This window comes from Prunus dulcis, chromosome 3 (genome assembly GCF_902201215.1).
Source record: "Prunus dulcis chromosome 3, ALMONDv2, whole genome shotgun sequence".
Taxonomy (NCBI): domain Eukaryota; kingdom Viridiplantae; phylum Streptophyta; class Magnoliopsida; order Rosales; family Rosaceae; genus Prunus; species Prunus dulcis.
The window spans coordinates 19,857,239-20,109,738 of NC_047652.1; the positions used below are offsets into that span (position 1 = coordinate 19,857,239).

Genomic DNA, 252,500 nt, shown 5'->3' on the forward strand with positions numbered 1-252,500 from the left:
TAACAGCTTGTGAAATATCAGGCCTCGTACACACCATAGCATACATCAAACTACCAACAGCACTTGCATATGGAATTTGAGCCATGTAATGACTCTCTTCACCAGTTTTAGGAGACATAGAAGCACTAAGTTTGAAATGAGGGGCAAGAGGTGTACTAACCGGTTTTGAATTTTCATTCATCCCGAAACGCTGTAGTACCTTCTTCAAATACTGCTTTTGACACAGACTAATCTTGCCCTTTGCTCTATCTCTTTCAATTTCCATACCCAATATCTTCCGAGCTTCTCCTAAGTCCTTCATCTCAAATTCATTACTCAGTTGAGTCTTCAACCTTTCAATCTCCACTTTGCTTTTACATGCTATAAGCATATCATCAACATATAAAAGCAAATAGATGAAGGTTCCATCTTGTAGCTTGCGAAAGTATACACAATGGTCATAATGACTTCTTGTGTACTTCTGCCCGATCATAAACCGATCAAATCGCTTATACCATTGTCTTTGAGACTGCTTCAAGCCGTACAATGATTTTTGCAATTTGCAAACCCAATTTTCTTTTCCAGCAACCTTAAAACCTTCTGGCTGAGACATATAAATTTCTTCCTCCAAATCACCATGTAAGAATGCAGTCTTGACATCAAGTTGAGCCAACTCAAGGTCAAACCGTGCAACCAAAGCCAACAAAATACGAATAGAGGAATGTTTTACTACAGGAGAAAATACCTCATTGTAGTCAATGCCTTCCTTCTGAGCATATCCTTTAGCTACTAATCTGGCTTTGAATCTCACATTGTCCTTTCCCAAAGATTCCATCTTCTTGGCATAAACCCATTTGCAACCAATTGCTTTCTTCCCCTTTGGTAACTGAACCAGCTCCCAAGTCTCATTTTTTTGAAGAGACTTCATCTCCTCATCCATAGATTTCTTCCACTCCACGCTCTCTGAACTTCTGACAGCTTCTTTGTAGGCGGATGGAATATCATCTTCAATAACGGGAAGTGCATATGCCACAATATCAATAAATCGAACAGGCTTTCGAATCTCCCTTCTCGATCTTCTGATTGCAATAGAATCTTGTTGCTGTGGAGGCTCTTGGGTAGGTGCCTCCTCTTCATCATCCTCGTCCTCTTCATCAGAATCAACTGTAGGACTAGTGTCTGTAATATCAGACCTTACTGGAACAACTGGAGTTTTCAGTAACTCCACCCGCTTTGAACTACTCATGGTCTTAGTTGCTTCAATTTCACCTTCATGCTTGTTCTGATTTACCATAGCAGCCTCATCAAAAGTCACATCTCTGCTTACAATAATTTTCTTCTCATCTGGACACCAAAGTCGGTATCCCTTCACGCCAGTGCTAAATCCCATAAATAGAGCCTTCTTTGCTCTTGGATCTAACTTGCTTTCCCCGACATGATAGTAAGCAGGACAACCAAATATGTGTAAATACTTGTAATCAGTACAAGGTTTACCAGACCATACCTCCATGGGCGTTTTGCCCTCATTCGCAGCAGCAGGCAACCGATTAATGAGATGGCTTGCATAAGTAATCCCCTCAGCCCAAAACGCCTTGCCTAAACCAGCATTAGACAACATACACCGAACTTTCTCAAGCAAAGTACGGTTCATGCGCTCCGCCCCCCCATTCTGTTGCGGTGTCTCCCTAACCGTGAAGTGCCTCACAATACCCTCATCTTGACAAACTTTCAAGAAAGGATCAGACTTATATTCACCACCATTGTCTAATCTGAGAGTCTTGATCTTCCGACCGCTTTGCATTTCAATCATCTTTTTCCACTTCAGGAATATCTTCAAGACTTCATCTTTACGCTTCATGGTGTACACCCATATTCTTCTAGAGAAGTCATCAACAAAGGAGACAAAATAATGGCTACCTCCCCAAGATGCATTCTTGGAAGGTCCCCAAACATCAGTGTGAACATAATCTAGAATGCCTTTAGTGTGGTGAATAGCAGTGCCAAATTTCACTCTAGTTTGCTTACCCAGCACACAGTGTTCACAGAATTCCAATTTGCATGCCTTTGCACCTTTCAATAAGCCTTGCTTCACAATCCTTGCAACGCTTTTTCACCAGCATGCCCAAGACGCATATGCCATAACCTTGTGGTGTCTGTGCTATCTGCGTCAGCAGCTTCGGTGACAGCTGCTCCACCAATAACTGTACTACCCTGCAAGAAATACAAGTTATTTCGTCTTGTACCTTTCATCACCACCAGTGCCCCATGCACAGCTTTAAGAACTCCACCCTCCATGGTGATCTTGAGACCCTTGGATTCCAAAGCGCCTAATGAGATGAGATTCTTCTTCATATCCGGAACATACCGAACATCACTCAATTCTCTGACTGTTCCATCATGCATCTTTAAACAGATTTTGCCTATCCCTTGTGTTTTGCAGGCATTATTGTTGCCCATCAAAACAACTCCACCATCCAGCTCCTCGAAGCTAGAAAACCATTCCCGAATAGGACACATATGATAGGTGCAACCTGAATCCAAAATCCACTCAGTTGAGTGACCATCAGCAGATGAACTAGCCAAAGCAAACTCGAAATCTTCATCTCCAGATTTTGCAACATTTGCTTCAGAACCCGCTTTCTCCTTCTCCTTGTTCTTCAATTTGGGGCAGTCTTTCTTCCAATGACCCTTTTGGCGACAAAAGGCACATTCATCTTTAGCAGGAAACTTCCCTCGTGACTTTGAACGAGATTTTCCCCGCTTCCCAGATTTTCTTTCCTCTGTTCGACCCCTTGCAACGAGTGCCTCGGTTTGTGAATTTTGAGTCTTCTGTTCCTTTTTACGACACTCATGATTCACCAATGCCGCAGACACCTCATCCAGTTTCACCTCGGATTTTCCATACAACAAAGTAGTTGTCAAATGATCATAATCATCAGGCAATGAATTTAACAAACATAGTGCCTTATCCTCGTCAGGAATTATCACATCAAGGTTTGCTAAATCAGCAAGTATTTTATTATAATCATTGAGGTGTTCATGCATAGAAATACCTGAACGATATTGAAATCGGAAGAGTCGTTTCTTCAAGAAGAGCCGATTTTCTGCGCTCTTGGTCATATACTTCTCTTCCAATTTCATCCATAACTTCTTAGCAGAAATTTCCTTCATATACGGGTATTTCAACTCCTTATCAAGGAACGATCGAATAGTGGCACAAGCAGTGGAGCACTTGTTGTGCGGAAGCGTCAACCAACTGCGAGTGAAAAATAAATAATAACAGGCAGGAGAAAAATTGAACAAAATAATCAACAAGAACAACACCAAGATTTATACTGGTTCGGCAATTGCCTACATCCAGTTTGGAGACGACGGAGTATTCCACTATAATCAATGAGATATACAATAGTGTTTACCACTCAATTTCCAAAGACCCAAATACACCCAACCTCACACACACAAAAGGAAGAGAAAACAATGATACAAAGCAAAGAACAACTAGAGAGAATTTGTTTCTCTCTTTGGCAAAATGCATTTCTTGCTTTTTTTCTCTTCTACTTAACACTTGGTTGGATGCTTCAAATGAAACCATTTGCTTCCAATTTATAGCCAAAGGAAGTGGCTTCTCAAAGAAGCCAAAGGTTAGGCAAAGTCAACAATAGCCTACCACCATTTGTGAAAGCCAATTAATGCATTCACATTGCAACTTCAACAACCCAACGGCAAAAGCAAAACACACAAGTCAAAAAGTAAAAGTAAGCCATCAATGCTAGCCATTAATTTGTCTCCAATTTGTCTGCTAGCCGAAAGCACCGAAAGCAGTTTTGCTTTTGACTATTTTTGAGCCAATCATCAACAATTGGGTCAGGATGCCCTAGAGAGGAGCAGCGGGTTAGTAAGACAAAGGGGGCTGAAAAGAGTTGTGTGGTGTTTAATGGGGTTTTATGTGTTTGCCACTTGGGGGTTGGGAATTTTGTGGATGAAGTCGGAGGGGACAGCTAGTTTACTGCGGAGTTGGGCATTGGGCCTCCTTGCTTCATTCTTGCTTCTGTGGTACACGGTGGCAGTCACTGTGTTGTATTGCATAGCTTGTGAGGGTGAAGAAGAGGCTGATGGCGATGTGAAGTTGCCAATTGAAGATGATGATGAGGGTTAGGGTTTAGAGTTTAGCACTGTAGACCAAAGTTCCTAACTTTCTATGGTTAGACCACCGAAAAGGGTAAAAAAGAAAAAACTTAATATGATAGCTTAGTAGTTATGTGATCAATGTAATAGGTTTTGACAAAAGAAAAAGGATAAATGTAGTGGGTTGTATCTGAAAAAATTAACCAGCTCCATTTAAATGGCATTCTGTTCTTTCTATGAATCCAGGCTCATTTTACTGTAAGAATGTGCATTTTTGTGAGGTCCGTTCAGAACCTCACTAACTGCAATGAGAGATCTAATAGAAGCCATCTATCATTAAAACAATCGACTGCACAAGGAAAAAAGTTAAAGAGTAAACTTGCATTTCAGACGTCCCCCGAAATCCAATCCAATGGAGCTGCATCTCAGTTAAAACCAAAAATTTTAACATTCCTATACAGCGCAGCGCATGTCTAAAAATATAATATCTTAACAGTATAGTCGGACAGCTATAAATAGAAAAAGAATATTTTAAAGTATAGATTCTTTTTCTTTTTTTTGAAAAATCGTATATCCGGGCTGCCATACTTATTTTTGACACGTGGCTTCTAATATTTGGAGGGTCATCTTTTTTTAAATAAATAAATAAAAATAATACTGCCGCACGGCCACACTCAATTTTTTAATTTTTCTTAAAAACCAGTATAGCCGAGCGGCTATACTATTTTACACGTGACCTCCTAGGCACCTTTTAAATAGTATAGCCGTGCGGCTATATGACTTTTTTTTTAAAAATACTTTTTGACACATGGCTTCTAATCTACGGAGGGTCCTTTTTAAAAAAACAATAAAAATAAAAATAGTACAAATGCACGGCTATACTCAGATTTTTAATTTTAATTTTTTAAACGTATAGTCGTGCGGCTTTACCATTTTACAGGTGCTCTTAGGCCCCTAGTCACGCAGCCAAGCCTGTTAGCCCAAAGTTTTTTAATTCTTTTTTTAAAAACGAGTATCGCCGCACGGCTATACTATTTTACACGTAGGCTCCTAGGAAACTTTTAAATTTAATGTATTTAAATAGTATAGCCATTCGGCTATACCTATTTTTGACACATGGCGTCTAATCTCTGGATGGTCCTCTTTAAAAAATAATAATAATTAGTACAGCAGAACAGCTATACTTAGTTTTTTAATTTTTTTTATAAATGCTATACTATTTTACACATGGGCTCCTAGGCATTTTTAAATATAATGTATTTAAATAGTGTAGCCGTTTTTAGACACATAGCACCTAATCCATGGAGTGTCCTTTTTAAAAAATAAATAAATAAAAATAATAGAGCCGCGCGGGTATACTAAGTTTATTATTTTTATTTTTAAAAAGTATAGCTGGCTACACTCTTTTACACGTAGGCTTTTAGGCGCCTTGGCTCGCACTCAAGCCTGTTTGTTAGCCCAAAGTTTTTGTTTAATTTAATTATTACTAATGGAAGCCAAATCCAAAACCAAGCTTCTTAGCCCAACTCTCCAACATTAACCACACTTTTTAAACCATCATTGTGCTTTGTTTATAAATACCTTTATAGGAATGTGGATTTTCGATGTGGGATGTTCAATGTGGATTTTCTAATTTTTTTTCACACTTCTTCATAGCGTTACCAGCCCCATCCCTGAATTTCTTTTCTACCTGATTTGTGGAAAAATGCTTTTCCTTTTCCACCATTGCTTTTTCAATAGCTTTAATTCTTCTTTGTAAATCCTGCAAGTCCGAAACACCATCTGATACTGTGGCCAAATGAGAGCTTTTAGCTTGCAGAAAGTCATCCCGGATACAAATGATATCCAAAGTCGCATGCACCATTGAACTATTGAAATCAAACACAACATGCAATAAGCTGAACGATTCATGTCCAGCACAACGTAGATAGAAACCAGCTTACTTTCCATAAAATTTGCCAGAATTGAAGTACCATTTTTTTGTTATTATAAACATATAGGGTCTGCAACAACTGTCAAACAAGAAAATGAGGATGTGAAAACAGACAGATATTCAATGGAGAAGCATTTTATTAACCAAAAATTATTACTTCTTATTCACTATGAGTGGGATGACTAATGACTAGACAAATACACATTGGAGGAATAAAAAATGGATCCTAAAAACTGCACTGTTAAAATGACCCAGACGATTATAATAAGGATTTGATTTCGTATAGTAATATAAAATGAAAAATTCGGCATGATTATGTCGGAAGCAATTGCGAGCCTAACCTTCTTTGAAAGGAGGATGTGAAAAAAGAAAAGTTGTGCAAGTGGCAGGGTTGCAATCATAGCCAAAAGGGTGTACATTGCCTGCAAAGTTTAAGATTAGAATTCATTAGTTACAGAATATAAGCACAAATCAGATAAATCATGAATTCTAATCTTACATTCTATAACTAATGAAAAATTCATTAGTGTTGTAAATAATCAAGTGTGGAGCCCACATGTTGGAAGGGGGCCCACATGTTGGAAGAAAGTTTTTCCTATTAAATGTTAGAAAGACAGACGGAAATAATGAATCGATTACAGAGGTTTTTCCTCTGTTTCCTCCATCTCTTTTCTCTCATCAATTTCTCTCCAGTTTTATAACACGTTATCAGCACGATTGTCTTCAAAAATACCTGCTGAGTTCTTCTAATCAACACCAGAACAGACCACCTTGCAAAACTCAAGCAGAGGCTTGGTGGGATTTTCTTTTATTTTCCTAGATAACCCACTTCACAAATTCAAGAACCAGACCATCATCGTCATCTCTCTCTCCTCTACCGTCTTATATTTTTGTGAGGGTTTTTGTGATTTACAGTACCTCTCAACAACACACTTGACTTGGGTTTTGGCAGAATCGGAGTGTGTCTTCAGAAAAACCTTTGTTTTCTTTTTGTTGCTTTTCAAAGCTAGCCTTTTGTGGAGAGAGAGTTCAATGTTCTGCTTCATTCCATGGCTCTTACAACAAGTTCAGAGTCTCATTCAACCTCTACAAAGCCAACCCCAACTCCTCCACCTTGCCATGGGTCGGGTTTTCAGGCGGAGCTTGGATAGTCCAATGGCCTACCCAGGTGGAGCCGTGCAAACGGGACCTGCTGTGCCTGCAAGGAAACCCGATATCATAGACTGCCATGGCAGCAGGACCTTCCCATCTCCTTCATGTTTCTTCCCCAAGAGAACGTCAAAGTTGGAGCAGCCCCTGACCAGAACCCAAGGATACCTTCCTCCCGGATGATCATACGAGCACAGGAGCAGGTAACCCAAGTGGGGGCTTTGAGGTGCTGGAACATTGGCCCAGTATTTGCTGGTCGGGTTCAGGTTGGCTATCTTCTGGCCCGCCCATTCCAAGCCAGGAGTTGAACCTTGTGGCTTGAGCGAAGGCTCTCGGTCACTGGGTTGCTAGAGAGGAGGGCACTGTGCAAGGCTGGCTTCACAGGAGCTTGCATCTCAACCTCAGTTGACAGAGAAACGAGGCATGGCTGGAACGTTTCGAAGATGCTTGCTCTGTTGTACAACAGCAATGGTCACGTTAATTGCTATGGTGGATTTTGAGTGCCCATCCTCCAAACCCAACTACAAGGACTGGGATTCTAAAGCTGCTGCCAAAGGGTTCAATGGGTCATATTTTGTACGATGAGATCATGAGGTACAACCCCAAGAACCCGTACTGGTTCAACCGTGACTGGTTCGTGTTGTCTGCTGGACACGGGTGTATGTTGCAATACGCTTGGCTTCACCTTGTTGGATATGACAGTGTCAAGGAAGAAGACTTGAAAGGCTTCCGTCAATGGGGAAGCAAGACCCCTGGACATCCTGAGAACTTTGAGACACCTGGTGTTGAAGTCATGACTGGTCCTTTGGGGCAAGGCATTGCAAATGCTGTTGGTTTGGCCCTTGCTGAGAAGCACTTGGCTGCACGTTACAACAAGTCGGACATGTCTGTAAGGACTGATCTCAACTCCAACAGGCTGTATCATCTTTGGCTCCACAGAATCCCCAGAAATTGGTTTGGTACCCTGCTCAGTCCTACACATCTGTTCAACTACTTCCAGTCGACTTGTTTTCTCACTGTCGCCAAGGCTTTTGCAAAGTCAGATGATTGTGGGGAGTTGCTCAGACCAACAGAGTCTCGTTAACTCATTGCAGGCCAGAGGTTTTGTCACCATGCGTTTGTGGCTTTTGTCAGCATTTTTGAGATCTGGGATTGTGGTAGCTCACTCTACGACTCGGTAGAGCTCGACTCGTTCAAGCGCCAAATCGACTCGGCCATATCATGCAGAACCATGTCAACGAGGACCATGCAGCAGAGGATGTCCTGGAGGTCGGAGACGGAGTCGGCCTTGACAGCGCCGCAAAGATCGTGGAGCTGCTTGCGGCGTCGCTCGTACTCCTGGTGGATCCTCCGGCGATGTTTCCGGTAGCCGTCGCCGCCGACCCACGGCCACTTCATCCTCCACTTCATTCTGCAAAAGCCGAAGTTCATTTGGTTCCTGTGGCATTATAGGCCGAATGCTAGCAATTATTGCATTCTGGTTCAATTATCGCAATTATTGCCTTGATTTGGGAGACAAGGCTATCACTTCAGCAAATTGAAAAGCAAGTTGATCCTAGTGGAAAGCAAAGTAAAGAAAACAAAGGATTATTGCCAGGCACGTGAACACCCACTGAAATAAAGGGATAAGTACCCTGCCTCACTCTATCTCCTTTAATTAATTACATTATTAAATTACCTACAGAATTTAATACTCATGACCAGATTGCAGGTGGAAAACATTTGATTTGAGAGACAATCATGATGCCTTCCACAAACGACAATAATATTATCTATTATACTATTTGATTGTGGTGTTGATATGAACCCACAAATAATTGCTTTTTACTGTTATTTAACTGTATGGAGCAGAATTAGTGCCCATACAAGCATATTTACTTTATCGTAAATTTATTGTTATTTAACTGTATGGAGCAGAATTAGTGCCCATACAAGCACATTTACTTTATCGTAAATTTATTGTTATTTAACTGTATGGAGCAGAATTAGTGCCCATACAAGCACATTTACTTTATCATAAATTTACTTTAAAGGGTGGTGCGGGTTTATCGTCCACGCCTTTACTGTCATTTAAATGTATGGAGCAGAATTAGTGCCCATACAAGCACGTTTACTTTACCGCACATTTAAAGTATGGTGCGGGATTAACGTCCATACAGCAATTTAATTTATGAATTTACTTTACCGCACATTTAAAGTATGGTGCGGGATTAACGTCCATACAAGTAATTTATTTAACAGTAAATTTATTTTATGGATTAATTGTGCTGTATGATGAGTTTTTACAGTATACAGATCAGGACCAGAAGTTCCTTGATCCTCATCATACATTTACATCAGGACTTGAAGATCCTTGATGATGATATTGATATGAGAGCTGGCAGTCTCTCCGGTACTATATTTATAAACATGTGATCGGACTTAAGGGTCCTTGATCCCTGACATGTGAATAAGGACCTGGGGTTCCTTAATGATGTAACAGTACCGTATTGGTTAAAAGTGCCGTACACATGAATAATAACTGTACTGGCAAATGTAATGCACATATGAATAGATATGTATTCATGATTGATGAATAGTACTATTCACATGAATAGTGACGTATGCATAAATATTAACCATTTTGGGAAAACCGTCACTATATACAAAATGGAACCTGCAGTTCCTTAAACTCATGGATGAGCAATTAAATGAGATGCCAGAAGTTCCTCAAATTATGGATAACTATGTAAGGGTTTAAAGTCCCGAAATATATACCTAAAATTGTAAGAATGTCTATACCATGAGAATATGTGATTTTGGCCTGAAGTTCAAAATCTAGCAGTGTTGAGAACCTAAAGTTCCAACAATCAAAAGGACAGCCCTTGAGGTATTATTGCAAATTGTGGTACATCACATATTTCTTTGGCATAAGAGAATGATGAATTTAATAAAGTTCGATTTTGTTATAATCGACACCTCAAGGAAGAAATATATTTTGTGAATCCGGTTGTTAAGAATACACCGTGAAATGGATAATATCAGGATAAAAATCAAATGATGAATTGAGGCTCCCCACATATTTTGTTACATCTGGGCCGGAAGCCCATGGATCCAAATATATGAGAGATCCTAAAACTTGGAAGTTGTGGGTATATATTAGTTAATGTTCTTCACTGCTATATTGAGATATTATCGTGACTTTTACTCAATTCATATTTCATGTCCATTTGAAAATGGCGAATAAATTATGAGTTTGGGTTTAACCCAGACCAAAAGATCTGGACTCACATGCATGGAAATATGAGGGATTCGATGTGGTTATTTGAACCTATAAGGCACAAGGTTCCAAACCGTCATTTTGAAAAGACGTAAAAACCACAGATGCAAGTTTAAGAACATGTGCAATTATTATAACAGCAAATGAACATACAACAGATAGATTTTTCCACCTACAATGAAGGTGCAGGCCCTGTAAAATCTATAAAATTACATTATGTTCTGGAAGCCTCTGAAGGAAGTTGAGTTGAAACTCAGTTGCTCAATTAAGTTTTGCGAAGGCAATATCTATAGACGAACATGTGGCAACTTTTCAGGATTCCAATATCTTCTCGAATCCCCACATTATCTTTTTCTTTCGCAAGAGTCCAAAACTTCACGTGGCCTCTGATAATGCCTGTCGGCACTTTCGGCGCTTTCAAGTATTATTTTCAAAGCCGATCTTGCTTTACGGATTTCACGGAGCTACTTTTTCAAAAGTATCCCGAGAATCTCGCAATTTTTCCTATGGTTAATTTGAAATTCACCGGTTCTATCTATTCATTGTATTTGTGTATAAATGTGTTACTAACGAAATTTTCTTTGCAGAAGACATCCAGTTTTCCCATACAAAATGATGCTATATCTACTTGTTTTTCTTATCATTAAGCACTTAATATGCCTGAGAAGCAAGACTATCTCTGATCATCCATTCAGGAAGCAAGACTATCCCTGATCATGTTTCTGCAAGATCAGGGAATTGTGAAGGCGGCCTTGTGCTCTAATCTCCTGAGGTCCTTCTAGACTAGGAGAATTGAGAGCTTGTTTTCTGCTCCCACCGGCTTCCTTCCTTGATTGATGAGCTGCTTGTCTGCTCCCACCAGCTTCCTTCCCTGATTGCTTACCTTACCTTGCAATCAATATCACAATATTTGTATCTTTTCTTTCTTTTATAACTCTCTGTTCATAAGGGAGAAGAATTGTGATTTTTGCTTTTGCAGGATATAACTAGATCATCAAGCACTACATTTACTGGGCCGATACGAGCTTGAATGATACTTGAGAAAAGTTTCTCCCACCTAAGGATGTAAGCAATACTTGTGTTATTTTATGCTTATATACTTATTTGATATTTTATCTTGAAAGGTAACCAAATGGGGAGATAAGTCCGTTCCAAAAGAATGGCTTGTATGTATCCATGAATTATTAATGCAAATTTTACAAATTGCAAGTTGGATACATTGATAATACACTGCACAAATTAAAGTCCCATAAGAACAGAATATGGGTATAGCAGTGATCAATATGATGCACGCCTGTTGCGTAGCAAATGATGTGGATTGAAGTCCCGAAAGGACAATCCTTTGACATGTCAATATTGATATTGTGCACGCCTAATGCGTTGCAAATTGTATGGGTTAAAGTCCCAGAAATTAATTGACATGTATATATATTAATCTGTGGCATGCCTGCAGCATGACAGATATATGGTTCTAAATGTTCCAACTCCCTAAATGGAGATTATCCACGCCCTACTATAACATAACGCTCCATTGGAGGTTATAATCCACATTCTCACATAATAAAAGCCCCCTGCAGTGGCTTGGGTACCCAAAAGCAAAGAAATGCTTATAATTGATGCATGCGCATGCACATGAGAATGGTGGGATCATGAATTGATGAATGACAAATTTTGATTTTGAAGTAGCTACTCAAATCATCAATGGGCTGTGTTGATTGGAACCACGTTCAATTATTAAATGTCGACAATATCATTGGCCAAAATGAAATGAGGCAATTCCATTATAGATGAGAATGAACGTGAAAGAACAAACCCACAGTACGAACCCCAAAATTGTTAATACTGAAAGTTATACTTGGGTGTTCGGAATAAAAGGGAATATACCTACTTTGTATGACACAATGTTTCTGGCAGAAACAAGGAATGTTGGGTTTTCTCCATATTTTCAAAATTTAATTGTGCCCCCCTTTATTGCACATTTACGGAAACCAACATGTTATCCTTAAGGGTTATTAAATGCATAAAGCATATCACCTGAAGTGATTCCCTAAAGATGTATAAATAGCTGGGTTAAAGCTATATAATGTGTCATAAAGCTTAATCCCTTTAAACCAAATCCTTGAAAGGATTGAAATTGCATAAAGCAAGTCCCTGAATGACATGTGCCTGAAGCACAAAATCCGTACTCAATACTAATATGCATAAATTGCCTCAGTGAGTACATTAATATGTTTGCAAACACATTAAAGTTTCTCAAGAGTTCCAGAAATATTTGTCTCGACTGACAGATCGAGCATTATGCCAACGAGATTATTGCTTATACTAAGAAAGTATTGAAGCATTTTTATGAGGATTATCCGTTGGACACTTTAAGGATTTTCCGGAAGTATATTGGACCGGACATCGTATTTGAGCTCAACTCCATCACCATCATTTTGGGATGATGTGAGATATGCGGACTCTGGAAATCTATATGGTCGTTTACTGGAACAAAGTTAGTCATGAAGTTTTCAGGGGGAGATATTCATCAGGGGGAACATGGTATTCATAAAGACTTTCATACACTGTACTCTTTTTCCTTCATCAGGTTTTTTATCCCACTGGGTTTTTCCTGGTAAGGTTTTAACGAGGCAGTGTCGCTCAAAGATTGACTCACAGAAGCAGTGTCAACTATGATATTCAGACAGATGATCAACAGTATGGCTTCAAGATATTCTGCCAAGCATCAGGGGGAGCGTGCCATCAATAAAGACCTTTCCACACTGTACTCTTTTTCCTTCGTCCAGGTTTTTATCCCACTGGGTTTTTCCTGGCAAGGTTTTAACGAGGCAGTGTCGCACGCATGTCAATATACACAGAATTTTATGTTACGCATGGTTATGTACTCTTTTTTCCTTCGACCAGTTTTTGTCCCACTGGGTTTTTACTGGCAAGGTTTTTAACGAGACATATTCCGTATCAGTTGTGGTCTCCAAGGGGGAGTGTTGTAAATAATCAAGTGTGGAGCCCACATGTTGGAAGGGGGCCCACATGTTGGAAGAAAGTTTTTCCTATTAAATGTTAGAAAGACAGACGGAAATAATGAATCGATTACAGAGGTTTTTCCTCTGTTTCCTCCATCTCTTTTCTCTCATCAATTTCTCTCCAGTTTTATAACAATTAGTTATAAAACTGTCGGTAATTCTTTTTTTCCAATACAGTTGTTAAGCCACTACAAATCAAAATGGAAATGGCATTAGAGGAATTACAAAGGGACAAGACAATAATAAACAACAAATTAAGAACATGTATACCCTGCAGTGATGATCAAACCGGTCAACACATTTGTCACAAATTCTGCAGTGCTTGCTGTACTTGAAAACCTACATACGAGCAATTATTTGAATAATATCAACTTTGTACGCAATCAAAGAAAAATATACGCAATAATTTCAACAATGGCTATCGAATGGATGCACGCCATTTGAGTTTGAGAAGATGCCAAGGTTATTTTTCATTCAAGCTTTCCTTATTTTAAAGAACACAAAATTGGAAAGAAATACTTGGTCAATCATGAAACACAACCAATTTCATTTTTCAGTACGATATCTCCTAAATGAAAACCAACTTCAATCAATGCCATTGAACTGACACCCCGAATGAGTCCTTTCCAGTTTCCCATGCTTGTTATAGAATAGATTACAGAACACAACTGAACAAATTTACCCGGAAAACATTAATCTTAGTAGGTGTTCGCATCTCAACTTCACACAAGCTGCAATAGAACATACCTTCTTCACTCATTTGTTGCACAGAAGATTCCTTACTCAAACTAGAGAAATTGCAGATTTAAGCACACGGAGAGCAAGCCAACAAGATGCAAGACGAAGTTTCAGGTGCATTCTTCTTTCCACTATCACTGGTGCACATTTTTGAAGTCGCATATTATCCCAGAACATCCTTATCCAGAGGTTTGCCTCCAACTGTTACAGCATTAGCATCTTGCATTGATGATGTTGATTCCCCACATAGTTTAGAATCTTTTGTTCTAGTATGCTTTTCATTGGCTGGAATCTTGAGATATTTCTTTGACCTAAAAACTCCTGGATCTGCAGGATCAGCAGCTGCACACCAAATATATAGGCTGAAGACACATGTAATCTGAAAAGAAGAGAGATGTTACTTCTTATTGAGAACAGGAGATACGTAATATTATTTACTATATTGGATGCAATCATGACAAGTGCAAATACATTTCGGTAAATGGCACATCAAACACACTATTTGGATGTTCCCTTCGCTTAACTCTTTTGTCATGGATTAGAACAGACGTTAATTCAATTCTAATGCCAGCAGCCTTAGTACCATCTTTAGTTTTCGTTGAGCTAAGTGTCCTTTGTTCTACATACTTCTTTAATCAAAATTCACCAGCAATGTAAAAATAAATGTGGTCTGGATTCTCGAGGCCAAGAAAATGGAGAGCAGTAAGAAAGGTGGATTGACGCCTCAAACTTCAGTTTAACTATTCATATCATCAACACAACTGGTTTGTTTTTTAAAGAAATGGCTGCGCAGACTAAAGACATTATCTGGATGAGCTTATATTTTCATCTGTAGAGGGGTTTGCAACAGTTGCAGCAATTACTTCAAACCGTCAAACGATCTCATATCAATTATCAAGAGAATTCAAGGATGTAACAAGAAACTAAAATTATGCGCTTTTGCTCACACAACACAAGTTGTGTTTTTTAGCACATAAGTTTTGGAATTCATGCAACTGAAGTCAGGAGTCCCTACAAGATACATATACAGGCTAAAAGACAAGCAAGCAAGCAACCCATTTCCCTTATCTGCTAAAGTGACGAGCTCAGGACATTTTTGAAGGAATCCAAGGATAAGAGCCAAAATAAACAGAACATTCCGGAAAGAGCAAATACTCAGATAGGAGAATATACAGAAAATATGAAGAGTAATTGTTCTTTTTATCCGTGATCATGATCTAAAGAGTAATTGCTCTTTTTATCCGTGGGTGTGGTAAATTTTCACGTGAGATCTCTTTCACGACATAATTTGATGATCGAGTCCCTGAGACAATTTAAGCAAAATTATTCCCATACAAAACATGTTGTTCACAAAAATTGCTTAAACACATATATAAATATGCTTTGGGATACCAAAGCAAACACTAGATGGACATTGAACAGGCCGGCTTGTAACTAGGCACAACATCTCTACCTATAAATATGGCTCTGCACTGTCCTCAAATCTCATCCCCTAAACACTAAACAGAGTTCTTACGAAAAAATTACAAGTAATTACATATACTTAAAGCAATAATGGCTGTGATTAATCTAAAAACAAACTTACCATGTCCCTTAATTTGGTTCTTGTGCTTTGCCTTTTCCTCATCATCTCCTTTGCTGAGGGCAAACAACTAGGCAGTAAGTTTTACAACATTAGAGTTTTAATTATCTAGTTATAGCTGATAATCAATCTTTGGTCTTCTTCAATATTTCCTTTTGTGTTTGAATTTTCTTTTGAATTTTTAATGGTGCAGTTGGGTTTCATGTGAAAGCCACTCCAAGATGCCAAAAAGTTTATGGGGTAGAAGCTGGTGATACTTGCAATGGGATCACGCAGAAGTTCAAACTGAATGCTGAGTTCTTTGCAATCAATCCTAACATCAATTGCAACAGCATCTTTGTGGGTCAATGGCTTTGTATTGTTGGGACAGCAAAATAAGCTTGCAGCAGCCTCAAGGAGAGAATTCGAGTTCGAGCCAAGATAATAAATGCATGAATAAAGAAAGAGCAAACCAAAAAAGAGAAGCATTAGTGTTCTTTCCAGTTTCCAGTTTGTTTTGTTTTTACATTTTTCTTATAGTTGTTTTTTTACCAACGTTGGTAAAAAGGACTTTGTTGTTGAATCTTGATTTATGTTATGTTATTTTGAGTACGGAATATTATAATTTACTACACTGCAGTGCTCTCAAATCTTCTTTTTGGTTTCTTGGTGTAAATTTAGACGGAAATTATTCTAATATGGAAAATATAATTAATTAAAAAAAGAAAATGCTACACCTACGCAAGTTTTTTACCAATTATTTCGTTTATTTGGCAAAAAAAACCATTTTTGTAATTACATATAATGGCAGTGGCACCAAATAAATGCTACAAGAAACAAGGGCATCGTTAATAACCTTAACGACGCCCATTAAATATAAATGATGCCAAAACTTCACAATAGGCAAAGGACACATCTCCGTAGGAACACAACTCACATGCACACCCCAGACGCAGACGCAGAGAAATATGATCATAAACTTAAAGACAGGCTCCTCTGGTTTCCAAGATTACGTGAATTTATCTCCCATGAATTATTCTGCTGTTGCTCCTCTGGCAGGATGAAAGGCAGAGAGATCTCACGGATCATTAGGTCCCCACAAAATGGGCATTCGCTGGCGACGGCATCGTCCAACTGTGATCGGAGCTGCATCATTTTTAACATAAAGTACTTGGATTAGTTTACTATATAGAATTTAAGGTACATGTAAGTCATCACCAAATACCTGTAATTTAACTTCGAAATCTGTTCAATTTTAGGATGGTAGATAAACTAAAATCTTATTGAAACTGGCTAATATAGACTCATTTACCATCCATGAAAGAGAAAATAGATCAAAATAAGATAGAATGTAAAGGGAAAGAAGATAGAGCCAAATAAGATCAAAATGCAGACCTTATCTACGGGCGCCATGCTTGTTATGGTTTCCTCAGTTAGGCTACCATTTGTATCCTTCCTAGCTTCCCCGTCAAGTAGAGTAAGCTGCTTCTGCAGATCCAGTATATACTCTGCCTGCAATACGATTCAAAAAAGAGACAAGACGTAGAAAGATCCTGTCACTGGAATTGTCTATCTTTCATACTATAAATTACATAAATAACAAAATTCAAATATTAAGCTGTACAAATATGTAGGCTTATGGATTATGCATTCTGTCCTGCAATCTCTGAACCAGTCAAGACTACTGCGACAACATGTATTTAAAGGTTTCTATGCCTATCATCTCCATTATCCCAAGGGTCATTTATATTGAATCCTGTTTATGATACAAAAGTCTTCTAGAATAATGATTATTCATTTCACTGTTATCAGCCATGAAACATCTTAACATTCTATTCAATCTTTTTAATAAATTTTGGTAGTAACACTGTTAGTGCCTTTTCAAACTATCAGGTGATCGTTTAAATCTAAAAGATGGGATTAGTACGACAAATACTGAACAATCTTTTGACATGGCAACTGAGACACAAACCAGAAGAATGATACCTCAGTTACTGCTTTCCACTTGATGCAACCAATGAGAATAGAAAACAAAGAAATAATACAGAAGACAAAACTTTAACTTACTTGAGATTCATTTGTACTACGTGTGACATGGGCAATCAGGCATTCCGCATGGAAGGCATGTCCACATGGAAAGACATAAAATGGGGCCATTTGGCCAACTGATGTATAGCCCCTAGCCAACTGATACTCCCTACGCACAGTTAAAATCTTACGCTGACAAACCTGATAGAAGAAGAAGAATACTATCTCAGATTATTTTTTGGCCTAAAATATCTTAGATATTGAGAAAAAGAAAACAAGTATGAGCCAACCCAACTTAAAGAGATTGCATTATGACCCAATACCATGCAGTCACTCAACTCTTTAATGGATGAAAGAAGAAGAAAAAACTTGTTTCCTAGCTCACACCAGAAGAACTGTGCATGTGCATGTGTGTGTGTTTCCATATTTCTTTTCTTTGTTGGAGTGGTGGGTGGGGTGAGTTCAGTATTCATAGATAAGCCAAGAGGCATGCACAAAAATCTCTATGGGAGCGTGATTGCAAAATAAGCTGTATCTTAATCAAAAAATCAATCAGATTAAGAAACTATAACATCAGCACGAGCATTACCCCACATTCTTCATCACGATCAATCACAGCATATCTCTGAGCCAGTGCACTAATGTCGTTTCTAATGTTATCTGCACCATGTGTCGCATCATTCATCTCCTGCTTCAGTAGTTCGATTTGATTGTTGTAATCCTCTAATGATGAGCAAATTGCCTCCTACATAGATATAGATGCAATTCAAAATACAACGGGAGCAAAAATTTATAGTTCCAACATCATCATACAAGTAAATATTCTGAAAGCCACTTTATAATAGACATCTTATATACTGGGAGGATCAAACAACTACAATATTAATCAGTAGAGTCTTTGACCCCAAAAAAAGGTAGTCTCCTCCTCACAAAAACATGTTTTCTCATGCATGCAAATAAATTCACAATTTAACTCTTAAATAAAGACACAGAAAATCATATAAAGAAAGTAGAAATTATATAAAGTGGCCAACAACAAAGGCAGTAAAACACTTTTGGAATAAAAGAAGAAGAAAAACTTGTAACCCGACAAAGACTTGAATCATAATAAGCCCTAGCATGACAATGCAGAAGGTTACGACAATCCTACCTTGAAGTCATCAATCAGGGCAAAATCTGGAAAGAATGGTAATATATCCTCTATCTTTAAAAGGCCATCAGTTTCTTTAAGAAATGCTATTGCCTTTCGTATGTTCTCCCTTTTAGCTCCCCTTTCCTGTTCTATAACATGCTTCGCAACCATGAGCCAAAGCTTCTTTCTCAAGTCCTCATCGTCTTCAACCTTGTCAGCTTCAGCCATAGCAAGCTCAGGATCAACCTAAGTCGCCAAAAGGACAACTTATGAAACAATAGGATAAAAGCCATTTCAACATACTGGAGCAAAACAATAACAATTAGATTTGGCTAGGTTCCACTGAAGAAGAGAATATTAGCCTGGGGTGATTGTTTCTATTCCTCTGAGTTGGAGAAACAAGATAACTAGAATTCATAACCACATCAACAAACAGATAACCTCGATCTTAATTATCCCACAAGAAGCATATGTTCTAAACAAAGATAGATCTGATACATAAATAAATCAAAAAAGGGCATTGGTATACAAATAACGAGAATATGATGTACTATGATTGAAGCAATGATCTTTATCCTTCTGCTACAAGTAAAACGATATATAGATTGGGGCAACAATATTTGAATCACAAAACCATTAGCCTCAAATTATAACCTGTAGGGCAAGAGCAACTGCTTCTTCATGCATGGACATCATACTGTATATATGAACACAGGCACGCATTCGCTTTTCCTTGAGGCAAAGGCGTAAAGCATACTTGGGATCATAGAAGAACTCTGGGCCATTTTCCCGTCCTTTCCCAAACTTGAATTGTAGGAAACGCAAAAGTGCACTGTCATCTTCCTGTAAATTATTATGAAAGCAATGAAATACACTCATACATATAGTGGAGAGGGATGAAAAATATATAAACCCAAAGAAATTCTACATATATAATTGCATCTAAAATAAAACCGAGGGAAAAACAAGAGATATGGCTATAATTCACTTTTAAAAACTCAACCAAATTTGAATTAGTTTTTCCAAAAATTACGAATTACAAAGTTTATAAGTGACAAATAAATCAATTTTTTCCCTTTATCTGGATTCAGATTTTAAAGTTGAATTGGCTTTTCCTTTTGAACTTACTTAGGAAAAAAGAGGCATCAGGTTTTCATGTAGGAATATATTATCTATCCACATACAGACAATTATATATACATAATTATGTATGTATCTATCAAAACCACTAAACCATGATCATATTTAAAATCATTTGAAAATTGTTAATCAAGAAATCCAACCTGCTTGGCATATAGCGATAATAGCAAGTTGTGAACTCCAGGATCCTCATTATGCAAACGATGAACACAGTATTCCAAATATTTGATGACTTCGTGTGTTTCATTTCTGAATTGGATATACAAAGCAATAAATAACAAAAGAAAGAAAAGTAAAACCATATGCGTCATCAACCAACAATCAGGAATAGAAATCCCAAGTTTTATGGAAACTGTTAATTACTAATTCAGTATCAACTAGAAGTTTGTGCCTGACAGAAAGGGATGTTGCTTCAGTGACCAAAGGATAAAATACACAATGGGAGCCAAAATTTGTAGCTGCTTAAAAGAATTGTGCATGTCATATGAGAGGAGGGGTACAGGGATAAAAACAAGGTATTGCAATACATAATCCCAACTACTCAAGATGAACATACATAGGGTATAGTGGATATATGCAATTATTAGGGGTATACCAGAAATTTCAAGTTTTATGTCTAAAACCAACAAAGAAAAGTGTAGTGGATTTATGCAATTATTTACTTATTTTAAAAAAAAAAAATTACGAGTTTTTATGTGCTTCAAGGGAAAATAATTGGTATCCAAAGAGAATTAGCCAGATCTTTATATCATAATTGAATTTCTAGTCAAGGATATTCATGAGATATACCTTGCATGTGGTTCACTTGAATAACGCATCATTGCAGGAATGAATTTCCTTGGGTTGAGGTTGTTTGTTGCCATCCATGACTCTACAGCTTCATATGCATCTAGCATGATGAGGTCCGGGGCAAACTTGTACTGCAAGTGAAGAATTGCATAATTCAATAAAATAAAAGGCATGTATAACAATATTAATACATAAAAACTTGAGAACATGTGGAACCTGTTAGGGAACATGACCTATACCTGAAGATCTATTGGGACAGAAGGTTTTTGAAGCACCTCCAATGCTTTCTTTGCCTCCCCTTGCTAATATGCATTCAGCCAAAGTAAATCATTCATGACTAGAAGGACATTTTTTTAAAAATAGAAGTACTAAGAGGTGATAATAACAATCTGAAACCCAAAAAAAAAAAAAAAGGTAAGCACGAAAGCACCTGAATATAATGGTGAACTACAATTTCATGCAGTTCCTTCAGACTAGCGAAAAACACCAACTCTTCAACTCGACCATAACTGCAAGATGTAGCCAGAGGATCCTTTGTTATAGTGATCTTTCAACTGGAATAAAATCTAAAGAGAAAGACCCATAAAGATAAGTTGGCCCAAGTCCCTTATGGTACATACTTGTTTCACAATAATCTCATTGTAGATGATATGAATAAACAACATGATATAGAATATGAGATTCCAAAGCCATACAATTATTTGAAAAGAATGGTCAGAAGGTAAACAATTCAGAGCCGATTCTGTAACAATTACCTTTCTAAAAGTCTCATGGTAGTTGCCTCATCCAATACATCCTTGCAGTCACTAAGAAATGCACGAAATTCTTTCATGATCGAGTGATACTCTGAATTACGATTATCTAATGCAGTGTCATCTTCCAATAGTAGCCGATTTATCTAAAATAGAAAACAACATATAAATACCTGCTTCGTAAATTTTGAGGGAAAGTTTCAACATCTTCATAATTCTATTTAAATTGTACATAGATGATGAAGTGGGAGAATTCAAAAGAAAGATGGTCTCAAAGTTCATCTAATGTAGGATGCATCATCTTTAATCCATCTCCATCTTGCCTTTGGATGTGTTAAAAAGACAAGTATGTGGCTTTTACAAAGTTATCTAACATAAGACAGGAAAGAAAAGGAAAGGTAGTTCTTTATCCAAGAGCTAAGCAAAGAAAGAAGCAACACCTTATCCAAGTACAATTCAGTTGCCCATGTTGAAATCATTGTTATTTGGCATTTGTCATCCTTCGCAAGGCTATCAAGTTTTCGCAGTAGAAAGGTCCTCAAAGCATCCTGCAAACATGCAAAGTGAAATAAAAAAGCCCATAAATGTATGAGTTCAATACCAAATCAAAACACACACTAGATGCGAAGAATAATTTTGCAAGTACCTGTTCATTTACAGTGATGAACTTCAGAGTGATCTCCTCGAATGATAATATATAATTAATCTGCAAGACAATCCTATTATTTAACAAATGAGCTGTAACCAGTTCAAATAGTTCCTAAGTTGGAATAAGAGGGACCTTGAGAACCAGAGATCATGAAAAGATAGAGTGTATATAGACAGGGAAAGTTTATGAAGTATCTTGTTGTCAGCCATAAAATATAAATAAAACAACATATTAACAGAGCAGTGGCAGGGGGAGGATTCATTGTGCTTTTTACAGTGAGGTTATATGTTTAACACAAGTCCAAATTGAAGAACCATATTTAAATCTCAGTTAAACAAATTAAATGATGTATGCAGGAGAATAACATGGGGGCATCATATTACACTAGCAAGACAGGGGTGTGTTGGTTCATTTGTACAGAGTTGCTATGCTTGCAGAAGGGACAACATGTTTTCATTTTACTAATGGTTACTAGTGTTCTTATTCATAAAAAAGATCTTGGCTAATTCTCAGAATCCGTCATATATGAGATCTGAATAATCAGAGTGTGGTACAATGGAAAGGGACACACATTGAATGTTACTGATGGTTAATAATATAGCTGTTCATTGAAGATACGAATTGGCAATTTCTTAGGTATTGCCTTAGAATATGAGAAACATCGAGACAATACAAATATGTGGTACTTTACATCTTTCTTCTTCTTTTTTTTGTCGAAACAGCTTTCATAGTTAAACAGAAAATAGTAAGGTCAATGAGTGAAGCATAAGTGGAATTTCCTACATGTCATCAGGGTGACTGCACAATTATAAGACAATTAGATTAGAAAGAAAGAAAAAAAGAGATCAAGAAACAACAAACGTCCTGCTGCATCTATAGGCATTATTGTAATAAACTTATTGAAAAAAAGAGAGATCAAGGAAATAGAGAATTCACCTTTGCATAGAAAGATGCTGCTCTAAGATAATCCTTGGAGGCAAATGCAGCTTCAGCCTGCAAATCGAATTACTTTGTTATTGACTACCCAGGTAAATACAAGATTCAGAAAATAAATACATAACACTGTGAGGCGGTGATTTATTTATTTATTAAGTTCTATAACTTGTGAGAATAAATTACGATCATTGGCAATAAGTGTAACCATCAGTTAGATACCACCTGCACCAAATATACTTGGTCCCGCTGAAGTGGGTCACGACAATTTGCCAGAGCAGCAGCATACTCTTTCATGTCCAGGTAGACTTTCCACATGTCTCGGCCTTCATCATTAACAGACACCTACATTATGTTCTCAAATCCAGCAGTACGGAAAATTTTACTGTCTGATGCAAACTTAATTAAATCCAGAAAATATTTAGTCATCAAAAGAAGCAAACCTGAAATACAGAGTTTTGATCATATGCATAGAACAACCCAGCAGTGGCATCACTGCACAATCCAATGACACCCCTTGAAACTGACTCAGGTGTTTGATCAAACTGAAGTTCCTCAATAATTTGCTCACTTATTCTGTTTACAACCTTCAAAACATTTACACTCATAAAACAAGTCTGGAAGCTAAAGGGAGGGGACAAGTGCAGTATTTAGGCTGTTTTATGTGAACACTAAAAACCACCTTCTAGGGCACAGCATATAGGTTTTTTCATTTAACCTAACGTTTAGCACCAGCAGTAGTTCAAAACATGATACCCAGTACGAGCACAGAGATAACAGTACTGACCACAAGAAAAAAGTCATTCAGAGAATTAATATATGCATACCTTAACCTTATTCCCGATAAGAAGCAAGAAATGAAATTCTGAAACTGTCATAGAACTGGGTTTCACCAATTCAGCACCCTCACTCAAACTTGAATAGTTCAAAAGAGCCTTGTTCTCCACAAAATTTTCATCTCCATTAGGAGAACTGCCCAAAAGATTTCCAAAAATCCATACTATGAGAAGGTTTTCATGTGGACTATCATTAGATATGTCAAGGAAAGCAAGCCAACCAAAAAACTACGCAGTAGCCAGAATGATCAGAATTTAGACAGACGGTACCATTAGACAAGGAAGAAAAGAATGTCATGTACCTATGTTGTGCCCCAAAATTTAAACCACCGTGATAGATACCAGCACCAGAAAGCCATGCAAAATGTACTGCTCTCCTTTGCTTGATATAGAAATGCAGTTCGCTGAAAAATGGCAATAAGAACGACAGGAAACAGTACATCACAAATTTTTGCAAATCATAAAGTGATATTATTTTCTTTTTTTTTTTAATGGACAATAATTCAAAGAAAAAAAATTGTAAGAAATTTTGTATCTCATCTTGCAAATAACATTATTAGTGTCAACACAAACACTTGCCTGTTAGGTATTTCACCAGGAAGTTCCATGAAATGCACCACATGATCTAAGTAACTAGCAAAAACAGTCTAGAAATGCAGAACAAGTAAGAATCAGGAAAAACAGGGGACTGTAAGACAAACAAATATGTTGTCACTGGAAATGATTAACACCATATAACAGGAGAAAAAGCAATGTAAATTTCACATGACCATCTGTTCTAGGCATAAGAATACAACAGGATAATAGACCTGTGAAACAGTGAAACCCTTAGATCACCCGTGTACTAACTTTCCTTAGTATAAAATCAACAGCATGCAACTCTACGTCGCCATCTCCAAACAACATTTGGCGAGCTACTACATATATATATATGTCCTTACTTTAATACAATTGTTATTATTATTATTTTTTTTATTTTTTTATTTTTTTATTTTTATTTTTTTTTGAAATAAAAATCTTACATCTTTTATGCTGGTTTTTGTTGCAAATAGTTGAACCCAGAACTATGGTACAACCTCCAACCAGTGCATGATTGTCGCCATCTAATGTAAATCGTAGCTCACTCCCACTAAAGTAGAAATTTTTGGAACCGTGCACATATGTTTTTGAAAATTGAAACTATGAACATAATTGACAATTTCACTATGCCGATGTTACCCAATTTCAATAAATCCAACACAAGAATAGGTGTTAGAGCCAAACTTACTTCCAGCAATCCAATACCAGTAAAAGAATAGAGTCGTGTAGGAGTTACAGCCATTATATAGTATCTAGTTCCATTGAGAATGGTCCCAGTTTCCATCTGCACACAAAGAATGAGATAAAGATGATGATGCATAGAGTTACAAATTGGTGCAACTCTGTCAGAATTAATTTCCCATAAGAAAAGGTGAACAAAGATTACCTGCAAACTCATAAAAGCCTCTGGAAGTTCTAATAGTTCAAAAAGAAACTTCACATATTTCTCCTTCTTATCCTTCTCATCCACAGCCATTTCATGAAGTTGGCCATTGTCTGTACCGAGAATGACTTCCTTTGTCGAAGCTGTTATTGAAAAAAAATCCCAAGCAATTGCTCAAATGACTTAATATGTACAATACATCCATCCAAAAGGAATGGAGAAAAATAGGCAATGGACTGATAAATTACCTTCTGTTATCTGTTGTCTGTTCCAGGCGACGGCATTTACAACAAGACCCTTGAGCTTGGTTAAAATACGAGGCTTGGTCCATTTTGCATGAGTATAGAATGTATCAGCACCCCCACTACCAACAACAGTGGCAATACAGTGGCTCCCTCCAGGATCAACAAAAACTCTATGGATGGATTGCTCCCCAGGACGACCCGCCGAGAGATCAATATCTATAGCTCAAAAGAATAGGTAACCATGAAGCAATGCTTGATCTTACATAGAATAGAATGCAAAATTAATCAAGTCAACCCAATCAAAGAAGGGGCTTTATTGAGTTTTAAATACCCACCTAGCTCGACTGCTTGACACAAAGAATTCAGTAACTAAAGCGAAACATTTTCCTCCGTGCAATCTTAGAATCAGTATAAATATCGAACTAAACTGTTCCTAAGCATTCATATCTAGTTGGAAAACAAAGCTCAAAGCTCAAAAGTCAAAATTCAGCTCGGAAAAGCTTTATCTCATCACATTGGCATAAGCTCATATTCGAAATCCTGACATTGGCAGCTACTCAAAGATTTTCAGCCAAAAAAAAAAACACTAATTGAAATTGAATTTCCATTTTCTCATCACGTGGTGTGTGTAAATCTTCAAGGAATTGAATGCCAGAAAAATGATAGACAAGAATAACGCACCATATGAATCGCCGAGGCCAAAATCGTGTCGAATGATCCAACCTTTACTGGTTCCCAACAAAATGACGTCGTTTCCGGCAGCCATACAGGTGATAACTCCGCGCCCCTTGGCGGCATATCTTTCTAGAAGATCCACCGTGAACACCTGCCTCCCTGAATCCATCTTCGAATTCAATTCCAGGAACTTAATTCGAAATTCTGTCCAGCATCCAAATACCCCCCAACCCACTTGAAGAAGCCGAAAGTTCCCAAGAGTTCGAGTTCCAGAGCAACAGAGCCTCTGCCCAGACCGGTCTAGTGTCCACCTGGATCCGCTGCCTCACTGGATTGGTGCCTCCTTATTCTAGGCTTTTAATCCTGGCCGTCGAAGACAATCTCATGCTTCACACTCTGCCACGTCTGCAATATTCAGTTGATTTTTTTTTTTTTTTTTTTTTTGGTTCTACTAATTGATTTATTTTTCTTTTTCATTCTAAAAACTCTTCTATGATTTCTAATCCACATTTGTCATATAATAGAGGAGCTTTTCTATAGTAAAAGAATGGAAGTGGGCTGAGGGTTGGGTTAGAGAGTATTAGAAGATAGAACACAAGATCTCGTAGGCAAGAAAACGCTTTTATTCACTTGAGCTACAAGTTATGTTGTTACTCTTATCATGAATTTCGTTTTTTATAAATTTATTGAGTCACAACTCATGAGCTGTACCCAGAGTTTCATGTATACTAGTTCAACCAACAACAAAAATAAAAACAAAAAACTCGTATTTTCAATCAAAAATTATTTTTTTATTTTTTTTATTTTTTTTATTTTTTTATTTGAAAAAGTTACGAAGTTCATGAAATTGTAAACAATTTGCAAAATGTAGCCAAAACCTATATTCTCCTACCTACTTGACAATGTAAAACATGTACAATGCTTCTGAAGTACAGAGAAAAGAGTGTTCGAGAGAGAGAAAATAATGGCTTAAATGCTAAAATAGTTCTTGTGTTGTACTATGTTGGTCAATTTAATCCTTGTGTTTTCAATTTGGCCAATTTGGTCCCTGTGTTTAGGGCCATTCGCCAATATAGTGCATTCCGTTAAAATTGCCATTAAATAAACATAAATGATTTTTTTTCTTTTTTGTTGAAAACCTATAAACTTATTTGAAATTGATTTTAAAATTTTAATTAATTAAAAAATATATTGAAACTTCATTAACACCAAAACATAACGTTAGGAAAAAAAAAAAAAAAAACAAGATGGGCATAATCAAGGAGGGGGGAGAGTGGGGCGACGACCAGAGTAGGCTAGAGGATCCGAGCGGCTCGGCTGGGGATGGGACAAATGGCCAGGGAATAATGGGGTTGGGGAAGATCTTGCTAGGACATGGTTGGGCGGTAGGGGTTGTTTGAGAGAGAGAGAGAGAGAGAGAGAGAGAGAGAGAGAGAGCAGGGGTGGGAAGGATTTGTGTTCAGGAGGTAGGTGTGTGTGTAGGGGAGTTGGGGCCTTTGGGTCTGGGCTGCGGAAAGTAGCTGGGGTGGGTTGTTGTTGGGAGAGAGAGAAGAAAGAAGGGTGGTGGGGGTGGGGGCTAGATTGGATGGTGGTATCATCCTTTGATTTTAATTTCTTTTAGTTTTAGATTTTATTATTATTTTGTAACAAGGGGACTAAAAGCCCAGACCAAAATTAGAGATCTTATTTGATTATCCATTTTTAAATTGAATTCAAATATATCTATTTTTTTATTAATATTTAAACAGTTTTTAAATTTTTTAAACATAAATATAACGGATTGGATCACATTGACTAACGGTCCTAAACACAGGAATCAAATTGGCCAGATTAAAAACACAGTGATTAAATTGGCCAACATGATAAAATACAGAGACTATTTTAACATTTAAGCCGAAAATAATATAAGAAATAGATGGCCGTTCAGAGTAAAACAGAGCAATAAACGTAATAATAAATAAAAGGTCGAAAAACAAATCTGTCCAAAAATAACGAAAAAGAAAACTTTAAATCAAATCGGAGCGTCTATAGGAGCCGTTTAGCATCCAGCGGCTACGATTACACGGAGCCTCAAAATGACCCCAACGTCTTAATTTCTTCCCAACGGTCAAAAATCTCAAAATACCAGAATTTCTTCTAAATCAAGATCTCCCCCTCTCTCTATCTCTCTCTCTCATCCAAGAATCACAGAGAATCAGAACATATACATACAATACAGAAACCAAGGTAAAGAACCAACCCATCGTCGATTATCTTTGTCTAAAATTGTTGGTACCCAGTGAGCGAAAATGAGTGTTTTTCAATACCCAGATGCCATTAACGCACAGGACCTTCAAGTGTGGAACAACGCCGCCTTCGACAACGAAGACTCTGAAGGCTCCTCCGCCATCAAAGCTTCTTGGTCTGATCTACTACAACCCCTCTTGCTGAATCGGTCTTCCGAGTCGTTTGAATCCGATTGCAGCAAAGAGAATCTGAGCCCCGCGATTCTGAAAACCCCTGCTTGCGTCAAATCTTCAGTACCCTTTAAGCCGCTGAACACAAATACTAATATTGAGCCATTCTCGGTGGTCGCAAAGAAAAAGGGTCTTGAGGAGGTTGAAGAAAGAGAAGAGAAAGTTCGAGATGAGGGGAAGATTGATGCGGAGATTGAAGCAATTGAGAAGGAGATAAGTCGATTGTCTTCGAGGCTCGAAGCGCTTAAACTCGAAAAGGCTGAGAGGAACGAGAAGACAGTAGAAAAGCGTGGAAGGGTTGTGGCGGCGAAGTTCATGGAGCCGAAACAGAGTGTTAAGAATTTAGAGGGGCTAAAAAAGATCGAGTCTTTAATGTTAAGAGCGACACCAAAGAGTAATAGGAGAGGAATGAGTCTGGGACCCTCGGAGATTATAGCTGGAGCCGGATTTCGGAGGCCTGGTAAGCTTGAAATAACCCCTGTTCAGGCAACACAGAGTCGCCGGAAATCTTGCTTTTGGAAGCTTCAGGACATTGATGAATTGAGGGTTACAAAAGAGAGGGGCAAGAGTTTGAGTTTGAGCCCGAAATCGCGTAAAACTGTGTCCAAGGTTCAAGTTCCTAAACAGGCTGCAACTACTGTTGGAGGGTCGAAAAGGCCTGTGAAGAAGGAAGACAAGGTTCTTGCATCAATTGAACCCAAGAAGCTTTTTAAAGATGGAGGTGAGAAGTCTATGGCTGCAAAGAAAACACCATTCAAGGCTGGGAGGGTTGTGGCAAGCAGGTACAATCAGATTGGTAATTCGGCAGTGAGTGATGGCCGGAAGAGGTCTTGGCCTGAGGATGATAAGGATGATGGTAAGAGGTGTGATAAGAGGCGGGTGTCCTTGGTAGGAAAGCCACGTGGCATTGGCCGGGAGACATCAAGGAGCCAAGGGCCGGAGAGCCGGGTGAAGAAGAGGTGGGACATTCCAAGTGAGATAGTGGTGTACCAAGGTGTACAGCAGGAGGATAAGTCACCTTGCAATGTTGCTGAGATGGGTGATGTGCTTCCGAAGATTAGGACTGTCCGATGTGGGAATGATACTCCAAGGGGTTCAGGGCCAGCCAAAAGAGTAGCTGAATTGGTTGGGATGAAGCCCTACTTTAGCACCAAGGAGGAGTTTTGCCAGGAATTGAGTTTTGCAGAAGAAGCTGCTGGGGAAGAATAAGTGGAATAATGGAGGAACTTACCTCCACTGAATTGGTTAACTTTTGTTCTGAAGTTTAGCTTGATTTTGGTGAGCCATAACTCTTGTTATGGAGTAAGTATGCTTTCTATTTCTGTCAATGGGTTTGCAAGTCTGTAGTTTCTCTGCTGTGCAATAATAGATGAAGCTATTTTCCTTGCTTTCCTTGCAAGATGTATTTGTTTCAGCCTTGACAATCTGAGTAGTAGTAATCAGTATGAAACATTTTAAGATTTCCTCTTGGGAATGTTTTCTTGTTGGATTGCACTCCCTTGTCTGCTAATAACAACAAACCTGTTCTTTTGGGTTTTCAACAACATTTGACATTACCATAATTTGACATCCTAGCATATATGATAGAGCAAGAAGCATGAGCTGATTGTGTGCCTTGCCTATGTGAAACAATGTCTTAATGATAAGCATCACTTTGCAAATGACCACAGAAAGTGAATGGCAGATTTCAAGAACCATACAACTATATCAAATGGCAATACCAAGAGACCTCCAAAGTCCAAAACCAAAACAAATATCTGCTTCTAACTATTTACAAGCGTTTATTTCGTTTGAAATCCGTAGGACCAGCAAACTCTGTATCACATGAATTCATCTCCTCCATCAACTTCAATGCCAAGTCCACCTTCCCCATCTTCTTCAGGTTACTGATCAGTGACCGGTAAACATACACCGAAGGACGAATCCGCCTCGCCTTCATCTCACTGAAGAGTCTCAGTGACTCATCAACATTTCCTGATCGGCCCAGGCTCTCAATCATTGCTGTATAAGTCAGCAAATCTGGCTGAACTCCATTTTCACCCATTTCCCCGAAATAGAACAAGCAAATATCGAATTTCCCAAGCTTCCTCAAATTGTTCAACACAGCATTGTAAGAAACCACATCTGGGTCAATACCAGCTTCTTTCATGGACCCAAACTGACCCAGCATGTCATCAATGCGACCTGCACAACCCAAGATCTCCAAAATGGTGTTGTGGGTGTACAAATCTGGTACAAAATTCAAAGCTTTCATCTGGGCAAAGATCAGAAGCGCTTTATCAATCTCTCCACATTCACCAAAGGCAAAGAGAACCCTGTTAATGATGGTCATATTGGGAGAGGTCATCTCCATGACTTGCTTTGTTAGTCTGAGCAACTCCCCACAATCATCTGACTTCGCAAAAGCCTTGGCGACAGTGAGAAAACAAGTCGAGTTCAAGGGTTGACGACGAGACGCGACTGCAACTTGAACAAGTTGGGATACAAGGGAAAGATCGTTCCTTTCGCTGGCTGCTGCAACCAGCACACGATTAAACGCTTTGGAGCTCAGGAAGCGTTTTTTGTATGACGATTCGAGTAATGGAGCGGCGTTTTCTAAATCGGAAAGAATTTGATTCACTATAGCGTCTTCTTCTGAGAAAGAAGAGGCCCGAGAGTTGCTGATGAAGCTACTTATAGTGGAAAACAATGGCTTATCAAGTGGGGTGGATAATGGCATACGCTTGTGAATCGGGTACCGATTTGGAGCCGAGTTGGGGCCGAAATTGCTAGCGCATCGGTTTGATGCTGCTGCTATGTAGCATCGCAAACGCCTTGAAGAAGCAGATAGCATGCTGTGGAAATTCAGAGGGTTTTTCGGATTTGCAGGTAAGGTGTTCGACGAATTGCCCAAACTTCGGTCACAGGACTTGGGAGCCGATTCACTGAGGCGCGGCCTCGCGGGGTTTTGAATATAAGGGTTCAAACACAGGTGCACACAAAGGTGTTTACGAATATATATATATTTTTAAAATTTTGGTGTATTTCACAATTTTCCCTTGTAAGTAAAAAATCGCCTTATTTCATTATATGATTAATTTGTATAAATTTAGGGGAACATAGTTGCCTTCTTTGACCAAAAATAGAAGATGTTTGTGTCTTGTAAAGGAGCTGTAAAAGTTACTTAAATATGTCGGGGTCTTAACTTAGTAGAAAAGTGTCTTGACTTGCAGACGAGAGGTCTCAGGTTTGAACTCCCATAGCTTTAGTTGTTTGTGTGTGAGAAACCTCCTCCCCTCTAGTTTATACAATGGCTTGTATTGAAAAAATTACTTAAATCTAACTCTGAAAGAAATTAGAAAAGCAAAACAGAATTAAACCTGAGTGAGGAGACTGTGTTGGGATGAATATTATGTTTGCACAACCCCAAAGGGTAAAAACAAAACAGACAACCGCTAGCTGAAATGCTGAATACAAACAAGCGAGTTATTTGCATTTATGCAGTACAAAAACATCATAATCTCAATCGCAGTACAAGTTTGACACTGATAAAGAAATGGAACCAATGCTCCGCCTAATATTGGAAGACAAAAGTGGTGGAAACAGAGTTCTAGTGTGACTTAGGCTTCCGTCTGGTCTCAAAGGCGACTTGAGTCTCTTCCGAATACAAATCGCCTTCCCCAATCAGATACCACCAGCACCCTTGTGCGCCAACTGACTAACTTGCTGCAAATATAGGGAGAATGTTCAGACAATGGTGATATGAATATGACCGGTTCAAGCGAATCTTTACCATAAATTTACCTAGCATATACTGAGTACCAAAGCCACTGGGTGCTGTGACCAATTGAGACCCAATCTCCTGGAAGATGAGCTGCCGTTTGTTCTCCTCCCAGAGGAGCAAACATCCCAAAATGCTTATACCTTGGGTTAAATCATATAAAAATTTATCTTCTAGCATTTATACTAAGATCATGGATCAGGATGTCTTGCACCATTGACCACATATAACAGCTTATATCATCTTAAATTTGTGTTTCTATGCTAGATAAGATATTTGACTAGAGATTGGCAACAAAGTTTCACCTGAAGGGTTGAAAACAGTGGCGTCCAACGCCCCTAAACCTGAGGGGACCTTCAGGGTACTTCTCACACTCCTCCATACGGTTGAAACAGTTGGCAAGGTAGGCACCTTGTTGAGCAGCTACCTAGAATATTACAATTTGGAAAGGGGGGAAAAAAGGACAAGTTAATAAAGTGCTAGGATGCCTGAGTTAGAGGTTCTGAGAATCTTCTGTTAATTAGTTCACCTGAGCTGTTGCAGGAAGATTTTTCATCTGAGAATCTGCTTGTGATAGAGCGGACTTAAACGTTTCAATATCGACTTCAGCGGTCGGATTTTGCCAACTCTTTTCCAGTAATTCATCAATATTCCTCATCTGTTTGCTCTTCAAGTGAAGTTCCAACTGAGGATACCTTTCCACAAGGTCATCCATGATTTCTTGAAATTCCTCAAGGTTTAAAGTACCAGACTTGTCTGTGTCTGCCTTTCTGAATATCTCTACGATATCTTCCTGACAACAGATTGCCATGCAATGGTAACAAGTTTCATATAGCTAATGAATGATTGCTCAACAAGTGCTCTATAATGCATATAAAATACACAGGTAGCTTGTCAATAAATATATATACCATGACCCTGCGTTGATTTATTGTTGCACAATCACCTAAAGCATATACACCATCACATCCTTCCACCCTCAGCCATTCATCAGTAGCCAAAACACGCCTGTTACTCTGTTGTGCTCAAACAAATACAACGCTGATTAATTGAAGTTTCAAGCCCAAAGTCAAGCTCCATATGATTGGAAATAAGCACAAATTAGCAACAAACCTGACCAATCTGCTTCATAAAATCAATAACCTCCGGGCGAGGCCCAATACCAGTTGCCCAGAGAACCATCCCATAAGGTAGATGTGAAACTTTGCCTGTTGCTCTTTCTTTGGTGGAGAGTTCCTTATCAGTTACTTTTACAACCATTGAACCTGTTTTTACATCAATGCCATCTCTGGAGAACTTTTGTTCAGCAAATGCAGTAATTCTCTTGTCAAACCTGTAAGACCAAACCAAATGCAACCATTAACTTGCCATATTTACCAAGATTAATCCACCATCATCATTTAAATCCTAATATAGAAGCATTCATGGCCTCACATGTTCAAAATATGATCGCTTGCCTCAATAACGGTAATTTGTACGCGGTCTATAACTGAAGGGTATAACTTGGCTAAATCCTCTTTAACAAAGTCATGAAGCTCTGCAGCAAATTCCACACCAGCTGGACCACCACCAACACATACAAAATGCAAAATGTTCTTTCTTTCTTCTTCGCTTACACAAGGAAGACTTGCCCTTTCGAAACAGTTAATCACAGACTGACGGATCTTCATAGCATCTTCTATTCCCTACAAATTAAAAGTTAAAACCCAACAACATAAAAATGAATTTTATTTCTTCATCTTTTGAAAGTAGAGTGCTTTAAGTAAAAGATTTAATTAAATGTGCATTTGCTCCATACCATACTTTTCAACAAGGGAAGAATTAAAAAATAAAGATACCTTCAAGAAATGAGCATATTGCTCCACACCAGGGGTGTTAAATGTATTTGATTGAGCTCCCATGGCAATGATCAGGTAGTCATAATCTACACTAAATTCACCGTGTTTTCCACCCAGATTTGTGTCTTGAGTTGATCGACAGTAAACTTTCTTTTTTTTGGGATCGATTTTATGACATACTGCTTCCCTAAATTGAACTTCTAAACCTTTCTGCCACATCATCAAATGAAAAGAAATTAAGCCTTATTGTCTAAGTATCTCCATCAATCAATAATCATACCATATCAATTAGGCTTTTATCGCATACTAACCTTCTTAGTAATGCATCGAATTGGTTCAACGATGCTGCGTGCTTCCACTGTGCCACAGGTAACACTTGGTAGCAAAGGAGTAAACAAGAAATAATTTTTGGGTGACACCACTTCAACATCATAATTAGAACTCTTCAAATTTTTCAAGAAACTGACTCCAGCCCAACCAGTTCCAAGTACCACCACCTTTTTTTTCTTGGCTATTTGGTCTTCCTGAACTGAATCAGCATATACAGTGTGGACTGGTGTGGTTTCATGAAATGCCGCTAGACCTCCCCCACTGCAATATATACAATGCAAGTCAGACAAGGAAGAATTAAGATATGCAGAGATTCATATACAATACGGACATGAATCAACCATACATATGCATGCATAATATGTGCATGTTCATATATAATCAGCACAAACATATAACACTAGAACCGCTAATGAAAACGACAATAAACCGAAAAAAGAGAAGAAAAAAAGAAACCTGACTGTTCAAAAGATAAACCAAAACTACTGAAAGCTAATATAAGATGCATGTTAAAAAGAAATGAAAGACCTGACTGTGACAACAACAAGAAGCTTAGACACAGATGGGTGTTGACGAAGGAGCCTCGAGGCACTTTCATAGAAAGAGTGTCCCCACATTGTGAAACCCAGTTTCTGATTCTGATTCTTTCTCGAAAAGAAAAGGAAGAAAAGTGTAATGCCGGAATATATATGATTTTGGATTGAGACAGTGATCTGGTTGCCAAATATTGAGGTGACAATTTCTAATGGAAGGGTATGTGAGTGAAGGTTATTACTTCAAATCAGGGCCCGAAGCCTAAGGTACAATTGTCACGTAAAAAAGGGCACTCTATTCTTTTGGGTCCGAGGTTGACTTAGTCAGACCAGAAAAAGTAGGACACGTGTGCTTTGTCTAAAAGTCCAAGACAGGGAGACAGGGTTGTAAATTAAGTTGTAGCCTATGATATTGTTTGGATGTTGTGGTTAATAATCAAAATTCCGGTTTTTAATTCTCTGAAAATTATCTCATGCATGTCAAGAAGTTAAACGCAATGTCTCCAAACTCACATGGGCTTTGAACATCCCACTTCTTCACACATTCAGAAGAATTGATAGAAACAACATATTTACTGCGGTAAGTAAAATTCGATGTTTTGGCCATGAATGAATCACATCACAAGGAATTTTTTCTACAGCCTACAAAGGAATTTCTCTCTGAATTTACATATGAAGCAGATGCAAACACTCATAATTTACTGGTGAAAGAAATATGCTGGCCCTATTCAAATGCGGCTTGAATCTCTCCCGAAAATAAATCTCCGGGTCCAATCAGATACCACAAGGACCCTAGTCCGCCAGCTCACTTGCTTGCTGAATAAGGAAAACATTGAATCGAATCAGATTCAATCTTGCAGATAGTATGTTATAACTCTTGTTTACCAGAAGCAAGCAAATTAAGATCACCTTGCATATACGGAATACCAGAGCCACTGAGTGCTATGGCCAATGGAAACCCAGTCTCCAGGTAACTCTGCGGCTGCTTCCTCTCCCCCCAACGGAGCGAATTGCCCGAAATGCTTGTACCTAGTGATTCACAAGTTACAAGCAACTCATTGGTTAGGAAAGGAAAAATAAAGAAAATGGCATATGCAGAATGAACTGGACAGTATATATTGTGTGTCAAGTCAAAGTGAGATTTTGCTAGCAATTTAGAATGACAAATAAAAAGGCAGTTATGGAACTTATGGAAATTTTCATTCCCATTTTTAAACAATAAAGGGTGCAAGTGAGACGAGCCTGAAGTATATTGCATACCGGAAGGGACGAAAGTCATGATGCCCAGAACTTTTAAAACGTCTAGGACCTTCAGGATTCTCTTTGCGCTGCTCTCTCTGGTTAAAGCATCTAGAAAGATATGCTCCCTGCTGAGCAGCAACCTGAATGCCGAAAGAGTGTAGAAACTGAGCGTCCCTTTCTTACAGTTGGACGACATGAAATCATACCTCATAACTAAAAGTAACCAGTTTACTCCAACTACAAGATAAAAGACATATACCTGTGCAGTTGCAGGCAGACTCTTCATCTGTGAATCCACTTGAGCAAGGGCTAATTTAAATTCTTCAACGTTCACTTCCGTCCTATCATTACCCTCAGGATCTTTCAATAGGTCCTTCAAATCCTGCACATGCTGGCTCCTTAAATAGAGCTCCATTTGGGGGTACCTTATGATGATGTCGTCAATTACATCTTGAAATTCACCAACTGTTAAGGTACCAGAGTTATCTTTGTCCGCAGCTTTAAATATGGCAGAGATATCTTCCTAAAGGTGACAAGATGGATACCAGTTTTAGCAATAATGTGTGAAAAACTACTTCAAATATAAGAAACAAACACTAAATATACAATATATTTTGACTTCAAGAAGCTGCTCCATCATACTACACCATAATAAATCTAGGCTTCCAGCACTTACGGAAATTCTAATGATGAATATAAAAGAGGTAAAGGTTTTGCATACCATGATTTTACGTTGAGTAATTGAAGCACAATCGCCAATGGCATACACATCTTCACAACCCTTTACACGCAGCCATTCATCAGTCACTAGAACACGTTTATCAGCCTGCACATGGAGCAGAATATAAATTATGATTTGACTGAGCATGTCACCCATGTAGCATCCATATTAGTCCAAGCAGATTGTGAAAACCATCAATCCGACAAGACCAGTTGATTATAATGTAAATTCTATATTTCTCAGGCTTTGGATGGCATAAAAATTATGAAACAAACCTGCCCAATTTGTTTCATAAAGTCACTCACAACTGGACGAGTCCCAATACCAGTAGACCACACAACCAACCCATGTGGCACAGAGCAGACCTCGCCCTTGGGTTTCACCTTCATTGTGATTTCCTTATCAGAAACACTGACAACCCGACATCCTGTCTGAACATCAATACCATCTCTTTTAAACTTCTGCTCAGCAAACGAACTAATTCTGTCATCAAACCTACAGAGAGAGGATACGAAATTTTAATGAGTTCCTTGAAGTGAACTTGCCTATTCACTTTTTGAAATAAGAAAAGTTTCAAATCATGGAAGGTGAGCTTCCGTGATTGGTATAAGTTCATTGGTCCCATACTTCAATATTACAGAAACAAGTTGCTGAAACTTCACATAAATGAAGTGTGGAATCAAGCTAAAATGGGTTTATCATTCAAATGATTCCAAAAAGCGATAATAAGATAAAACATGATGCATCTTTCTTACATGTTCAAGATGTGATCTCCCGATTGGATCACTGTTATTTTCACAAGATCCTTAACCATAGGATATAACTTGACTAAATCCTCTTGGAAATAATCATGCAGCTCTGCAGCAAATTCCACACCAGTAGGACCCCCTCCAACAACTACAAAATGAAGATTTCTCCTCCGCTCCTCTTCACTTAGACCTGGAAGTACAGCCATTTCAAAGCAATCTATCACACTCGTACGTATCTTTTGAGCATCTTCTACTTCCTGCATGTGAAGTCAAATATGCTTCATTAGAAAATTTCCTATCACCACCTTATGAAAGAAGACTAAGAGCAACTTGGTTTTCTTGACAGACTTTAAGATACACAAGTTCATTTAAGAAAATTGAACAAGCAACCTAATTTAAAGCATAAATATGATTAAATGCTGCTTTGCTCCACTTGCATGAAAATAAACTCACTTGCCTTCAGAAAATGACAGTTCTCCTTTACACCAGGAGTGTTAAAAGTGTTTACTTGTGCTCCTATAGCTATGACCAAGTAGTCATATTCAAGGGAAAATTCATCATTTCCCACCAAGTTGGTGCCAAAATTAGCCCGCAAGATAACACTTTTATTTGTAGCATCAATCTTGACACATTCTGCCTCGCAAAATTTGATCTCTCCATTTCTCTGCCATGACATAGAAGTAACTTGTGAACATTAATTTCTGGCTTACAGTTTGGAACTTGTGAACATAATGCCAACGAATTCCTGCAACATATACTAATATACATTTGTACGTGATCAATCTTTCCATACAACTAATATATAAACACACAAAGAATTCCTGCAACTTTTGAATGTGTTGCTTACCTTCTTTATAATTTTTCGAACTGGTTCTACTATGCTTCGGGCTTCAACCGTCCCACATGTGACACTAGGTAACAAAGGGGTAAACGCGAAATAATTCCGGGGTGAAACAACCTGAACATCATAAGCTGAAGCATCAAGATACTTGAGAAAACTAGTACCAGCCCATCCTGTCCCAAGCACCACCACTCTCTTCTTCCTGGACTCATCTGGTTTATCATCAACAACACTAGGAGAGCCAACGTTTGACTGTGATTCTGCATACGCCAGGAGACCTCCACTACTGCAATCATCCAAAAAATAAACCAAACAGAAAATGTGATCAACACTTTGTCTATATTTGCTTGTCTATTACATTGAGGCAAGAAAAGCTACTGTCTACTTTCAAAAAAGTTTATTTTGGTGTTAACTAGGAAAAAAAAAAAAAAAAGTAACAGTTCAAAAACAAATAAAAAAGTTAAAGTAATAAACTAGTGTACGTCTTCAATTAGCCCTTTTATTAGTAGATCTATATCACGTTACTTGGAATATGTGCATTCAGTGTAATCCTAGCCTACAGACTAAGCAAGCAAAGGAATAACGTGAGGGGTACGGGTTCTTTGCCGCAGTGAAAGAATAAGTTAAACATTTACAATTAATATATTTTCTCTAATTCCGTTTTCTCAGTGACCAAACAAGGGCTAAGTCTCTGGTGTGTGGCTAAGAAAACTGAGGTTCATAGAAAAATTTGGATTCAGAGTTTATGGATTATGCCATTTTGCTTTCATGGGAAATAGAAAAAATGATACTTGAACTAAGTCAAATACAACCAAAACTTAAAAAAGAATGTCATTATATCCTAGGGAAGCAAAAAAATTGAAATTCAAGCTTGCCATCTCATTTTCTAGTCCTACATTTTGCTCAGAAGCCAAACAGATCGAAACAAGAAAGGAAAAGTTAACATGGGTAAACAAGAATTGAGGAGGAAAACGAATCACTGAAACAGGGGAAAGTAGAGAACTGAGAACCTGAGAGTACAGAGCACCAGAAGCTTGGAGGCAACAGGGTGGCCATTGAAAGCTCTTGAAGCTCTGGTGAAGAAGGACGAGATCGTCATAAGTTGACCAGAATTGAGAGGCTGATCAAAGAAGACAGTAAGTGAAGAGTAGAGAGAGGAGAAAGAGGAGAAAGAGGAGAAAGAGGAGCTCCTATATTAGTCGTTACTCAATGGACACGTGGGCCTTGTTGTGGATGAGTTGGATCCTCCGACATTAACATGAGTTTTTTTTTGGGTCGAAGACAGTAACTTGATTAGATGGTAGCTGTAGGCAAGATGTAGGCTGGGCCTGTTTTAGATCGACATGTGGCATTATAGTATTTTATACGGATCTAAACATAAATTTTAGGTCGATTGATATTTTTTTTAGGCTTAAATGTGAAAATGGTCCCTGTGTTTTATTTATTTGGCCAATTTAGTCCCCGTGTTTTTAATTGAGTCGATTTGGTCCTTGTGTTTTACTCCGTTAGTCAATGTTGTCCATTCCGTTAAATTATTGTTTAAAAAATTCATAAATGTTATTTAAACTAATTAAAAATCTCTAATTATTTAATAAAAAATTAATTTAAAATTTAAAAATAAAAGACAGCCACCACATTCCAGGGGGGAAGTGGCTGGGTGGGATCGCTCATGGTGGTTTGGTTTTGGCTACTGGAGAGAAGAAGAGGGTTTAGAGGTTGGGTTTCCAAATTTTTTTAATTTTGTTAAGAGAAACAAAAATAAGCACAAGGCAGTGCAACAGTAGGCTAGCAGGTAAGCTTAATAAGATAAAGGATAAGCATGATTGCAGGAGCCAACAATCCATTTGTTCTTGTTCATCCTTCTTTTCATGGCTGTCGAGACCCTTTTACTCTTGCTAATGTTTTTATTCACCCCATGGATTGTATTATAGGCATGTAGAAGAGACTGGCGGTGTTGATGCAAATCGGAGAATTTTTTATTAGAGGGTTGAATCGGTGGTGATCAATCGGAGAATTTGAGGCTTGCAGGCCTTTATTTTGTTAATCATTAAAGTGAACTTGTAATTTTTTTTATTTATTTAAAACAATTACAGTTTTTAAAACTTTAATGAACTTTTTTAATAATAATTTAATGGAATGGACAATATTAGCTAACGGAGCAAAACACAAAGACTAAATCGGCCAAATTAAAAACACAGGGATTAAATTGGCCAAATGATTAAAACACAGGGACTATTTTGACCTTTAAGCCTTTTTTTTATGTACAAACGATATGATATTTTAATTTAATCTAAATTATAGAGGGAGAAATTTAAATTACGGTGCAGTTTGAAAAGCACGTCCGTTCAAACTAATTTGACTAAGTTGTATAATATTTTTTTAGTAAAGTATGCTACTCCAATTACTTTGGGCGGTCTTTATAATAGTATAGTAGTGATATATTTTTTATTATAAGGACTAAAAGTAAAATTTGACATTTTGTTTTTATAAAAGTAAAATTTGACATTTTGTTTTTATAAAAATTTGACAATCTTTACTTGATCATGTGCTACGTACTTCAGATTATTTTGCTTGAAATAATTGATCAAATAATGGAAATTTTACGAACAAGTCAATGTTGATATGATAATATATATATATATGGGGATACAGTGCCCTTTTAAAAAGAGATCTTTCAAATATTATTTGAGGGACACATCTTTTAGGGTATGTTATGAATTTTTTTTCAACGATCCGAATATCTATTTTTTAAGTCTACATTCACATATCATCTTTGCAAAAAATTAAACAAATCGAAAACCGTTTTGACATTCAATTGTGTTCAACAAAATCAATAAACACGATGCTTCAAGAAAGTATTAAGATTTCAGTAATTCATGGTCAAATGATATTATATTGAAGTTATTTTTTATAGAGATGATCTTTGAATGGATATTTATAAAATAGATGGTTTGGATTAGTGAAATACAATATGGAATACGCCATAAACAGTGGCGAAGCCAAGATTTTACATGTGTGGGGGCCTCTCAAAAATATAAACAATAAAAACTTCGAACTCAAGACATACCAAAACATCAAAAATAATATTGTCTATTCATTACAATTATAATTTTGACCCAAAAAAAAAAAGAAAAAGATTCATTACAATTCATAATTGTCCTCAACAAGTTTTCATATTTTGACAACCACATCATCTATATTATTAAAAATATTTTTCTCAATATATGCAACCTAGTAATCATTCATCTATGAATTAACCTAATTTTAAAACTTGATAATATAATATTGAGTTTGAGAGCACAAACAATGAGAAACTTTGTTCCCGTCAAGAAAATACAAAGGTATCCTCGAATAAGTTTATTTAAAGAATCCTCCAATTGAAGCTCTTTGTATAAAGATATTCTCAAATGCGGACGTCCGAATACAACTCATTATCCGGACTTATTTTATTTTTTTCCATGATGAGAATGAATTTATTCATTCAATGAAAAGGAAGCCATTTCCATTTTGTTTTGTGTAACTCTCTTCTTTTCCATATTATTATCATTAAAAAAAGACACTAAAGCATATAAACAGCCCCCAAGTTCTATCTACAAGCACCAATGAAGAAAAGCCGAATCTAAAGGTGTTGCTTGACTTTTTGGTGTTGCTTGTTGCTTGACTTTTTGGTGTTGCTTGACTTCTTGACTTTTTGGTGTTGCTTGTTGCTTGACTTTTTGGTGTTGCTTGAGCCTGTTTTCTATTGTACTAATACTAGGAAAGTGAGAAAAGTGTCTGAGTTGATTTTATTAGCATAAAGAATGCACACACAAAAGTTGTCCGTACATTAGTAAAATAAGGACATTCGTATTAGAGAACACAGCTTTTATTGAAGGATCATTCAAATAAGTTTATTTGACGGACATTTTTGTAAGACTTACTTCACATTGTATTTTGCTAATTCAAACCATCTATTTTTCAGATAATTATTCAAATATCATCTCTATAAAAAAAAAAAATCACTTGAATTCGATATCATTTGACAACTCAATTGAGTTATTGAAATTTTAGTACTTTCTTGAAGCATCGTATTCATTGATTTTGTAAGATACAATTGGATGTCGAAACGGTTTTCGATTTGTCTAGTTTTTGCAAGGATGATCTATGAATGTAAACTTAAAAAATAGATGATTTGGATCATTAAAAAAAATTTCATAGAAGACTCTAAAAGGTGTTCCTTAAATATATTTGAGAAATCTCTCAATAGAAAGATATATTGAGAAATCTCTCAATAAAAAGGTCCAGAAAAAGAAGAGACCTAACAGCTTCAAAGGGAATCCCTGTACATGCCCGAAGCCTATCACTACCAGCACAATTTTTTCTAATAGGATGGACACTTGAATTTGGCCTTCAACTTGGTTCATGGTTCTAACTTATAATTAGTCCATGGAGGACCTGAGACACAAGGTTCGGTAAGAAAAATTGGAACTACTAATTCACAAGATGGATTTTACGAATGGCAACTAGAAATAAAACGTTGTTAAGTAATTTCTGAGATTAATTAAAATATTAAAATATTAATTATTCACTAAAGAAATAATAATTAAAAACTAATTACCAATTAAAGTAATTAAATAAGACTAACATATTACTTAATTACAAATATTAAACTAAACAAATTAATTTGTACGAAACTTTTTAATAATTAATTACTATATATTGAGTAATTTAAGATAAAATATTTAAATACTAAATAAAAATAAAATAGGTATATTTGAAGAAATAAAAATAAAAATAAAAAATATTTAAATATATTTATGGAGTATAGCCGGGCGGCTGTACTATTTAAATATATTATATTTACAGAGTATATATTATATTTAGCGACCTCTTATCCTGTTAATTTAAAAATAATTAAAAACACACCGACGTATTGCCGCGCGGCCATACTATTTATCGAAAAGATAATTACAAAAAACCCAGGGGTCATGTGAAATGTAGCTTCACCGAGGGGTTCTCCCTGAAAACAGGGTCTCAGCTCCACTGCACTTCAAACAAGCGGATGCAATCAACCCAAGTCAGAACAGCACAATATTCAAATCAAAATTGTAACAAGAAGATTTCAAAACATAAAACGGTAGATCAAGCAACGGACACAAAAACATTTGATTTGGAAGCAATAATGAAACAGCTCTATCGATCACGAATTTTCTGAAGCAGAACTGGCATAAAGCTGTAAATTTAGTCATCATTGCCAAAACAGATATGAAAAATATGCAAACTTTTCAACAACTCAAAACATAAATTAACAAAAAAAGCACAAATCATGGCTCATATCAAGAAATTCAACCATTGATTATCACATTCTGCTTCATAGATTGCTCTCAGAAGCGCGGATAATTTGTAATCATCGCCAAAATTCAATCAAAAATACTGAATTTGGAGATCTAAAGAGGACAAATCTAGCGGACGTTGTTAGAGGCAAAACCATCAAAACAGATAAACCCCCACGTTGACACCGCAATCGCTTTGCGCCTCCATGACTAGCTCTGTTTTCGGAGAATCTTCAAAAACAGGCTCAAGGTGTGTCGAGGCGTACCATACAGTACTGAAATTCATAAAAAGGGATAAGCTTGGGGGAGATATAGCCGTCGATTTGACACACAAAAACCGTGGGGAGCAAAGCTAAACTGCAACACTTAACGGCGACGTTTTAGCACGAGCATTGGGGCTTCCATCTTCAGAGAGAACTCTCAGAGAAGCCCGGGGTGCAACGTGCGTGATTTAAACAAATAAAATAATGGAATTTTGATTATCTGAAATAGAATTGAACAACAAGCAACAGAGGAGATGGGAAAGGCTTCGATGGAGACTGAAGAGTATGAACGAGAAGCAGCGGCTCGTATTGTTTATATACTATTTATTAAAAATAAAATATTTAAAAAAAGGACCCCTGTATAGCCGTACGGCTATACGCTTTAAATATATTATATTTCCAAAGTTCGGCTATACTATTTATTACCAAGAAAAGCTTCGCAGCTATACTATTAATTTTTTTAAAAATTAAAAAAAAAAACCCGGAATATAACCATGCAGCTATACTAATTATTAAAAAATTAAATAAAATAGAGACCCGCCTAAAAACTCCTAGGCATTCGATTTTTTTATTTTAAAAAAATTAATTAAAGAGGTTACTTATCTTTTTAGGTGCCCTTGTCATATTTCCTTAAATATATTAGAATATTTTAATAATATAGTCACTCAACAATACTCTTTGAATATCTTATGTTTTAATTATTATTTAATAAATAAATAAATAACCAAAGTCCATAAAATAATTGAAAATATTTAATTATTATTTATGAAGTAATTTATGAAATCAATAAAATATTTAAATATGTACTAAAGAAATAATAATTAAAGTAATTAAAAAGGTACAAGATATTAATTACATTAAATTAAAGAAGTTGGCCAAAGAACAAAAGTAAAGAAATTAACTGTATATTTATTGAAATATTAGTATTAAATATTTTAATTAACTTCATAAATCATATTACTTAATAAATAGTACCTAATTTTTAAAATTGTTTTCTTTAATAAAATATTTAAAAATTAATTATTCACTAAGTAAACAAGAATTAAAACATAACTGATAATTAAAATAACTAAAAAAGAGAAATTCAGATGATGGTATTTAAAAGGTATAGCTGTGCGGCTATACTTTTAAATATTCCATTTATAGCGTACAGTAGCGTGGCTGTACTGTGAAAATATTCTATTTAAAGTGTTTTTGAAGAAAAATCATGAAAAAAAATTATCGTAAAAAAAAGAAGATCCAAGTATATATTTAAATGTATAGCTATGCGGCTATATGATTTATTAAAAAAAACAAATTTCAAAAAGGAAACCCGTATAGCCGCCCGGCTATTCGCTTTAAATATATTATATTTACATATTATAGTCAGGCGACTATACTATTTATTTATTTTTTAAAAGGACGTGCCTCGTTTTTTTTTTCGATGAGCTATACTTCAAATTTTGTAAGAAGGGACCCCGTTATAGCCGCACGGCTATACTCTTTATTACAAAAACAAAAGGAGAATTGGCCGCAAGCTGCTATGGCGGCTTTTAGTTATAATATTATAGTCTGAGTAAAAAGTAATTAATTAATATATTGTCATCTACTTTGGGAACATTTAGCAGCAAACGTCCTCAAAGAAACTTGCTAGGAAGAAAAAATATAGTAAAAAGTAATTAATTAATATATTTATTCACTACAGAAATAATAACTAAATATTAATTACTGGTCAAAGTAATTAAATAAGGCTAAAATATTACTGAATTACAAATATTAAACTAAACAAACTAATTTGTACGAAATTTTTTAATAATCAATTACTATATATTGAATAATTTAAGAATTAATTAAAATATTTAAATACTATTTAAAATATTTATTACTAATTAAAATATTTAAATACTAATTAATCACTAAATAAATAATATTTGAAATATAATTAGTAATAAATAAGGGCTAAGATATTTCTTAACTAAAAAAACTAATTTTGTTTTTAAAAAATAAAAATAAAATAGGCATATTCGAATAAATACAAATACAAATAAAAAATCAATATTCAAATATTTAATTAGTACAGCTGACAGGCTATACTCCTTAAATTTATTCGAATATTTAAATGACAGATGCTATTAAATATTCCAATATATTCGGAGAGTATAGCCACGCGGCTATACTCTTTGAAATTGCAGCAAATTAACAAATCAAACTATCTTCTATTTAAAATGGTAACTACAGTATTTCCCCTTGCGACTACCTATATCACGTGGAGAAACTATATGCAATAAAAGTAACAATATTGAAAGCAAAATTGCTTATGAATGTGTCACTGAGTGCGATTTGAGTACGAAATAATGCTACTCTTACCACATTTGTATACCACATCTTTATACCATCTTATGTGACAGCTGATGTGGACAGCCACATCAATTAAAATTATTTAATATTTTCTTTTCTTTTATGATTATTCCAGTATTAGTTTTTCTAATTGCCTTAATTAAAAATACACTTCATTGATTTAATTGATGTTGCATATAATATGGACATACCACATCATGTGGTACAGAAATGTAGGATAAAAATGTGGTAAGTATATCATTTATATTTTCTTTTTATGTCTTTCCCGCTCGAAAAACACTAGGCTTACCACATTTTTCATACCACATTGTGTACCACCTCTCTAACAGAGATGGAGCCAATAGAGGTGGACCCTATTGTATTGGTGGGCTCCATTATAGAGGTGGCACATAATATGGTATAAAAATGCGGTAGAATTACCCATATTTTTCGGACTCCCTAGAAAAAACTAGGGAGAGTTATGTTTTTGTTTAGTGGTTAAAAAGAGTAAGTACCAGCAGCAAAACTTTTATTTAGGGCATGGAAAATTTGATTTAAAACAGTTACTTATATTACCCTGCCAAATTCTTCACATTCATATTCAGGAGAAATTCAAATCAGATTCAGTTTCACATTATTTTCACCTAAATCCAAAATACAAAGAGCTTGAAAGCGCGATTAGATGTAGTGTTGTTGTTTAACTTCAGTCTCCACCAGTAACAAGCGCCGAAGCTGATAGACAACACCAAAATTTATGAGTTTTTCAGACCCTAAACCTAATCGAATTAAGGACAAGGGTATAGTTAATACTCAAAATCAAACATTTAACAGTGTTTTATTTAAGACACACAAACGAAGAACATGTTGCCTGCCTCAGCTGCATCGTTTCTGTCAAGAGAACATAGATTCCACGAGTAGGTTCCCCTGCAAAACCAGGGTCTCGCTTTCTCTACGCCTCAAACACGTTGGATTGTAACATCCTTATTAGCACCTAAACTTATCATACAAAAACCAAACACACAAACACTGGATTTTGATGTAATAATTAAGGTTAAAAACCTCAGTTAAATCCATTGATGTCATATGAAATGCAGCTTCACCGAGGGGTTCTCCCTGAAAACAGGGTCTCAGTTCCACTACACCTCAAACAAGCGGATGCAATCATCCTGGGTCAGAACAACAAAATATTCAAATCAAAACTGTAACAAGAAGATTTTCAAAACATAAAATGGCAGATCAAGCAACGGACACAAAAACATTTGATTTGGATGCAATAATTTAGACCAAAACCTCAGTTAACTCCATTAATGTCATATGAAATGTGGCTTCGCCGAGGGGTTCTCCCTGAAAACAGGGTCTCAGCTCCATCACACCTCAAACAAGCGGATTGAATCATCATAGGCCACAGGAACTCAAAATTCAAAACATCAAATCATTAAAAAAAACACAAAAGAAATCAAATTTATAAATTGAAGGCTCAGAGTATGAAACAGCTCTCTCGATCACGAATTTTCTGAAGCAGAACTGGCATAAAGCTGTAAATTTAGTCATCACTGCCAAAACAGATATGAAAAATATGCAAACTTTTCAACAACCCAAAACATAAATTAACAAGAAAAAGCACAAATCATGGCTCATATCAAGAAATTCAACCATTGATTATCACATTCTGCTTCATAGATTGCTCTCAGAAGCGCGGATAATTTGTAATCATCGCCAAAATTCAATCAAAAATACTGAATTTGGAGATCTAAAGGGAACAAATCTAGCGGACGTTTTTAGAGGCAAAACCATCAAAACAGATAAACCCCCACGTTGACACCGCAATCGCTTTGCGCCTCCATGACTAGCTCTGTTTTCGGAGAATCTTCAAAAACAGGCTTAAGGTGTGTCGAGGCGTAACATACAGTACTGAAATTCATAAAAAGGGCTAAGCTTGGGAGAGATATGGCCGTCGATTTGACACAGAAAAGCCGTGGGGAGCAAAGCTAAACTGCAACACTTAACGGCGACGTTTTAGCACGAGCATTGGGGCTTTCATCTTCAGTGAGAACTCTCAGAGAAGCCCGGGGTGCATCGTGCGTGATTCAGCAATATTTAAACAAATAAAATAATGGAATTTTGATTATCTGAAACAGAATTGAACAGAGGAGATGGTAAAGGCTTCGATGGAGACTGAAGAGTATGAAGGAGAAGCAGCGGTTCGTGTTGTTTATATACTATTTATTAAAAATAAAAATATTTTTTTTTTAAAAAAAAAAAAAGGGACGCCAGTATAGCCGTACGGCTATACACGTTAAACAAATTATATTTACGCAGTATAGCCGCGCGTCTATACTATCTATTACCCAAAAGAGCCGCGCAGCTATACTAACCAAAGTTAAATAAATAAAAAAGAGACCCACCTAATAACGCCTAGGCATCTGATTTTTTTATTTTAAAAAAAAAAATTAGGTTGCTTATCTTTTTAGGTGCTTATACTATGAAAATATTTTATTCAAAGGATATAGCCGCGCGGCCATACTGTTAAAAGTTTTTATTTATAGCGAATAACTGTACGTTTAAAAATTCTATTTATAGAGTATAGCCGCACGGCTATACGCTTTAAATATAACAATAAATATAAATAAATAAAAACCCTCTCCCGACGATTTCGTCGGCACAGTTTTATGCCGGCCAATATTTGCCGGATTATACTTCTCCCGATAAAAGTTACCTCTACTGACGTAAAGTCGTCGGGAGAGGTCTAATCCGGCAAATTGTCGCCGGAATAGACCTATGCCGATGAAACTTTGTTGGCAGAGGTTTTTTTTTTTAAGTGGTTACCATGACAGTACAGACATTGCCATCGACATTGACTCTATGACACCAAACTTTCTCCAGTAACTACTGCATACGCTCAGCAGGATGGACCAGAACACCTTCTGGAGTACCCCAGAAAGCGAATGCCTCCTCCACTTGCTGTAAAAAGAAGAAGATTAGAAACTTTGGCCAAATATAGACTAAATCAAATACATAATGTAGATTATTGATGAGGGAAACTTTTAACAGAAGCTTCCTGAGTTCATAATATCATTGAGGAACTGCATTTTGTCTACAACCATAACACACACAGTGATGACTAAACGAAAAAAGGAGTGAATACTACACATATATCACTTGACAAAATTCATGCTTTGAGACAGGATTTGTTATGTATTCAGACCACATTCAGGTACATCAACTGGTATAATTCACAAACTTTAAGACACAACAAGATACTTAAAAGATTTAAACACAATTCAATCAAAATAGTCCAAAAGCATAAATGCATTGCAAGCAACATTAAAGATATATATATATATATATATATATGTATGTATGTTACCAGTTCCAGGAGCATCTTCAAAAGTGCATGTGTGTGAGCAAGCGCAGATTTAATCCGATCATGCCTTTGAAGATCATCGACACATTCCCTTTGTTCATAAGTTTCCACCAAAACAGCAGGATGCACAAATGGGCAGCTTTCCCTTGCAAGATCAACTTGAGACATGATAAAAACTGCAAACTGCTGTACACTCTCATCCAATCTCCACCACTTTAAAGCAGGAATGAAGTTTGAAATTTTTGCTACCAGATGATTATAACAAAATCTCTCCTAATCGATTCGCAAACAACAGGATGCCTAACCTTTACGGCAACTACTATGGGCTTCGCCTGTTGACCAGCTCCATTCACTTGAGCAATACTTCCAGATGCTACTGGTTTCTCTTCAAAATTATCAAAAATCTCCGGGCGCTTGCGGCCAAATGCTTGTTCGATAGTTTTCTTCGGTTAGGCAAAGCTATGTTCAGGAGCTACTGGTTTCTCTTTAAAATTATAAAAAATCTCCGGGGAAAGGCGATTGAATCATCAGGAAAAAAAATTATAAAATAAAGAAATCCGACTAGGCGGGACTGGGCCTTTTTTTATTTTTTTTATTTTAAATTTAATATATTTTTATTTTCCTGACTTAGGTTAAATTTTAATGCTTTTTTAACACCCAGTAGTAGATAAAAAAAATATTTCTTTAAATTATATTCCTAGTTGAAAACATTTATTTTCTATTTGGTGGCAATTTCCGACATGAACTCCCATACACGATTCGAAACCGCTCGATTAAATTTTGTAGAGTGTAGAGTGTCCAAATTCCCTCTTCCCCGTATGTTTTTCTTTGCCATTTATATCCTCTCCCCTTTGATACCACAGAAAAAGGAAGTTGGGAAAACAGGCAATACAAATGCCTAGCCAACACTAAACAAAATATTCAAAAATGTAAGATGAAAAGGCAAAATAATTAGCAGCACAGTCACTGACATTTCATATATGGTTAACATTCATACATTGTTTTAGAAAATATGAACCACCTTAGCAAAGCACAAGTGTCGCCATATGCAAAAGTTATCTCTTTAAACTCCTAACAAATATCCGACGGCAAGTTGCAGCCATCAAATAACGGTCAGAATCAGCACAATCTCAAAGATAGGGAGTTGCGCTCTTCAATTTACAGAACTCATGTGATTCATGTCACAATTTCAGCCACTTTGGTTTAACGGGTTTTTTCTCTGCAGGCTTCTTCTCTTGAACAACAGGAGGTGATGCCTCTGGTATCATTTCTGGTGCAGACTCAACAGGCTTTGCATGCTTAGAGAGGAGTTCCAAACCTTTAAAAGACATGATCTCTTCCTGAAGGAAGGGACCTGACTTGGTATCTGAAGCATCATCTGCTGGACATGACATTACAATAATCAAACATTTCACATTAGCCATTGCTATTTACAATCAAAAGATACATATGATTACATCAGTGAAATAATTTTCAGGTAAAAGTTCTGATTCCTCTGCCGTCACCCCAAACGGGCAACCTCATAATCATAGAGAAAAGTGTCTTCATTGTGAATATTTCATTTTAAGTTATGAGACCAAAAAGCATGTGCTAACCTTTTGGTATATCATATGAAAAATACGCAATTACACTAGGAACAAAGCCAGCAGAGTAAAAATCCTGTGACGTGTCTTTTATCTGCTTCTTAGGAGGAGCAGCATCTGCATAAGTAAATGTTAGAATCTATTGCATAATCATGTATGGAAAATTCAATATTTTGATTCACTCTGCATACATATGTAGAATGGTAATTCTGGTCGAGCAACTACTTTCGTGAGGAGTGTGAGAATGTGAAGGTAAAGAATCCTACATTGGAAAGTTGAGAAACTTAGCAAGGGTTTATAAGGAGTTGGGCTACTCCTCCCATTGCCAATTGGTTTTGGGAGATCATCAACCAATCTCTGAACTGTTTCTGATGGATGAAAAGTGGCCTCTAACAAATAGAACCCTGATCACAGTCTGCATACATGACACATGAACTTAACAAATAGATAAAAAGCGATTATACGACTAATTAAGATTTGGAATAGGTTATGCATCCAATGATGATGGGCCAGAATTGATTGGTGATTTGCACCAATGATTAGTATATACTAACACAGCTATTACAACGTGTACTTGTCATTTTCTAGTTAGCTACAATTATATTTTAATTATGATTTCTTTATTGAATAATTAGTATTAAATATTTTAATTAACTTCATAAATCATATTACTTAATAAATAGTAACTAACTTGTTATAAAAAAAATTCTTTAATAAAATATTCAAACACTAATTATTCACTAAGTAAACAATAATTAAAACATAATTGATAATTAAAGTAATTACAAAAGAGAATTTCAGATCATGCTAATTTAAAGGGTATAGCAGCGACTATACTTTTAAATATTCCATTTATAGCGTATAGCCGCCCAGCTATACTTTGAAAATATTCTATTTAAAGGGTTTTTGAAGAAAAATCATGAAAAAAAATTATAGTTGTAAAAAAAAAAAAAAAAAAAAAGATCCAAGTACATACGCTGCTATATGATTTATTTTTAAAAAAAATTTTCAAAAAGGACGCCAGTATAGCCGAACGGCTATCCTCTTTAAATATATTGTATTTACACAGTATAGCCTCTTGCCATAGCCGCTTTTTTTTGGGCGATCTAAAAGGGAACCCGGTAGTATAGCCACACGGCTAGTATAGCCGCGCGGCTATACTCTTTAGTAAAACAAAAGTGTCCGCAAGCGGCTATGGCAGCTTTTAGTTATAATATTAAAAGTGATGCACATCTACTTTGGGAACAGTTAACAGCAAACGTCGTCAAAGAAACTTGCTAGGTAGAAAAAATATGGTAAGAAGTAATTAATTAATATATTTAAATATTATTATTCACTAAAGAAATAATATATAAAAATAATTACTGATTAAAATAATTAAATAAGACTAAAATATTACTGAATTACAAATATTAAACTAAACAAACTAATTTGTACGAAAATTTTAAATAATCAATTACTATATATTGAATAATTTAAGAAATTAATTAAAATATTTAAATACTACTAAATAAATAATATTTGAAATATAATTAGTAATTAAATAAGGGCTACCATTCAATATTCGAAGGAGGGTATAGCCGCGCGGCTATACCCCTTGATTTCTCAGACTCTGTAGAACCAAATGTTTTTGTTTAGTGGTAAAAAATAGTAAATACCAGCAGCAACCCGTTTCATGGAAAATTTGATTTAAAATAGTTATTACGTTACCCTACCAAATTCTTCGCATTCATATTCAGGAGAAATTCAAATCGGATTAAGTTTCAAATGATTTTCACCTAAATCCAAAATACAAAGAGCTTGAAAGCGATTAGATGTAGTGTTGTTGTTTAACTTCATTCTCCACCAGTAACAAGAGATGAAGCTGATAGACAACACCAAAATTTATGAGTTTTTCAGACCCTAAACCTAATCGAATTAAGGACAAGGGTATAGTTAAAACTCAAAATCAAACATAAAAGAAAGAAAAACAAACATTAACAGTGTTTGATTTAAAACACACAAACAAAGAACATGTTGCTAGGGTCTAATCTTAGCACCTAATCTTATCATACAAAAACCAAACACACAAACGCTGGATTTTGATGCAATAATTAAGATTAAAAACCTCAGTTAAATCCATTGATGTCATATGAAATGTAGCTTCACCGAGGGGTTCTCCCTGAAAACAGGGTCTCAGTTCCACTACACCTCAAACAAGCGGATGCAATCATCCTAGGTCAGAACAACAAAATATTCAAATCAAAACTGTAACAAGAAGATTTTCAAAACATAAAATGGCAGATCAGGCAACGGACACAAAAACATTTTATTTGGATGCAATAAGTTAGACCGAAACCTCAGCTAAATCCATTAATGTCATATGAAATGTGGCTTCGCCGAGGGGTTCTCCCTGAAAACAGGGTCTCAGCTCCACCACACCTCAAACAAGCGGATTGAATCATCATAGGCCACATGAACACAAACTTCAAATCATTAAAAAAAACACAAAAGAAATCAAATTTATAAACTGAAGGCTCAGAGTATGAAACAGCTCTCTCGATCACGAATTTTCTGAAGCAGAACTGGCATAAAGCTGTAAATTTAGTCATCACTGCCAAAACAGATATGAAAAATATGCAAACTTTTCAACAACCCAAAACATAAATTAACAAGAAAATCATGGCTCATATCAAGAAATTCAACCATTGATTATCACATTCTGCTTCATAGATTGCTCTCAGAAGCGCGGATAATTTGTAATCATCGCCAAAATTCAATTAAAAATACTGAATTTGGAGATCTAAAGGGAACAAAATCTAGCGGACGTTTTTAGAGGCAAAACCATCAAAACAGATAAACCCCCACGTTGACACCGCAATCGCTTTGCGCCTCCATGACTAGCTCTGTTTTCGGAGAATCTTCAAAAACAGGCTTAAGGTGTGTCGAGGCGTAACATACAGTACTGAAATTCATAAAAAGGGCTAAGCTTGGGAGAGATATGGCCGTCGATTTGACACAGAAAAGCCGTGGGGAGCAAAGCTAAACTGCAACACTTAACGGCGACGTTTTAGCACGAGCATTGGGGCTTTCATCTTCAGTGAGAACTCTCAGAGAAGCCCGGGGTGCATCGTGCGTGATTCAGCAAGATTTAAACAAATAAAATAAAGGAATTTTGATTATCTGAAACAGAATTGAAGAACAAGCAATAGAAGAAATGGGAGGAGGCTAGGAAAGGCTTCGATGGAGACTGAAGAGTACGAAGAAGAAGCAGCGGTTCTTGTTGTTTATATAGGCAATCTAAAAGCCCTGCACAAACCCTAGGTCATTTTCTTCTTACTCATACTACGGTTGTAACGACGCCGTTTCTTCACTATCTAGCCGTTCAGCATGCTCAATGTCCTTTTTGCCCACGACTGGTTTTGTAATTTGAAATGTCCTTTTTTGTCGAGCAATAATAGGATTTGGTACAACTCAAGACCGATTCCTCCTCCCCCAGTATCGTTTGTATCACAAGTAATTTTCCCTTCCTCCAATTTCGTCTGTATCACAAGTAATTCCTCCAATTTCGTCTGTATCACAAGTAATTTTGTAGTTTGACCATACTGCAGTGAGAATTACTCTATCACTCACCTTCTAATATTCGGATTTCAGATTTTCCCTTGTGAAATTATAAACTTTTAAACAATAGTAGAGAATTAAGGTTAAAGTAATTTAAGGGTGAATCGAATAATATGATTTCACAATGAATCAGTAACATTTCTTCATGTTAAAGAAGTGAAGGAAACTATTGATATGTGACATGGAACGTCCCAGTTTAAATTCTAGGGAGACTAGCCACTTTGAAATTTCTGAAGTTGTACAATTATTGAACTCTAGTCAGGCTGATGTGAAACATGGAAGACAAAAATGGGAAGAACAAAACAAGATCACTACTACAATCTAAATTACAGAGAGATCACTGAATTCAGTTGACAAAAACAAAGGGTATAATTCTGTCACCGCAAACTTGAGACATCTCATACAAGACCCAACGTAACTTCCCTTGCAGTCCAATAGGCATATAATGGTATCCTTAACACTCATACTATCATCCACGTCAAATGCCGGTACCCAGCCCACTTAGCAGCAAGATGAATTCCGATGGCTAAGGCTACGCCGAGCAAGGGCATTGGAAGCTTCCTATTAGTCACTACAATTTCTTCCTTTCTTTCCGAATGCTTCTTTGAGTGGTGCAAAATGGCTAAGGCGAGATATGATGAGATCACCAAAACTCTAATATATGGTTCTCCTACAGCAGCCAGCACAGCTGCTGCGGGCAATGCAGATGTAACATCATCCCTCTTTTTAACATATCGTGAGTAACCGTACAACCCCATTAGAATCGTCCAGAAGAAAGGCTCTGAGATGTAACCTGTCACAGCTGCATAGCCTACCACACCAGATGCTGTGAGAAGAAAAGGTTGACAGTTTATAGAGTTTGGAACAACAGCTTCTGCGATAGCAAGGACAGTTGATGCCAGCATGATAACCGTTGTCAATTCTGGAATTGGAGCATATGCCACTATGCCAGAGTAGAAAGAGCGAAGGGTATAGATTGTTGTTTCTATGAATCTGATTATGAAAGTAATGGGATCACCAAGGAAATGGAAGATTAGGGCCAAGATAAGTTTCAAGAGGTATCCCACAAAACGGACAACAGCCAGTGCAGCCTTTCTCCAGTTAGCTAATTCCAGCAAGACAGCTCTCCATGCATAAATAAGGAAGACCAATGCTGCATAATTACAAATAATTTGTGCAGTCAGATTTCCCAGAAAAGTATTTTGAAAAAGGTCAAGAACAACAGTTGCATTGGTCATAAAAATTCGTATGTGCAAGCCTCAAACAGATATTGAACAACATAATTAGTATGGTCATAAAAAGTTATATTAGAATATGTTTTATAATACCACTAACGAGTTCAAGTAACAGGAACTAAATAATCTAAAACCAATACATTAAAGTTTCTGTTTTATCTGCTTATAAGCTCACACCGAAAAAGTCAGCTCTCAGATCTGTTTAACTCCACAAAGCAGCACTTTCTGCCCTCTGCTAAATAATTTCTAAGTTTCATATGTATCCAGATTCGGCAAATCCTTCTACATTCATACAATCACAAGGAAAAAGCATTTGTGGCAGAATACCCTCAAGCATGGAGAAATAAGACACACTTAATCAGAGCACTTGTCCAAATCATCTCCCCCAACTCATATAAAGCAGCACTCTTCAACATTTTCGGGTGAAAATCAGTCAATAAACTTAAATGTGTTATGGCATATGAACATTTAGTCACTAATGCATAAGCCAGAGCAGGCAGAAAATAAAACTATGCGAATGGTCAAAAGGTTGAAGAACCCTCTTTTAAAACACATATACCGTCTATACATTCTCTTTCTCTTTATAAGTACTTCTGAAAAGTTAAGAATTACAAACCGCTAGCTCAGTTTTTAGATGTTTGTGACGAACTCTTATAATTTGCTGTCTCGCATTTTAAGAGCTTATGGGGCAAGCATTTCTAAATTTGAGGAAGTTGTTGTGAGAAATGTCAAAATATACTTCCTAACAAGAAACTAACCAACAAGATGTATTTCTATATGAAAGCAAGTTCCTTAATCATAGTGATATTGCTGCCCACAATCATTCAATGGGATATTATCACAAGTATCCGGTAGAGTGTCGCTCTTAAATTCTTTTGGAGTCCCAATTTATTACAATCCCAAATGTTCAAACTTTTTTTTTTCTCTTTTCCATTCATCAACATTTTCTCAGCAAACAAACAGAGAAAAAAGGAAAAGAGAGTAGAACATTTTACCTACAAACCAAGGCCACCTCACAGGAGGATCAGGAGCTTCTTTGGTCAAGTACCTGAACCGCTCAGGCATAGTACTCTCTCCTCCAGTCTCTTCCTCAGCTTCATCAACGCCATCACTTTTTGCACTCACACGAACCCTTAACCTTCTTTCAAACAAAAACCCAATTGCTTTCCCGGAAAACCCAGGAAAATTATGAGCTTGTATTGGGTTCAAAAATTGAACTTTGGTTGAAGAGCGAAATTGAATGTTTTGTTTATGTGGTCGAATGCTGAGAGGAGAAAATGAAGTAATTTTGAGTCTGAGAATAGAGGGGCTTGGAGCGGAGAGGGCTGGAATGGAAGTCGCCATGGCTTGGGGTTAGAGAGGTTTTGCAGCCATTATCAGTATCAGCGATTTGAGTAGCAGAAATTGGATATTGGGGTTTTGAAGGTTTGGACTTTTGTTATTCCAAGGTAAAGGTTTGGACTTTTGTTATTCCAAGGTAAAGGTTTGAACTTTTTGTACTATGAGCCCAAACTTGACAGCAATTTCATACTGTTAGGTCCAGCCCACAAAGACCTTGTGCAAACGCTTGAATTATAAACTTATTTTTCTTTTCTTTTGAATTAGAACATTGGATTGTGATTTGCAACTAGAAAATACTTTATAACCCAATTGTTTTCTCAATCCATGATATTGTAATTGAGTTTAGCATCCCGTCTTAACTTTTGGCCTTTTCCAATTGGACAAATTCTGAATAAAAAGATTTTTGGACAGTAAAAACTTTCATCAAGGGATGAGTATAATTGCAAGTTAGGTATGTCATGAAATGGAGGACTATCTGCATTGGTAAAAACACCTCAAAACTGAATTATTTCTTGCTGTAATTCTTTCTGTGTGACATGGAACAAGTGAAGCTTGCTTTTAATAGACTAATGTACAATATTAGTCTTGATACACTACCCAACTGGTGCCAGAAGGTGCCTTCACCCCCTTCTCCTTCATTTCCCTTCTCATTCTCTGAGCCTCCTCATGCCTTCCTAAGCTAGAATACATCCTTGCCAACAATAAATAATTGGCAGGATTACCAGGCTCGATTTTGGACAGAGCTTTCCCTGCAATCTCAGCAAGCTCCATGTTTCCATAAGTTCTACATGCCGAAAGAAGAGCACCCCAAGCTTTAGCAGTCACCTTCACTGGCATTTGCCTTATGACCTCATATGCCTCATTCAACCTCCCTGCTCTGCTCAAAACATCTACTATACAAGAATAGTGATCGCTGTTCGCTTGCACACCATAATCCTTACGCATCCGACTAAAATAATGTAGTGCTTCATCGGCTAATCCTTCAGCATGGCTACACGCTTTCAGTACCGCAAGGAAAGTGATCTCATCAGGCTCTACTTTTGCCAATTCCATCTTCCGGAAAACGTCCAATGCAGCTCTTGCCTCCCCGTGAAGTGCGTATGCAGATATCAAACTACTCCATGCAACTACATCCTTTTTCTTCATGCAGTGGAACAGATTGTGCGCATTAGCAAGACAACCACAGCGCCCGTAGGCCTCCACCAGGAGGCTACTCAATTGAGAATGAAAGTCAATTTCATTCCTTACATCATAGCCATGAATTTCCCTAATAAACCTTAAAGCTGCTACACCAACGCAAGCACGTAACAGACCAAGCAGTGTTATTAAATCCGGTTTCCATCCCCAAGCTCTCATTTTTCTATAGAACTCGACGGCCTTGAACGACCCATCATCGGATCCCGCCAACCCGGCTATAATGGAATTGAATGTTGACACGTCTGGTTCAACATCCATAGCCTCAAACAAACCCAACGCATCAGACACATTCCCATTACGCGTATACACCGATATCATAGCATTCCACACAACAACGTTCCTCTGAGGAATTTCGTCGAACAAGTTACGTGCTGCTGAGAGTGACACGCATTTGCCGTACATGTCAACGAGAGCGGAAGCCACAAATGGGTTTGGAAGGATTGACGACTTGGCAACATGGGCATGGATGGAGATGCCGAGTTGCGGGCGGTGGATGGCAGAGCAAGACTTGAGGACAAGAGAGAAGACATGGGCGTCGAGAGGGAGGGCCAGTGAGGCCTGCATGTGGTGGAAAAGAGCAAGGGCTTTGTCATGACGGCCTTGGTTGACGTCAGAGGTCAAGAGCTTGGTGAGAGAAAGCAAGCGCTGGAAGTTTGATGGCTGGTAGGAGCCCATGTTAGTTTGGGCTTTGGGGACCAATAGCATCTATATAAGCAATTTTTTTCTTTTTTTGGTGAGAAATATCTATAATATAAACTTTTTCTTTGACATTGGAGGGTTATATTGGAGTGAATCGAACCATAGACCTAACCTAATCATAACTCATTATCCTATTCTTCTTCACTTAAGATAACTTTTTCTTTTGTTTACATTGGATGGTCATATTGGACAGAATCCAACCATAGACCTAACCTAATCCTAACCCATTATCCTACTCTCCCTTCACTTCTTGAGATAACTTTTTTGTTTTGTTTACATTGGATGGTCATAATGGAGAGAATCAAACTATAGACCTAACCAAACCTAACCTAATCCTAACTCATTATCCTATTTCCTTCACGACCACCACTGTCTCTGGTTCGGGTGTTAGTGTCTTATGGGCTACCATGCCCCCTTATTTGATAACTTTTTTGTAGGAGGTCTGTCTTTGCTGGATAGTATGTATTTAGTTGGTAGGCTTTCTTAATTGGCTGTTTATCTCCTCTCTTTTGTATCTTTCGTGCCTTGTTTTGGCTTGAAATGAAATTCAATATTGAACAAAACAAAAACAAAAAACAAAAAAAGAAACAGGGCGGGCATGGGCACGTGAGGATTGAACTCTGTTGCAAGTTTTGTGTTGGTCACATGCTTAAGGCAACTCTGTCCCATGCTTAAGTCTAATCAGGCCTAGTGTTGTACACATGAAAAATAGACTAGTTTTGATCACAAGATTGATCATCCTCTGGTCTTTGAATTCTAAAGAGAAATAGCATTTTGGACTTTTAAAGCAATATTTGCAGAAATATATGCTCCATAGTCTTAGCCATAGTAGAACATGCAGGGTTAATTTTTCTTGACAGAAGTAAGGTTAATTCTCTGGCTCGCTGAAGATTAGTCAGAGTTTTAGCATGGAGCAATAAGTAGTAATTGGCATTAAAAACAGGCAGTTAAAAATTAAGGTTAAAGATAAAACTTTTTAACAATATTAATATGATTTAACTGTCTTGTCTTCTTCCATCAACATGTTAATGTACCCTCTTGGTGCCATCCATTGCAAGGAATCCCTCAAGCTCAAGACATCATCTTTCACCTTCTTGGAAGAGACATCATCTTTCACCTTCTTTGAAGAGACATCATCTTTCACCTTCTGTGAAGAGACATCATCTTTCACCTTCTTTAAAGGATCTACTGCTACAGAAAGATGCCTGAGACTAGGTAGTGGTGGAGAACATGTATTTCTCCTTTCTTCTGGAAAGATAAGAGCCTGAAACATATTCAACAACAACAACAACAACAAAAAGGTTAGAAATCGATCGACACATATGTAGAGCAAAAAGTGATTAAAATCGAACCGGTATGCATAAATACCTCAGCTTCATTAAGGGTTAGGCTTAAACTTCCAGAGGAATCAAAATGTCTGAGAAAGTTTATTAACGCAGGAAAATCTATGTCTTCGAAGATATTTTCTTCTTTGCCATATCTGTCTTCCAATTTGAAGTCGACTTCGGCCTTCAACAAATTTGGAGCATTCAGAGAAAAGTTGGAGAACAGAACATTTAACTGATGACTCGGCAAATAACCAGTACTAAACTCAAAAGCAGCTAGATTTGGAGTATTGATATTGACTTTCACAGTAAAACCGTTGCGTCCACGAAACGCAAGGCGTTTCAGAGTCTGATTATTGATGTGGATGGTATCTGACCAAAAGTTGCTGCATCTATACAACACCAAACTCTCAAGCAGGGGAAATCTTGAACTGAGGTCGTCTTGAAACCATCGGCCTCCAAAGCATGTATCGAAAAACTCCAGATGTCTAAACGATCGACACGACGCGATATTGAGGCTGCTGTGCATGTACATTTCAGTATAAGAATCACCCCAGAATCTAAAAGATTCAAGATTCACAGCTCCAACTTCAATTCTCACTTTTCGGCACTTAGCAATTTGCAAGGATTTGAGGCTTGAACTCAAAACTTTGCATAACCTTAACCCACACGAAGTTAACGACAAGTCCTCAAGGGAAGGGCAGCCAGAAATTAAGTGGACAAATCCCACGTTACCCAAATCCATGTTCTTGAGGACCATATTTTTCAAACTAGGAAGGCTTATAGGCATAGGGTTGTCTTTTAATTTCACATTATTTAATCTCAGAGTGGTTAAAGATTGTGCGTTGAGGATCGTTTGCGGCAAGAAGTAGTGTTTGCTTCTGTCCCCATGCTTTCTTATAAGGATGATCTCCAACTCTTTAACGTTTCTCTCAACAGCAAAACTCAGCCACTTATCTATCATACTGGCACCTCCAGAGTACCTCATGCTAAGCCTGAATGTGTCCAAGTCATGTTCTTCTTGGTCCTTCTCGCGGCGCTTCAAACAGCTGAGCAAGTACTTCCGGAACATTGCCCTGTCAGTGCCATACTGAGAATTGTAGAGCTGCAGATCCTCATCGAAATTCAAGACCGGGAGCGAAGACCACAGGCGTTGCCATTGGCGGGAGAGAGTGCTGGCCCGGACAGCAAGCTTGGTGGGGAGGAGGAGGAGGATTTGGTTGACAACAAGGTCAGGTAATTCTGGTGTGTACGTGTCCACATCCATGGGGAGCTCTTGGTTTTTCTGAACATCATCTTGTTCATGGCTTTTCATCTTTTTATTTATGTTTAAGCCGCTGCAACCTGCAAATTTTCTTTTCTTAGCCATCACAGAGTTTTTTTGAACATCAACTTGTTCGTGGCTTTTCATCTTTTTACTCATGTCTGCGCCCCTGCAACCTTCGATTTTTCTTTTGTTAGCCATCATGGAGTCCCTCTGTGATGCAAAACTATAGCACGTAGGGATCAGTCAATGGCTTTAGAGAACAAGTCTTTATCTATATCTGTGGTTTTAACAGAGAAGATCTAGACAAGGAGGTCAACAATAATCAGAAAGACAGTTGACAAATCCTCAAGGAAAAAGAAAACTTTAGATATTGCGAATCCTATGCTAGATAGGAACAAGTCTTCCCTCAAGAAACAAATTTCCTATAGTGTTCCATGATCACAATATAACAGCGCAGGTATAGAACGGACCTAATTTGAATTGTCACTCCGTTTTATTTATATATATATATATATATAAATTAAAGGTTAATTATTTACAACAAAAAATAAATCTACAACTTCATCTAATATTATTATCACAATCTTAACATGTTTTTTTAATGGTTTTCTTGAAATTTTTTTTTTTTTTGGGGCCAAAGTTAGAAAGGGAATGGGGTTTTTCTTACATACGGTTATACCCTGTTGGCTTTCTTGAACATATTCAAATACAATTGTATATGTATATTATTCTTTTCATATGGAGGAGAAATAAAACAACCAAAATCTTTATCTTTTTATCTTTTTTTTGGCGAACATTATCTTTCCATTGTTCAACTCAACCAGGAAACGCAGTTCCATAAAAGCTTTTTGCTTCCTGCGCGTAGGCTTCACCCAAATCTGCATAGGTAATAATTATAATTATATCTAGTTATTTGCCCAATTGAAATCGCTTTATTTGAAAGTTGCAACCGAAAAGGAATTAAATCAAAGATTACTTTTTGAAAGTTGTGTAATTCTATTGATTTACTTTTTAAATCATAAGCGATAGTATTTTACTGAAGTGAGGAAGCAATAAGTACAAAAGTAAGATTATTTCCTAAAGAATTAGATGAGCCTCTCTACACATAAGAATTCAGTCGTCGAACTACTATATAGCTTACCCTTTCAATCACAAATGAGAGAATGAACCTTGTTCGTATAAGAACACCCCCCTCTCCCGATCCCCTAGGATCATAAGTGTAAAAACTAATTGTGTAATTCTAATTAACTATAAAATTTTCTAGGCATATCTTTATGTGAGAACAATTACCGCGGTTTTTTTTATAGCTATAATGGAATATATAGTTTGATTGGTGATAAGATAACAAAGCTCGTCTAATTCTTATATTTTTAAAAGACAAAAAAAGAGTACAACTTATATTAACTTTTTCTCTCAATATTATTTTCAAATTTTTATGAGAAAAATACTTAAATATGATATGATAATGACACTCCAATTTTGACACATATTAGGAAAGAACTATGATAAGAATTTCTTAATGTGCCAAGACGTCAAAAACCCATGGATATCAGCGTTCTCACTAATTTCTCCACCACAGCCAGAGATAACCTCCAGAGAAGCAAAATAAATGTTTAGAATTTCTTCCATTTTCATACTTATGGGACATAGCAATGTGAACGAAACGAAATTAAAACATGATATATTTGTGGAATCGAAAACCCTTTTGGATCCTTCTCCAAATAGGTGTAATCTCATTAATTTCGGAAAGATTCCATCTCAGTTTGTTTCCTTTTCTTTCTTTTCATGAAAGGATGGTTTGGTTGGGTGTGAATATATGTACCATGACCCGTTTTCCTTTCTTTTGCCTTCGCATCACATGTCAAGAGAACTCAGCTTTGAGGGCTCTGGACTCCATAGTCAAGAGTGGGGCAGTATCAAAAAACCTCAGTTGAGCAGAGCATTGTTCAGGCTCATCAAACCCTAAAGCCTGGTTCTGTTTTCATCAACAAAGGTGACCTCCACCCCAAGTCAAGAGAATTCAGCTTTTATTGGGTTTGTTTATTAGCAAATTATTAGTTGTTTCAATTAATTATTTTGAATACCCTTTTTCTGTGTGGTAATTTATTTTCATCTTATGCTACTGTAATTTATTTTTTGTGGAAACAGAGAAATTACAACAGAAATTTCTTATTATTTTAATGTGTTGAGTTGATTTTCATTCGTCTGAATTCTTGGCTGTTTGGTTTTCAAAATTAGATTATAGAAAAAATGACTATCCACACACACAGAAAGGAAAATTACAATTGAGGTAATGCATAAACTAAGATTATGATGTTGTTCCATAGGGAGATTTAGGGATTTTGCATTCAAGGACATTGTCTCAGATTGTGCACTTGTTTAATTTATTTTGTTTAGCTTTGTAGGTTTTCTTCCTCACAAATGGCTGCTTTCGAGAATGATGAAGCACCAATGCTAGCTACAAAATCCTCAGATGAACATGCAGATTCTAAATTCCAGAAATTTGAATCCATTTCCCTGAATGTGTTAAATTCCATTCCTCTGAATTCCGAGGAAACTGAAACCAACCTTGTAGACCATACAAGTTGCTTGCAAAGTAACATAAAAAGTCCGTTCATGCATGCGTGTGTTCCATTCCAGCAGTTTAGAATGTGCAATGATCCTTACTGCACAATTTGCTCAACATGTCAGAGTTTGAAATCTGCTAAGCAGGATAATCCCAAAGCTTCAAGGCTTTTTGATCCTAAGGTTTTGTTTCCCTTTCATTCTTACACCAGAGTTAATTTGTTTTAACTGCTTTTTTGTATGTGCTTATATTAGCTGCGTACCACTTGAAAATTGTGAGGTTTAATTCTTTAATTGTTTATGTCTACTTGTATGAAAATGATAATGATGCATACGGTATTTTTAATTTTGTACGATAATGTTCTTATGATATGTATACCTGACTATGTAGAATGTTGTTAAATACTTTTGTAAAAAACTTATGCATTTTCAGTCTAGTGATTTGTGGTTTTCTGCAGATCCAGATTGCTTTCTATGGCGATGCTAAAGGCTGGTTTATAAGATCTATCTATTTTATAAATCAATATATTCCAGGAGTCATGAATCCTCATACTAAAGCCATACGACAGTGGAACAAATTCTTTGTCATAGCTTGTTTGGTGGCAATTTTTCTAGACCCTTTGTTTTTCTTCGTGTTATATGCAGAACAGGTTTGTTTTCCTTCCTTCTACAGAACAGGTTTAGCTCATTTCTTTTTCTTTTTCTGTAAAACCACTGATTAAAGTTTATAAAGATCGTTCTTCATTGGCTTTTCGTTTAGAATAATATCAAATGTTTTTGTCAACTTTTTAATTCGGTTCTCTTTTAATTGTCTGGTATTTACAATCTTAAAATGCAGGATAATAAGTGTCTACGTATCAAATGGTACTTGACCTTCATAATGGTGTTTTTCAGAACAATAACTGACTTTATTCACTTTTTGAACATGCTTCTTCAGGTAACCGTTTTACCTCGCTTTCAGACATGTCCTTGTTGTGAATATGCTGGTTACTAAATTGGTAGCTTTAGTACAAGATTGATAGAGGCTTATTGTTTGGAAATTTTCTCCGAGATTATTTACAATCTGATTTCAGTGTCTTGACTGATATGTCCAAAGTGACTTCTCACAGTTTAGGTTGGCTTATGTGGCTCCTGAGTCTAGAGTGGTTGGTGCAGGAGAGATAGTGGACCAACCAAAGAGAATTGCTCTCAATTATCTCCACGGAAAATTTCTGGTTGACTTATTTATTGTTTTGCCACTTCCTCAAGTAAGGCTCAATGCCCTCAATCATCTTACTACACTATTGTTGCTATGAGTTAATGAATTTAAATTGTTTTCAGATCATAATTTTTGTAGTTTTGCCTCAATACATCCAATCATCTGGAGCAAATGATGCGAAGAATCTTCTACGTATGGCAGTTCTTTTTCAGTACATTCCAAGGTTGTATAGGTTTCTACCTCTGCTTGCTGGTCAATCTCCATATGGCTTCGTATTTGAGTCAGCATGGACGAATTTTATAATAAATCTTCTCACTTTCATGTTGGCTGGCCACATTGTCGGCTCCTGCTGGTACCTCTTTGGCTTACAGGTGTGTGGAGATTTTATTTTCTAAAATAAAGTGTTGAAAGTATATGAGGCAGCAGAAGTAGAGAAAATTTATATCATAACATCTGCAATATAAAGCTACTAAATAAACACGTACATAAGGTACTTGAACCTTACAGTATTATTGTATTTCAGTCAAAGATATTTTCTTGGATTGAATGTTTACAGGGAGCTCTTCCTTTTATACTAGCTGCCACAGTTTTCAATTAATAACTCCCTCGAAAGATAGCAATGTATCGACATGAATCTCTCATTAAAACTTAGATATCCATCCATGTACTACTAATTTCTAGAGAAATCTATTCATGGACCCATTAATTCTAACTTGTCTCCATAATAATTTTGTTTGTGCATCTTGCCAATTAAGTGTCGAAATACAGCGTGTTGAACTTGCATGCATGAAGTGTTCCATTATTTGTTTAATATCTCCTTTTAACTCATCTTTCTTGTCCCAGAGGGTTAATCAATGTCTTCGAAATGCCTGCCATGCCTCTGAAATCCCCCATGACTTGTGCATGAGATTCATAGATTGTGGGTTTGGTAGAATTTTTACGTCCGAGCCAGCATGGGATAACTGGAAAAATAATGGGAGGGCTAATGCTTGTTTTGATGAAGACGGTTTCTCCTACGGAATCTACACTAAAGCTGTCAAGCTCACTACAGCAGATACCGTGACTAGCTATGTATACTCATTGTTTTGGGGATTCCAGGTACCTCACATGTTATATTATAATGTGTGTATTGGAGATATGATCGACTATTTGTATACTCAATATATTTCTGTTTGTACATCACATCCTACCAAATGCTAATTTTATTGGTTTATTGGTTTCTTGCTTCTTGATTCTATGAAGCAAATCAGCACTCTGGCAGGAAATCAAGTTCCAAGCTACTTTGTTTGGGAAGTCCTTTTTACCATGGCAATTATCGGACTGGGCCTCTTGCTCTTTGCTCTTCTAATTGGAAATATGCAGAATTTTCTTCAATCTCTTGGACGGAGGTACTACTTTCTACTATCGTTTCTGCTTCTTAAATGTTCTACATGCCAAAGCTGCTTGAAGGGATATAGGGTATATTGATCACACTGCATTTTAACTGTTTGATCCTATTTGTCTTAATAACCACGTTTTTCCATTATGAACCTCTTTCACAAAAAGAGGTATCTGAAAGTAAGAATCTAAGCTTACGTATTAATTTTGCGCATTTTAACAATAGTAGTACTACTGTCAACAAAGAAAATCGTCCTGTATATTGGAGTAGGCTAGCTTTGTATAGAATAATTGGGCAGTATGTTATGCATGGTTGTTTTGTAACTATATGTGATCACTAACTGAAAATTTGTCAGTATCTATCTTTTGGGAATATACTTTGCAGCCTTGAAATTTTAGTTCAAACTCTCCTTTAATTTTCTGATGTATATATATGTGTGTGTGTGTGTGTGTGCCCTTCTAATTTCTTTCTTTCCTCTTTTTTCTTCCCAATTTTGGGCCTTTTTTCTCTTTCAGGAGATTTGAGATGTTGTTGCGACGCCGTGATGTTGAACGGTGGATGAGCTATCGCCACTTACCAGAAGAACTGAGAAGGTATGTCAGTACTGACTCTAAGCACATGTTTATGAACATGTTCATCAATAACTTTTATCTCTAATGTTTTCTGGCATTTGTTGGCAATTTAACTCATGTAGACAAGTAAGGCAAGCAGAACGTTATAATTGGTCTGCAACTAGAGGTGTAAATGAAGAAATGCTTTTGGAGAATTTGCCTGAAGACCTTCAAAGAGATATAAGGCGCCATCTCTTCAAATTTGTGAAAAAAGTAAGATCTCCATTGTATGCCTACTACTTAGTTCTGTGTTCTATGCTTTGAAATGCTGCAGTGCATCTTTTAGGCTGAGTGTTGAACCTACAGAGAGTCGTTTCATAACTAAAAGTCAGTATGTTAAAGAAGCACTATGAGTGATACCTCCTGATGTTAAGTTTAGAGAGCATCCATGCAGCATGCATGTTCCCGTAACTTAAAAGAATATTGCAGGTTCGGATTTTTGCCCTGCTAGAAGATCCTGTCTTAGATGCAATTTGTGAGAAACTAAAACAAAAGACATACATCAAAGGAAGCAAAATCTTTTATCCTGGAGGCCTGGTTGAGAAGATGGTGTTTATTGTGCGAGGAAGAGTGGAGAGCATTGGGGAGGATGGGATTGTTGTTTCCTTATGTGAAGGGGATGTCTGCGGCGAAGAACTTCTCACATGGTGTCTAGAGCATCCTTCAGTAAACAATGGTATTATTTTGATAACTGCTCACTTGTTTGAATTACTCCAATTCATTACATAAACTAAATACTTATTCAACATGTTGTTTTGTGGATGGAAAAAAAAAAAGTCAGGATCCCTGGTCGGAAATTGTTGAGCAACAGGATGGTAAGGTGCTTGAGTAACGTAGAAGCATTTTCACTCCGAGCTGCAGACCTGGAAGAATTCACCAGTCGTTTTGCAAGATTCTTACGGAATGCACGCGTGCAAGGAGCCATAAGGTTACTTACTATCTCAACCAACATAGCTTCTTCTTTTTTTGCTCTTGTTTATCTCCTACGGCACGTGTTTTCGATTTTGCAACATGGAAGCATACTAATCTGATTTTAATCGTAATGAAGCAATTTGGTCATTGTGGTAAGAAAGTGAAACTTGATTGATTGTGATTTTTGTTTTTGATAGGTATGAATCACCGTATTGGAGAGGTCTTGCAGCAAAGAGAATTCAAGTAGCGTGGAGATACAGGAAGAAGCGTCTAAGTCGTGCAAGCATCCCTCGCTCCTCTCGCCTGCATGACCAATCACTTGATGAAACGCGCCGTTTCTCATGTAAAGCATTTTGATTTCCTCAAGGAAAAGAAAATCAACGGATAAATAAATAGGTTGATTTTGATTTTCTTAGGGAGGGACGTAGACTAATAAAAGTAGGATCGTAGTAGCTGATTGTGTCCAGTATTTAATTATTAATCTATTTACTGTCGTTAGTCTTAGTTCGAACAGTTCTGAATATACTTTCGTACACATCCTAGAAGATTTGAGAATGTTGTCAAAGTTTCTTTGACTCAAATTTTGAATTTTCCAAAGTGTCCATTATTTGCCGTATTTACGAATGGGACAACATTTTCTTTGTACTTTGCGCACTTACCCCTTTATTTAACGTTGAGACATCCTATTTGCAACCATGATGAGACAGCTCCTCATTCGCAAGTTTCAACGAAAATGTTTATGTAAATTTTGACATTAAATAAAATTAAGTTGCAATCACTAAATTAGCGGTCCAAATCATGGATTATGCTCAAACTTGTTTATCTTCATTGTACACGAGTAAAATGCTTAATTATTGGAAACATTAGTTGCTGAGTGCTTGCATTCGATCATATTTAAGATAATACAATATCGGCTCGTTTATGGAGAAGCACATGGGAGATGCTTCTTTCTATAATTACTTAAAATTATTTTCCCCATAAGTGATTCTAGCCTAATCCAGAATCACTCTCAAACGAGCCATATGTCAATTAAGAAAAGGATATTATGAATCTTCTGTTTAGTAGTAGTTGTCCTCACCTTAATAGGAAGAAGCTTCAAGTTCAAATTACATCAATATAAATATTGAAATATGATACATTATATTTTTGGGGACTTCAATACTTAGTTGTACGAACTCATCGAATAACATAATTTTATTTGTGAGTTGCCGCTGTAAAAATAGCTTTATAAATGTTTCGTTATTATTATTATTTTTAAACACTATGGAAAAGCTTATGTAAACATAGAAATTTAGGGCAAACCAAAAAGGAAAAGGAAAAGAAAATTTGATTAAAGGAATTGTTCAACTCACCCATCCTACCTCCTGTGGAAAGTTTAGAGGATGCGCATGTACATACCCAAATTGGTTAGTAATTATTTGTCTTTATATATAGGATAAGAGTTAAACTATTTGCATTTCAATCCTTGAATTAAAAATAAATAACACAAAAACCTTATTTTGGGTAAAATAAATAAACTTCATACTCCCTCAACCACTTAAAAATTCCGCACAAGCCCAGTTGATTTTTATATAGGAGTGGGGGGCCCTATAATACTTGCGAACAAAGGAACCCAGACGGCGCCGAGTATTTAAGAGTGCGCGAAACCAGAACACATCTCAACAAGCCATGGCAACCACCTTGGGCTGCCGCCTTACCGTTCTTGCCTCACCCGCTGCCTCTCGGTACGTATTCGATCCTTATAGTTATAGCTACCATTGATCTCATAAATACAGAGAAATGAAAAATAAAAAATTAGCGTGTTTGGTAATGAGATCGCCATCTTATAAGGAACCCACTTCTGTTTTTGTTCTTAGTTTAATTTTGAATTTTTTTTTTTCCCTGGCTTCGTTCTTTTTTTTCTTTTCGATTTCATAATTCCTTGAAACAGTTAAGAGTTAATTGGGTCTTGGGCAATTTTTTATTTTTGTATTTTTTATTTTTGTATTCATTACTATTATAAATTTGTAAATTTTACTGCTTTAGCAAGAAGCGGATTTTAGGATTTTCAGACATTAGGAACGGAATCCTAATGTAAGAGGAAAAAAATGGGACTTTAGGAAATTGTTTATGTAGCTCTGGTTTTGGATAAAGAATTTTTTGTAGCGTTACTCTTTAAACTTCTAACCTGGTAACGAGTTTGAGTCATGATCGCACTCTTATATGAAAGGGCTAAGGGAAGCCATAGCTAATCTCTGAAAGGTTGCCATAGATTTTGTTTGGGGAGGATCGGTATGACTTTGCAATGAAGAGTGTATAGTGTTGGTTGGTAGGTGGATCAAGTTCTTTCGTAGATACGGCACATAAATCTTTCAAGTGTTTCCTTTTAGTTGTACTGAAATAAACATAGCTTGCTTTTTGATGAGAGGTTGTTTTCAGAACAAACAGAGTGGCCAAGTGTGTACCCTTACCACGAGCACGGCCATGTCATACATGGCTCTACATAAAATTGAAAACAGTTTTCTAGAATCTGTAATTGCCAAAAGAAAAGGTGCTGGAGACACGGATAAAGGGCTCACTGCATTGTAATGTTAGAGAAGTTCTGTGACGCCCTGTTTCGGAGCCTTGGAGTTGGAAGTCAGATTCTAAGGCCGGAGCTTATTTCTAAGGGTCTGAGTGATATAGATTTCTATCTCATGTGTTTCACTTAGATGGTTATTAAAACACAATTATAAGAATTATTAGCATGATTGTTTCTCAGCTCCTGTCTTCATCAATAGTAGCGTTCTATTGAAGAAACAAAGAGGGCTTCAGCTTGATGATTGTTTCTCAGCTCCTGTCTTAATGCTAATCAGTATACATTATATTGGTCTTTAACTAGGTATAACGATGTGAACCTCAAAAGACGCAACAAGCCCAACAGGGTTGCTTGCAAATCTAACTTGAGTACATTCCCTATATTGTCCAGCAGCAGAAATCTACAACAACCTAATCACAATCTGCACGGCTGGACTTCTACAGGTATGTCCAATATCTTGTCAATCATCTTCCTTGTTTCAATCGCAAGAAATGAATTAAAATAGAAAAATCCCATCTAGCCAATCCTTGGTCTCAGAGTAAAAGAGGTTTAGAACCTATAAGCTTATTTGAAACTAATCTGTTGTGTTGTGTTATGATGAGCTCATTTAATATGTTATGTACAAAGTCTCATTTTCTATCCGGACGAAGATGAAATGCATACTTGCATAGGAGCATCATTGAGATTGTTTTCATGCTCTTATAATCCTGAACTCATAATTTTCAGGATTGCCAAGCTTGCACCTGTCTGCTACATCATCCACATTGTTAAGGGGAGAACGAGGCAGTGATCAGTCACACAAACTACCATTGTTACTTAGACAACGCAAGTCTTCAACATTGGCACAAGCAAAAAAGAATAATTCCGTCACCATACCTTTCCCAAAAATGAAAGAGAAGCCAGATTGGTGGTGGAGAACTTTAGCATGTCTCCCCTACTTGATAGCTTTGCAGACGTCTGATACTGGGTTTCTCATTAGACCCTTCACAGAACACTACGAAGTATTTAAAGATTTGGTTTATTATGTCCCAGGAGCAATAACGAGGTTACCTGTCTGGTTCACAATGATATATACCTTACCTACATATTATGGAGTGGTGAAGAAGAAAGAGTGGCCTCACTTCTTTAGGTACCATATAATGATGGCGATGTTGTTAGAAATGATACTGCAAGTGGTAGAGGTTTCGAGCAATTTTTTTCCGCTGATACACTTCGATGGGACGTTCGGCATAGAATACTGGGCAGTTGTCTCATTCGCGTACATCTTCATCTTGTTGAAGTGTATAAGGTGTGCTCTTGGTGGCAAGTATGTCAAACTCCCATTCTTTAGCACACCAGCGTTAGCGCATACTCTTTTTGAAATAGAAGGCTACTACAAACCTTTCTAGAGAGTCATTCAGGCGCCCTCGTCAGTTGTATGTTGTTTTAGTTTTTTGTTGGCTTAGAGATGTAAGGTTATGTATAAGATCAATTTACATCTGTACTAGTTATTGGCTTACTTATTTTCATTGCATTTGTTCTGGGTTCTTGTATTGTAAAAGAAAAACAAGTCAAAAAAACAAGAAATAAAATTCCATTTGAATAAGTCTGTGTGACTTGGCTATCAACATTATGTTTTTAAATTGAAGGTCAATCCTAGCAACAAATCCGATGGATTTTTTTCTTCTCCTTTATCGACAAGAGGAGGAGAGGGAGGTTTGAATTTGAGACTTCTTTCGATGTTGAATGTTCCAAGTAGAGATCATTTTCTAACTTCGATTATCATTTAATTCATTTCCACAACCTACTTCTTTGTTTGATGTTTTTGCGTGTGTGTGAAAAATCCTCATTTCTTGTAATTTAAACTATCGCTTGTACTAAAAATAAATAAATTAAATTACAATTCTTTTCATATTTATCTTTTCGTCATTTAAAAGTGAACTGTTGAAGAATATAAAGTCCCACGTCGGAAACTTGACTAAATAAGAGTACTGCTAAATGAACCTTAAAATTAACTGAGTACACTTTATGTTCTAAGTACATCATAATATTTAAATCAAAATGTAAAATTAACTAAGTACACCATATTTAACTACCAAAAATACCCTAGATACACCCTAACTCACTCTATCACACAGCAGCAAACCCATTCGAATCTGGTAACAATATTCTTTAAGGTCAAGTAGCAGACTAAATTATTCCGATATTATGGCTGAGAAGCTTAGATTCAAAGGCAGCAGAAAGCCCCTTGTTTTCTCTTTGCTTTATTGTTCTTTAATTGATTAAATGATGTTTCCCGGATCTTAAATTAGAGCGGACAAAAACAAAGATAAAAAGTTCAATTTAAGGATGCATGTATCGTGATGACCTTGTTGGGATTCCCCTAGGAAATCCTATCTTTGTATGATCAGAGTGTGTCTGGCTTTTTCTCCTTCAACCACTAAAGGGCCTTCCTCAGTTTTATCTTTTAATTTTCCTTATATTTGAATTCTCTCTGCATCACTTTCCCTGATTTGAGTTTGGATGAATTAGCCCATGTACCTCGCTCAGCCACATAATGGAATAGGGTTTCTATTTATTTTTCCCAAGTAAGCAGATTCTTCAACTCAAATCCCTAAAGTTTCAATCTTTATTTTCTTAGTTTTCACCAAATTGAATTGGGTTTCTTCAATTTTTTAGAATTTCAATACACAATTACCAATTTCCAGCTTCCATTCCAAGTAAGCAGGTATGAACTCGCTTGGTATTTGGAGGTTTTTTAATCTTTGTTATTGTAAATTAAAAGGAAATAACATAGTTTTTGGAGTAGGGTTTCTTGTTTATGTTTGATTAGGATTGAATATGGTGAGTAAGGTGTACTTATTAGGATAAATTGTGTTTAGGGTGTAATTATCAAATGCGGATAAATTATTTTTTTCATTTTTGTTTATGTTTCACAATTCAAAATATCATTTTTGGTCATTTTATATTAGGATAAATTAGTAATTCAATAAATAGTTTGATAGTATGATGTACTCAGTTAATTTTAGGGTTCGTTTAGCAGCACTCCTAAATAAAATACAACATATAATGAATAGTTCTACTACTAATATAATAAAGGCTTTTTGTGATAAAACTTTATACCTACTAGGCTTTGTAAATGGTTAAGTTGAGGACAATATCGGTGTTGCTAGTGGTAGGCCAAGGGTCCGTCCCTTTCTAAAATTTTAACATAGTATCAAAGCAGACTAGGCCTGAATTGGGCCCTTACCCTTACCCAATATGTGATATTTATATGTTGGACTTGAATGTTTACCCATACTCCTACCCAATACGTAACGTTCACGTGTTGGGTTTGAATGTTTGATTCTTATGTGGACTTGATTCCATGTGTGGCCCACTACATGATGGTCCCACATGAGAAGACGTGTTGAAAAATATAAAGTTTCATATTAAAAACTTGACTAAATAAAATACAATATATAATGAATGATTCCTCAACTGCAAATGCGTTTGCATCAAATATAATTCACGTTCAAGAAAAATCTTCCACATTACGCTCGATAGAATTGTTAGTATATGTGAAAGTCAGAAATCTGAATGCGAGGAATTAAAATGTTGGGTGCATGTCTTCGTCAAATAGAGGAAACAGACCTGAAACCCCCCACATTATTAAGAGAAGCCACGAGATCAAATGAAAATGACCCCAGCAATTGAATTAATTATTCTAAAACTTTGCTGTTATTTTCATCTGAATCTCATAGACATATAGTCATGCGCATGCCCAATTAACAAATAAATTTAGAATAATGAAAATTAAGAAAGAGTATTATTATCAGAACTTGGACAAAAGAGAAGAGCCCACGCCACTCTCACTCCACACAATCACACACACAAACTCCCAACAGTTGTTGTCTGTCTGGTGAAGAAAGACTGAGAAGACAATTCAGACCAAAAAAAAGACTGAGAAGACGAGCTTCTTCTTCCTTCTTTCTCTGTGCCAAATTTCCCTTCCCAGTGTTGCTAAATCTTCGTCAATCCAAAACCCAACCCAATTCAAGTTATTCAACCCTCATAACCCTAAATTTCAATCCCAATTATGATCGCAAATCTCAAGTCTCAGCCCTGGAAAAGTATTGTGCGGTAAGATCCAGTCACTCGAATTTAATCCACCTTGGCGATCTCTGTGTAAAAGGCTGCAGCTTTCTCGGGAAACAAACGGGTACCGTATTGGCCCTTCAGATTTGGAACTGGTAGAGAATAATGAGGCGGAGAGCCGCGGACTTTCGGAGGCCCCTGAGGAGGCGGTTTCCCAATGCCTTGTGGTGGGTACTGTGTGGGGTTGCAGTTTTGCTCTTCATTTTCACTTTGAGCAGAGGAAATCAGATGGAGTCCAGGCCTGTCATTCCCACGGTATGTACTTCTCTACCCTCTGTTTTTTTTCTTTTTGTTTTTGGTTTAGTTGAATGTTCCTTAGAAAATGTAGGAATAAAGAGGGAATTGGAGTTGTAGATATTGGGTTTTTGAGTGACTTGGGAGGTGAGGTAGAAAAGGTTGGAGTTATAGAAAGGAGTTGATTTTGTATACTTGGGATTTTGTTCATGCTAAGGCATTAGTGTTATTGAGTTGGGGTTTGGCGTTTGATCTAGTTGTCATCTGACATGATCTTATTATTCCCAAAACTTTCATTGAAAGGGTTCAAGACTCTCCTTTTCATGTAATAGGAGTTGAGTGCACAAGATCTATTGGGAGAAAAAAAAAAAAAAAAAAAAAAACCTGTTACTTTCACTATCTATTATGTGGAATGTGACAAGGGAGTATACCAGAAGGGTACTAAAAGAAATTTTGATTTGTGTAAGGGATTCCAGGGCCATTTGACTGAACTTGCTTGCATCATGGATCTTGAAATATAGTACACCCCAGAGAAGCCTAAAAATAGTTAATGTTTTTGAGAGGCAGTGTAGAGATTTAATGCTTGTCGAATGATATGGATGTGCTTGGCTGATTGTCTTTTTGAGTGTATCAAAATTTTCAGACTAGTATGCTCATATTGTGGATCCTTGTGAAATTTGTAGAGTTTATTACATTAAAATCAAAGAAAAAAATCTAGAAATTTTATTGTCATCACAAAGTCAAGGAACACTTAGTTTAGATGTCATCATAAAGTACAAATAATAAAAACTCTGGCTGAATCCTAGCATTCTGTTTTGGTAATGTATCGTGACACCATATCATGTGGCCTGAATGCCAGGAAGCTGGTTTTATATGGTGGCACCAATATCCTCCTTCATGATTTTGGTAGACAAATTGAATTTTCTTTTTATTTGGATAAAAGACAAATCTTTGTTTGACTCTTTTCTGCAGTGGAGGAAATGATAGATGCATCGTTTTTCCCTTTAGCTTTTCACTTTCTTTTTGCAAAATTAAGAAAAATGTGCTTGTTTTCCTTCCGCAGAGATACAGGAATGATAGACTTATGGAAGGCCTTAACATTACCGAAGAAATGTTGAATCCCAACTCAGTTTCCAGGCAGCTCAATGACCAAATTGCTCTGGCAAAAGCTTTCGTTGTGATTGCCAAAGAAAGCAACAACCTTCAATTTGCTTGGGAATTAAGTGCTCAGATTCGAAGTTCACAGATCCTGCTGTCAAATGCTGCAACCAGGCGAATTCCTCTGACAATTAGAGAATCGGAAACTGCAATTCACGATATGGCACTAATACTGTACCAAGCACAGCAGCTCCATTATGATAGTGCAACCATGATCATGAGACTGAAAGCCAAAATCCAAGCTCTGGAAGAACAGATGAGTTCTGTGAGTGAGAAAAGTTCAAAATATGGACAAATAGCTGCTGAAGAAGTCCCAAAAAGTCTCTACTGTCTTGGTATTCAGTTGACTGGTGAATGGTTCAGAAACTCAAATCTACAGAGGAAAACCAAGGACAGAAAGCAAATAGACATGAAACTGAAGGATAACAATCTCTATCATTTCTGTGTCTTCTCTGACAACATCCTAGCAACTTCAGTTGTGGTCAATTCAACTTCTATAAATTCCAAAAGTCCAGATAAGATTGTCTTCCATCTCGTAACTGATGAAATCAACTATGCTGCAATGAAGGCCTGGTTTTCTATAAACAGCTTCAGAGGAGTGGTCGTTGAGGTTCAAAAATTTGCTGATTTTACATGGTTAAATGCTTCTTATGTTCCCGTACTTAAGCAGCTCCAAGACTCTGAAACTCAAAGTTATTATTTTTCTGGAAATAATGATGATGGCCGGACACCAATCAAGTTTCGGAACCCAAAGTATCTTTCTATGCTTAATCATCTGAGGTTTTATATTCCAGAAGTTTTTCCTGCCCTGAAGAAGGTGGTGTTTTTGGATGATGATGTTGTGGTTCAGAAGGATGTGTCTGATCTTTTCTCTATTGATTTGAATGGTAATGTTAATGGAGCGGTGGAGACATGCATGGAGACATTTCACAGATACCATAAATATCTGAATTACTCTCACCCTCTCATAAGAGCACATTTTGACCCTGATGCATGTGGATGGGCGTTTGGGATGAATGTTTTTGATTTGGTTCAGTGGAGGAAGAGGAATGTCACCGGTATCTACCACTACTGGCAGGAAAGAAATGTAGATCGAACATTGTGGAAACTTGGCACATTGCCACCTGGATTGTTGACGTTCTACGGATTGACAGAGCCTTTGGATCCCTCGTGGCATATTCTGGGTTTAGGCTACACAAATGTTGATCCTCATTTGATAGAGAAAGGAGCTGTGCTGCACTACAATGGAAACTCGAAACCATGGTTGAAGATTGGGATGGAAAAGTACAAGCCCCTTTGGGAGAAATATGTTGATTATAGCCATCCCTTATTACAAAGATGCAATTTCCATTGATTTCAGACATAGGAGTTTCTTCTCTATCACGACGGAGTTGGTGCGTAAAGCAGATGTAGCCTTTTTGAGGTCATGAATGCTTGCATGATGATTTTGCAAGATCAAGCATGGGGATTGGTTGTAAGATGGGGGTAGTGTTTATTTGATCGTGTTGTAGTATAGATGATTTACTTCATTAAGTCATTCAGAATTGTTAATGCTAACCACTATTCTTGAATAACTTTTTTTTGTTGTTGCAGTATCTGTGGTATAGGTTGAACGGTACAACCTTGGTAGTTTATAGTAACCTTTTGATTTGGTCTCTTGTGCAATACATAGATAGGATATTGCCTTTTACTGCCTGGTATTGGACCTATTGGTAGGCAAAGTTTCTTACTTCCTATCTAATCAAATTAATCATTTTCATCTACTCTTAAGATTTGCGCTTGGCTTACTTCCTTTCTTCACCTGCTGACATGACAAAATATGCTTGTTTCAAGATTCAACCGCAACGATGCAACCGGTAAGGAATGATAAAGAAAATGTAAAGTCGATTTTTGATCTGATAGATTCCTATAAAGAAAAAGATAAAGAAATTTGATAGAGAGAAATCATAGTTATAAGGTGAAGCTAAATCGACATAATGATAGAGATAATAGCCTTAAAACGAATATAAGGCTTTGTATCTTTTTGTACTACTTCTGCTTTAACATCTGTTAAATAAGATGAAGCTAAACACTAAAATCAACAAGGTCGTTGTAGTATAGTGGTAAGTATGCCCGCCTGTCACGCGGGTGACCCGGGTTCGATCCCCGGCAACGGCGCTCCTTTCCTTAAATTTTTTTTTTTTTCGAAATTTTTTTGTGAACGTTGACTTCAGTGTTTCACAATCACTTTAAGCATCACCATAATACTCCCAGTCCCTGACGCATTACTCTTTGGTTACAAGAAAATATATTACCAGAATTTTTATTTTATTTTTCTGTGCAGAACCTTTTGTGTTCTCTAATCACTTCCATGTTTCTTTTTATTATTATTATTATTATTTATATTCTGTGCAAAAAAGAAAAAGAAAAAAAGAGGGACGAGATCGTTTATTTATAAATTCATTTAAAAGAACATTCTTCTCTTTTGTGCCTTTACCTTCCTCAAAATATTGAATTGGCAGTTGACTATTTCTTTGATATGAGATTAGTTTGCCACTTCAAATTTTGAGTTGAATCAACGAAAAGATAAAACAGGATTTTGATTGATTGGGTTCAGTTTCAAATTGGAAGAAGCTTGCATAGACACACACGCTCATGCTAATCACAAATTAACAACAAAAACACATTATTTATTTGACAAATGGCAGATGCCAATACAACCAAATCCTTCGTTAACTCTTAACTGCCGGCTTAATTGAATTACTTTGTACTGAGTCTCAGAGTCCCTAGTGTGATTCTTTATTCCATTTGTCTTCTACTCCCTAACGTCTCTTGCTTTACTCTCATCCAATCACTACTACTACTACCCTTTGAGTGTTTTATCACCGAAAACTAACGTTTATTTCCAAACAAAGTTACTTGTATTTAACCATGCATATATAGCAATAATACCATTAACAAGTTCTACTATTTTTACTAAAGAATTGGTTAAGATACGTGTTACTTCTGTAACCGATGTTTTGTGTTCGAATCACCCATCTTGTTATGTTATTGGTATATATATGAAAAATAAAAAAAGTCATTATTTTGAATAACAATTAATACACTACTTTCGTCTCTATACCACTTAATTGCTAATTTAGTCAATACAAGGGCATTATAGTTATTTCACCTCCAAAATCCCACAAAACACCCCCTCATATGCCGGCCTAGGATCTAATTTGCCGCCATTTCAAGTGTGGTGGTTTGTTTTTGGTATCATCCCATCTGTTTCCAAAGAAACGCAGATATCAATTCTTCAAATCCTCACATACTCTTTTCGCACCAGTAATCAAACATTTCTCTCTCCCTCTCCTTCTCTCTCTAACAAATCATGAAGAAGAATGACAACAATCAAGTCGTCACAGAGCAATCTCACAAACTCAGAAGACCCAAATCCCGCGAAGTAAGCTCGCGGTTTATGTCATCACCAACTTCAGCCACTTCGCTCGAAACCACCACCAACCTCCCATCTCCAAACCAAGCCATCTCGCCAGTCCGGCGCAAATCCGGTTCGCCTTTCAACGAAACCCGAAAACCCAAAACCCAGCTCGATGACTTGGGCCCCATCCGAGGACTATGGCCCTCTTCAACTTCATCATCAAACAAGAAGCTCGACACTCTAGCCGATCACCTTGGAAACGACAGGCTCAAAGATCATATCGAGGGTAAAAATTCAAACTTTGATAGGCAGAGAAGCCGCAGAGAAGTGGGTTTGTTCGAGAATGAAAAGGAGAAAGAGAGAGAAAGCGCCAAGGAAAATCACAAACCCATCATTGGTGGATCGATGAGATACCCGAGAAACTTCAAGTTTCTGGGAAAATCTACTTCCCCTTCTTCTTCGTCGTCTTCGAGTAAGTTTTCGAGTAATTCGAATGTGGTTGTTCCTAGGAGATTTTCAGTCGACGAAAATGCTCTGTATCAGAAACCGTCTCGGCGAATTTCGGATGGTTTGTCCGATACTCTTGATTCGGGATCGGAGTGCAGTGATGGCTGTTCAGGCCAGACTGTTGGGTCTCCAAATGCGGGTTCGAGTTCGAGAAAATTGGGCATGGGGGTTTCTTCAAAGTACATGAATGAGGTACCTTTAAGGCATCGAAGAGGGACATCGGATTCTAATCTCCCAAATCCGATATCAGGAGATAAGTCTCCGAAGTTGAACAAATTCACCATTAAAAATGTGATCAGGAGAGCTCATTCGCTGACGGGGGCGACGACACAATGGGCATTGTCACCGGGAAGAACAGGGTCGCCGACGATGTCTGTCGAGAACATGGGCCTGCCGATGTCGTTTTCTAGCTTGAAGCCTCCTACTAGTCCCTCAAAAACCAAGGGGGTGGAGAAGTTGCTCAACTTGGGGTTGGACTTGTTCAAGAGTAAGAAATCTACTTCGTCTAGCTCAGTGCTGGTAAGGTCTAATTCGGTTTCTTCAGCGCCAAGTATGACGGAGATGGGTCATCAACTTCGGTTGCTTCATAACAGATTGATGCAGTGGCGATATGCCAATGCTCTAGCTTATGTTGTGGATGAGAAGATAGCTAATCAAGCACAGGTTATCTCTGATTCTAGTTCTACTTTGTGGGAACAATTTTTTATTTATTTTTGTTGTCATGAGATTATGAGGTTACCATAGTTCAGTTCATAACTGGGAACTGTTTGTTTTTCAATGATTTTTGCAGTCCAATGTTACATATGCTTGGTATAGTCTTATAAAGTTGCGACATTCCGTGCTACAGAAGAAACTGAAGCTAGAGAAAGAAAAGCTTGACCTGAAGCTGAATTCTATACTCCGATCTCAAGTCAGTAGCAAACAACAATCAATAAATATTTTGTTACAAGATTCATGGTGTGCAGATGTTCGGATTGATTCAAACAACCTGTGTTAAAATGTGACTGATGTGTTCGTAATTTGTGTAGCTTAAGCCATTGGAGTCTTGGGGAGATATGGAATGGCAACACATGGCAGCATTTTCCATGATGAAAGAGTGCTTATATTCTGTTGTCTGCAGAGTACCCCTCATTGAGGGTGCAGAGGTAGGCCAAAGGAAACTGATTGTAAGGTTTTGGTTTTGGCGAAAGAGATTTGTTTTTCTAACAAAGCCAAGCATTTTGCAGGTGGATACTCAATTGGCTGCTGTTGCTCTTCGACATGCTTCTGATCTCACAGCTTCCATGAAGTTGTTGCTAGCTACTTTCTCACCTCTGGTATACTTCAGTGGTTTGTAAGCTTATATACTACTACCTTGTTATCTGAAATTTGTGCAATGCGGACTCACATTGAACCCGATTCTTGAACAGGCGGAGCAGACTGTTCCTTTACTGTCTGAATTAGCAAAGGTGGTGGCGCAAGAAAAATTGCTTTTAGAGGAGTGTCTTGATCTTTCCAAGACCATATCCACACTTGAGGTAATAAAAGAACGCTATTCTTTTCCAAATCAAGAACTATACATGTTTAAAATTCGACCTACTAATGCTTAATGTCATACGAGTGGCTCAAAACTTCTCAGAAGTGACCTATTTCTTTTTATTTTGTGCGGACAGAGTCAGGAGAGGAGTTTGAAGTGTAGTATTATTCAATTGGAATTATGGAAACAGGAGAAAATTAAGCAGCAACAACTAAAACAAGAAGATATAATGTCATGATCTATCTATTTCAACATTATATAGCACGAGGCTAAGTGACATCATCATATTGTCTAGAAATCACTACCCGGGAGATGATTCGTGAAACGTACCATTGCAGTGTATATGTGAGTACAAGCTTCTGTAAATGAGCAAGAAGATTTTGATCATTAGCTGATGAACATATTCCTTTTTTTGTAATATCATTTTTTATGATCATATATATAAACTGGCTCTTATTTGATTTTGCTTTCATCACCATGTGTACTTGTAGGCCTATAGTTGCAGCATATTCACTTCAGCTAGCTTCTAACTTTCCATATAATATGTTTCCATTTTTTAAATTATTGTATTTCACTTGCCAAGCCACAAATCTACAAGGGCAACACTACAGATGTTTAGTGCTCTTCATGTTTCTTTTATTTAATCAATTTGGTCAACACGTACTTATGTTTGACAGTTTGAGGCCAGATCTATTGGAACGCAAGTCAACTTTCATTTAGATTACTGTTTGAATTTGCAATCATGATCATTGAGATGAAAATCAATGACAAAGTCAAACCCAATTCAAAGGGTGTATCAAAAAGGAGAAGCAGCCATGTGGCAGTTCATGGGCAACCATGAATTCCTCTCTCTCCTATAATGTTGGTCCTCAGAAAAGTGAAAAATGCTATGACCCTCTCACCAGTTCGTACCTCAAACAAGTTTCTCCTGCCTACCAAACAGCAAAGCTGATCAAGATAAGCTGCCAAGATGAACGATCTGTTTTTGAGCGATTCGTTCAAAAGATACAAGGACCTCGAACACCAAGTCTGCATTGATGATATGCAGGCAGGTAGTGAGGCCTGGAAAGAGACTGTCAATCTTGATGGATTCTTTAAGGAGATAGAGAATGTCAAACATGACATGGGAGCTGTAGTGCAGCTTTACAAGCGGTTACAGGAAGCCAATGAGGAGAGCAAACTCATCCACGATGCCAAATCCATGAAAGAGCTTAGCGCCAGGATGGATTCTGATGTTGAGCAGGTATTGAAGCTGGTTAAAATCATCAAGGGGAAGCTGGAAACACTTGAACTCTCCAATGCTGATCAGCGTAAACTTCCCAGCTGTGGAGCAGGGTCATCTTCTGATCGAACAAGAACTTCAGTACTTAGTGGCTTAGCAAAGAAGTTCAAGGACATGATGGATGACTTTCAAGGCCTCAGAACCAAAATGGGATCCGAATACAAAGAGACAGTTCAAAGGAGGTACTTCACAATAACAGGTGAGAAGGCCAATGAAGAAATGATTGAGAATTTGATATCGAGTGGAGCGAGTGAGACATTGCTTCAGAAGGCAATTGAGGAGCAGGGTCGTGGCCAAGTTTTGGACACTGTTCAAGAGATCCAAGAGCGGCATGATGCCGTGAAGGAGATGGAGAAGAGCCTCATTGAGCTCCACCAAGTGTTCCTAGACATGGCTGCACTGGTTGATGCACAAGGGCAGCAGCTGAATGACATAGAGAGCCATGTGGCACGTGCCAATTCGTTCGTCAGGCAAGGAAATCTGCAGCTTGAGGTAGCTAAGGACTATCAGAAGAATAACAGGAAGTGGGCTTGCATTGCCATAGTTATTGGCACCAGTGCTGTTATCATTCTTCTTTTACCTGTTTATCTTCACTTCAAGAGTTAACAAAAGATGCACTTGCCTTCTGGAGTGACAAGAAATTGATTGAGTTGTCTGTTTTCCAATTCATTGGACAAGCTTGCTCCATATTTTAATTCCTTTTTTTCTTATAAATCTTTCTATGGCACATAGAAGCAGGAATATTCATTCAAGCAGATTTGTATTCTCTCTACGTTTTCACTTGACTAGATTTACATGGTATGAAATATAATTCCCCTGTATCGCTTAAGTTCACTTTGAATGAATGCAAAGTAACAAGTACTTGTGATTATGAGAAGCAAAAACCTAAAAGCTCATACAAACACGATTTATATATAAGTAGATGAGTGGCCGGCCTTGTGTGCTAGGCTCATATCAGAGAAAAGGAAATTCAAATAAAAAATTTCGATTAGGCCGGGTACATTCTCCGTTATGAACAAATATTAATCAACTAGATTTTCAAGTCTTGCATATGTTCTCAAGAACATTGGATGGGCCCAATGAGTTAATTTTAAGAGTAATTCTTTGATTCGACCCACAACATAAATAATGGGACCTCTCATTGGGATCCACTAAAGTAGGGCCGTATGAGACCCCAATGCAGGGAGCTCCCTCGTGTGCATCTGCGGCCAGACGGGTGAGGTGATGCGTACGTGCGGACCAGAGAATTTCTCCAGTTTTGGGCTTCCAGGCCTTTTGGTCTAAACTTCAGAAACAAACCCAAGTATCCAACGCTCCATTAGTAATTCGCGCAAACGACGACGTTTTTGCGCTACTTGTAGTCATATGACGCATAACTCATAAGCAAAGCATTTCCTCGTTTTTCTGTGTCTCGCTCTCCTCTTCGTCTACCTCTCATCTCTGAAGCTCAAAGCCATGGCTACTTTAGCGGCGGCTGCAGCTCGTCAATTCGCAACTTCAAGTCGAATCTCTTCGGCTAGAACCTCGTCTCAAGCATCGAATCTAATCCAAAGGCGTGGCCTTGCCGGCGCTGCTGGTAAACCGTAGATTCCGTAGATTCAATATTGTGTTTTTCCATTACTTGATTCCCGATCTAGAGTTTTGAGCTGATTTTATTTCGACAAAAAAATTTGAACTTGCAGATCATCATGGACCCCCACGGGTTAACGTCTGGCAAGACCCATTGAGCCCATCCAAATGGAAGGAAGAGCATGTCAGTCCCTCTCTCTCTCTCTCTCTCTCTGCTTCGTTTTCCTTTTATCTTAAATTTCATTGTTTTTTTTAATAAATTTATAGTCGTGGTATTCGTTTTCATGAAATTAGTTTCTTGTTGAATTTTAATGGGTTGTGATGATTTTGATGCCTTTTTTAGGTTTTCATTTTACCCATCTGTTTGGAATTGACATTCGTCAAGGAAAAATCTTTATGGCTTAAGATGTAGAATAGCAGCAGAAACAGCAAGTTATCACAAAATGCATTCCGGTTATTTTGGGTTTGAACCTTTTCCCCTCCAATTTGAGGCTTGTCTCGGTCAAAATTACGAAACTTGGCTTCATTTTAATTTGGATCAACTAGATAGAACCCCCCAATGTTAACATTTTTGTTAGTTAGATAAGCAATGTTAACATTTTTATGGGTGCTGAGTTATGATTCTCGTCTGAAAAGACGTGCTAACAAGAGGCTGTTAGCTATTGAAAAGTGGTTTTACACATTACCTTGTTGAAGTTCGTTAGCTTTGTTCTTGAACCTTTGGTATAATAGAAATTACTAGGCACATAAAGTTGTTTTCTTGACTGGAATCTGTACTTTTGCAGTTTGTAATTGTCTCTTTATCTGGCTGGGGTCTACTCATCTTTGGGGCTTACAAGTTCTTCACTGGAGGCAAGGGCAAGAAGGAAGAGGTACTTCAGATTTCTTTAACCCATAAGTCTTAGGATATGTTATGGTTGGTTGTGGGCTTAGGCATCAGATATGCAAAGCAACATTGCTGTGGGTTTTTTTTGTTTTTTTTAAATAAATATAAATATTTATTTTTTTATTTAATATTTTTTAATTAGCACTGTTTTCGATGCAGAAGGATGTGTGTCATAATTTTGTGTTATCAATCAGATATGCCTTTATATGGCTGCTCCCTGTCCCAATCTAGTGAGATGTTGTAGTTTTACATTGTTTCCAGCATCTAGGTTTTGTTAAATCTGTGCCTGCTTAAAAATAAGTAGGATGCCCAAAACATAACTAGAGAACTCACGTTGCGTCTCTCACTTTATACTCTTACAATAAATGGTTGTTCTCCTTTTGTCCTGTCGTCACATTCCCTGCTTTATATTGTATGTTTTTGGTGTTATGATATAGATGGGCTTGGTAATCTATAGTTAGTGGTTCACCTCTAAGAAAATTTGCAAGATGACACTCTTGTTTGCAATATTCAAGTTGTTCACATATGGCAATTGGATCACATTATTACAGGGTGTTACTAATGCCCTACATAGAGCTAGCTATGGATCAGGTTAGGGAATTTAGGCTGGGTCAGGGTCTTGTAGAGTACTTCTGTGTGAAGCACGCAATGCAGTGTGCCTTTTCTTCTGTGTTTATTGGTTGGACAATCCTAGTAACTCTAGGATCAGGGAGAAAAAAAAAACTAATTTTGATTGAACCAGGTAAACATAGCTGAGAGTGTAGTTTAGCATTCCAGTATGGAGTCACCGATGTAAACTATTGTGTTGTTTTGTGATGTACTTTTAGCGTTTGCTGACTAATTCTTGTTTTGTTTCAGAAACTGGCGGAAGCATCGCACTGAGGTTTTGAGTTTTAGATATTCCCGGAACTTCTTTGAAATAACGAGTTTGCTTGGATATAATGTCTTCAAATTTCATTTTCTTTGTCAGCAACTGATTTTTGATCAGTCAATGGAGATTGATACATTGAAAAAATATCGAGGTTAATGGCTTTGTTGGGAGTTTATGCCCTGTCCAATTATGTCTGTTTTGTAGTTACTTTTGTGATTCGATGCATTAACCTTTCATGTGTCAATAAAATAATGACATTCTCCTTCCTAGTTCAAAAATCTTTTGATGGCTTTAAAGGGCAGTTAATTATGCTCTAGAGAAGTAACCCCAATCAGACCCTTAACTTATTGTTGGATTCAATGGAAATTTATTAGCAAGTAAATGGTCATTTTCAGTAAATTAGAAAAGCCACTCAAACACAAGAACAGTGTATACTCCAATTTCATAATATCTGCCTTTATTTTTAAAGCAAGTCAGCAACTCGTATCGAAGCGATTCTTCAATTTTTGGGAAATATTTTTATGGTAAACTCTTTAATAGCGCAAAGTTGTTTTTCTAGTCTGCAGTCTCGTTTTCTGGGGAATTCTTAAACCAAATGAATCACTCTCTTGGCTATTCAGGGATGTTAAATGCGAAAATCCGGGTTTGTAGAATAAATACACCAGATTTCAGTTCACTCTGGCTTAAACATGCTAACCAAACATAACTAGCAATAAAAGCAGATATCCAACACTTCCTGATTAAACTGAAGTCTTAAGAACTTGTTACATCTGCTAAAATTCAGACTCATCTACTTCCTCCCTGTACTCTTCTTTATCTTCTTCCAAATTGGAACCAGATAATTCATCAAAGACATTATCATCAGTTGCATCTTTTTCTTGTTCCTCTGCATCTGCAACTTCCAAATCTGCTGGCAAGTCCTGTGTATCGGCAGATTTCGTTTGTTCAGCACTATTTTCTGGTTTCTTGATATCCCTGTTGTTTAGGTTCTGTTGTTGCATGTTAATGGCTTCATGGTCTTCTGATTTTCCAACTTCAAGTCTCTGTTTGCTATCACCTTTAACTTTAAGTCTCCTGTTTGAAGCTGCTTCCTCTAAGTCTCCACTGTCCATAGACCCATTCTGACCATCTTTGCTGAATCTTGTACTTCTCACACTTCCTACACTTCCCACTCCATTGGTTTTAAAATTTCCCCTGTTCCCCAACCTCCTGTGCTTAGCAATTAATCTCGATTTCTTACGTCTATCGCCACTAATAAAGCCATGCTTCCCTCTCACTCTTCTAGACCTTCCACTGTTGTCAGAGTTGTCTTGCATTTCCAACTTCATCCCACCTGTAGGAGGCGCATGAAGTTTCTGACTCTCATTGAGTTCAGAGTTTTCAATATTTCCATCATCTTTTCCATTAGTGTCACTAATTGCCTCAGCTGCATTTGCCAGATTACTTTCCTCACCATCTTTGAAATTCTCACCTTTCTTTCCTTGGCCCTCCTCTTCGGTGTCCCCTTTGATATTCCCGTCTTGAGGGTTCATGAAATTCTCTGGCTGTTTGCTCATCATTTCTCTCCTATCAGTTTCTCCCTCTCCGTTTCCTATTTGATCTTCTACTTCTGTTGTGTTCTCACCCTGTCTAAGACGAATGGATTTATTCCCACTTCCACCTTCACTTGGCCTTTCTTTCTCAATGTCCTTGTTAGAGATGGTGGATTCTTGCAATCGATCAGACTCTTCTGTAGTCTCAGTCACCTCTGTTTTCCCTTTTCCTGCCACACTTTCAGACAAGGTTAGATTTACAGCTGGATTTGATGGATCATCAGTGCTCACCGACGAGACCTTAACCGGGTATTCAAGATGGTGTTTCAAATCTTCAACTTCAGCTTCCTTTTTCTTCAAGATTTCTAATAATTCCATCACTTGAGGATTCTCATTCTCCACGTTCACTCTCTGCATTTTGATTTCACTCTGCTTCTCCTCAAGTGCGGCCTCCATGGTTTGTAGCTCCTCTTTAAGCGAATCAATGGTGGACTTCAACTCCAAGACTCTTCTGTCAAGCTCCATCTTTTGGGTTCTAATGGAGTATAGCTTCGTTGTCATCTCTTCGTTCTTCCTTTTCAACTCTTTGGCGTAGTATCTCTCCTTCTGTGAGGGTAAACAAATAGCAAAATATCACTAAATAGAATCTCATTAGCCATATACGCTAATTGTGTTTAATAATACGCTTCGTAATCAATAATTAATCATCCACCCCTTCTCCCCTTAAGAGAAAGGCACTAACACTCGGACGTTATTGTAGCGGTATTCCAAGCAAATCACGTTTGGAATACCGCCAAAATGACATCCTCATTGCATGGAAGTTCTTCTCCCCCAACTCAACGGCACCCCCAAATTAAGACCCAAATAAAATAATTGGTCACTGATTAAATTAGTAAGGTGTTTTGGTAATTCGTCCATCGATATACCATCAATTTTTTACTTTTTTTCTACAGGGGAGGGGACACAAAGTGAAAGTGCTTTTCAAAGAGCTTCTGGATCTGCATGTCGATTGAAACAGCAACATGAATACATACCAATTAACAGCTCAAAACAAGCACTGGTTTGCAAGCCATAATTTTCTGGGTGATTTTCTTTAAGGACAAAACTAAAAACTCAAAAGGGGAGATGAGGGCATGTCAGCATGTGCTTAATTAGTAGGTGGCGTGCAAAGAGAGAGATTGATTTGTAGTTTTGTGAAAGGGGGTTGCGTTCAAGAGAGAGAGAACCTGTAAAAGGTGGTGAAGAGAAATGAGGTCGGTATCTTTCTCTTTGAGGAGGAGGTTGAAGATGCGCCTCTCCCTGAGCTTGTGAAGCACCATCACCCCAAGCAATGCTGCCCCAAATGCCATCACCAACATCAATCCATATGGCCTCCCTCTGCTGCTGTTGTTGCTGCTTCCATTCCCATTCCCCTTAGCCATCTCTCTCTCTCAATGGGTCTCTCTCACAGTGATCTCTCTCTCTCTCTCTCTCTCTCTCTCTCTCTCTCTCTCTCTCTCAGAGTCAGTCATAATAATAATTATTAATATTAGAGGTTAATTAATTCATATAAGCATGTTGCTTGTCATGCAAAAAGGACCCTGCAACTACCCTCTCTGTCTCTCCCACAAGAAAGAACTCACAAAGAGCGGAGTTAACAAGGATGAAGTCAAGTGTGAGTAAGCATGGGAACTGTGTCCAGAGCAATGATTCTGGAAACTCCTGTTTTCCTTTTCACTTATTTATTTATTTATTTATTTATTTATTTATTTGAGCATTCCAATGTTCTCTTACAAAATTACAACAATGTCCCTCATTTTTTCCATGGGCGTGTATGATTTTACTCGGGCTTCTAGTCCCTCAATTTCCCATGCTGTCTGTCTACGGAAAATTGCCTTTGGATCAAGATGAGATTGGCACACTTTACACAACATTAACAATTGCCATACAAAATCATTAGAGTAATTAGAGAGTTGATTAAGGCAGTTTGTTTGTTGCTTACATTCAAGCTTGAATTCTCATTTTCATAAATTAGAATATTAGAATATTTTAGACTATCGCTGCTAATAAGGTCTGATTAAGTGAAAAAGAGTCTTGACTTGCAAACTAGTGGTCTCAAATTCGAACTTCTATGACACTTTGGTAATGTGTGTGAGAAACCCCATTCAGTTAGACTCGCTTAGACTATCATTCCTTTTTTTAAAATTAATTACATCAATTCCAGATTTATAGTAAGAAAGTCCCAACTTAGAAGCCCATATTTCTAACCAAAAAACAAAAAGGTAGAAGCCTGTATTTTATGAATTGGGCTCTAAGCCTTGTGGCAGCAGAAAGTAACAGGGACTCCAATGGGCTATGCCTACCTTCAAGCTTGACCCATTTAAACCAAAACCGAATTTTTGGATCCCAATGCACAACCACCACTTAAGCTTGAGGGCAAGATCAAGGCCTCTAAAGTTGTCCCCGGTGAGGGCTTCAAGGAGTCTTCTCAAAAGTCCCAGGCGCTAAGAAAGCCCAAAAACTCTGTTAAGAAGAGAAATAAGGATGTTGGCTGTGGAGAGGCAGATTCTCACTTTAAAATCAAAGCATTTGTTCTCTGTTAAACGATCAATTTGAAAAACCCAAAGGCGCTGTGATATTTGAGGTACCTCTTGCATCAATTTTGATTAGCCTTGTCTTTGTTTTCGGTCCCATAGATTGGGATTTTAGGGTTACACGTTGAAAACCTGGGGATTGAGAGTGTGTTTAATTTTAAGATTTTAAGATTTTACTTTTTTTTCTTTATTTATCTTTAATATTTATTTTCAAAATGAAATAATTTGTTAACCGAATTGCCCTTCCACAACTAACAGAAATTAAAAGAAATTGAGAGAAATTGAGGATTGTTTGTTCTCCATAGTTATGCTCCATGGAAGACATATTAGAACCAGCTGTGAATCTCGTTGAGAACCTACATAAGGAAGGCTTCGATGAAGGCTACGGAGACGGCCTAGTCGCCGGAAAAGAGGAGGCAAAGGAAGTGGGCCTCAAGCACGGCTTTGAGGTGGGCGAGGAGCTCGGTTTCTACCGGGGCTGCGTGGACGTGTGGAACTCTGCAATCCGGGTCGACCCGACACCGTTCTCGCTTCGGGTCCAGAAGGGTGTGAAGCAGATGGAGGAGTTGATTGACAAATACCCAGTTATGGAACCCGAGGACGAGAGCGTCCAAGATGTAATGGAGGCTCTGAGGTTGAAGTTCAGGGCTATTTGTGCTTCAATGGGTGTGAAATTGGAGTATAAGGGGTATCCGGGAGCTGCTTCTGAAGCTAAGCAGTTGTCGTATTGAGTTGGGTTCTTGTCGTTTTACTGTAATGGGTTAGTCTCAAGTTGATGTTTTGGTTGAGGGAGTGTGAGTTGGTCAATTGCTTTCTGGGTTGTGCTTGTGAGTGTTCCTCCTGGTCTAGTTCTCTAATCTTCGTCTAGTTTTAGATTTGTTTTTTACTCATAGAGTTTCCTATTATGTTTTGCTGAAATTATGATATGATTATGGTTTTGTTCTTCATGGTAATCTGATGAACTCTATTGTTTTCTATATGTTGAGTCTCAGTAAATTAACTGCAAGACAAGGTTCTTTGGCAATTTCATATAGCTTTTATAAACGTGGACTTCCCATTGCATCAAATTTATAAACACTATTGCAAAGCATCCTTCATTGCAAATTTAGGTTGTGCTCAGATTCTTTTATCACCAGCCACTAGTAGCTAGCTGAAGTAGTGGCTAAGGTTAGAGGATTTTGTGGTCCGAGAGAAACTATGGCCACACTGTTTTTGGATGGTGTCTGTTCATTGTGGTAATCGGTGGGTTTTTCTGCAGCTACTGATAAACAGGGAGGAGAGAAAATGTTGAAGTCTATGCTTGGTTGCTGCAAGGTGTACATTTCTGAAAGCAGAAACAGGGCTGCGCTGGAGGCCATCGAGCGAGCTGCTAAGCTTTTCTCAGAAGCACCCATTGTCAATAAGTTTGAAGATGAGACTTACAACAGAGTTGGTTACACTCTTGTCTCCAAGTTGGCTCCAAAGCCATCTGAGGATCCTTGTCCCTTGAGGATGGCAGTGCTGGCCATGGTTAAGGCTGCTTTTGAAACCATCGACCTTGAGATGCATTGTGGAAGTCATCCCCGGCTCGGAGTTGTGGATCATATATGCTTTCACCCCCTGCTTGGTGCTTCTTTGGACCAAGTGGCTGGGGTTGCAAACTCTTTGGGGGCAGATGTTGGCTCTAATCTTCAAGGTTTGCTCCGTTGACTGTGTGACCGCATTATATTGTCGATAGTAGTAGAATGATGAGCAAATATGCTTTTAAAGATGATTAACTGGAAAGTAGAAATCATCTGGCTATGTTAAGCTATGTGATTATTAGCAACAGTCAAATTCAAATTCAAATTCAAATTATATGGATGGAAATCAGTTTATATTCTACATGGATTGCTGATAATCTCAAATGTAGCCTGCAGTCCCTACCTTTCTCTATGGAGCTGCCCATGAAGAGGGGAGGACACTTGATTCAATCAGAAGAGAGCTGGGTTATTTCAGGCCAACTTCTAGTGGAGAACAGTGGGTTGGGGGGCCAAAATCGGAATACTTGGCGCTGAAGCCGGACAAGGGACCCCCTCAAGTGACTCAGGGAAAAGGTGTCATTGTGATTGGAGCAACCCGGTGGGTTGATAACTATAACGTCCCAGTTTTTTCTACTGATATTGCTGCTGTTCGTAGAATTGCGAAACGAGTGAGTGGCAGAGGAGGTGGACTTCCTTCAGTCCAAGCCATGGCACTTGCACACGGTGAATCTGTCATTGAGGTAGCTTGCAATTTGTTGGAACCGGAGAAAGTGGGAGGAGATAGGGTTCAGCTTGAAGTTGAGAGGCTTTCAGAGGAAGAGGGGATAAGAGTCGGGAAGGGCTACTTCACTGATTTTTCTCAGGAAAAATTAATTGAAAGTTACTTGCAGTCAGGTTGCTGTATGTAAACTTGTTCTTTCATGTATCCTTGTGAGGCTACTGATTCTTGAATTGTCCAATGTATGAAATTTGGATGGTTCTATTGGCATTATATTTGAAAATCGCTGAGGCTTTGATTTGTGTAAATTTTTAGTCATAATAATCCCAATGAAATTGCTATTAAAATAATAATAATAATAATAACCCCAATTTTAGGAGTGTGCAACGGGAATACATCCCGTCCAATAACGTAACAACACGTGAGATAACTTTTCCACGTGTCATTGTGTTATTGACATAAGATAAGAAAACACTGTTATTCTCGTTAAAAGAAATGCCTTTTTTAGCAATTTTAGGAATGTCTTGCAGAAGAACAAATTTATTTAGTTTTAGCTAGAAACAGCTGTTTTTTTTATGAGGCTAGAAACAGCTGTTGCTCATACTAGTCAAACAAGATTTAAGGCCTCTCTTTCAGCATGTGTTGGATCGCACAAACTATCTGAGACAAGCTTTGATGAATAAAATCAGAAGAGTTTCTTTCAATATGATAAGGCCAATGCACCCGTGATGAGACTTCATAACTTGTCTGGTTGAAGCTTCTCCATCTGTCGTTGTCAACTCACTGTCCAAACATTAGTTTCTTTCCCAATTTTTAATTAACTTGAAGCTTTGGTGTTGTTCTTGGAATTTATTATTTGAATCCTATCTGTTTGTTGTTATTAATCATGTATTTTTTTAGTATAATTATGGAAGTCTATTTGGTGCTTACTGCTTAGTAGTAGTACCTCACCCGACAAAGCATGGCAAATTCTTATCCACACTAATAATATTCGATTGGCTGCATAAATCCTTTTCATCTATTAGATAGACAAGCGATAGTCTAAATTACAGGAGAGGAGGACTTCTTACATGCACACAACTATGATGTCGTGGGAATTCAAACTTTAGACTTTTGGCCTGCAAGTTAAGGTCATTTTCCACTAAACTAGACTCCATTGGTAGATAGACCACACATGATAAACCTTCTTAATGGTAGTTGAAATTTTGTGACAGAATTGTTGGTTTGGTTGATAGAGTTTTGGAGCCACAAATTATGTGGCCAAAGGTCTGGCTTTGTGCAAAAAGGGTCCATAGATAAAATGACATGTCTGTCATCCGGTCATATTGTTTGCCACAATCAATGGGAAATTTGATTCTGCAGCTTATATTCATGGCATTGCGTGTTGGGTTTAGGGCTCCAATTTCATCTTGACATTAAATAACTTTTGTAAGCAAACTTATCCAAAAAGCAAAACTTACCAAGATTGCAATTTGTAATGCTAACACAGTCTGCTTATTGTTTGAAGAACTCTTACTTCAAAGGAAACAGCCACGGGAAAGAGGAAAAAATTGCCTCGGTTGAACTCTTACTTTACGAGAAACACTAGTGTGAAATAGGAATAACACTATTTTTCTATCCTAGTCAATTACAGTATGCCACGTATGATAATTTTTTCACTTAACATAATATGATTGGCCTGTATCCTTATTTCACGCAAGTTTTTCCGCTTACGTTATACTTCTTTCAAGAAAAGATGCCCATACGTAAAATAAGTACAATATTTGGGATGCTTTCTTTACCATTACACATGGCTTTCTAGCTTGTATACTTATACTTAGGTGTTGTGCAAGAGTGCCAAGAGAGAGAGAATTTATCATGTGGTGTTATTATAACAGAAGGTGGTGATTAAAAAAATACATCACATTCACCATATGGTTTATGCTTTCAAAAGGGTTTGGTCATTTTCATTTATTATTATTATTATTATTATTATTATCGAGCATGGACTTGTCAAATTGTGGGGGCACATGCTTACACGGATGCTGCCTCAATGCTGACTCACAGCATTGTTCTTAAATATTCGCCTTCCCCGTCTGTCAGGTCTCGTGAAATAGACACTAACTTTAGCTGCTGATTAAACATTGGAGAGAAGAAATGGATCAAAGCCCAGCTTGCAAGGTACGGACTTGTTAAAGTTATTGAAATTGAAAGATTGATCATCTCATCTTCTGTAGTTTTCTTTTTCCTTTCTTTTTTTTTTTTCATCATCATCTTCTTCTCTGTTTTGGCAGAAGAATAAATCACCTAGTCTCCTTAGTTTCTCATATGGTTCTTCTTGTGTTTATTTTTCTCATGCCTAGTTGCTAGTTCAACGGCAGAATCATTCGTCAAGTTTGTGGCGATTATATGTGTGATTTATGAATTAATTGAAACCAACCCATTCTTCAATAATGCAGCAGCTTCTTTTCAAGTATAACTTAGTAGCTTACTTTACTCTATGCATAATGTTCATCAAACAAATTAAGATTTCTTAGAAATGTTCATCATGCATTTGGATTCTGGTTTTGGGGGCTACGGAGAGAGAGAGAGAGAGAGAGAGAGAGAGAGAGGAAAGAAAAAAAGGATCCACAAGAAGATAGACTAATAATGACAATGAATAAATAACAAAAAATACTGGCCATACATTCGTCAGTTGGCTAAGTGGAAGCTTCATGACACATGTTGTGATTCACGTGAAGACGATCTGCATAATTAAAGTGTGATTAGTTTGAAAAGTCAGAGGCTAAGATGATGTTTCAAGATAATGTTCCGCTATTATATTTTTGTTTAGTGACAAAATGCCCACTGGATCTCTGTGGTGGGTTTTTAGTTCTATTAGTTCAAAATGATTCCTGCCATTCTAACCGGCGACATATATGAAGTAAATTTTATGTACATTATCCTCTTATTGTCTCACTCGAACACTTCGATAAAGATGATGTCGTTTTTGACACCAGGACAAGAAGAAGAAAACCATAGACCAGTCCATGCTACTCTGCTGTAAGCTTTACATATCTGAATCGCGCAACCACGCTGCTCTGGACGCCATTGAACGTGCTGCCAGGCTCGATCCAGAGTCTGTCATTGTTAACAAGTTTGAGGACCGAGCTTACAATAGGGTCAGGTACACTATTGTGTCCTATGTTATGCATGATAGCACAGGAAGTGCCATATATAGCCCCTTGCAGCAAACTGTAATGGCCATGGCTGAGGCAGCCTTTGGAGCCATTAACCTTGAGCAGCACTCCGGGGCTCACCCTCGGTTAGGGGTTGTCGACGACATTGTCTTCCACCCGTTGGCTAGGGCATCTCTGGATGAAGCTGCTTGGCTTGCCAAGGCAGTGGCAGTGGACATTGGCAATAGGTTCCAAGGTTGGTCCTATCCTAAGCTTTTAAAATAACTCTTTTAGTCAAGGAAATGCAACCCTTCATGCTTTATTAACTAATAAGCTTTCTTTTATACTGATTGCAGTGCCAGTATATCTGTATGCTGCAGCACACCCTACAGGCAAGGCCCTTGACACCATCAGGCGTGAGCTTGGCTACTACAGACCCAATTTCATGGGCAGCCAATGGGCAGGATGGACAATGCCAGAAATCCTCCATGAAAAGCCTGACGAAGGGCCAACTAGTATATGCCCCGCCAGAGGCATCTCGATGATCGGGGCACGTCCATGGGTTGCCTTGTACAACATACCCATATTGTCCACGGATGTCGCAGCCACTCGACGGATTGCACGGATGGTGAGTGCCCGAGGGGGCGGACTCCCAACTGTGCAAACACTGGGCCTTGTTCATGGTGAGGACTCCACAGAGATAGCTTGCATGCTCCTAGAGCCCAACCAGATTGGAGGGGACAGAGTCCAGAACCATGTTGAGATGCTAGCGGCTCAAGAAGGGTTGGATGTGGAGAAGGGTTACTTCACTGATCACTCACCAGATATGATTATTGAAAAGTATATGAAACTAACATCGGAAGACAGAAACTAATCAGAAGAACTTGTTTGGACAATGTGATCCAAGAGAACAAACTAAGGGATGAAGAACCATGATGCCAAATGGAAGTTGCATGCTTGCATATTCTATTAATATATCTAAAACAAAACTCAGTCATTTTACATCAGCCTTGTAATCTATGGATACATTAATGTACACTTGGGTTTTCCAACTCTTACTTCTGCTCTGTCATGTACATTGCTTTTTCTGAAAATCTTCAGACAACAGTGTCTGAAGCAGCTCTTGGAACCTCACAGCACCAGGACCTGGCCTAAACACTGAATCATTACCGCGCACTGAGCATGGGTCAGCCCCACCTTCTGGGTTGCCTATACACCAAGCCCCAGGCGCAAACCGGCTTTTTCGACCGAGAAGTTCTTTATCAATTTTGTCCAAGACAGGGTCATCCCTTGCAAATTTTCGAGCAAATGGAGCATTGCTCTTTACCATTTTGTCAAAGTCCTTCATAGACAACGAGATGGGGTGCTGCTTTGGAGGGCTGTCCCAAGCAATGTAATGGAGATCATGGCTTACTGCAGTGTGGCGAAATTCCTCGTTGTTGCAAATAACAGTATGAAAATAGCCTTCCGGAGAAGAAACAAAATTGGTGTAATACATAAGGATAGTACGTGGTAGGTTATCCCAGCCCCATATACAATATTCAAGAAACGATCGCGATAGCATTACCCAAGCTGAACCTGCACACAAGGAAAAATGAAAAACTAGTGTTAAAACTAACTTAGAGAGAGATTCATTGCTAATTGCAAAACCAAAAATCAAAGTCATAAATTACTATATTTAATCAGTAAAGCTAATGTCATTTTGCAGAAGAAACGGTTTTTTAACATATAACTTTGTCTATCTTCATTCTATTTTTCCCTCTCTTGGGGTTGAGGGAGTAGTTCAGCTGGACACAAGACATAGCTTCCATTGAGGGCTTATTTGGGGGACACCCTTGTAGGGCTCACTCCGCATTGTATTTCACTAATCCAACCCATCTATTTTTTAGATAATCATTCAAAGATCATCTCTACAAAAAATCACTGGAATCCGATATCATTTGACCACTCAATTGAGTTATTGACATTTTAGTACTTTCTTGAAGCACCGTGTTCATTGATTTTGTAGAACACAATTGGATGTCGAAACGGTTTCCGATTTGTCTAATTTTTTGCAAGGATGATCTATGAATGTAGACTTAAAAAACAGATAGTTTGGATCGTTGAAAACAAATTCATAGGTGACCCTAAAGGGTGTATATATACAATATAAATCATTTTAGCTGATCCTTCTAGATTGTTTCAGAGTTGAATTACCCAATATGCATACAGTTTGATTTGCATGAACAACACACGTCAAACTAAAAGAAAAGAAACGCATTTCAACATTTTTCAATATGTTTCTGCTATGTAAATTTTTATAACCATTCAACAAGCAAAGGTGCAATAAAACATTTCCAGGAAACAACAATGGGATAGAAATTACCACTTTTAATTACCTGTAAACAACTTGAATGATGTAGGAAGTGATCGGCGCTGAGTGGTCCATGCAAGGTCAGATTTTTTTGATAAGTAAAGGCCTGGATCAATTATGATTGGTTTTGCTCTTTGATTCCTGCAAAACAAGAGATTATAGCATAATCATGATAATAAAATACAAAGATAGAATAGTTTCTTATTGGGCTCAATACATTTCACTTACAGTTTCCATCCAGTAATCTGCATAAGTTCAATAAAGTTGAGGTTTCTAGACAGATTGGAGAAAGCATGAAGCAAATCTGCACAATTAGGAAACAGATCAGGTAACATGAGACTGATATTCCTCACATGACATACATTTAGATTATATCAAACAGGCAGACAGTTTAATATAAATATGGTTCGCTAGTACATAAATAACAATGCCATGAGACTTTAGGGTAAATCAACAGGATAGAGCAGTTGTCACTCCTAGGACCAAACAAATGCCCATAAATGAAAGCCAAAACATAGACAGGCATCACTAGCTCAATGTTCCAAAGCAATATATTTTGAAAACTACTGTACCCCTTTTATAAATGCCTCGTTACTTATAGGATTCTGGTACACCTTTGATAGACTATTTCATACAAAGGAACAGCAGTGTGCAGATAGCACGCCATTAGTCAACGAGGACAGGCTTCATCACATATTCAAATAAAGTGTCAATTCATCAGGTATTAGCACAACATTGAATATTAGCAGGCAAAATTTAGGGCTATATTGGTGGGCATGTCATCAGAAACAGTTTATGAGGTACTTTTCACTATTAAGCAAAACATTTAATAATAATCATTTTTTGTTGAATTTGTTTTGCTGACATGGTAAGGGATAAAAGTATACATTGAATCAGCAGCAAAACATTCTCTGCTACCACACTAAAATAAATGAAAATCCATCATAATTAGAAATAACGTAGTGGACAATACACAAATTCATGATGCATAAAAATGCCCTTGCAATTGTCACAAAGTCCTTAAAACGACGAACATGACAAGCAACGTTTTGGCAGGCCATATGGGAGGAAAGAAGCTCAATCACAAGCAATAGCATTGTTACCCCAACCCTTATCCAATGTGCAAAATATGTATCAAATCTCTCTTCAAAAAATCAAGGCCAGCAAATATTCATACAAGCATAGTAGTAATGATTACAGCATCCATGATATGAATGAAAGTAACAATGAGCAATGAGGGAAGGTTAGTACTAACCATCTTGTGTCATGAGAGGATAATCTGACGCACTGAGGTTTATAAACCAGTCCCACTCTGAGCTCTCCTTTAACAGAATGGAAATGGCTTGTAAGGTACAAGCAATCATTGTAGGGCCCTTATACGTCACCAAATTGGATTGCGCCATAACACGCACATTCTCCACTTCACTAAAAGTAGGATCAGCCTTCACTGAACTTGCCAATTCCAACCTTTCACGAGGCGGAGCCTCAAGATCCAAATGTAGGATATATTGATTTCTTGGATGATATACCGCGCTTAAAGTCCTCATCATCCTATGGCTATCACCCTTTGTACCTGATATAAGATATGCTAATCTAGGTGCCCCAATTTCAGAACGCCCATTGGTTTCCAATGATCTTTTCAAATCAGATTCAACAAAATACTCATTTGAGTCATCCGTTTTTGAGAAGGAGATGATGTCAAATGGCAACTGCTCTCCACCATGTGGGGAGGTAAACAGCCCAGAAATGCCCGAGAAAAAAAGGGTAATGAATATGATCAAGCTAGCAACGAATGGAATAACCCAAACCCTATCACCAAAGACCCTTGCTGAGTGGGGATTCATATACTTCCTCATACTCATTTACTGGTTCCTTATCCAACAAATATTTCGGTTTAGAAACCTTAACCCTCTGTATCAGCTCAGAAACTGAATCAAAGCAAAACCCACCAATCTTCTAAAGACTACAGAGCTTAAGTAGCAAGGAGGTTAATGACCAAACCAGAAACGCCTTCTTAACAAGTATATAAATAACATCTAAGCTGAGAGTTGATAGTTTTCAGCACAAAACATGGATGTCAAGCAAAACAGAATCAAGTTCATAACTTTAGCATTCAGGAGCTATGATGGCAAACAAGTCAAGTGAAAAATGTATGATTTATTTACAGAAACAATAAGAACGCTTACACAGATGCGTTGGTTGCAAAGGAACGAGACCAGGTGAAGGAGTGAGAGGTATCTATCAAGTAATAATCAGAGTTATGAAACGTCAAGATGAATTTAAATGCAAAGGAGTTAAATTTCAGTTTTCAGAGGGCCATGAATGGAAAGCGTCTTTTAAACTCCAACCTAACCCAGATCTAACTTACAAAAATTGAATTGAAAGCAACAAAAGCAAACCACTTGAAAGTGTAAGTTTGATAAGCTTCAATCAAGGAAGTTTGGCACAGAGAGAGAGAGAGAGAGAGAGAGAGAGAGAGAAACTGCCCAGGTAAAAAGGAAACAGAGTATGAATGCATACTCAGGTGGAGAGGACCCAGAGAAGATTCAGAAACAAGAGAAAGCTCAAGTATTGAGTCTCAGAAATTAAAAGGCTCAAGTAATGACTTTTGGTAATGGGAGATGAGATCATCAGAAAGTGGGCAACTTGAGAGAGACTAGGGCAGGCAGAGACAGAAGCAATGGGTGATGAAGTAAAAGAAGACTTTGCTTTAAATGTGGACAAAAACATAATTCAATCTTAATCAAATGCTTTTTTTTTTTCTTTTTTTTATAAGCAATATTAAAAGAAAGAATTTTCTCACATATATCGTTATTAGAGTTCAAACTTGAGACTGATAATCTACAAATCAATAACTTTTCCACCAAATTAGACCCGTTAGAAAATGCTAAATGTTCGGATCACAAGAAGATCAATGTACAAGCAACAAGTGATGGTATCCAAAGATGTCCCCACCCTATTTTAATCCGCGTGGGTTAAATTCATTAATGAGTAGCAAAAAATTTATAGTTTAATTGCATTGGAATGTAACGCTGAACATTGTGCTTGGTGGTGACATTTGTTATCATTAAACACCATCTCATTCCTTCCTAAATATGATTATCAAATTCTCAAAAAAGAAAACTATAGTTTACTAGAGCTATGGCCCACAGACCTTCTTTTGTGTGGGGCTATGGCCCACATACTAAAATGAAGTGAAAATATTGGGTGGTGGTTGAGATTATGATCAGGAGGGATTACCTTAACTATATGAAATGACAATGAGATAGGCATTTTTGCAAAATTATTGTTCTGCTTATAATACCCTTTGTACTTTTTTGCACCTAACTGATATTATAGTTTAATAATTCTGAAACCATGGAAGAGTCCTAATGAATGATAAATTCACATTTGTTGTTTGATTGTGGAGGTTATTTGATGGTTAATTAGTAAGGAATTAAACTTTTAGATTAACTAACAATTTTTTTTTGTTAGAAAAAGCGGTAATTGTATTCATAAATTAAACACAAAGATCATCAGTCACAAAGGCAAATACAAATACCCATAAAAGGAGTAATGCAAATATAGAAGTATAATAACCACACATAGTTAATACATACACAGACTACAAAAGACCAGCAAAATTTCAGCTGCATGTATAAACAAACCAGACATAAATAGCAGCTCCCAAATCTACCACTACAGCTACAACAATTATTTGCCTTACTAATTTCTTTGGTAATTTGGTTAGTTTTTAGATTGGTAAAAGAACATTTGGTGTTGTTCAATCCAAATACCAAGGCTAAAACATTATGCCCTTTTGCTAATTGAACTTTTTTGGTTCTAAATAGCTTTTACAAGGCATTGGATTGGAAAAGCCCTCAATTCTTGGCTCCTACTCTGTATTGTGATAGCTTTGAGGGTCCTATTCTCATATATTACTCTTAATCCGTATGTTTAATTGTGGGTTTCCAAACTAATCTGGTTATTGTGACTTGGAAGTTTTTATCTTCAGTGAAATTAACATTTCTTGAATCTATCATCTGAAACTTCAACTCAGCTTAGAAGAAGATCATAAAGTTTGCTCTTGCAGCTGCTTTTGTGGTTGGCTGAGAGGAAAAGCTCGTTCATTGTGGATCACGACAGGGAAGCCCATCTCATGGACTCAAGACCTCGCTTTGGGCCGCAAAGTGCAAACTCATCCCAAAAGAAGTTTTGTGTGTGTGTGTGTGTGTTTTTTAATTTAAAATGTGATTTCCAAATCTTTCTAAATTTTATTTGGTTTATTTGGGAATTTCATGTGATATATTAAGGTTTTTTTTTTTATTTTTAGTTTTACTGTTTGACTGATGTGATTAGCCAATGAAAATGGTGATGAATGGGAGAAATTTATAGGTTGACTTTTCGATGAAAATGTAGGAAAAGTACGCCGTCGTTTTCTGTGGTGTGATCGGCTATGCGGATCTCGCATATGGTACGAGCATTAGTATGAGATGGGATTAGACCTTAGACTTAGACCTCAGACCTCTCTCTCTCTCTCTCTCTCTCTCTCTCTCTCTCTCTCTCTCTCTGTGTAAATCTTAGGTACTCTGACACTGACGTTCATGAAACAGAAGCCCTATACAATATAATATAAATATAAGATTCCATCCCTACCTGCACATCTACAATCTAATAATCTACCTTGCACTATTTGTCAATAGGGTTTTGAAGGTCTTGCAACCATTTAGTTACTTTATAGGTTATCCAACTGTCAGATGAACTGTAAACTCAGACGTTAATAGGTTAATTATTGCCTGAATTGTATGGCCGATTTGTCAAATGGAATTTGCTTTTTTTCCTTTCTTTTTGATGAATGCGGAATAAAAGGGGAGGATTTATTCACGATAAAAATGTTGTGAACTTGAATGAAGGAAGCTTACATTCAATGATTTTTGAAAGTTGGGTAAAGCAATCTTTGTTGCTGGACCCAAATTATGTTGCTTGGTAGGGTTTTGACTTTTGATCGAGGTAAAACTTGAGAGCATCATTATCATCAATGCTTGATTAAAAAAAAAAGTAAAAGCAGGTTCAAGTATTGCCAAAGTTAGCAGCTTCAGATGGCGTCAAAAGCTGATACATGCTTTTGTACCATATGATATATATATATATATATGGGTCAGATTCACATATATACATATAACAAGTATTGGGTTCTGTGCAGCTTCAGAGCTTTTACACCATACCATACCTGAAAGCCTTACCTCAACAGAGGAGCTCACTGACAATGCCCCATGATACATCTTACACAAAGACCAAACAGATCAAATCTTTTTGTTCTTCCTTCTTGTAAGCTTTTTAAGCTAGCTTGCTGGTTTGATCTGAGATTTTAGTCACTTATTATTTTATATTGTATGTATCTTTCTCTGAAAACAACCTAAGTTCAAGCTATTTGGGTGACCTAGAAAGCTGTTTGTATTGTATCTCTAGGAGTAGGTGGATATTAGGCACCGCCCTAGGTTTTTATTATTTGGATTGGACAAGAAAAAAATGCTGTTTTGGTTTTCGATTTGCCAATGAATTTGTCTTAATTACTAGAAGAAAAGACCCAACTGATTATGATTCATGAATGACTATTGACTGGGTCACTAGACTACATATATAGAATGATCAAAACTATGTATGTATGTATGTTGATTTCAAAGTTGGGTAGGCCTGGAAGTCCAAGTGGTCCTCAAGGAGAATCCAATGTAAATCATGTAGCAATTTCATATGACAAGCTCAATCCCATATTCAGATGAAAAAAGGAAGGGAAAAAAATAGAAGCTCATAATTCTTAAATTAATCATTGTTGTTAGTAATTTGTCCTGCATAAGATCTGTCCAGGGCAATCTGTTATGATTTTATGGTGTGGCTTGTGAGAAATGCTTCCTTCTTCGGTTATGTTGTTCTTCATTTTTATTGTCTTTCTCGGCTTTTTAATAAGTGACATGATAAGAGAAATAAGAACAACAGACAATGCAACCAGGTTAAGAAAGTTTTTCTTGTAACTTGTTGGGTTGGGGGCTATGGTTTGGCTGTCTGCACAACTTTTTGAATGCACAGAGAGAGAGAGAGAGAGAGAGATGACTGTTTGGCCAGGTCACTTCAATGGATATCAAGCCAATCATCAACCAAATCGCATGCCACAGTGAAAAAAAGGTTTTGTTTATGAAATTATATAATAATATAATGGGAGTACACTGAAATATTTCCCATACCTTTTGGTAAAGATTATAATGATGATGATGATGATGGTGATGATGGCATCAGATCCTCCTACCACAAAACCCAATTGGCTCCTCCGTCGGTAATTTGCCAAAACAGCCCATAATTAGCTCAAGACATGTGTAAGTGGCTGCACTGTGTCATGAGCTAATGATGGAACCAATTGGCTATTTGAATTTGTTGAATATTTCTTTATATATACATATTTATGTATGTATAGATACTAGATACATGAAACCAAACTATAACTAGTGTGTTTCACTGTGATGCACCTGTGTCATGAACTGACCCTTTTCAGGGGAGTACAGTCCAGTGTGGTATGGCACATAATAATATTGCTCATAAGCCTGAGTTGTGATAAGGTGACACTGACATCCACCAGCCCTGAGTTTTTGGGCACCGTAGAGAAAAGAAGTTACCGTCATTCGTCCACGTGCACCTACTTAACTTATTCACGTTAATACATATGATTTTCACAATAAATTGATGATTGTAAGATTTTACATACGCATGCGCGTGGAGAATTGACGCTAACAAAACCCAAGTCCAATAGAGCACAAAGGATCAAAGTTTCTTGCAGCTAACTTTCAATTTAAATCATGCCTCCTGTCTAATATGGTAGGTCCTTTTGGGAGCACAGCCTCACCACTGCCAACTAAAAGTCATGAAGATGGTGAACCAGGCATGGTAGACATTGTTCTGGCTCGCTTCATAAGTATGCAATAAAGATAACCATATTATTCAATTCAATCTTTGCCTGTGGGAAAGCAGAGTAGGAAAAACAAATGCAGTGTTTGTGCCCAAAAGAGAAGCTGGCTTGAGCACACACAAAAACCCGCCACTATTATTAAAGGCATGAAAATTCGTAATCAAGTGTGTTTAAAGTTTAAACAATCAACACGTCCTGCACCGATCAATTTAAAACCAAATCTTGCTATTTTATAACAGAATATATCTATAAGGATAGTATATGAATTTGATAATTGGCATCCAACTTTTGCAATAATGTAGGAATTTAGACGCGGATTCTAATGTCTATGGTGTTCCTTAAAACTAATCTAAAGCTTTGAGTATGTTTTTAAATGATTCAAGTCATAGAAAACAGAGAATGCATGTGCCATTGTGAAATAGTGACGTACCTAATATGAACGGCGCCACACTCACATACAAATTATATAAAATTACTCCCACAAATTAAAGGTAGGTGAGTGCCTAAGTACAATGAAGACATTTTATCACCCAAAAAAAAGTGCAAGTATGACATTTTATATTATATTTCTCCTAAATTTGTATAACTATCATTGGAAAACTTAAGAAAAGGTCTCGTTTTACATCGAAGTAGGCATGATGATGATTTTTATTGGATATAAATATAAAATTTTGAGAAATACTCTCAAGTAACATTATTACCGTAACAAATCGAGAGTATTAACAACATTTATGTTATACCAAGACTATTTGTGAATAACTTGAGGGAATTGAGATCCATATTTTGTGGATTTGAAAACACTACAATCGACCTCAGATAGTTGGAGCTAGCTTTGTTTGGACCACTTGATTGCAAGACTCGTGATCATGCAGTTTTGGAATATTAAAAATCTTTTGCACCATCTGTGCAGCAGCATTACTATTTAGCTAGGTAGACAAATTGTGCAATATTGTGCATGCATCAGACCTGTATGCCCAGCTGAAGGCTCACTTCTTTTCTGGAAAAGCTCCTTTTGCTTTAGCAATTCAAGCACCGTGAACTTATAGCTTTGATCACCTAAAGACAAAACTATTTACAGATAGCGACAATGCAACTTTTACAACCTCATGCATTTCTCATATCTTCATCCCAAATTCAATCAACTTTTAGCTGAAACTTAGGGGAAGGCATTAAAAAGATAATTGGTATTCTTGGCATACATATGTTATGTGTGAGAGAGAGAGAGAGGGCGAGAGAGAGAGAGAGAGAGAGAGAGCAAAGGGTTGGGTTGTTTTCAATCCCGATTCTCGAGAAAACCAAGTATATGAACCTATAATTTCTGCTCAAAATTTGGCTGTTCACTGGTAAAGTACAAACCCAACTCAGCTCCCTACAAATTCTGATAAAATCTTTACAGCTCAGGTGCCTGGTGGCAGCGACCTTTACCTCAGCAGCATAGTAAAACAGTAAACATAGTTTAGACTTTAGACTCGGTCTATTATTAGACTTGGAAGTTAGATATATAGATGGATATAGATAGATTATAGATAGATGCCAAGCTCTATGGAAACAGGGCAAATCTGCTAATACAATCCTAAAGTACTCGTAAACTCCACAGCAACCAAGTAGCTATCAGTAGAAAATTAGAATACAAATTAATTTATATTTTTATTATAGAAAGAAAGAAATGAAAGAGTAAACAAAAGACTTGAACAGAAAACGAAAACCTCGTCTCCTTCCCACGAGAGGGATTTTCCCATAAACGAAAAGCCCTGACCCCAAAGCCATTTTCTTTCTTTTATCCCTCTCTCATGTCATATCATGCATTGCAAGTAGTTTAGAGAGAGAGAGAGAGAGAGAGAGAGAGAGCGAGAGAGAGAGTCCTTTAACCCCTTCTCACTTCTCTCTCAGTTCACCCCACGACATTTGTTTTCCTTCGCCAGCTCATTTCATTCATTCATATTCATTCAACCCCATTACCAACCAACCTCTTTCTCTCTCTATCGAACTCCTAACGCTTAAATTTTTTTCTTTTCTTTTCTTTTCTTTTTTTTCTCTTTCTATCTACAAGACTACAACTTTCAACGTTTTCCTCCACCAGATCTCTCGGAATAAATCCATGGAGATGCGTGCCTCTTAGACCCTTTTAATTACTTGCCTTTCTTTGTGGTTTTCTGGGCTTTTTTGAGTTTTTCCTCTTGTTCCCAATAGAGCCCATTATCCATCACCCAGACCCATGTTATTTTCCTTGATTTTATAGCTTTTCACTGACTTTCTCTTCGATTTCTCTCTGAAAAGCCTTGTGGGTTTTCTGGGTTTCGATCGAAAACCGTTCTTTTCAGAGAGAGAAGCGAAAAAATGGCGAATGGAGTAGAGAGGGAAACTGGGTTGCTGCTATTTAGCGATGATGAGCTGAGAGAGATGAGTGGGGTCAACAGAGGCTCGGACCATATAGAGGTCACGTGTGGCTGTACCAGCCACAGATATGGTGATGCTGTTGGGAGGCTTAGGGTTTTCGTCAATGGTGACCTGGAAATCACCTGTGAATGCACCCCTGGTTGTCAGGAAGGTCTTTCTCTCTGCCTTGCTTTGTTGTTTTTGGGAAAAGGGTTTTGATTTTAATGCATGTTAAATGTGCGTGCCTGTGTTTTGAGTTTGAGTTCATCGTGAACTGGGTTTTGACGTTGATGGGTGTCCCTTTCTGGTCTTTTTAATCTGCCGTGAGATAAGAGTTTGTATTGGTGTCGAGTTTCTCTTTGCAAGTTGTCCATTGTATTTTTTCCGGTCATACATTTTAAGTGTATGTTGTTTTGTCTCAGTGAATGTCTTCTCCTTGATTTTATGCAACAACGTAATGCAGCTATGTACTTGTACACTTTCTTGCTTCATATGGTTGAGTTTAGATTGTATCGTGGTCTGTTTGTTGACTAAAGGGCTCTTCTTTGAGGCGGTGTGTTGAGAATGAAACCTACATTGCCATTGTGGTGGTGATCGGGACCTCCTTGACTTGGTTTTGGTTTTGGTTTTGATGTCCAAGTTCTGTTCTTTCTGTTCTACAGAGTAAGATGTTGTGGAGTTGCATACCATGGTTTAGTTTTTATAGGGTTTTATCTATCTTTCTTTCTTCTTTCTTGTAATTTGATAAAGTGTGGTTGATAAAATTGCATTTTCATCCTTGGCTCTATGGGCATTGATGGTATTTTTGTTCTTTGGCTATCAGTGTTTTCTTGCAGCTAATGAACTTTGCACTTGATTTCTGATGAGCAATCAAGCGCATAACTTTCAAGCTAGGCTTTGTTATTTGATGTCTTTATGTGCATCTGGTCTTGTTTCTACAGTGCTATTATCAATAAGCAATGAGAATATGGCGTGGAGTTTTCAAAAGTACCTCTTTCTGACAACCGAGAATCTGAAAGTGTTGCATCCTCATAATTATGCATATTGGATTTGCCATAGCTCATGGACTTTATTTTCTTTCTATTGAGTACTTTTAAAACATTAGAGGATCTAATAAGATTCTATGTCTTCACTGTACATTGAATTTCCAGTTTATTTTCCTCATCTAAAACAACTTGGTACATTAAGGACAGTTGTTCTGTTCGTAGAGCAAATAGTTACCTTGAAGCCATGAATAGGAAAGCTATTTGGTTACTGTCTTAACTTCATAACTGAGACCACCTGCTTACAACTTTCTTGTCTTGAAGTGATGTCTTTGTACTTTCAGTACTTTTCGTGGTTCTAACAAGATAAAGACACAGCACATTAATGTTTAATTATGTAGTTAACTTAGCTATATCTAAGCGAGCGTGATGCCTTGAGAATATCCCGGAAATGGTAAAGGTTCTTTTTCTTTTAGCATGTGAAACTTTACCTGGCAGGAATGCAAGCATTTTCAAGTATTGTTTAACTACTTTAAGTGATCATGAGGAAAGCTCACATTGAAGTGTCTGATGCTTATGGTTATGTTCAGGTTTTTTTTTTCTATTTCATTTCAAATCTTGCATTTTAAGCTTCTGAATTTTTTTCTCTTTGTATTTTAATGACTAGACAAACTGACTCCTGCTGCATTTGAGAAGCATTCTGGAAGAGAGACAGCTAGGAAATGGAAAAATAATGTTTGGGTAATTGATAATGGGAAGAAGGTTCCACTGTGTAAAACAGTGCTGCTCAAATACCACAACGAGGCATCAAAACATGCTAATGCTTCCCACAGATCTAACAATGGACGGGCTTGTCACCGTGATGAGTTTGTTTGCTGTACTAGATGCAACAAGGAGCGCAGGTTTCGTCTCCGGACAAAAGAGGAATGCCGGATTCACCATGATGCCTTGGCTGATGTGAACTGGAAATGTGCTGAGCTGCCATATGACAAGTATGTTCCCCTCTTACATTGAATAAATACTTTACCCATTAATGGATCAGGTTGTTTTTTTCTCTTATACTGTAGTCCATTAACCATTGTTAACAATGTGAAGCATATGAACAAGCTTGTTCCATACTTATGCTAATGGTGTCTAAAGTTATTATGGTTTTAATATTCTGTTCTACTCAACTTTTAGAACCATTAAATGATTGCTTATTGAAGCGTCTATAGTTCTATTGTTCACCTATTTTATGTTTATGTATACTGTTCATTCAGCAAAAATGGATTTTACTTCAGAGGAATAATATTCTATTACTTTGTAATGAACTCAAATACTGCCTTAGGAACACATACCCCTGAAAATGGAAGGCACTAATTTTAGTAGATGTTATTCCACTAGAATGTTTAAAAGCTACCAGTAGGTATTTTAGTTTGGAGGTAAATCTACTTTCATGTTCCTTGTGACCTCATCTTTAAAGTGTGTATGTTGTAAATTCGTGCAAACACTAAGTATATATATGTATTAGGTATGTTTAGATTTTTAAAGGTTCAATAATTATGATGGGAATGGTTGTTTCTGTATTTCAGAATAACATGTAATGATGAAGAAGAACGAGCAAGTCGAAGAGTATATAGAGGCTGTACCCGTTCTCCAACATGCCAAGGCTGCACTTCTTGTGTGTGCTTTGGCTGTGAAATCTGTCGTTTCTCAGATTGCAGCTGCCAGACTTGCACTGACTTCACAAGGAATGCTAAAACTTGAGTAACAATCGGGGGTCCTGATATTCTCTTTTCATCATATGGGTTATGTGCACCAATTATAACTTCATTGAGAGAACGCCCACCACCTCCCATTTCCCCGCATTGAAAAGAAAAAAAAGAAGCAATAGAAGCATTGAAAAGCAGCCTTCAATGACATTCTCCTTATATGTTTAAACTTGTTTCCAGTCACCTGAGTTCAATGTATGTTGTTCTCGTGACTGCTTCAGAACCTTCTAATTTAATGATTTATTCTCATCATTTCTATTTGTTCGGTGTGATATTTTAGTTCTGCTTTCCTACCATTTTCAAAATTTCTTGAATTGTTGAATACTTGGGAAGCTTAAGATTGACCTGGAGATTCTGTCTCCCTGTCATCGGGCTTGCATACGGACGGTCTTCGCTAGATTAACCCTTGGAAATGAAAGAAAATACTTTATATACATTGCAAGTGCAAGGTATTGAGATCGAGTAATACGAATTTGTGAGGAGAAAATTGGGTGATGAATTAAAGGATTTGAGCCCCGTTGTATTTGTTGGGGAATCAGATAGGAAATCACATTGAGTTTTTATATGTTTTTTTATTTCCCAAAGTTAGGAGGACTAAACCCTTTGCAAAAGATCTGCCCCACCGGAATACAAAATTCAACTTCTTTATTTTCTATGTATTGCTTACAGAACACAATTCAACATTTTGCTAAACCAGAATTTCTCGACATTCAAAATTCGACTTCACCCAAGACCATTTTAACATCCTAGTCCTCGCTTTGGAATTTAACTTCTACTAATAAATAAGGGCACCAATAGAATTTAATGCATCACATTGATCTCCATTCTGCGGGTATTATGTTCATCCATATACTGGACCAGCAAATACAAAAACGAGAAAATTGGCATCATGGAACACAAACTATCAAAATCGGTAAACAGAATACAAAAGAACCAAGCAATTTCAAAACGGTGGCTCTTCTCATCACCTATTGTAGTTTAACTTCAGTGTGCTTGGTGCGGCAGAGCATGCCATAACTTTCACCTTGATTGCTGCCTACCTCTTCCCCTTCCAAAATGACGACCCCCTCTATGAGACGGTCTCCTTCCACGATTAGAAGATGCGCCCGGATTAAATTGCTGCATGTCCACGTTGCCTGTATTTGCAACAGGCTGTGGCATATTACAGTTCTGTTCAACAGGCAATCTATTCGACAGCATTCCTTGGTCTGCATTTAAGGTCGGGTGAGTAGGTTGGCCTTGTAAACCTATCCCGAATGCATTTTGGTTGAAACCATGCTGACCCACCATCCCCTGTGGATACATAGGTCCTGCAAAGGCATTCAATTGTTGACCTGGTGTGGGTTGGCCCTGTAAACCTATCCCAAATGTTGTTTGATTGAAGCCATGTTGACCCATCAGCCCCTGTGAAAAAGTTGGTCCTGCAAAGGAATTCAACTGTCCACCTGGTAAGACAGCACCAGAAAGAAATCTCTGACCTTCAGCCTGCGGATAGAATGACAATCTCTCCGGAATAGGCATTTGATAAGGATATTGATGATTATAGGGTGAAGGCCACGGTGAACTATTATTTGGAAATCCATTAGGGAAGGGTGTATTTTGTTGCTGAAACGGCATCCCATTTGTCCAAACTCCAATTGAAGTTGCGTTCATACCAGTGGCCTGTGTAGCAGCTGGAAATGGTGGAACTAATCCAGTCCCACCAACAAAACCTTGTGCTGCTGCAGAAGAAGATGGATAATAACCGCGATCAAATGATGGTGCAGCTGGAGAGAAATGATGTTGGTGTTGATTGGGAGGCAGCTGACCTGCATCCTTTGGTGCTTGGTGGGGTGAAGGTTGATCATTTTTCCTGGGTCCAGGCTTGTTTTTACCCTTTTTTCTGTTGTTTTTCCTATTGCCAAGATTCTGGTCATTCATTCCCCTCTTTGTCATTTTTTGCATTCTCCTGTATTCAGCCTCTTTCTCATCATCTGAAAATTCTGCCTCATCTGACACCTCTTCATCATTTTTACCAGATGCATCATAACCCTTTTTGTAAACATCCTTGTTATTGAGCACATGATCTGCAAACTCCGGAACGAAAGAGACCAAAGTGCCTGCTTGTATTCCAGCAGGGATTTCACTTTCTGAATTGTATCTCACCACATAGTAAGGGTGTATGACAGGTCCGAAGATTTCATCTATCAACCCCAACGGAGATCTGCTTTCGGTTATCCAAAGAATTGAACCCTCGTTTAGAGGATTGTGCTTCTCAACCCCTTCTACGATGGCTTGGGTACCAAAGATCTGTAAAATTGAAATTGACATCAAACTCAAACATTACCACAAATGCGCATCTTCTGGGGTGTCACCTAGATTCTACATTTTCAACGACACCAGAGATTGATGGAGTCCATGTTACAATATAGGATTACTTGCTTATGAGCTTACCGATAAAACAACTCCCACGGGCATCATCTGATGATGTGGTTCCAAGGTCACATTCACTGGAGGAATAGGTGGAAGTACCTGCAAAGTTCAAAACAATCTGTTTCAAGCTATTTGCAGACATATAAATGCAGAAAGGTAATTTCATTGACGGTTTACACAGAAGATGGCTAACAAAAATTCCAAAGTCAGTTCTGACAAGAAAAAGTAGCCCAAGTTAAGAGACATTGAAAAATAAAACCTAAAAATTATCATGCTTTATTAACACCAACGCAAGCTACTTAATCTGCTACAGAGTATTCAGACCAAAATACTGGCAATCCTGGAATCCACTAAATATGAGACTTATATGATAGAAAAAGAAGATCAATTCAACATGTGTTTAGATAGAGAGAAGGAGAGCCGAATCCTCCTTTGTTGCTTGCTTAAAGATCCTAACTACTTTTTCTTTCCCCTTATCCCAACTAAATTCAACAAAGTCCCCATCCAGAAGAGTTGAGGTTGTCAATCTTCTCATCTATCTACACTAAAACGAAATCAACCAGTACCCCTCAGCTAAGCTAATTTATCAGTAAGGACTCATGAAGTACCATTTCCTCCGTGACTCCAAGCAAATCAATAGAGATTTTTTGTCCACCTCTCGCCAAAAGTTCATAGCAGCTTATCAATTCAAAAGTTCAGTAATGGCTTCAAAAGCGAGAGAGTACCAATAAAAAATTTCTTACCTCAAGCTCATTCTTGGACCTAATGGGTCCTTTCAGAGCTCCACCATCATCCTCTTCCTCGTCTCCATCATCAAAAATTTCCGCATCAGTCCAAGCAACCACTTCATCATCATCATCATCATCATCAGCACTTTCATAATCTATATAGTGTGTCTTATCTCCCTTCTCCTCTCCATCAGCATCCCGTATCTCACCTTCTTCAATTTCACCAGCCTCGTCGCACTCCTCCACCTCCACCTTCATTTTCCCTTTCTCGTTTTCCTCCTCATCCATATCATCATCATCATCATCACTGCTGTCATCATCACTCGAGCTGCTACTCGAAGACGACGATGAGGACTCTGAACTTTCATTCACTATTTCACTCCTAGCACCATTCTCACCTTCAATCTTGGATTTCAAACTTTCATTCCCATTCTCATTATTCTGTGGTTCTCTTTCTCCAGAATTACGACTCACTATTTCACTCTGCATACCATTCTCACCATTAAGAGCCGAACTTTCCTCATGCCTCTCACTCCTCATACAATTCCCACCATCAAGAACCGAATTTTGATCACACCCTCCAAGCAAACTGACCTTCCCCAGCTCTTCCTCAATAGAACAACTCAAATGTTCTGATATTTCACACTCCACCTTCTCCACAAAACCACAATCAATTGGCACAGTCCCATCAACAGTCGGTTCAGACCCACAATCAATTGGGTTATACACATTAAAAATTTGGCCTTCACAGCCATTTGCCTCTCTAATAAACCCTTCTTCAACCACCTCAACCTTGACCTCCCCTGTTTCTGCCATATCAGGGTTTGGTATATCCTTAAACCAATCCTCTATGGACTCAAAATCCAAGAACGAATCTGCAAACGTCAAGTCTCTGGGATCAACAGGGTCAGGTGGGTCCTTCGAATTCTTGGTCTTTGAAGCTAGATCGAGGTCTTCGAGGGTTAGTTCAGGGATGAGCCCTACCATTTGAGAACGCAGACAAGAAGAACTCGGGTTGAAGAATGAGAAAAGTGAAATTCCATAAGTGCTAATATCAAGCGAATATAAATAGTTTGGGGTTTTGCTTTGAAACGGTCAGGTGCTTAAACCCTAGCTAGGGTTTTCAACATCTTCAGCTGAATATAAAGATGGCGAAGTGTTCGGTAATTTGGTTAATTAAATCAAGAATATTTAAAAATAATAATAAGGTGAGGCGGCGTCGTTTCAAGAAGTTCATCGAGGAAACAAAATTGTAAACGCACAGCCAATAAAAATACTATATATGTTTTTTTATATAGAATAAATATAGGGCTAGTCCAATATAGGTCCCTACACTTTCTATTTTCTAGACATATATCTATTATTCTATAAATCTAAGTGTAAAACCTAATTTCAAACTTAAATGACCAGTATAATATAACAGGTCGTAGTATTCATATGTTTTTACATCCTTGCCATCAGACTTAATATTTTATTTATAATTTATTCCAAGTATTTCATTAATTGTCATAATTGTAATTAAAACTCCCTATTAATAGCATATCAATCACCCCATTTCTTTTGGTTGCCATTCCCTCTAACATATGGCCCCTTAAAATTGCAAATAAAAAAATATGTAAATTACATATCCAATAATATACATATGAAAAATATAAATATAAATATATACGTATAAAAATATGGGTATTATTTACCAAAAAAATCAATAAAAATAGGTCAATTACTTTGTAATTGAAATTTCCGTATATTTTTTATAAATTAAAAATAGGTACACAATAATTTATAGAAAATAGGTATGTTGTATAATTGAAATTTATGCACATTTTTATAAATTAAAAATAAGTACATTGCTTAGAAGAAAAAAATAAGTTCATTATACTAGGTATACATTATTAGAGAAAAAAAAGGTACATTATTTAGAGAAAAAAAATAGTTTCATTATACCAGGTAAATTGTTTAGGGGAAAAAATAGGTACATTATTAGAGGAAAAAAAATAGGTACATTATTTTGAGAGAAAAAATAGGCTCATTTAAAAAAAATTGTTTTCATAAATAAAAAGATGATCAAATTATTTTTTATAAAACAAGTAATAAAAAAAAAGGTACAATATTTGGAGAAAAAAAAGGTTCATTAAAAAAAATGTTTTAAAAACAAAACAATAAATAGATTATCAAATTATTTTTCAACATAATTAGAATGTACACTATTATTCATAAAACTATAATAAAAAAGAATACTGGTCGTATAATTCATAAAAAGAAAACAACATTAATTCTTAAATTTAATATTGAATTTAAATTATTAATACTTTAAATAGATTACTAGTGGTAATTCATAGAAGAAAAACACCATTAATTCAAAAATAGATTACTAGTCGTAAAATAGATTACTAATACTTTAATGTGAAATTTAATATTTAATTTCAAATAAGTTTCTAAATTAGTTCCTACATCCATTACAACTCTTTGGAGATATTTCTAAATTCAACGGGTGTCATTAGTTACACCCCTCATAACACATTAACTTATAAATATAGTAGTTTTGGAATTCGAAAAATACAATAAATCAGATTTTAAGTTATATTAGGTCACTTGCTTAGTTGGATCTTAGTCATTGGGTATTTTATATAGAAAACTAAAGGAAAGGGTTGTATGTGATTTAAAATAAATTTTATGGGTCTAAGCTAATTTACTAATAAAAATACTATTTGTATAAAAAAAAAATATTAAGGAAAATAAATATATTCAAACATTTTCTTTATACAATATCAAATAATGGGTTCCATGGATTAAGTTATTCCTTCTTCTTTTCTTTTTTTTTTTTTAAATTTTAACAAACAAGATTAAGTTGTTCATGTTTAAAATATGACTCATATATTTGTGTCAAGAATTAACATGTATTATACTAATGTCGAGTTTATGTTGTGTGGTCAATCATGGCGCATCGGTATAGAATGTTATCTAGTTCGAAGAAGATTGCTCATGACATCTCTCTTTTCAACTGAGAAACAAAACAACGTCATTTCGTCCCAATTTTAACTCGATACTATTAATGAAGGATATTCCATTAGTAATGACAAAAAGAAGTTGAGGGGATCCGTCCCATATAGTTTCAATGCGATTAAGAGAGGGCTTGTTATCTAGTTCGACTTAATTATATATGTTGTTCTTGATCACATTGCTCTTATATATGTTTTTTTACCGCAAAGGGCCTAATTATTGTCGACCTCTTCGTTTGGAGAGATTACTTGGGTTGATTTCACTGCACACTCTCCTCCTTGTGTTTGAAAGCCATAATTCCGTACATATGTACATATCTCTTGCTCATAATCAAAAGTCAATAGATTATGTCAACGAAGTCTAATCAAGTAAAAAATGACATTGACTTATAGACTAGTCGAACTCCATAATGGTACCTTAACAATGTTTGTGTGAAAAAATCCTCTCTTCTAATATAGCTTATATTATAAATAAAAAAAGTCAAAAGATTATTAAATATGAAAATTTCAACTCTACTTTCCACAAGGGTAAGATGATAAAATATGGTTTTTCTATATTGTTGATGATAAAAGCATGGGTTTTTTTTTTTTAACATTTTGACTTGCATAGTATTTATTGCATATAGCTACAAACTGAGCCAGAGGCAGACACCCATACTTGCCTTCTTCATGTCATAAAAACCATCTTAACTCTCCAGCTTTCACTTTTACCTATCCACTTTGAACATCTTCTTCCAGCTAGTCTCCACCTTACACTGTTTCTATTTTAATTCGACACCAAGAACTTTCTTTTTTTGTGTAGTCAAAATCGACACCATGAACGCAACTACGTCCCAAAAACCAAATCACAACAAAAAAAAAAAGAAGAAGAAAAAGAAAAAAGAAGATATCCATGTGATGTGAGAGAGTCGGACGCAATGCGTAAGGCGTTTATGTGCAATTTTACACATCTTAAACTAATAAAAAGAGATAGAAATTGAATTAGTCATTCATAGTAAACAAGGCCAACTAGCAAACTATCGATAAGATCGAAGAATGGCTCCACAAAACGTACATATGATGGCTCTCCAAGATTTCCAATAAAATGGGACGTAACAAAATCTTGTAGCGGTCTTCATGTCGGCAACACTCGCTCCTCCGCCGCACCGTGAGCATATCCCTGCCGCCGGCTTGCTCCGCCGCACTTGCCTCTTCTGATCCACCAGAAAACAGAACACCACCATTCTGTTTTGGTTTCGGTTTTTGCCCTTTAACTAATTTCTGAGGAGAGCACCCAAAAATGTGATGTGTTGCTTTGTTTGGAGCTGAGAGCAAGTGAGGCCTACAAGTTGAGAAATACGAAATGAAAATTTATTTGTTTATATAATGCATCAGAAGAATTATAGGTCGAGCAAGTTTTATGGTCATCTTGATTTTTGACCGTTGGATCAGTGTGGATTTGTAAGGTTGGGGGATGGAGATGTTAGCGGCTTAAGCTCCTGTTGCAGGCCTATATATTTTCGCCAACTGGCTGAGGATGATGGACATGAGATCTTGGCCGTACGTGTGGTGTGGTTGTAGATGAAGGGCTGACAGTGATCTGGTGATTAATAGGGTTCAGCTCGTTCTGTTGGGAGTGAATGTGGGTGGCAGTTGGTAGGTCCTTGGTGGTGATTTCGTGGTGGAGTGGGCTTTGGCCGACTCACAGTCAAAGCATTGAAAATCAACGGTCATCTTTCTTCCAACTTGGAAAAAAAAAAATTCGGTTAAGAAAAAAAGATGTTAACTTTTGTTTGTTTGCTGGGAAAATTGGAAAAAGATTTTGACTTTTCCACCATATGTGCATGCTACAATTAATATTTCGTTGTTTGTCTCATCCAAACTTGTAAATTTACCCTAAAACCATTAGCTCAAATTGACTCGACAAATATAAAACGTCACCACATGAAAAATATGCCCATTTAAGGGGTCATCAAATCACATTTAAAACTTTGGTTGAAAGATCAATTCTATAAAAATACCAAGAGCATCAATCAAAGGAGTCATTTTCGTATGTGTATTCTCCAATAAAAATAAAATATTTTTACTTGTCCATGTGTTGGTACACCAGCACATACAAAAATTTATCGAACTTTTTAGTTTCCATTTCGGTTCCTTGGAGTATTCATCTCTTGGTTCAAGACAGAAGGCTGCTAAGTTCCTACTGTGAAGAGATTTCTTTCCAACATGTTTTTTGAGAAGCAAGCTTCACTGCTGATGCTTTAGTTAATTGAGGCTATAGCTTGAACCCTTCCCACCTCTGAGAGAGGGGGCTTCCTTTAAGCTCCTCTGCTTTGTTTTATTTTGATTTAGTTGGGCCTGCGTTCCCTTGTAGTTTCCGGTTGTAAGATTTCTTTTTTTCAATTAAAAAAAAATTCTTATATGATTTTTTCAACTACAAATTACAATCGTTTGCTTAATAGTTAGCGGCTACAAATTGGTATTGGGATTACCATATTCATGAAATATGTCCATTCTTAAATTCAAGGACATGCCAACTTATACCATCATAATATATAATTAAAAGATTATAAGTAGAATCAGCAGTGGATCCAAGATCCGTAACCCAAGGGGTCATAATGTAAATATTCCCAACCAAAAAAGAAAAGAAAAGAGTTTTCCCTTTTTCCTATCTATTTTATCTCTTTCAAATTCTCTATTTTCTTGAGGTTCCAATTGTGATATGACATAATTAAAGATAACTTATAATTTTAATCAAACATGCTAACAGCAAAATTAATAAAACTACAAAAGTAATACCTTACGAGTATTTAAAAGCATTAAATTTATCAATAAAATTATAACTTACGGGTCTTTACTCGTGTTTGTAAAACTTACAGAATTGATATATCCATTTTTTTTTCCCTATACTCTCTTTCTTTCCTTTTATTTAATATTTTCCCCTCTTTTTTTTTTTTTTGGTATTCTTTATTTCTCTCTTTGTATCTTTCTTCCCAGCCTCCCTCGCCACTCCCCCGCTACTAACTTAACGAAGAGGCTTTCCTTCTTCCATTGTTTCACAAGAATAAATAAACAAGAGCAACACAAAATTAAAAAGGAAAAAAATATTAATTGTTCCTTGCGGTTGGTTTGGCTTTTGCATCAGTGAACAATTGAAAAACAAGTGGTCTATTGATCCATGGCAGACCAACACAAGACACAGACATGCTGGGATTTTCGTTGAGCACCTGTGTGCGCACAAGGGGTCGCTCCGCAGTTGTCCAAGGGGTCGTCCATAGCCAAATTTCAGGTATTCTAAGAGGTTGTTAGACCATTCTTGTCCCAACGTGCGTATGCTCTGAGTAGAATTATCTTCCTTAAAGAAAAAAAAAGATTATAAATAGAACTGTTAAAGCTCTAATTCTTTTTGGAGGATCTCAGCCATACATTTTCCTTTCCTCTCATTTTCATAATGTGACACCATACAAGCACGTATATTTCTTAACAGAGAAGGAATGTAAATTAGGTTATCCAAGATGAAGGAAATGCTATGAATAAATTCCCATAAATTTATTAGTTAATCAAGTAGTTTGCAATTTTTTTTTAAGAAAAAAAAAATAGGTTAGTTGACAAAGACAATAAACCCAATTTTTTACATCAAAATTCGATTCCCTCTCTATAGTTTGTAAGAAAAAACCATTTCTCATTTTTAATTGAAATTAATTATGTAAAACTTCCTTATGACTCAAACAAAAAAGAGAGGCGGGTACTCTACCTAACAAGTTCTCAAACGGCTATATATTTTTCAAAAATCAGTTTTGGCCCGTCGTCCCCATTTTCATGAAGCTCGTCTTCAAACGCCATTGCAGCTCTCTCACATCCTTAAATCTACAGAGCACCAAAAACCCATCACCCAAACAATCCCAAATCCTCCGACTCTGCAAGCTGGGCTTACTCTCCGATGCGATTCGGGTCCTGAACTCCATTGATTCCGGCGAAATCACCCTTAAACCAATCCTATACGCTTCGCTCTTACAAACTTGCACCAAAGCTGTTTCATTCAACCATGGCCTCCAAATCCATGCGCATGTCGTTAAGTCTGGCCTCGAAACCGACAGATTCGTTGGGAACAGCTTGCTTTCTCTGTATTTCAAGTTGGTTCCCAATATGTCCGAGACTCGGAGAGTGTTTGATGGTCTTTTTGTTAAGGATGTGATATCATGGACTTCGATGATAACTGGGTACGTTCGGGCTGGAAAGCCTGGAAATTCAATTGAAGTGTTTTATGATATGTTGAAGTTTGGGATTGAGCCAAACGCGTTCACTTTGTCTGCCGTGGTTAAAGCTTGTTCGGAGATTGGGGACTTGAGGCTGGGCCTGTGCTTTCATGGAGTGGTGGTGAGACGTGGGTTTGTTTCAAATCATGTTATAATTAGTGCTTTGATTAATATGTATGGGAGGAATTATAGATCGGAAGATGCGCGCCTGCTGTTCGATGAATTGACTGAACCAGGTGCTATATGCTGGACGTCGGTTATTTCTGCGTTCACAAGGAGCGATTTGTTTGAGGAAGCATTGGGTTTCTTTTATTTGATGCATAGATATCATGGGTTGTCTCCCGATGGTTTTACGTTTGGGACGGTATTGGCTGCTTGTGGCAACTTGGGGAGGCTGAGGCAAGGTAGAGAAATGCATGCTAAGGTAATTACATATGGACTTTGTGGAAATGTGGTTGTTGAGAGTAGCTTGGTTGACATGTATGGAAAATGCGGGTCAGTAGAGTATGCTCGACGTGTCTTTGATAGGATTCCCAAGAAGAACTCAGTTTCTTGGTCTGCGTTGCTAGGAGTGTATTGTCAAACTGGAGACTTTGAATCTGTCATTAAGCATTTCAGGGAAATGGAAGAGGCTGACCTATACAGTTTTGGAACTGTTCTTCGTGCATGTGCAGGTTTGGCCGCTGTACAACAAGGGAAAGAAGTGCACTGCCAGTATGTGAGAAGGTGTGGTTGGAGAGATGTTATTGTAGAATCAGCTTTAGTTCATCTTTATGCAAAATGTGGTTGCATAGATTTTGCCCGTAGAGTTTTCACGCAGATGCCAGTTAGGAATTTGATAACATGGAACTCAATGATTTGTGGGTTTGCTCAGAATGGTGGAGGTGCAGAAGCTCTTAGAATTTTTGATAGGATGATTAAGGAGGGGGTTAAGCCCGACTATATCAGCTTTATTGGGGTTCTTTTTGCTTGTAGTCATGCAGGTTTGGTTGATCAAGGGCGAAACTATTTTATCTTGATGACAAAGGAGTACGGGATTAAACCTGGGATTGAACATTATTGTTGCACGGTTGATCTTCTAGGCCGTGCTGGGCTACTTGAAGAAGCCGAGAATTTAATAGAGAATGCAGATTGTAGGAATGATTCTTCTCTTTGGGGAGTTCTTCTAGGTGCTAGCACAAGCTGTTCGAACTCCACTACTGCGGAGCGCATAGCCAAGAAAATGATTGAACTACAACCTGACTACCATTTGAGTTATGTTCTTCTAGCTAATGTGTATAGATCAGTAGGCCGATGGGATGATGCCTTGGAGATTGGGAGGATAATGCAAGATAGAGGGGTTAAGAAGACGCCGGGTAAGAGCTGGATTGAATCCAACAGTAAATTGGGTTCTTTTCTTCCTGTGGGTAATGTGGAAATTCCTAGAAGAATAAATTTTCCTGTTGTTATGGATATTGTCTGAAAGTGAGAAGAAATAGGGGTGAACCAACAATCCACTGTCAACCCATCCTTGATAAGATACTCACATTATGCAATTCAAGAAATGGTTGGTGCATGGATGCATTCTTCTTAGCTTTTCTCACTTCAATATACAACGGGAGTTTTACATTTTTTATATCATGAGAATTTTGGTTTAATCTCATTTTGTATGGTTAATTGGTGAGTGAGAGTAGATTTTGGCCCAGACTAGTCAAAATAATCAGTTATCTTTTACTGTAGCAATGTTCAAATAAGATACCGATCACTTGCAAATTTTGGCGTATCAGCCTGCATGAAAAATGAACAAGCACATAAAGCTTAAATCAAGTAGCAAAAATTGCATTCAGTGTTGGCATATTATTAAGATTTAATTTAACAAATGGGAAATACAATACATGTTTCGTCAAACCCAGTACTTTTTATACAATCTTCAAATTATTCAGCTGTTTTCCTACCATACATACACAGTATGAGATGCATGCACAAATGCTTCTGTACAGTGTAACGCCATTGGGAGTTTTTCACTTCAAATAATTACAAATCCTCAAGATCTGAAGTAGTTTCATCAGGCTCAGCTTTAGCTTCGGAATCCATTTGGTGTTCTGAGTCGAACACATATTTCATCTCTTGGCTAACCAATTTGGCAAGGTCATGCCTATTGGCATCTGTATAGGCATCTCTTACAGCTCTGAACAAGGATTCATTTGGCTCTATTTCTTCATATTTCATCTGGCTGTATATCCGCTTTACACCTTCAACCATACCAGCTTTACCGTAACAACCCACTAGGTTAATATACGTTACGAGGTCTGGTTCCAGGTCTTCATCTTGCATTTTCATGAACATGTTCAGAGCCCTGTCAATTTCCCCAGCTGCCCCATAAGCATATATAGCAACATTGTAGAGAAAAGAATCAAGTTTTACATCAGCTTTTGTGAATTTTTCACACGACTCGAGCGCCATAGCATGCATACCAACCAGAGAGAAAACATAGGTGATGATAGCTTGCCTAGAGTAAGGTTTCCCTTCATTGTAAGATGATTCAAGCTGCGTTACTGCTTCAATTGGAATACCTTTCTTCAATATAGTGCACAATACTTTAAAAGTTCCACTATCAGGCAAGAGTTTCCGAGTTACCATCTCATGCAACAATTCTCCACATTCACGTAGCTGCCCGTTAATGGCATAACATGACATTACCTTGTTAAATGAACCACAGTCCCTTATTAGACCTGAAAGTTTCATTTCCTCTGCTACATCAATGGCTTCATCAAGCATGCCCACATTCTTGTAAAGATAAATCATGATGGCATATGTTATCTCATCTGCCCAACCCTTTGCTCTCAATTTTTCAAAAATCAATTTGGCTTCAGATACCATTCCAAGATCTGCATAGAGATTGATCATACTGTTAGATGCAACAATATCTCGGGGACCCTCTAGATCTTTCAGCCTCTCGTAGAGTACTTTTGCTCCATCCAGGCAGTCCACCTTACCATAAGCCTTTATCAGGGATGTAAGAACTACCTGGTTTGCAGAAATCCCAGATTCTTCCATGTGGCGAAAATACTTAAGTGCTTCTTCAACTCTGCCAGATTCTACAAATCCATTGATTAAAGAACCATACACAAATTCATTTGGTTGTACTCCTGAGTTTACCAAGTCTTGGTACACATCAACTGCATCAGAAAGCTGGCCAAGGCGAGCATAGCATGCAATAAGAGCAGAGAAGGCTAGAGAGTGTGGCTTAAAACCCATTTCACGCATTTCTGTTAAAACATCCCTTGCCTGGTCCACCAAATCACCTCCTGAGAACATTTGAATGAGAGAATTATATGTGCATTTATCAGGCCAGGTCCCATGATTTCTCATGCCCTTGAAGAGAGAAAGAGCTTTATCATAAAGCTTTGCCTTACCATAAGCTTTGATCATAACATTATATTCCACAACATCCTTCTTCTGTCTCACCGAGTCTTTCTTCCTATAGAATATGGCCTCAGCTTCAGTCCAAAATCCCTTTTCAGCATATGCATCTATAATTGCTGCACATGTCTTTGATGAAAGCCCACCATTTAATTGACATTTCTCATAAAAAAACTTCGCCTGATCAAGCTGTCCCTCATTAATATACATCTTGATGACACCAGGAACAGAATGCTCATCAATTCGCACACCAGATTTCTCCATACTCCGAATCACAGTTTCTACATCTTGGACCATGTTTCTCTCACATAATACATGAAGAACTGTCCTGTGAGATACAATATCTGGGGAAAGACCCACCTCTCTGATTTTCCTATAACAGTTCAGAGCAGCATCAATGTTCCCTGCATCAGCATACAGAGACAGAAAAATGTTATAAGTTCTTGTATCAGGAGATATTCCCCTTTCTTCCATCTTACTAAGCAAAGCTTCCGCTTCTGACAAATGCCCATGACTTCCACAAGTAAAAATCATAGTATTGAAAGTAATAGCATCCATTGCCACACCAGATTTCATCATTTCTCCAAACACATTAGCTGCATCATCAAGACGTCCAGCCTTCCCATACAAATCAATCAAAGCATTATATGTCGATGTTTGCCTTGGTTTTCGAATAGAGTTCTCTGTATCTGATAAGGCCTTAATCTTTGAAGTGGGAATTCTCCCACCTGTCTTGAAAAGCTCAGTGGACAAGAAATGCTTAAAACTAATAGGCTCTAAGCCAGAATCATTCACAGAATCACCCATAGAATCTAAATCAAGTTCATCGAGCTCAATCTTGCCATCGCACCAATCCTTATAAAACTTATCTGCCCTATCAAACTCCCCTGCATCCTTCAAGGCCTTAACAACCGTATTCATTGTAACATCATCCGGGAAAATTCCCCTTAGTTTCATGTGCTTGATCCACAAAAGCGCTTCTTTCACAAGGCCTGCTTTCCCATACACATCAACGAGCATTGCATATGTATTGTTCGTTGGTAGGACACCTCTTTTCGCCATTTCAATCCAACAAAGCCTTAATTCATCCCATTTCTGAGCCCTACCCAGCTTTCGAAGCACTACATTATAGTGTATTACATTGGGTACATACTCCTTTTGTGACTTGAACCACTCGAAAACACGCACAACTCTTTCCCACCTTTTCTGTTCTTTGAGAATCACAGTCTGTTCTTTTGGATTCAAATTTTCGCCACACGAATTAAGGGTCTTTTCAACATCGTTTTCGGACTGTAAAGACCGCAAAATCGAAGGCAATACACCTCCATACGCCTTCTTCTTACCATTAATTGAAGAACCTTTTGTGGGCAAAACCAATGTTTTCGAATCACACTGAAGCTTAAACCCTACAAAAGCCCTAGGACCTCTCGAATTCTGCTTCTGAGCTCGTGAAGTCACAAAATGGTCAATATTTTGAGGAGTGGACAAGGCATAAGGAACAGGGTACAGTTGCCTTCTTGCTAAGCCGTGATTGTGGTGAGTAAAGTTAAATTCTAGAAAGGCCCTAGTTCTGAAAGGACATTGGGAATTTCGAAGCTTACTTGGTGAGAAGGTGCGGTTGTGCATTGAGCTCTGGAAACTTTCTTGCCCTAATTCCATGGAACTGCAACTCTGGCTGTGAAGCATCATGGCTTTGTGCTTTGAATTTTGAAACTTGGTACTTGGGGCTCAGGGTTTTTCAGCTCCTAAAGAATTAGGTTTAATGGAGGACTCAAGTTTCTCTTTCCTGCTGCAGCCCCTGGAAGTTGGTCCTCTTTCACGTAGGAAAAAGCTGAGCCTCAGGGCTAAAACCGACAAAAGAAATTTTCGAAATCTTGGTTTTTTATTGATTTATTTTGTGTCTGATGTTTAAAGTTTCTGTTTCAGTCTCTGCACTTTCTCCTTTTCTTTATACCTATCAATTAATTAAAAAATAATTAATCTTTACCACCAAAAATAAGTTTATTATTAAAATAATATTAGACAAAATATTCTGTTTATCCCCAGAAATTAAACTTTTTTGGCTTATTATCACAAAACGTCCCTAAGGGTTTTTTATTGTTTATTTTGTGTCTGATGTTTAAAGTTTCTGTTTCAGTCTCTGCACTTTCTCCTTTTCTTTATACCTATCAATTAATTAAAAAATAACTAATCTTTACCACAAAAAATAAGTTTATTATTAAAATAATATTAGACAAAATATTCAGTTTATCCCCAGAAATTAAACTTTTTTTGTTGTTATTGTGACTATCTTCATAACCTTTGCAAGATGGCGGCCATGATTTTTATATGGTTGGCACTGAAAAAATATTGGAGAGGAAAATTGTTATGGCCTTTTTTCTTTCATTGTATTATAAGAAATTAGGTCGAGTAAGAGAGATTCTCGTGTAGAAGTATCGTACTCTCTCAAAAAAGGTGTGTCTCAGAATTGAGACACATGCAATACTTAATTTTTGTGAAAGAACTATCGCATAAGAGAATCCTACAAAAGATTTATTCATTCGTCTTATTCATGTTTGCTTAAAAATGTGAAGCGAGAAAGTCATAAGAAATTCAAAATTGTACGAGACAATCAAAAGAAGCCTCTCTAGCTTGATTTATCATGGCTTCTGTGACTAAAATTTCAACTATTCAAGGACCAAAAGTACCAAACATAAAGAGTTTCTCTAGAATCAAATACGGGGAAAACGATATTTCAAGGTTGGACTCAAAAGAGGCACCATCCATCTGACTGCACAACCTAACAACATTCACTACTATACGAAATCCTTTGGTTTGTGAAGAAACCATTAAACAAAAAGAATATAAGAGAAACCGTGATCCTAACAAGTTGCTATCCAAAATCCTTTGGGTTTGGTCATTTCACATTGCTGCCATCATGGTACTTCTTGCTGCCTCACGCTTCACCTCTTCAGCCTTTCCACTGCCTCTGAAATACGTGTATACTTGCTGCGAATACGATACAATGCAAGAAGAGTAAGTTTCTCCAAAGAGGGGAAGAAAAACGACAGAGTAAAGCCAGGAGAAAAATGCAAGTCCATTCATCATCTAACCTGAATAACCCAGATGCTGAGAACTGTTTCACAGACGAACAGCCCAAATCCAATGAAGTAAAGTATCTGAAATGAGGAAATAAAGTCTTCACGGGGTCATCAACTCAAAATAAAACTTCAAGATCAAACCACTGTCATAGCAATCTAACAGTTCTAGTTCTTTCCATCATATTGAAATTCTCATCACTAACACCACTAGATTGTTGCCTAGCTGAAAACAGACTTGTCTCTGTTGCAATTATTGAAGGAGAATATCCAAGCCAACATAGAATAATGAAAGCTCGAAACTTACCCCAACCGCAGCATTGTAACCCAGCAGTTCTATTGCAGGCAAAATACCTCTGTACACAAGATCACACCAAAGAAAAATCAGTTTCAGGAGGAAATATGATTAGTATATATTTGTGATTAATAGAAGAAGATGTACTACTAGAAGAAGGCAAGGTTGTCTATTGGGAGAAAATTTTGGATGACAAGATCTGCAGGACATTATCATGTTGGATACTCATTTGTACTTATTCCCCCTTCATAAACGAAAGAACTAATGTAACAGTAGTCATTAGTAAACCCCGTAGACTGCACAGTTAAGAAAACTTACGTGATAGATTTCCCTTTGAAGACAATTGGAGGAGCAATTGCAGCATAGACGCAAAATGCAATGTGGAGCTGCAAATAGAGAATCAGGGCATAGAAGTGAGCCAATTTTCACATCATCTTGAATGCAGAAAATATAACTTTAATAAGAACAAAAATATATGTACCAGATAAGACAAGAAAAACCCAGCAAAACTCAGAGCACTATCAGTCCTGTAATAGACGGCACACAATTACAAGTATGAATCCTAAACAAAAAGTACAAGATAAAAGATATGTTGGACAAATGTTGTAAGTGCAGAGTCATCAAAGTGGTCATTTGCATAGGCCCGAAGCCTCATATACAGTTTTTGCATAGTGATGACAATAAGGTCATATCCATAGAATCATAAGTACCTCATAGCACGATAAAGCGGGCGATACCAGAGGAAATAGGATAGCGGAACACTTGCTATGAAGTAGATTACAGCCAGAAGCCAAATTATTGGACCTGCAAGAAGATAAAAGTTCAGACTAAATTATGAAAGAGTGTATTTATAATGGTTAATGGGTCTACACTAAGTCACAGATCAAACCTTCTCCTTTGAACCAGGCTACGGTAACTGCCAGAATATTCCACAGAAGACACACAATCAAACCTGAAAAATGCCATAAGCTTAGTCAACTTAAGCAACCACAGAAAAATTTGATTGAATTAATTAGAAGATCTTTTTGTACAAACAATTTTTAACTCAAACTACTAAAGTAAATACAAGGAAAAGAGCGAGAAACAAAAAATCTACAATCAAATATCATCTGGCCATTGAAACAACTATGCCGAGTATCACAAAAGAAAATAAGTAAAAATTAACATACCCAGATATGTTGTGAACGCAACATACTGGATCCTCTGTAGATGGATTGGTATTTCGTTTGCAATGTCATGATGGATGATGGGGAAAAATGGAGGCCAGTTTTTCTCCTCTATAACAACTCCAGCTGCCCAAAAAAAAAAAAAAAAAAAGGGAAATTACAAATTGGACTTTGGTGTCATAGTCTCTCTCAAGCACATATCAGAAAATGGATAAACCTCGTGCTATGGCGTCTTCCCGCCGCTTTAGTTCCTGAAAAAAGATGATGGCATTATAAATTGCACTTACTAAATACAAAACTAATTTTTATAAAAGCATACATTTCTCAACTGAAATCAATGTTGCACGTCAAAATATAAACTTGCATCTGAAGTGGATTATTCTTGTTGTCATGGCAACAATTTCTAACATGCGTTGGTACAGAAGAGGTGCCTCAAATGAACCTAAATATCGACATACCCACAATAAATTGATAATTACTATAAAATTAACGGTCTGGGACTCCGTTTACAAGTATATCAATTATATTTTATAAGCCCTTTGCAAGCATCATATGAGTTATAATGGGCAATTACCTGTTCCTTCTTTTTCAATTCAGCCTCTTTTGCGTGGAGTTCCTTCTCCTTTGCTTTTAAACTCTATAATAATAAAAATAATGAGCAAGAAATCATTGCTCGTTGACAAAAATAAATAAATAAATAAATCATTTATCATAAATAACAGATAGAAAACTTTAAAATATGATTCAACATCTTGCATATGCTGAACAACCTTTGAATTATCAAGAGGAATATCAACTGTTGCATTGCGATCATAGGGTTCAGGAGGAAGAGGTGAAAGCCTCGAGTTTGCAGGGGGGACACTTCCAGGATTCTAGAAATTTAGCAAAACGCAATAAGATGAAGATTACAAAAAGGGAAAAGAAAAAAAAAAATTTCATCTTTACAGAGTCAGCACATCAGGCAAGCACAATCACCCAAACTATGCACATGAACCCATTCAGATGCTTGAGTTCTACATAACCCAAAAAAAAAAACGCCTAAGATACAAACCTTCTAGTTGTTTCCCTTTTCTCTGTTTTCTAACCAACTAAACTGACCATTGAATAACAGAAACAAAGAAACTAGAGATGAACATAGCTACACAACCTACATTGTGGGTTTAATTCACCGTGGAATCAAATACCAAACAGAGACCCAAACCAGTGAAATGAAAATACATTGAAGATTTCGCACTATAAGCCAGGATTTCAACATATCATCAATTCCAAATCCCAAAGGATCATGTATATGTAAATACACAGACACATACAGAAATCGCGATTGAAGATAGAGACTTCGGTCTATAGATACAAAAACACGTATACGTAAATGCAGGTCTGTATCGGAACTTACCGCAAATGGATTGACCTCGTCATCGGCGAAAGGGTTAGAATCGTAACGATTCATGGGAACGATCCAAGCTCTGGTGACTGTGAAATGACAATGGGCTCTAAATCGGGAATGTGAGAGTTAAGAGTTTTCGGTGATAAGGATCGTCGAACATGAAAAAATGAGAGAGACGTTGTTTTTGTTTTTTGTTTTGTTTTGTTTTGTTTTTTTTGGTGGTTATTGGTTTTAAGGAAACGAGAGAAGAAGAGAGGCTCTTGGAGCGTACGGCCTTCGTTTTAGTGGAGCTGTTTGTTTCCTGGGAAAATTGAACCAGAAAATCAGAGACGAGATTATAAAGAGTGTTTGGCGGGGAAGGCCTATAAGTCTGTAACTTATTACTGTGCGTGGCGTGGGGCCTTTAAGAGAATATTTTAGACATTAAAAAATGGGGCAAAAATATATTTAATATTATTTATTTATTTTTCAGTAAGATTTGGAGACAAATACTTTTTTGTTTTTTTAATCGGTTTATTTATTTATTTAGTGGTATTTAGAATTTATATACATTATAAGACTGTCACGCTCACTATGTTTATTGTTTACAATGTATTGTCGAAAATAAATAAATATTTGAGAAGCAAATATCTATAGAAGGAAAAGGAGGAGATATTCGCGCTCAACCCTTGTAGTGGCCTTGCACTGTGGGAGTGCATTGAGGGAGCGTGAATAGCGGTCATTAAGTAAAACCACAATTCACTGAGGTAACAAATTAGTTTTAACGCCAATCAAAAGTGACTTCAATTAACCGCTAGTTATAATTAACTTCTAATCCCCGAGACAGTAATTGACCATGATAGTCAAGGAGCTCCCAATCTTCAAGGAGCTAATTGTGCATTAGTTGGATTGGATTAAACCACAATTACGGTCATATTATCTTTTGCATTCGTACATATAGATTAGATTAAGCCAGTTGATTAGGACAATACTCAAGTTCTCATACATGGAAATCTGAATGCCAAATTCAATGACACTCAAGTTCGCATACATGGAAATCCAAATGCCGAATTCAATAGTTAAGAAAAGTGCTAACATCAGTCGTGGCATGAATGAGTGTAGGACCCACATTGCCATGTTAGATGACTTCACCGCTGGTGCAGTCAGAAGATGTTGCTAAAATAGTAAAACTACACAGGCAAATGCGCTAACAACCTGAAATGGCGGAGAAAATCGAATTTAACCCATCCTTTACAAAACTCATGATGTGTATGTGTTATAAAATGGAATAGATTACATTTTGAATCGGTAGAAACCAAGTTCGTGAGGCATCACAGAGCAAGCTGAAAACGTTTCACTACCAAGAATTTATAGTGACAATTGACAAATAATAATAGCTAAACAATTGGGTTAGCTCAACTTTGCAGGACAGACAAACAATAGAATGACCACAGAGTATTGAATACCAAAATCGGACTGTTGGAATGTTCACATCCAGAACTTCGTGCAGCTGGTCGCAGTAAAGAAGGTTGCGACGCAGATGTTGGTGGTGTAAGTTTGGGGCCATCATCTGCAGCCTGTTTACAAAGGATGTATCTTCTGGGTTATAGCCGTAGTCACAACCAACGCACCCCCCATCATTGATAATCTGGTCATTAGGTCTTCATTTCACAAAGAAGTCAATCTTCACTTGATCCACTGCCGTGAGGCTCTCGCCGTATCATGTCTAATAGGTCTTGCACGACTTCAGACATCAGTGGCCTGAACTCTGGCTCCGACTGTAAAATACAATTCACATTTTTAGGATTAAAGTTCTCTTTGGAGTCAAGGCAGTGAATAACAACTAAAAATATAGTGGGGCTCATGTCCCACTAATATGGCAAATCAAACTTATGTTTTTGAGCATTTGAAGCATTCTATCTTTACTGAACTGAACAGAGATACCAGGTAAGCTAAGTTTACCAACCCAATGGTGCCCTTTTTGAAGAATACTATGTCACAAATTCCATAAAACTACGTCTAACTTAACTGTATAACTTACGATGTCAAAAATGGCATTGCTCACCTGAACACATCGAGATATAATGTCTGCAAAGTGTGATAAAGACTTCGTAGGATATTGTCCATTTAGAGAAGGATCGACCATCCTTGATAATGCATCGATGTCATGAAGCTGAGTAGTGGCCCATCTAACAAGGAATTGCTCCCCTCGATTCCTTGTGCTGTAAACTCAAATTTTCAAATCCAAAAATAAATTAAGCAGGGGTTGGTGGAATAATGCGAGAATGCAATTAAGAACTTGAATTTGCTAGTCTTTCACCTGTCATGGGACTTCCGGCCTGTTAATAATTCCAGCATTACCACCCCAAAGCTGTAAACATCACTCTGATGAGTATAAATTCCTGACTCGAATTCTGGAGCTCCGTAACCATAAGCCGATAGCAGATGTCCTGACAACTGAAAGTACGAAGCAATTTAGTAGTAATAAGTAGTACTGGTGATGACCATAAGTAGTCATCATTCGTTCAATTGTTCCACACTGCAAATCAACCAATAGGAATGACCTAAAGCCTAAGCAGACAATCAAAACACTGCATGCCTTTTGAAAAAGAAGTAATACGGAAGAGTGGTCTGGACATAAGCAAGCTTCAAGATCAGAAGGCGAAATCAACCAACATGAATGACCTAAAGCTACAAAACCATCTGGGAAAGAAAAGCAATATTGGCTCACTTAAGAATGCACAATTACATCCATTTAAAAAGCAAAGAAATCATTTACATTCTTACTCTTTCTTTTTCCTAAACAATGCTCATTCTGAAGGCTATTTATATATCTAGACCATATCTATATATAATCACAATGGAGAAAGCATTCACTGCACCAAATTCTCTTGCTATTTAAATCCATGTTGAAGGAATACAATACATGTCCTCCAGAAAAAAAAAAACCTTAAATTGTCAATGTTGGTCTCATGACCCACACTGTTGTAGGAAAAAAAATACCTGCAAAAAAAAATGTAGAAATATGACTTACCTGACTTACAGAACCTGATGATATCAATGGAGCCAAGCCACAGTCAGAAACGCGCACGGAAAGGTCATCATCAAGGAGAAGGTTGGCAGACTTGAAATTCCTGTGTACAATAGGTGGCTGACAGACCTCATGTAAATACCTACTCAAACAAAACAAAGACAGAGTTAGACTCACTGTAGCTCCTATCACCATATGATCAGGGAAAAAAAAAGGTCTACATGAGTGGGTTCAGAAATTGCCATTGCAATTGGTACTCACTCTAAGGCTCTTGCAGCTCCAAGTGCCATTCTAATACGAGCATTCCATGGCAGTTTCTTCTTAAATTCATCATCTACGTGCAGAGCATCATGCAGTGAACCATTACTGCAGTACTCGTAGATAAGAAGCCTTTGACCATGCTCTGCACAGTAACCAATGAGCTCAACAACATTAGCATGCCGGATTCTGTCAATGTTGTTTACCAGTTCAAGAAACTCATCATCCTTCTGCTGACTGGAAGCTCTCTTGTCCAATTTCTTGACTGCAAGTAGCTACAAATGCATCCCAAAAGATTAATGTCAGTTTCTGAACTGTTCTGTACATATAAACAGAAACTGCTTGATTACATGAGATAAAAGCACGACACAGAAAAAAAAAAAAAAAAAAATGAAATAACCCTCTTAGTGCAACTCTTTCTCCCGCGCCAAGATATTTTTGCAAAATGTCGATAAGACTGCATCTAATTTTATGTCTTTATAAAGCAAAATATCTGTTTCTTCTTATCTGCTTAAAAGGTGAAATCCAATAGATATTATGAAGTCCTCCCCAGTTTGCTTATCAAGTTTGACAGCTTGCTTTTGATCACCCTGAATTTGCTTATTTATCAAGCTTGACACTAGATTTCATTGAAAATGGAAATTCTCTACACATCAATTCATTTGCTAGAAACTTATCACAGAATGAACATGAAGGATTGAATCTACATAGAATGAATTCGATGCACCAATTCCATGTGGTTATTTTGATACTAGATCAATCATACTGTTCAGAAAAAAAACTCAGATGGTTGGAAGTACAAATAGCAGATAATAAATAAATTGATAAACAAGAAGGCTGTTTAAAACAATCAATCAATGCTGGTGGACCTAGCAAAACAATACTACAAAAGTGCAAAATAACAAGCACCTAACACAAATTTCAGTCAACTACTCATCCATGAAGTAGTTGCAATAAAGCAAAACCAATTCATAAATCAGAAACAGACCTTTCCATTAGGAAGCTGTGCCCTATAGACACTTCCCAGCATGCCTGCTCCTAGAAGATTATCAGGAGAAAAGCTGTTTGTATATTGCTGAAGGGAAGCAATGGTAAAAGACTTCGCAAAAATTGCAAGGTTTGGATTTTTAGTGGAAGGCTTCAGTTTAGGCAGTTCAGTTGGCACAAATGGCTTCACAATGACCTTCTCAACAGGTGGTGGTGGAGGAGGGGGAGGAGGGGGAGGAGGAGGAGGAGGAGGCGTCAAATACATATCAAGTGCACTCAAATCAGACTCTTGCCTTGTTACTGTGCCCGTCCTTTGGACATTTCTATCTTGCTCATCATTTGGCTTTGGAATTGCCCATGTTCTTCTGGTTTCTGTTTCATTATCCTCTTTGGGCCTCACAACTGCCTCTTTCGGAACTGTTCACCATAATTTTAGTGAGTTGCTTACAATAAGATGCATAAATATGAACGATCCAAGAAAGAACTATATACTTAAATTAGATTGAATAAAAAAGTGAGAGAATTTGCCTTTCTGTATTAGATTGGTTGGTTGAACCAAGGAGCCATTGTCCCTGGGAGGGTTCTCCCTGTCACCTATATATGCACCTATTTGATGCCGCTTGGAAATTCTGTCCGCCTCTTCTCTTCTGCCACGTCTTGGCATAAAAAACAAAATTGCTAGTACCAAAATAACAAGAAGCAAGACCCCACCAATTGATATCCCAACTACTCTTTTAGTAGTTAAAAATTTCTTTGATTTTCCAGAATTTGATGTATCTTGTGAAGATGGTCCATCAGCCTGTTTCCCAGGTGTTCTTCCAGGTGTTCTGCCAGGTGGTTTTCCAGTAGGTGGTCCCCAAAAAGACTGTGGAGGTGGGGGTGGAGTCGACAGAGATGTGGGTGGAGGGACTGGAGCAATAGAAGAATTGAATGGATTCCCATCTTTTCTGCATTAAGCATACAAGAATTAGTTACGTGGAAAAACAACTATAGCATCCAAATTATCAAGCTCTCTTTCCTTGATAACAATGTATAACAGAGATCAACAACTTAGATTCTGCATATGATATACTGCAACAGAACTTAATGCTTCATTTAAGGATAAGTCTACAATGTGTGTGAAACTGCAAGTAATCTCTTCAAACTTTTGTACTCCATAAGCCTCACCTGAAATTTGGGATATTCAGCAACTTTTCAGGTATGGGTCCAGCGAAAAGGTTATTCTCTATATTCCTGTTTAGTAAGGAAGAAAAATCATTTATAATGGGAAAGAAATGTTGAAAATGAGAAGGCAAGATAGAACTAGAAACTTCTGAATTCTGTATATGACAAATAAAATGAATTGTTTAGATGATTACAGGTCACTTAGGGGAAGATCCTGCAAAACGTCTAGGGTTCCAGACAGCTGATTGTTCTGCAAATGTCTGCCAATAGAGGAGTTAGCTCTATTCATCGACACAAAAGATGCATAATAAACAAGGCTTACTTAGACAAGATACTCACAGAGTGGTCAGAGATACTAGGCTTTTTAGGGAGGGTGGCAGTTGCCCGCTCAAATTGTTACTGGACAAATCTCTGCAAAGGTTAAATGTGTGTATAAGCCTGAAAAGCGTACAAAAGTAAAACTGGGAAGTATAAGCCTGAAAAGTTCAGAATAAGAACCTACAAATTGATCAACCCTGTGATGCTCTGAAAGGAATCTGGTATTTCTCCAGTTAAAAGATTATTGTTAAGAGACCTGATTGGCAAAATAGCTTATCTTAGAAACAATCCTATAAAAAACTGAGAGCTGCTGTACAAAAAGCAAGAAAATGACTTACATGTCTGTGAGTTCAGCCAACGAAGCTAGAGAATCTGGGATGCTTCCAGTGAATTGGTTAGCTGAAAGAAAACTGCCAAAGGTATAGACTATTATTGTTAAGAGACCTGATTGGCAAAATAGCTTATCTTAGAAACAATCCTATAAAAAACTGAGAGCTGCTGTACAAAAAGCAAGAAAATGACTTACATGTCTGTGAGTTCAGCCAACGAAGCTAGAGAATCTGGGATGCTTCCAGTGAATTGGTTAGCTGAAAGAAAACTGCCAAAGGTATAGACTATCATATGTTTTGCTTACGTGAGCATAATAGATAGGAAATAATCAGCAGTCTCAGGCTAATATTTGATACATGCAGTATAAAATTATAATTTCATAAGAGGGTTGAACATACAAGTTTCTCAAGCTAACAGGTAAATTGGATGGAATGCTTCCCCCAATATGGTTGTTGCTTAGATCTCTGTACACAAACACCAATGTCAATAATCCACAAACGTATCAAAATTTCAAAAAGAAAAAACTTATATATGAAGAAATGCAAGATATCATAATATGAGGAAAGCTAGTCCTAGATCTTTCCCCAACATTTTGCATTCTACCCTCGAGCGCACACAGACTAAACAAGTCACCTTGGCAAATGCAAAACTATCATCCTAATGAGCATTCTGGATAAAAGCTAGTGTATAATGTCCATGGCCCCCAAACTATCATCCAAAGATAACAACTTAAGAATAAAACAAAAACAAAACTTACAAGCACAAAGATTAAAGTAAAACCCATTTTGCATGCGCAAAAAGCCCCTACATGCATACTAACCAAACCTAAATCCACTCACAACCACCCCTTCATGAATATCTTCCTAATTTGCCTGTTATCTCTTAAAATGAAGACTAAAGGATTTTAATGACACTGAATCAAGATATAACTTGGAGCAAAAGATATAATAAAACAACATTACACACACACACACACACACATAAAGTTCCACCAGAGAGAGAGTACAACTTACATTGCCTGTATTGAAGCAAACATTCCTAAGTTTTCACCCAGTTGTCCTCCCAAATTAGCGCCATTAAGAACTCTATAAAATCATTATAATCATGAGACAGCTGAAAATTAACATGTTGAGAACGACCTGTCAACAAAAGAAGTCGAAGAAAGAGACTAACATACATTCCCAATATTACAGAATCGTTACACTGAACGCCTTGCCATGTTTCACCACATGGGTCTCCTCCAGCTGAAGTCCACCCAGGAAGAACAGGCGTGCCAAGTGCAGCATGTAAGTTGTTAATTGCAGCAACTGACCAAACCAGAAGTAAGCGCAGATAATAAGTGTTTGTAGCTCCAATTAACTATAAAAATTTAGAACTAGTCAAGGAAACATGTTTCCACACACAATTACACTAGAATAAAGCATTCAATTGCTGAAAACGACGACGACGCCGCCGCCGAAGCACATTATCAAAAGATTTTCTTTTCTTTGAAATAAGTAAGGAAAAAAAAAGACATACACAAAGTTATACGCAGAAACAACGGAATAATGAGTTTTGATTATCTGAGAAATCCAGTCATAACAATAATACCAAGATTTAGAACTAGAGAACCCCACTCATTTTCCCACATAAGAATTTTAATGCTGAAGAATGGCCATTAAATGAAAATGGGAAGAGGCTTACCATCAGTAGGACTAGTGGCTCCAAGAGAAACTTGAGCCAAGCAGATCAATATCAACCCCAATGAAACCTGTCCATGGATCTTCAAGTTCTTGTACTCTAACACAGATCTCTTCCTACCCATTGATCCCAAGCTGAAGTTTACTTCTCAATTCCCTTTTTCATAAGCAATCACTCACAAATCATCCTCCAATCTGAAAAATAAACCAAAAACAAAAATCACATAATTAAAATAAAATATTAATATCCAAACAGAAAGCAGCCCTCGTGATCCTAACTGGCCACAAAAAAGTTAGCAAACCCACTTGCCAAAACTCACAGATAAACAACATCATAATTTCACACACACACATATACACAGGTAAATGATTCGTGTAAACACAATGGCCTGAACTTACAGAAAGTGGAGAGAGAAAAGAATTAAGCAAATGCTGAAGGAAATTGAAGTAAATGAAGCAAGAAGCAGCAGTGAGGAAAAATGCAGAGAGCTTTTTGGATGAAGTAGTGAATTGTTTAAATGTAGAATTTAACAGGAAAAAAAAAAAAAAGAACTTAAGAGCTAAGATTCAAATGAATTAAGCAATGTAAGTGAGGCACTTAAACATAATTATTACATCATAATTCGAATTAACAATTACCAATATTAATCCTTTTTAGCCTTGGAAGAAAAGAAAAAGTTGGAAAAAGGCAGAGGAAAATGTAGAAAGGTACAGTGAGGAAGGAGAAAAGAAGGAGGAGGTGCTCTGAAGCTCTGAAACTCTTCTCTCTCTTTCTTTGCTTTTCTTGCTTTCTTTCTTTGTCTCTCCCACCACTATCTCTCTTTCTCTCTCTAAACTTCGCTCAGGAACAGTGTATGTGTGTGCGCGTAAGTCATACATATCTCTTTGTATGAAAGGTTGGGCGCATAAAGCCCACGCTCGTTATGGCGCGCGCGTCGGTTTTATTTCCTTTTTCGGAGATTTATAATTTTATCTTGTAATATCACCACAATTATATATATAAAAATCATTGACTTTGCTTTTACTTTTTCTGACTCATATTTAATGGATAAAATATGTAATCCAGATTAATCAGTTACCTAACGAGCCCTCCTAATAGCCATTTTATGTTCTCTCCATGATAATAAATATGGTCTCAGTTCAGTTAGCTAATTTGTTTTTGTTTGGATACTAATCCTTCATTCAATCGAAAAAAAAGGTTAATCAGTCTGTTTATATAAAAACAAATTTTAAGTTTGTGAGCGCATATAATCCTTACTAAAGTTACGCGAAATACACAAAAACGTACAAGTTTTACATTATTTTTGTAAAATGTGGGCTCATTATGTTAGCACAAAATATACCATTAAAGTTGCTTTGTTTGGATAAATTAAAATGTGTAAATGAGAGAAAAAGAACATAAGGAAGTTGAGATAAAACCTAGCCAGCAAAGTAAGTCACACATCATTTAGGCAACAAAATAACTAATTTGAAATGCACACATAAATAACAAACAATAAACACACTAAAAAATATAATCTATGAAAGAAGAATCAGACATACATAGTTGGAGAAATCTTTTCTTTAGTAACATAGGAAAATTTAATGTTTACGGAAAATAATTTATTAGAAGTTTGGAATCAATGAACTACGAAAAACATTGGCATGTTAGTTCTATATTTTTCTCCCTTTTCTGTTTTTTTTAATAAAAAAATTCGAATAAATTAGTGATAAGTATTTGCATGGGTTACGGGTAGCTCTGCCACGCATACCGCGTGAGCGTGACGAATTGATTTAAGGGAAGCGAAAATTAAAATTTTTTTACACTAAAAACAGTACACGTCATTAATAGCCTCCAGATTTTCCATAGGCTTCACGTGTTCCGTCGCGTCGAATGATTGTTACGGGCTTTGTATCCAGCCAATTAAAAGCCCACACAATTTATGAGGACATAATTTTATCTTTTTTGGTTTTTTTTCCCCTTATTTTTCAATATTTATAGTCACGAAAATAAAATGTTACATGAAAACGGTCACAATTTTGGACTTTTTCCCAAATTTAAAATATATATATTGGACGAGTTTAAAAGCCTGTTTGGATGAGGAGCGTTACTTGGGTTGGAGGTTAATTTTTGTCATAGCGTGGAGTGTGGGGAATAAAATTAAGGGTGAGGAAAAGCGACTTTTAAGAAAAGCAAAATTTTTCTCTTATCTATATCGGTTTCCAACGGACGAAAAGAAAAAAAAAAGTCACAAGTCATAAGAAAATGGAAAAATTCGGATCTCGAAAAAGGTAGGCGGTCTTTAGCTGTCATTCGTCGCGGCGGAATCTCTCTGATAATGGCCAGTTGAGCCACCGACTAAAATGACCAAAAACTACAACTTCTTGCGTCGTTTACTTCACATCATCGTATTATATTATAGTGTCTCTTTTGTCTCCGAAACAAAATTGAGTTTTGCATAAAACCACAAAGCAATGCCATGGCGACACCACCTCAGCTGAAAACAGTGTGCTACTTGCTTTTGGTCCTCCTTAAACCAATTTATAGTTAAAAATTATGAAGAGATAATCTTATTTAGCTGCTGATTATATTATGTGGGATATTGTAATTTAAATGGTTAAGAGTATTTAACTCCAGACATGATGTATATTGTGTTTGATTTTTTTTTTTCTCTCAATATTACTTTGTGTGAGAAAAATACGTATAGACATAGAGGACCCGAAGTCTCAAAAAGAGGAGGAAAAAAGCAAAATTTGTTTTCTTTAATATCACTAGACTTTGGGTGTAAGGTTAAATGTTTTTAATCACTTGAGTTACAAAACTCTTTACAAGCCGTGTTAATCTTCGATTTAAAAGAGAAATGAAATATTAACTAACTCTTAATCTAGTTTACTTATCTTTCTAATGTTGAACGATGTATGAAGTTTGAATTATCTATTTCTCATTAATTAAACAAAATGAAAGATGCAAGAATCAAACCATTGTATGAGATGAGTGTGAAGGAATATCCCCAATTGTATTGTCACATGGATTGCCAGTCATTAGTTTTAAACTTAATTTAAACCTAATCCACGTGACTGGCAAAATGAAGAGAAGGAAAAAAAATTAAAAAATTTTAAAAAAATAAAGAACAAGGGTGGAGATATAAATTAGGAGGAAATTAGATAATATTAATGAATGGGCAGATCTGGTACTTGGAGTTTGGAGGAGAAAGACATAGAAAGCAACCTCGTAACTGAACTTAGGCATTAATAAAAATTGGTTAAGTCACACTCACACTCACACTCATAAGGATATATAAAATTTAGTGGATGATAAGCTAAGCACTGGTCCAAATTCTCTCCAGGTCTGTCTGATCAATGCATACATGTCATGTACATCTAACAGGACATATATCCCTAAGGATATATACAGATAGCTGTTTCTTTCTTCTGTACTTGTGTCTATTATTTCTTTGTAGGACCTTTGGTGGTGCCCCAGCACCTTTGAATAGATGCTATTTGTTGACGACTTAAGGATGATGCCCAAGCTTATTGGCTGCAAAAAGAGTCATTTTTAAAAAGGAAAAGTCAATTAACACCCAATCGGAAATCAACACGCTCGAATTTAATATATTTTTGCACACTTTGTGTTTTCAAAGCTCTCATTTTTTTAATCAACGCGTAGGGCCTAAGCTCTAACATACCAAGTAACATCGCCACCGTGATGTTACTAATCTACTGTTATTATAACATGTTCATTTATTTTTTTGAAACTATATTTTTGATGTCTTAAAAAAAATACAAACAAGAGATAAACAATACAACCACACATGCACAGAAGACCAGGAGGCTAATGTGGTTTACCCAACTTCATTGAAATGTGAATCGGGTTACGTCCACGAGGTTTTTATTAATGTCTTTCATTATAGTGTAGGTTACATTGCACACATTGTGGCTTGAGATGTTGAAGGCCTATTCACCAGCATGTGATGCTAACATATATCCTAGAGTGTAAATTCATCACTTATTTGTGTTATAGTGTAGGTTACATTGCACACATTGTGGCCGATAGACTTGCTAAGTTTGATTTAGGTAGTGTGTCTATAGATATTTAGTTTGAAAAGGATCCTTTATGGCTCAATGTGTTTTTTCAAGCTGATTATGATATTATGGAGTTGTCATGAATTTTTGTTTGTAATCTTTATGGAACATGTGACACTCTTTTTCCTTTGTCCCAAATTTTGTCTCACTGAGTTTTCCTTGACAAGATTTTAATGAGGCCACGTTTGTTCGCTCGAGTATGTAACCTTTTCATAATTTTAATGCAAATTTACTACTTCTAAAAATAAAAATATTTGTCTCGAATTCTTGATTTACCCAATTTCAAGTAATTAAAAATATGTGTTATTTTTTAGCACATCAAGGTTTATGAAAGAGCTTTTATTTATTTTTTCTTTCTAATATAAGCGATAATCTAAATTATAAAAGAGTGAGTTTTCTTACACACCCACACAACTATTATGCCGTGGGAATTTGAATATAAGACTTATGGTCTGTAAATTTCCACTGAATTAGAGGCCATTTGCTATGTTGAAGGTTCAATCTAGCCGTCTAATGTTGAGGAGTTCATTGATTGAACAGCTATTGTTGACCCCTCGTTATAGCCCAGGTCCTCGATAGGCGCTCAACATAGGCTAGTCCCTCCTTATAGCCTCACTGGGTTTCTGATATTTTGGGCTCCCCATTGGCCCAAACCAACCCAATTTACTCTAAAATATCAGGCCCCAATAGAGTTACACATGGGCCATTGTTTTCAGATCCAAAATTGTCTGCGCCAACCAAACCAACCACCAAATCTCTTCACCTTCTTCCTCATCCTCGAACCATCTGAATCTCTCCGTATCGCTCATCACATTATCGCAAAACCCACATCGGACGAGAGATGCAGACCCGGTTCACAACCCTAGTTACTCGAACGCTAAAATCGACCACGCGGTCCTTCTCGTCGTCCACCCAAACCCCACCCTCGACCACCACAACCCCCTCTCAATTCCCACAGACTCTGGCGGGCCTGCGGGCCCGCCTCGCCGCCGAGTCTCCAGTTCTGACGGACTTCGTGGAAGGCGAAGGCCCATACTCCGTCGAAGTTGGAACCAAGAAGAACCCTCTCCCCAAGCCAAAATGGATGAAGGAGTCAATTCCCGGCGGCCAAAAGTACACTCAGATCAAGAAGAAGCTCAGGGAATTGAAGCTCCACACGGTGTGCGAGGAGGCCAAGTGTCCCAACCTCGGTGAGTGCTGGTCCGGCGGCGAGACCGGCACCGCCACCGCTACGATCATGATCCTCGGTGACACGTGCACCCGCGGTTGCAGGCAAGTTGTTCGATGAAATGCGCTTGAGAGCTAGTCGCTGTGCTTTTTTTATTTTTGTTTTGATGGGAGTTTTTGGTTGTGTGTTAAAATTTGTAGATTTTGTAATGTGAAGACTTCGAAGACTCCACCTCCGCCTGACCCCAATGAACCGTCGAATGTGGCGGAGGCAATCGCGTCATGGGGTTTGGATTACGTGGTGATTACTAGCGTGGACCGGGACGATTTGCCTGATCAAGGGAGTGGGCATTTTGCGGAGACTGTGCAAAAATTGAAGACGCTGAAACCCAGTATGCTAATTGAGGCTTTGGGTATGATTTTTATCTTTTATTTTATTTTTTCTGGATTATGAATTTGTGTTAATAATAGTGTTTAAATTAGGATGATAAAAATCAACTCAGTATAGAATTCAGAACATTATGTTGAGTGGACTAAAGATTGCGTTTTGTATGCATAAATGAATGGTTAAGAGATTATAGCTAACGGATGTTAAACCTGGAAATTATGTGATTGCAGTTCTTTTATGTCTACACTTTTCCGGTGTTGTTTGTTTTCCATATGCGATGTTGATTTGCCATGTTGTCTTGTAGTTCCTGATTTTCGGGGAGACTCCAGCTGCGTAGAGAAAGTTGCAACATCAGGATTAGATGTTCTTGCTCACAATATTGAGACAGTTGAAGAGCTTCAGAGGGCAGTGCGGGATCATCGTGCCAATTTTAAACAATCTTTAGATGTTCTAATGATGGCCAAAGACTACGCTCCTGCTGGAACACTTACAAAGACTTCAGTAATGTTAGGTTGTGGGGAAACACCTGATCAAGTTGTGAGGACAATGGAGAAGGTGAGAGCAGCAGGTGTTGATGTGATGACATTTGGTCAATACATGCGTCCTTCGAAGCGCCATATGCCTGTATCTGAATACATTACTCCTGAAGCTTTTGAGAAGTATCGAGCTCTTGGCATGGAAATGGTATGCTTTTATCATTTTAACTAAGCTGGCTATGCTATTTGATGTTTCTTTGCAAAACAGGTTTTCTCATTTTCTCTTGTAGTTTGGAAGAAGAAAAAAAATGTTTGAGCACTGGTATTGAGCACAACTTATAAACAAATGATCTTCTGGCCCACCTCACATATAAATTTGTTTACAAGCACGTTAGGCAGCTTTGGTTGCTCCCAGGTCCTATACCTGGAAACCAGATCAGGGATCAGGCAAGGTACAGCTGTATCGAGCCTGGTTTTCTCTGGACGTGGTAACATCATGTTATGAATATTTTGACAACTACACAACCGAGTGTTGTGAATATATGAGTTCATACAATACCATCTCATTCTATGTAGCAGGCATATGATCACATGATCGTCTGTATCTATACCAGTTCAATCAACGGTTTATTTTGAATGTAACAGGGATTTCGATATGTGGCTTCTGGTCCCATGGTCAGGTCGTCATACAAAGCCGGTGAATTCTACATCAAATCTATGATAGAATCAGATCGGGCCACTTCTTCGCATCTTTCTGCCTCTTGATAAGTGGGTTTGTTTCCTACCTTGTCGTCTTTCGACCAAAGCGGTCTGTATTCTTTTCCATCGGCTTACTCTGTGTATTTTACAAGTGAGATTATAGAGGGCCCAAGCATACATGGTCTTGTTATGATCTCTTCCAGTTGTATGCTCAATTCATTGTAATTATCGGACACCACTCTGCTCTGCTGCTCTATTGAGGTCTTATATCATTGTGATTGTTGCTGTTAATCAGCTTATTAATAGAAAGAATAATTGATTATTCTTCAATGTCACATCCATTATACATGCTGCTCCTTTTTTCGATTTTGGATTCTCGTTCGGCACTAAACACATACGAAGCGACTGACGTGGATGGCAAGAAGCTGCCTTGCAATACAATCCTTTTACAGGCAGTGTAGTTAATAATATATGTTTGCTTATAAGTCCCACATGTTTGGGTCTACTTGATGGCAATGGCTTTACGGCATATGCCAAAATCATTCGTCTTGTTGCAAAAGTTCACTTGAAAACCATCTCTCTTTTTTTATGTTGTAGCTTGCAATGATCCTAGGAAGGTCTGCCAGACTGGTTGTGGGTCCTCCTCCCTCGGTCAGGCCTGAACCACCTACCTACTAGTTAGTAGTAGGACTTAGTACTGGACCTACTAGAGTCTTCTTCACGCCCATTTGTTATCCTTTCGTTTTATATTGAAGATCAGCGACTCTAGCATCTGGGGACCATATTTGATATGTTGGTGGCGCATGAGCGTCTTTTGCTTTTGGCATTGTTTTTCTAAATTTTTGCCCGTACGAAACCTTTATGTTTTCTATCTATCTATTCCTTCCTTCTCCTAAAAAGTTTTTGTTGCTCCGTTTGGGGTTCCCTTTTCAGGTCTCTGAGAAACCATAATCATTCATTGAGCGTGCTGTGGTGAGAGAGAGGTGAATATACAGTACACAAATATATTATATATATATGTCACGTCAGCATTACCTGCAATGTAATGAGGCTTTTGCTGCATAAAGCTTTGCAACTGAAGTGTGAAGAGTGAAGAGAGTGAAGAGGGCCTCATCCTCATTAGAATGCCCAAACCAATCAATCCATCATCAATATCTCTGCCCTAAGCTCTTGGCTGTTTGAAGATAGTCTTTTAGCCTAAAGGTTAAAACCTCTGTCTCTGCGCCAGTCACTCTTTCTCTCCCCTCCCATTTATGACCGTTAAATTTTAAATCTCTCTTTCCCACCCAACCCTCCCTCACTTACTAGCCACTACCAACCACTAAAGCGCTCTGAAAATAATCCCTGCTTTCACAAACCATAAAAAATCATAAATGGGTTGTTGTCTCGGCACCACTAAGACCCCAAACCAAGACCCTCACCACCACCCAAATGGCCCCAACAACCGCCACTTCCACGCTAGATCTTCGGTGGCGGAACCCGACCCGACCCCTATCCCGAAAACCCAGCTAAGAGCCTCGACACCGCCGCCGCCTCCACCTCCTCCACCGGTTGTTGAAGAAGAGTCAGTGAAAGAGGTTCTCTCCGAAACCCCCATCTCCAAACCCCAAATCCCCAAAATATCCCAAGACCAAAACACCCATCTGCCTCCGAAATTCCAAGGAGAGCTTCCCGATTTTCCTCCGCAACCCCAAGCAGAACCCATCCATTTTCCTCCGAATCCCCAGGCAGAGCTCACCCATTTTCCTCCGAATCTCCAGGCAGAGCTCACCCATGTTTCTCCGAAACTCCAAGTAGAGCAGCCCAAGGAGCTCTCCGAGGAGCCTTCTCAGGCTTCAGACCTTTGTGGGGTTAGCGAGAACTTCTCATTGTCAACAACCACCACCACAACCACCATTACAGACGCCAGAGAAGACGAAGCTACGAGCAAGCGGAAGAGAGACGTGGGTCACAGAGACAGGGCGAGTGGGCCTTCTTCAACGACGGCACGCTGCAAGCGTCCTTACTCCGGCGAACTCGCCGGCCGGAGAGAAAAAGGAGTCAATCTTCCTGCGAGGGCGCCGGAACCTCCAATGGGGAAGAGGAATCGGACTGAAACGAGGTCGTCTCGAGGGCGAGAATCGGGTCAGCTGAGGACCATGCAGCGTGGCTCGGGGCCCACCGGAGTCAGGCGTGATGCGGTGTCGTCCCGGTCGAGGTCACCAGCTACTCGGCCGGCCGGTGGTGCTGGTCGGGCAGCTGTAGGAAGGAGCCCGGCGAAGGTGACTGGACGAGCGGCTGCCGGTGGCATTTCATCGCAGCAGGGAGCAGTGGAGAGTGAGGGTAAACAAATTAAAAAGGAGGCGGACCCATCAAACGAAGGCGTTTCGCAGCCCCAGAAGCAGGGGAATGAGTCCCTTGAGTTGGAATGCTTCATCTTTGTCTAAGTCTGCTTTTTTACATTACTGGTTGCATTTTGTGCGAAATGTTTTTCTTGGCTTTTTTTGAAAGCATTGTGGAATTGAGCTGTTTTGCTGCATAAACATTTGCTGATAAGATAGATTAGATCAGCTTCAAATAGCAAAAGGGAAGTGCTTTTGAAAAAATGGGAAATTTATTTTGCTTTAAAAAACAATGTATATATATATTCTCTGGATATGGCATCATCAGGATTGGGTTGTCTTTATCTTTGTGTGAATTAGTGTTGAGCGTCCTTGTTTTTGGGACTTTGTCTTGTGATTAATCGTGAATTAAAACCCAGTAATCTTTCTTTGTTGTGTGTGGGATTGCAGCAGCAGCAGCAGGAGCTGGCTTGCTGAGTTGTGGTTGCAAAACAATGTTCTTCTCCTTTTTTTCTTACTTTATTTTTTCAAAATATTTTGTTCAAAAAGTTGAGATTTGCAAATCGTCTAGGGATATGTACTGGACTGGAAATGGTCCTCCTCCTCGAATTGGCGGTATCTTCTCTTGGAATGGAATGGGATGGGCGGTGCGAAAGACAGAGACTTTTTATTCTTTCCCTTTCATTGGTTTTGGTGTAACTTTTTTGGTTTTGGTCTTGGTTTTGCATACAAATAATACAAAGGCTTCTAGTATCCCCCAGAATTTGTTTCTGCTTGTACGGTCTGCACTCAGGAACATTTGGTGATTTGGTAGGAAATTTCCTCTTTTTTGTTTGGTAAATGTAAATCAACGTAGTCTTTCCCTCCCATCTTTCTTTTTTAACTTTAAAAGTTGAAGTGTAGATTAGACTAATTGATTAGGGCAGTGAGCTAGTTCCTTGCATCTAAGTTTGAATACCTCTTTCTGTATATTATATTAATTTTTGGTAATTTAGATTATTGTTTGTATTCAAATAAAAAATAAAAGCCTTCAATTGTATAGGTTTAGTGGTAATCTTTTCTGGGTTCTTAGCCGACTCTCTAACATTTCTTTTGGGCTTTAGAAGGTGAAAAACCAAGCATGCTCGTTTGAGTGAGTCATTCTATAGTGAGGGCCTTATATATATGACACTTAGGTAAGGTATTTTAGACACTTTAGCTGGATTGGCAGGACCAATTTGTGGATGGTTATTTGATTTTCATCCACCGCAGGCTAACAAAGCCACAAACTTAAGTTACATAGAATTGAAATGAGCTACCAAGAAAACATATACATAAGTGGAATTTACATATCCTTGTGCTGATGATGAGTCTTTCTGGTTACTAGCTTCCTTCCTAGGTTCAAAACACTAATGTGATTGTCAATAACTAACCCAAGTTTTAATAATGTCTGAAACTAAAAGCACTTTTGTTGAAAACTAGGTATGATTCTGCTGATTTCTAGGTATGACTAGAAATTCAGCTTGAGGAGGAGGGGTTGAGGCATGGCTTGTGTTGATGCAGAGGCCACGCGGCATGCTCTCTGGGGCATGGTGCAGGTGCAGGATGTGCAATGAAGGTAGGAATATCTTCTCCAGGCATCACCACAGAAACTTCTCTGGCATAACTTGTCATCTGCACAAATTCAATACAAAAACTATCTTACAACTCAATTTCCTTAACAGACAGCGCAAAAGCACAAATAACATGCAATTACAAATAAATCCAAATCAAGGAAGCCACTTTTCTGGCGTGGTTGGTGGCTTTTAAAGATTCAAATGCAGCAAAGCAAGCCCTTTTACTTAATCATTCTTGCAATCCAAGAATAGAACATGAATATGAATATGATAATCACTCCTTCACTAGTGGGTTAAAAAAAAAGTAAACCAATAACAATAAGAAATTTCCTTCACGTGAAAAAGCTGTCTGCAGAATGCTTAACCCTCTCCTCAAATCAAGGCTTCTCACAAACCAAATTCAACTATGAAACATCAAAATATATTCACAATTCATCGATCACTCAATGTCGTACGGACACGTGGCACCCGAACATAATTTGTTTTATTATGCATAAGAAACAAATGAGTTGGTGGTATGCCTGTTTTTGGAGATCATACAAGGCATAAACATTTGGAACATCAATCACATGGTGAACATGGGTCCTTGCACCATGTGGCTAAGTTTTGCCATTCCCATGCTTAAAATCAGGGTTCATGGCAGTAGTTGGTCAAAGAACAAGTACTTGATCAGTATATAAATCTCATAATTTTATCAATAATTGAGTCAAAGACTCTACTTATGGCTTGATAGTTTACCTAAAAAAACAAATTAAGAACAGTCAACAAAGCATTACAAACATTAATAATGAGAAATGGTTTGAAATGATGAAAATATGATAAAATTTTCATGATTTAAAATAATGGGTTTTGGGATATTAATAATCAAATAAGATTGCAAGTAATGCAGATCCTATAAACTATGCAGCCCACTATAGAAATGGAAGCTCCAAATAACTCACTGTCATCTTGATGACATTGTTACTTAAACTAAAACCACTAACCCCCCAATTAGCTAAAGAGCCTAACAAATGTACACAAAAGACAACAACAAATTCTACAAATAAAAACAGGGTTCTGTTCTGTTCTTTCTTCTGTTAGTGACACTATATTTTGTTTTTGCTTTTGTTTTTGGTGGAGAATGACAAACCCATTTTCATTTTGAACAAAATCCAGTGAAACTGGAATCAGCTCAGCTATAATTGCACCCCCATAAAAGAAAGTAAAAAAAAGTTTAGCAGTGAACAAGAGAAATTAAATGAAGCTTACTTTGGGAGAGTGGTGATCAAGCTTGGGATTCTGGTAGACAATCTGTTGCTGGAGATCAAAACGAGTGGTTCGAGAAGTTGAAGGCAGATGTGATGATCTGGGCCTGAAAAATCTCTCAAAAATAGCCATAACAAGAAACATTGATATAAGAATGGCAGTAGCAACAAAACCCAAGGAAACTGCATTGACTGAGTTGTTAAAGTTCCTCCACTGCTCTTCTTCTCTCTCTGTATTTTGTGCAGCCATCATCATGGCTGGTGCCATAGCCATGCCGCCGTCCCAATTATCTTCACCCCACATTTAGAGCCAAACCTCAGCAGAAACCTTTCTCTTCTCTCTTCCTTTATGTCATTAACAACTAAGCTCAGAAAAAATGGTGAGGAAAAAGAGAGAAACCCAGTTGTGCATTTCTTCACTTCATAGTGAATTGTAGAGCAGAAAAGCAGAAAAAACAGAGAAAAAAACAGAGAGAAAAACAGAGGGATGGTTGGAGGTTGAAATGCCTACAGACGAAGGGAGTCTCTAGGCTTTATGGGTCGAATACAAGTCCTGCTTGGGCTAGTTTTTGTTTGGAATTATTAAATATGGACCTTTTATTGGGCCAAGCGTTTATGTCTAGCCACTCAAACAAATGTAGAAACTGAAAAGCTACCCAAGTTATTACATTTCCATGCTTTTGTTTTTGGGTGGAAGATTGAAACTTCAAATTCTATAATAAACTGGATATATTTTTATGTTTTAAAATTAAAAAGTTGTGATTTGTGAAGTAAAGGCAACCAACGTCCAAGATTGACTAAGATAGAAGTCTCCTATTGCTTGTAGGAAAAGAAATCGTCAAACTACCTCAGGTTATGGTTCTTACAAAGTTGAAATTAGCTTGTCATATAATAAGTAGAACACAAAACTGTTATTGTGGTTACTAATTTTCATCTCTTCATTGAACTGCAATTCTCCAGATGCAGACGCTGCTAGAATCTGCGGATATGAGAAGCCTGAACTGAGTTTTGCTCTTCCAATGTTGATGAAGTTTTCAACTGCACAGGTCTTTTATTGAAAAGCTTAATCATTGATGGACAGTAAAACTGATCTGGCCAGGCCAGTCCTCATTTATCTTACTTAAAAAAACAAGACTGATGGATGGTTAAAGTTTTAGATTTCTTTCAGAAACAAGTCTTTCAATCCCTTGGATGTAAATGGGGTTGCCACAGCCAATGCCATTTTATCTTAAATTGTTTCTCTCGTTCTCCGTTTAGAGCATTCACCACGCATGAGGGAATGGCAAGGACATGATATATAAGCAGGAGAAACAATGTAACAAAGCCTTATTCTGTAACTGTCCGACATTTGATAGCGCGCAGCTGCAAGTCTTGGTTTTGACATGTGATCTCTCTAATTCGGAAGAAATTAACCCGCCATATGCAACTTATGTTGCTAATGAGCATATGCAGTGCTGTAAACCCTTTTAATGGTGCATAGATTGAGAATACTAAGGATCACCTTGTTGCTGGTGCACCTAGGGGTCTTAAATTGGCTCAAAGCAGAACCATTTACTATGAAATGTTCCAAAATTTTCTTGAAAGTTCCTTTCTCCACAATGCGCAGCTCCAGAGGCCCAATTGAATTGCTTCTCCTTGAGACCACATAGCCATGATCCACAAATGATGCATCCATCTCTCTACAACATTCACCAAGAACCCTCTCTTCAACTTCGCCTTTGATCTCCCAATATATGATGTAGTGGCCTGGTTGAGTTAGCAGATCAGCATGGCTTGTAAAATCAACCAGTTCGGCTTTGGACTTGCTCAGCAATTGAGAGCCTCTCTCTACCACTATCTGAAGGTCCTTTTCTGTGTTTTTGTCAATGTTTACTGTCAATATAAGCTTTCTTCTGCATATAAAGTTCAATTTTGGAGTCCCATTGTGGAAACCGGCCACTTCCACCACATCCCCTAACCTGTACCTATAAAGTCCTGAAAACATTATACAAACATTCATTATTTTAAAATTTAAAATTGAAACAAAAGCAAGATTTTGCTTTTGTTTCCCTCATTTTGTGATGTTTTAACTTCAACAGTGGCTCAAATATTGATCAACACTTAACACAGATCCTTATGCATACGCTTTTCGAGACCATGATATTATGGTCTTAATTTCATCCACGTATCCTGACTACCTAATTTTTCCAAAATGTAACTAGTGGGCCATGAGTTTGGGAAAATGATCAGATTTTTCCAAGATTGCTGCTGGTCTGCAAATAATCAACAGTCCACGTGTCTGTATTGAATCGAGGCTTTGTTTGTTGTAGGAAAATATAGTGATGGGGCATAGACATGTACAATTCAAAGTTCTATTCATGAAAGTCGTTTATGTCAGGGCAACTGGTTGAGCTGGCCTTGTAAAGATGCTAAAATGCTTAAGAAAAACACTCACTTTAACTTGGGTTTAATATGCAAAATTAGATTAACTTCAAACACCGAACTGTCTCACGACGTTCTAAACCCAACTCACGTATCACTTGAATCGGCAAAAAACCGAACCCTTGGGACTGTTACATGCTTCATGTAGAAATGTTTGCTAAAAAATTGATGTCCATGAGAAAAAGAAAAAAGAGAAGAGAAAAGCAATAGTGACAACTTACCAGTGAAAGTAGTGAGGACTATCTCATATTGCTGCCCAACCTTGACTTGGGATAGTGGGACTGGTTTATCTTCTATGAAGTCATCAATGGCTAAATTGCAATCTTGCTTATGTCTATGGAGTGGTATGAACTCGAAGTAAGAAAAAGTTGGTACCACAGCAAAAGTCACATCCTCTGGAGGCAAACAAGGATCCACATTCACCCCAATCCAACTCTCAGTTGATCCATATTCTGCACTAACCAATGGCACATCCCCTGCAAAGCGTCTGAGTTTTTTCAAGTATGGTTGCATTGATCCTGTCATTATAGAATATACATACTTGGCATTTGGCCAGAGCTTAGGAATTAGACCAAACCAATCCAAATCTTCCAAGCCCTTGCAACTAGCTTCGATTTTTGAAGCCAATGTCGGGTTTGGGGAGATGATATCCAAGACCGCTTTTCGCACTTTCGGTAGATTGATTCTTTTGCTTAGAGTGCCATCTCTGATGTCATTGCACAACTCTTTCCAGAGTTCTTCAAAAGTGATGAACGCCTGCACTATGCTATAGGCAAAGGTGGAGGTTATGAACTCTACTTGAGCAGAGAAGAAGAGGCCAAGAAGGAGATGGCAGTATGTTGATTGTTTGCTGTCACCACTTGCAATGACTTCTTCGGGGCTGCAAGTGAATGACTTGGTTTTTTCCTGTTTGATCTTGAATTCTTGGCTGGCATAGTAGTGAGTTGTGGCTGTTCCTGCTGTTAATCCCCCCTTAGTTTTGAACTGTCTGCTGCTGTATATGAATTCCAGGATCCTCCCTCCTTCCCTTGTTGGATAAACTCTATAATCAAGAGGAAGAAAGCTCAGTAAAATTAAGAGCCACTTAAAGAAATTTCAAAGTATTCATGATAAAAGATTGGAATATTGCCGTAAGATATAGGTTCATATATATTGAATGAAAGATTCAGAAGTTCAAATAGTTATTCATAAAATAGAACAATGAAAAATTTGTAGAGTAACCAACCTTGATCTGTAAGCTGCAGCCAACCTAAATATTTGAAGAGTGGTCTGTGCGCTATGGCGTGTAAAGGGTACGTACTTCTGTCTCCCATCTGTGGTTCCAGAACTAGAAGAACATTAAACCCAACAAAAAAGTGAGAAATATAAGCCAAATTGCAAAACCAGAGGCAACGGTGGCTTTTTTCTTTGAACTCAATACAACAGCAAAAATGTTCCGAGCAGGCATAAGATAACACGAACAAGGTATATTTTACTTAGTTTGGTCGAAAACTAGGAATAATGTAAAGCACATAACCTAATGAAGGAACCTACCTTAAGGAGAGAGTGGTCATAGGTTGTTGGGTGAGTATAGGGCCAGTGTCCCCATTTGCAATTTTGTGAATATAAGGCTCTAAATCTGCATGTGAAGCAAGGGGCACCAAAGAAGTGTAGAGAGATTCCAATACAAATCCATCTACCTCTTGGATTTTGATGTCCCCCAGCCATTGCCTGAGATATTCCACACTGCAGTTTTGCTCAAGTATCTTCCTGAGTGTCTGTGTTTGAACCAAACCAGCTTTCTCAGTCACATCTTCAAACCACCCAATGATGTCTTCTCCATAGTTGCCATTGCTCTGGTTATTCGTACACGCAGCTGGTTCCATTGGAGAGATTCTGAGAGGCTGCAGAAAATAATAAAGTTGGTACAATTGTTAGTGGGGGTCCTGACTGCTCTTGTTTCTCTCTAGCATATATATGATTTATATAGAGCACAGCACAAAATTCAAATCTCTCTCTTGGATTATCGCAATCTATCTTGAGCTAGCCTTTGTCGTTTATTAAAAAGCTCAACCAACCTTCTGATGTTGCACAACCTCACTCTTCTTAGAATAGTACGATGCCTTGTAGACCACAAGACATACGTAGTGTCATCCTTTTTTGAAGGGGAGAGAGAGAGAGAGAGAGAGAGAGAGAGAGAGAGAGAGAGAGAGAGAGAGAGATTCTTCTTTGAAATGATATGGGGACAAGGAGTGCGAAGGGACCAAAACCAATCAGCTTTGACAGCTTGGCCTAGCAGCACCATGCTCTATTTTTCCCTCCAATTACTAAGCCACCCTTTGAAAATTGAGAAGGATTTGATGATATATAGTATGCCTCATTCATACATAAATGCTCTCATCTCTCATTTTTTGTGGAAGGCCCCTCTGCCCACCTTCCTATTTCTACTGCTAAGGCAAGGTGCAGAAATTTAGGTGGACAATGATCTCATTCTAGTTTGTAGGAACCCAAGTTTTAGGCTTATGTGGCAATAAGAGGAACACTTCATCAAGTCAAAGACAGAAAATGGTAAACACACCAAACCTACCATGACAATTTTGGTAAACACACCAAACCTACCATGACAATTTTGGAATGGGATAATTAATTCCTAACAAAGTTAGACTGAAAACTTGATCCATAGATTTAGACAAAAACAAGAAATACAAGGTAATGAACTAGAACAAACTAAACTTTCATCATCTCCAGCTCATACAAGTAACAAAAGCAGATTTTCTGTACTTTGCTTATCTAGTTTTCACTTTTTTTGAAGAATCATCTTTCCCATTTTCTTGCTAGTAGCCTGAAAGTATTTGGCGCCATGAAAGAAAAGATTGGCGTTTAGTTGGAGGGAGTTTTGCCTGATGCAGACACATCATATCATTTTCCAAGAGCAAAGGGCGCTTTGGGATGGAGATGAACAAAGAGGAAATCTACTTGCCATTTTGAGCTTGCTATTTATGCTCACTTAAAGAAAGGGTTGAAGCTTGACGAGAAGATTCCAAGCTTCCTTCAAGAAGTTATATTTGGCCTCTTATTTCCAGAAATTTTCATGCTCCTAAATTTTCTTTCTCTTCATGATTTGTGGCAGATTATGCATATGTATCGCGTATGTATGGTGTGCTTGCTCAATCGAGCGGCGACTGACCTTAGCATTTCTTATAAATACATAATCACGATTTCCCTATTTATTACAGCTTACAAAAGTCTATATTCATAACTATTAAGTCAAGATGTAACTCTTGCAAGCAAACTTATAGACTAGTTATAGTGGTTTAGAGTATTTATTCTTATACTCCCTCATGAATCATGATCAAATTAGTTCGAGTCTCTTTCTTAGCTCCTTTTCTATATAAGAAAAATTAATTACTTGTAATTTTTTTTGTAATCAAAGAACAAGGTATTTTATCAAGATAGTTGTTAGATTTTGTTCCAACTCTTATGGACCAGTCAGCCTTAGATAAAAACTATCCCCTCATTGCGTGCAAATTGGCAAAGACTGATCAAATCAAACCCAGATTTTGAGTAGGGAGAAGAATGCTTTACCACCCAAAGCCCACTGTTTTTTTTTTCTTCAATAAACTCACTGGTTAATTTCACACCATTGGTGCACTGCATATTCTGCAGAAGAGACCCACACCACGTCCTATAATTTTGTAGGCACTTAATGTAATATCCTTTCCTAGCTGGATAATTAACAAGTGGTTGTGCATAGACAAGCTTTACTTGTCTCTGGGGCCCCTGCATTCCAATTGCGTCCAGTGCCAGGACCATTTGTAGCTTCACTCTCTCCATTTCACCATCAGTGATGTAGCTACTCACAACTGTTTAAATCTCATCTAATCTAAGTCCATGTCCAAAGATATAATGTTTACAATTATTTGAGAGTTTTTCCCAGCCAAAATCAACATTTAGTTAATGATGAAATTAATCAAACATGTGTGCGTTAAGTTTAGGAGCCACTCATTTACAAGCCAAAATCTTTTTCCAGATCTTGTGGGGTTTCTAATTTCCCCACCTGTTTCACATAAGATTTTAGGGGTCAAAAACCAGCTTTTTCCAGAAACCCAAATGATTTTAAAAAGGCACTAATCAACTTTGATTAGTTGATAAATTCTATTGATGTAAAGTTTCTTCATGATTTAACAGATGATGTTTAGCTTTGTTGCACCTTGCAGAAACAAATACATGACTCCGAAACAAATATATTTTGTTTGGTCTCAAGATTGTTAGATTTAGACTGATATAATCTCCCCCGAGGAAAACAATAGCTAGATATTTTCCAATGTCACAAGAAGAGAAGTGCTTCAATTACCACTAGTTTCTGCAATACCATAACCCGCCAACCATACAGGGCCTAAAAAATGAACAAATCTTATCTTGATAATGTAAGGACATTACGCATGAGAATCAACAATAAGAAACACAAAGTTAATAATGTGACAAGGGTAGTGTCATGAAGAAGGCGACAGTTGGATCATTGATTTTTTTTTTTTCCTTTTTTTTATTTCTTTTAAATTTCAATTTGCAACAAGTCGTCGGTACCTTAATTCTTGTCTGTTAGCGTCCAGAGAAGTCACTACATAGAGTTGATACTTCATTTTGTTCCAAGGGAAAAAGGGGTGCTAGTCTTGTTGTGTTGTGTGAGCAAAGATTTCCAGTTGTACTTGCTAAATTTTTATTACCCAAGTGGCAAATAAAAGCTGTTGGCTATGGCAGGGAAAGTGGAGAAAATGGAGAAATAGAACAAAGAAGAAGAAGAAGAAGAAGAAGAAACAAAATCTTCTCAAATAAGAAAAACCTGAACAAAATCTTCCCAATAGACATGATAAGCTTTTTTCGGCAAACCGATGAAGTCACACTTATAACAGATGATGACATTAATGTGGAAATCCCTCTCAAGACAACCAGAAAACCCTGGACCAAAATTAATCTCAGAAAGCTGCTCTACAGCAAATATAAAAATTCTGGACCAAATTTAATCTCAGAAAGTAGCTTTACAGCAAATACAAAACCCTGGACCAAAATTAATCTTAGAAAGCAGCTCTACAGAAAATATAAAAACGCTGGACCAAAATTGATCTCACCCTGGACCCAAATTGATCTCAGAAAGCACTAGAGCACGTTTAAAACTCTGGACCAGATTTCCAGAAATATCACTTCAACTGTGCACAAGAAATCTAACACTAGCCAACTCATAACCAATAAACAAATTAACAATTATTTGAGTCCCCTGCATTCTAAAACTCCAAAGTTCTAACGCTGCAAGTTCAGCAAGCAGTTTATACTTAACATTGGGTGCAAGACAGCAGCAGAAAAACCAAATTTGACTAAGGACTTAAGCCAGATGACCAGAATTCTAAAAACATCATGGCACTGAGGGACCTCATTCAAACAATAATATTAATGGACAATCACATAAGATAGAGGCTTAGAAAGACAAGCATCTTTGCAAATGATGAAAACAGCAGTTGATATGAGTAGGGTGTGCAAGATTTTTTCCTATCCCAACACTGAAGCATCTCTCTTCACCCTCATTTCATCTTACTGTGTCGGGGACCCATCCTTCATACCAGCTTCATCGAAGCATCAACCTAGATTCTCTAAATGAAATAACTACAAAATTCCATACTGTAGCTTTGATTTTGACAGCCATTCAAAGGGGAACACAGATTGATTATTTCTTTGGGGATGGGCCTTTCCCTGCATGAGCAATAAATCTCACAACTTCATCACATATGCAACTTGCAGTACAATCTAATGATATTTTTGCAGTAATGTCAACAAATAGGTCTGGCAGTACACACGATTAATGATATCTAGGTGGGTGGAATTGCCTACCACAACAAGAAACTAATTTGGCAAATCATTACAGATGAATGTGCTTCATTTACACTCGTAGAATATGTAAAAATTAGGAACCAAATAGAGTCAATATATTGAATATTGCTCAGTTGAGTTGCTGATTCTAAAGTTTTTTTTACTTTCCCTGTTTAGTCGAAACTTTTCTCTGCAATTTTATTATTCTGGAAAATGAATCTATTGTCTCTTTCTGTCTATTTAATAAATAATAAAACATGCTTATTTTGGACATTGAATAGAATGTTTTCTTTAGATTTCCGATTAATACATCTCCACCTAGTTATATATTTTTGAAAATGTCAGTTCATGTATGATTAGTTGTTCTTGATATAGAGGACGAAAGCCACACCTGGGTACTGATACAGAGATCCCATATATATTCAACATGCCATGTGGCCAAAGCGAACTGATTAGGTTCTTCTGCCATCCAGCTGAATAGACACTTTGACAACTTTTTTAAGGTCCAAAACGTTTATGTGAAAGTTTCTTCAATAAATTGAATGATGTAATATACAGGGATTGAATTGTGAACATCAACTCTGCGATACAAGAGGCCATCTTTGAATTAGCTAAACAGAATTTCTAAGAACTACAGCATTACTAAGACTCAACTGTCAAGGAGAATTCGGAACTTCACTCGCCTTTTGATGCTACCCATTCTGTCATACCCAATGCCGATCTTACTATGCATCAATTTCATAGCTAAATCTGCATTGCCTGCTTTCCTCAAACCATTGATTAGAACAGTTCGAATTCGTCCTGGTATTTCCCTACCTCTGTCCACAATCCCATCAGCCAACTTGCAAGCTTCCTTGAAACGGCCAGCTTTGCACAAAACATTGATCATATCTTCAAAAGCCGTCTCAGGAATTACACCCATTGGTGCTAGCTCATCCAAAATCTTGCAAGCTCTGGCTACCTTTCCTGAGAGACAAAGCCCAATTGAGAGAGCCCTGAAGGAAGCAGCAGTTGGTGTGATGCCCTGATCGATCATCATATCCCACAGCTTCAATGCCTCTTCATTTTTGTGCTCCTTAAACAGTCCGCTGATGAGTATTGTGTATGTATAAACTGTCTGATCACAACCTTCCTCTTCCATTTTCTTGAAGAGTGCTAATGCTTCATCAGTTTTTCCACCTTTAGCTAGGGCATCAATAAGGGCATTATAGCAATATGAATCCTGTGGACATCCCTTCTCAGTCATCTTTTCGAAAAGCCTTTCAGCTTCATCAAGCCTCCCAGCTTTTCCAAGGCCCTCGATCAGACTAGAATACAGCATGGCATTAACTGCCATCCCACTGCCTTCACAAAACTGAAAATACTCCATGGCCTCCTCCACTCTCCCACTCTTACATAATCCATTGACAACAACGCCGTAAGTTACCACATCTGGTTTGAGCCCATCATTTTTCATTCTCTCAAAAAGCTTCATTGCCCCTTCAATGCTCCCACATTTTGCATATGAATCTATCAAAGCTGTATAGTTTGCCACATTTGCTTTACAACCCTTCTGAATCATATCTTCAAAAACAGCATATCCTTCCATACATTTCCCACCTTTACATAGCCCATTGATAACTAAACTATACGCGTGAGGCGGAATTTCAAGTCCTTTCTCTTCCATTTCTTGGTAAAGACCCAAACATGAATCAAAATCTCCTTCTGAATAACACCCTTGTATTAAAGTCATATAAGTAATCTTATCAGGTTCCACATTCCTCCCCTCCATAGCTCTGAACTTCTCCATTGCTTTCTGGGTTTTCCCTGCCTTACAATACCCTTTAATCATTGTATTATAAGTCACAACGTCTGGTACAATTTTCCCACCTTCCATAACCTCAAAAACCCGCTCAGCGGATTCAATAAACATCGAATTTACCAATCCATTCACTAAAAAGTTATATGTATACAAACTAGGCTCAATCCCATTCTCCTTCATTCTACGCCAAACCCACAACAGCTCATCAACCATTCCAAGACAGCCAAAACTCTTAATCAAAGAATTAGCAGCGGCAGAATTCATCAAAAAGTTCTTTTCTTTAAGTTCAGCAAGAACATATCGAATACGATCCAAATCACCAGATGAAGATAAAAGGTCAATCAAAGACACATAGCATTCAAGCTTATGATGATATTTCTTTTGCTTACCAGCCCAAGCAAAAAACCGCAAAGCGGTTTCGGGCTTTCCACGAAGCTCAGCAGACTTTAACACATATGCAACAAAGTTGGGAGACAATTTAATCAAGAATGTGTGACAATAAGAGTCTAAATTGGCTTCCATCTTCAGAGACCCATCTAAAAGATTGAGAATTTGGGCAACCCATGGAGATGGGTCAAAGTCTTGTGGGTTCGATACTATATCAGAGACATCATTGAAAGGCTCTACCCATTCTGGAGGAGGAAGAGAGTTGGTGAAGACCCACCTGGGATTTGAGCTGAAACTTGACGTGGAGTGAAAACTCGAGGCTTCTGATGAAGAGTCACCATGGATGTACGGATGGGGAGGCCTCGGAGGAAGAACATGGGTTGCTGAGAAAGAAAAGGGAGCTCTCAGTAGGGTTCTTCTCATCAGGGTTTTGGGTGTTCGCCAGTGTGCTCACCGAGAATGAAGCCAAAATGGTGAAATGGTTCATGAAGACTGAAAAAGGAACTGGTTATATTTAATAATTTAGAGGATTTTAGCACAACGGTCCCATGGTCTAGTGGTTAGGACATTGGACTCTGAATCCAGTAACCCGAGTTCAAATCTCGGTGGGACCTTGTTTTTTCTTTTTCCATGTTTTTAAGCTTACATTATTTTCTTTTTGATTACCATCTTTTTTTTTTTTTTCTTTCTTTCTCTTCCAGACCAAAGGAAAAAAAATATTCATCTCACAAACGAAATAAAAATGTAGTCCTTGGGCTTTTGTAGAACGGGTATGGAAACAATCTGTGATGTAAGTGAGTGTGCTGCTATGCATAAACCCAATTACCATATTGTTTTGCAAGGAAACAATCTTGCTGGCCTCACTCCAACACAAGGGTTGCCCAAGGCCCAATTTGTTCATTGTGAGATCTCGGAAAACGAATATGTACGGGCTCATGATTCAAAAATAAGGTAGGCTAACTTCTACGTAAATTTTATTAGTCGAAAAGTTTGCTATTGAAATTTTGGCTGAGTTTACTTTAATTTTTATGGCATTTCCGAAATTGTATATAACCCGTTAAATACTTGTATATCTTCAACTACATTTTCAAGAACAACATGCATCCCAAATTTTACATAAAACAAAACTCGATAGTACGAAGAATTCGTTGATAAGCAAGAAAACATACACCTAGTACCGCATGTCCTTTGGGAGGGGAGGAGATCACTGCTCGTCCTCCCCTATCCTCCAAATTGTGTGAGACTGCAGTAGGCTTTTCCTTATTTGCTTGGTCCGAAGCTATTTGTTAGTGGCCCCTTCTCCTCCATTTGTGGGTTTTTGATTTAGCTTTGCTCGAATTCTGAGGCTCGATGTCTCTTGTTATACGCCTTTCCTCAATCTACTACAAAACCATCCCTCACTATGTTGTCCTTATTTCCCCCAAATATCCAAATCTCAATCTCTGCTCTTCCTTCCTAATCCCCCTTACCACTTTTCCCGCTATCAAAATCCCCTATTTTCCTTTTCTCAGCCAAAATTTCTCTCCCCCAATTCCATTTGGCCTTTCATTTCGGACGTTGCTACCAGGCTTAATTGCGACTTCTCGCGTACCTCTTGGAAGATGTGTAGAAATCTAAATTATGCTCTAGCTCAGGTACTTGGACCACCTCCTTTCATTCTTCTGTTACTAGAGGGTTGTGTCTTCCCTTGGTTGCAGTGTTCGATTTGGTGTTTTGGCGATATCAATTTTGGTGGAGTTGGTGATTATTGTGTGGTTGCTTTTGTGTTTTTGTGCTTCTGTTTTGTAAGGTTTTCTTGGTTTTGCTATCTAATTAATGGGTTGTGACTTTTTTTGTATTGTGTTTTTTTTTTTGGTGTTTTTGCTGCTGTATTTTCATGTGTGGTGGCATCTTTCCCCATCCATTTGGGCCATGGTACTGTGCCTGGCTTCCCAACTTTGACAACACTGTTGTTAGTCTGTTAGGGTTTGAATTTACCTGGCCTTTTGTGGGCTTTATGCCTTTAGTAGGATTTATGTATGTAAGGACATCCCCAATGGGGTCTATATTTTGAGGCTCAACCACCATAAGTCATTCTATAGTGTAGGCCTTATATATGACTCTTAGGTGATGTCATATCTCTTAACTATTGGATCAGGCTAACCAATTTGATCCAACGACTAACTAATTTGATCCAACAGTTAAGAGATATGGCCTCACCTAAGGGCCATATATAAGGCTCTCATTATAGAATTCTTGCAACCACCATGAGGCTCTCAACTATACAGCCCAATACCAAAAAAAGCATCCCTAGTGGCATTGATTTTGGGCTCTAAATGATGAAGCCCCACCGGAGAGGTCTCCAAATATGTGGATATGGATAGATCTCCTTAAGCGAATACATAAACAACAATCCAGATTGACTGCCTATTTAGCTTAGTGAACCTATAATGGGTTTCATAAACTACATTCTTAGATAAAATTTAAGTCTGTGTTGCATGACTTTAGGGGGGGAGGGGGGGAATGAGGTTCCCTCTTCCTCTCCTTCCTATAGTGGTTCTTCTCTTGCCTTCTACCTGCTGCCTGTTTCCAGTGGATCTCTTTGTAGAGATCTATTGGCCCCCTTCGCCCTTTTTGTGTGTGGGTGTTTTGCTCTAGCTCTGCTTGAACTTTGAGGCTTTATGCCTCCGACTTCCTTTATTTCCCCAACTATCCATTCCACCATCCTTTTCCTTTTATATTTCCTACCCCACTCCATTCAAATTTCTTCTCTTTAGTCTCGGTCCTATCTTTTCCCACTGAATTTTTCTCATCACTATTGATCTGGCTCCACCATGTGGCTGTTTCGGATAGTCGGAAACACATCTTCTTGCGTACAACTCATAAGATTAGTAGAGTTCAACCTTTTGCTCTTACTCAGGTGCTTGCACCACCTCCTTCTATTATGTCGTCGTTTGTTTAATTATTGTATTTGTTCTGGTGCATTATCAGTTTTGATTTGGGAGATGTTGAGCTTCATGTGGTGGCTTCTTTTTTCTTGTTTGTGTTTATGTAATATGTGGAATTTTAGGGTATTTGGGTGGATTTGTGGGTTGTGCATTTTTTTTCACTTTGTGCCCCTTGGTTGTAGCAACTCATCCCCTTAACTTGTCTAGGTGGTGTCGTCTCAGACGTTGGTGGCGGCGACTCGGCTGAGTTTTGTTTAGAGTTTGTATGCTAATTTGGCCTTTTGTTTGGGCTTTTGTGGGTGGGCTTAATGCCTTTATGAGCTTTAGGCTTGTTGTGGCCATTTGGGCCTCTGGCCTTTTTGCTTTGATGTTGAGCTCAATTTGTTAGGTCTCACTTTTATGTTGTATTTTTATGATTTTCTAATGAACTTTAGTTCCGACCACCAAACAAAAAAAACAAACAAAAAACAAACAAAAAAACCAATGGCAATTTAAAGAAATTCAATATACCAACATCAATTTTTTTTTTCTTTTTTGATTATTTAAGTATTTTGTGCATTTCAATTTTCCATATAAAATGCACCTCCTTTAAAAAATTTCACACCACCAATATCATTCACCACATTTGTTTCTACTTTCAAAGTCTTAATAATATGCGTGTTCGTCGTTTCGGAATCTTGTGTAAATTTGATTATTTTGTTGTTAAAAGTTAATAAAAATAAATAATTTTTTTCTTCACATAAATCAAATTACACCATAAAAATTCAATTATAGAGCCCCTATTATGGAAAAGATACCTTTAGAGTTCAAAATATTTCATCGAAACCCTAAATGAGGCTCTATCCACCTTTTTTAGAGCCTCATTTAGAGAATATGATTGAGGATGCCCTAATAAGTTTTATGGCTATAGCAACTTTATTCCTTTTGTGTTGCATTTCTTTGAGCTCATTTTACTGAGTTCACTTTGATGTACTGGCTCTGAATTTCTATATCAATGAAACTTGTTTCTGACCAAAAAAATAAAAAAAAAATAAAAACAGGGTTTGACCTATTTCTAGAAGAGAGGCTTAAACTTTCAATAGACTAGGAGCTAGTTGATCATGCATTTTTGTTTGCTGTTACAGCCGCCGCGAGCATAACTCCAAATTTGGTATTCCAAGTCTACGCATGCATGGGTCTTGGCAAAACAAACAAAGCACGACTTGTAGTTGTAGAGGTCATAATGATGGATGGACCATTTTGGAAGTGTACAATTCAGAACGTAAAAGCTTCACACAAATAAGATTAATTGTTCTTATGGATTTGTTGTATTCAGAGAAAACTAATTTAGATTGAAATAAAGCACCATTGACTTTATTGAAACGATTAATATGTAAGTCATCTACACGTCGTACATTTTAGATCATATGCATATGCTTATATCATGCATGCCCTCAGTCTCAGATATGCATGCTGCTTAATTAATTAATTATCTTTTTTAGTAACACTTTACTTCATTGGTTGTGTTTGCTGTGTTGGTTGTGTTTGTTTCGTTCATTGGTTGTCTGTTTTTCACTTTCTAGACTTAAGAGTTGCACTAGACAAATGGTTAGGAAACATAAATATGAAAGTGCAAAAAGAAATAGAAGGAGAAAAATAGAAAAAATGATTCAAACTCAAAAAGGAGCTCTTGATAAGTTTTTTAAAACTAGTTCTTCAATTGAAGATTCAGCTAATGATTTACTTAATGAAGGGGTGACGGGGTTGGTGATCTCAGTGAAAATGAAAATAATCTGGAAGAAATGACGATTTACTTTCTTTGGTTTCAGTTTTATGTCTTAGAAAATATGTATGTTGTTACTTATTGTAGTTTCTTTGTCCATTTGTGCTACCATTTGTTACTTTTCTTATGTTGTATGATTCTTTTTGCAGACCACAAAGAGGATTTTGCATGTAAAGTCATGTGATGAAGCCTGAAGCCAGACGCCAATCTTAAGTGAAAGGGTTTAGTATTTTGAACAAATACTTAGTTTTAATGTATCTTTTGAGAATACAAATTACCAATTTCAGGGACAATGTTTCCATTATTGGTTGCTGGAATGTTGGTTTGTAAATTTGTAATTTCCTCCATGATATTAAATATCTAATATGATTTTTTTTTTCTAGGAGATATGTCCTATTATAATGCATACTACCTTTTTTATTCACGCGCTCTACCTGATACGTAAAATTATTTTATTTATTTTTTTTGCAATTATATACTAAGATAAGGATTCTCATTTAATTTATCGCTTAGGACCACTCAAAAGTCAGAACCAACCTGATGATGCATGTATTGTTTGCGGCCCATCATATAATCTACCATGCAATGCCAATAATGGAAGATAAAAGTAAAGTAATCTTGAACGAAAAACTTTCAAAATCATCGTTTCCTATATTCCAGTTGTAATTGGATGATGTTTGATTTGCATTATCATAATGCACATGGACCACACTTGGGACGGTACGTTGGAGGTCAAAAAAGACAAATTAGAATGAGAATTTATGCTCTGTACGATATGGTCAAAGGTTGTTTGCAAAGAATCCGTAGTGTAATAATTTGGAGTAAATGTTCTTTTTTAGAAAAGATTTTAAATTCGAGTCCTACCATTTGTGTAGTATGTGTGAATTTAGTATATTATCGCCACTTTTAGTAGAAAAATGTCCTTAAAAAAAAAAAAGGTTGCTTAATTTGGTCACTACCCTGTTGCGTTTATATGGTTAACCTATATAGCTAGCTAGATTGCCGAAATCTACAAATGCCAATCCTTCAGAAAAAACACATATATTCTGGTCCCACTAGACCTATATAGCTAGTTATAATAAACATCAATGTCGTGACACCCTACCACTTTTGAATGTGTCTGGTCTACCTCTCAACAATACCGCGTTTTGGGCCATAAAATTACGTTACACGGTGTGTAAGCAGGTTGCGAAATTCATATATGTCGGTCGGCAAGCTTGTCTTGGCCCTCGGGCATCCAGCTAGATACAGAAGACCCTGACTTGTCATTTGAATACAGAAATGAAAGCGTCAGATTTGCCGCTGGATCAGGTCCACCAGATTGACAAACTTAAAAATTATTAAGTCCAGGCAAAGAAACTCTACATCCAACTCAGAAGAAGAATCAAAAGACAATTAGAATTCCAGGTGTTATCCTTATTATAATTAATGGAGTAAGTGCATGCATGCTTCCATAGGGTAACTAGCCTCGATTTCATAACCTTAAACTATCCCAGCACTTGCCCAGACATTTCGTGGAAACCCACAATATTAATGCGGTCTGACTCTGGACTGGACTGGACCAGAAGTACCTCATACAACTGAGGGCAGACACGAGTATTTGGTCGAACTCCAAAAGTCGCCAGCCATTCATACCACTACTCGACACAATAGAAATTGATTTTCAATTTGGTTTTGACTTCCCCATATACATATAGGAGAGTCATAATCAAACTGAAAGTTTCGGAGGAAAAACGGAGTAATAAAGATCTAGATCAGCGGCACTGCCAAAACAAGGTCAAAAATAAGTTATAATTTGAGTAAATTTATGAGATTTCAAGAACTCTGTTTGAAACTTAAAACGATCCTAATTAACTGAAAATGCTAAAATATAAAATTTATCACGAACTGATCTAAGTTCTCGGACTATATTGCCTATTATGTCGCTAAGGTTTAAAATGGATGGTAATATTTTGAAGGCTATTAATTATCATATACAATTCGAATCAATTGGTTTCCATAATGGTATTTTACTTCGTTGTCATTCATTCTAATGCTAATTCTTTTCTTCTTTAGTAATTCAATTTCTCACTCACCTTGGTTTAGAGTGAAGAACAATAAACTTCAACCTTTAAATTAGAGTTTCTAGAAATTTCATACCTTACCAATAGGAATACTATTTGCTAATAGTGGCATAGGCAGGTTATTGGATTGCAATTGAAAATGAACAGCTAGCATGTGGACTACACATCTATTACATCTTGATCAAATCGGACCTACATTTAAGAACCCTTTAATTCAAAAAATATTTATGAAAATATATACACATTTTGAATGGTTTGACTTAAACTCTATAAATAGCACACAAATCTACACAAAGAAATAATAAGAAAAGCAAAAAGACGTGTGAGCTGAGCACTAACGTACTCTAAATAAAAAAAAATAGAAATTTGCATGGATTTGCAAGAATCTTCAGTTAAGAATCTTGTAACGAAGGTTAAACAAGATCTCTTAGCGTCATCAAAAGTTGATGTTTATTCTCTTGTGCCTCCTTCTCCGTATGACACTGCTTGGCTCTCAATGGTTTCCAACCCTCAACACTCAGATCAACCATTGTTTCAGGGGTGCTTGGATTGGGTGCTCCAACACCAAAACAGAGGAGGCTCCTGGGGTGAGAATATTGCTCATCCCACTATAGAGTGCCTCACCTCAACTCTTGCTTGCATTGTTGCACTTACCACATGGAATGTAGGCCACGATGCCATTCAGAAAGGTACATACATATATATATATATATATATATATATGACGTCTCGATTTTATTAAAGTCCGGTTCTTTACATTTTCTCTAATCATTATTGGATTGTTTCAATTACTAATAACGAACATTACACTATTTCAGTAGCTTAATTCAAGAGAACTAGACTTTAAAAAGAAAGTAACCAATTATGAAAAATACCCAATTTTGCATATAACTAATTGCTGCAAACTTTTCTTAATTTGTTGTGTTTGTTGACTCGACTGTGTATATGTATGTTTAGGGTTGGCATTCATCCATGCAGACACAGAGAAGCTCTTGGAAGAGCAGAACGGTTCTTTTCTCGAGTGGTTTGCAATAGTTTTCCCCGCAATGATTGAACTTGCAGAAACCAAGGGCCTACGTGTTTACTTTTCTAACGGGTCAACAGCGCTGGTAGAACAAGTCTTCCAGGAGAGACAAAAAATATTCAAAACGCAGAGGTAGTTCTAAATTTTAATTTCTCTTTATGTTTAATACGAAGTACACTTTATGATAGACTTAATTTGGCCCGTCAGACCAAAAAAACTTACATGTAACAGGGTTATTACCGGCCAATAACGCAATGATACGTGAAAAAGTTATCTTATATATTATTGTGTTTTTGGTTGGAGATAGCAAAAAGTGCTATCCCCGTTACATGAGAGTTTCTCCCCAGTCAAACAGCATGCTGCCATGCAATTTCCTAAGCCCCACCACCGATCCAATCAAGTGTCAACTCTTGCACGTGTTCTTTTGACTATTCCCGACCAATAACGCTATGACACAAATAATAATTTTTTCATGTGACATAATGTGATTGATAGAGGAAAGCAAAATAGTGTTATTCTTGTTACAATAAAATTTTTCTCCTGCGGGGCCTAATATCCCAATTATGAAAATTAATCTAAGCTAGTTTTCTGTTTTGGGCAGGTGGGAGTCTGGTTGTGATCAGCAACAGTATTATCCAGCACGCATGTTAAAATATCTTGAAGACGGGTTAATCCAATCCCCATCAGCCATTGCATATGCCTTCATGAAGACAGGAAACAAGGAGTTTTTGTTCAGATTGAATTCTATTGTCCAAACATGTGGTTACGGAGGTACGTAGTTTTCTTTTTATATTTTGTATTATATGATGTCATTGTTGGCCTACGTAGTTTGTCACCTATATTACTGACGTGGCATGTGTGTGTTAATATATTAAATAACGACAAATTAACTAAATAGCAAGGAGAGCTTGTATTTCAAATAGTTGAAAACAGTTTTTCCTGAATGACAAATGAGTTAATAGTAAGAAGCTTGTATCTCAAGCGATTGAACATAATTTTTCATATACCTAGGTTATGTGTTCAAGTCCCCCTCCCCAATATCTACATGAGCTAACATAGTAGAACAATTTTGGTACGTGTACAGTTCCTACGGTCTACCCCTTTGATGAAGACCTTGTAAAGATTCATCTAATTAACCAGATTGAGAGGCTGGGGCTGGCAGAGCATTTCATGGAGGAGATTACAAGTCTGCTGGGCCAAGTTTACAGGTGACACCCAACCCTAATCTTCAACATTAATTAAGCATATATATGTAAAGATAATTAACATGTACATTTAATTAATCAAAACTATTTAATTAATCTGGTTTTGATTAATTACTTTTTCTAATTGACAAAGCAGAAGTTACATCAGCTGCGAAGAACCAAAGAGTATGGCAAAGCATGCGTTGCCACTACAACTCTATACACATTCTCTCGCATTTCGACTTCTAAGACTACATGGTTATAGAGTTTCTCCTGGTAAGGATCAATGTTAATTGCATATATGTTTATTAGTTACTGCATACTCTAGGGCTATATTGAGAATGACCTCAAACCTTTAGGGGGTCTTTTGTCGTTAGTCCTTTTTATTAATTGAATTGCACACTAAATGTTTTTGATTAAATATTAATTTACGTTTTTTGCAATTATTTTTGCAGGGAAGTTCTGCAGGTTCCTAGAGGATGAAGATATAGTGACGTACATAGAAGAGTACCATGAGCCTTTTTTGAGTGCCATGTATAACGTATACAGGGCAACCGATGTTACTTTCATAGGAGAAAATCAGCTTAAGGATGCCAGGGTATTCTCAAGAAGAATACTAGAAAAGGAAACAATAAAAAACTCTGCAAATCTGGTCCGACCTATTACTATGACTAATTTGCAAGAACAGGTATATTTTATATTATTTGTGAAGAGACGAGAAAAATACGCACGTGTATTATTGTTGATTTAAATTTTTTAATGATAATTTTAATCAGTTACTTAATCAGCTCCTTAATTTGTTGCATATTTCCCTTGTGTAGATTAAGCATGAACTTAGTATCCCATGGCTTGCACGGTTGGATCATCTAGAGCACAGAAGGTGCATTGAGAGGAAAGAAACTCTTGGTCCATGGACAGGAAATGCCTTATCTTATAGGTAATTACTAAAACTACAATTAGATTAAAGGCAGTCAAATTTTCACAATCAGATAAATTACCGTTAATTACTTGATTAATTAATCCATGCAGATTACTATCATGTCAAAGCAATGCCACGCTGCTACAACTTGCCATTGAGAATTATACACTGAGACAGTCCGTATTCAGAAATGAATTGAAGGAGTTAGAAAGGTACAAACTCTCTTAATTGTTTTATTTATTTTATTTTAATCAGTCATGTAAAATGAAAACACTTTTCTTTTGTGTGTGGTGAAAAATCATATGCAGGTGGTCAAAGGACATGGGTCTTGCTGACATGGGGTTTGCTCGACAGAAAACCACATACTGCTATTTTGCAGTTGCTTCAACCGCATCAAACTCTTCCCTTTCAGATGTTCGGCTGGCACTTGTGAAGGGTGCAATTCTTGTTACAGTTGCTGATGATTTTTTTGACAGGGAAGGTTCAATGGATGAATTGGATGCTCTTGCCAATGCCATCAACAGGTACAATGTAATGTTAAACAATGATTCTTGTATACTTTAGCGGTATGCGTATGCGTAGTGTTATGAGTACGACTTTATATAAAATATCGTTCGCATTCAAAAATATTTTGTCAATATTAACTAAATGTTGGTATCATATAAAATCAGATGGGAGCCAAAAGGCCTGACTGGGCATGGCAAAACTATATTCAATGCTCTCAAAGACCTTGTTGATGACGTTTCTGGGCAATTCTTCAATAAAAATGGATATGACATAAAGGCATATCTCCAGGATCTAGTAAGACTTTACTTTCAAACTTCAGTTGACAAAATTTTCTTACACGCATTAGATCTATGGTAAAAAGTAAAAAAGTTTGTTACTTATTTTTAACTTTTTACCAAATGAATCTTAGTGGTGCCAAACAATTGCAAGCTGGTTAAAGGAAGCAGAGTGGAGCAGAAATGGGCATGCCCCATCGACAGTTGAGTACCTCCAAGTGGCCACAAGCTCTATTGCTTCACAGACCATTCTTCTTCCAGCTGCTTTTCTGCTCAATCCACCTCCAGAAATAGACATCCTCAAGTGCCCTCAAACGCAGCCACTTACAAATTCACTTATGCTTTTGACAAGGCTTTTGAATGACATTAGAAGCTACCAGGTGCATATTAATTTAATGACTAAATTCTTAATTAATTGTCAATATGTTTCAATTTTCAGTTTGCTAATGGTATAATTGCAGAGGGAGCAAGAGGAGGGAAAGCCAAACCTTGTTCTGCTACACATGAAGGAAAATCCAAATTTGGGGGTTGAAGAATCAATAGCAATTGTACAGAAGACATTGGATGAAAAGAAGAAAGAGTTTCTAGAACTGGCTCTGAGTAGTAATGAAATGCCAGAAGCATGCAAACAACTTCACCTTCACTGCCTCAAAGCATTTCAGATGTTTTTCAATTCTACGAATGCATTCGACTCCCCAACAGAGTTGCTTGCTGACATCAACAAAGCAATTTTTGATCCCTTGAGAGTGGAAGATGTGCAAGGATCATTTATGCCACTCAACTCTATGCAAGGCACTCTTGGTTTGAAGAGGGATAAAAGTTTGGCTATCCATGGCAAATCCCATTACAGCTCTTCTAAGCCCTGTAATGGGATTTTTGAGAGCAATTGTGCTATCAAAGTCCAAGGGAACTCAAGGAAAGGCTTGGTGACCAAGCCTTATTCTAGAATCTTATCAGTAAAGATGAGGAACCCAATTATTTATACAACCTTTTCAAATCCCAAAGCTTACATCTAAAGCTCCCTTTTATGTGGCTTCCTTTCTTTACTTTATGTGTTTCCCTTTCAAAAGCCTTTTCTCAGATTTTTCAAATGTTGACCCAGAGATCCTCTAATTCTCCCTATAAACTTACATTCCCTTTGTTCTACATCCCTTGCATCTCCCTCATCTTTATTTTCTCTCATCCCTCCACTCTTCCATCGACCCGTGTCTCTCCCCCATCAAATCTCAAAACCAAAAGTCCTCTACCCCTAAAATTTACTTGGTTTGCCACTGGATTGCTACAACTATTTTACTCCAACAACTCATTCTCAAATCTAACACTTGAATTAATCTGCACTTGTGGGCTCTGTAAATCTATGGTCAATTTTGACTACTATTTGATAGATCGCTTGAATATGATGCATGGTGACATGCTCCCTCATATCCACAGTCTACAGATCCTCTCTCTTGATTCTCCTGAACCTCGCTCTTCTTGTGGCAGCGGTGGCCTATATGGTGGTGATGACGGTTGTGCTATCAAAGTTCAAGGGAACACAAGGAAAGTTAGTGACCAATCCTTACTCTAGAATCTTATCACTTGAGATGAGAAACCCAACTATTTATACATCTATTATCTTTTTTATATGTGGCCGCTGGTATATCGAACGCTTCCTTTTATGTATACACCAAGTCTCAGTGTGTTTGTATAATATAATTTGATAGAGTGGAGACTTCCACCTTATATATAAAATAATTTTGAAGAGTGGACTTCCATAGATTATTATACATATCTTTCGCTTGCTTCCTTTTTATTGGTAGCTACGGTTTCAGGATTTCAAATTTGAGGGGACTAAATTTACTTTACTTACAAGACTTGAGGGAGGAGCAGAATTAGGGGGGTCAACATGCAAAGATTTCCAATTTTTTATAAAAAGACTGAACCTATATTAATTAACCATAACAAAAACTCACACTGACCAACCAAGGAAATAAACTCATACTAATTAATCAAAACAATTAAAAATGTAGAAGTTATTTGTTAGCTTCTTATACGTGGCAGCTGGTATACCTAAAGCTTCCCTTAAGTGTGTTTATAATATAATTTCATAGAGTGGACTTTTATAGATTATTAAAATACACAGTTTCGATCTCTTGGACCACAAGAGTCCAAGATGATGTGGTTACCCACCGTTGAATATTAATCCAATAGTTCAAAAAAGTTTCTTAAAAGGAGTGCAAGAGTGAGTGAACCGTTGAATTTACATCCAACGGTAACTGACCACAAATCTCTTGGACCCCTAATCTCTTGGACCCCTGTAGTCCAAGAGATCGAGACTGTTAAAATACATACGTATGTGTATAATACGAGTATTAAACGTTAAAATGCTAATTTTTTTAAAAATAATATACGTTTTTATCGTTTCGAAATCTCGTGTAAACTTGATTATTGTGTTGTTGAAATGTTAATAAATAAATAAATAATTCACATAAATAAAATTACACCATAAAAATCCAAATATAGAGCCCCCATTGAGGAAAAGATATACCTTTAGAGTCCAAAATATTTCATCCGAGCTCTAAATGAGACTCTATTCACCATTTTTAGACCTCATCTAGAGACTATGATTAGAGATGCCCCAATAAGTTTTATGGCTATAGCGGCTTTATTTCTTTTGTGTTGCATTAATTTCTTTGAGTTCACTTTAATGTATTGACTTTGGATTTCTTTGAGCATAACTCCAAATTTGGTATTCCAAGTCTTCGCATGGGTCTTGGCCAAACAAAGAAAGTACGACTTGTGGTTGTAGAGGTCATAATGATGGATGGACCATTTTGGAAGTGTACAATTCAGAACGTAAAAGCTTCACAAAATAAGATTAATTGTTCTTATGGATTTGTTGTATTCAGAGAAAACTAATTTAGATTGAAATAAAGCACCATTGACTTTATTGAAACGATTAATATGTAAGTCATCTACACGTACGTACATTTTAGATCATATGCATAGGCTTATATCATGCATGACCTCAGTCTCAGATATGCATGATGCATATATTGTTTGCGGATCATTAATGGAATATCAGAGTAAAGTTATCTTGAAAGAAAAACTTTCAAAATCATCACTTCCTATATTCCAGTTGTAATTGGATGTTGATTGATTTGCATTAGGTGGCTGTATGATAAGTGAAAAGGATCCATTAGGGTACGTAGTGTAGTAATTTGGAGTAAATGTTGCCTTCTAGAAAAGGTTATGGGTTCGAGTCTTAGTATTTATGTAGTATGTGTGAGTTTAATATGTTATCGCCACTCTTAGTAAGGAAAGGTCCTCAAAAAAGAGAAAAAAAAAAGGTTACTTAACTTGGTCATTATCCTGTTGCGTTTATATAGTTAACCATGATAGCTGCCAATCCTTCAGTATATACACATATATTCTGGTCCTACTAGACATATAAGATGTTTGTTTCCCGTATAGCTCTTATTTTGGCCACAAAAAATCTAGTACACACATTTAGAATATATGTTATTCTAATTCACTAAATTTCATAGAAATTTGAGTGTAATCATATCACCTCTTTGTACATGTTATAATATGAATGAACCATAAATTTTTTACGGTATAATACCAATAATAATAAATAAAATTCATGTTATAATGCAAAACATCAATGTCGTGACACCCTGCCACTCTTGAATGCCTCTGGTCTACCCCTCGACAATTCCACCACTACCTCCCTTCCCTTCTATAAGAAAAAGGGCCTTGTCTATGGAGGGAAGCCTCATATTGTTAATGTATGCATTTTGAGTTTTTCTTTTGGCTTTCTTTGACAACTTTGTAATAGGATTTCTATTGTTATTTATCAAGCTCAAGTTTAGATTGAGAATAGCTTCTCTAAGTGTTCTTAACTAACAACTATCATATGGAGGTTCATGCAAATTGGTAAAGGTAAATTGTGCATTGCATAACATTGCATTAAACTGTTTTCATACAATGATGACTAGTCATTTGTTTCTTGTATGACTAGTCATCCTTGCTCTCCAACTGGATAACCACTTTAATTGTCCTTTTCTCTTTTCTCTCTCTTGGCTGCCACATCTCATTCTGACCTAAGGGAATTTTTGTCTGTAAAGGCTAAGGGATTCCTCTTTTGGCAAGCCGTCTCTTTTGTGTGGAATTGGAGGAAAGGTTGGTTTTCTATCTTTCCGTTCTTCTTCCTCAAGAGAGAACAATATTTCATCTATGAGTTTTTCCAAATTGATTTCTTTATGAAAAAACTGCATTTGAAATATGAATCTGCATCTAGCTTCATAAAACATTCTCTCATTTATATCTAGGTCAGATTCACTACTGATTTCTTCAAGAGTATGGTTTCTTGAAGAAATTGGTCATTCTCCTTTGAATCCAAATTTTGGTTTCTGTTTGAGTTGAGCTTGCAAGCTGGTGCCATGGGATGAATGAGCTGGAGAAGGAGCTGCCATTGCCATGAAGAACTGAGCTTCAAGTTTTGCTAAGTTGGAGAAGAAGATTGCACAAAGGAGGTATAGCTCATCTTCCTAAATAGATCTAGGTTTTGCTTGAGCTTGCTTGTGTTCCTTTGTAAGAATCTTTTTCTACTTAGTGGATTGCCTGGTCGGTTGATGACCCCCAGTTTTTTCCCAATGTTGGGTTTCTGGGTGAACAATTTCTGTTTGCATCTCTGTAATTTTTCTGGGTTTGTGTTCTTGGTGGTTGACTAGTCATCGTATGAATTCTGGGTTTGTGTTCTTGGTAGTTGACTAGTCATCGTATGAATTGTGGTTGACTAGTCATCATATGAATTATGGGTTTGTGTTCTTAGTGGTTGACCAGTCATTGTATGAATTCTGAGTTTGTATCCTTGTAGTTGACTAGTCATCATTATCTGCTGTTTGGTGTTTGCTTGATTATGTTGTCTTCACACACTTTCACTATAGTTGTTGCTAGCACAGGGGATGCCTAGATTGACGGGTCCTTCTGAGTGCCTAGGTTGTCACTAGTAATTCTCTAGGCTTGTAGGTACATCTTGGTATGCTCTGTGTATGTTATTATTTGGTATAATTCATATCTGACAGTTGACTAGTCATAAGAGCATTTGATCAAGGTCTAGAGTGTGTAGAGTTTGTTGCGTTCTTGGTTGAATATCTTTTAAGTTTACCCCTCGTCACCTAAGTACCATTTTCAATATTGGGTTGGTTTTTGAGGTTGGATGGAGGATTTTCATGAAGCAAATGAACAAGAATGAATAATAGAAGGTTAAACAATTCTGATTCTAAATCAAGTCTTTTTTCTTTTCTCTTTTCGAGAAACCTATAAAATCGTTGGAAAATAATAATAAAGATTTGCCTAAAAATATTCACCAAGCAACCATGAGAGCCATTACAGGGCGCCAAACAAGTAACCATGAGAGCTATATAACACAGAAAAAGGGACCACCGTCTAACTTGTTTTGAATCCGAGTTGAACCCAGGGAGTTCATCAATTCTATGTCAAGAGGTTATTGCTTAGATTGGTTCTTTGTTTCATGTCAAAGATTTAGGGCCCCTACATTATTTTCGTGGGCTTGAAGTTACGAGGTCTTCTGAGGGTTTATTCTTGTCTCAAACTAAGTATGCTTACTTATGAACTGCTGCAGAAATCTGATTTCTTGAGAGCCAAGGCTTGCTCCAGTCCTACAATTTCCCTCATTATATTTAAACGTATTTTGTTTGAAGATTATTTAAGCATATTTTTCAAATAGACTTACTTCGAATATCTTATGTTTGAGGGACCTAACGTATATTTGATTACTTAACATTGTAAATATAAATAATCTATCTAATAGTGTAAATATAATTTACCTAACGTATTTTTGTGCGCATTTTTCATATTTTCAACTGTTTGGCTTCACATCACGTCATGCACATGACGCATGTAAAACTCTTAACTTGTCATTTGAATAATTATATATACATAGAAAATTTGACATACATACGTACCGGTCAAAGAAGATAGACACTACACATACGTATATACACAGAGAAGGTAGAAAGGTAGAAAGGTAGAAAGGTAGAAATATGGTCGTTTTTCAATATATCAAATCAATTGAGGTCCTTACATTTAACGATCATGTAAAAGCTAAATTTGAAGAAGAAAAATCAGAAGAGGAAAATGAAGCATCAAATTTGCGGCCGGATAATCACGTTCCTTTTGTTCTGTCTTAAAAGCGCATTTATGGAAATACACACATTTTGAAATACGTAATGGGTTTGACTTAAACTGATTCTATAAATAACACACAAATTATGCGAGTCTACACAAAGACATCATAACAAAGGCAAAGAGAAGTTCGTCGGTGACTCATACATTGAAAAAAAAATTTAGAAATTTGCATGGATTTGCAAGGATCTTCAGTTAAGTATCTTGTAACCAAGGTTAAACAAGATCTCTTAGCGTCATCACAAGTTGATGTTTATGGTCTTGTACCTCCTTCTCCTTACGACACTGCTTGGCTCTCAATGGTTTCCAACCCTCAACACTCAGATAAACCATTGTTTCAGGTGTGCTTGGATTGGGTGCTCCAACACCAAAACAGAGGAGGCTTCTGGGGTGAGAATATTGCTCATCCCACTTTAGAGTGCCTCACTTCAACTCTTGCTTGCATTGTTGCACTTACCACATGGAATGTTGGTCACGATGCCATTCAGAAAGGTACACATATAAATTCTGGTTCTTTACACGAAAATTAACCAATTTTGTGCATAACTAATTGCTGCAAACTTTGCTTTGTTGTGTTTGTTGGCTCGACTGTGTATATATGTATGTTTAGGGTTGGCATTCATCCATGGAAACACAGGGAGGCTCTTGGAAGAGCAGAATGGTTCTTTTCCTGAGTGGTTTGCAATAGTTTTCCCAGCAATGATTGAACTTGCAGAGACCAAAGGATTACATGTTTACTTTTCTAATGGGCTGGTAGAACAAGTCTTCCTAGAGAGACAAGAAATATTGCAAACGCGCAGGTACGTAGTTTTAAATTTTAATTTCACTTTATTTTTTTATAGGTAGTACACTTATAATAGACTTAATTTGGTGCAGGTGGGTGTCTGGTTGTGGTCAGCAACAGTATTATCCAGCACTCATGTTACAATATCTTGAAGACGGGTTAATCCAATCTCTTGAAGACGGGTTAATCCAATCCCCATCAGCCATTGCATATGCCTTCATGAAGACAGGAAACAAGGAGTTTTTGTTCAGATTGAATTCTATTGTCCAAACATGTGGTTACGGAGGTACGTAGTTTTCTTTTTATATTTTGTCCTTGTTGTCCTAAGTTTGTCACCTATTGTCCAAACATTCTGATCATATATACGTCACTAAATGACGAATTAACAACAATAGGCTTGGCTTGTATATCAAGTGGTCGAAAATAGTTTTTCATGTACATGATGTCATGTATTCGACTTCTACTTCTCAATATTGCTTTTATTAAAAATAAAGAATTACATGGGCTAACATGGTATGATAATTTTGGCATGTTTACAGTTCCTGCGGTCTACCCCTTGGATGAAGACCTTGTAAAGATTCTTCTAATTAACCAGATTGAGACGCTGGGGTTAGCAGAGCATTTCATGGAGGAGATTACAAGTTTGCTGGCCCAAGTTTACAGGTGACAATCAATCCTAATATACAACATTAATTAAGTACATATGCAATTAAAATGTACATATAATTAATCTGGTTGGTTAATTTTAATTTTAATTTTTTAAATTAAATCAGAAGTTATATAAGCTGCAAAGAATCAAAGAGTATGGGAAAGCATGCAATCCCACTACAAATTTATACACATGCTCTCTCATTTCGACTTCTGAGACTACATGGTTATAGAGTTTCTCCTCGTAAGGATCAATGCTAATTACATATGTTTATTAGTTATTGTACTAAACTTTGTTAATTTAATATTTAATTCATTTGCGTTTTGCAATTATTTTTGCAGGGAAGTTCTGCAGGTTCCTAGAGGATGAAGATATAGTGACGTACATAGAAGAGTACCATGACCTTTTTTTGAGTGCCATGTATAATGTATACAGGGCAACTGATGTTACTTTTACTGGAGAAAATCAACTTGAGGATGCCAGGGCATTCTCAAGAAGAATTCTAGAAAAGGAAACAATGAAAAATTGTGCGAATTTGGTCCGACCTATTAGTATGACTAATTTGCAAGGCCAGGTATATTTTATAGGCTTATTTACTATTTCATTTCATGGAATAGACACTCAGTCTCACTTTACCATCTCAAACTGAAATTTTCTTATTTAATCCCGTGAATCTCTAAAAATTGCTGAAATTTTTTCACTTTATCACTTCTGTCCATTTCCATTCACAAAACCGTTAAGGCCTCGTTTGGGATTGCTTTTTTTCACTAAAAATCTGCTTCACTTTAAAGTTAAGCAGTTTAAAGTGTTTGGTAAAAATAAAATATCCTGATTATTTTTAAAGCAATGGCTTTTTGACAGCAGCTTTTAAAAGCAGGCTCCGGGTTGCTTTTCAAAATTGCTTTCAAAAGAAGCAGAGATGAGCCTTTAATGGATTTTTTTAATTCCCAAAATACCATTATTCATTTTAAAAAATGAAACCACCTCCACTTCCACATCCAACTCCACCACCTCCACCACCACACACCACCTCCACAACCACCACCACCACCACCACCACCACCCCACATCCTCATCCTCTACCACCACCACCACAACTACCACCTCTTCCACCACCCCCACCTCGTCCACCACCATGACCACCACCACCTCCACCTCCACAACTGCCATTCCCACCACCACCACTGCCACAACCCCCAACTCCACCTTTATCATCACCACCACCTTCACTCCACCACTACCACTACCACCACATGATTAGCACATAACACTTTCAACATCATGTCTATTTTAGTCATTATTCACAGGTATAACAGTTTTATATTAAAATTTACCAAACGATTTTGACACAGTTTTTTGTACTAACAGCACTTTAAAAATATTGTTTACCAAACATGGAGCTGCTTTACTTTACAACTAATTATTTTCAAAGTACAGCAGAAGCAATTTTTTTTTTTTTTTTAAAGTGACAGCATAGGTATTCTAGTAATTTTAGCTCCTTATCTTCTCTCTTATCTCTGTCCCTTTGCCTCTCTCTTCTCTCTCCTATCTTTTCTCTTTTCTCTTCTCTCTTCTCTCAGCCTCTTTCTCCTCTCTGCCTCTCTCTCTTCTCTCCCCCTGCCAACAGATAAGAAAAATATGAATAAAATACATACGTCAATATCTGACAAAATTTTAATCTATAATGTTATTATTTAAGAAATATGTGAATTTGCCTTATTATACTCGATAATTTTAATTAGTTACTTAATCAGACTCCTTAATTTGTTGCATATTTCCCTTGTTGTAGATTAAGCATGAACTTAGTATCCCATGGCTTGCTCGGTTGGATCATCTAGAGCACCGGAGGTGCATTGAGAGGAAAGAAACTCTTGGTCCATGGACAGGAAATTCCTTATCCTATAGGTAATTACTAATGCTAAATACAATTAGATTAAGGGATCAATTGCGGTTAATTACTTGATTAAGCAGTTTGATTAATTATTCCTGCAGATTATTATCTTGTCAAATCAATGCCATGCTGCTACAACTTGCCATTGAGAATTATACCCTAAGACAGTCCATATTCAGAAATGAATTAAAGGAGTTAGAAAGGTACTCCTAATTGTTTTATTTATTTATTTTATTTTAATCAGTCTTGTAAAATGAAAACACTTTTTTTTTTTTTTTTTTTTTGTGTGGTGAAAAATGATATGCAGGTGGTCAAAGGAAATGGGTCTTGCTATCAAAGTCCTGTAATGGGTTTTTTAAGAGCACTTGTGCTATCAAAGTCCAAGGGAACTCAAGGAAAGACTTAGTGACCAAGCCTTACTCTAGAATCTTATCACTTGAGATGAGAAACCCATCTATTTATACAATCTTTTCAAAGCCCAAAGCTTACATCTATTAGCTTTTTTAATGTGGCCGCTGGTATATCGAACGCTTCCTTTTATGTATGCACTAAGTCTCAGTGTGTTTATATAATATAATTTGATAGAGTGGAGACTTCCACCTTATATATAAAATAATTTTGAAGAGTGGACTTCCGTAGATTATTATACATATTCCCTTGCTTCTTTTTTATTGGTAGCTACCGATTCAGTATTTCAAATTGAAGTGGGCTAAATTTACTTTACTTACAAAACTTGAATGAAGGAGCAGAATTAGTGGGGTCAACATGCAAAGATTTCCACTTTTTTTCTTAAAAAGACTGAACCTGTTATAAAGTAAGAAGTGAAGTTCACATGAATAAAGTAAGGGGATATTAGTCAAAAGATGAAATTATGATGTTGGGAGAAAATGTTGAAGATGCGAGTATAGCCGCGCGGCTATACTATTTATAAATAAATAAGGGACCCGCCTAGCGCGTGTGAAAACAAGTATAGCTGCGCAGCTATACTAATTCGAAAAAAAAATTACCGTGGTATGATAAAGAAAGATGGCATCCAAAAAGATGATAAAGGAACTTCAAAATCTGAAACATTATGTGCAGTAACCAGAACCAGATTTGATCTTAAATGGAGGCTATCTAGATAGATTAAACCTATATTACTTCACCTCTCCTTTTGTGAGAGTTTTTCATCTCTCCTTTGTGAGAGCTTTTCATCTCTCCTTTGTGAGAGTTTTATCTGTATTGTTATGGCTTGTTTTTTTCAAGCTTTATTTCTTTTTTATTATTCTAAGTTTGCAATCTTAGTTGGGATACCTATGCCAGAATTTCTTCGATCCTGCCTGATCGTTAGTGAAGACACACTAGATGGATGATAAATCTCATGTCAATTTTATAGGTAAAACACCTCCATTTTGCGCCACCACGACTTCATCATCTACCACCCCTTGGATATTTGACAGTGGAGCCACCAGTCATATAGCGCCTCCTTGTGCATTATGCATTACCACGCCTCTGAATTCTAGTGTTAATTTACATGATGGGTCTGATGCAAAAATCAAAGGCCTTGGTTCTTCTTCCCTTGGTCCCAATTTGTTTGTTGATGAGGTTCTTTGTGTGCCTTCTTTTGTTAAGAATTAGGAAAAGTTAATTTAGTTTCCTTGTTTATATTGATTGTAATTGATTTAGAGTAGCCTCCAAGTAACCTACTAGTTTTCTTTGCAAAGCTTGTAAACCTTGTATGTATACTTAGCCTTTTAGGCTCTATCAATATAATCGAGAATTATTCTTCTCAATACAATCACCAATTTAACATGGTATCATAGTGAGCTAATTGACTAGGCAAGAATTACTAGGCATTTACCCAATACGTGGTGTTCACGTGTTGGGCTTGCTTGTTTATCCTTACCCCTTATCCAATACGTGGTGTTCATGTGTTTGGCTTGAATATTTGACTCTGATGTAGAATTGGCTACACGTGTAGCTAACTACGTACGTAAGGGGACGTGTTGAAGAATGTAAAGTCCCACATTTTAAACTTGACTAAATAATTACAATATATAATGAGTGGTTCCACTATTGATAGCATCGAGGCCTTTTGTATAAAACGTCACACTTACTAAACATGTGATTAAATTGAAGACTATAAGGGGCTGCCCTACTTTCATTTATTTATTTTTAACTACAAAACTTGTACAATCAAACGGTTTGGCAAGAACAAAAATAAAGGCAAAACAAAACTTTTTGGCAAAAAACATGTACATAGAAAAAAAAAACCCAACAACCAAACGTGCATTGCAGTTAAAAGTTCTTTAGAATATAATACTAATAAATAAAAAGACATATTGGTGAATTTCTAACCCGAGACCACAAAAATCCTTTCTTCTTTTTACTTTCCAAATTTAATGTTTGGCTTCATGCATGCAAAACATCAATTTTCACGACATTGAGTGTGTCTGGTCTTCGTCTTTGTACCTCTCAAGTCTCAACTTGGCCCTTTACCACAAGTTGAGTGTGTCTGGTATTCGTCTTCGTACGTACCTCTCAAGTCTCAATAGTATCATATCATGTTGCACGTTGTGTGGTCCAAGAAGCCAAAGCTATCACTGAATAGTTGTGTGTTAGCTGGTTGAGATATTTATAAATGTCGGCCGGCTACCCTCTTCATAATTCTCAAACAAAACGGCACATGCATGGTCGCTTTTCAATCAAATCAATGTCCTTACTCCATGACAATCATCTAAACTAAAATTTAAATTGGAACAACTTCGACGAAACCAGGGGAGGAAAAAATGAAGCATCAAATTTGAGGCCGGAGATCCACCAGATTGACAAATACCATTACAGCACCTGCGCTAGGGAACTCAAGGAAAGACCTAGTGGCCAAGCCTTACTCTAGAATAATCTTATCAGTTAAGATGACAAACCCAACTAATCTTTTTCTTCAAGGAAGATGATAATTGATAAAGGAATTTCAAAACTTGTCTGGAACGGAGGCTATCTAGATAGATATAGTGTCACTTTTTAAGACAATAACTTAGGGATTAAGCTCATCCACCGCGATTCCCCAGAATCACCAGTCTACCAGCCCAACCTCACACAAGCAGAAAGAACTCAAAACCTCATTCTCCTACTATCCAATGTTAATGTTCTGCGTTCAATAGTTGACCATCAAGAGGTACTTTCTCCTGGATTGTTCGACCAGCCTACGAAATCATGGAATGAGCACCGGTGAACTACTTCTCTTGGATTCCTGGCCTCACGAGATCATGCTGACACCGAGACTTTTCGATTTGTGCTACCAAAGACCAGCATGACGAAGACATGGATATAACAATCTTGCAACTATCACATTCCATTTGTGTGGTGCTGATCTTATGCTGCAGCCTCCGAGTGCCTTTTCTGTGGGTCTCGATCAGAGCCGAAAAGAGTATTTTTTATTGGCAATGATATCCTCAGGGCTTTCCCAACTTGAAAGCCTCATAGGTGTATACCATCGTTTCATATTTGATCTTAACAGAAAGACATTGCGTTTTGGACTCGAAGATTGCATTCGAAATTTATAAATTGTTATTGTCATGTCTTGCTACCTAGTTAGCTAGCTAGAGTGCTTGCAACCATAAGGAATTATTATCAAAACAGGAGGAAATGAATAAAATTTTCGAAGAAAAATTCAACCTCTCTTGCCTTGAACATGCATATGTGTGTGACTCTATTTGTCTTAAAACTTTTCCTTCTCTTATCATTGAGATGTTGTGATGTATGTGAAAGTTGAAGGATGAGAGAGGACATGTTGCAAGGTGAAGCGTGTAGGAGAATTGGTCTCTCTTCTAAAGAAAACTCGAGGGGTGGGATACCAAGATAAATCAATTAATTTGTCTTAATTAACTACAGAACCTATGCTGCAAAATATTAAAGCCATCTTTGCCATTACTTAGGTTACAATCTGCACCTCCGGAAAAACCATGTCAGGGTTCTAAATAAGTTTCAAACAAGATTGCTCAAAACACAACTGGAATTGCCACACAGAAACAGTGGCAGTGGTATTGCATTTATTTATTATATTGAATCAAAGGTACATCAGATGACGAGGACAAGAGTCCAGATGAGAACACAACACCGTCAAGATAATTACAATGAGTTTACAGGTGAGATAGATAAGGATACAAGATAAGCTTTAGGGAGGCTCATGAGCAGCTATGGGTTGTCTTGTCTATCACTTGGTACAATAATGTCTCATCCGCAGAGTACTATTATTTTTCCTGCGGTGCATTAGCAAATTCATTTTTCTTGTGTATTTGTTGTACGTATTCTGACAAAACTTATCATTTGCATTGAAATAAAGCACCATGGACTTTATTGGAACGATCAACTCTGCACACACTTTAGACTTTAGATTATAGATTATTAACTCCGCATATTTTTTCTAATTGTCATTTTTTAATTGGTTCTTAGTGTGTTAAAATTTTATAAGAACTAATTAGAAAATAACAAGTGGCTAGTTTTGAGTTTTTCACTCCAAATAGGTTCTATAAGAGTTTTTGTATATTATGTCATGCTAAAATGAGTTAATCAAATTTGAGTATGACAATCGCACCTTCAATATAAATACGTCACCAGTTTTTTTAGAATATATATAATACTAATAAATAAAACGCATGTTATATATAATATTGGTGAATTAGGGACACCCACGCCAACAAAATCCTTATACTTTCCAAATTTAACATGTCCAAATGTTTGGCTTTAAGCATGCAAAACATCAATGTCGTGACAATAGCGGTGACCCTCTCTATCTCTCTTGAACTTGACTTACTATGTCTGGTCTACGTAGGTACCTAAGAAGTTTTGGGCCAATAATTACATTGCACGTGTTGTGTGTGGTCAGCAAGAAGCTCAGAGTAGTATGTTAGCAGGTTGAGAAATTCATAAATGTCGGCCGGGTACCCTAGCTAGTCCTCGGTCGTCTTTGTAATTCTCAAACAAAACGGCAAATGTGACATATTATTTATTATATGGTCCTTACTAAATTGGAACAACTTGGAAGAAATAGAGGAGGAAAAATGAAGCATCAATTTGCGGCCGGATCAGGTCCACCACCAGATTGACAGACTTCAAAATTCTACATCCAGCATGTATCCATGTTAATTTCTTAGAATTTTCATGTGTAAACACTGATAAAAAGAAGCAAAAGACGATTAGAATTCCAGATGTTATCCTTATAATTAATGAAGTGCAACTAGCCTTGAGTTCGTTATCTTAAATTATACCAGCATTTGCCCAACGTATGTGTACTTTCGTGGAAACCCACATTATTAATGTAGTCTGGATTTTGGACACAGGGCACGATTATTTGGTCCTACCTACAAAAGCGGCCCGCAATTCGTTCATACCAGGACTCGACATAGTAGAAATTGATTTTGTTCTGCACTCACTTTCAATGTACTTAAAGGGCACTTATGGAAATACACACTTGTTGAAATACCTAATGGTTTGAGTTAAACTGATTTTATATAAATAGCACACAGATTATGTGAGAATCTACACAAAAAATACTAAGAAAAGGAAAAAGTAGTGTGCGTGTGACTCTGAATTAAAAAAATATATTTTGCATGGATTCGCAAGAATTTCTAGTTAAGAATCTTTTAATGAAGGTTAAACAAGATCTCTTAGCGTCATCAGAATTTGATGTTTATTCTCTTGTGCCTCCTTCTCCTTATGACACTGCTTGGTTCTCAATGGTTCCCAACCCTCAACAATCAGATCAACCATTGTTTCAGGGGTGCTTGGATTGGGTGCTCCAACACCAAAACAGAGGAGGCTTCTGGGGTGAGAATATTGCTCATCCCACCATACAGTGCCTCACTTCAACTCTTGCTTGCATTGTTGCACTTACCACATGGAATGTCGGCCACGATGCCATTCAGAAAGGTACACACGCACATATATATATAGTTTTTCTCTAATCTCGACGTTGGGATTCTATTAAAATCCTGTTCTCTAATCATTATTGGACTGTTTCAATTACCAAACATTACACTCTTTCAGTAGCTTAAATCAAGAGAACCATACTTTTAAAAAAAAAGTAACCAATTATACCTGAAAATTAACCAATTTTGCCCATAACTACTTGCTGCAAACTTTGCTTTGTTGTGTTTGTTGACTCGACTGTGTGTATATGTATGTTTAGGGTTGGCATTCATCCATGGAAACACAGAGAAGCTCTTGGAAGAGCAGAATGGTTCTTTTCCTGAGTGGTTTGCAATAGTTTTCCCAGCAATGATTGAACTTGCAGAGACCAAAGGCTTACATGTTTACTTTTCTAATGGGCTAGTAGAACAAGTCTTTCTAGAGAGACAAGAAATATTGCAAACGCGCAGGTAGTTTTAAATTTTAATTTCGCTTTATTTTTTATATGTAGTACACTTATAATAGACTTAATTTGGTGCCTGGTTCTCATATCCCAAGTGTGAAAATTTATCTAGCTAGTTTTTGTAAGTCTTTACTAAACCTTTATACAATAATACTAACCTTGTTCAGCCATTGTAATTTGTAGCAGTAGACTATCTTGATTTCGTCTAGAGAGTCTTCTACCCTATGCAGCACTTTAGTTTCTCTTTCTCTTAGATAGGGTGAGATCTGATTTGAGAGGGATGTTTGCTGCAAGGGGAGGGACCTCTATTTATATGTGCATCACTCATAAAGCTTTGCCTATCAAGAAGCGTTTGAGTGTCCTTTTTGCATTAGAATAGGTTTGTTTCAATCCATGTTATATTAGGTATCCTGATAATACTTGTATTTAACTTTAATAAGCTTTATACAAGTATTATCTCATAAGGATTGAGTTCTATTTCCTGATCAAACCAAAACTCGAATCCTCTTAGGATTAGAAGAACATCTTTTATGGGCTGAGACAATAAATCGTCTTACAGTTTTCTGTTGGGGCAGGTGGGTGTCTGGTTGTGGTAAGCAACAGAATTATCCAGCACTCATGTTAAAATATCATGAAGACGGGTTAATCCAATCCCCATCAGCCATTGCACATGCTTTCATGAAGACAGGAAACAAGGAGTTTTTGGTCAAATTGAATTCTATTGTCCAAACATGTGGTTATGGAGGTACGTAGTTTTCTTTTTATATTTTGTAGTATATGATGTCATTGTTGTCCTACTTGCATGTGACTAGTGTTCATATATACGTCACTAAATCACAAATTAACCACAATAGGTTTGGCTTGTATATCAAGTGGTTGATCATGTACATGAGGTCATGTGTTCAAGTTTCGCTCTTCGATATCGTTTTTATTAAAAATAAAAAAACTACATGGGCTAACATAGTAGGACAATTTTGGTACGTTTACAGTTCCTGCGGTCTACCCCTTGGATGAAGACCTTGTAAAGATTCTTCTAATTAACCAGATTGAGACGCTGGGGTTGGCAGAGCATTTCATGGAGGAGATTACAAGTTTGCTGGGCCAAGTTTACAGGTTACAGCCAGCCCTAATATTCAACATTAATTAATCATATTTATATATAGATATTTAACATGTGCATATAATTAATCTGGTTGATTAATTATTTTTGTCTAAAAGCAGAAGTTACATCAGCTGCGAAGAACCGAAGAGTATGGCAAAGAATGCGATGCCAATACAACTGTATAAACATTCCCTCGCATTTCGACTTCTAAGACTTCATGGTTATAGAGTTTCTCCTCGTAAGGATCAATGATAAGTACATATATGTTTATTAATTGAATTGCATATTAAACTGTTGAAGAATTTAAAGTCCCACCACACATTGGAAAATTTTGACAAAATAAATATAATATATAATGAGTGGTTCCACAACTAATATCACCGAAACCTTTTTGTGACAAACTTCTTTGAAATTTAACATAGTATCATAGCGGGAGAGGCTACAACAAGAAGTTTAAAGTGAGGAGGCTATTTGGGAAGGCCAATCCCACCATCAAAACATTTAAAATGTTTAAGTCCCATGATTTCTTTACATTTGTTGATGGTGAGATTAACCTTCTCAAATAGTCTCCTCACTTTAAACTCTTCATTATAGCCTCCCCGATATCAAAGCAAGTTGATTGACTAGACCTGAATTACTGGTCGTTTACCCTTACCCTATATCAAATACGTGGTATTCATGTGTTGGGCTTGAATGTTTACCCTTACTCCTTACCTAATACGTGATATTCATGTGTTGGGCTTGAATGATTGACTCCGTGATGTGGATTTCACTGCACATGTGGCCCACTCTGTGGTGGTACCACTTGCGGGGGCATGTTGAAGAATATAAAGTCTCACATCAAAAACTTGATCAAATAAAATATAACATATAATGAATTGTTGCACTACTAATATCACCGGGGCCTTTTATTTTAAAAATCTTACACGTACTCGGCTTTGTAAATAATTAAGTTGGGGATAATATCGATATTGTTAGTAGTGGACCGATAGTCCGTCTCTTTGAAATTTAACATAAACTTTGTTGATTGAATATTAATTTGCGTTGCAATTACTTTTGCAGGAAATTTCTGCAGGTTCCTCGAGGATGAAGATATAGTGGCTTACATAGAAGAGCATCGGGAGCTTTTCTTGAGTGCCATGTATAATGTATACAGGGCAACTGATGTTACCTTTACAGGAGAAAATCAGCTTGAGGATGCCAGGGCATTCTCAAGAAGAATACTAGAAAAGGAAACAATGAAAGATTGTATGAATTTGGTCCGACCTATTAGTATGACTAATTTGCAAGGCCAGGTAAATATAAATTATAAATAGGACTAACTACAAAACACCCCTAGGTATTAGTTTTTTAAAAGAATATTTATTGTTTTATTATTTTAAGGATTGTTTAATTATTTTTATTGACACATCAGCACAAAAGTGGGTCCCTCACTTGCCACATCATTAGTTTAATAGAAAACTAGACGGTCAAATTAACGGAATGTGTAAATTGATCGAATCTTAAAACGTTGGGATGTAAATTGATGAAATTGAAACCCCGAGGCCCATACTGAGAATGACCCCAAATATTTAGGTAGCCCAAATAAATTTTACAATAAATTAAAAAAAATAACAACAAAATATATACCTGTATTATTCGACAAAATTTATGAATAAAAAAAATATTGTAAAAAGTTAGGCCATTATTATTCATTTAAAATTTTAATTTTTTTATTTAATAATATGTGAAAAATATTTATATAATATGTGAATTTTCTTTAGCATACTTGATAATTCTAATTAGTTACTTAATTTGTTGGATATTGTGTAGATTAAGCATGAACTTAGTATTCCATGGCTTGCTCGTTTGGATCATCTAGAGCACAGGAGGTGCATTGAGAGGGAAGAAAGTCTTGGTCCATGGACAGCAAATGCCTTATCCTATAGGTAATTACTAATACTAAATTCAAATTAGAAGAAAGGCAGTCAAATTTTCACAATCAGATCAATTGCTGTTAATTACCTGATTAACCGGTTTGATTAATTATTTCCCGCAGATTATCATCTCAAAGCAATGCCACGCTGCTACAACTTGCCATTGAGAATTATACCCTAAGACAGTCCATATTCAGAAATGAATTAAAGGAGTTAGAAAGGTACTCCTAACTGTTTTATTTATTTATTTTATTTTAATCAGTCTTGTAAAATGAAAACACCTTCTTTCTTTTTTCTTTTTTTTTTGGTGGTGAAAAATCATATGCAGGTGGTCAAAGGAAATGGGTCTTGCTGCCATGGGATTTGCTCGACAGAAAACCACATACTGCCATTTTGCAGTCGCTTCAACCGCATCAAACTCTTCCCTTTCAGATGTACGGCTGGCAGTTGTGAAGAGTGCAATTCTTGTTACAGTTGCTGATGATTTTTTTGATAGGGAAGGTTCAATGGATGAACTGGAAGCTCTTGCCAATGCCGTCAACAGGTACTGTAATGTTAAACAATGATTCTTGTATACCCCCACGACCACGATTATATAAAGTTCTTCTCACAATATTTAACCACAAGACTCATTGTTATGTGGTGAATTACGAACACCAAAGAAGTTTTACATAATATAATTCTCGCATTCAAAAATACTTTCTCAAAATAATTTACTAACTAATGTTGATATATCATATAAAATCAGATGGGAGCCAAAAGGCCTGACAGGACATGGCAAAACTATATTCAATGCTCTCAAAGATTTTGTTGACGACATTTCTGGGAAATTCTTCAATAAAAATGGATATGACATAAAGGCATATCTCCAGGATCTAGTAAGACTTTACTTTCAAATTTCAGTTGACAATATTTTCTTACACTTGTGCGTAGCATTATGGTAAAAAAAGCTTGTTACTTATTTTCAACTTTTTACCAAATGAATCTTAGTGGTGCCAAACCTTTGCAAGCTGGTTAAAGGAAGCAGAGTGGAGCAGAAATGGGCATGCCCCATCAACAGTTGAGTACCTCCAAGTGGCCGCAACCTCTATTGCTTCACATACTATTCTTCTTCCAGCTGCTTTTCTGCTTAATCCACCCCCAGAAATAGACATCCTCAAGAAAAGGCAGCCACTTACGAATTCACTTATGCTTTTAACAAGGCTTTTGAATGAAATTAGAAGCTACCAGGTACATATTTAATGATCAAATTCTTAATTAATTGTCATTATGTTTAGTAATCTCTTAATTTTCATTTGTTAATGGTATAATTGCAGAAGGAGCAAGAGGAGGGAAAGCCAAACCTTGTTCTGCTATACATGAAGGAGAATCCAAATTTGGGGGTTGAAGAATCAATAGCAATTATACAGAAGACATTGGATGAAAAGAAGAAAGAGTTTCTAGAACTGGCTCTGATTAGTGATGAAATGCCAGAAGCATGCAAACAACTTCACCTTCACTGCCTCAAAGCATTTCAGATGTTTTTCAATTCTACAAATGCATTTGACTCCCCAACAGAGTTGCTTGCTCACATCAACAAAGCAATTTTTGATCCCTTGAGAGTGGAGGATGTGCAAGGATCATTTATGCCACTCAACTCTTTTCAAAGCACTCTTGGTTTGAAGAAGGATAAAAGTTTGGCTAGCCATGGAAAATCCCATTACAGCTCCTCTAAGCCCTGTAATGGGTTTTTTAAGAGCACTTGTGCTATCAAAGTCCAAGGGAACTCAAGGAAAGACTTAGTGACCAAGCCTTACTCCAGAATCTTATCACTTGAGATGAGAAACCCAACTATTTATACAATCTTTTCAAAGCCCAAAGCTTACATCCATTAGCTTTTTTATATGTGGCCGCTGGTATATCGAACGCTTCCTTTTATGTATGCACTAAGTCTCAGTGTGTTTATATAATATAATTTGATAGAGTGGAGACTTCTACCTTATATATAAAATAATTTTGAAGAGTGGACTTCCGCAGATTATTATACATATTCTTCCCTTGCTTCTTTTTTATTGGTAGTTACGGACTCAGTATTTCAAATTGGAGTGGGCTAAATTTACCTTACTTAACAAAACTTGAATGAAGCAGCAAAATTAGTGGGGTCAACATGCAAAGATTTCCACCTTTTTTTTTTTAAAAGACTGAACATGTTATAAAGTAAGAAGTGAAGTCCACATGAATAAAGTAAGGGGGTATTAGTCAAAAGATGAAATTATGATGTTGGGAGAAAATGTTGAAGATGCGAGTATAGCCGCGCGGCTATACTATTTATAAATAGACAAGGGACCCGCCTAGCGCGTGTGAAAACAAGTATGGCCGCGCGGCTATACTAATTTGAAAAAAAAATTACCGTGGTATGATAAACAAAGATGGCATCCAGAAAGATGATAAAGGAACTTCAAAATCTGAAACATTATGTGCAGTAACCAGAACCAGATTTGATCTTAAATGGAGGCTATCTAGATAGATATCGTGTCACTTTCCAAGACAATAACTTGTGGATTAATGTTTTGTTAAATTAGAAAGGTTGCTTTCGAGATGAAGCTTCACTTTTGAAGCCTACAAAAAGAGCTCAAATCGCCTAGACTTGATAAGCATGTACATGCATTAACTTCCTAATCTCTGCTGTGTGTTCAAGCCTTACAGTCCACATTATAAATTATGGATCCTTAAGTTTTATTTCCTGGAAGTTTCACATAACATTACTCAACAATTGCAATGGCCAACGAAGCCCAGTCGCATTTCTCTGTCTCTACATTCTGTCATCAACTCTGTTGCTATCAAGAATTACCATGGCAAACCCTGGATTGAGCATTAAGCTCATCCACCCCGATTCCCAACCCAACCTCACACAGTCACACAGAACTCAAAAACTCATTCTCCTATCCAAACCTCGCGCCATGCGCCTAACGAAAGACTTGCATTCCAAGTACATCAATAATTCCAATGCTAATGTTGTGCCTGCAAAAATTTATTATCAAAAAGACTCTACCTACATGGCACAAGTGAGCACAGGCACATTCAGGAGGACACCCCCAATTTCTTACTTCCTTGACGTGGACACGGGGAGTGGCATTATATGGATCCAATGCCAAGAGTGTAGAAATCCAGGACACCACTGCTTTTACCAGAGACAACCCCTTTTCCCCTCTTTGGAATCCCTTTCTTATCAAAAACTTGTTTGTAATCGCCACCCCCTTTGCTTTCCCGGAAGATGCATTGGGAACTTTTGCTCCTACCTTGTGCAGTACGACGATGGTGCTACATCCGAAGGCTACCTTGCATCAGAAACCTTTAATTTCGATTCAAATTCAACTTCTCGAAACGTAGTTTTTGGGTGTGGTATTAATCAGATCAAAATGGATAGGTATGGTACTGGGGGTGGTAATGTTGCTGGCATATTAGGCTTGGGATGGTCATCTCATTCCCTTGTCAACCAATTAGGCCCTAATAGCACAAGCCAAGTTCTCATATTGCCTCCAAACAACGCACAATAACAATCATACACATGACACATATCTTTGATTTGGTACAGACATACAAAGCAGAACAGAATTACCTCAGACGGTCAATTGGGCCACTTGCCAATCCAAATTATTCTATTTCCAAGAGCATGTCTTATAAAAGACCTCCAAGGAACTCTAGTTTTCCAATGTGGGACTAATTTCAACTCATGTTTGCAATGCTAAAACCAATAAAACTAAATTTTGTTACTGCACACATTATTTGTCGTAGAGAATTGCATGCTGAGTTGTAGTGTTCTTGGTAATTGCTTCACTTTTCAAACAAAATTGGTCACAAGTGGAAGATGAACATCTTTGCAACGTACACATGTCATATATGAAATATTATCTCTGAATAGTATTTTAATTCAATTAAACAATACATAATAGTGGAATGTATAAGTGTTGTACCATAATTTTTCTCAAAATAATAAAATATGAAGGGCCTTAAAATATAGTCCTACATGGCTGAAGATTGAAAATTTTAGTCATACACTATTCTTTAAAAAATTAATAGTTTGAAGGGCTAAATTTATAGCCCTGAACTACATTTAGCATCTTCTAACTTACAGGGTGCAGCTCCTCAAACCACTAGTCAAAAAAGAAGTTTGAAACCAACCACGATCACCTAATTAGTCTGACTCTTAACTACCAAATCTATATTGTGAACTGAAGGCATCTTTGGCATTAACAAAAAGCCCATAATCTGCATTATAAATCCTCTTCATTTTTGTTTTCTGAATAAGCCATCTAAAACAAGATTGCCTACATAGGATTGGAATTTCCATGGCCAACACAGTTATCCTTCTTTTTCTCTACATTCTATCATCAATTCTGTTTAATGCAAAACAAGGGCTAACCATTAAGCTCATTCACCGCGACTCCCCAGAGTCACCCTTCTACCAACCTGACCGCACACAAGCGCAGAGAACTCAAAAACTCATTCTCCTATTCAAATCTTTCATCAAACACTTAAGAAATGAACGACTGCAGGCCAATTTTAATTCTTCTTCGTGCAAAAGTTGATTATCAAAAGGGCTCTACATTCATGATGGCACAAGTGAGTCTAGGCACATTCATGGCATGGCACAAGTGAGTCAAGGATTTAACAATCTTCCAACAATCACATTCCATCTGAGTGGTGCTGATCTTCTGCTGCAGCCTCAAGCTGCGTTTTATGTGGATATAAGCGATGAACCCTCCAAGCGAGAGTACTTTTGCCAGGCAATGTCTTCAGAAAGTGATGAGAGACAGTCATAGGTGCATACCAGCCAACACATCACCGTTTCCATATATGATCTCAACCAAATTTGGGCCCTGAGGATTGCAGCCGCTTTCCATGAATTTTGTAGTGTCTTGTTTCTAACTAGCTAGCTAGAAAGTGCTAGCTAACTCGTAAAATAAGTTATTCGTTTAGGATCTTTTTGCTAACCTTGTACATATGTCTGCATTAAATTAATACAGTAACTAAAGAAAATACTAAATTAAATTATAATTTAACAAACTTAATAAAAAATAATAATCCAAATCCGAAGATTGTGACAGTTCAATAAATTTTTTTTAATGATAATGATTAACAATTAATTTGGGCAAAACTTTGAATAAGAAAATAAAGAGTCAAACACAGCCGAAAAACAAACACACACAGTTTCGGTGGCACAACTGTAGAAGCATGTACGATGTATGGTGAAGAAGGCGAGCACGATCTTTTTCTCTCTTCCATGGAAAATCGAGATTCATTTGTTTAATTCAAAGGATCTAATATTTCAGCGCAGCCCATGTCAATTCCCACGTAATATTTGGTCGTTATTTATATTGAATTTCTCAATTTATCAATTCCTCTGAAAATCTCTGTTAACCCCCAAATGGCTACTCTTAACATAATCGCGGCTCATAAGCTCCCTTCACCCGCAAGCTCCACTTTCGCTGCTCAATCTCAGAAACCCAACTTTCTTTCACTCTTCCGTACGCAAACCTTCAGCAAGCCCGACCCATCAAGGCTATTGGGCTTCTCGACCCGGAGAAAACGAAACTCGACTGTTGGGTCGGTCACAGAGGACAGAGAGGTGGTTCCATTGAAGGAAAAACATGCAGAGGACCAAGATAGCAGCTTATTGGTTAATGGGTCTGAAGAATTTGAGGCTGTTTCGTCATCATCGGCTTATTCTGAAGGCAGAGGAGAGGGGGATGATTTGGATAAGCTGACCAGTAGAGCTATTAATGCCTTAATTGTTCTGGGATTTGGGACCTTTGCGGTCTCTAAGTTGCTCACGATTGACCATGATTATTGGCATGTACGTGATCTCATAATATATTAGTTTATGTTCTTTGTTTATTACGATTTTTTAAAAAAAAAATTATGGTAGTGGTTCTGTACGTCTGATTTCATGGGTTTTGATGCTTATATGCAAAAAGCTGCAGAATTTATGTCTAAGCTATACTCGGCCAAGTTTACTTTGCTTTTGTACTTTGAGCTTTGAGATGGGTATGTCTTTATTTGTTGATGATTAGCTTGAAGTTCTCATCTTTCTTTCTGGAATTAGTTGATCATTAATAATAATACTTAACCTATACTCGGTTAAGTTTCTGCTTGATTTGGAACTTCTTTCAGTAGAATGATGAGCTGAACCAAAACTGAGTTCTTTCCTCCTTATTGAATGAGAATATTTTGCATGTCAAAGCTAATTTTTGAGACATTTTTCAGGGGTGGACCCTTTATGAGATACTAAGATATGTACCTGAACATAATTGGATTGCATATGAACAAGCTCTCAAAGCAAATCCTGTTTTAGCCAAAATGATGATAAGTGGGGTTGTCTATACTCTAGGAGATTGGATTGCCCAGGTAGGTCTATCTTCCAACTACATTAGATAAAGTTCATCTCACCTCAGTCATGACTTCTATTTGGTGTTTCTAAGTTGTTCCCATTGTATATGCAGTGTTATGAAGGGAAGCCTCTTCTTGAATTTGACAGGAAACGCATGTTCAGATCAGGCCTTGTTGGGTTTACTTTCCATGGATCCCTTTCTCATTATTACTATCAATTTTGTGAGGTGATGATTCTGGTGCTTATCTCTGGCTTGTCTGACTGATTTCTATGAATGGCTGAAATATTGACTACGGTTTCCAGGCTCTTTTTCCTTTGGAGGATTGGTGGGTGGTCCCTGCTAAAATAGCCTTTGACCAAACAGTGTGGGCGGCAATTTGGAACAGCATCTATTTTGTGGTTTTGGGGTTCTTGCGTTTAGAGTCCCCAACCAAGATTTTTGATGAACTGAAGGCTACATTTCGGCCTATGCTGACAGTAAGAAACTCTTCTAAATCTTTATTATCAGTTTTAACTGTCTTTTTATTGTTTTTGTTATTTAATTTTTATTATTCTGACTGGATTACAAGAGTGTCTTTTGAATCAGATAGAGTTAGATTTCTGTAAAAAGAGTTGAGGTTATGTTAGTGTTGACCTTATATCTGATTCAAACCCAGTTATCATAGCTTGTTTTGTTTCTATGCTGCTGAGTTTATTAATAAATATAACAGTAACAGGCATACAGAACTTCAATATGCCAGTAAAGTACAGAAATGTAACTAACAGAAAAGGAGGTTTGAAGTTTGAGCTAATGTGGCCTACTGAAAGTTGTAGTTGTTTCTTTCAGTTGTACTCATACGGTCATACCAGCAGAGCTTAACTTGATACCTGAAAAAGCATATATAAGGATCAAGGGGGGAAATGAAAAATGTGAATATCATTTTTCAGATTATAATGTAGATTAGGAGGCTAGCAATTAAAATCATAGTAGCAATTCTTATAATTCTGATATTTGATCCAAATGCTTGTTACGGTTTAAGTTTTTAGCCAATATAGGTTAGTTGGTGTATTTTAAATTTTAAACTATTTATATCTGTGACTGGCATGACAGGCAGGATGGAAACTCTGGCCATTTGCTCATCTGGTTACCTATGGGCTGATCCCTGTTGAACAAAGGCTTCTTTGGGTGGACTGCGTAGAGCTTATTTGGGTTACTATTCTCTCAACGTATGCCTCTGATCTTAGTTTCTTTTATATGGCAAGAATTTCTGTGTACCCCTCCCCTGGTAGAGTAAACTGTCATATTTTGAATGCCTCCTTTTTGTTCTTACATTTTTAGATGCTTATTACACATGGTAAGGTTGCAAAGTATTAATCTAGAGGTGTCTTAATCTTCTATCACTGTTGGAAATTTTCTCTGTATAGTTATTCAAATGAGAAGTCAGAGTCCAGTATATCTGAGGCATCATCTGGAGCAGATTCTGCATCTTCGTCAAGCAGTTCTCCTAAGGTATGCCATGTTAGCACCGTTACCGTAGAGCCTATTTGAGAATTTCAATACATGTTCCAAGATGCCTAAGGGTAACCCGCTGAATTTTGGGTCCAACGAAAAGTAAATAAAACTAATAAATTCGTAATTCTGTTATTTTGTAAGCAGGACTAAATTATTTGGAAAACATGGTACTGAGAGGCAGTTTTCTACCTTCAACACTGTAACCACCATTTCTGCTCTATAAGTTTTTTGAAGCCAAACACTCAATACATACGTGTCGAAAGGGAAGATTATCATTCATTGGCTGTGCAGACCACCATCTAATCGGAAGCGGAATGAGTTAAGTAAGCTTCTAATGGAAGGCGGGAATTTCTTGGTTGCCCTGACCAAACGTATACGTTACAAAGAATTCTAGCATCGTATGTGTTCTATATTTATTCTCAAATTGAATACGATCTTCAGGATGGTTTTAGTTGTGTATAATTATCGGAATAGCTGCTGCAACTCTTGTTTCAGCTTTGTAGAGACTGTATACTTGTACTTGATACAGCTTTGTAACTACTTGATCTAATCTTGTTTGAAGTTTGATATAAGTCAAAATCATTTGGAGCCACCTTTGTTTGTTCTGATGTAGCAAATATATGGCATTGTTTTATAATGAGTTTTTAAATTGGATTTTTTTTTCTATATATGTGAATTAACCCAATTGACCGGGACGACAACATTGCTTCCCCCAAGTGCACTCGAGTTTGGTTCAATCCATTGTCCATTCCCCTATACATTTTATTAAAACAAAAAAAGGACATTTTTTAATTTTTCAAAAGGCCCAATGTGTATATAATCCTTGAAAGCCCACATACTTAGTCATAATCTTAAAAAAAGGCCCATTTACTTTGTTGCATATCACATGTATGGCACGTGACCTCAGAACAATTCCAAAGCGCGCGGGATTCAACAGCCGATAACCAACGTCCTCAGGCTGTTCGACCAACGAAAAAAAAAAAAAAAAAAAAAAAACGTCCTCAGGCTGGAAATTTTAGGAAACTACACAACGAGCCCCAGATCTGAAATATCTGTTGCACCTGGATCCTGGAACCCCCTTTAGATCCAAAACCACCTGCAACTGGGCTTCAAACAACAATGGCGAAAGTGGAAGAAGTGCAGCAAGAGTCAAATGGCAACAACATCGTGAAGCAGAAAAAGAAGAGGAACCATGGCTCAACCGAGTTCTTCGTCTTCGTGGATTACGTTTTCCTCTCGATCTTCTTTGCGTTCCTCTGCTTCATCATCTTCAAGATTGTACTCGGCACCACATCCGATTCCTTTACACTCTAGAGACCGAGATTCTTTTCAATCAGGTTGACCCTCCACCTCCCTCTTCTCCATTTCCTTGATGGTTTTTTTATTTTATTTTATTTATTTATTATAATGCAATTGATGTAATGGGTTCACTTTGTTCTTTGTTGATTTTTGTGGGTCCAATCAGTTTTTTCCTTGATTTGGGTTTGGAATGTTTTCTGATAATCAATTGGGTGAGAAGCTTATACATAGCTTAATTATGCTACATGTATATGAATATATGGATTAGGCTCTTTGTGTATTAAGAATTTGTATTTCAATGGAATATTATTGTTTTAGATTTCTGTAGAGGAATGAGTAGGCCCTTGAATTGAATGCATGGGACAATGAAGGTTAGCCCACCCTAAAATGAATTTGTGTACAGTGAAATTGCATTTTGTTCTCATCTGGGTAGTTGAATTCATGGCATGTTCAATGTGAAAATTCTGTGGTTGGTGGTGGTATTTATTCTAGGAAAAGTACTAGGCCTATTTGTGCCAGTCAGCTTCCTCTCTTTCCTTTCATTGTGGGTAGATGTAGTGAGTTTATGCACATGTTGCTAGCAATCCAAGTAAATATTGAAATTGACAGTTCTTAGATTTCCTGAAGACAAAGAAATTCAGATTGATAGATTCATGTGAACTATTCAAATAGAGGAGCTGGCCCTATAGACCAGTTCTTTCTACTGGTCACTTCCCTCATTACATTGCTAGGATTACAATTAACTTCCAGAAAATTGCAACCAAAAAATTAATCAATGTTTTCTGTCAATTGGATTATTGCTATATCTTAGCTGGTGTTTGTTTTGCTTCTGAATTTTCAGTAGAATGTTGTCGAAAATTCGTAGCGTGAAATCAGTAAAATGAACATTGCTTTTGGTGCTAACTTAAAGCGTGTGAAGGTTTCAGTTTAGGAGTTCATAATATTTTAGACATCTTGAGGTGATTCATTCTGGAGAGGGCATGAGTCTTGACCAGTGTCTACAAGTTGTTCATGTCTTTGCAGCTCTTTTCTTTAATGACAAATCTGGGATTATGTGACAGGTACATGTGCAAGCTTGAAGGCCTAACCGGGCATTGACTTGGTCAGATTCAGATTCTGCGATCTCAAATTCATGACGTTTTCTTGGTATCGAAAAATCATGTGCCCTTTTGATCAAATGTGATTTAGAAACAATTGCTTTTTATGGCCTGTAATTCTGGGAACATACATATACATGTTGAAGTGGATCATATCAGTGTCATATGAATGTTAATCTCTGCGAATTGGTATCATGTACTATTCATATATGAACTTGGTTGATGGGTTATGCCTTTCTTTTTCTTCTTCAGATCAGGATGGTGTTTGTCAATTGTTTTCATGCCATATTGGTATATAATCTTCATTGATGGCACACCTAACCATCCATGAATTAATTTGATGAAATTTTGCAAGCTTTGACTTTGTTGAGAAACCTTGGTATCGACTAATCGCATTGTAATTCCCGACAAATTAATAGGCCAATATCTGACTTCAAATCAATCAAACAGTCCATTCGAATTAATGTCATTATTGTTTTAAGATTAGGTCTAATCGCTTCTTCTCTTAGGTCCACCTCATAAAAATATTTGCCTACATCGAAGTATTTGTCTAGCCCTTTATGTTTAGGGTAATGCTAGGCTTACCACATTTTATATCACATTGTGTATCATTTCTCTAATAGAGGTGGAGCCTATCAATACAATGGGGCCCACTTCTATTAGAGAGGTAATACACAATGAGGTATGAAAAATATGATAAGTCTAGCATTTTCCTTATGTTTATATGTCTACTCCTGACACACGCTATGTAAAATGAAAATGAAGATGCAGATGCAGAGCACACACAAAACATGGCTAAAGAGTGCACAGAAAAGCAAGAACTGAAATAACTGCTACTGATAATTCACTAATTCTAATTAAACAACGAAAGCACTTTAACAAATGCTGCTTTATTTCAAAGCCAGAAAGCACCGCCCTGGTCTCTCACTGCAATGCCAAGTGAGATACGCACCCATCTAGCTCTCTTAACCCAAACAAAACCAAAGACAGAAGAACAGAAACACATAAATCTAGCACACTAGCTAGTTGAATGATACAGATCATGATCTAGCATACTTATTCAAAACTCCTCATGCTCAAACAAATTCAGGGACTGGTGGGGGTTGGTTGGGTATTCCCAGCACCATTGCCTGGGATTGGAACCTCATAACCCGGGTTTGGGACGAATGTATCGTCGCCACCGGGAACATAGTCATGACCAGTACTTGGCGTTTCTCCACTTCCACTTCCACCGGTGCTGCCAGTCCTGCCGTTGTTGGGGAATGGAGTCTGAGGTACAACATTATGCAGTGGTGGGATTAACACACGCCCAATGCCTGGAATGAGATAGCTGCCATCATGGCCAATAAACCACTCAGGTTGTTTCTTGTCATCTTTGGTTGGGACACTTCGTCCTGCAACTGCTTGCCCTGTTATTGCAAGAAGGACAACAAGAATGGAGATGAGAGGCAGAAATGAAGTACGGGTTTTGTCAGCCATTATCAGAGAAATGTTACACAAACAGAGAGAGAGAGAATAAGAGAGGAGAAGATAGCTCTTGCTGAAGTTGGTTTGGTGATGGAGAATGTAGGAAAAGAAGGGCTCTTCTTATAGTTGAGGATTTTTAGCAAGTTGGGTGAATATTTGGCGGTGAGTTAAGAGACTCTGCGCCTCTAGAAGCCATGGATAGACAGAGAAGAGATATCTAAATGCATACGTGCATGGAGAGAGACGGGTCGAGAAAAAAAAAAGAGTGATGAGTTGGGTTTCTTCTAGTTCGATAATTTTGATGCACTTGAAGGACAAAAAAGACAGTGGGGTCTTGTCTTGGCGTGTACTTCATAGCTATTAAACTCTACCTATATGCACCAGCAACTCTTGCGGTGGTTAATGCAGGCATTATATGCTCTACTGGTTTGTTCGATGTGCGGCTCTGTATTCACATTCCTCTGTGAATGTGAATGAAAGTAGTTTACTATTAATTTCCGGTTTTTTTCTGGGCCTTCATCTTCTTTACTATTTGGTCACCTGAGCTCTTGTGGAGAAGATCTTATCGTGAATGCTAATTATTTTACTGCTGCCAACTTTAAAAGAAGTGTACTTCCAGCTATAGAGGTGCCTGCAATGTAGATTCTCAAATTTATGGCTTCATTCCATATTTTGCGCAAGTACTTTTTTCTGGTTTGGATTTCGCCACCCTGACAAGTTATTTAATATGGGTTCCACATTCCAATTTCCACTGACTTATTGTTCACCTGCCATTTTATTGGCTCTCGTTCTTTCTTCTTTTTTTTGTTTTTTGTTTTTCTTACCACTTAAATCCACAGAGTTAAAGCCATCCATTTAGAGAGAGGAAAAAAATGTGTTTCTGGCACCGGTAGTTTTCCTTTACCAATTATCCATCTTCAGCCCACCGAATACCGCTTGATATAGTTTGGCAGCTTCAATGAGGGGTTTCAATCAAGCAGTCCAATAATAACTTTGCAACTGGATCGTCCAATAATAACTTTATATTAAAAACCCCTTCATTATAACCCCTCATTCTAGCCTCCCTAATATAGTTCTAGCTAACTCTTGTTCACGATTAACTTCACGTTGTCTGAAAATTGTTTTGTCTAACCTACAATTATATAGCTTCATTCAGGATGCGTATCTTGTTCTATGCAGCAACAGCTTTAGTAGACTATTCAACTAGGTAAACCGTCGGGTGTGACTAAATTGGGGCTTGACTAAACAATTTACATTAAACTTAGAAAGACACAGATAAATTGCCTCAGTTACCTGAAGAGAATTGTTCCCTGACTTTTTTGTTCCTCCAACAAAATGCTGAGGAAATGGCAATCCAGAAAGATTATCTTTCGTTTGGATTTTAAAGAGGCAAAAAAATATCCCATAGTACAACAAACGCTAGCCCATTTCATTTATACTTGAATCACAAAATCTAAGGCCTTTCCTCTGAAAATCTTGGAAGTTGAACAAGGGAGTTCACACGCGTGACACCTTCCAAACCTGACCAGTTCTGGTCTTCAGCTGCCATTGTTTCTTCATTCCCTTCAATCTCAACCGGTAGTCGTCCATAAGTATCACTTTCATCAGATGATCTTACTGTGAAATTCCTCTGCAGAGATGGCTCTGACTTCTGGCCATCATCTGATTCAACTGCATTTCCGGAGTGATTGCTCTGAAGTGTTGCAGATGAAAAGCCTTGTTCCTCATAATCAGATTCAGAGTCCATTTTCCCATCCAAAAACAAGCAAACAACTGCACAGTCATCCATCTTTGAAGTCGGGTATTTGAGTTTCCATTCACGGGCAGCTGAGTCAACCACAATCCTTGCTGCTGATGCCCGGCTCGGGGATGAGGACACAATCTCAACAACCTCTTCATTGCTTAAGACATCCCAAACCTGTAACATTTACAAGTTCAAATTCTTTAACATCTAACGCCCCTTTATGCTTTCTTACAAGTCGTAGAGCCTAAAAGTAAAGGCATAACAAGGTTATACGTTATAATATTTTTCGGGTTCTCCATCAAAGTCTCCCTAAAGAGAGACCCATTCATCTCTAAGAAAATCATATTCTCTGAAAGAATGTAACAAATTTGCATGTAAAAGACCCAGTTCTACTTCTTATGGACATTTCACAAATATAATAAAAAGAAAAGAGGGAAAAAAAATTCAATGGAGGGATTCAACAAAACATAAATATACATATCACTATCTCCTAAAAAAATAATGGAGTTAAAAACAGCTGACTGGAAAAATTTGAGTGATTCAATATATCAATAGCCAATTGCCACCACTAGCTATGCAGCAGTCATTTAAATGTCAATCATGCTATATCTTGTTTGCCTGGGTTTCTGTATAACTCTGAGGGGCTTACAGTTCCCATTGGACCAACAGAGAAACAGGACATTAATAAGCAGAGCAAACTTCCCATTTTCATGGCCTGCTTGTGTGGAAGGTATAGGAGACAATGCAGCCCTCATTTAACTATAAAATATACATTCAAGTAGCAAGATCATGCCAGATCTTAGCACTTGTTTGTAGCCGATGTTTTATGAATCCGAATGCTCAGGACTTTCTTACTGGTATTTGCATCTCATGAGATCTATCGTATATTCCACTATCATGTTTGGTGATTAGATTATAATGTGACCAAATTGTTTGTGGTTCGATCACTTCATAGTTGGTTCCTGGAAGCTGTCTTGTGCAACAAACGGATTTTCCTCGTTGTTGTATGATTATTATGTTACTTTTTTAAGTAATTTACTTTGCAGTTTATAAGACACGGTCCATACAGGATCAGCTAATAAAAAAACGAGGTTTTCAAAGCTGAAAGTTTTACCCCATCTGAGGCAAGAACGATGAACTGATCTCTCTCAGTAAGTATCCGGTGTGAGAACTCTGGTATAGAGATCACTCCATAATCCTTTAAACAGAAATCACCGAAGGCTCGAGCCATTGCTAACCCAGGGGCATCATCAAACGGCAACCATACACGAGACACTTCAGGCTCATCTTGCAAAGCAAATACCCTACCCTTGCACCGTTTAATTCTTTCAGCTTCCCCTATGACATTTACAAAGCATCATCAACCAAGTAAGGTTCATACAACAAGCAGGCAGCCAAAACAATGATGAAAAAACGATAATAATATCACTCATACTTGGCAGATCAGGCTTTAAATCAACAGTTAATTGGATTGCCACCATGGAATCACTACTGTCCTTTGATCCCAGGATTGCTCGGGAATCCCCAATATAACCCATGAAAAGATTTGACCCCTGGAAAGAGGATCAATCAATAACAAAGAAAACTAAATGGAAAATAAAGATGAGCATAGAAGGTGCTTGCTGCCATACCTGTTTGACTAGAGTGACAGCAGTGCTACCACTGCAGAAGCAATCCAAATTAGGATGGGACCTCAGCTCCTTGTCCATGGCCTTGTATGACTTCAGGAAAGCCTCTCTCCATGTTACATTTAATTTTTCCTCAGCTGAAGCATCCTTCTCAGAATCTCCACCATCTGATCTCTTTAGGTTCCCTTTGAAACATGTTTTACTGGACCCATTTAACCTTGATTGATAAGAATGCAAGAAGGATAGCAGCTTTACTGGCAATGCATCCCTCACTTTGCGTGCAACAAGATGACCATGTGGACCATGCCCGTCAAACACGCCACAAAATATCGCATCTTCTGACATGAAATCCTTCAAATGAAAATAAAATCAAGAGTTCAGAAATTAACCTACCAACATGTTCAAATATTATTCCCACTGTACAGAAGAAACTTACTTCCCACACAACCATAGCATCCTGGTTTATGCCTTTGCGACCCTGCTGTGTGAATATGCAAGAAGCTCGGCTCTTTCCATTAGTAAAAATGCGGTTGGGAATGGAGTGTAAATTCTGGAGAGAATATACATGGTCTGAGAATGTCTTCTTCGTTCTCTTTTGCCCACAAAATCCAATCCCCAAGAATGAGTGAGCAACTGTCTCTCCATTGCTCCTGCTACTACGAGTACTCCGACTACTAGTCGAAATGCAAGCCCCCATCTGCTCAGCTCCACAAAGAAGACATCTGACGTAGTAAAGGATAAAATTCCTCCTTTTGCCAAACAGATCTCACATGAAATTCTGAGTTTGCTCAAATGGTCAACCGAGCAATAGACTATCCAAATACCCAAGATTCCAACACATCAAACCACAAGCCACTTTACGAGTCCATATAGAAAAATGAGGTCATTTTATCTTGGTCAAATGTATTCCGTGGTTCGATAGCAAAACCAGCTGAGGAAAACGAGAAGACATTAGTTAATGAATTGTTTAGTTTCTGGTTACACAGAATGCAAAAATGGCTGCATGTAAAGAAACTGAAATGCATTAAAAAAAACAATTCCATGTGAACACGGAATAGAATATACTTAAAAAGGCTGTCCTGATCCTTTGCCCTTCATGAGGACTCACGGTGATACAAACCAAGTGGTAAGATTTTCAGCAATTTGAGTCACATAAAGACCTTACAAAATAGAAGCCAATGAAGACAGAAAAAAACAGAAAATCTGCCCTGTATTCAGTGACTGAGAGATTCAGACCCAAAAATACAAAGGGATTAACCATGAATTTTTCGTTGTCTTTTCCTCCTATGCCGAACCCACCATCATTCAATAATTTACGAAAAATAAATACATCTAAAACCCATGTGAATTCTTAATAAAGCAAAACAAAACAAAACTACGGCGAAAGGAATTTCCAAAGACACAGCCCAACAAGTAGTGCATAAAGATGCAAAAACAAGAACAAGAATGAGACTTTCCAAAATCTTGCCTTCTCCTCAGCTTAACTAGAAACCAGTAGCACGAACAAAACAAACTCAGAGAAACCCAATTTGATAAGGTTGCTCACAAAGACACGGTACAGGAATCTTAAGAAACCCAGAAAGACATACTCTTGACAGCTTGGAATGTTATGTAGAATAAATTTTTTATTTTTTTTTATCCGCTTTCCCAGTAACAAAACAGATCATAGAGTTCGGTCAACGAACTGTTTCGGGGAGAGAGAGAGAGAGAGACGGAGGGTAAAAAGCAATAATGAAATTTGTACGAAACTGTTGCTTTCCCACTAGAGAGAAATCCGAGAAGAGATAAAGCAAATCGGAAAAGCAGGAAAAAGACGAAATGAATGATTTTTTTTTTTTGTCAAAAACATAATCATGTAAAAATTACGTATTTATCATACAAAGAAAAAAAAAAAAAAACATAAACAGGATTAAACCATGTTTGGTTACTGAGAAAACGCCAAAGAAAGACTACAACTTTTGAGCAGAAAAGATCTCTAAAATATTACAGGATCATCAAAAAGAGCAAACAAAAAGTAAAAAAACAAATAACAAACAATCATCAAATTTTCTGTTAAGTTGCTAGAAAAATGCAGGAAAAGAGAATGATTTTAGTTAAACTAGAAATCTGAAAACTTTTTTGAGTGAGACCTGAGTAGACAGAGACATTAACTTGACTGAACCTGCTACACCAGGCTAGTAAAACTGAAATTTGCAATCTTTACAAAGAAAAGCAGCAGAAAACATGAAATTTAGGATGTTTAACTCTCTCTCTCTCTCTCTCTCTCTCTCTCTCTCTCACTTTCTGAGTTTTCCCAGCTATCCAATTGAGCTCCAAACCCAAAAGCTAAAGTAAAAGATTAGTGTGTGTAGACATAGAGAAGTTGTACACACAGATCTTCGATTGCTCTGTGTTTGTAACTCTAAATCACTAGCAAGTTCAACTCAAATTAAGAGTGCAACAGTCCAAGAGTTCAATAGATAAAGAAAAAGAAAGAAAACACAAACAAAGAAGAGCATCATTGATCAAAGAACTTAGTTCTGTAACAAACAAAGCACTAAAAATTGGAGCAAAAGTAGAAACTTTAAGAGAAGGGTATGAAGTGTTCATTGAGTACACAGGATCCATTACCTTCTTCTGCAATTTTCTATGGCAAGATTTGAGCTTTGGGATCAGAGTGAAGGAAACAGAAGAGAGCAGAAAGAGAGATATTAATATGGTGGAGGGGAGGGAAGGTGGTGCATTAATTGCAAAAGCAGGGCAGGACAGAGTAGAAACTAGAGAGAGAGAGAGAGAGAGAGAGAGAGAGAGAGAGCAGTGACTGTGGAGTAGCCGTGCACCTCCCGGTTGAAATGATGGTTGAAAAATCAGTCTCATGATGCAACTTACACTGTTCATTACACTCAACTTATGGCGCGTCCAATCCTTATCCCATTTTCTTTCCCTTTCTTTCCTTTTCTTCTCATTTTCCTACTTAAGATCGAAATTACATTTCTACACTCTTTGTTACTTCAACTGGAAAAGGTCTTGATATGAGTTTAGGAACATGTTTCTTTCCCTTTCATATATTCTTTGTTTCCTTAGTTGTGTTACAACTAATTGGTCGTTTAGGTAATCACATAATTTATCAAATGTTATAAATTACGCATAAGCGTATTTGATTTGTTAGTAAGTTATTTTTTGAACATAAAAGATAGTATAAACTACTTTAAATTAATCTAATTTAAAATGAGAATGATTCAAATTTTGATGCAAAAGAATGAACTTACTATTTTGACTAACTAAACTAATCCATATTTGCAAAAAATAAGTCGTCCTTCTATAGTATTGTATTGTCATTCGGGCTCATATGCACTATTTACCAACAGTAAAAAAAAGAATTACATGATTTACTGACCATTATTTTGGAGCGAAGAAGAAGAGTGTGAAAACTTGAAACCAGAAACTGGTGCTGCTCGAAATTGAAAGCCAGAAAAGCACGTCAAACTGACACAAACTCGGGACACGTGACGTGGCTGAATGTCCCGCCCTCAACTCAAAGTAAACAAAAAGTTGACAACTTGCCAACTCAACTCTCCTCTCCTCTCCTCTCCTCACCTCACCTCTCTTGCTCCCATCCGTGTTAGCTTTGCTGTCGACCTTCTTTTTCCTTTATTTATTTTCTCTTTATTTTTATCTCTTTTTATAAAGATCAATGGTATGATTTAAATGGGAGGGAGGGAAAAAGAGATGGGCCTAAGCAAGGGCAAATTGGAAAATATGAAAGCAACCCAACTTAAAAACTTTTAAAAGGGTGACAGTCTGACAGATTACCTGAAAGCTTTTTAGGGTTCTCCTAAACCCAAATCATGGCATGAGATTAGGCTTTCTAACAAACTTGTCTATTACTTAAACTCCTTATGCAGTTGTCACAATATGATGTTGAAGATAGGATAAGCATAATTTTTTTAAATGATTGTACTTAAACCATTATTGTGAGTTTGTGACCCACTTATGGTGTTGATTTACGGTTCTTAATTTTATGTTTAATTAAATGAACTTTTATCACGCATAAAATCTTCGCTTAAGTTTCGAATTCAATCTTTATTAATGAGTAAAACTTTCATATAACATATTCCATACAAACCTTGCAGTTGCACGTATCAATATGCAAGTTGCAAGGCAAGCATTGAAGAGAAATGTGAGAGAGAGACTCTCTGGATTTGTGAGTCTGTGACCCAACCAAATTTTGTGCCACTTAATTGTGAAGAGCTGGAACTGCTCTACCTAGATCATGTGGGACTGAAAAAGGAATAAAGGGCAACCCAGCTCAAAAGTAATTGGCCTTTTTTTCTCATTTCTTTTCATTTTCTGTACAAAAATAATATCTAAATGTGCTGATATACATTTTCATACATCAGTTGTGTACATAGAAAGAATTGTGTAATGATCATTCGTATATATGCATAGTTCTCCATCAAATTCTGCCCAAAATACCTCTGCATATTTTTCAAAAATGTACCTCCACATATTTTAGAAAATTATCATAAAATTTTGTTTTCTTTGATAAATGATAGGAACACGTTACATTCACATGGGACATGACTGAATTCACACTCCATCTTTATTCTGAAAATCAGGTCATGTCTCTAAATCCAAAAGATTTGTTTTCTTTTTATTTTTTTATTTTCTGATCATCTATATCCAGAAGGGCATTGACCGATCAACATGGGTTTACATTTGTTTCTGTATCCAAAATACGGAAATAATATTGATGAATTATAATAATAAATTAACCTAGATGAAAATGTTGAATGAATATTGGTTTATAATTTAATTTATTTTCTTAAATTAAAAGACTTCCTTCCTGTTTCATGGTTCTGTTTGTTTTGCCTTGGGGTTGTTTTGAGGGTTGTTGGTTTATGCTTGCAGTTTGTTGGTGTTTATGTTTTTCTGGGGTTTTTGCTGCTGCGTTGTTGTGTTGTTTTTAATTTGGTTAGTTTTTGCCAATTTTAGTTTTGTTTATCTGTTGATATTATTATTTGGGACAGTATGTTGCTCATGTTTATCTAATATTACGGATTAGATTTGTGCTTTCTTACTGGATTGCTTATATTATTGTATTTGTGTGCCATTCGCTTTTGGGTGAGTTTTTACAATGAAATTTCATCCTTCGGAAAAAAAAAAAAAAAAAAAAAAAAAAAAAAAAAAGGTCATGGATATGCTCTAACTTTTTATGCTTTCCTTTTGCCTTTTTGCTATATTTGTTTATTTGGGAAATCCAACGCATCAATCCAAATTGCAATTGAATCCTCATTTTCTTTTCCCTTCTTCCTGTTGTTTCATAATTTATCAGCATTAGAAAGAATTAAAATATATTTATTTTTATATACTTTCCACAAACTTTCAAGTCATGGCTTTACTGCTGCTCTTTATCTTTACAACAAATATCCTAAAAACAATTCTAAAAATGTAGGCCCTTATCTCAACTTTGTTATGTTCTACCTGTCTACTGAATTTTATTGTCCACACATAATTATTTTTTTTAATGACAAATGATTATTTGGTCATGATTAAGGATCATAACCTTATGGAATGACCATACAAAATACTATAATAATTCTCATTTGATGCTCTAATTGGTAATTACCACTCTTAATATTCATTTACACACACGTCCCTCGGATTCTTTTTAGTTTATTTTCCATTCTTTTTATGATTTCAAAATGAAATTTAATGACAAAAAATGAAAAATAAATATATTTTTATATGGAATTTTACATTGATTACTTCGTATTTTTAGTCAAAAAGTTGGGGACACCTTCCTTTTTAAATGTATGGATGGGTACAAGATAGAATGATGAAAAGGGGGAGCACAAATGTTACCCTTAGCTTCTTTATGAAGTAACAAGTATGTACCGCAAAACCTTTTTGCACCCAAATTATATTTTAAAACAATAAAGATAAAAACTGAGTGGGGTTCATATATGAGATGCAAACTATAGCATAAAAAAAAAAATTGGAACTAAACCCGAGGTTGAGTTGTAAATGAAGTTGAAAAGTAAAATTAGGCAAGCACCTGCCAGTGAAATAAATCATTTGAGGAACAAAACAGGGGCTGTAATTTCCTTTTTGCGCTATGAGAGTACAATGCATGTTCTCTAAAAAGCTTTTTCTTGGACTGAGGGATTTAGGCCTCGTTTGGTGGGTAGGATTAGTAGAATTGGATTAGCTTAATCCAATACCATGTTTGATGCTAAAAAATTAATGTGGATAGGATGCATAGTAATTCTACCGTAATCATATTATGTGCATTTTTGTATGATAATTTATTCTATAAAAAAAGTGAGATACATAATCCCACTACTCCAACCCCTTTATCTTTGAACTCAAGATTCAAGAGCCGCAACACAAACCTAAGACACTAGTGCCAATAAAAGATATTTATCATTTCTAATCATACCTCATAATCCACTTCAATCTTAGTTACTAAACATGACCTTAGGGATGAATTTGAATTTGGATTTGGAGAACTTGTATTTGAATATAAATGTGTATTTTTTCATATGAACTGAACAATAAACACAGTTTACAAGCCAATGGGGAGGCATACCAGACTAGCTATGAGAACAAAGGATTTGAATATCATGTTGTGTAATAGGAGAAAAGAAAAGTGTGAGCTAAATATGCTGAATATTAACCATCCAAGTTCCTGAACAAAGCTACAATAACAGTCTGAATAAACAAGGACAGCATGGACAGAGTTGGCAGACCACCAGCTCAAACAAAGGAATCTGGATTTGGTCTGAAATTACGACTTGGATTTTACAAGTTAGAGAACTCCTTTTGGTCGTACAAGGTAGAGAACTCAGGAATCTCAAATTATTAAAACGAATGCCAACGAGGATTTACAAATCAGAGGTTTCATATTTGAATCATGGCACATTGGTAGTGTGTCTGAGAAATTTCTCTCTCTCTTATAGTTTAGACTATCGCTTATATTTTTTCGAGAAAAAAAAACTTTATTAAAATGGATTGAAACATTACATGGATGATGAAGTATCCCAAGGATTAAAATTCTCTTTGGGCCCAAGTTTAATACCAATAGAGGCTTATGGCCCGGGGTCTTTTTTTCTGAAGGACATTTAAGTTCATTTAGGCCCAAAGCTTTTGTAGCTTCCTTTTGGGTTGTTCTTTAGTATCTTCATGCTCCCAAGTCTCCAAACCAGGATTGTTGTCCTTCCATAAAATTTTGTGCCCTTAGTTTTGCTGTTTTAAATGCAGGCAGGCAAAGGCCTCGCAAGCTTCAAGTAGCTTGAACCTAATTAAGAACACACACGCACCCCAAGCAGATCTATATCTAAGATCTCATTGGGTCACCTCTCATCCATAGGACCAGAAACTAAGATAAGGTGATAAGCACACGTGGCACAAACCCAATTACTGCTCTACTCCTACAAACACAAAAATCTCTCTCCTCCCAATCCTCTCTCCCTCCACTCCCCCAACTTACCAAACCATGGCCTCAACCACGCTCCTAACTCCCACATCTAAACTCAAATCCCTCCCTCCAATCAAGGCCACCAAACCCACCACCACGGCCACCACCACAACCACAATTCCACAACCCCGCCGCCGCGAATTCTTATCTTTCGCGGCTGCGGCAGCAGCAACTCTGTCGTCACCAGCATGGCTTTTCCCACTGACACCATCCGCATTTGCGGCTTCTGACGAAGAATACGTTAAGGAAACAGAGGAGGTGATCAGCAAGGTGAGAAACACCATTAACATGGACAGGAATGATCCCAATGTGGCTTCTGCTGTGGCTGAGCTCAGAGAGACATCAAATTCTTGGGTGGCTAAGTACAGGCGGGAGAAGACTCTGCTTAGCAGGGCCTCTTTCAGAGACATGTATTCGGCAATCAATGCAGTGTCAGGGCATTATGTTAGTTTTGGACCAACAGCTCCACTTCCGGCCAAGAGAAAGGCGAGGATTTTGGAAGAGGTGGAAACTGCAGAGAAGGCCTTATTAAGAGGCAGGTAAATTCAAAAACAAAAAACAGAAAAGGATTATTGATCAGTACTCGTGGAGAGTGGAGCTTTTTTTTTTTTTTTTTGGTATCATTAATATAATTAGTATTTTGAACTGTTGCATTTTTTTACTTTTTGTTTGTTAATTATGAGGTTAATTATGAGGTTACAGAGTGAGATTAATGGCGGGGTTTTTATCATCATGAAAACCCTGTTTGATACATTTACTACATTCATATCCTCAATTAACACTGTTATATATATATATATATATATTTATCATTGTGGTCACCTACCGTTGGATATTAATTCAATGGTTCAAAATGATATATATAAATGCAATATGTTTGATTATTACCCGATTCAAGTCAACCGTTGAATTTACATCCAACGGTGAGTGACTATAAATCTCTTGGACTACAGGGGTCCAAGAGATCAGGACTGATATATATATATATATGAGTATATTTAGATTCTGAATTGTCAATTGCATTTAAAAAAAATTAATTAATTGTCAATTGCTAACCTCAAATTGAACCGCCTGTTACACATTGCTCAGTTTATGTAACTTTCGTAGCTAAAAAAAGCTTATTGCTATCTCACTGCGCTGAAAAGTTATGTGCATTGTATGTCATGGCTTGGAAAGATTCAACAAAAAAAGAGGTCGATAAAATTTATATAAATAAATAAATAAGGCAATGGTTTTGTCAAATTTTTTTTAAAAAAAAAAGTTTTCTCACACGCACACTGTCCAAGTACAACGGTTCAGCGTGTTGTGAATTTGGTTTGCAAATTGTTCGGTTTTCGGCCTCATATTAGGCCAACATACATGGCCATCTCTAACTATATCCTAAGGGGCCAGTTATTGGGGCTAATTGCTAGTATCGATCCATTCAAAATGTTCAGCACCTTTGGCAGAAAGGCCCAAAATGCAATTCAATTTGGCACCTTTTTTTTTTTTTTCTTCTATTGTTGGACAAACAAAAGGGTGTAACTTGTAAGAACATGTCTCCATTCTGTTGCAAATATTTGGTAAGACATACAGAGAAGTCAACGAATGTTTAGACGCAACCTTTGGGGTGGAAAGCTTCAAGCATAGTGGTTGCGGTAGAGAAATTTCTTAGGGTGTGTATGGTTAGGTGAAGTGCACAAATTAAACAATACCTACTTGCATATGGGCGGCTAATATATATATGAATAGTAAGAAGATGGTCTTAATTGGGTGTAATTATTGGGCCTTAAGAAAGACTGAGAGCAATAGTTTTACTCAAAGGGCATGTAGATTTTAGCAATTGCACTTAAAGAGAAAATTGCAGTGATAGTGAAGAAGCAATTTGCTTGCTGGCGTGGGCTATCTATCCTCGACCACAAGCAATTTGGTGACGTTCTCTCTCTCTCTCGCTCTCTCTCTCTCTCTCAAAGAGACTGTTGATTAGTCAATTAAGGGAAGTAATTAGGTTTGGTGGTCTCTCCTTGTTAACAATTTGCTTAGCTTCTAGTCTTTGTATTCTAAACTCAACATGGCCATGCACATTAAGCCGAGTCTCAATTAATTAACAGCACGAATCGAAACCGTTAAACATATTATAATTGTATTTTGATCACACTAAAGAATTAATCGACATGATCCAATATTTGTTCAATAGTTAACTTTACCCACAATGCAACACGTGTCAGAACTTTCTTAAGAGTCAAACAATGCCTTGTACCCAAAGGGATAGAATAGTGTTGATACTCTTGCTTCCTTTAGCTTCACGGAACTAAGAAAGCAGGCAGATGAAGTTAAAGATAAGGACCTAATAATCTGGACCAGATCCATGGTGTATGTGAATCTAGAAATTTAGATTAGATAAACCCTAATTGACTTCTACGTAGATTTTTACTTCATCAAACACTAGTGGCCGCCTGCATATAGTCAGCTTCATGCATTGCATACGTTGCCTAACGGTTTCGTTAGTCCATGCACATAATTACAAAATATAAAAACCCATTTGATACATTCCAAAAACTATGGGCATGTTTAAACTTAGCCACCGGAAAACAAAATGCTATCTTTATTTTCCACGGAACATATTCATTTCACAAATTTGACAATTAAGAAATGCTTAAAAGGGGTGGGACTAGACTATTTTGGACTTGCCCAACTTTGACAATTACTTGGACTGCATAGCTAGTTTGGGGAATTTAAGGGAAAATTAGGAAGGTATGCTTAAATGGTTTTATGTATTTGACCCCAGTGGGGGAGGGATATGTTTGGAAAGGACTAAACTTCGGTGGGATTTAAGATAATAGGGACACTCTCGGGTCCATCCACCCAAGCCCATTAGATGCTACAAGGACCCAACATACCCACCTTCTTCCCTCTCACGCACGCAACATGCTGCATTAGCTAATATGTTTTTTTCGGTATATAAACGACATTGGAGGAAGGGGTAATCGAACATAAAATCTCGTATGCATAGATAAATGTTCTTAAACGCTATTACGTCTTCAAATGTGTTTTTGGCAACCCAAAAAATAGCACATAACAAAAGAATCATTCAATTGGTTTTTTTCCATTTTAATTTCGGGATAAAGATAAGAAATACTTAAAAGTGTGGAGTCAATTAAGGCACCATCTCCAATTTCCTTTTATTTTTCCATCTTCCCCACTAATATTTTTAAGCTTCCCAATTTCCCTTCAATCGCGGTAACAAGATAATTTTTGTGTGGAGATTTTCTTTGAGAACAGTCTCATGGACCCGGCGTTTGGAACTTGGGCGAAGCTGACGGGTGTCGAGAAAAGTATTCGTACTTAAAACTACACCGACAGAAAACCTTGAGTTGAAAGCATATTCTTCAAGAGTGGGTATAAGTCTTGGAGTTCAAAATGGACAACAACAAAAAAAACAAAAGAGAAAAGCCCCCCACTTTTATTTGTTTTTACTTCCTTTTCTATCTTCTTCTAGTGTCTCTTTCTTCCCATGTTCTAAACTTTTGATGCAAATCCAACGGTTAATATATGAGGCAAATCCAACGAGCATATGTAAATAAATTACACATATGTCTCTTATTAACGCATAATAAGTGTTTTATTGAAATACTATATATTAGATAATAATCAATCGAGTTTAGCCTAATAGAAAAGGGCCTCAACTTGCAAACTGAAAGTCTCAAATTCGAATTCCCATGATATTTTGGTTGTGTGTGTGTGTGATAAATCCCCCTCCTCTCTAATTTAGACTCTCGTTTGTAATTAAAAAACAAAAATATATGGTAATTTTATCGTGACTGAGATTAAACAATAATTTATCATACACTTGACTTTTTATTTATTTTTAATATCCCTCACCACCTGACTAGTCCCAAGAGCTCAGTAAACGCAAGAGTTTGGTTTTGTAGTTTAAGTTCACGTTTTATAGCTGGAATTGAACAGTTTCGAAAACGTAAGAAGCAGAAGTGCAAAACAAATAAATTTGTTTTCTGTAATTTCTTCACAAATCAGTTGTTATAAATTTATTATTTGAATTTAAGAAAAAGGAAACGATTTCATAATCTACTCGTGAAATCGAGTTAACTTACGAGGAGTTTTTTTTTTCTTCTTTATTTCATTTAACTCCTAGTTCTATCGCTGTTAAAGATATTTATAATGTAATTTAATTCATCACTTAACTAAGCAGACATTACCTCTAATCACCCAGTATAGTTGAAAGGTGACATTTGTGACCTTTTATGGGATTCAATGCTTTCAATTTCAAAGCTAAGCTCTCCAAAATTGCCCTATGCCTTCAATCATGGGTAAAAGTAGGACAATATTTTTCGATTATTTATTTGTACAATTTGGTTGTTTGACTATTTTCTTCTCATCGACCTTCCTATAGTACTAGGTCACTTACCTTAGGGTCCATTTGATAACCATTTCAATTTTAGTTTTTAGCTTTCATTTTTCCTTTGTTTGTGCTAGAGTATAAAAGAAAATGAGAGAGAGAGAGAGAGAGAGAGAGAGAGAGAGAGAGAGAGAGGGGATGAGGGAGTAACAAAAGTGGAAACAATTTTATTTAGTTTCTAGTTTTTATTTACACTTTTGTTACTCCTCCCTCCCATCCTCCCATCTCATCTCTTCCCTCTCAAACCCATTTCCATTCTCATTCTCCCTCTTTTTCCGTTATACTCAAGCACAAAAAATAAAAAATAAAAACTAAAATTGAAATAGTTATCAAGCCCTTAAATAATCAAATGTGAATTTCATAGAAAGTTTCATTTCATTTTTATTTTATTTATTGGATTGTGATAGGAGTTGAAAATTAGTACATGCACACAATTGGAGTACACTTAATACATTTTGTGACCTTTATGGGATTTAATGCTTTAATTTTCAAAGCTAAGCACTCCAAAATTTCCCTATGCCTTCAATCATGGGTAAAAGTAGGATAATATTTTTCGGTTATTTATTTGTACAATTTGGTTGATTGACTATTTTCTTCTCATCGAACTTCTTATAGTACTAGATCACTTACCTTACGGTCCGTTTGATAACCATTTCAATTTTAGTTTTTAGTTTTTATTTTTCATTTGTTTGTGCTAGAGTATAAAGGAAAATGAGAGTGCGGAAGAGAGAGAGAGAGAGAGAGAGAGAGAGAGAGAGAGAGAGGGGAGGGTGAGATGAGGGAGTAACAAAAGTGAAAACAATTTTAATTAGTTTTTAGTTTTTGTTTACACTTTTGTTACCTCTCCCTCTTATTCTCCCCTCTCAATCTCATCTCCACTCTCATTCTCCCTCTTTTTCCTTATATTCTAGCACAAAAAATATAAAAAATAAAAAAGATTATCAAACAGGCCCTTAGTTATTCAAACATGAATTTTATAGGAGTTTTTGTTTCTTTTTATTATTTATATTTTTTGGATTGTGATAGGAGTTGCAAATTAGTACATGCACACAGTTGGCGCACAAATTTTTTTTTTTAATGGAAAAATTAAACCACAAAAATATCAGTACAATATATATAAGTAAAAAAAATAAATTGAAATGAAACAATGATTTGTACTAGTAATAATAATTTTCAATAGCATCTAAACATAATAACGGCTTGATTGAAAGTGCTTTTGGAAACACTAAAAGCGTTTTCTAACAAGATAAAGAAGTCAACTATACCAAACACCTACGAACAGAGTCTCAACCAGAAACAGTTGAATATACACTTCACAAATTGGATGAATGGAGGATTTATTTTCCCAACTCCCAACGAGCAGCTAGCTCACTACTTAACTAATTCAACTTTAATGCATGGGCCCATGAAAAGGAAACCCTACTTGTTACTTGCTGACCGCGACTGATCTAATATTATATTACATTACATTTTATTTATATAATTTCTAAAGAAATAAAATTTGAAACCTTTGGCCTATCATTCATTCCTTGTTCCTCCTTTTTCTCTTTCCTTCAGCATAATTTTGGAATTTCGAAACCAAAACAAAAAAAAATATATATATATATAGAACAAAAGTCAGACACACACGTCTTAAGTCTTACTTAGTATGACTTTCAATCACAATATAGAAAACGATAGCGGTAGCATCATAATTATAGCACTTTGTTTTCCATATATTCAGTAATGTGCGGATTTGTTTGTTAGGAAATCTTGGGTTAGATGTGGCATGCACATGTACAATGCAATGAAGTTATATCACGACTTCTTTCTTTTTTGTCAAAGGAATGAGCATCTCATTACCAAGTAAAGATTACTAAAATGCTTCTTTCTTGAATTGGGGAATTGAGAATTCAAATTTGAGACATTCCAAACAAAACAAATTGAAGACTTTTCCAATTGGTGTGTCAAATTAATGCAAGCTCTTCCTGGAAGTGAAAAATGGTTCCTTTTTTAACTTTAAGAAAAATTCACAACTTGTCGGAATTGATTTGCACGTTTAGAATGAAAATGGTCAAAATCGAATTTTCCAATCCAACTTCCACTTCTATTCACAACTTTTAGCAACATAGCTAGTTACGCATATCCAACTTTCAAAACCGATCACATGAAAACAAATAAACTCATAGGCTAATCATACTCAAAGAAGCAAATCAAACAGGTCTTATATTGATACATGTAGTGTAGGCTTAGGGTTTTGAGTCTTCTGAAATTGACTCCCTCTAGGCTCTAGGATCTGTTCCTTCCTTTAGCCAGTGATTGAGCTAAAAGCTTGTAGCGGTTAGCTAGGGTTGTTGTGCATAGGCAGGCACTTTATTTGTGAGTTTCAACAGTTTGGCATAACTTTGTAGTGCTAGCAGACAGCAGATCCATGGGGGTGGGGGCAAGTTGGCTTCGTTTTCTTTTCAGATTCTTATCATGATCATATATATGTAGGTGGAAAGAATGCGTCAAATTAAATATGCAGAAAAAATATGTTGCAGATGGGTCCCTCAGGTTGGGGCCCTTTTGAAGTTTGGATAGATAGAAGATGCACCTGAAATTAAACCCAACTCACATACATACATACAATCCTGCCAGCAAACGACATGTAGCACGGCTACCATTTAGAGTTTCACATCGGTCCCTAGTGTCATTTTCTTCTTTAGTGACCACCAAAAACATTATGCCACGTCTTGTTCGGTAATAGAGTTGTGCATAAGAAAAAAAAAAGAAAAGGAAAGAAAATAAACAGTAATTTTATTTTTTAGTTCTTCAAATTTTGTCTCTTAGTCCTTGAGGCTCTATATGGAATGATGACCCATTGGATTTTTGTTCTTGGCCTTCAATATCCATTGGGTTGATAATACTAATAAAATAGTTAGCGTTCTCCTCAGTATCATCTTCTTGTACTTTCTCATTATCATTCCGCAATATAGGTTGAAAATAATGATCATTTATTATTTATTTATTTATATAGAAGATATTCTATTTTAATTTAATCTAAACTACAGGTAGAATGATTCGAATTCAGATGCAGTGGGATTATACTTATTTAGTCATGTTATAATAAAATACATATTTTTTTTTAAGACCTTTCTTATTGAGAGGGACGATAACATACTAACGTCACACACACTACAAGGATATTAGAACTCAAATTCAGAACCTTGCCTGAAGAAGTAAATATTTCATACTACTACACTAGTGGGTTCTTTAAAAAAACACATGTTTTAGATAAACACTAAATTATCGCTTTATTAATGAAATTGCTAAAAAAATATTTTTGTCCTTTAAAATAAAAGAATTTGGATCATAGGATTCATTGGTGGATGAGAATGAGTTTGAGAAAAGAGGAAGAAAGATGAGGTGGCGAGCCAATAATAGGTTACTTTATTTTCTTTTTCGCTGAGAAAGGAAAAATTAGAAAAGCATGAAACGCGCTGTCAAATGACACATCAAGCCCCAGAAAACTTGTCTCTAAACTAAGATTTTAAGGGGGGTAAATGTCTTAATCTCCTGCGTTGTCATCTCCATAATTTTGGACGGATCTGAACACAGAGGCACATTACTGTCAGACTTATCAACACGATCCTAGCAAATCTACTGGTCAAAGTGGAGGGCCCACCGGGACCCACTCCAAAATTTCAGCATCACATCAGCTTACTTCCTCATCAACGCTACCCTGTACCCCGCCGTACTGGATGTCTATCCCCGTGTTCAGACTGTTCAATATAATTGTGGACTCAAAATAAATAAATACTCAAAGCTAATTTGCTTCTGCAGGCATTCTACGTCGTCGTATTTTACGTATTTTGTGACATTGTTCCTGTTGTTACGTCCACGCGGTTTGCCAAATGCCAAGCTTTCCTTCTTCTTCACGAAGCACGAACCTTTCCTTGCCTTGTAGCTATGGATATATATTATATTTTATATAAAATAATTAAATAGTGAAAAAATAAATAGTTAATGTCCCACAGCTGTGGAACAAAAATAGTAATTGACAAAATAATTAAATTGAAGTAGGTGTGATTCATCTTCCAAGTCACGCTCTCCGAGGCCTAAAATTGATATTTTCTCGGCACTTTTCTTCACATTTTAAATGAAAATCACGCGTTGTTATCAAAACAACGATTAAATATGAGTAGAAGAATTATAAAATCATAATAGGATGGAATAGATTAGTTTATTTGTTTTTATTATGTCAGGGGCCAGGGAATATCATACCAATTCATTGGGTACAAATTTGGTAGTTGTTACAAATGAGGACAAGCAAAGAAGGAAAAATACTATTGTTCATGCAATTATAAGGTGGAATGATAACATTATTGTACTTTCTTACTAAAAAAAGATAAAATAATTGTTAATTTTTGAGTCAGTAATTTAGAAAGCTGTGAAAAGAAGAAATGGTTGTTTGGATTTGATGAAATCTCTTTTTCAAGTATAAGAATGTAAAGATGAGACCCCAAATTTAGTTCCTCCTATAATTGGTTATATTGTGCATGTAATAGGAAATAGTCAAAAGAAAAAAATCTGAAACATAAGCAATCGAAATTACAAAATAAAGTCCGAATGTCGACGACAACCAACTTTTGGGTTATATAAGAAAACGCAAATATATTGTATTTCGTAATAAATAAAACGTAAATCCAATGAATACTTGTAGAAACCCTTCTCTCAATAGCTTGTGCTAAAAAAAACGCAGAGAGAAATAAGTTTAAAAGAGTTTCAGTTAAAAACATATTATTTTTTTATCCTACTTCGTATCAATTTTTATTCATTTATTTGGAAATTGCAGTGTCGAAAAGAGAAATATGAAAAGTTGGAAGATGATCATGCTACTTACCGAGCAAGCCATGGAGACCAAGTCCTACTGAGTTAAATCTTCAACTGCCATGTATTGGATTAAATCTTAAATAGGAAAATAAAAAGGATAGAAGCACACAGAAAAGAAAATTCATATGGTTATCTTTTAAAGGGAGGGACCTTGATTGAGACAGATGAGACTCTTAAATGATAAATCTGGTATTTTGATGCCTTAATTATTTGTTGGCATCCCAAAATCTCTTCATCTTTTCGCTGCTTTTTATCTCTACAAAATGGCTCTTTCTAGAACATAAAGCTCAGCTGGGTCGTTCTGATATTTTCCTCTCTCTCTCTCTCTCTCTGTGATTGTTTTTGCCTGCCTTGCTCTGCTTTTCCGGTAAAGTTACTTCCTTTTTTTCCTTCATATTTCTGTTGCAAAACGTCTCCTTTGTTACCTTGTTTGTGCATACATCTCGAAAACTACCACAGAAAAAACCCATCAATCTCTCACTCAGAAAACTCTTTTCAAAACTTCTCTCATTTTCTCCGGATTTCTTTTCCTTCGAAATTCTCGGGGAAAGCTTGTTTCTTTCTGGGAATTTCGTGGGTTTTCTGGTGGGTTTGATTCAGCTTGAAGGGTTAACGTTGAATTGTCGTGACTTGATCAAGGACAAGTCCGTATCTTGAAAATCTACCAAACCAGAACCGGCTTGAGTTTTCTTTAAGGTTAGTGAAAGGAAGAAAAAAAAAAGTCAGGAATTAGAAAAACCAAGAAACAAGCGTAGAGAATTGAGTTTGTTTTCTCTGTCCGTGTATGGAGAATTGGCCGGAATTTAAATTCTGGGGAGAACGGAAATCAGTTGGGAATTGATAGCATTGCCAGCGAAGACTCTCTGTGAAAAAATAACAGAGGTGAGAAGACTTAGTACTTAGAGTTGCCCGTGAATTTTTCTGTCGAAACGTCAAAAAATAGAAGTCTTTCGTAGGCCCATTTCGCATTTTTGCCATTTTCTCTGTCTCTCTGTTTTCTAGGGAAATAAAATCCCGACAATCAGTCTCTCCCTTTCCCATTTCTCTCGCTCTCTCTCTCTCCCCTCTGTTTTTCTCTTTCCGTTTTTATAAGGTTCGCTCTGTTTTTCGGGTTGGGGTGAGAGAAATCATTTTTGTTTTTGTTTCTCTCTCTCTCTCTCTCTGTCTCTGATTCAGGGTGAGCGAAAATCTCCAACTTCGCTCTCTCTCTCTCTCTCTCTCTCTCTCTCTCTCTCTCTCTCTCTTAAAAGAATCACAGAGAAAAAAAAAATGATTTTGGACAAAGGGTCAATGCAATCAAACCTTGAGTGCTTCCTCCATTGTACAACACCAGTGCTCCAATCCCAATTCCTACCCAAGGTTTGTAATTTTCTCCCTTTTTCTGTTTCTGGGTTGTTTGTAAATGATTGATTTTTCATCAAATTGCATGCTGATTTTGTTTTCTTGAACATGTTGGTATTGATGATCGTGCTGCAGTCTGAGATTAGGAACCTCAACCGTATATGGCACCCATGGGAGAGAGAAAAGGTTGAGTATTTCACATTGAGTGATCTCTGGAATTGTTATGATGAATGGAGTGCATATGGTGCTGGAGTTCCTATTGCCTTGGACAGCGGCGAGACCCTTGTGCAGTACTATGTGCCTTATCTCTCTGCTATTCAAATTTTCACCAGCAATTCATCTGTGAATAGCTTCAGGTATCAATTTTAGTTTTCACACATGCAATTCTCGTTGTGGGTTTTCCTTATATCTGAGGTTGAATTACATTTGTAGTAGCTTTGCCTGCTTGGTTTGATAATCTGATTGTTGGGGTGATCAAATTTGTAAAATGCTGGTTTTGATTGGCTCAAAACCAATATGGCATCATTCAAGGTTTTTTTTTTGGTCGAAAGCATCAGTTTGTTATCTGTGGTGGCTATTGTGTATCTGGTGGTGTTTTTGGATTTTCTGTACCATTGAAATGCTTAGATTCAGATATGGGTTAGTTGGACAACATTGATTTGGTAATACATGCTCTTCTGATATGGTTTACTTATTCCAACTTTATATAATTTACAATTGAATTCGGTATCTGTGTTTCTTAGACGCCTGCAATGGCAAAATCACATATAACTAAGTTTTTCAGGGAAGAGGCCGAGTCGGGTGACTGTGAGACAAGGGATTCGTTTAGTGATTCATGCAGTTTTGAGAGTGAAAGTGATAAATGGAGATGGGATGGATGCTCCTCAGAAGATGGTGGGTTTGAGCAAGACAATCTCTGGCATGTGAATGATAGATTAGGGTACCTATATTTCGAGTATTTTGAGAGATCAACTCCCTATGGAAGAGTTCCTCTCATGGATAAGGTACCCTTTTTTCAGTTCATAAACCTTACTTTGTAGCTTTCTATTTTTCTCTTTCTTTCGGTTTGATTTGTGTCCTATCTGCTTGCCCTTTTTCTCCTTAACAAGATGGATTAAACATAAGAGTAATCAAAACAGTAATGGATTTGTTATAGTCATCTGACTACTTTCTCCTGTTTGTTAGGTATCTAAACTTTAGACCCTAAATATTAAAATCGATATGTCCCTTTAATGATTATTCCTCTCTCTCTCTCTCTCTCTCTCTCTCTCTCTCTCTCTCACACACACACACACACACACACACACACACACAAAGAGAGACACATAGTTATCATTTATAATTTAAATTTGTTTATCTTGTATTTGTAACTATCATTTGTCTTCATGAGAATATGTTCTTGCCTTGGATGTTCTTTTCTCTTTTTGACTTTTACTGTTTTGGAAGAAGAATGTATGATTCCCTTCAAGACATGAGTTTATATTTTTTTGGATGGTTGTGAAAACTAATGCTGATTCGTTTCTCAGGTTCCGTTTTACTATCCGTATAATAAAAGCATATGGATTTGATTGACACTCACTTTGTTCTACGCTTTCAGATCAATACATTAGCTCAAAGATACCCTGGCTTGATGTCATTGAGGAGTGTTGATCTATCACCAGCTAGTTGGATGGCTGTTGCTTGGTATATATATATATATATTTCTCTCTCTCTCTCTCTCTCTCTCTCTCTCTCTCTCTCTCCATGCACGCCTGAACACATGACACCCAAATAAATATCTAAATTGAAGCAGAGTAGTAGAGTAGTAACGCATGCTTCTCTTTCGACCAAAAAAAAGGCATGCTTCTCAACTTTTTCATTTTGTTGCTTCATAGCGCAGAGTGTGCAACACTTAGGAAAATCAGTCCCACATCAGCTTTAATTATGCTTTGTAGAGAATAATTACTGCTCGTAATACCCAACAAATGACTCTAATTACACACATTAGCATGTTCCCTTATTAATAGAAATTCATATTTATTTTTAACATTGTCAATGTGATTATTTTCAGGTACCCAATTTATCACATTCCCATGGGAAGGACAATAAAGGATCTGTCCACGTCCTTCCTCACTTACCACACCCTTTCATCTTCTTTTCAAGGTATATTCTCTCAGTCCGTTTCACTTTGTTTTGTTTCTATGTTCATGCCATTTTCACCTTAAATATCTAAATTCTCAGAAAGCTATGTATCTGCACAATATTGAACTAACACTACATGATGCTCTCTGTGTAGACATGGACCTCGAGGATGATATGGAGAGCGATGAAGAAAGGAAGCGAAAGAAAGGGGAAAGCATCTCTCTCCCTCCCTTTGGCTTGGCCACTTATAAGATGCAAGGGAATGTGTGGGTCTCGGGCAATTGCGGAAGGGACCAAGAAAGGCTCATGTCACTATTGAGCGTGGCTGATTCTTGGCTAAAGCAACTTAGGGTCCAGCACCACGACTACAACTACTTCACGGCCATTCGGCGTGGTGGCCAGTGCCACTACTTTTGAAAGATAAAAGGGAGGGGGGGAAAAAAAAAAAAAAACTCTCACTTGAAAGTGATTGACCACGCTAAAATCCTCACTTTGGATAATTTGGTTTTTGTTGACTTTTGTTTTGGAGTAAATTGGCTACAAGTCTTGAGGATTTTGTGGTTGATTTCTTCTTCGTGTCGTACGTACTTGGTTATTGATAGGGTGTTTTAGTGTTCATCCCCATGTATGAGATAAGTAGAGGGTATGTGATGACTTTGACTCCTTTTGTATTTAGTTAGTAGGGAGAGATGGGTGAGGTTAGAGAGAGGCCCTTGAATTATGAGTTTATAATAGTGCTTTCTGTAAATTATATTCCCTTGACCAATTTATATATAAAAAAAACACTTGGGAGATGAGGAAAATGGCTTCTGGTACTGGTCCTACAACTTATTTTATTTTATTTTTAAATTTTATTTTTCTACAAATGTGCCAAGTATGTGATCATTTCTCATGAGTCCATGACCACGTATTCTTGGCACACTAGTCTTGGTCTCTCTCTCTCTCTCTCTCTAGGAAAAAGAAAAGTGCAAATGGCTGAGTATAGAAGTAGAAACTAACAATGCTTATATGGGGAATTGTGGATAATCTAACTCACAAAACTGGAGAAGTGGGGTCCATGGTTGTGTTGTGCTTGCATCAACCAAAACACTTTCTGGCCTTGAAAAGGTTGCCTTGACTTGCTGTGTTTCTGTCATTCTATGTGCTCGCGGCCATTGAACATCCGATGGGTCATCAAGTCGATTGGTTCCTCCAAGATATTTAATATTTGGGTTAAAGAGTCATCATCAAGGTGCTAATAGTCATGCTTTAATTGTGGTGCAATAAAATGTTTGGTCCCACCCTGCCAATTTGTGGAAAATTGAATCATGGAAGGATATATTCAATTTTTTTTTTTTTTGTGGTCAGGGTTGTGCTTGTGATTACCATACAACAAAGTTGACCACAATTTTGGGAGTTATTTGGGGGTTGGAATTAGATCAGCAAGGTGAATTTAAATTAAGTATTAGGTATTTAATTAATGATTTTTAGAAATATAATAATGCTTTTAACAAACGTTTTAGGACATAAATAAATATAATCCGAAGAGCTAGTGGCATTTTTCTGTCATGCTTTTTGAGATGGATATAGGATAGAACCAGACCTGAGAATGGTGCGGCGGGAATTGTGGTAGCTATTGCCTAAAGGCATTGAGACCAAAACATTCTAACTAGCTTACCTTTTGTAAAGAATGTTTGGCTGGCTACAAGCCTAGAAGAACTCTCTTTCTCTTGGATGTCCAAGTCTCTAGTGGGAAGCAGGAGGGTTATAGCTTTATTAGTGTCCTAAAAGCCAAATGCAAATCACCTTTAATTTGTCATACAACTTTTTTACTTTTTTTTTTTAAAATAAAAAAACAATTATATGGAATGAGGAATCGAACTCATATTCGATGGAGCGAATACAGTACTTTGATCAATTGGCCTATCCCATATTAGATTTATAATAATATACTAATTTACTCTGTAGTTTACAATGATATACTAATTTACTCAATCTCTAGCTAGGAGGAACTATTTAGGGTTTAAGTGTTTTTGAATGCCATTAGCTAGTGCTCTATTGCTTATCTCTTTATATCCCCATGTCATCCAATAATGCACAAGACCTAAATCTTAAAATATAAAAAATTGGATAATGAACCCACGCTTCCATTTCATCAACCCAAATTCAGATTTATGAAATTCTTTATTGTATTGTACATAGCACATGTACAATGTTAGTGGTTTCTAAGACAATCCCATTGACTAAGAGGAGGAGGGCTCTTTTTTTAGTGCAACCGACTATGTGATCCACTTATTAGGGTTTTGGTTGACAAAGTGGAAAATCCCAGACTTCACTATCTTATCTAGACAAAGAACGTCATTGATCTTAAAAGCGCAACCACTAACCATGCATATATATATTTGTAGTGTTGTGAACTGAAATAAATATACAAGGACTTTGGAGCCCAACTACCAACAAACATCAAATCGCACTACGCATGGGCGTTCTCCATTGGGGCTTTGTTTTGGTCTACAGACATTGATCATGGATGGACTTGCTGTATTGCAATTGGGATGTTACTTCACTAAATTTGATGATCCATTTGACATTATAATAGCTTGCCACATGCCATGCTAAGAACTTCTCTCCTTTCGTTTTCTTTCTACTAAAACAAATTCATTATGAGACATTAAACTTGTAATATAACCGCATCTAAATTACTATTTTTGCACGTTTAAATGTGTGGATCAAATTCACATTCTAACAAATTGAGCATTTATTTGACAATTTAAATTTCGCAAGTGACAAATTCTCTAGTTTTAAAGAATTTGTTGTGTTTCGATCATTTTTTAAAAGATACGCACTGCTATACAATATTCTATTCTCTTTCGAGTTTGTAGAGAGAAAAAACCCTAAAGACTAAACAGCAGTTGCAGCCTCCTTTGGGGTCGGTGGCTTCTCCAACAAACACCCCCCCCCCTCATTTTTTCCCTCTCCTCTCTCTCCCTCCTCCATTCCCTTCCCCTTCTCTTTCCTAGTTCTTCCCCTTTCCTCTCTCTCCATTGTTGTTTCTCTAACTCTTTCTCCCTCCCCCAGTCTTCCCTCCCTCATTTTTAGGGAGACTTTTGGAGTTGAGATCCGTTTGGATCTTGAAATTTGTTTGTTTGTTTGTGTGTTTTTGTTGTAGGTTCTTGGTGGATTTATGTTGCTGTTGGATCTTTTACTTGTTTGTGTTGTTGTTGGGATGGATGGGTTGTGGTAGCTGTCGACCTAGCTTCTTTTGTTTTGTCGTGTTGTTGAAGCAGTCACTGCAAATCACTGTAGTCACGCCATGATGTAGTTTCTGCTTGGTCCACGCACACAAGGTTTTTCTACAGTTTTGGATTTGAAGCTACAAAAATGAAAGTTGACGGTTTGTGTTGGATTGGGTTTTGTCAATGCGGCACTATGGGTTTAGCTGGTATGGTGCTACGAGTCTTTTTTCTTTGTTTGTTGTAGTCTAATAATTCTCAAAAACTCTTTAGGAGTTTGCTAAAGTTTGTATTTTACTTTCGACTTTTTGATACGGATTTTCCATTTTTGCCGTTGCACAGTGGATCTGTATTGTAAGTCTGAGTATAAGTGCTTTTGTCTGCCGAATTAGAGTTTTAAGGCTTTTTATGTTTATGCGTAATTCTCTTCGGATCAAACCAAATGGTTTTTGTGTTTGGTCACTAGAGATATTGTACTTATATTTGGCACTATGACTGCTTTGTACTTTTTTTTTCTATTTTTATCAATAAATTACTATCGCTTTTTCTATAATAAAAAAAAGAAAAAAATTGTTGTGTTTTATGAGTATTTCGAGTGCAAATATGTTGAAAGTTCGATATTATCACGGTATCAACTACTAATATTAATGATTCCAAGTACAAATTATATTATCTTTTTCATGTGTAGTACATGTTCAAGTATAACTCGAACCTTCTCAATTTTCCACATGGAATCAAATTTGTTTCTTTGGCAAATCGAATATAAATATTATGCTCTTAGATCAAATTTGTTCATTTGTGTATCGTACGTATAAGTTGAAAGCTAGTAAATAATTGGTTTCCAAAAGATGGCTGTTGATTTTGTCAAGTAGACATTACTCTAAAGTTGTGTTTTGTCAGACAATGGTGATATTGATGAACAGCTTCTATTTTGGACTTGTGAAAATCATAAAACACCCAATTGAGGGAGGCCTTACAGGGCTTTTAGCCTGGAGCTTGGTGGGTTGAGCACAGCCCAGCAATGGTTGAACAAAACCTTATTTTGAGCTTCCAATTGCACCCATCAATTTGATCAATGCAACCTCAGCAGCTTCTTCCATTCAACTTCACTTATCTCCTTCCCACTTATGGTTTGTGTCATCATCGTTAGGTCGAACCTTTGATTAAGTGGATACTGCACAATTGGAATAATGAGAAATGCATTAAAATTCTGAAGAATTGTCGCGAAGCTATCTTTGAGAAAATTGGGAAGGTGGTAATTATTATAGATTGGAAAAATCTCATGAGACGTGAGAGGAGATATTGAAGGTGAGGCGATTTGTGCTGCAATTTGAGACAAGGTCTTGGCCACGAGAGTTTATGATGTCTGCAATGCCAAGCTCCACAGCACACTTCAAGGCCATGCTTTCAACAAAGTAGTTGTACGCAAAATGTCAACTTGGCCTTGTAGTATGGCTTCCTCTTCCTTCACTTTTAGCATTGCCATGATCCCTCTCTTCAAAGAAGTAATAAAAAAACTTAGTTTTATAGTTAAAACTTTGCAGGGATTAGATATAATGCCTAACTTACTAGCGTTTCCTTGCTCGATTTGGCATATGAATTCCTTGCTTATCTATCTTGACTTGACATATGACCTAATGTTTAGTCTGAATCGTGTATTTTCAATTCTACTTGGTCAAGAATGGATTTGCATCATAACCAGGATAAGCTAACATGCTGGTATATTTTTATTGTTTTATGGGTTGGAAACGAAATAATATAATACACAAGAAGAATGAAACACAGAACAGTCCAATCCAACTGATTAAAACTGGTTGGGTTTCGCCTGAAAATGGTCTGAGTTCGTCTTATAAATTTCCATCACGCATATACACCATGACATGTGGCAAATCAAAGTTGATACCTTTGGTGTGTGGCCGGGATTTCATGATCTCGCCTATACCCTCTCCGATCCCGCCTCCCACATTCAACAATGATTTCAATACAACAGAGCTCATCTTTATACAATGATAAGAAAGCCCTCATCACCATCTGGACCTCACATGTGAAAGTTATATATCGGATCAACATAATAACCATGACTTGATCCAAAAACAGGCGACGCTCTCTACGGCCTCACGAGTTCATCTAAGTGGCTTTTGAGCAATGAGGAGCAAAGCCTGGCCTCTGTTGTGAATTTTAGACAACCTGAAAAATTGAGATTATAAAGATTAGTCTAAACACAAATTATACTCTCAAGTGCACAAGGTCAATTGTAATATAGTTTGGCAAATACAAGGTCATTCACAGGAGGATTGAGTTCAACTTCCAATTAGTCTAACCTAATTTACTTCACAAAATACTTTAACTACTCTAATTATATAAACAAGAAATTAAACATGTAGCATACTCACGTAAACACAAAAGGGGTTTTTGAAATAATGATTTAACAACGAAATTAACAGACAAAACAAGTAGAAAGTCACGAAACACAAGATGAGAAATTCAAATTGATGAAAGCACTAGGACAATGAATTCACCACTAGTAATTCGATCTAGCCTCTTATTCACCTATCTATTAACTAACCATTTGTCGCTGCTTAGTTTTCCTTTTTCATGAATTACCTATGGTATTTAGGCTAACTTATATATTCTTACATGCAATTTGTCTATGGTATTTAGGTCAAATATCAACACATAGAAACTCATTAAGGTCAGTGAAAATCTCGACCAAGCATGTAAACCTTTGGAGTATGGTATTTACCCTAGACGAATTACAAATCCTAATCACAAGAAGCAAACATCAAATTAAATATGGTATTTACTCTAATTTGCATCCGATTAACTCAATTAAAAGTCTAGATGGTAATTAAGCATCAAGATAATCAACCAAGTTATTAAGCACAGTGATTAAGAATCCAACATCAAACGGCGATCAATAGATAGGTAAAATAAGAAAACTAGATTATCATACTAGGGCTACATCATGCCCTAGCAAAAGAAAATTAATTACACATAATCATAGAACTCGACATAAGCAAAAACATAAGGAAGAAACAATAAAACTTAACCAATTGTGGTACTCTTCCGGCGTCTCAAATTTCTCCTAGTCTTTGCGTGTCTAACTCCCAAAAGAGTTGTTTCTCATGCTTAAATAAAACACCACACGTCTATTTCTACCCTAGCTGGGCTTTTACAGCAGCCCAAAAATAAAGAAAACCCTAATTAAAGCATAAATCCAAAATGGGTAAGTAATTGACTCATCTTCCTACTTTGACTGGGATAACACGTCAGTTACTTTGCATGCAAGTTTGGGGTTGTTCCTCCTCCAAGGAAATTCAAAAAAAATACGTAAATTGCAGGTCTTTGTCTTATCTTTCCAGTCATATATCGCATGCCTTGAGAAAAAAAAATAGGAAAGTCTTCAAATAGTCATTCTTCCACAGTAGCACAGTTCTGACGAGATTGCACCTCATGCTGAATTAACTTCAAAGACTGCTCTCATTGGCTGCTCTGAAAATTCTAGAAAAATTCCACAATCATCTTCAGGATCTTAGCTTTCATCTCCAACTGGTCTCGTACTAAAACTCCACCAAAAAATTGTATTTCCGTTAAAAACCAATTACTTGCTCTGGAAAGCTAAAAAAGGAGAAAATAAAATAATAAGTCATTTTTAAATCAAATTCTCTTACAAAAACTAAACTGTAAATTATATGATCCCAAGTGAGAAATCTGATTTGGGAATTTACTTCAAAGAGTCATGCACGTCTAGAATTGTCATGAAAGCAATCTTGTCGACTTATAAACAAGGGTTTGATGGCGTGAGATTGATTGTTGATGTTGGAGGAGGTCTAGACACGGCTGTGGCTGATGCCATTTTCTTGAAGGTAAGATGCATGCATTACAGGCACAAAAATGTTATTTTGTTAGACTTCGAATGTTATTTTGGTAACGCAAAATGTCAACTTGGCCTTTTAGTATGGCTTCCTCTTCCTTTCACTTTTAGCATTGCCATGATCTCTCTCTTCAAGGAACTAATAAAAAAAACTTAGTTCATATAGTTAAAACTTTGCAGGGATTAGATATAATGCCTAACTTACTAGCGTTTCCTTACGCGATTTGGCATATGAATTCCTTGCTTATCTATCTTGACTTGACATATGACCAAATATTTAGTCTGAATCGTGTATTTTCAATTCTACTTAGTCAAGAATCGATTTGCATCATAACCAGGAAAAACTAACATGCTGGTATATTTTTATCGTTTTATGGGCTGGAAACAAAATAATAATACACAAGAAGGAGGAAACACAGAACAGTCCAATCCAACTGATTAAAACTGGCTAGCTTTCGCCTGAGAAAGGTCTGAGTTCGTCTTATAAATTCCATCACGCATATACACCATGACATGTGGCGAATCGAAGTTGATACCTTTGGTGTGTGCCAGGATTTCAATAACCATATGACTTGATAAAAAAAAAACATAATAACCACACTACAAAAAAAATAGCAATAGCAATAGTCACCATTATTTGGTGACATTTGGTGACAGTTGCCACATTTTTTTTTTTTTTTTTTTAGTGCCATGACCGTTTGAGATTTGTTCCTCTTGTATCACCCAGAAATACATAATCAAATTTTCTCGGGTTTAACCGAGTGAAAAATGACCTTAACTGGCAAGCCAGTGATTTTAGGTTCGAATTCCCATGACACATTGACAATATGTATGTGAGAAATTCACCTCTCCTTCTAAATTTTAGAAAGAAAAAATGATGCATTAATTGACATAACATAGCATGATTTAAGGCACATGCTATGGTTTTCTTGTTAACAGTTTCTTATTATAGGGGATGTAAAAGTAAGAGAGAAAAGCAAGATCTAATTAGTTTTTATTTTTCGCTGACACATAGGCAGGAAAGGTCTCAATGATGGAGGGTATATCTAGAAGATTGGTGATTTTGTAAAGAGAGAAGCCTCCTTCTTCTAAGAACATTTCCACCAATTTGTCATAATAAATGGCAAAGGGAGGCAAGAGCTATTACTATTCATATGAATAGTGACAGTCTTTGCAAAAGGCAAGTTGTATTTCTAACCATTGCTATGACAAATGGCAATTACTATTCACTTTAAATTTTTTATATTTTTTTATACTTTAACTATTAATTTTGATAATATTTTTCGTTGACACGTGTCAATATTTATTATAACATTCATATCTCATATTTCGGATAAAATTTTCAGTTGCCATGTGGTTCGTGATCGGGCAATGACCAACTTGGACCCAACACTCACACAACAAAACATCTTTCATAGTTGTCCATGACCCTCCGGTTTCGATGGAAGAGGCCATTTGTATTTTTACACAAATGAATTTAGTAGTAGAAAATTTGGTGTGGAAAGTGAATAATTTTGGTAGGTATTTATAGAAAAAAGTTCAGAATTTTTTCCACAAAAAATGGCAGTCGTTGGACTGGAAGAGAAATAATGGATCATACACCCACCCCCCAAAAAAAAAGGAAGTGCCACATGGTTCTTATGGTTGGGGGAAAGCAGGGCTAGCATCAGCGCACGAAATGTTGAATTTTTTTTACCGTTGGCGTGTGCACGTCACGCGCCAACGGTAAAATAAATTCAAACTCGCGCATTGACGCTAGCTTTGTGTTAGCGCTGACGTCATCAGCCTTCAGGCAATAGCATGAGCTGGATTTGCCTTTGGGCTTGCCCGGATTGGTGGCCCCCACCAGTTGCCTGGGCTGCATTTCTACGCTGGAAGCGCTTCGGAGGCCTAGGGCCCCCTCCTGCCCGGGCTGACCCCTTGCACTGAAAATGCTCTAACAATTTCTTCCATTCGCTTTCCGTACTGTCCCTTTCGCTCGGTGTGTGAACCATCATCAACGAATCCAACACTAACATCATATCAACCAATGGACTATCATTCTCTGGCTCTACAACATTATCGATAATTATGACTTTTCCCCTTTTTTCCGGTATTGCTTTCCGGCAATTTTTCAAAACATTCAGGCAAACTTCATCACTCTAATTATGCAACACCCACTGCATGTAAAATTTGAAATTATTCTCCCAATTCATTTCATTTGATGTGAAATTTCGTTTAAAAAAAGGGGGTAAAAGTCAATTTCAGTCCTTATAATTTGTTTTAATTTTGGAAAGCATCAAAATTCAAGGACATCCCAATTTTAGTCTAATGTTCCGTCCAAAACAGTCCTTTTTGTAAGAAAGACATGTTATGTCACGAAATTTTATTGAAATTTGGACTTGTCTGTAAATTGATAATGTGGAGGTTCACAACACATTTTAATGCCATGCAGTTTTCAAACCCAAACATGAGAGGCAAAACTAATTGTGTGACCTTTACCAGTGTTTCATCAAATTGATATGCTTCCATTTGATCTCTCTTTCTCTCTCACACATACGAAGTGTTTGATACTTCCATTCAAAATTTGTCATGCAACTAGATTTAAAACTTCTTTTTTATATTCATAATAAAACTAAAGAAAAAATAAATAGACAAAGACATAAAAGGACAAGGAAGACGCCGCAATTGCCACGCACCTCCCACCCTACCACTACTACATTTTACACTTTGCGCGACGAAGAGAATTTCGTCGCTCAAAATACATTGTAGTCGCACAAATTTTAACGCAACAAAAACTTCGTCGCGCAAAGATCGTGAAGAAAGACTTTGTGCGACGAAAAAATATTGGTCGCGCAAAGTAACTTTGCGCGACGAAAAAATATTGGTCCCGCAAAACTTTGCGCGACGAAACATATTGGTCGCGCAAAGGTTTGTGCGACGAAAAATATTCGTCGCGCAAAGTTTTGCGCGACAAAAAACATTAGTCGTGCAAAGTCTCAAAAAAAATTTAAAAAATAAAAAATTCCCGCGTTCCATTTTTGGTACCCGCCCACATTTTTAGAGTTTTGCGCGACGAACACTAACGTCGCACAAATATTTGCGCGACGAAATATTTTTTTGTGTTTTAAATTTTTTTAATTAAAATAAAATAATTTTTACTTTTTATTATTATTTCTTTAATATTAATTTATTCAAATTTTTACTTTTTAAATATAATTTAATTGTATGATTTTTTTTAAAATCACTTTAATTTAAATTGATATTAATTTAATTATAGTAATTTTTTCAAATTTTTACTTTTTAAATTTAATTTAATTGTAAGATTTTTCTTAATTACTTTAATTTAAATTGACATATTCAAAATAAAATTACATATGAAAAATAGTGATCAAATTATCCAATAAATATTTATATATATAATATTCAAAATGTACACATGAATTAACAAAGTACAATAATAAAATCCTAATACAAGCATATTGTGGTGGTAGTGGTGGATAATATGTTTTGATAGCTTCCTAATCCTCAACTTTAGCCATCAAAGTCTCGATGATTACCTACAAAAAAACAAATATGGTCAAATAACAACAACAACAAAAAAAAAAGAATGCATAATCTCCCCTAAAATTGTTATACCACAAATCCAACCCAAACTCCAATTTCTCCCCTTTACTCAACCCCAAACCCCACACAAACTCAAAACTAACTCCAAAAACACATATTAATGAAAAAAATTTAAAATTTGGAGAGAATATACCTTTTGGCAAGATTGAGAGTGAGAGAGAATGAGAGGGAGAAGTGAGAGAATTAGATAAGATAGTGATAGAGAGATGAGAGAGTGAGAGATAGTGAAAAGATAGATGAGAGAGTGAGTGAGAGTGAGTGAGAGTGAGAGATAGTGAAGAGAGAGATGAGAGATTAAGTGAGAGGAGTGAGTGTGAGAGAAAGGGTGGGATTTGGGGAGAGGGAAAGAGAGAGGAGAGGTAAGAGTAGAGAAAGAAATTGAGAAAATGGTGGAGGAGTTATTTCGGTTTTTAAAAACCGTATCACTTTGCGCGACGAAAATACTGTTGGTCGCGCAGAGTTTTGCGCGACGAAACATATTGGTCTCGCAAAGGTTTGCGCGACGAATATAGTAATATTGGTCGCGCAAAGTCTAAAAAATTATTTTTTTTTAAAAAAATTCCCGCATCACATTTTTGGTACCCGCCAAAATTTTTAAATTTTTGTGCGACGAAAAATACATATTGGTCGCGCAAAGTCTAAAACAATTATATAAAAAAAAATCCCGCGTCCCATTTTTGGTACCTGCCCAAATTTTTGCGCGACGAAAAATATATATTGGTCGCTCAAAGTTTTGCGCGACGAAACATATTGGTCTCGCAAAGTTTTGCGCGACGAATATAGTAATATTGGTCGCGCAAAGTCTAAAAAAATTATTTTAAAAAAAAAAATTTCCAGCATCACATTTTTGGTACCCGCCAAAATTTTTAAATATTTGTGCGACGAAAAATACATATTGGTCGCGCAAAGTCTAAAACAATTATATAAAAAAATTCCCGCGTCCCATTTTTGGTACCCGCCCAAATTTTTTGCGCGACGAAAAATATATATTGGTCGCGCAAAGTTTTGAGCGACAAAATATATTGGTTGCGCAAAGTCTAAAGTTTTTTTTAAAAATTTTAAAAACCCGCGTCCCATTTTTGGTACTCGCCCAAATTTTAAGAGTTTTGCACGACGAACTGTTGGTCGAGCAAACGTTTGAGAGACGAAAAATTGGTTCGTAGCACAATATTTATAAAAATAATTGTTATGAATAATAAAAAATAAAAATATTTTATTTTATGATTTAAAATATAATTAAGGTGAAAGCTACTTAATAAATGTATATACTATTCAATTTCTTAAGTGTTATATGTACAAAATAAATAAATTTAAAGCTACTTAATAAATAAATAAATATATATACACACACACACACACACACACACACTTCAACGATCTAACCATAAGACTTGTTTGTATATACTTCAAGATCATATACCCCAAAAATCACAAAAAACAAACATTCAGAGATCTAGTAACGGGACAAAACTTTTCGATAGTTATAAATGAAAAATCACGATTTAACGGTTATTTTAACTCCGATTTTGATGATTTTTTTTTACAGCTACACTCCTTGACCCTATATGAATACAATGACTGAATTTGATCTTCAATTTAAAACATTTGCACTAGTGGATACCACAAAATGTTATGTTATATTTAACTAAAGTATAAATAAACTCTTAATTGTTAGTGAATATATTGTTTTGATGGCATATGCATTCTACTAAACTAGTTTCAACGATCCAACCGTCAAACTTGTTTTTTTATACTTCGAGATCATATACGCCAAAAATCGGAAAAAATAAACATTCATAGATCAAGTAACGGGACAAAACTTTTCGACGGTTATAAATGAAAAATCATGATTTAACGGTTATTTTAATTCCGATTTTGATGATTTTTTACAGCTACACTCCTTGACCCTATATGAATACAATGACTGAATTTGATCTTCAATTTAAAATATTTACACTAGTGGATACCACAAAATCTTATGTTATATTTAACTAAAATATAAATAAACTCTTAATTGTTAGTGAATATATTGTTTTGATGGCATACACATTCTACGAAAACTAGTTTCAACGATCCAACCGTCAAACTTGTTTGTTTATACTTCGAGATCATATACGCCAAAAATCGGAAAAAATAAACATTCATTGATCAAGTAACGGGACAAAACTTTTCGATGGTTATAAATGAAAAATCAAGATTTAATGGTTATTTTAACTCCGTTTTTGATGATTTTTTACAGCTACACTCCTTGACCCTATATGAATACAATGACTGAATTTCATCTTCAATTTAAAATATTTACACTAGTGGATACCACAAAATCTTATGTTATATTTAACGAAAGTATAAATAAACTCTTAATTGTTAGTGAATATATTGTTTTGATGGCATATGCATTCAAAAAAACTAGTTTCAACGATCCAACCATCAAACTTGTTTGTTTATACTTCGAGATCATATAGCCAGAAATCGAAAAAAATAAACATTCAGAGATCAAGTAAGGGGATAAAACTTTTCGACGGTTATAATGAAAAATCAAGATTTAACGGTTATTTTAACTCCGATTTTGATGATTTTTTTACTGCTACACTCCTTGACCCGATATGAATACAATGAAATAATTCGATCGTCAATTTAAAATATATATTTTCTAACAAAAACCCAATCCAAACAACAAGAATATATTTTTCTAATAAAAATCTGATCCGATCTAAAATAATAAATTTAAAGTTACTTAATAAATATATATACCGTTTAATTTCTTAAGTGTTATGCATACAAAATAAAAAAAAAAAATAAATTGGTTTAGGTGACAAAATGTTTGGATTACGTCATGGAAAAATTTTTTAAAAATATTTTTTTTATTTTATTTATTTTTATAAGGACTTTGCGCGACGAAGTTTACTTTTCGTCGCGCAAAGTCACTTTGAGCGACGAATTATTTTTCGTCGCGTAAATTTGGTCGCGCAAGACTTTGCGCGACGATGTATTGTCGTCGTGCAAAAGTTTGTCGCGCTAAGTGACTTTGGGCGACGAATTATTTTTCGTCGCGCAAAATTTGGTCGCGCAAGACTTTGAGCGACGAAGTTTCAAGTTTCGTCGTGCAAAGTGACTTTGCGCAATAGTTTTTCGTCGCGCAAAATTTGGTCGCGCAAGGGGTTTTTTTTACTAGTGTTTAGAAAATTTCACGTTTTTTTAAAAGCAAATGTACAATACATGTACGTATGTAAGTTTCATGTCTAATACACGTGTTTTTTTTCACAAAATTTTCAATTTCAAACAAAGATTTATGGGTATAGTAGTAAGAGATAAGGTTGTATTCTTTATGTGAAGTGTTGTTTGAAAAGTGAAGCATAAGCAAAAGCATGCCATGTCCTAAATCTTATGTGCCGTATCAAATTCAAAATGCTTCTTTACATGTCTTTAACAGATGAATGCATCCCTCTATGTATAAAATACTATTATAATTGGCGGCTATACTGAAGTTTTTTAAATTTTTTTTAATAAATACTATAGCCGCGCGGCTATACCCTTTAAATATAATACAAAATAATAGTATTTTATACGTAGAGGGATTTAGAGGTGGTTGCACCGCTTACTGTTATTATCTTTACTTTGGATTTAGAGGTGGTTGCAAATTTCAGTGATCTTTTGAGGTTTTATAAGTGTTTTCTAGAAATGGGTTTTGCTCATTTTGGATTGTCAGCCGATTCATGTGAACTTTCGACTAGTGGAAAGCCATGAAAGTGATCTGTCATTTTCAGGCAAAAAGTTTCATGCGTTCAGAGTGTAAAGTTCAAGCATCTATTTTAGAAACTTCAGTCTGAATGTAGTTTAAAAGAAAGAACGAAATTATACATGGAAAGAGAGAATACAAACATACAATAGAAACATAGTAGTTTTTTCTTTTCTTTAAAATGAGATCATCTCTTAGCGATATAGGTTCTTGAGTTTTGATTGGTTGGAACTTGAGAAAGTCAGTGAAAACACTTTGTAGCAAACCCTAGGTGATTGTTTCTCCCTGTGTACTCCTGAATCCGAAAAAAAAAACAAACACCCGCCTAGGCTGATTTTTCAAATATTTTTTTTTTGGAACCCGCTCTCATGGGCAGCAGCAGCGGCATTCCTCAGCTGTCACAGACTTGTCGACTCTCTGGCCTTCTGTTTTACCCCCAAAGCTTTTCGTGCTTTCCCCAAGGCGCTTACGACATCGTTCCCAGTGATAAAGTTTGGATTGCAAAGGGAGCTAGAGATCTAGAGAGTGTGAGAGAGGTAGCTAAACAGTATTTTGGAAATGTTCTCTGATGCAATCTGCCAAACCGTTGCAGAGATCACACCTTTTTGCATATTTCTCATTCTCTCATTACATCATCCAATCAGTACCTTCAATTACAAGGGCCAATGTGAATGTGACACAGGGCAGTACAAGGCCTAAGAGCCGTTGGAAACTAACTGACTGCTTTACACCTTACACTTGGCATATGAGCTCAAGACACTTAACTAACATAATGCTTAATGAAGCTAAGAGTAAAACAGACTAAGTAAATTACTAACTAACAAGAAATTAGCTAGTCAATTTACATTTCAACACCCAGTCCGTTCCAACCAGCCAGCTTTTCACAAAGTTGTCACTTGTCGTACTGCATCAGTCTCGGCCTCCGATGATGTCTTCACTTGTGAGGACGTCGTTAGGATATCCAAACCGGTTCAGATCTCAGGGGCTACTTGGAAAAGATCAAAATATGCAATCGCGCTTTCCTTGGTAAGTTATACAATACATTTTCTCAGCTGCCAAACAGAAACAGACCAATTGTTCGTTTATCTCTCCACAGTCCACTCCACATTTTATTGAATCTGCTTGCAGGAATCACACTCTGAGTTCCTTCCCTTTGTAATTGGGGACCATTCACAAAGGGTAAGCTCAAATTCCATGAATTCAAATACCCGTTTCTGTTGGAGGAATGATCACAAAACTGAAGTGTATGATGGAAATATAAAGTGAGGCAGAGAGTGTTTCTAAAATAGGGAATTAGACAAACTGATTTTTATTAACTTCTCTGATATGTAACAGCAGCCTATATCATTGACTATATATAATAACACTCAGACCCTTTCATATACAGACATAACTCTTAACTTCTAAAGAGATACAACTCTTCCTAAACATAACTTTTCATTAAGAGACACAACTCTACTTTAACAACTAATACAAATGTATTACGTTTAACACTCCCTCTTAATGCATTTGTCCTGCGACATTTAGCCTTTCTCTGAAATAGTAGAACTTCTCTCTTGGAAGTGCTTTTGTAAAAACATCTGCAATCTGCTCATCAGTACCACAAAATTTCAGTTCAATCTCTCCGTCTTCAACCAATTTTCTGATAAAATGATGACGAAGTTCTATGTGCTTTGACCTGCTATGAAAGACTGGGTTCTTTGTCATGGCAATTGTGGACATGTTATCACAGTACAATTTTGTTGGAGTGTTTTGTTCTTGACGAAGATCTGCTAATATTCTTCTAATCCAAACTGCTTCACATGCTGCACTTGTGGCTGAAATATACTCTGCTTCGGTTGTTGATAATGCCACAGTACTTTGCTTCTTCGACGACCATGATATAACTTTACTTCCCAAGAAAAACACATGTCCAGAGGTGCTCTTTCTATCATCAATTGCACCTGCCCAATCACTGTCTGTGTAGCCAACTAAGTGTGCTTTCTTCTCTTGTGTGTATCTAATACCATATCCCTTGGTTCCTTGTATGTATCTGAGTATTCTTTTTACTGCAGCAAAATGGTGATTACTTGGATCACTCATGAATCTAGATACCACACTTACAGCATGAACAATATCGGGCCTTGTATTTGTAAGATAAATTAATGAACCAACCACACTTTTATATATGGATGCATCAAACTTAGGTGCTCCATCGTTACTTGTAAGCTTCAAATTAATTGCCATTGGAGTATCCATTGGCTTGCTCTTCAACATATTGAATTTTTTCAACAGATTTTCAGCATACTTCCCTTGAGAAATAAATATTCCCTCATCTGATTGTTGAACTTGTATACCAAGAAAATATCTCATAGTGCCTAAATCTGTCATCTCATATTCCTTCATCATGTTCTTCTTGAAAACTTCTGCCATCCTTGGATTTGTGCTTGTATAAATCAAATCATCAACATAGAGGCACAAAATCAGAAAATCATGTGTACCTTCTTTCTTGAGATAAAGTGATGGCTCACTTAAGCTTCTTGTAAATCCATTTTGCTGAAAATAGTGATCAATTTTGTTGTTCCAGGCTCTTGGCGCTTGCTTTAAGCCATATAAGGCTTTACGGAGGCGATAAACTTTATCTTCCCTCCCTTTCTCAACATAACCTTGAGGTTGCTCCACATAAACCTCTTCTTCAAGTTCTCCATTTAAAAATGCAGATTTGACATCCAATTGATAAACCTTTGTCTTCAGTTGTGCAGCCAAAGCCAAAACAGTTCTTATAGTCTCCATTCGAACTACCGGAGCAAACGTCTCATTAAAATCAATTCCTGGTTGTTGAGAATATCCTTTTGCAACCAAACGAGCCTTATGCTTTTGGATTGAGCCATCTTCATTAAACTTTGTCTTGTAGACCCATTTAAGTCCAATGATATCTTTTGATTTGGGTCGATCAACAAGTTCCCATGTTCTATTTTTCTTGATAACTCTTATTTCCTCATCCATTGCATCTTGCCAAATATTTTCTTTTACAGCTTCCTCGAATTTTTGAGGCTCCAAAGCACTCAAAGCAAGATCACATGACTCATATATATCTGCCAATGAACGCGTTCTTGCGTTTAGTCTACGAGTTGAATCTGGTGAACTAGGATCAGCTGTCCCTGCACTTGGAATTGGACTTTGAAGGAACTGAGTTTCTTCTGAATGTGATGAATCTGGTTCCTCAAAAAATCTTGGCACTTCAATATTTTAATTCTCCCATTTCCAAGCTTTGAGTTCATCAAAAATAACATCTCTAGAAATTACCAAACTTTTGGTTCTTGGATCAATTAATCTGTAAGCTTTGGACTGATCACTATATCCCACAAAAATATATTTCTCACCTTTCTCATCAAATTTTTCTCTCTTTTGAGAAGGGATATGTGCATATGCAGTGCACCCAAAAATCTTGAAGAAATCCACCTTTGGTTTAAAACGATGCCATGCTTCAAAAGGAGTCTTATCTTTGACTGCTTTGGTTGGAGACCGATTAAGAATAAAAACTGCTGTATGAATTGCTTCAGCCCAAAATGTATTTGGCAGACTCTTTGCTTTCAACATGCTTCTTGCCATCTCGACAATGGTTCGATTTCTTCGTTCGGCAACTCCATTTTGCTGTGGGGTGTACCTTGCTGTCAACTCTCTTTTAATACCATTGCTTTTGCAATATTCAGAAAATTCATTTGATGTAAACTCTCCACCACGATCTGTTCTTAACACCTTCAAATTGTGACCACTTTGATTTTCTCCAAAAGCTTTGAATTGCTTGAAAACAGAAAATGCTTCTGACTTTTGTTCTAAGAAATATACCCACATCATCCTTGAGAAATCATCTACGAATAGAATGAAGTACCTTTTGTTATTGAAGGATGGTGTACGAGTTGGTCCGCAAATATCTGCATGTACCAATTCAAGAGGGGCTTTTGCTCTCCAAGATGATTGTGAGAATGGTAATCGATGGAATTTTCCAAAGATACAGCCCTCACATATTTCCTTTTCAGAGTGAATGGAGGGAAGTCCAACCACCATACTTTTCTGGTGTAACAGCTGCAAGCTTCTTTGATTCAAATGCCCATATCTTAAATGCCATAACAATGACCCATCAACTTTTTCTGCTTCTAAAGCCAAATTTTCTTTTGATGTCATCAGCAGCGGAAAAACTTTGTTTGCTGTCATTTTTATCTTTGCCATCAAAGTGTTATTCTTTTTATCAGAAATAACACAATAATCATCTTCAAATTTCACCAAGAATCCTCTTTGCAAAAGTTGTCCAACACTTAGTAAATTTTGAGCCAAATTAGGAACATACAGCACATCATAGACAAGTTTTGGAATACCTCCTTTTGTTTGCACAGAAATGATACCCTTGCCTTCCACGTTGTGTAGTTTTCCATCACCAAGCTTGACTTGTGAGTTCACTTTTTCTTCTAACTTGACAAAGCATTGCTTATTTCCTGTCATATGATTACTACATCCGCTATCCACGTACCAAACATCTTGGGAATCTTTATGAGAACTGAAACATGTATAAAATAATTGCTCTTGAGAGTCATTGTTCTCCGTAAAATTTGCTTCATTGTTTTTCTGATATCTGCAGTCTCTTTGTGAATGATTGGGTATCCTGCATCGGGTACATTTGTATCGGCAATCTGCACTTTTATGCCCATATTTGTTGCAAACATAGCATTGAATGGATGATCTTCCATTTTGATTATTTGAATTGCTGCTTCCTTGTTGATTATTGGAACTGTTGCTTCCTTCTTGATGATTGAGACTGCTGCCTTGTTGTTGATTATTGAAACTATTGCCTCCTTTGTTGTAGTTTCTACGCCCAAAATTTTTGTTTCTCCCATTTTGAGATTTCTGGAATTGTCCTCCTTTTTGTTTGTCTTCTTTCTCTTTCGAATTCACCTTGGACTGGAAAGCTTGCTCCACAGATTGTTCTGTGGATCTGTTGATTCTTTTTTCATGTGCTTCCAATGAACCAATTAATTCATGTAAAGAAAGTGTAGATAAATCTTTTGATTCTTCTATTGCAGCAGCGACATGATCATATTTTGGCGGAAGACTTCGTAAAGTTTTCTCTACGATTTTCTTGTCTGGAATAGTGTCCCCATAACATTTGATTTGGTTCACAATCCCAGAAACCTTTGTGAAGAATACTTGAATGGATTCAGTGTCTTTCATAAGTAAGTTATCAAATTCCCGCCATAAGGATTGCAGTTTGATTGAGATAACTTTTTCTGAACCTTTGAACTCAATTTTGAGAATTTCCCAAGCCTGCTTTGATGTTGTTGCTGGAAGTAATCTTGGAAAAAGATTTTTGCTTACTCCTTGTTGAATTAGAAACAACGCCTTGGCATCTTTTTTCTTATTTTCCTTGTAAGTCTGCTGCTTTTCTTGCGTTTCCTTTCCTGCTTTTGATATTTCTTGCTCCTCATACCCATCTTCAACAATATCCCAAAGATCCTGGGAGATGAACAGAGTCTTCATTTGAACACTCCAATACTCATAATTCTCACCATAAAAAATAGGCATTAGATTCTGGATATTCCCAATGGTAGAGGAATTTGAACTTGATGCCATTGCTAATCACAGCGGTAGCGATAAGATCAAATACTGCTCTGATACCAAATTTGTTGGAGGAATGATCACAAAACTGAAGTGTATGATGGAAATATAAAGTGAGGCAGAGAGTGTTTCTAAAATAGGGAATTAGACAAACTGATTTTTATTAACTTCTCTGATATGTAACAGCAGCCTATATCATTGACTATATATAATAACACTCAGACCCTTTCATATACAGACATAACTCTTAACTTCTAAAGAGATACAACTCTTCCTAAACATAACTTTTCATTAAGAGACACAACTCTACTTTAACAACTAATACAAATGTATTACGTTTAACAGTTTCATGCTCAGATATAGCACTGAATAATTTTCCCAAATCTCTAGTTTTGCTGAGCATTTATGTAGTTTCAAGGACGTGATTACTTTCCCACCAGAAAATTCAAACTCTAATGGCGGTTGCATTCATCGCTGAGCATAGGACGAGAGCTGTGGGAGATGTAATCAAAAGCTTTGGGGAAGAACATATTCCAGGTATAAGGAATGAGCTAAGGTTTGTTTCCTCGATTTGTGCCACCTTGTTTTAAACCTCGGTCTAGGTGAGTAAACAGTGAATTATAATCACTTTTTGATGCATCTCTAGCAAGTTATTTTGGCTATATTAATCTGTATGATGAATGGCAACTGGCTCATTAGATTAATTGGTGCTGTGTATGTATCTAGCAGTGCCTGTACATAGTTTGTTATTAGATCGACAGGGAGGTTCTGTGAAAGGGCTTGATGATGAGGTTTTGGAGGTGACACTGTGTGTTGGCTAGATAGGAATATAAGATTTTTTGTAGGGTTAGAAATTTCAGTGGTAGCATTGAGTCTGGTCGCTTTTTCAATGGTCACGTAGGAAAGAAGCTAGCTAACTCTTTTATTGTTGTTCATTTGATTTTCTTGCAACTTTTCATTTTTTAACATTTTTTTATGTGTACTTCTTGTTGGAATAGGCTTATATGGTGTGCACATGATGGCTATGTTGAGAAGGATGGGAAGAAGTTTCTATGGATAGCGAACAGAAGTCAACAGAAACCCACTTATATTATACATATCCAGGGATGCTTGATTATCTAGTTGCTGGTGGACTGGTTTGTAACGAGCTTTCATCTTGCTTTAAGGCATTTTAGTTTCTATTCTATCAGTATTTAGGCTGTCAGTGCTCAGTGGGAGCTTGCTTGAATAGTTTGCTTTTGGTATCTAGAGCCTCCAGACCTTGATGAAATCAACAACCAGAGAAAGCAATAAAACCATGTACTACCAATATCTTCATCAATCCGCAGGACAAAAGCTAAGACCGAGTTTCAGAGAACCAACACGAAACCTAGTAAACTATACAAAATGAAAAAAATATTGCATGACCACTCTGGCAACAGCCAAACTAAACTCAAAGGACGAGCATAAATTCAAGCCTTAACTCACGATTAGAAAGAAAATTCACCGATGCCGTAATAAAAGAGAGAAATTATTCGACAATTACAAGGGATGAATTTCAGGAACATCAGGAAACATAGAAGACCTGGGTCATCACGAAATCAATCATCTTCACTCACACCAAGCACTAAGAAGGATACATGAGGATCTTACAGAAATATCATGCCAAATACAACCAAACTGAATGGAAACTCAGATGAAGATTGATATTAAAGTCCTAAATCAATGGTCCATGTTGACAGCTAATTTGCCTCATAATTATCAACCAAACATAGGAAGAAAGCCTGAAAAATGTAAAGACTTATTGTTTTTTCTTTTTCTTTTTTAAAGAAATAGTATCACTGGGTGGCTATACTAGGTTTTACTTTATCATGTTTGCTTGAAATTATATTTTTTATTATTATTGATATTCTTTGTATTTTTGTTTTATTTGCTTGATTGTAGATAAGCGCTATGTGGAAGGTTTCGTGGATTCATGCTATGAGAGTTGCTCCAAAAATAATCAGATAAATTAATTGATTGGTTATTGTTCCCTAGTTCAACGCGGATGTCTTGTTGCAGAAAATAAATGACGAATTATGTCTTTCATATGTAAACTTCTTATTAAAAACAAGAATAAGATTTACGAAATTACTACTTATATTGCTTTATGGGCCTTTTTTTTTTATTTTTTTTTTGGGTTCACCATGCCGTACCTGTAGTTTCTTCGTTTATTTATCTGTTCGTTCATTCTAGCCATACCGCCAAGAAGCTCAAGCTTGAGCACCTTCAAACCATACCCTTACCTTACCTCATCACCATTCTGAAAAGTTGGGCGCTGGACACATGCGCAATATTTGCCTTGTATTACAATCAACTAAAGATCCAAACAATCGACATCTATTCTTTAATATAATCAATTTAATTAGCATCGTTTGCTTTCATCCACATTGAGTTATACATTACTAGAAAACCTCAAAAAGAATCACGGACGAGGAACTCAGAATATTGTTGCCATTATTAAATCAATAATGTTATTTGGATCACATTTATTGCCCATATTGTTGACCACCTCTATTAGAGAGAGGAGCCCCGCTAGTATCTGTGGGAAGAACCCACCTATATTAGAGAGGTGGTCATCAATGCAGGCTAAATAGCAGCACCCTTATCAAATAGTTTATCGTTCGAACATGACGGTCATATAAAAACAAATTAATATATTAAAAAGGTATATAAAACAATTTGGAAATCGGTTTTTGTGGATTGAATTTTCTCTAAGTAAGGGCTGGAAAGCAAAGAAACTAACAATTTGAAATTTTCTATATTACGCTGAGTTAAACTACATAATCGAGTAGCTGGACTTGTTTTTAAAGAGGCATGACAAAATGTTAAATTGTAATGTTCATATAGAATTAATGAAACTTAGCTTTTATTTAAAAAGAAAAAGAAAAAAGTGAGAACAAGATTTATACATATATATATATATATATATTGGAAAAGTTGTGAATCTGCTTCTTACTCAGAAACATAGAGGCGGCACTTGGTTCTTTTGTAAATCATAAAACAGTGAAAATAATAATAATGATTTGCCCAACAACTGCAAATTCGTCAAATATTAATCATCGATATTTAGGCACCCAATATGAAGTTATTTTTCTCTAGAATTATATATATAATGATGTATAGACACCAAAAATTGCTAAATTATAAATTAACTTTTGAGGTGAAACCCAATTAATGAAGGAATTTTGTCCAGATAAAAAGGCTTTTTATTTATTTATTAGTACAAACGATAGTCTAAACTACGAGGGAAGAGGGTTTCTCTCTCACACACACTGTCAAAATATCGTAGGGGTTCGAACCTGAGATCTCGTGTCTGCAAGTCAAAACACTTCTCCACTAAGTTAGACCCCGTTGACAAAATAAAAGCATAGAAAACCAACTTCACCAGGCACATAGTTGTCCCGACAAAAAGACTTAATCAAAAGGGACTCGATGCAATTGATCTTCAAAGAAAAAGGCTCCATTACAATCAAGATCAACTAAATCAAAGCAAACCTGCAATTGATCAAGAAAATCAACAATAATTCTGTCATTTCCGTACAATGAGAAAACAATATATATTATGAATACTACGTACCAAACCGCCTAAATTACATCCGCCAATTAATAATAATTTGACGCTCACCAGATAAATATTTCGGACTTAATCAAATGAAATCAAAAGAGAGAGACCTTCAATTATGCTCAAAATGATAGTCCTGCATGTATCGCTTCAATATATGCTGCATTACAGCTCATGTAATTAGCTACAATCATGCTTAGAACGACCATAGATGGCCCAAGGGTCTTCCTATAAATTGTGGCTTTGTAGCTTCCACTTCCTCCACCAAAAAACTCCGGCAATCAAACAGAGTTCAATACAAACAAAAAAAAGTTGAAACAAAGAAAGAGGAGGTATGGATGCTAGTGTCTTGAGGGCAGTGCTTTTGACGAGCATGCTTGTGCTTGCAATAGCTCAAGCTGATATTAATCCTTCCTATACCAATGCGGTTCCAAATGATGGCAACACTCTTGGTCAAGTTGATGATGTCTCTGATCCTTCCAATACAAATCATGTGGTTCCAAATGGTCATCTTATTTCTTGTGGTTTAAAATGTGCAACAAAGTGCCTGATGAACCCAATATGCCTTGGCATGTGCATGATCAGATGCAAACATAGGCCTTCAGACGTTGTGTATAATTGTACACATAACTGTGCCAACTCTATTGGCACCACAAGCACTTCCAAGTCTGGTAATTTACGTATTTCCATATGGGATTATTGATCTACCTCTCTCTCTCTCTCTCTCTCTCTCTAGCTTTATCATGTTCGTTTTGAATTATATTTCGGTCATTGATATGCTTTGTATTTTGGTTTTATTTGCTTGATATTGTAGATAAACGCTATGTGAAAGGCTTCATGGATTCATGCTATGAGAGCTGCTCCAAGAATAATTATATTAATTAAGGGATTGGCAATTGTTGCCTAGCTAGCTGCATGCAGCATGAATGTCTTGCGCTCTAGAAAAATAAATGACAATTAGGTCTTGCATATGTAATAATTTTAATTTAAAATAATAATAAGATTGTTCCAATTACTATTTATATTGCTTTGTGGACCTTATTTCTTTCTTGCATACCACCCCATCTTAATCTATTACACACACAACTTCTTCACTCCTACCATCATCAACATCATCAATAATAATAAAAGAGGAAAAGAATATACTCTCGAAGCAGCAATACCTAAAATAAGTCTGCTATTCAATTTACTGCTAAACTGGTATGACATCATTCTTTCGTGCATCATCACATCTCAAAACAATACCCTCAAGGCCAGCTCAAAATTCATAAAAGTGGAAATTCACTTCTGCTTAACCCATTGATGGATCGAATTAAGCTCCAATAACAGGACCATTGTTTTTCTAATAGGTACAGAATTTACTCATATGCCGAATAAAATAAACCCAAATATATGAAATCTTCACTTTGCTTTTCTTTTCACCACATTTTCAAGTGGAACCGGAAAAGCATCCTAAATTTTTTTAAACCAAGTTGCCTCTCTCTCTCTCTCTCTGTGACCTCCTCGCCCACAAGCGACCCGCGACCCCTTCGCCCACCTGCCTTTTATATGTAATATCGCATCCCCAATTGCATTCCTTTTATTATTATTATTATTTCTTTCCGAGAAAGCCACTGTTTCTATGTTAGATGTGTGAAATCAAACTTCCAATGATTACTGCATCAATATAGATCGTAGTTTTTTGGTACATTAATATATTTATTTTTCATTTAAGTCATATTCTGTTGATAAATTTTATCTTTTTGAACCAGAGCAATATCATTAACTCCAAAACTAAAAACAATATAAGAGAAAACAAATGGCACATATACTCCAAAGGAAACATGTTCTCTAATGGAGAGTTGAAGAGCTATGATTTACGCATTTATAGAGTATATTTTAAAATTTATATTTATAGCGTATAGCCGTGCGGCTATATTGTTAAAATATTTTATTTTCTATTTCTAGAGTATAGCCGAGGGGCTATACGTTTAAAATTTCTATTTATAGAGTATTAACGAGCGGCTATACTTTTAAAATATCTAATTTTATATTTTAAAAATATAAAAAAGAGAGAAAACCTGTCCTGACAACATTTAGCCTGTCCTGACAACATTTAGTAGGCAAAGGTCTATACCAACAAATATTTGCCGGATTAGACCTCTCCCGACGAAATTTAGTGCTGGCGAATTATCGTCGGGAGAGTTCTAATCTGACAAAGTTTCGCCGGGAAATATTTGTGTAGACCAAATTTCGTCGAGAGAGGTTTTTAAAAAAAAAAAATTTAACTTAGTATCTTTAAGTCAATAAATTTTGTTTTCTGTAATTAAATAATATCTTAGCCTAATTTAATTGTTTTAATGATTGTTTCTTCAGTGAGTAATTAGTGTTCAATATTTTAATTAACTTCATAAATTATATTACTTGATAAAGCAGCACGGATATACTCAGTTTTTTTAAAAATTTCTTGAAAATAGTATAGCCGTGAGGCTTTACTCAGCTTTTTTATATATAAATACAGCTATACTTGTTTTTTTATTTTTTATTTTTAAGAAATAGTATTGCCAGGCGGCTATACTCAGTTTTACTTTATCATGTTTGTTTGAAATTATATTTTTAATTATCGATATTCTTTGTATTTTTGTTTTATTTGCCATATCACAAGTCTTCATGTTAACCAATGGTTCATGTCACAATCATCAAACCATCGATTTGCACACGTAGTTGCATAACTTGCATTTTAAAAGAGATAGTTGGACTAACCATACTAGTGTGCAAGACAATGCTTTGATGAATTCGAGTATGGTGACAGCCGAGATTACATATTGCAGAAGTATTGGTCCATTATTGGTCCAGTATTGGTCTAAAGTATTGGTCACTTCTTTGGTGTCTATAGTCCATTAATTGCAGATTTTTTCAAGGACTGGGAGCTTTTTAACCTAAAAGCCAAAAACATATGGCTCACAGATGATCTCATTACGAAAAAGAAAAAAAAAAAAACCATGTTTCCATTGTAGGTTTTTCTCTCTTTTCGTGTATAATTCATTGCCTCTTTTAGACTACTATGACAGTTTGTGCAATTGCAGAAGAACTAAATGTTGTACTTGCATCTGTTTCTTGGATTGGAAGAAAATGGAGCAATTCTTTGAAGCTTTTTATGGAAGAAGGCACAGTTTGGTCTAACATTCAATTATCAGAAACCATGATTCTGGTAGGTTTTTGGTTTGTTAGGTTTGTTCTGCATACACTTATATTATAAGACCTTTT

The 252,500-nt window shown here is 36.9% G+C and overlaps 41 protein-coding genes, 1 long non-coding RNA gene, 17 other non-coding genes and 2 pseudogenes across 80 annotated transcripts in view; 26 read left to right on the plus strand and 35 right to left on the minus strand.

Annotated features, from left to right (window-relative positions):
* The window catches only part of LOC117623376, a 10,537-nt gene extending 6,192 nt beyond the window's left edge, over positions 1-4,345 (plus strand). The window contains exon 2 of the mRNA XM_034354327.1: positions 3,842-4,345. Coding sequence (XP_034210218.1) covers positions 3,842-4,135 — 294 coding nt within the window. The 3' untranslated portion in view covers positions 4,136-4,345. The remainder of the gene's footprint in view (positions 1-3,841) is intronic.
* A 3,287-nt stretch (positions 4,346-7,632) lies between these two features.
* On the plus strand, positions 7,633-8,959 carry LOC117622719 (transketolase, chloroplastic-like). The gene has a single exon (XM_034353483.1). The coding sequence runs from the start codon at positions 7,749-7,751 to the stop codon at positions 8,268-8,270; it is 522 nt and encodes a 173-aa protein (XP_034209374.1). The 5' UTR covers positions 7,633-7,748; the 3' UTR covers positions 8,271-8,959.
* A 7,562-nt stretch (positions 8,960-16,521) lies between these two features.
* On the minus strand, positions 16,522-26,840 carry LOC117622109 (vacuolar sorting protein 18). Its single transcript, XM_034352658.1, has 23 exons — positions 26,415-26,840; positions 25,737-25,949; positions 25,492-25,631; positions 25,294-25,389; positions 24,606-24,673; positions 24,329-24,430; positions 24,018-24,162; positions 23,634-23,777; positions 23,416-23,535; positions 23,194-23,250; positions 22,255-22,314; positions 22,049-22,156; positions 21,612-21,754; positions 21,287-21,365; positions 21,096-21,158; positions 20,857-20,987; positions 20,211-20,316; positions 19,582-19,770; positions 18,946-19,173; positions 18,385-18,540; positions 17,835-17,996; positions 17,163-17,279; positions 16,522-16,913 (listed from the first exon to the last, which is right to left on the minus strand). Exons 1-23 carry the CDS (start codon positions 26,575-26,577, stop codon positions 16,740-16,742), a joined length of 2,964 nt encoding a protein of 987 aa, XP_034208549.1. The 5' UTR covers positions 26,578-26,840; the 3' UTR covers positions 16,522-16,739.
* Positions 26,841-28,488: 1,648 nt separating this feature from the next.
* Positions 28,489-30,327, plus strand: LOC117622878. Its single transcript, XM_034353676.1, has one exon. The coding sequence runs from the start codon at positions 28,697-28,699 to the stop codon at positions 30,071-30,073; it is 1,377 nt and encodes a 458-aa protein (XP_034209567.1). The 5' UTR covers positions 28,489-28,696; the 3' UTR covers positions 30,074-30,327.
* A 64-nt stretch (positions 30,328-30,391) lies between these two features.
* LOC117622880 (pentatricopeptide repeat-containing protein At1g11900) lies at positions 30,392-31,860 on the minus strand. Its single transcript, XM_034353677.1, has one exon. The coding sequence runs from the start codon at positions 31,695-31,697 to the stop codon at positions 30,636-30,638; it is 1,062 nt and encodes a 353-aa protein (XP_034209568.1). The 5' UTR covers positions 31,698-31,860; the 3' UTR covers positions 30,392-30,635.
* Positions 31,861-32,303: 443 nt separating this feature from the next.
* LOC117621441 (external alternative NAD(P)H-ubiquinone oxidoreductase B3, mitochondrial-like) lies at positions 32,304-35,712 on the minus strand. 2 transcript variants are annotated; one of them, XM_034351920.1, is made up of 10 exons: positions 35,321-35,712; positions 34,774-35,053; positions 34,463-34,672; positions 34,059-34,309; positions 33,738-33,957; positions 33,536-33,640; positions 33,154-33,417; positions 32,930-33,051; positions 32,648-32,767; positions 32,304-32,569 (listed from the first exon to the last, which is right to left on the minus strand). In XM_034351920.1, exons 1-10 carry the CDS (start codon positions 35,407-35,409, stop codon positions 32,482-32,484), a joined length of 1,749 nt encoding a protein of 582 aa, XP_034207811.1. In that variant the 5' UTR covers positions 35,410-35,712; the 3' UTR covers positions 32,304-32,481. The 2 variants fall into 2 exon arrangements, with proteins under 2 accessions (XP_034207811.1, XP_034207812.1); XM_034351921.1 differs by lacking the exon at positions 32,648-32,767.
* Positions 35,713-35,879: 167 nt separating this feature from the next.
* On the minus strand, positions 35,880-40,077 carry LOC117621442 (external alternative NAD(P)H-ubiquinone oxidoreductase B1, mitochondrial). The gene is made up of 10 exons (XM_034351923.1): positions 39,889-40,077; positions 38,885-39,164; positions 38,495-38,701; positions 38,044-38,294; positions 37,564-37,783; positions 37,289-37,393; positions 36,827-37,090; positions 36,586-36,707; positions 36,235-36,354; positions 35,880-36,141 (listed from the first exon to the last, which is right to left on the minus strand). Exons 1-10 carry the CDS (start codon positions 39,975-39,977, stop codon positions 36,054-36,056), a joined length of 1,746 nt encoding a protein of 581 aa, XP_034207814.1. The 5' UTR covers positions 39,978-40,077; the 3' UTR covers positions 35,880-36,053.
* Positions 40,078-44,025: 3,948 nt separating this feature from the next.
* On the minus strand, positions 44,026-44,117 carry LOC117623691. The gene has a single exon (XR_004585216.1). It is a non-coding gene; the product is annotated as a small nucleolar RNA Z223 (small nucleolar RNA).
* Positions 44,118-44,184: 67 nt separating this feature from the next.
* Positions 44,185-44,273, minus strand: LOC117623660. Its single transcript, XR_004585188.1, has one exon. It is a non-coding gene; the product is annotated as a small nucleolar RNA U36a (small nucleolar RNA).
* Positions 44,274-44,497: 224 nt separating this feature from the next.
* On the minus strand, positions 44,498-44,638 carry LOC117623666. The gene has a single exon (XR_004585193.1). It is a non-coding gene; the product is annotated as a small nucleolar RNA snoR134 (small nucleolar RNA).
* A 2,811-nt stretch (positions 44,639-47,449) lies between these two features.
* Positions 47,450-47,559, minus strand: LOC117623655. The gene has a single exon (XR_004585183.1). It is a non-coding gene; the product is annotated as a small nucleolar RNA snoR97 (small nucleolar RNA).
* Positions 47,560-47,826: 267 nt separating this feature from the next.
* Positions 47,827-47,941, minus strand: LOC117623634. The gene has a single exon (XR_004585163.1). It is a non-coding gene; the product is annotated as a small nucleolar RNA Z278 (small nucleolar RNA).
* Positions 47,942-48,057: 116 nt separating this feature from the next.
* LOC117623637 lies at positions 48,058-48,172 on the minus strand. The gene has a single exon (XR_004585166.1). It is a non-coding gene; the product is annotated as a small nucleolar RNA Z278 (small nucleolar RNA).
* Positions 48,173-48,239: 67 nt separating this feature from the next.
* Positions 48,240-48,331, minus strand: LOC117623690. The gene has a single exon (XR_004585215.1). It is a non-coding gene; the product is annotated as a small nucleolar RNA Z223 (small nucleolar RNA).
* A 68-nt stretch (positions 48,332-48,399) lies between these two features.
* Positions 48,400-48,488, minus strand: LOC117623661. The gene has a single exon (XR_004585189.1). It is a non-coding gene; the product is annotated as a small nucleolar RNA U36a (small nucleolar RNA).
* Positions 48,489-48,712: 224 nt separating this feature from the next.
* Positions 48,713-48,853, minus strand: LOC117623664. Its single transcript, XR_004585191.1, has one exon. It is a non-coding gene; the product is annotated as a small nucleolar RNA snoR134 (small nucleolar RNA).
* A 2,215-nt stretch (positions 48,854-51,068) lies between these two features.
* LOC117621946 (plant UBX domain-containing protein 1-like) lies at positions 51,069-51,959 on the minus strand (the record flags this gene model as incomplete). Its single annotated transcript, XM_034352472.1, has 3 exons — positions 51,069-51,511; positions 51,729-51,833; positions 51,908-51,959. Coding segments are annotated over 3 exons (354 nt in total), but the record flags the coding sequence as incomplete, so codon positions are not given.
* Positions 51,960-53,528: 1,569 nt separating this feature from the next.
* On the minus strand, positions 53,529-53,638 carry LOC117623654. Its single transcript, XR_004585182.1, has one exon. It is a non-coding gene; the product is annotated as a small nucleolar RNA snoR97 (small nucleolar RNA).
* A 183-nt stretch (positions 53,639-53,821) lies between these two features.
* On the minus strand, positions 53,822-53,936 carry LOC117623635. The gene has a single exon (XR_004585164.1). It is a non-coding gene; the product is annotated as a small nucleolar RNA Z278 (small nucleolar RNA).
* Positions 53,937-54,052: 116 nt separating this feature from the next.
* On the minus strand, positions 54,053-54,167 carry LOC117623636. The gene has a single exon (XR_004585165.1). It is a non-coding gene; the product is annotated as a small nucleolar RNA Z278 (small nucleolar RNA).
* Positions 54,168-54,226: 59 nt separating this feature from the next.
* Positions 54,227-54,318, minus strand: LOC117623689. The gene has a single exon (XR_004585214.1). It is a non-coding gene; the product is annotated as a small nucleolar RNA Z223 (small nucleolar RNA).
* Positions 54,319-54,378: 60 nt separating this feature from the next.
* LOC117623662 lies at positions 54,379-54,467 on the minus strand. The gene has a single exon (XR_004585190.1). It is a non-coding gene; the product is annotated as a small nucleolar RNA U36a (small nucleolar RNA).
* Positions 54,468-54,692: 225 nt separating this feature from the next.
* On the minus strand, positions 54,693-54,833 carry LOC117623665. The gene has a single exon (XR_004585192.1). It is a non-coding gene; the product is annotated as a small nucleolar RNA snoR134 (small nucleolar RNA).
* A 636-nt stretch (positions 54,834-55,469) lies between these two features.
* LOC117621594 lies at positions 55,470-57,994 on the minus strand. The gene is made up of 2 exons (XM_034352163.1): positions 57,547-57,994; positions 55,470-56,469 (listed from the first exon to the last, which is right to left on the minus strand). The coding sequence occupies exons 1-2, from the start codon at positions 57,893-57,895 to the stop codon at positions 55,778-55,780; spliced, it is 1,041 nt and encodes a 346-aa protein (XP_034208054.1). The 5' UTR covers positions 57,896-57,994; the 3' UTR covers positions 55,470-55,777.
* Positions 57,995-58,398: 404 nt separating this feature from the next.
* On the minus strand, positions 58,399-59,764 carry LOC117622748 (putative pentatricopeptide repeat-containing protein At1g03510). The gene has a single exon (XM_034353515.1). It carries the CDS (start codon positions 59,762-59,764, stop codon positions 58,472-58,474), a length of 1,293 nt encoding a protein of 430 aa, XP_034209406.1. The 3' UTR covers positions 58,399-58,471.
* A 1,593-nt stretch (positions 59,765-61,357) lies between these two features.
* Positions 61,358-62,536, minus strand: LOC117621947 (putative F-box/FBD/LRR-repeat protein At4g00315; the record flags this gene model as incomplete). Its single annotated transcript, XM_034352473.1, has 1 exon — positions 61,358-62,536. A coding segment is annotated over exon 1 (1,179 nt), but the record flags the coding sequence as incomplete, so codon positions are not given.
* A 1,400-nt stretch (positions 62,537-63,936) lies between these two features.
* On the plus strand, positions 63,937-69,651 carry LOC117622497 (probable cyclic nucleotide-gated ion channel 20, chloroplastic). Of its 6 annotated transcripts, none has more exons than XM_034353183.1 (13): positions 63,937-64,414; positions 64,778-65,128; positions 65,404-65,595; positions 65,784-65,882; positions 66,055-66,192; positions 66,266-66,514; positions 66,987-67,241; positions 67,386-67,531; positions 68,037-68,114; positions 68,216-68,345; positions 68,562-68,808; positions 68,910-69,060; positions 69,242-69,651. In XM_034353183.1, exons 2-13 carry the CDS (start codon positions 64,802-64,804, stop codon positions 69,399-69,401), a joined length of 2,172 nt encoding a protein of 723 aa, XP_034209074.1. In that variant the 5' UTR covers positions 63,937-64,414; positions 64,778-64,801; the 3' UTR covers positions 69,402-69,651. The 6 variants fall into 6 exon arrangements, with proteins under 6 accessions (XP_034209074.1, XP_034209075.1, XP_034209073.1 ...); XM_034353184.1 differs by having other exon boundaries at positions 64,786-65,128; XM_034353182.1 differs by having other exon boundaries at positions 63,937-64,373.
* A 1,001-nt stretch (positions 69,652-70,652) lies between these two features.
* LOC117622498 (protein TIC 20-IV, chloroplastic-like) lies at positions 70,653-73,186 on the plus strand. Of its 2 annotated transcripts, none has more exons than XM_034353187.1 (3): positions 70,653-70,768; positions 71,905-72,044; positions 72,328-73,186. In XM_034353187.1, exons 1-3 carry the CDS (start codon positions 70,713-70,715, stop codon positions 72,987-72,989), a joined length of 858 nt encoding a protein of 285 aa, XP_034209078.1. In that variant the 5' UTR covers positions 70,653-70,712; the 3' UTR covers positions 72,990-73,186. The 2 variants fall into 2 exon arrangements, with proteins under 2 accessions (XP_034209078.1, XP_034209079.1); XM_034353188.1 differs by having other exon boundaries at positions 70,669-70,768; positions 71,992-72,044.
* A 2,170-nt stretch (positions 73,187-75,356) lies between these two features.
* On the plus strand, positions 75,357-78,798 carry LOC117622939 (probable galacturonosyltransferase 10). The gene is made up of 2 exons (XM_034353759.1): positions 75,357-75,972; positions 77,015-78,798. The coding sequence occupies exons 1-2, from the start codon at positions 75,823-75,825 to the stop codon at positions 78,461-78,463; spliced, it is 1,599 nt and encodes a 532-aa protein (XP_034209650.1). The 5' UTR covers positions 75,357-75,822; the 3' UTR covers positions 78,464-78,798.
* A 396-nt stretch (positions 78,799-79,194) lies between these two features.
* TRNAD-GUC lies at positions 79,195-79,266 on the plus strand. The gene has a single exon. It is a non-coding gene; the product is annotated as a tRNA-Asp (tRNA).
* Positions 79,267-80,461: 1,195 nt separating this feature from the next.
* Positions 80,462-82,896, plus strand: LOC117621948 (QWRF motif-containing protein 3). Its single transcript, XM_034352475.1, has 6 exons — positions 80,462-81,679; positions 81,807-81,926; positions 82,045-82,161; positions 82,243-82,332; positions 82,426-82,533; positions 82,669-82,896. Exons 1-6 carry the CDS (start codon positions 80,462-80,464, stop codon positions 82,768-82,770), a joined length of 1,755 nt encoding a protein of 584 aa, XP_034208366.1. The 3' UTR covers positions 82,771-82,896.
* Positions 82,897-83,502: 606 nt separating this feature from the next.
* LOC117623134 (syntaxin-124-like) lies at positions 83,503-84,420 on the plus strand. Its single transcript, XM_034353998.1, has one exon. The coding sequence runs from the start codon at positions 83,503-83,505 to the stop codon at positions 84,418-84,420; it is 918 nt and encodes a 305-aa protein (XP_034209889.1).
* Positions 84,421-85,160: 740 nt separating this feature from the next.
* Positions 85,161-87,409, plus strand: LOC117623557. Its single transcript, XM_034354579.1, has 4 exons — positions 85,161-85,390; positions 85,497-85,567; positions 86,169-86,255; positions 87,128-87,409. The coding sequence occupies exons 1-4, from the start codon at positions 85,270-85,272 to the stop codon at positions 87,149-87,151; spliced, it is 303 nt and encodes a 100-aa protein (XP_034210470.1). The 5' UTR covers positions 85,161-85,269; the 3' UTR covers positions 87,152-87,409.
* Positions 87,410-87,724: 315 nt separating this feature from the next.
* Positions 87,725-90,149, minus strand: LOC117622759 (uncharacterized protein DDB_G0290685-like). Its single transcript, XM_034353530.1, has 2 exons — positions 89,899-90,149; positions 87,725-89,278 (listed from the first exon to the last, which is right to left on the minus strand). The coding sequence occupies exons 1-2, from the start codon at positions 90,091-90,093 to the stop codon at positions 87,914-87,916; spliced, it is 1,560 nt and encodes a 519-aa protein (XP_034209421.1). The 5' UTR covers positions 90,094-90,149; the 3' UTR covers positions 87,725-87,913.
* A 985-nt stretch (positions 90,150-91,134) lies between these two features.
* On the plus strand, positions 91,135-93,738 carry LOC117623045 (formimidoyltransferase-cyclodeaminase-like). Of its 2 annotated transcripts, none has more exons than XM_034353890.1 (3): positions 91,135-91,295; positions 92,504-92,920; positions 93,144-93,738. In XM_034353890.1, the coding sequence occupies exons 2-3, from the start codon at positions 92,530-92,532 to the stop codon at positions 93,653-93,655; spliced, it is 903 nt and encodes a 300-aa protein (XP_034209781.1). In that variant the 5' UTR covers positions 91,135-91,295; positions 92,504-92,529; the 3' UTR covers positions 93,656-93,738. The 2 variants fall into 2 exon arrangements, with proteins under 2 accessions (XP_034209781.1, XP_034209780.1); XM_034353889.1 differs by lacking the exon at positions 91,135-91,295 and adding an exon at positions 91,963-92,072.
* LOC117623046 (protein LTO1 homolog) lies at positions 91,223-92,198 on the plus strand. The gene has a single exon (XM_034353891.1). It carries the CDS (start codon positions 91,560-91,562, stop codon positions 91,974-91,976), a length of 417 nt encoding a protein of 138 aa, XP_034209782.1. The 5' UTR covers positions 91,223-91,559; the 3' UTR covers positions 91,977-92,198.
* A 1,745-nt stretch (positions 93,739-95,483) lies between the features above and the next one.
* LOC117621209 (glutamate formimidoyltransferase-like) lies at positions 95,484-97,654 on the plus strand. Its single transcript, XM_034351556.1, has 3 exons — positions 95,484-95,625; positions 96,444-96,858; positions 96,959-97,654. The coding sequence occupies exons 1-3, from the start codon at positions 95,602-95,604 to the stop codon at positions 97,474-97,476; spliced, it is 957 nt and encodes a 318-aa protein (XP_034207447.1). The 5' UTR covers positions 95,484-95,601; the 3' UTR covers positions 97,477-97,654.
* LOC117621208 (beta-glucuronosyltransferase GlcAT14A-like) lies at positions 97,539-101,636 on the minus strand. 2 transcript variants are annotated; one of them, XM_034351555.1, is made up of 5 exons: positions 101,476-101,636; positions 100,211-101,193; positions 99,184-99,259; positions 98,981-99,096; positions 97,539-98,180 (listed from the first exon to the last, which is right to left on the minus strand). In XM_034351555.1, the coding sequence occupies exons 2-5, from the start codon at positions 100,815-100,817 to the stop codon at positions 97,672-97,674; spliced, it is 1,308 nt and encodes a 435-aa protein (XP_034207446.1). In that variant the 5' UTR covers positions 100,818-101,193; positions 101,476-101,636; the 3' UTR covers positions 97,539-97,671. The 2 variants fall into 2 exon arrangements, with proteins under 2 accessions (XP_034207446.1, XP_034207445.1); XM_034351554.1 differs by having other exon boundaries at positions 100,211-101,636.
* A 5,914-nt stretch (positions 101,637-107,550) lies between these two features.
* On the plus strand, positions 107,551-111,259 carry LOC117622994 (protein ULTRAPETALA 1). Its single transcript, XM_034353820.1, has 3 exons — positions 107,551-108,437; positions 109,916-110,240; positions 110,820-111,259. The coding sequence occupies exons 1-3, from the start codon at positions 108,227-108,229 to the stop codon at positions 110,992-110,994; spliced, it is 711 nt and encodes a 236-aa protein (XP_034209711.1). The 5' UTR covers positions 107,551-108,226; the 3' UTR covers positions 110,995-111,259.
* Positions 111,260-111,794: 535 nt separating this feature from the next.
* On the minus strand, positions 111,795-115,290 carry LOC117620582 (H/ACA ribonucleoprotein complex non-core subunit NAF1). Its single transcript, XM_034350691.1, has 3 exons — positions 114,155-115,290; positions 113,433-113,510; positions 111,795-113,288 (listed from the first exon to the last, which is right to left on the minus strand). The coding sequence occupies exons 1-3, from the start codon at positions 115,124-115,126 to the stop codon at positions 112,020-112,022; spliced, it is 2,319 nt and encodes a 772-aa protein (XP_034206582.1). The 5' UTR covers positions 115,127-115,290; the 3' UTR covers positions 111,795-112,019.
* Positions 115,291-118,095: 2,805 nt separating this feature from the next.
* LOC117620585 lies at positions 118,096-118,508 on the minus strand. Its single transcript, XM_034350696.1, has one exon. It carries the CDS (start codon positions 118,359-118,361, stop codon positions 118,155-118,157), a length of 207 nt encoding a protein of 68 aa, XP_034206587.1. The 5' UTR covers positions 118,362-118,508; the 3' UTR covers positions 118,096-118,154.
* A 2,428-nt stretch (positions 118,509-120,936) lies between these two features.
* Positions 120,937-122,988, plus strand: LOC117620583 (pentatricopeptide repeat-containing protein At1g03540). The gene has a single exon (XM_034350692.1). The coding sequence runs from the start codon at positions 120,937-120,939 to the stop codon at positions 122,833-122,835; it is 1,899 nt and encodes a 632-aa protein (XP_034206583.1). The 3' UTR covers positions 122,836-122,988.
* A 182-nt stretch (positions 122,989-123,170) lies between these two features.
* Positions 123,171-126,625, minus strand: LOC117620581 (pentatricopeptide repeat-containing protein At1g73710). The gene has a single exon (XM_034350689.1). The coding sequence runs from the start codon at positions 126,462-126,464 to the stop codon at positions 123,387-123,389; it is 3,078 nt and encodes a 1,025-aa protein (XP_034206580.1). The 5' UTR covers positions 126,465-126,625; the 3' UTR covers positions 123,171-123,386.
* Positions 126,626-127,491: 866 nt separating this feature from the next.
* LOC117620584 (secretory carrier-associated membrane protein 1) lies at positions 127,492-131,025 on the minus strand. 3 transcript variants are annotated; one of them, XM_034350693.1, is made up of 12 exons: positions 130,707-131,025; positions 130,084-130,185; positions 129,888-129,950; positions 129,531-129,564; positions 129,317-129,439; positions 129,037-129,099; positions 128,858-128,951; positions 128,629-128,674; positions 128,466-128,533; positions 128,160-128,208; positions 127,868-127,933; positions 127,492-127,763 (listed from the first exon to the last, which is right to left on the minus strand). In XM_034350693.1, the coding sequence occupies exons 1-12, from the start codon at positions 130,758-130,760 to the stop codon at positions 127,677-127,679; spliced, it is 849 nt and encodes a 282-aa protein (XP_034206584.1). In that variant the 5' UTR covers positions 130,761-131,025; the 3' UTR covers positions 127,492-127,676. The 3 variants fall into 3 exon arrangements, with proteins under 3 accessions (XP_034206584.1, XP_034206585.1, XP_034206586.1); XM_034350694.1 differs by having other exon boundaries at positions 127,868-127,953; XM_034350695.1 differs by lacking the exon at positions 130,084-130,185.
* Positions 131,026-131,879: 854 nt separating this feature from the next.
* LOC117621344 (protein STRUBBELIG-RECEPTOR FAMILY 3-like) lies at positions 131,880-139,294 on the minus strand. 6 transcript variants are annotated; one of them, XM_034351762.1, is made up of 18 exons: positions 139,083-139,292; positions 138,448-138,638; positions 137,942-138,071; positions 137,778-137,849; positions 137,163-137,228; positions 136,961-137,032; positions 136,619-136,690; positions 136,456-136,527; positions 136,311-136,376; positions 136,120-136,185; positions 135,481-135,899; positions 134,954-135,369; positions 133,969-134,240; positions 133,680-133,849; positions 133,276-133,379; positions 132,997-133,133; positions 132,742-132,898; positions 131,880-132,454 (listed from the first exon to the last, which is right to left on the minus strand). In XM_034351762.1, the coding sequence occupies exons 2-18, from the start codon at positions 138,566-138,568 to the stop codon at positions 132,356-132,358; spliced, it is 2,511 nt and encodes an 836-aa protein (XP_034207653.1). In that variant the 5' UTR covers positions 138,569-138,638; positions 139,083-139,292; the 3' UTR covers positions 131,880-132,355. The 6 variants fall into 6 exon arrangements, 5 of the variants coding, with proteins under 5 accessions (XP_034207653.1, XP_034207655.1, XP_034207656.1 ...); XM_034351764.1 differs by having other exon boundaries at positions 139,156-139,288; XM_034351765.1 differs by lacking the exon at positions 139,083-139,292 and adding an exon at positions 138,843-138,975.
* A 3,913-nt stretch (positions 139,295-143,207) lies between these two features.
* LOC117622947 (lipoyl synthase, mitochondrial) lies at positions 143,208-145,565 on the plus strand. Its single transcript, XM_034353765.1, has 4 exons — positions 143,208-143,777; positions 143,874-144,085; positions 144,365-144,744; positions 145,182-145,565. Exons 1-4 carry the CDS (start codon positions 143,347-143,349, stop codon positions 145,299-145,301), a joined length of 1,143 nt encoding a protein of 380 aa, XP_034209656.1. The 5' UTR covers positions 143,208-143,346; the 3' UTR covers positions 145,302-145,565.
* Positions 145,566-145,801: 236 nt separating this feature from the next.
* On the plus strand, positions 145,802-147,984 carry LOC117620655 (serine/arginine repetitive matrix protein 1-like). Its single transcript, XM_034350796.1, has one exon. It carries the CDS (start codon positions 146,609-146,611, stop codon positions 147,659-147,661), a length of 1,053 nt encoding a protein of 350 aa, XP_034206687.1. The 5' UTR covers positions 145,802-146,608; the 3' UTR covers positions 147,662-147,984.
* Positions 147,985-148,824: 840 nt separating this feature from the next.
* Positions 148,825-150,880, minus strand: LOC117623556. The gene is made up of 2 exons (XM_034354577.1): positions 150,400-150,880; positions 148,825-149,209 (listed from the first exon to the last, which is right to left on the minus strand). The coding sequence occupies exons 1-2, from the start codon at positions 150,697-150,699 to the stop codon at positions 149,054-149,056; spliced, it is 456 nt and encodes a 151-aa protein (XP_034210468.1). The 5' UTR covers positions 150,700-150,880; the 3' UTR covers positions 148,825-149,053.
* A 438-nt stretch (positions 150,881-151,318) lies between these two features.
* On the minus strand, positions 151,319-154,980 carry LOC117623555 (indole-3-acetic acid-amido synthetase GH3.10). Its single transcript, XM_034354576.1, has 4 exons — positions 154,350-154,980; positions 154,042-154,143; positions 153,038-153,858; positions 151,319-152,369 (listed from the first exon to the last, which is right to left on the minus strand). Exons 1-4 carry the CDS (start codon positions 154,679-154,681, stop codon positions 151,831-151,833), a joined length of 1,794 nt encoding a protein of 597 aa, XP_034210467.1. The 5' UTR covers positions 154,682-154,980; the 3' UTR covers positions 151,319-151,830.
* Positions 154,981-157,846: 2,866 nt separating this feature from the next.
* LOC117623588 (pentatricopeptide repeat-containing protein At1g03560, mitochondrial) lies at positions 157,847-161,297 on the minus strand. Of its 2 annotated transcripts, XR_004585155.1 has the most exons (3): positions 159,338-161,297; positions 159,046-159,235; positions 157,847-158,537 (listed from the first exon to the last, which is right to left on the minus strand). XR_004585155.1 is itself a non-coding variant. In XM_034354635.1 (1 exon), exon 1 carries the CDS (start codon positions 161,263-161,265, stop codon positions 159,304-159,306), a length of 1,962 nt encoding a protein of 653 aa, XP_034210526.1. In that variant the 5' UTR covers positions 161,266-161,297; the 3' UTR covers positions 159,168-159,303. The 2 variants fall into 2 exon arrangements, 1 of the variants encoding a protein (XP_034210526.1); XM_034354635.1 differs by lacking the exon at positions 157,847-158,537 and having other exon boundaries at positions 159,168-161,297.
* Positions 161,298-161,384: 87 nt separating this feature from the next.
* TRNAQ-CUG lies at positions 161,385-161,456 on the plus strand. The gene has a single exon. It is a non-coding gene; the product is annotated as a tRNA-Gln (tRNA).
* Positions 161,457-167,928: 6,472 nt separating this feature from the next.
* LOC117621949 lies at positions 167,929-173,173 on the plus strand (annotated as a pseudogene).
* Positions 173,174-177,950: 4,777 nt separating this feature from the next.
* On the plus strand, positions 177,951-181,366 carry LOC117621950 (annotated as a pseudogene).
* Positions 181,367-186,643: 5,277 nt separating this feature from the next.
* Positions 186,644-192,286, plus strand: LOC117621951 (S-linalool synthase-like). The gene is made up of 12 exons (XM_034352476.1): positions 186,644-186,926; positions 187,186-187,375; positions 187,944-188,113; positions 188,358-188,481; positions 188,590-188,708; positions 189,533-189,765; positions 190,283-190,398; positions 190,509-190,607; positions 190,715-190,930; positions 191,135-191,264; positions 191,377-191,616; positions 191,703-192,286. The coding sequence occupies exons 1-12, from the start codon at positions 186,644-186,646 to the stop codon at positions 192,258-192,260; spliced, it is 2,478 nt and encodes an 825-aa protein (XP_034208367.1). The 3' UTR covers positions 192,261-192,286.
* A 931-nt stretch (positions 192,287-193,217) lies between these two features.
* LOC117621952 (aspartic proteinase nepenthesin-2-like) lies at positions 193,218-193,922 on the plus strand. The gene has a single exon (XM_034352477.1). The coding sequence runs from the start codon at positions 193,218-193,220 to the stop codon at positions 193,920-193,922; it is 705 nt and encodes a 234-aa protein (XP_034208368.1).
* Positions 193,923-195,551: 1,629 nt separating this feature from the next.
* On the plus strand, positions 195,552-198,840 carry LOC117620800 (mpv17-like protein). Of its 4 annotated transcripts, none has more exons than XM_034351034.1 (8): positions 195,555-196,222; positions 196,633-196,773; positions 196,869-196,982; positions 197,060-197,233; positions 197,847-197,962; positions 198,161-198,245; positions 198,390-198,447; positions 198,540-198,840. In XM_034351034.1, the coding sequence occupies exons 1-7, from the start codon at positions 195,794-195,796 to the stop codon at positions 198,396-198,398; spliced, it is 1,068 nt and encodes a 355-aa protein (XP_034206925.1). In that variant the 5' UTR covers positions 195,555-195,793; the 3' UTR covers positions 198,399-198,447; positions 198,540-198,840. The 4 variants fall into 4 exon arrangements, with proteins under 4 accessions (XP_034206926.1, XP_034206925.1, XP_034206927.1 ...); XM_034351036.1 differs by having other exon boundaries at positions 198,393-198,447; XM_034351035.1 differs by having other exon boundaries at positions 195,552-196,222; positions 198,393-198,840.
* A 374-nt stretch (positions 198,841-199,214) lies between these two features.
* On the plus strand, positions 199,215-200,895 carry LOC117620801. The gene is made up of 2 exons (XR_004584864.1): positions 199,215-199,585; positions 200,609-200,895. It is a non-coding gene; the product is annotated as an uncharacterized LOC117620801 (long non-coding RNA).
* Positions 200,896-201,458: 563 nt separating this feature from the next.
* On the minus strand, positions 201,459-202,222 carry LOC117620806 (putative cell wall protein). The gene has a single exon (XM_034351042.1). The coding sequence runs from the start codon at positions 202,121-202,123 to the stop codon at positions 201,731-201,733; it is 393 nt and encodes a 130-aa protein (XP_034206933.1). The 5' UTR covers positions 202,124-202,222; the 3' UTR covers positions 201,459-201,730.
* A 1,095-nt stretch (positions 202,223-203,317) lies between these two features.
* LOC117620803 (probable protein phosphatase 2C 52) lies at positions 203,318-208,477 on the minus strand. Of its 2 annotated transcripts, none has more exons than XM_034351037.1 (6): positions 208,094-208,477; positions 205,920-206,414; positions 205,487-205,834; positions 205,291-205,408; positions 204,970-205,193; positions 203,318-204,029 (listed from the first exon to the last, which is right to left on the minus strand). In XM_034351037.1, exons 2-6 carry the CDS (start codon positions 206,178-206,180, stop codon positions 203,565-203,567), a joined length of 1,416 nt encoding a protein of 471 aa, XP_034206928.1. In that variant the 5' UTR covers positions 206,181-206,414; positions 208,094-208,477; the 3' UTR covers positions 203,318-203,564. The 2 variants fall into 2 exon arrangements, with proteins under 2 accessions (XP_034206928.1, XP_034206929.1); XM_034351038.1 differs by lacking the exon at positions 208,094-208,477 and adding an exon at positions 206,952-207,232.
* Positions 208,478-212,833: 4,356 nt separating this feature from the next.
* LOC117620805 (photosystem II repair protein PSB27-H1, chloroplastic) lies at positions 212,834-213,503 on the plus strand. Its single transcript, XM_034351040.1, has one exon. The coding sequence runs from the start codon at positions 212,961-212,963 to the stop codon at positions 213,483-213,485; it is 525 nt and encodes a 174-aa protein (XP_034206931.1). The 5' UTR covers positions 212,834-212,960; the 3' UTR covers positions 213,486-213,503.
* An 8,860-nt stretch (positions 213,504-222,363) lies between these two features.
* LOC117620804 lies at positions 222,364-226,451 on the plus strand. Its single transcript, XM_034351039.1, has 6 exons — positions 222,364-223,551; positions 223,669-223,889; positions 224,318-224,537; positions 225,131-225,216; positions 225,584-225,675; positions 225,809-226,451. The coding sequence occupies exons 1-6, from the start codon at positions 223,462-223,464 to the stop codon at positions 226,069-226,071; spliced, it is 972 nt and encodes a 323-aa protein (XP_034206930.1). The 5' UTR covers positions 222,364-223,461; the 3' UTR covers positions 226,072-226,451.
* Positions 226,452-252,500: the final 26,049 nt, after the last annotated feature.

Coding starts and splice junctions, on each gene's coding strand:
- LOC117621344 (XM_034351762.1), bottom strand. CDS start 138,568: ATGGGTAGGAAGAGATCTGTGTTAGAGTACAAGAACTTGAAGATCCAT. Junction 135,900..136,119: donor CTGAATATCCCAAATTTCAG/GTGAGGCTTATG, acceptor TGCTTAATGCAG/AAAAGATGGGAATCCATTCA. Junction 132,899..132,996: donor GGCCGGAAGTCCCATGACAG/GTGAAAGACTAG, acceptor TTGAGTTTACAG/CACAAGGAATCGAGGGGAGC.
- LOC117623134 (XM_034353998.1), top strand. CDS start 83,503: ATGAACGATCTGTTTTTGAGCGATTCGTTCAAAAGATACAAGGACCTC.
- LOC117623045 (XM_034353889.1), top strand. CDS start 92,021: ATGTTTTGGTTGAGGGAGTGTGAGTTGGTCAATTGCTTTCTGGGTTGT. Junction 92,073..92,503: donor TTGCTTTCTGGGTTGTGCTT/GTGAGTGTTCCT, acceptor GTTTTTCTGCAG/CTACTGATAAACAGGGAGGA. Junction 92,921..93,143: donor TGTTGGCTCTAATCTTCAAG/GTTTGCTCCGTT, acceptor TGTAGCCTGCAG/TCCCTACCTTTCTCTATGGA.
- LOC117623555 (XM_034354576.1), bottom strand. CDS start 154,681: ATGGAACCAGCTGCGTGTACGAATAACCAGAGCAATGGCAACTATGGA. Junction 153,859..154,041: donor GCTGCAGCTTACAGATCAAG/GTTGGTTACTCT, acceptor TCTTGATTATAG/AGTTTATCCAACAAGGGAAG. Junction 152,370..153,037: donor AGTCCTCACTACTTTCACTG/GTAAGTTGTCAC, acceptor TAATGTTTTCAG/GACTTTATAGGTACAGGTTA.
- LOC117620585 (XM_034350696.1), bottom strand. CDS start 118,361: ATGGTGGTGTTCTGTTTTCTGGTGGATCAGAAGAGGCAAGTGCGGCGG.
- LOC117621948 (XM_034352475.1), top strand. CDS start 80,462: ATGAAGAAGAATGACAACAATCAAGTCGTCACAGAGCAATCTCACAAA. Junction 82,162..82,242: donor CCCTCATTGAGGGTGCAGAG/GTAGGCCAAAGG, acceptor AGCATTTTGCAG/GTGGATACTCAATTGGCTGC. Junction 82,534..82,668: donor AGACCATATCCACACTTGAG/GTAATAAAAGAA, acceptor TTGTGCGGACAG/AGTCAGGAGAGGAGTTTGAA.
- LOC117622759 (XM_034353530.1), bottom strand. CDS start 90,093: ATGGCTAAGGGGAATGGGAATGGAAGCAGCAACAACAGCAGCAGAGGG. Junction 89,279..89,898: donor CTCTTCACCACCTTTTACAG/GTTCTCTCTCTC, acceptor TTACCCTCACAG/AAGGAGAGATACTACGCCAA.
- LOC117623557 (XM_034354579.1), top strand. CDS start 85,270: ATGGCTACTTTAGCGGCGGCTGCAGCTCGTCAATTCGCAACTTCAAGT. Junction 85,391..85,496: donor TGGCCTTGCCGGCGCTGCTG/GTAAACCGTAGA, acceptor TTGAACTTGCAG/ATCATCATGGACCCCCACGG. Junction 86,256..87,127: donor GCAAGGGCAAGAAGGAAGAG/GTACTTCAGATT, acceptor GTTTTGTTTCAG/AAACTGGCGGAAGCATCGCA.
- LOC117622748 (XM_034353515.1), bottom strand. CDS start 59,764: ATGGGCTCCTACCAGCCATCAAACTTCCAGCGCTTGCTTTCTCTCACC.
- LOC117620803 (XM_034351037.1), bottom strand. CDS start 206,180: ATGGGGGCTTGCATTTCGACTAGTAGTCGGAGTACTCGTAGTAGCAGG. Junction 205,835..205,919: donor ATGCTATGGTTGTGTGGGAA/GTAAGTTTCTTC, acceptor TTTCATTTGAAG/GATTTCATGTCAGAAGATGC. Junction 204,030..204,969: donor TCGTTCTTGCCTCAGATGGG/GTAAAACTTTCA, acceptor TAAATGTTACAG/GTTTGGGATGTCTTAAGCAA.
- LOC117622880 (XM_034353677.1), bottom strand. CDS start 31,697: ATGCTATCTGCTTCTTCAAGGCGTTTGCGATGCTACATAGCAGCAGCA.
- LOC117621594 (XM_034352163.1), bottom strand. CDS start 57,895: ATGGCGACTTCCATTCCAGCCCTCTCCGCTCCAAGCCCCTCTATTCTC. Junction 56,470..57,546: donor GAGGTGGCCTTGGTTTGTAG/GTAAAATGTTCT, acceptor GTAATTATGCAG/CATTGGTCTTCCTTATTTAT.
- LOC117620581 (XM_034350689.1), bottom strand. CDS start 126,464: ATGATGCTTCACAGCCAGAGTTGCAGTTCCATGGAATTAGGGCAAGAA.
- LOC117622947 (XM_034353765.1), top strand. CDS start 143,347: ATGCAGACCCGGTTCACAACCCTAGTTACTCGAACGCTAAAATCGACC. Junction 144,086..144,364: donor TATGCTAATTGAGGCTTTGG/GTATGATTTTTA, acceptor GTTGTCTTGTAG/TTCCTGATTTTCGGGGAGAC. Junction 144,745..145,181: donor GAGCTCTTGGCATGGAAATG/GTATGCTTTTAT, acceptor TGAATGTAACAG/GGATTTCGATATGTGGCTTC.
- LOC117620806 (XM_034351042.1), bottom strand. CDS start 202,123: ATGGCTGACAAAACCCGTACTTCATTTCTGCCTCTCATCTCCATTCTT.
- LOC117621209 (XM_034351556.1), top strand. CDS start 95,602: ATGGATCAAAGCCCAGCTTGCAAG. Junction 95,626..96,443: donor ATCAAAGCCCAGCTTGCAAG/GTACGGACTTGT, acceptor TTTTGACACCAG/GACAAGAAGAAGAAAACCAT. Junction 96,859..96,958: donor CATTGGCAATAGGTTCCAAG/GTTGGTCCTATC, acceptor TACTGATTGCAG/TGCCAGTATATCTGTATGCT.
- LOC117621951 (XM_034352476.1), top strand. CDS start 186,644: ATGAAGGTTAAACAAGATCTCTTAGCGTCATCAGAATTTGATGTTTAT. Junction 189,766..190,282: donor TGACTAATTTGCAAGGCCAG/GTAAATATAAAT, acceptor GATATTGTGTAG/ATTAAGCATGAACTTAGTAT. Junction 190,399..190,508: donor GCAAATGCCTTATCCTATAG/GTAATTACTAAT, acceptor TATTTCCCGCAG/ATTATCATCTCAAAGCAATG.
- LOC117620583 (XM_034350692.1), top strand. CDS start 120,937: ATGAAGCTCGTCTTCAAACGCCATTGCAGCTCTCTCACATCCTTAAAT.
- LOC117622878 (XM_034353676.1), top strand. CDS start 28,697: ATGAGTGTTTTTCAATACCCAGATGCCATTAACGCACAGGACCTTCAA.
- LOC117621441 (XM_034351920.1), bottom strand. CDS start 35,409: ATGTGGGGACACTCTTTCTATGAAAGTGCCTCGAGGCTCCTTCGTCAA. Junction 33,958..34,058: donor AGCGATCATATTTTGAACAT/GTGAGGCCATGA, acceptor TTGGTCTTACAG/GTTTGACAAGAGAATTACTG. Junction 32,768..32,929: donor CACTGTTTTCAACCCTTCAG/GTGAAACTTTGT, acceptor ATTTAACCCAAG/GTATAAGCATTTTGGGATGT.
- LOC117623556 (XM_034354577.1), bottom strand. CDS start 150,699: ATGTGGGGTGAAGATAATTGGGACGGCGGCATGGCTATGGCACCAGCC. Junction 149,210..150,399: donor TTGATCACCACTCTCCCAAA/GTAAGCTTCATT, acceptor GAATTTGTGCAG/ATGACAAGTTATGCCAGAGA.
- LOC117622994 (XM_034353820.1), top strand. CDS start 108,227: ATGGCGAATGGAGTAGAGAGGGAAACTGGGTTGCTGCTATTTAGCGAT. Junction 108,438..109,915: donor CACCCCTGGTTGTCAGGAAG/GTCTTTCTCTCT, acceptor TTTAATGACTAG/ACAAACTGACTCCTGCTGCA. Junction 110,241..110,819: donor GCTGAGCTGCCATATGACAA/GTATGTTCCCCT, acceptor TCTGTATTTCAG/AATAACATGTAATGATGAAG.
- LOC117620800 (XM_034351033.1), top strand. CDS start 195,794: ATGGCTACTCTTAACATAATCGCGGCTCATAAGCTCCCTTCACCCGCA. Junction 196,223..196,632: donor TTGACCATGATTATTGGCAT/GTACGTGATCTC, acceptor GACATTTTTCAG/GGGTGGACCCTTTATGAGAT. Junction 197,234..197,846: donor CATTTCGGCCTATGCTGACA/GTAAGAAACTCT, acceptor CTGGCATGACAG/GCAGGATGGAAACTCTGGCC.
- LOC117621208 (XM_034351555.1), bottom strand. CDS start 100,817: ATGAGTATGAGGAAGTATATGAATCCCCACTCAGCAAGGGTCTTTGGT. Junction 99,260..100,210: donor TCCTCTCATGACACAAGATG/GTTAGTACTAAC, acceptor CTAATTGTGCAG/ATTTGCTTCATGCTTTCTCC. Junction 98,181..98,980: donor ATCATTCAAGTTGTTTACAG/GTAATTAAAAGT, acceptor CCTTGTGTGCAG/GTTCAGCTTGGGTAATGCTA.
- LOC117621952 (XM_034352477.1), top strand. CDS start 193,218: ATGGCAAACCCTGGATTGAGCATTAAGCTCATCCACCCCGATTCCCAA.
- LOC117622939 (XM_034353759.1), top strand. CDS start 75,823: ATGAGGCGGAGAGCCGCGGACTTTCGGAGGCCCCTGAGGAGGCGGTTT. Junction 75,973..77,014: donor CCAGGCCTGTCATTCCCACG/GTATGTACTTCT, acceptor TTCCTTCCGCAG/AGATACAGGAATGATAGACT.
- LOC117621442 (XM_034351923.1), bottom strand. CDS start 39,977: ATGACGATCTCGTCCTTCTTCACCAGAGCTTCAAGAGCTTTCAATGGC. Junction 38,702..38,884: donor TTCGAAAAATTATAAAGAAG/GTAAGCAACACA, acceptor ATGTCATGGCAG/AGAAATGGAGAGATCAAATT. Junction 37,784..38,043: donor GGAGATCACATCTTGAACAT/GTAAGAAAGATG, acceptor CTCTCTCTGTAG/GTTTGATGACAGAATTAGTT.
- LOC117623588 (XM_034354635.1), bottom strand. CDS start 161,265: ATGAGAAGAACCCTACTGAGAGCTCCCTTTTCTTTCTCAGCAACCCAT.
- LOC117620805 (XM_034351040.1), top strand. CDS start 212,961: ATGGCCTCAACCACGCTCCTAACTCCCACATCTAAACTCAAATCCCTC.
- LOC117622109 (XM_034352658.1), bottom strand. CDS start 26,577: ATGGATTCAGGGAGGCAGGTGTTCACGGTGGATCTTCTAGAAAGATAT. Junction 25,390..25,491: donor AGGCTTTTATGAGTTTGCAG/GTAATCTTTGTT, acceptor CTTTGTGTGCAG/ATGGAAACTGGGACCATTCT. Junction 24,674..25,293: donor CTGGTATTGGATTGCTGGAA/GTAAGTTTGGCT, acceptor CTGCATTTCTAG/ACTGTTTTTGCTAGTTACTT.
- LOC117622497 (XM_034353183.1), top strand. CDS start 64,802: ATGGCTGCTTTCGAGAATGATGAAGCACCAATGCTAGCTACAAAATCC. Junction 67,532..68,036: donor CTTCAATCTCTTGGACGGAG/GTACTACTTTCT, acceptor TTTCTCTTTCAG/GAGATTTGAGATGTTGTTGC. Junction 69,061..69,241: donor CGCGTGCAAGGAGCCATAAG/GTTACTTACTAT, acceptor TGTTTTTGATAG/GTATGAATCACCGTATTGGA.
- LOC117620804 (XM_034351039.1), top strand. CDS start 223,462: ATGATTTTGGACAAAGGGTCAATGCAATCAAACCTTGAGTGCTTCCTC. Junction 225,217..225,583: donor AGTTGGATGGCTGTTGCTTG/GTATATATATAT, acceptor GATTATTTTCAG/GTACCCAATTTATCACATTC. Junction 225,676..225,808: donor CCTTTCATCTTCTTTTCAAG/GTATATTCTCTC, acceptor CTCTCTGTGTAG/ACATGGACCTCGAGGATGAT.
- LOC117620582 (XM_034350691.1), bottom strand. CDS start 115,126: ATGGTAGGGCTCATCCCTGAACTAACCCTCGAAGACCTCGATCTAGCT. Junction 113,511..114,154: donor GGTCCAAGAATGAGCTTGAG/GTAAGAAATTTT, acceptor TGAACTTTGCAG/GTACTTCCACCTATTCCTCC. Junction 113,289..113,432: donor CCGTGGGAGTTGTTTTATCG/GTAAGCTCATAA, acceptor TCAATTTTACAG/ATCTTTGGTACCCAAGCCAT.
- LOC117622498 (XM_034353187.1), top strand. CDS start 70,713: ATGGCAACCACCTTGGGCTGCCGCCTTACCGTTCTTGCCTCACCCGCT. Junction 70,769..71,904: donor GCCTCACCCGCTGCCTCTCG/GTACGTATTCGA, acceptor GTCTTTAACTAG/GTATAACGATGTGAACCTCA. Junction 72,045..72,327: donor GCACGGCTGGACTTCTACAG/GTATGTCCAATA, acceptor CATAATTTTCAG/GATTGCCAAGCTTGCACCTG.
- LOC117620655 (XM_034350796.1), top strand. CDS start 146,609: ATGGGTTGTTGTCTCGGCACCACTAAGACCCCAAACCAAGACCCTCAC.
- LOC117623046 (XM_034353891.1), top strand. CDS start 91,560: ATGGAAGACATATTAGAACCAGCTGTGAATCTCGTTGAGAACCTACAT.
- LOC117620584 (XM_034350693.1), bottom strand. CDS start 130,760: ATGAATCGTTACGATTCTAACCCTTTCGCCGATGACGAGGTCAATCCA. Junction 129,100..129,316: donor TGCGTTCACAACATATCTGG/GTATGTTAATTT, acceptor GGCATTTTTCAG/GTTTGATTGTGTGTCTTCTG. Junction 127,764..127,867: donor TCAGCATCTGGGTTATTCAG/GTTAGATGATGA, acceptor TCGTATTCGCAG/CAAGTATACACGTATTTCAG.
- LOC117622719 (XM_034353483.1), top strand. CDS start 7,749: ATGGGTCATATTTTGTACGATGAGATCATGAGGTACAACCCCAAGAAC.